General features: G+C 37.6%; 17 protein-coding genes and 1 long non-coding RNA gene across 34 annotated transcripts; 8 read left to right on the plus strand and 10 right to left on the minus strand.

The window, feature by feature from the left end:
* Nucleotides 1–5967: 5967 nt before the first annotated feature.
* Nucleotides 5968–9233, plus strand: LOC139769907 (sin3 histone deacetylase corepressor complex component SDS3). Of its 2 annotated transcripts, none has more exons than XM_071701433.1 (8): nt 5968–6425; nt 6599–6662; nt 6732–6845; nt 7263–7464; nt 7541–7721; nt 8125–8239; nt 8326–8410; nt 8470–9233. In XM_071701433.1, the coding sequence occupies exons 1-8, from the start codon at nt 6299–6301 to the stop codon at nt 8563–8565; spliced, it is 984 nt and encodes a 327-aa protein (XP_071557534.1). In that variant the 5' UTR covers nt 5968–6298; the 3' UTR covers nt 8566–9233. The 2 variants fall into 2 exon arrangements, with proteins under 2 accessions (XP_071557534.1, XP_071557533.1); XM_071701432.1 differs by having other exon boundaries at nt 5976–6425; nt 8122–8239.
* LOC139769909 (E3 ubiquitin-protein ligase MARCHF3) lies at nt 8597–9575 on the minus strand. The gene is made up of 2 exons (XM_071701437.1): nt 9334–9575; nt 8597–9100 (listed from the first exon to the last, which is right to left on the minus strand). Exons 1-2 carry the CDS (start codon nt 9553–9555, stop codon nt 8597–8599), a joined length of 726 nt encoding a protein of 241 aa, XP_071557538.1. The 5' UTR covers nt 9556–9575.
* A 107-nt stretch (nt 9576–9682) lies between these two features.
* Nucleotides 9683–11487, minus strand: LOC139769908 (uncharacterized). Of its 3 annotated transcripts, none has more exons than XM_071701434.1 (6): nt 11352–11487; nt 10812–10971; nt 10557–10738; nt 10244–10370; nt 9989–10161; nt 9683–9896 (listed from the first exon to the last, which is right to left on the minus strand). In XM_071701434.1, the coding sequence occupies exons 2-6, from the start codon at nt 10956–10958 to the stop codon at nt 9812–9814; spliced, it is 714 nt and encodes a 237-aa protein (XP_071557535.1). In that variant the 5' UTR covers nt 10959–10971; nt 11352–11487; the 3' UTR covers nt 9683–9811. The 3 variants fall into 3 exon arrangements, with proteins under 3 accessions (XP_071557535.1, XP_071557537.1, XP_071557536.1); XM_071701436.1 differs by having other exon boundaries at nt 9683–9912; XM_071701435.1 differs by having other exon boundaries at nt 11217–11442.
* A 1017-nt stretch (nt 11488–12504) lies between these two features.
* LOC139769906 (popeye domain-containing protein 3) lies at nt 12505–15538 on the plus strand. 2 transcript variants are annotated; one of them, XM_071701429.1, is made up of 7 exons: nt 12505–12692; nt 12962–13096; nt 13283–13464; nt 13547–13786; nt 13851–14003; nt 14304–14457; nt 14616–15538. In XM_071701429.1, exons 1-7 carry the CDS (start codon nt 12638–12640, stop codon nt 14789–14791), a joined length of 1095 nt encoding a protein of 364 aa, XP_071557530.1. In that variant the 5' UTR covers nt 12505–12637; the 3' UTR covers nt 14792–15538. The 2 variants fall into 2 exon arrangements, with proteins under 2 accessions (XP_071557530.1, XP_071557532.1); XM_071701431.1 differs by having other exon boundaries at nt 14304–14385.
* A 211-nt stretch (nt 15539–15749) lies between these two features.
* Nucleotides 15750–30509, plus strand: LOC139769910 (popeye domain-containing protein 1-like). 2 transcript variants are annotated; one of them, XM_071701438.1, is made up of 7 exons: nt 15750–16707; nt 18079–18411; nt 25033–25380; nt 25618–26015; nt 26351–26772; nt 27094–27359; nt 28342–30509. In XM_071701438.1, exons 3-7 carry the CDS (start codon nt 25045–25047, stop codon nt 28363–28365), a joined length of 1446 nt encoding a protein of 481 aa, XP_071557539.1. In that variant the 5' UTR covers nt 15750–16707; nt 18079–18411; nt 25033–25044; the 3' UTR covers nt 28366–30509. The 2 variants fall into 2 exon arrangements, with proteins under 2 accessions (XP_071557539.1, XP_071557541.1); XM_071701440.1 differs by lacking the exon at nt 15750–16707 and having other exon boundaries at nt 17716–18411.
* Nucleotides 30510–30923: 414 nt separating this feature from the next.
* On the minus strand, nt 30924–32982 carry LOC139769912 (uncharacterized). The gene is made up of 3 exons (XM_071701442.1): nt 31581–32982; nt 31280–31491; nt 30924–31135 (listed from the first exon to the last, which is right to left on the minus strand). The coding sequence occupies exons 1-3, from the start codon at nt 31584–31586 to the stop codon at nt 30952–30954; spliced, it is 402 nt and encodes a 133-aa protein (XP_071557543.1). The 5' UTR covers nt 31587–32982; the 3' UTR covers nt 30924–30951.
* An 87-nt stretch (nt 32983–33069) lies between these two features.
* On the minus strand, nt 33070–36927 carry LOC139769911 (uncharacterized). Its single transcript, XM_071701441.1, has 4 exons — nt 36791–36927; nt 35900–36078; nt 35339–35618; nt 33070–34582 (listed from the first exon to the last, which is right to left on the minus strand). The coding sequence occupies exons 2-4, from the start codon at nt 36067–36069 to the stop codon at nt 34337–34339; spliced, it is 696 nt and encodes a 231-aa protein (XP_071557542.1). The 5' UTR covers nt 36070–36078; nt 36791–36927; the 3' UTR covers nt 33070–34336.
* A 15011-nt stretch (nt 36928–51938) lies between these two features.
* On the minus strand, nt 51939–97348 carry Vg (transcription factor vestigial). Of its 6 annotated transcripts, none has more exons than XM_071701444.1 (6): nt 96432–97342; nt 95073–95995; nt 66193–66640; nt 62153–62276; nt 60735–60965; nt 51939–52943 (listed from the first exon to the last, which is right to left on the minus strand). In XM_071701444.1, exons 2-6 carry the CDS (start codon nt 95271–95273, stop codon nt 52808–52810), a joined length of 1140 nt encoding a protein of 379 aa, XP_071557545.1. In that variant the 5' UTR covers nt 95274–95995; nt 96432–97342; the 3' UTR covers nt 51939–52807. The 6 variants fall into 6 exon arrangements, with proteins under 6 accessions (XP_071557545.1, XP_071557546.1, XP_071557549.1 ...); XM_071701445.1 differs by having other exon boundaries at nt 66193–66348; nt 66430–66640; nt 95073–97334; XM_071701448.1 differs by having other exon boundaries at nt 60739–60965; nt 66193–66348; nt 66430–66640; nt 95073–97329.
* Nucleotides 97349–98220: 872 nt separating this feature from the next.
* LOC139769919 (uncharacterized) lies at nt 98221–100248 on the minus strand. Its single transcript, XM_071701456.1, has 2 exons — nt 99626–100248; nt 98221–99326 (listed from the first exon to the last, which is right to left on the minus strand). Exons 1-2 carry the CDS (start codon nt 99722–99724, stop codon nt 98721–98723), a joined length of 705 nt encoding a protein of 234 aa, XP_071557557.1. The 5' UTR covers nt 99725–100248; the 3' UTR covers nt 98221–98720.
* Nucleotides 100249–101036: 788 nt separating this feature from the next.
* On the plus strand, nt 101037–103492 carry LOC139769916 (uncharacterized). The gene is made up of 2 exons (XM_071701449.1): nt 101037–101205; nt 101738–103492. The coding sequence occupies exons 1-2, from the start codon at nt 101092–101094 to the stop codon at nt 103361–103363; spliced, it is 1740 nt and encodes a 579-aa protein (XP_071557550.1). The 5' UTR covers nt 101037–101091; the 3' UTR covers nt 103364–103492.
* A 1728-nt stretch (nt 103493–105220) lies between these two features.
* Barc (RRM1_TatSF1_like and RRM2_TatSF1_like domain-containing protein barc) lies at nt 105221–129101 on the minus strand. 4 transcript variants are annotated; one of them, XM_071701450.1, is made up of 6 exons: nt 128921–129101; nt 127877–128631; nt 109688–109854; nt 107766–107952; nt 106041–106177; nt 105221–105625 (listed from the first exon to the last, which is right to left on the minus strand). In XM_071701450.1, exons 2-6 carry the CDS (start codon nt 128591–128593, stop codon nt 105487–105489), a joined length of 1347 nt encoding a protein of 448 aa, XP_071557551.1. In that variant the 5' UTR covers nt 128594–128631; nt 128921–129101; the 3' UTR covers nt 105221–105486. The 4 variants fall into 4 exon arrangements, with proteins under 4 accessions (XP_071557551.1, XP_071557555.1, XP_071557552.1 ...); XM_071701454.1 differs by having other exon boundaries at nt 128917–129101; XM_071701451.1 differs by lacking the exon at nt 128921–129101 and adding an exon at nt 128767–128902.
* On the plus strand, nt 114125–115657 carry LOC139769915 (uncharacterized). The gene is made up of 2 exons (XR_011717645.1): nt 114125–114662; nt 114792–115657. It is a non-coding gene; the product is annotated as an uncharacterized lncRNA (long non-coding RNA).
* On the plus strand, nt 119659–127776 carry LOC139769918 (uncharacterized). The gene is made up of 5 exons (XM_071701455.1): nt 119659–120014; nt 125433–125705; nt 125783–126016; nt 126113–126317; nt 126456–127776. Exons 1-5 carry the CDS (start codon nt 119978–119980, stop codon nt 126682–126684), a joined length of 978 nt encoding a protein of 325 aa, XP_071557556.1. The 5' UTR covers nt 119659–119977; the 3' UTR covers nt 126685–127776.
* Nucleotides 129102–129878: 777 nt separating the features above from the next.
* On the plus strand, nt 129879–139023 carry LOC139769920 (X-linked retinitis pigmentosa GTPase regulator-like). Its single transcript, XM_071701457.1, is given in 13 exon segments — nt 129879–130162; nt 130165–130197; nt 133055–133180; nt 134417–134509; nt 135109–135171; nt 135810–136133; nt 136490–136642; nt 136826–136990; nt 137073–137194; nt 137284–137367; nt 137479–138283; nt 138387–138475; nt 138578–139023. Coding segments are annotated over 13 exon segments (2133 nt in total). The 5' UTR covers nt 129879–130110; the 3' UTR covers nt 138602–139023.
* Dsb (debris buster) lies at nt 138511–175540 on the minus strand. Its single transcript, XM_071701458.1, has 10 exons — nt 174599–175540; nt 164032–164945; nt 144727–144818; nt 143117–143277; nt 142716–142854; nt 142408–142611; nt 142124–142268; nt 141767–142024; nt 141566–141684; nt 138511–141374 (listed from the first exon to the last, which is right to left on the minus strand). The coding sequence occupies exons 2-10, from the start codon at nt 164213–164215 to the stop codon at nt 140940–140942; spliced, it is 1737 nt and encodes a 578-aa protein (XP_071557559.1). The 5' UTR covers nt 164216–164945; nt 174599–175540; the 3' UTR covers nt 138511–140939.
* Nucleotides 175541–187910: 12370 nt separating this feature from the next.
* On the plus strand, nt 187911–194289 carry Eloa (elongin A). 2 transcript variants are annotated; one of them, XM_071701460.1, is made up of 9 exons: nt 187911–188224; nt 188819–189574; nt 189653–189971; nt 191167–191348; nt 191427–191596; nt 191690–191781; nt 191859–192058; nt 192179–192461; nt 192551–194289. In XM_071701460.1, exons 1-9 carry the CDS (start codon nt 188156–188158, stop codon nt 192628–192630), a joined length of 2151 nt encoding a protein of 716 aa, XP_071557561.1. In that variant the 5' UTR covers nt 187911–188155; the 3' UTR covers nt 192631–194289. The 2 variants fall into 2 exon arrangements, with proteins under 2 accessions (XP_071557561.1, XP_071557560.1); XM_071701459.1 differs by having other exon boundaries at nt 187912–188224; nt 188819–189971.
* A 1017-nt stretch (nt 194290–195306) lies between these two features.
* Nucleotides 195307–201308, minus strand: LOC139769925 (transmembrane protein 19). The gene is made up of 6 exons (XM_071701465.1): nt 200795–201308; nt 197334–197444; nt 196762–197049; nt 196566–196670; nt 196198–196413; nt 195307–196065 (listed from the first exon to the last, which is right to left on the minus strand). Exons 1-6 carry the CDS (start codon nt 200952–200954, stop codon nt 195911–195913), a joined length of 1035 nt encoding a protein of 344 aa, XP_071557566.1. The 5' UTR covers nt 200955–201308; the 3' UTR covers nt 195307–195910.
* A 574-nt stretch (nt 201309–201882) lies between these two features.
* Spoon (A-kinase anchor protein spoonbill) lies at nt 201883–211791 on the minus strand. Of its 3 annotated transcripts, none has more exons than XM_071701461.1 (6): nt 211584–211791; nt 205323–206114; nt 204644–205159; nt 204351–204566; nt 204109–204242; nt 201883–204030 (listed from the first exon to the last, which is right to left on the minus strand). In XM_071701461.1, exons 2-6 carry the CDS (start codon nt 206068–206070, stop codon nt 203932–203934), a joined length of 1713 nt encoding a protein of 570 aa, XP_071557562.1. In that variant the 5' UTR covers nt 206071–206114; nt 211584–211791; the 3' UTR covers nt 201883–203931. The 3 variants fall into 3 exon arrangements, with proteins under 3 accessions (XP_071557562.1, XP_071557564.1, XP_071557563.1); XM_071701463.1 differs by lacking the exon at nt 211584–211791 and adding an exon at nt 211363–211568; XM_071701462.1 differs by lacking the exon at nt 211584–211791 and adding an exon at nt 207389–209991.
* Between the last annotated feature and the right edge of the window lie 1996 nt (nt 211792–213787).

The raw sequence follows: 213787 nt of genomic DNA on the forward strand, positions 1-213787 counted from the left end.
TTTGGAGTTATATAAAAGATTCATACATTACCGATGATAGAACAGTGACTGAATAAGTTTGGATAAGTGAAGATATTTATTTATTTATTTATCTTTAATGCAGCAAAAACGACCACACAGAAAAAAGGAATATTCTTGATTGGAAAATACCTGTAGTTTTTTTCAACTTAAAAATCTTGAAATGAGATTCTATTGCGTTAAGCGAGGAAAACTTGCTTAAATAAAGTGATTTTCTATATTTCAAGCAAGAAAAAAAGTTAATATAAAAGTAAAATAATAACATAATTAAGGACTTATTGCCAATTTCTTTTATGTTCTTATTAAAATAAAAGGTTGAAATTCTTATAAGAAGATTATAGATAGCTGCGTATATACGAAACAATGAGTAGTTATAATTTGAATATATAAGTTTTGATTTAATACTCCTTTTTTTTGTGCAGTAATTACAAAATTTTCCAATTATTACCTCCGGGCCCTTGGGGCTTCACGAAAGTTAGTCAGAAGAATTTACCCAGATTCGATAGTCCGTAATAATGAAATCATTGAAATATTCCCTGCAGTTTCTCCGCCGTCACCCAATGCTTCCCTGACTTCTTCCACTTCGTTCACTTTCTCGCAGTATTCACCTGCTGGCAAGAACGCGTTAATTAAGCGGACATTAATCAGAGTAGCGCTTTGTAGGGTCTATAGTTAATATTAAATTCTATCAGATATGACTTTGTAACGTACTACAGAGTGCATTAGCTATCAGAAAAAAATTTTGTAGCAATAATTCCATTTTAAAGCACCGTGATCGAATTGACGTTCTTTCTTTTTCTTGCTAATAAATCTGCAAGATAAGAGCACAAAATACGAAGCAATCGGTTCGTTTATGGAAAATTTTGTAAGCAAAACGAATATTTGGGGAACAAGCAACAGAGAATGTTTTATAATTTTTAAGTATTTTGGCGGCGGCGGTTCAACGTTTTTTATGCTATGCGCGATCACCGCGTTGCGAGAACAATCGCGAAGAAATTTAAAAATAAAACGATACAATTTAACGTAAATATTCTGTAAAATAGAGGTTATAAGGAATAAAAAAAAGCACACGTACAAATAAATTTGAAACATTTACGACAAATTACGTGAACGAGCGAATTACGTGTCTGCCCTTTAACGAAAAACGGAATTGTATTCGTAAACGCACATTTGGAGCTTGTTAATTCGCACTCCCGACGTTCATACGCATTTTGGAGCAAGCTCTCGCTCCCTCGTCGCGATCGTTTGCGATCGCGACAAGCAAAGTGAGAACGCCAAACGCGCGATCATTCTCTTTAATTACCTACTCAATAGATTATTCATTCCCATGCTTAATGAGAGGTTCGAGCTATTCACCGAAGCGTCTTTCCACACGATTCACTCATTCGAAGTAGAAATCGAAACGGAGGCAAGAGACGCGAATTCCGAGGTTATCGTCTCGCTGCGACACGCGGGACAACGATTCTACTAAGATTCGGATGTATCGCACTTCGAATCATTTATTTCTCATGCACAATTCACTCACCGATCACGGCACATTGCAAGAGACCCGTCAAATCACAGCCGAGAGGGGCGGGAGGGTGATACGTACCGGCGTCCACCGGCGTCCAGCACGGCATTCGGCATTCGGCGTCATCTCGGACTCTCGGTCATCCCACTCGCTGCAGTCGACACGAGAAGAAACAGAATAATTCGGCGTACATTCAGCTTGCAACACATACACACTCTGTAACCGGAGGATTTCTTTTCGTTCACGAGAATCACGAGAAAGAAATTACTTACACGAGCGACAACGTCTCGCCGCGATTCATACCGACGTTCAACGAGTAACGTATTACTTGCGCGCGCGGCGCCGGGTGCGACGGCCTCGCGAGTCGAGCCGGGAGCGCCCGAATCCGGCCGAATCACGTTCGGCCGTTCTCGCCGCCGGCCGCCGGCGCGGCACGCGGCACGCAGCACGCAGCACGCAGCACTCGGCAGTCGCGATGCCGCGACTTTTGAGTGAATCCGTCGATTTCGGAATTCGGAGCAGCGTACGTTCAAAGTCGGCGCGCGGACGATTGTTTCTATCGGCGAGACGGCCTTGCTACTTGTTTTCGTCGACGCTCGGAGTACCGTTACCTGCGGTTGATGTTACTCAATCATTCTCCCGATGAATTTCGGACAGGTGTGAAGTAGTGTTTGTGCTCCGTGCCGTGGGTGCTGTTATTCGAAACGCGCGCTCGTTCGTGCGATTGGCATTCCTGCTCCTCGTTTCGCGGGGATAATCGACGACGCGCTCAATAATTTGCATCAAGTGTATCGAGTGTCGTGAATGAATGTGTCGCGCTCGCTCGAGGCGGAGACGTCGAGGCGAAGGTACGGCAGTTGTGAGTGATTTGCAGTTTCGTGATATTTGCGGGCGATAGTTCCCGCGATCGTTCGTCTCGCCCCGCCATATGTCTGGATTATCGAATGTGGCATTTATTTACGCAGCATATCTCGTGTCGTGCTTTGAACGCGCTGTGCCGGAATTGTCGCGCGATTTATCTCCGTTTCTTTTCGAAGAGCGGAAAGAGGGCCGAGTGACAACGTGACATCGTATCGTGATTCAAGTAAGTGAAGCAAGTATGATTCAAGTAATAGCACGCTGTTATACAACGCTCGTTCGTTTTAATATTTCTTATTTTCGTATATTTCGTGCCGCGTAAGTTATAACGGCCCACAGTCGAGCGACTCCTCGTTGTGCAAAGTATTAAATAGTACAGTTTTACATTCGCGAGATTTACGTGCTCGATACCGTACTGTGCGTGCGATATTTAATTTTAATTGTGGTTTGTTTAATCGACTGCGTGTCTTTACTAACCGTCCACTTGATTCGCGTAGTATCGCGTCATCGAGTTGTCGATGAACGCGGAACGAATCCAAGCAATCGGCGTCGCGACTCTTTCGTACGAAAAATCTATCAATCTATGTTAGAAAATCGATAACTTGATTTTATATTATACCAGCTTTTATATTGCACAGTAAAGTACTTCCTTCCCATGGGTACGACCTTGGCGAGGTGGGAAGGCCCAGTACCCAGTACGAGGATTTTACCCAAGCAAAAACTCTTGTTCTGCTTGGATAAAAATCCAAAGACGGGGAAGCTAACGTACCCTCGTCCGCCGATTTCATCGAATCAACGAACCGCAGCCGGTTCGTCGCGTTTGCTTCGGGAGTGCCGTTCAAATAATCGGACTAAAGGACTTTTTTAAACGGGAGTGCCGTACAGTATCGCGCGAGAAAGACGTTTACTGAAATTAGTCCGCGCGCGATTGTAGTTTATTATCCGCGAGTGTTTCTCGCGAGTGTCCTGTGCGGCGAGAGGAGGAGACCAGCTGACGTCCTGAGAGGAGGAAAAGGTCTGGGAGAGACATCGGGCCCCGGCGGACCAACCTTGAGGTGAATATCATCTGCATAATAATTCTTTTCCATTTATTTAGATTGCTTTATTTCAATAAGTTAAAAATAATTAGAAAGAAAGAAATTATCTAAAATTTTACTCTTATAAAGATCTTTTTCGATAAATAGATAGTTGTATTGCTAAATATTTTATTGAAAGACGAATTAGAGGCGCGTAAGAATTAACTTTTGAAATGTTGAGCATTTTGAGCGCTTTTTTAATTTGAATCTCTGTTTGTATGTTACAGTATCACCGCAGCTACGTGACTGAATAACTCCGCCCGTTGCGCATCGGATTGGTGAATCAGAATTTTTTTTATTGAGGTAACAAATCTACGATTAGTCAACTATAGAGCCATTGTATCTTGGAACATGTCGAATTACGACAATAAATTATACTCGTAGATTTGTTGCCTTAAAATGGATGGGCTAAAACTGGTTACGGAAAATATTTAATCTTGGTGTCACTTGTTTATTGATTTATTGTGCAATTGTGCTTGAGGAAATACTCGCACACTTTGCACGCACGGAGCTCGCGAAAAGCTCATTATCGTTCATCGAACTATGTTGACGATCTGCCGCGTTCTGTATAAATAACTTTTGAATAAAATTTTTAAGTACATAAGAAATTAAATTTTCCAAATTTTGTTACATAGATCAATTCTACTTAGATTAATAAATATTTTAGAAATACAAGAGAAACAAAAAGTAAGATAATACTCTGACAATTAAAGTAATAATTTTTGAAATATATAACTTTCATTTAAATTTCTTTAAAGAATTATTTTTGTAATATTATTTTTCTTGAACAAAAAGAAACAAAAGAGATAGAAATAAGTAAGATATTGTGTTAGATGTAAAAAAATATATTTTGTAGATAGGGACAAATTATGAGGATGTGTTTTATTTATACCCTTTATTTGTTCCTTTCCATATGTTCAGCCAAGATTAAATATTATATAAATCGATGCAAAGAAGCAATGTATAGATATATTTAAAATTTTAGTATGCATAAAGACAAGCGTGTAGTATGCATAAATACATATGAATAAAAAAGATAAGGATTATTTTGGTCTTATTATGCAATTTATTTTATAGAAAACGTGATATAATTGTTATTTATTACTAAAATTCATTCTAACCAAGCATCGATTTAACCTTAATTTTTTGTAGCCTATCCATCTAATTTTGATTGAAAAATTGACTTTATGATAGGTAAAGTCAAGTAATATGACGTGAGATTATAAATATTCTGTCGAAAAACGCTGAAAAATTTTAAATTATTTTAAAATTGATTGTATAGTACAATTATTCAATTTTGCAGTAATTTATATAACTATATTATATCAAAAATAATTTTGGTAGAAAGTATGATACGTAAAGATTTGCGTACCTATATTATTTGATTATAGCAATGCGGTTATTGATTATTATAAAATATCCAATTATAATATTAATATATATCGCGTGGAAAGTTTCTTTTTTTCGGATCTCACGTCATTAATTTTGTATATCTTACTTGATACACTTTCAAGATGCGTACTGCATGAACGCATCTTTGTATTTTCACGGTCGGTTTTAACATCGAGAAATTTTCCATTATTTTTTAATTTTGTCAACATTATAAATTATAATTTTTCACGGAATATAATTGAGATATTTATATAACGCAATATTCATATAACGCAAAGTAAATTTTTTTTCTGTACTTGATTACAATTCCAAATTAAAAGAACGGGTCACAAAGAAACGGACAATCAATATTCTCAAGTAAATAACGGAATTAATAATAGAAATATTTTTGATCAAACTTGTGCAGTCAATTTTTATGAATCAATATTTTTTTGTAAATTAACTTCTCGTGCATTTTTTGATACAATCGATGCTCGTTAAATGTAATTCGAATCGAACGGCGATTATTTGTCGGCGATGATAATGATCCGATAATGGAAGAAATTTTTCTCCTTCCATTGTGATCGTCGAAATACGACCAGATTATACGTATATATAGCCATCGACAAAGGTAGGTCCGATCTGGCCCGAAGAAAGAAGATTTGATACGATAAAGGTAAGTGGTCAATATTGACCACAATGGTGGAGTAAGGTAATATATAAGATGGTTTATTATATCTGTTTATTTGTCCAAAATATAGGGCTATTTTTCTATATTTTCTCGCATGTGCGAGATTGGAAAGACCCCAATTAAATCTCAATCTCGACTGTTTCTATCGGATAAACTTTTATGGTTAAAACCTAAGATAAGAGCTAATATTTGATTTATAACTAAGAAAATGCGGAGTACAAAATGCATTTAATTGCAATAGCATTCGGTACAAGCAAGACGGCCTTAAAAATATTGCTTATACCTTTTCCTTGATACTATAGTATTAAGAAAAAGGTATAAGCAAGTAACAGATTACCGTTAAATAAAATAAAATTGTGCATTATTGGTTGAAATCAATTAATAACTAACTAACTACTTAATAACTAACTAATTAATAACTAACTACTCTGTGGTATGTCAAAGAAAATATTTGATAACTTGATTTGAAATTTTGATAACGCATTTTGGTGGTAATTAACGCGCGGCGGCCATTTTGATCGAGCCTGACCGAAGAGGTTGGTGTTCGCGATAGTCGCAGAGGTCGCAGAGTCGCAGAGCATCGCAGAGTGACGTAAAAAAAAGGAACTAACCTAACCAATCTAACCTAACCCGCAGCGTTTGTTGTGTGTCGCGAGCGTACAAGGCACCTAACCCCTCTTCATCCGAGGAGGAACTGAAAACCCCCCCCCCCCTTGTGTGTCGCGATTCGCGATCAGAAGTGTTGCGTCTTGCATCGCGTAGATATGAGTGACGATGTCGTATCAAGACTCACCGTTTTCTACAATGTACGATCGTCAGGACGATTATGACCTCGACGAAGATAATGAGGAGTACCTGGAGGAGGACAGGGATGCCGAGGAGCAAGATGAAAGCGATGAAGGTTATAATGAAAAGAAATTATATGCGTTTGCACGAGAAGTATTTTTCCCGCATGGTTTTGTGCTCGTAATTTTTAAGTTATAACTTCCCCGTAATATATTAAGTAATATATAATTTAAGTAACGCATCGAGAAGTATTTGTAAAAGTTAACGAACTCAACGGAAACTTTTTAGATACTGAGGAGGCGAGCGAAACCGACATGGGAAAATCCGAAGAATATACAGAAATCAAAGAACAGTAAGCCTACAAAGTTACATATACATGATTTTACCACTAGAAATTAAATTTCAATGTTTAATCTTTCAGGATGTACCAGGATAAATTAGCCAGTTTGAAAAAGCAGCTGCAGCAGTTGAAGGAGGGCACGCATCCTGAATACAATCGTAAGCTAAAACGATTGGAAGCACAATATAAAGAACGGTAATTGCTCCCTTATTATTGATATTGGTCTAGTTTACACCGTGTGTTTAGGCCGCGACCTATACCTTATATTCAACCCAAACACGATAGGTCGCGACGATGTAAACAGTTATGACCTCGCTTCGGTCAGGTTTCTGTTTCGCGTGCCCTGACCTAAATTAGGCCACATGACGTAACGAGTGTAAACGTAGGTGACCTAAAGATCGCCTAAAGTGCAGAGAGTGTACCAATAGATACCAATAGATAATTTTTACCTATATTCGACCCAAATGTATCATAGGTCTACATGGTGTAAACATTTTATTTAGAAGCCTATTTTAGGTCAGGGCATAGGTCAGGTCGCGATCAGGTCGCACGGTGTAAACTAGGCCATAATTTGCATAGAATTCATACTAATTGAGATTTTATCTTTATCAGACTAAGACTGAATATAATTTATCGAGATTACCTGACGGAATGGGTAGAGCGCGATTACATATTGGAGAAGAAAGCAGCAGTGAAAGAGTTTGAAGAGAAAAAGATCGATCTTAAGGAAAATCTACTTACTGATATGGAGGAAAAGCGAAAAATGATCGAATCAGACCGTCACACGATGGAACTTACTGGTGATTCCATGGAGGTATTTGGATTTATCTTTTTTGCTTTAAGTGATACCATGTATATCTCTTATTAACATTATTCTATCTTTTAATTAGGTGAAGCCAGTAATGACGAGAAAATTACGCAGACGTCCCAACGACCCAGTACCTGAAAAAGTAGAAAAAAGGCGAAAACCGCCTCCCGCACAACTGAATTACGTATTGGATGAGAAAGACATTGAACTTGATTTAAAAGCGATCAATCGCGCAAAAGCGCCAACCACCATTCGCAAGCCAGGTGCACATTACTTGGTATCCTAAAATTCAAAATACAAAATACTAGCAGAATATTGGAAAAATATGTAGTGAAAGTCTATGAGTGCGTTCCGTTTCATTTATCCTTGTTCACCAAATGTTGAACAAGGATAAGTAAGTGATGCATTATGCGCATCATGTGTGAAACGGAACGCACTCTATGACTCTTTGTTCCTTGTGCAAGAATTCACAGAATTTCGAGCTAGCCAATTTCAATTATAACTTTCAATATTTAGTTTTTTTCAGAGCTACAGTATTTTGATTCTCGAATTTTGTGACACCTTGTACATAGACGCAAAAGCGCGAACGTATAATCAATGTAAAGATTAAGAATAAGAAATAAATTTTTTAATTAATGCATAACCGTAACGCTGTATTTACAGTAGTTTTACCACATTACAACGCGGTAAATATTCCATCTCAACATATATCACAGCCGCCTGAGACTCCATTGGTGGAAACTCGGATAGAGGACGGGAAATTATTATATGAGCGAAGATGGTACCTTCGATTTATTTCTACTATTTATATTTAAAACTTGATTCCTCTTAAATATAAAGGGATCCTTTGGTAAAATTTCATTAAAGGTTCCATCGTGGTCAACCTGTCTATGTCGAAGGCAAGGATCTTAATAGGTTCGCAGCGAACATTTCTGCAATCGGCACCGAAGCGGTAAGTATTCGAAGCATTTAAATAAATCGCGCATCTTCGCAAGGTACATATTTTTTCAGATCTGGGTGAAGAAAGTATCGGACAGCAGCAAAGTACGCATTTACATATCGCAGCTGAGTCGTGGAAAGATCTCCATCAAACGACGGGCCTCCTAATCAACTTCTCTATTATCTTTGGCATCTATTGTCAGACTTGTGGCACATCACATCTGTCGTTTCTAATTAAAGCGATATTTTCCGGCATTAAGTCGACGATTTTTACGCTACTGGTTTTCTGCCACCAGTAAAACCATGCTTTTTGGTGATATTGTAGCACCATGTAGATCCAAACGAAGAAAGACAGGATTAGTAGCGCCATCATTGACAGTAGGGAATAGGTGGTCCATCGCGCGGGTGGAAAATTGTCATAATTTTTCATAGCATAAAAATCGGCAGCCACTACACAGATATAGGAACACGCAATGGTCACTGGGGTGACTATAAGACATCTGAGTAGATCGGCCTTCACATTGCGGACATATATCTGATGCTCGTTCTGATTCAGGCACAACCAAATTACGACAGACCAAAAAACCTTGTAACGAGGCGTTCGTTCCATCCGGAACACGTGACCGCACAATTCACAATTATTCCTATTGCTTTCTTCTAACCATCGCTCCAAACATTTCAGATGAATCGCGCCCATCGTTCCCTAATCCAAATTATCATTATTGTAATTATATGATTATTGAAACGCTCTTCAAATATATGTGATCGAAAAAATGAAGTCACTTCATAAATTGGAATATTCATTAAAGATGAAACAATAAAAGCAATATAAAGAACTGTGTGAATGTTCAATGTTCTGCATCTTTAAAAATTTTTAATTCTTGGTTCTCCAATTTATTACGTAATTGAATTTTTATTTACACTGTTCTCTCGAACCTTGCACTTGCATGGGTATATAATAGGTAGTTCTTGATTAGGGTCGTAACAAATACGACAGTTTATGTCCACCGAATCGGATGATAATTCGTTCCTTTTTTCTAACGCAACATCGAACTCCGATTGGTTTATGTGTAACGATGGCTTCTGTTCTAGTTCTATTTCTATTTTTGAAATTATGTTATCTAAAATGTCGGCTACTGAATTACTTTTCTCAATCATCACGAGAATGAAATTTCTGCAAATATTTTTATAAACAAATGACTGTGTGAAACATGAGACAGATGATGTATCATAATTCACAGATGTAGTTGGAAAAGGGGATTAAAGTTAGGAGCATCTTTTAATATTGTGTGTATAAAAATTTGTATTATATTATACTGGATACAGTTGAGTTAGTCGCGTGAAATAATCTTAAAGAACCATGTAACTATATGTGCACTTTATAATTAATGAGTAAACTATAAACGAATGTTTGTCACTCCGCCATCATGTCCACACTGAGGCAATCTTCACCCATATTACTGGGCGACGTCTCAAGTTCTCCAATTTCGTTCGACTCACTAAAAAAATTTATTACTTTAATAATTTCACTTTTATTAGAAATCCAAAAAGAGGTAAATAATATTTATCAGCAACAAAGAGAAAAACTTACCTGTCCAAGGAAGGATCATTACTAAACATTTCTGTTGGAACTGTCGGTGGTGCTTTCTCTGGCACAAGTTCCAGATATGTCTGACGAGATTCCAAGTGTCTTTCTACCTCTTCAGGTGTCATGTGTCCATCAGACATCAAGGATATTGGAACCATATTATTCGAGGATTGTACCTGTAGTAAAAAAATCAATTACAATAGTCTCATAATAAAAATTGACTTTTAAACATATTACATGAAATTTAAATGCACTTACTACAGGTATGTTGTTCGTTTTAGCAACTTTTGGTGTACTCCTTTTCTTCTTGCTAGTGCTGAGTGGTTTTGTGACCATTGACGAATGATGAGAAGTGTGATTGTTGATATTCATCTCAACTTTCTTCCTGAAAGTTACATATATTGATGTAATAAGGAATTCATAAGAATTGTATTTTATGGGTAATGCTTTTTATATTATATTGCATATTATTACAATGCATAGTCATAGATAAACTATTTGAACAATTTCTCATTGGTTTAAAACAAAGTTTCCTTTATTTCATAATCAGATCATTATATAATTTCCTTACCTCTTGGAATTGTCGAGACGAACAATTTCCTCATCTGATGATTCGGTTTCATCGCTTTCGCTGAATGACGCATCTACTTTTTCATACTGCAGCAGGCGATCTAATAGGAAACTCTTGTCCCTGTTCACCTTGAGCAGTTTTCTTTGTGTGGAACGCAAAGCTTCCTGGAAACATTCATTCTCCTGCAACATAATTTCGTCATGAAATAAATAATGTGGAAAAGTGTTTTAGGATATCGAAATATTCCTTGCATACATAAATCAAAAATTTCAGCTTCCTTTTGAGGTTACGATACTGGTCCTTATAGTTAGGCACTTCTTCCTCGGGACTCTCCTCATCGTCTTCTTCTTCTGCATCTGCATTGTTGTTGGCAATGGATCTGCAATACCATCCTTCCAACATTGATCATCTGCAGCTGCAAGAAAAATGTCATTTTCAGTTGTCAGCCCTCGTGGAAAATTTTCTTTGACCAGAGCTTCCTTATTACACTCAACATCACAATATACAAAAGTTACATATAATGAATTATTAATAAATTTGAACGGGAAAGAAATTTATCCAGACAAAAAAAAATTTCTTCTCGTCAAAAACAAGTAAATGAATAGACAATCAATACAAAATTAGGATGTAAGGGCGACAAAGAGTCCTTCAGACACGCACTTTGGTTTCGTTCCGGGAGGTTAAGTCGCGCAAGAAACACGTTAACTTATGCCTCAGCCGTTTAATTGTGCGAGGAAACGGATGTCAGGCTGCAATAAGCTGTGATATTTACGGCCAATTTTCTTTTGCACTCACTTGAAACCCCAGAACGATTTGTCGCACGTCGCAAGCGCTCGCGGCGGCCGATTATTGCGAAGATAAATAAGCTGTTTATGACTGGCTTCCATTCTGAACTCTTTATCGATTCCGCAGTAACTTCAGCGCCTTGCCGGTCGAACGGAAGCGCGCGTCGAAACATATCAGTACTGCAAACATCAAGAAACGAAGCGTTGTTCCGTGATGAAATATCCCTAATCATTTGAAAAATATTTTGTGATAGCGGGAACTATAAAATATCATTTTTTAAATAAAAGAATTAATATTTTCTCATTATCAATACTTTAATGACCAACGATGTCACATTGGTGTCACTTGTGTGCCGACCGTTAACGATCGCTGATGCAACACATATCTATTATTTATATCAGAGATATTCATATCAGATATAAACAGGGAAAAATCCGTTATATTTTTTAAATTCTTTGATTATTATAAAATAAACAAATAATTTGAGGCTTTCCACTACTTTAAAACAACACGAATTGGTAAAAATATCTGAAACAGACAGACATATGAAAGGCGAAGGTGTCGAATTTGCCATGTAAATGAAATAAGAAAGGACATATTTTATAAATTGTAATTGTGTAAAATCTTTTTATATCAGAGGGAGTGTTTTGTGTGTGCAAACTACCACTTGAAAAAAAATTATTAAATCTGTACATTTAAATGTTATAATAAGTTTAAATATATGTATATGTATAATCAAATTCTATTCCTAAAAATATGTATATGTAAATTTGAATTTAAATATGTGTTAAGTGAACAAAATAAAAAAGTTTCTTCTCTGTTTATATATAATATATCTATTTTTTTGGTTGGTTGAACTTCCTACTATAAATTTCTTCAATAAAACCAAAATATTAAAAATAATCAAAATGGAAAAGAATTCAAAAGAAGTTTTACAATAAAGTTTTAGAATAATCCCTTTTTAATCTTCTTTAATTTTTTCTGTGTATCACAAAAATATATTTTTCCTTTTATTATAATAATTCATTCCTCCTGTATATATTATATACAATTTTTCTTTATCGCGAATCGGTATTGCAAAATTACCCATTTAATCCCTTCGGACCGACGGGAAACAATATCGACCCTGTGAGACCAGCACATGCGCCCTAAGGGAGATCTTTCAGTATCCGCATGTGCGAGGGGTGAAAACACATCGAACTCTTGTCCGAGAAATATCACTGAACATGAACAGTCGATTCTCGTATCCGTAATAGTGTATTTTAACACGTAACAGCGTAATTTCTTTGAGAAAAATGAGTCCTGGATTGGGTCACGATCCTTTGCTGTCGTACAACAACACTAATATCGGTAAGTTCCGGAGAAAAAAGAATTTTTGCGTTTTAGACCGGGATTTAATTCTGTCGTATTGATAAAAAAAATTCTTATTTATTAAAAACATGCGGAATAAGCAGTTTTTCAATTTTTTCGTAAATATGTAAAGTCGTGATAATTAGGGGCTGCCCATCGTATGAATGAAAAGACGTTGCACGCGGCAGTAATATTGCCACTTTTATGTGAATAGAGAGTTAATGAAAAGCAATAAATCAATCCATTGATTCTTCTTTCTCCTTTTCAAGGAAACATCGCACTCTGCTTGTGGCAACAGCCTCAGCATATTTTATTCCAGTTGGCGAATTTTTGCTTCGCACTGTCGTACTCGGCACCGTCATCGAAAAAGGGCATTTTGTTCATGCATTCAGTGCTAATTATAGGTAAGTAATTAGACGATTGTCCACATCATGAAAGCGATGAAAGCAACACACAGTGGTCTAAAAGATATGTCGTTAATTTTTATACGGAATTAACTTTATAAGAAATCTTATGAAAAACTGATATAATTTTATTTCTCTTAACTTGCAATTATAAAATTTTTTCTTGACCCCACTATCTATTTTTAGGTTTTATGTTGCTATCAGGATGGGCTTGGCACGTGATCTGCGCACCAGATATCTTCTCCTGGAACTTCAGTTTCTTATTGCTCAATATCGGTCAATTAGTGTACATCGTTTATCAAATGAGACCCATCAGATTCGATCCCGAATTGGAAGAAGTTTATCACACGCTTTTTTATCCCTTCAAAGTGAGTTTCTCTCAAGAAAGAAATTTTTTTGCGAAGCATTTTATGATCAATCCTTTTTTTTTAACTTCTTTAACTCGCGTAGGTCTCACGGATACAATTCAAGCGATTGGTATCCCCAGAATTTGCGACGATAATGTCTCTTCATGCTGGCGAGGCGTACGCGATGCAAAATCTAACGAGAACAGATAGATTAGGTTTGCTGCTCTCTGGGAAAGTCAACGTCATAAACGAAATTAAGTTTCTGCATCCGGTACTGCCCTGTGAGTTTCTGGATTCACCAGAATTCGAAAGTTCTCGATCTTCCGCCGATGATAAATTTAAGGTACGACTTTGATTAATCTTCTATTCCAATTATTGTAAATTCTACGTCAAATTGAATATCTCAGGTATCCATCATAGCGGCGAGTTCCTGCAGGTATTTGTATTGGCAGCGGTCAGCCTTGGAATATCTGCTTGTAAAGGAAACTTATCTTGCAACCGTCTTAACTACGCTGGTGGCAAGAGATATCGCAACGAAGCTATACGCGATGAATAGCAAGGTACTCTTTTAAAAGAATTATACAAAAATTACTTTTATTTTAAAATTGGATTAATGAATTTTATCTTAAAACTATCTCTCGCTTTTCCTCTCTCTTTCTTTTATCGCAAAAATTTTGTTTTTTTTTATATAAGTACGTTTTTTTTAAATTGTTACATTAAACATCATTTTAATATGTACATCGTTTTAATAATTTTAATATGTAATAACATTTAAAACAAGTTATATTTCCTTTAATATAAAGTTCCTTTTCTATAATTGTATTATCTTCGACGATGTTTTCATCTTATCGAAATTTTAGATGGTTACGGATAAAGGATCACACTTGGACATTCGTCTTCCTAGTATCAGCGCCGGTTTAGGGATCAGCACTGGTTTGGGGGGTGAGTATAGAAGTCTTCGAGCTAGACAGTCGCTGACCCGCAGGACAGAAATCAAACCAACGTCTAACAACGGTACTTACTAACTTAAAACCAAATTAAGTTAATCAAAAAATTACTTTTAATGCACTCGGAGGAAATTTTGAAAATGAAGAAATTATTTTCCTACTCCGCGTTGTCTTGATTTATATCAATATTAAACGATTGTCTCATTGAATGATCGTTGATTTTAGTTAGCGGCGCGAGACCCAAGGAACGCGCGGTGAACAACTTGACGAAGAAGGGTGCGCCGAGCATGGAGCCCCTTCCGGAACTGCCGTCCTGCGACGATCTAGCCTCCAGCGGCGTGGAGAGCTGGCTGGACTCCTCCAGCAAGTATCACAGCTGCGAGATCGTTGACGAGGAATAGCATTACGCCAACTACTCGAATTACGAGAACGTGATGGACGACGCCGACGACGTCGATCCTAACCACGATATACAGGCCTTTGACTATAAAAACGCGGAGTGTTGGCCGTCGTACGATGACTTGCAATAAAAGAAGAACGCACATATACCTTTACTTCCGTTTAATGCATTTATACTTCTGGATTTTAATTTGCCAGAATGAAGTTATGTAACGATTTTTAGTGTTAAATTATTACGTAATCAGCCATCCCTTGAATTTCGCTACGGAATAATTAAAACTCAAAGGATTACATTTCTATATACTGATCGCAATATTGTATACATACTCTGTAGGTTTGTTGCCTGGCAACGAAATTCGCAACGAAGGTACCTTACAAAAAATAGTTATATAAATGTAAATTTAATACTATGTACATATGTGTAAATATCAAATTTAACGACGCTCTTAAACATTGTAAAGATTCTAGTTCGCAAAAAAAAAAACAGTGCTTACGAAAGTATTCTAAATAATTTTCGAAAAAAAAAAACAAACGTAAAATAAATCCAATATTTATAAGTAAATACATATAATGCGCCTATAATGTTTTTGTAAATATCGAAGTTGACGAGCATAGCAAAAAAAAATCTAGAATTTCTTACCAAAAAATTTTTTACTAAAGATGTGAGACAAATACTTACATATTTAACCAAACTTTAAAAAACTTATTTATAACGAAATAAATAAGAATATACGTTATTAAAAATAGAATGCTTTGTTAATTTATTCGTTATATTGATTTTATTTTACACTTTTATCCTATATAAACTCCTAAATGTCTTTAATAAATTTTTCTAAAAGTGTTTTGAGAAGAAAAAATAATCAAACTTGAGATTTTTTAATTAAATGTTATATACTTCAAGATTATTATATGCTTGTATTTTGATTTTTTTAATTATAACGTTAAACATCAATTATTAAATTTACTAAAAGAAATTTTTTTTCTTTTCCTGAATTTCATTCTTTTGTGAATATATTTACTGAAAAAGATTTCGAGAGTACGGAAGAAATCACGTTCAAAAGAATGAAGAATAAGGAGTAAGGGGACAAAAAGAAAGAAAGAGAGAGAGAGAGAGAGAAAGAGAGAGAGAAGCACCTCGGTTGATAGAAGAGGAAGACCACTCGAAGGACCCTCGAATGAGACTTATAGCAGGTGCTTCGGCCTCGAAAAGGGGGTTAGCGAGCGGTGGTGCCACCTACGCGGAGGGCGTGGTGCTAGCTCCAAGGGTGGTTTAGTGTCGCGAGAGCCCCCAGAGGCGCGTCATCGTGTGGAGTGTGCAACCCCCGGAGTGCGTGCAGTTTCGCGCCCTCAGGTCGCGGGTCGGGGCGGCTAAGAGCGAGAGGGACGCGCGCTCGAGCGCGATCGAGCGAGGGGGTTGAAGGTGGACAGGTGGGCAGATGAAGAGGGGAGGGAGGTGGAGGAAAAGAGGTGAGAAAAGCTCCGAAGGGTGACCAACGAAAGAGCAAGGCTGGCTGGCCCGTGCTCCGAGTGCGTGCACACCATCGGCGAGAAAAGACTCCGCGCGCGGAGATGAGCGTACAAGTGGCTGTCGTTCTTTGTACTGCGTCCTCCCGCCGCGCCGATGAGGCCGCGTTTCGCTAAGAGGATACCGTGGGAAGAGCAGGAGAACATCATCGCCACCGCCACCGCTACCGCCACCGCCACCGCCACCGCCACCGCCACCGCCACCGCCGTCGTCACCGTCACCGTCGACAGGACGAAGGACACGCTGTCACCGAGGACCGCTCTCCCTCGCTTCTGGCGGCAGTGACCATGACGTCCAGCTTGCCGTGTAAACAGTGCTCCAGTGAAGAATACGACCTGTTTCCCAGGCTGGTGATGCTGCCGTATCCCTGCTGACAAGCGAACGGAACATCCGGTACGTTAAGAACAGGGGATGCTGGAAAGAGAGAAAGAAAGGGGGGGGGGGAGAGAAAGACGCTGTCGCGCGTTTTCGAGGAGGCTTTCAGTGAAGCTACCAGAGGAGAGAGAATGATGCTCTCGCTGCTGGACCGTAGGGTGTATTGCTGTGTAATATCGCGTGGGAAATTCACGGAGTCGCAAATAAGAAAGAGAGCTAATGAGCATGATATATAATTGTTATTGATTAGTAGCGTGATGAAAACATGCATCTTGGACGCGTAGTTGTTGTTCTCGCAAGAGACTGTAGCGATATCGTGTTCACTCGTCCAGATTGCTTCAAGCTCGATGTAGCAACAAAAATCGAAAAGCTTAAAAAAAATTTATACAGAGAGAAAGAAAGAGAGAGAATGGGAGAAAGAGAGATAATTAAAACGTAATCGCTATTGATCAAATCAAAAGTGATGCACTCGAGATATTGGCTACTGAATATCATGTCAGAATACATCTTTTTTTGTTTAATAATTCTAGCAGGCAAGTTTATAGAGATTAATTTTGGTAGTTCTGCAACCGATGCAAGAACACCTGACATTACTTGCGGGGCTTACGAGATACCGAAAGGGATAATCTGTATTTAAGGACTTTCGCGTGGACTGCAAAGAGATAATGGTCGTTTGAGTTGGTGCCACATTGTGTGTTAGTCAGCAGAATATAATTGGGTTACGAATAAAAGTTGGCGAGCTATCATTGTTCATGACGGATGAGAGTTCGTGCTTCATAATCCTGCGTAACAAAATGATATGACGCTTCTTTCATCCTCTCGAAGAATATATATTTGAAACTATTTTAAATTAATAGAAAGCTTAATTGTCGCAAACTTAATCCAAAAATTAATTAATTAATTAACAAATCTTTTTCTTTTTTAATTCCTTAATTGTATTTAATATGTAACAGAAATTTTAATCCTCTTAAAAATTTTGGTTTAAATTAATCGAAATATAAAACTCTAATATTTTAAACGATTCAGATATTCAAAATTTAAAATTTAAATTACCATAATTAAAGAACAGATTTCTGACTATCTCTCTCCCCGTTTCTCGCTTTTGTTCTTTTTAATCTGTAATGTCTTTTCTAAGAAATTTAAAAATTGATTTAAGAAAACCAATTTATTTATGTTTGTCAACTAAATTCTAATTAAAATAAGTAGGAAAGAGAGTAACTGGCACTTTATAATCGCTTCGCGCGGTTCAATCATCAAAACTTAAACAAACTTAAATTGCGTGAACTCATTTGCAGTATCAAGATACAAGATTGTGAGGCTCGTTTAGCTCTTAAATAGTTAAAGGAAAAGTTAGGTTATCGCTGATTTGTAAATCGTGTAATGTTTCAGGCGTCAACGACTGTGCGGCGAAGAAACTAGAAACGTTTCGTTAAAACAAATCACGGGTGACTCGCGATAATTATTGTGACTTTATACTTGTGGTGACTTACGTGATCGATCTACGTGATTCTTGTCTTGCGTAGCAAGCTTGCTTTAAAAAAAAAAAATAATAATAATCGGTCGCGATGGTGTCGCGCGGAATGATCGTCGTTCGCGTCGCGGATTCCGACGAGGACAAAGAGAGCTCAGCGCCTTCATGTTCGCTGCTGTCGTCGCATACTCACAGCAGACTGAGGTGTATCATCTTGCACTCCAAAAGACATATCGCTTATCCACCATAAGGTAAGGATTTAGAAGATATTAATACCGTAAATTAAAATACAGCATATTAATAATTGAGTTGTTTCTATAAAAATTACGAAGTTACGCGATAGGCTTAGAACATTTTATATAAGCTGGAAATAACGAAAAGAATGTGCCATTTTGCAAGAGGGAAAGGTCGCGTTACAGGGAATTAAATACTCTTTTTAACCATTAAGATCTCTATCTTATGTTATAATCTCTCTAATCGGTCGCGTTCGCGCTGTCTCGACTCAAAAGAAATTAATTGTGACATGCGATACTAGAGCATTTACCTGTTGCTTTACGTTCGTGCAAAACAGACGAGACTTGCAAATAACCAGCCGCTATTCGTAAGAATTCTGCGTGTAGGAGCGAAATGGAGCTTTGCAGATGTTCGAAACTTGAAACGAATGACTTTAATAAAAAGGAATGCTTTTAAATCACTGAAAGCTTCACATTGTGAAAATAGCAAATATACATATTATAATTTTATTTATAGTAACATAAACATATATATATAAAATTAAGGAGCTAATTAAATAAACTAAATAATTGTATTTATAATTTAATTTATTCCGCGCAATCAGAAAGGAAATGTTTATTATGCTATTTATATGGGGGTGCATTAATATATTCTGAATAATTTAACATTTCGCGGTGAAACTACCTACTGTGTAAATGTGTACAAACGCTTCTCAATCTCGCAATATGACGCAGCGTTCGTATGTTGATTCATGCAGCTGCACAATAAGTTGCCTGTCAATATTTTCCATCTGGGACAAAAAAAGGACGCTTATGAATTGAATTTTATATTCGAATATTGCATTTTGACAAAACGTCGCAGACTTCGCAGTCGATTTGCCGACACGTGCGTCGTAGTGTATAGCGGCCTTTAAGAAACAGAATTGCCCGTAGCAGACCGCGTGGTTCCTCCTGTCGCTGTCGATAGGGTCGATAGCCCTCTCCTCTCGTACGGCGCTCGCGCCAACCCCACGCGCCACATTGTAGACAGCTGCTGGCTGTTTACTGGGAGAGTAAACGCTACCCCATCGAAGCGTTTTCTATACCGTAACCTTCGGCCTCCGCACTTCGGAGAATTAACACTCACCTTCTTTTTTATTTATGCGACATTTAAAATTGCCTCGATATTATACATTTTCTCTCGCAAGTTTCGTTATATATTTTGTTTTAGAATAGATGTTCGTATTTCTTTCTCTTGGATTTAGGGTAAGATCGCCACTCTATATGATAAGCAGCCTCGCGATCCGCACGACCGAATTTTACACTCGACTGACTGCGGCGATTGAGTTATACTACTTGTCTGAGTTAGTGAGCCCTTCGCTACTGGCTTAAGTAGTAATGGTCTTAGATTAGTGGAACGCGCGATTTTCTCGACGTCGAGTGACGATATTGCAGAGTCAACTTGCGTGTTAACTAACGTTAGCTAATTTGACGCAACACGATCGTACGAATACGAGAACGGCACTCGTCATTTTATACTAGAGAAAAGAAAGGTATAGTTAAAAATTAATAGTGACGCGAGGTCGATAAAGGGACAATGCGCTCCCACACACGATTGTGACTTATGAAATAATCGCGCACGAGCTCCGGACAGAGGTCGAGAAGTCGCGTAAAACTATTTACATGCTCATGTCCGCTCACGATAAGCTTAACGGGGCAACAAGTGTTCCCGGCGTAAATCCAAGCGCAAGTCCAACATGCTCCAGCAAGAACCTTGACTCCACAAATGACATTTTTACAAAAATTGAGATTTATTTATATTGACGGGTATTACTATATATCTCTTATGTAAATCATTTTTCTTTATTGTTAAGTCAAAAGTATAGATAAATTCAATTCACAATTAATTATAAATGTCCAGTCAACTTTATTGAAATAATAATTGGGTAACAATTTATTTTTTAGTTTCTATTCTGCTTTTTTTATTTTAATTAAGAGATTGAAATAGTTTTGGAAAAATTTTAATTAGTGACTGTAGTTTTATATTAATCTTGGTCAACATAATATAGTCAGACTTTTTAAAATTTACAATCTGTTTATCTGTTTATCTGTTTATCTGCTAAACGGTTTTTTACGAACTTATAAATGATATTGGATGCGCCGTCAAATCTAGAGATTCACAGATAAAGGAAATACAGTACGATAACAAGTGTACAATGCCGAAAATTCACGGGAAGTTTCAATGATCCTCGAAAAAGGCGAGTCATTTCTATGGAGAGCAAAGAGGAAATAAGGTGGGTAATCTCATCGACATAAATTGGATTGACCGATCAAGCGCCGCACTGTCGGAGCTGTTTCTGTCTCCTGCGGCTGGTCGGCCACCGTTTCGGTGAGAATTGAGCTGGGATCGAAGGGCGAAGGGTTGGCTCCAAACCCTCCGTCGGCTTTAATCTAATTCAAAAGCTGCCCCGACAAACCGCCGCTGTCCATCGTAAAACGAATCGGGAATGACAGAATGTGTCCGCTCGGCGATTCCAGGTCGATTCCAGAATGGTTACGTGACGTCGGAATGGTTACGTGACACTGTTGAATTTTAGTCATCCTCCTCATCTGCATTTTTATACATAGCCGACTTCGCAACGCTTTTGAATTTTTATCAGATAATAGGATAAGCGGATGACGGAATTACCTCTCATTGGGATTTTCTTTCATGATATACGGAGAGATATATTCCATTTACGTCTGCATTATGCGTAATTTAAATATTCATGATTAAACTTCCTCCAATTAAACTTTATTACTTTTCTATAAATATCCTGAAACTAATAGAACTGACGTTTTCCAAGCCGACATCTTCGAGGTCGGAACAAAGTGGCAAACGGAAGTAAAATCGCAAGGAAGCGATTGTCGTCACGCGAGCCATATCTTGCCCGTCGACAAGATTATTTTCATATTTTCAGGAGACCCAATTTACATACGGACTCACGGTACGAGCAATGAAAGAGAGCATATTGGTTTTCTCGTTTTTTTCCCCCGATATGTTATCGACGTTAATTTGTTGGCTTGAATTGAAGGAAGCTAATTAACCTGATTTGAATAAAAAACCGATCGAGAAAAAGATATAGCAGATAACGTTCAAATAATATTTAATTCAACGTCGCACACACGTAACGTATTATTGGAAATGAATCCTGAATACCAAATCCTGAAATATCATTATTCTGCCAGTTAGCTGTTAATAATTTGTTAGCTTTGAAGTTGATTTCTCTTTTAAACAAAGTTGTTGATTTATTTTATTAAATTTGAAGTGAAAATTTAATACCGAGTTATTCAAATGTAATATACGATTATTTAAAGCAATCGAAATAAACATCCGCAACATACTGTATTTATATTATTAAATATTTTTATTAGTTTTAACTTTGCTGTGCTCATCATTGATTATATGCAAGATTCTTTTCCTAAAAAATTTTTCTGCGAATTCGATCCATGACTTCAAAATTGGACTTTGCACGGATAAAAATTCGACGCGTCGTAAATGCAAGCTGTACACGTTGCAAGGAGGCTTTAGAAGATTTACCTCACGTAAATCACCACACCCTGTTATGATGTCACATGATTTACCCTGACCCAGCCGAGCCCATGCAGAACTCGCGAATAAGTCTTCTGGGGCGATAGTGAGCACAGCCAGTCACGAAAGCTCCGCTTTCGTGCTTAATTACCATACGAGCTAAGTCGATACAGAGGCACGATGACCTTGAAACTTTTCGGCCGTTTGTAAGAGGTATCTTCGATATATTTGCTCGTTTCATGCGGATTACCGCTGTAACGTCACTAAATAGATTAATCGGTTAACGAGCAAGAATACATCAACGTAAACAAGGTAACATCGGAATACAGTAAAGAAATTTCAAAATCCTTCGAAAAATAGAGATAAATTAAAAAATTCTATTCAATTTTTCAAACTCAATTATCGTTTTGGAAATGTTTTAGAAGCGCTTTGTGTTATACTTTCTGTCCTCCTTTTTATCCAATTCACGAATATCCGAAATAAGTAGCCTAAAATAAATATATTTGCGCTCTTACATACAATTATAATTACAGTATTGAAATTCTAAAAGGGAAAGGATTTTACGGCTATTATAGAATGTCCCACAAAATGTCTGGAGAATGTATTAAGATAATACGAATACTCCCACAGGGCATAACAAGAGAGCTGATGAAATCTACAGTTAAAATCTCGCTCGCAAAGCCGATTATCTAGTTACTTCGCGTTTCCTTTCGCGAGGGACGGCTCACGTCACAGCGAGATTAAGCGAAAGAATATCAAGATAAAATCAAACTTGTATTGTGGCGCGGCCTAAGCCGCAAATTAGGATTTGCATAAAGGCACGAGCTGCCCTTGCAGCAGGCAGACGTTAACTCTTCAGAGATCGCACGGAACGTGAAATCAAGTTAATACGTTCAGGAAATCTCTCAGGCAAAACTAGACCATATCAAAGATGAATCAAGCGTAAACAATGTCCGGTTTTGATGCTCTTAATATAATTAGCTTTCTCTCTCCACAATTCACGGAGTGATACGACCTGTATAACCATTGTTTTAAATATAAATTCTATATCGACTGTTTTATTTGGGGAATCTCGGTCGTTGGTTTGTAACACTTCTGTATAAAAATAATGAGAGCGGTATAGCTCACAAAGAGTGAGATTGTACGAATGAAACTCGGAGTTTAAAAATGTTACTTATATTTCCAATGAAACTCACGAGTTTAAAAATGTTACTTATATATTTCCAAGTCATATTCGATATTGCGAAGAATAGACCGAACCTAGTTATCGTTGGAATATTTAATAAAATTTAGTGGCCTCTTTCGAATATAGATTTTAGGTATACACGTATCGTCCTTTCGCAGAGCCAAATGCAAAAGTATTAAATTTTTATATCTGACGTAGAAGAAGGATATAATCAGAAAACTCTGGCAATAATTAGTGTCATGAATATACGCGCTCCCTTGATCCTAAATTCCAGTTTACATCCATTGTACGATAGTCGAATCAGGCCGGAAAGAGTGCTCCAACGAATTTCCGGGTAGGCTGACGTAGTTCCGTTAGATGGAAGCGTGACACTAGCTCACCCCGGACGGAAATATCGAAAATCGAATGATGATATTGAATCATTCCGAGAACGGATCCACACGATTACTGGCGCGTGCTGTGTTAAATGGCATTTTCTGGCCGTTTCTGGCTGGTTGCGCAGCTCGTATCGACAGTATGCTTCGTAATATAAGATAATCGAAATTCTTTTCCAAGTGATTTTCTTTTCTTTATTGGTTCTTATAAGATTGCGCGAGCCAGTGACTTTCATATTGAATCGTAATTGATTCTGAACTAACAATTGAACTAATATAAACAGCATACTTTCCCTTGTAAAAGAAAAATATGCAAAATTATTTTACGCGATTTAAAGCAGATGCTTATCGTGACATAGATGAATATCGGTATTTTCGTATCGTTAAATATCAAATTTCTAATTCTGAATAAGAATCGCATGCATTCATTCTATTCAATGTAAAAAAAACCTATTAGAATGCAAATCGCTAGCTTTAGCTTATGTTAGTAAGAAATCACAGTGGAATCGTTGGATCGAAGTAAGAAGCAAGAAAATGGGTTTTATATGACGTTACATGAATTTCATATGAAACCTGATATGTTCCTTAAGGATATAAATTACACAGATGTATCTTCGGAGACAGTCTAGAAAAGCCAAGAGGTACGTGCCAAAAGGTTTTGTTCGGTTATGCGGTCTGCAGGACGCCTCTGCAATTTCGAGGGCATTCTCGTACAGCACAGCTTGAAAGCAGATAAAATCGACTCTCCTGATGGCGATGACGTGGCCGATCCTTAACTGCATGCTATTTCGAGATTTTCGCCGTTTCGGCTAGAAAATATCCCCCGCGAAGTCTTTGGGTCGGCGCGGCGGCGCGGCGCGAAACGAAACGCTAAAGTCACGCAGGCCCTCGCGCGGCGCGACCTCGAAGATAATAAACCTCAGATATTGCATCCCGAATCACGAAGAGTCAAATCGATATTCCACGTTAATCGCCCAGTCGCTTTTAGCTTCTGTTGTAAATCTGACAGGCAAGTGCTTAACTATAATTTAGATAAATTAAGGGCAGGAATATATGCAACGTCCCCGATGTGGAAGGTCGGTTCTAGCGTGTTGAATACGCTGGTGAATATCGAAAAACTGTTCGTAGAAAGGGAATTTTTACGGCTTAAAATGTGGCACCTCAATTAGCTGCTAAAGTCCAATCTCCAGCAAATGGAGATTTTAAACACTTTGCCTTTGCAGAATCGGCAGAAATTAATTTCACGCTTTCTATGGCATTAAATATTTAATCTGCGAAATCTATATAGTGATTGGCTTTCTTATATTTTTGAATCGCACTTTCTAGTTTATTTCGTAATATTGGTTTAAGGATGTCTTATAAGGAAAATATTATTTATTTATGAGTATACTATAGCATTACTATAAAAGCATTTTGAGAAATACATAATTTAAAGAGTATGTGTCTAATACAGTGGCAAATGTAATTCTTATGAATTTTTTAAAGATATTTAGACTGATATTTAGAAGGGAGCAACGTTCGGCTTGCAGGGGTCAAAGGTGATGGCACGTGTCACGCGCCCTCGACAAAAAATGGCGAACACGACTGATTCACCCGCGACGGCCGGCGGCAGCCTCCTTTCGTCCTCGACGACGACGCCGTTTCCCACCTCGTCGACATCGACGGCGAGTTACTCGAACGAGAGCTACACCTTTAATTATAGCGGTCTGCCGAATCTCGGCGGCTACTCGCTGGACGATTTCAACTACACGGAACTGTGGTTGGACGTCTGGAACGGCACTGAGGTCAGCAACGTCACCGAGAGACTGAACGCGACGGTGTTGCCACCGGGTGGCTATTGCGATGAATGGGAGGCTGCTCAGCACAAGCTCTTCCAGGTGAAGATACGCTTTGAAGACGTTAGAATTTCTTAAAGTTTATGCGATCTTTTCTTCGCGTCGTAATATGAGTAATAATCAATGCCTTCAATATATTTCTTCCTCAAAAATCTCTCGAAAGTTTTACTTATATTTGAATATATTTATATTTGAAGTTTTGGGCTCAAAGAGAAAATGCTTTTTAATAATTTGAATTTTTTTAGATTATAAATTTATTACTGATCATATTGATTTCAGGCAGCAAATTTATTTTTTGCGGCTGCGTTTCTGGTGCCGCGCTCGTTCAAGGCTTCCATCCTGGCTCTTCGCACGTTTCTCACGGCGGGTTTCATGCTGGCGGCTCTCTGGGCCGGGATCACCATATGCGCTCTGGACGCCATGTTATGGTGCTTGGCCCTCGGTCTGTTAAACGGCATTCACTCGTTGATACTCGCCTGTCGATTTCTGCCCCCGGCTCTCAACCCCGAGCTAGCCGAACTCTATTTGAAGCTCTTCAAGCCCTACAAGGTCAGCAAGAAGCATTTCCAAGAGCTGGCGAAGGAGGCGAGGATACTCAAGTTGGATTCCGATCAGACGTACGCGACGGAAGGGGTCACGCCGGCGGATAGGAAGCTGTCTGTTCTTTTGCGTGGGAAGTGGGTAGTCCTTCTTTTTAATTAAAGGTTATTAAGGTTAATTATCGGAAGCGTTATCTTCTTGTGAAAGAAGACTGATCCTAGTTGAAATTAAAGGCTAATTGAAACTGAATTAATACAGACGCCTTTTTTATCCTATCTCTGCGACTTTCATGGATTCGACATTAATATCGAAAAATATAATTAAAAATTATTTTCATATTCTTCGCTCTCAATCTCTTTTCATATATTGCAGTAATTCATTATCGGAGAGAGGAGATTTTATTAATTTTCCTTTGTCAGACATAGGGGATGTTGCGTGCAGCTTTGATGTTGAGTTCTTCCCTCGATTCCAGATTAAGGGTAACTTGTGACGGGACACACTTGCACTACATCAGAGCCTACCAATTCGTCGATTCGCTCGAATGGGAGGCCACGCATGAACACGATGCCGACGTCTTCCAGGTGACGATACGAGCCGAGGAGCCCAGTACGTATATCTGTTGGACGAGAATGAAGTTACTCAGGGTGCTTCGGCACAGGCCGCTGCTCAAGGTCGTTCTCTACACCCTCATCGGTAAGGACATTACGTCCAAGTTGTACGCCCTTAACGAGCACGTCGCTGGTGTCGTGACCGCCAGTGAGAACGCCACATCGAATCCTTACAGGGGGATCGCGAGAAGCGTTAGCGTCGACGCCGTTAATACGGAAACTGCTGGAAGGATTCGATCGACAACGTGGAAGGCGCATAAGCAATACAGCAATTCGCGTAGTGACAGTAAGTGTCGCAGCCTTTTCCATTTTTTCCTTGATAAATCAAATGGTTTCTTTATTTTACATAGTCTTTATATTATCCTGGACCTTTGGATCTTGATAATTAATATCTTACATCGCAAAGATGCAAAGAACGTTTGCCGTAACATTTCACTTTGTACGGTTTAATTCGTCGCCTTCGCCAAGACCTTCAATAATTCGGTTTACGCAATCGGGGGGGGGGGGGGGGGGAGAGTCACACGAGCGACATTCGAGTTGGGCATTAAAAAGGCTACCCTTTAAAGGCTAACCGTGCCAAGGTAATTGGGATTTTATCTGTCCACAGAGAATTCCCCGGCCCGGCATTCGCACCAGTACTGGACGCCGGTAGTGGCGAACCACTTCCCGCCGACCTCGCCGTTCATTCAAAGCCAAAACCTCGGCTACTCGTTACTGCCGCAGGGTGTCCAGTTTTCGCCGCCTCCGCGAGCACCCGTGCCGACTCATCCTCCCGTGGTGCGACAACGAAGCGGGGGTGCTGGCGGCGATTACACCCTGCTACCTCAAACACCGAAGCTCGAGAGGAAACGATCGAAAAAAGGAACTCGAGAAGTGGGTTGATTTCATTCATTGACTTCGTTATGTTGACTTCATTACAGAGATACGATAGAGGATATCGAGTGCCAGCCCGTGGCGCAGGAAAAGCAGCGGCTATTTTTAGATCAAATAAAGCAAAGGCACACGCGAATTCTAAAAGCTAACAAAAAAGCGTGTAGCGATATTTCTTTTCTCTTATTTCTTCTGAAGACTCCATCGAACGCAATTTTGTTTACGTTCCCTAAATTTAATATCAAATGAATTATGGTAAATTAAAATAAAATTTCCACGTACAATTTTCTTATTTAAATACTTTACTATGTTACGTACGCAGTGACCTATCATGTTACTCGGGAAGGAGCGTATTCCTTATCGTCATCATTAACGCTTCCTCTCTCCGAACAATCAAACTGTACTACAACTGTACTACACTTGTGTTACTATAAGCAAGTTGAAGTTCTTCTGATTGTCGGACGAAGTACATTCGACAATCTATACAGATACAAGATACAAGATATTTGCAGATTCTCCCTCAGCAAACGTGCTTAAATTGTCTAGTACACTTTAATACATCATACAGAGAAACGTAATTACAGTTTCTAACAGTAGCGCTGTAATTACGTTATCTTGTGTGTTTAACTATAGACATTCCTCTACATTTACGGTTACCGAGGCTTTCGCCGATCTAGAGATAGCAGGCCGTGATCCACTTGAGTAACTTTAACAGCTTGATAAACGGATGTCTAGCACACCCGCACGTGTACCAAGATACGGCTTAATATTGCTTAATGATAAAATAACATACTTTCTGATATTCTTAAATAAAAATTTCTGTCTTCGCGTTTGTGTGTGTGACTTGCTGATCTGTCAACGTGATACTACCTCTGTCATCATTTCGGAAAAAATTCCACCTACCAATCGGATCCTTCCTTAAATCGATTTTTTTAATCTCTTATTAATTCTAACTTTATCACAAATTATAAAATAAATGTTTCAGGTGACCTTCGAGACACCGGTATGACGCTCGCCCGACGGGGAAGGGCCTGCCAGCGTGCCTCTACTTTCACTGTCGCCGCAACGCTCCGCCTAGCCCCGTCGTGGTCTCGTTGTCATCCTGCGGCACGCCGCAAAACTCACCCTTTGAACTTCCGGTCGGCGCGATACCGATGAATGGCCTACTTCCTCGGCGGGAAGAGAGAACGCCACGGTGCATGTGGTATCGCACGGATTACGCTTCGGTATGAGAAATCTTAGTACCGCGGAATCGCAAGGGCGCGGATGGACGAAGTCGCTGGGCGCAGTTTTGACGTGACCGATTGATTTTCGTATCCTGCAAGTGCCACGCTTTAGACACGCACGCACGTGTGAAATCGAAACCGCGATGGCGGCCGTAAAAGAAAAAAAAATTTATATATATTCCGATGTCCTTCGACCGCATTTGGGGCATCCGTCAGAGTTTCGAGGTGGACCGAAATTCGACCGAGTGCTGGAGAGGGACGTGAATCGTTCACGAGTTGACATGAGAAGTAAGAATAAGCGATGAAGGAGAGAGAGAGAGAAGTCGTAAACGAAAGATTAAATATAGATATATTGTATTAATGAGCATCGCCTCTGTGTACACTTTTACATCGACTGTGATTACAACGGATATAATTATTAAGTCTTTCAGAGAAACGCTGATTATATACACATACAGAAAAACACGTGCGTAAATAGCTGCCGCGGTAATCACCCACGCATATCTCGCGTTTGCGCGAGTTAGAGTGTCCTTCGCGCATAACGATTTTCGGTTTCGATATCTTTTGCATTTCAAAAATTCCTAATTCTACAGATTTTCCTGCTGCGCTCTTATCTGCAATTCGGAGCAACTGCCTTTTTATTCGTTTATACGCAAATATTGATGTCGCAAAATCGCTTAACCTATGGATCGTTACGCAATTGCATAAAAAATAACATTTAGAAAATATAAAAATAACATTTAATTACTACTATGTATCATTAGTGAAGGACATCCGAACAGCGTAAACAGATCGGGATCGTTGTATAAAATTAGTGCATGAAATGCGCATTCATGATAAATGTGATATGTCGAAAAAACACGCAGCAATTTTTATCTAACACCGGCGTACGAAAAATTGCATTTGCACATTTCTTAATCAAATGTAAAATGCGTTAAATAAATAAACAGAAAAAAATTAAAAGTGAAATGAAAAGCAAGCCGAATGACTCGGGTGTAATAAAACAAATAAGTGCTTTGTTAAAAAAAGAAAGCCTGCAATAAAGTGCTTCGATAAACGTAGTTGATGGCGAGATACAAATTATAAAAAGCAAAGTTTAATTATTCGCGCAGATTAAACGGAAAAAAGCTAATTATGTGTCGTGTGACACGTAGAAGAAAAAAAAACATGTGTGTTTGTATGTTTCTATGTTTATATAATCACCGCGTGTGAGAGTGAAGCCGTAGAAGATCAATAAAGACGCACAAACGATTAAACAAAAAAAAAACGTGAAAGGGATAAAATAAATTAAAACGGCTGTGTAGAGTCGAGTGTAAATGTTAAACACAAAAGTGGCTGTAGAGTATTGTAATGTTGCGAGGGATTGTATGAAGTTCTAAGAGGCGCACGTCGGAAAAGATCGTCGTTGCTTAAAATTATTTTCGTCGAATCAAACGCGAGACTGTTTATTAGACTGATATTCTATCGTTACGTAGTTGCTTTTCGTAAAAACTGCTTTTATTGTATATATAGAAGATATAGAAACTTTTATATATTTGTAGCAATCAAAATTTGAAAAAGACTGAGTTGCTGCTATAATTTGGTTAGCTTTGAACCAAATATTTGCAGTAATGTTTAAATTTGATTAATAGATTTGTTAAATTGCTTTTAGAGAACTAATTTAAATTTCAAAAATTCTCGTTTGCTAGACTGATCTATTTTCCGACGTAGACAGGAGCCTAAAGTACGAAAGAATCCGTTTGAGTGATCTTTGTCGACGTCGTGTCAAGGGAATAAATGAAATTGCAAAAAGATGGACTGCAGCAGCGACACATCAACATCACGACGACATTGTATGTTATTATTATTTACGATTACAATATGTTCGTTGACTATTACGTTAGAAATAAAAACTACATTAAAAAACGTGTAGTGTAATTAAGCACAAGGCCAAATCTAACTATCCTGCTTCTAATCTCTTTTTAATTTTCTTCACTACTGTTGCCATTATTACAAAATAACAAGATAATTTCAGAATTCATATAATCACAAAAATTAACGTCTTATTAGGTATAAAAAAATCATCAAAATATGAAACAGATAATATTTCTCAATGAATATAACATAATTTTCAAAATATTTCCAACATAGTTTATATTTATATTGACGTATATTTATAAATTAACACAGTCTTAAACGCAAAAGATTAACATACTTATATAAAATATGTCGAACATAACAAACAAATATAAAACATAAATATCGAAACTGAAACTCAATTTCACGAATTCTTCATATCGTTAAAGTTCTAGGATTTATTAACTATCAAATTATTATATATCTTACAATGCAAAAATCGACAAATGGTCGTTGACTTTTATTTGAATATCTTAGTTATTCAGCTGGTATACTTTCAATTCATCGGCGTCGTCAATATAATCATCTATAACATGCTCTTGCTGATAGGAACGATCATATTCCTTTTTTTCGTTATTATGTGGAAGCTGTATGACTATTATGTAAGGTTTATCGTGGTCAGACGTATCCACCGAATCCTCATGACGCGATGCATATCTGCGTGTATAAATGAATAAAATATGTATATATATTAAATATGTATACGAACAACGTAGTATAAAGAATTGAAATGGAACAACGAAAAAACAAATTTTCAAGATATTTAACAAACATAAAATTTTTCACGAATTCGAGATTTACCTGTGGTAGTCTGGTTCTGGTTCGTAACGATGATGTTTTTGCGATGGCATTCTCTTGGAATGATAATGATGTTTTCGGTGTTTTGGAAGAGGATGCCATCGTAGCCGTCGCCATGGATGGGCATTGTAATGTCCATACGACTTAATTTTGTAGGTTTCATTAAATTCCACTAAATCCAGCATTAAGCCAACAAGCACAATAATCATAGGTAACTAAAAATTATCAACCCATCACGATTAAATTAACATCAATTTTTATAATGGAAAATGTTTATTCTTTTAGTATTAATTAATTAACTCACTTGCATTTTTCTATATCGTAGAATATATATATTTTTAAATTACTATAACTATATTTCCAATGCATCCAATTTACTTTAATTAAATTACTGATTAGATACATATGTAGTTAGAACAGCATTTTCTAGATGCACTTTTCTCATTTTAATGGTTATATTTTTTCCATATACTAGTCAGAAAATATTTATCAATTATCACTATTTGTTAATTTATCACTTTATCTAAAATAATTACTTGCGGACTAGCTTTTACTTCAATCATCTCAATAACTTTGCAATCAACAATTCCGTACCACACATTTAAAAAGTATAAAATTGTTAGATATATTAAGATTCTTTGATTCTAGATTGTCATATCACTCTAAAGCAGGACTTATTATATCGCTAATTGTAAGTTTTCTGTTAAAGATAAGTGCTCGCGTAGCCGGAGATGAAACCTTCATGGACCGAACTGAAACTATAAACTTGAAGTCTTCGAGCAGGAAACTTTCTTTTATAATCTTCCCTTCTCTTGAGCCATCTAAAGCAACATGTGTATAATGGCTCATAAACGTCATCGCAACGGTACGACTGAAATTATTACAATTTGTTCTTCAATAAAGCGAAGTTTCTCTAAGGTAAATATACATTCAAAATGGGCTTATTAATTTCATAAGTAAACAGACAAACGAAATAAGAAATTATTTGACAAAAAGATTGTATACATCTAACAGCACAATAGAAAGATTGATGATATTGTCTATACGCAATAATTCAAGAAATAAATTATTGTATTCAAGTAAAGAATATCACATGCAAATTTTACGTGATTCACGTTGAGCAAAATAGATACTTTCTCTGTGACCTAAATTTGTGAAATATTAACGTATTTCTTATAGCCTTTGTAGACACGCACGTCCACCAAATAATCGAATTGTACAAGAATACTAGATAACACTAGTTTTTTTTCGAAAATAATTGCAATGCGATATTCTGGATATATGCTAAAGTTGATATACAACAAAAAATTATCTTTATAAAAAGATTTCGAAAATTTGTTCTCTTATCAATATAAATTAATGTTAAAATTATAATTATGTTAAAATTATATGATTTATTTATATAGATGTTGATTTTATTAAAATAAACACGGCATTGAATCTTAAAATAGTGACTGCGTAGAAGAGATGTATGTGCTAAAAAATTGCTATAGATAGCTGATGAGCCGTAGATCCAGTGAAAAGTGAGCGGAGGCGTACATAAAGGTACTTTCGAGATACTTTCAACAAGGAACGCGTAGTAATGCGTGCGTGCGCGCGTTTACTTTCTTTAGGCTGCTCATTGCTTTGAATGATGTTGCCGTTATGTTGTCTATTTCATCAATCTAGTCATAGTCGAGATCCTACTCGAGAGCTCTTAATAACTTTCGCTTTCTAATTGTTGTAGAAGGAGACGCTTCGATCGTCATACATATATAATTATTTTGACGTAAATTAAAAAAGACATTTTAATATATTTTCTAGATTTTTATTCAATCCCTGAAAGATTTCGGGACGTAACTATAACATTACGAAATGCATTGTTACAATTACATTTATAATTGTATTAACACAAGTTCGCGCGCGCGGACAGTAGAAGTACAACGAATACACTTTATTGCGTACGATTGTTTTCCACTATTTTACACTGAATAATAATTACGGTTGCCATTACAGCTTATAATAAATTATAACAAGATTGACTATTGAAGTAACAGTTATCCATAATTAATCAATTAAATGAAGTACATCATTTTAAGAAGACATATGTTTTTCGTATAAAAAGCGCATTGTGTATAAACGTATAAATAAGTGTACAATAGAGTAAGTTAAAGCTAGCAATGCCTTTTCAGTACACGTAGTTTATCTTCTATTGTATATTTTCCCTATAACTTCACGATTAGGTATAGAGTACCTTGCTCTTCGAAGAATATATGAACATTAATTATTAAACATGTATTCGCATACATGTACTTTAATCTTTTTAGCACTTATGGTAGTGTAAATGTTACTGTATTTCAAAATTCCCAGCTTAAATAATCAAAAAAGATTTTTTAAAAGTGTAAAAATGCATAAAAAGTCATTCACACAGTAATTTCAGTAATTGTATTGTATATAGTAAATATAAATTACCGGTTTGTAAAGTTTTACAAATTAGAAGCTTAAGAGAAACAATTAAAAAATGCGATATATAAAAATAAAAAAAAATATGACAATAATAGGAAGATCTCAGGAATGAGAAACGATTAGAAAAGATGACTTATAATTTTAATCTATTTGTAGTCATCTAATGACACAATCGCTACGATGATTAGCAGTCGATCACTACCAATAATACTACCGTACGTTTCATTTTATGACAGCACTTGAATACTTTCTATAAGCGATAACTGCATCGTCACGTTGTATACGCCGATCGAACCTTTTAGAAAACTAAATTAGATCGATCTATAAACAATTACGCGGTAACTAAAAAAATCTAGCGTTATCACATGCACATTGTCTATTCGTCGTGTCTACTTCTAGAAAGTATCTTGGTTATAATAAAATACCTCAGTACCTTTCTTCATTATAGTCCAAGCTAATTTATCAGTTGGACACTATAAATTAACTAAATCATAACTGGATTATGTCCTATATCCAAGCTGATTGAACAGTGGGTTAGACAGTGTTCCGATCTAGCGAATTATACAGTACGTGTTTCTAATATCGCGCTAGGATTAATTGCACCATGATTGTACACTACACGTTTGTCTCTTGGGGCTCGGTGCAGTCAGTGGGCTTGATCTCCAGCCACCAGTCGTTGGGATAATGATATTTCTGTAATTCTATGCCTTCTCGTGGCACCGGCATCAGTCGGCCGCCGAATTGTTTCGCCGGCAGGGGAGGTATCACTAATTGTGGCGGAAAGCACTGTAGACTCGGCGAGAATTCGCAATCCGGAGGCAGGACCCTTCTGGTCCAGCCGACCCTCCTCACCATCTGCGTCTGCAAGTGTCAACACGATTGAACCTTTCCGAGGTCTTAATCGACATCTCTACGTTTCTTTCTTACTTTTCGAACTATCTTTAAAGCTTTCCGTCTCAAACTAGAAATTTTTAGAGACGATATGACTCTCAGCGAGATCAGACACGTACGCTTTATAAATCCAAGTAATCTAAAATGAACTTTGTACGTGACGTATGTACAATTAATGGCTTTCCCGACAAATCCGGCAATTCAGATCGTAATGCATACAAATGAGGGGGCAATAAAACGTTCGCATCGCCGGTTTATAGACAAACCGGCGCTGCCAAAGGAGTCGTTTCCGCTTGTCCTACATACGGGATGCGCTGTAAAGCGCATAGAAACATTCGTACATTCGAGTTTCCTTCAATGTTCCATAAAAGGCAACGGAACACAAAGCGTCGAATTTGCATTAGCGTGCTAGATACATAAAACGCAACCTTACTGAATACAGATATTTCTCTTGACGTAAAAGCAAGGAAGAGTTTATAACTGGTAATTACAGTATAGGGACAATAAAACTGACATAAATGCGAAGCGTTTAAAGCAAATATTGGCAAAACAAGTAGTGTCTCTCCGATTTTACGTTTTACATGAGAATTCTTTAAGAATTCTTATGTAAGCATTCTTCAAGAATTGTCATTTATTTCAACTTAGCACACGCAATTTAAAAACTCTCGTTAATATAAATTTTAAAATACACAAAATACACAAAATTTTTTTTGCGAAACTTCTTACCACTGCGTCTTCCTCGAAAACGACCACCTCCACCTTGGGTGCGTCCTCGCCGACCTCGTGCTCCTGTATCCTGTAAATCCCCGCCGCGTGAAGGTAGGTTGCACTCAAACCGACTTCCCGGAAGGTTTTCGTGATTAAGACATCGTCGCGGAGCGTGTCGACCAAACATAGCTCCACTTTACGAGCCCACGGAAGTGCACGGCCTATTCGAACTTGACCCCAAAGGCCGCCCAGGCAGAGAAAATGAACGATGCCCAATTTAGTAAGGACCAAGTGAGCCCTGGTGAAATTATGGGAATTATGTATACATATATATCTTGACAGTAAATATTTCAATTTTACATTAATAATTATGCTTTACGCATTAAAAATTGAAAAAGAGATACCTTCTAACGTAAATTTAACTTAAAACTAATTGAGAGAGCTACTTTTTATTAATTATGTGTATTCCTCTGACTTAAGGGCTCATCATTGAGAGGTAGAATATGAACTGTTGGACATATCTAATATCTTTTGAATTTAATTTTTCTCAGATTTTATTTCAGTATCACGAATACTGACCTGTAAGCGAGATCGTGTAATTTCTCGGTAAATTCTTCAGGCACGCTACACGGCTGCTGTGGAATCTCTTGCCGACTGAGGCTATACCAGAACAGTACGACCATCAGGAAGAATGCCGCCAGAGCTCGCATAGGAGTGATGCGAAAGCGTCTCCGTGAGCAGAAATTCATGCTGATATCCTGGAAATCAGGGAATGGTTTGATCAAAAACCTTACTATAGACGTCATACGGTTCAATCTTTATATAACTATTGTGTATTCCTTCGTTTCAAACTTCGAGATATTTTATTTATCGAAGAAAACAACAAGAAACTTTCAACCATTAATTCTTTTAGATAGAGACCTGCGAGCCTTTAAAATCTACTCCCTTTTCCCTTCATTCTAAAAACCTTCTTTAAATCTTTGAGTTTCTAAAAGAGATCATTGTGTTCCAACTTCTCTTATTTATACATTTTTAAATCCTTGCTTAAAATATAATATTTTAAAATTAATCAATATTTATTACTTTTATTTATTCGATTTTTAATTTTTTTTCGATCGTTTAGAATTTTCAGGCTGTTTCAAAAGCTTTCAGATATTTGACCGTTTAAATCCTCCAGTTTCGTTTTAATGTGTTTTATTCTGAAATTTTTGCATAATAATAAAGTCCATTAAAAATAGAGTTCACATACAATTCACCGTTTAACTACAGTTATTTAAATATCCATCAATCAATTTCTCTGCCGTATTCAATGTGAATTCTAAAGAAATTCTCAGGAAAAAAAAACTCACGTCCCCTGAGGAGCATGCATGACATTAACAACACTCGTCTCTCGGACGACACTCGTCTCATGTAACCCTGAACACAATAAGGAACGAACTGTAAAAACCAAGGACACTTGGAGATACGTACTCGCGATGTACGACGTAGTCATGACCCACGTGTGATCAGACTTTCTTGAATTTTTCCTTTGCTTTTTTCTCACCCCCCGCGACGAAAACCACTTTCTCATAAAGACTTCGGCACTCAACCCTTGACGCGTTTGACGTGGCAACGTTGCATAATATTGATTTTTCTGCTCTACCGACAGTTTCCTCAGGGATGGCCTTGTTAAAATATTAAATATAAGATCAGAAGTATTATTAAGAAATAGGTTATTTTATTAATTAATAAAACATTTTATTTCTATAACTGTGTAAAATCTATTTTTAATTTATATATTTTTAATCCTTAAGATTGAAAAGCAACTATTTATAAGGATCGGGCAGTATTGATTTTTTGCAATCTTATCAATAGTTTCCTCAAGAACGTTTTTTTCAAGATAAGATTACTGATGATTCCGTAGACTTGCAAATGACGAAGAATAGAAAAATTGTAGTTTTATTTGACATCTATTATAAGTTTGTATAACTGATAAAAATTGATTATTAATTTTAGACAAGAAAAATTTAATATTTGTTGGTATTTCAAAAAATATACAATTTAATAATATTATTTACAGATCTCTATTTTATTGACAGATTTCTCATAGATGATGATAATCGCTCATAATCTCTATTTTATTAAAATCTTTATTTTTTATAATTTAATAGATATTAATTTTTTATTATAATAAAAAACTTATAAGAATTCACTATTTCTACATGAAAGAGAATAAATCATTTTACCTTGTGGTGTAATTCTGTCATATCGATTTGTGGTAAGTAATTCTAATTCTATAGATGTAATCGATTGTCAGTAGTAATCGAATTTTTAGATACTGGAAGAGAATTTAAAAAAATAGAGAAACTTTTCTAAAAGAATATATTTAATGCAAAAATAAAATTAAAAATGGCACATACTTTTTTTATGTATTTTTAAATATTTCATTTGATTATAAATTGTGATAATGACAATCTTCTTGACTTTATTACATAAATTCTCTTTTGTTCGAAAAGTGCTACATCTATTAATAAATTTAATTATGCGATAAAGTCATCATTGGTACTTTTGTATTTAAAAAAATTTTCGAATCTTTAATTTTTAATTTTTTTATTAATCTTTTGATCAATCTTTTGATTAAAAGTAAACGATATTACTCATATCAATTTCACAATAAAGTTTCTCTCATTAAAATAAAGATAAAAAACTACTAACAAATAAATATAAATAAAATAAATAAATGTGATAAATGAACAAACAACAATACTAAACTGACAAAATAATTACAAGCAGCATGAGTATCAATCTATTATCAACACTACGAGAAATTTTACAAAAGTTCCGCTACTTCCTCATTTGTTGTGTATTCTGTTAATTTTTAATTAAACTTCTGCATACAATTTTTATTAAATTTTGCAATATCGTCGTTTCTCTTTGTAATAATATTATAAAGAAAAATTCTTACAAAGGATAGAATTACGTGAACTTAAACAGATCTTAAGTTATTTCTTCCGACAAGCTAATTCATAATTAACAATATTATCGTAATAACGGGAAAGATTATCCTGGAGTATGAGAAGTATCCTGCTTGAGCTCAATTCGGGGCCAAGAGGGCCGCGTAGATTATGAAAAAGGGCGGGAGACAAACGAGCGACGGAAGCGAGACGTGAAATTAACGAGCAAAAATAAACGTTTTCCTCGATAATCTCGGTCGCTCGCAGAATTCTCGGCCGTCGTATACGCGCTTCTCCGTTTCTCGCTCTATTTACTTTTTCTCAGAGCTGAATGAGTTATCGCGTTGGAACCCCCTCGGGTTATCCTAATGAGCAGAAACGCCAATAAGCCAGTGCCGTCTCGGCGGGGATGGTGTGTTCTTACGTCTTATTTTTAAACGGGGTGCCTGTTGACGAATTTGCGGACGCGCCGTCCGTCCGCGCCGTAAATGAAACATCGGGAATACCTTCGTCAGCCCTTCTAAGGATGTTTAAATATAATAGAGTGTCGACATTCTTATTTGCTCGATGTCCAACAAATAGATGCTTTCTTTAAGGATATCAGTAATTGTTGGAACGGGTTTTGACAATGACGCAATATATAATATAGATAAAACGATTGCTATCTCATTTAGAAGATAAAATCTATTACAGAAAATTATATAAAAGAATAAAAAAGATGCAGACATTCTCAAGGTATGTCCTAATTTTGTGTGCTATAGTGAGAAATGTGTTTTATTTAAAAGTAAGAAGTTTAGAAAAATGTAATCGTGATTTAACATATATACTTATGATACCATATTATGATGCTTCATATTTACGGAATTCTTTAATTTGTAGATAAATCTTTTTGAATATTTGAGAATATTATCGCGATATCGCGAGTAATCGCGTCGAGGCGGGCATTAATCTCTCGCCAGCGCGGGGTCGGCAGGTCGCGAGCCCTCTCCGGAATAAAGGAGCTCGGGCGAGGCACCAGAAAGAGAGAAGGAAGACGAGGACGATGAAGAAGAGGAGGACGCAGCAAGAAAAATTGCGCTCGATGTCGTGGAAACGGGCGAAGCCGTAAAACAAACGGTCGGACGTCGCGCCTCTTTCTCCGCGTCTAATTCTGTCTTGTCGCCCCTTCGCCGGTCCTTCGCCCGTTGTATTTTCGTAGCGCGTGTCACCTAAGTGCCTTATCTACGCGCTCTTCGGACGTTGGATCCTCGAGCCACGTGCTTCGCACCTGAACTTTCATATTTATTTGCCGTTCTTAACATATGTTCCAAGACAATCTAAGATAATAAGAAAGGCTTTTTCGGACATTGGATCCTGAGGCCTGTTCTCGAGCCACGTGCTTCGCACCTGATCTTTCATATTTATTTGCCGTTCTAATGGGACATGTGTTCCAAGATAATAATAAATAATCTTTATATTAGATATAAAGATAATCTTTAAACTAATCAGAAATTTATTGAATTAAAAATTTTTAAGTATAAAGTAAAATTAGATAAAAATGATAGCTTACGACTTATGTAATTAACATTTTTCTCGGTTAGACACATATCTACGACGCAATGTATTTAATTCAATAAAATTTAATGGCAACGTTTATTTAATGGAATCCTTATTATGCAAATTTTTTTATTTACTACTTACTTAGAAGTGTTTTCTTCATATTAATCCTAATCATCGATCATTTCGTGTATTGACAAGAACCTGATCTGATGAGAAGATAACACAGTTCATCTATTTCGGATTTCCAATTACTGCAGAGTACCGTACATTACAAAGAATTTTATATTTCTTATATTTTAAATATCGTGAATTATAGACATCCTAGATCCATGGATCTGAAATGACTTTTGATCGTGCTCGGAGCCGAAAAGTCGACGCGATGATCCCAGCATTCCACGAGGCTCACTCGCTATCGCGAAAACACCGTCCGCCTTTGAGGCCCTTCTCGCCGACGATCGCCATTGAGGGTTTTTACCCTCGTGGAATCCACCAAATGCTTTTACGTACGCGCTGGTCACATTGAAATGCAACTCGCGTTCTTCGATCTGGTCCATCAGAGCCCTTCGTCTCCTATCCTTCCTCCCCGCCTCCTCATCGGTAGATTGCTCTTCGATAAACCACTAATCTGCTCTCGATCGTTCTTCATCTCCACCTTTTCTAGTTGCGATTAATCTTTGCTGATTTTTCTCGTTTTGTTGACGAACGTAAGCGGAAACGTTTACCGCGTATACCAACATGATAATAATAATCATTCCATGTTGAAATCGGAAGAGAAACGGGCGGTACTACTAAATGAAGAATATCAAAATGAAGAATTAGAATAAGATCACAGAATCTACGAATCTAAACAATGTTGGCCTCAGAGTATTTAGATTCCTCTCGAGTTAGAATTCAATATAATAATATGGATTTGTGAATTAAATGATACGCAGGGAATACGTGGACATAAAAATATTCAGTCGTATCTACGTTAGCATGAACGGTCGGAAACAGTGTTGTGAAAATATCGCGCGTGTTCCTCGGGCGGGAGGAGAGGAGGAGCGATAACGACCGACAGCGTGAGCCACGCCGGAGCCACTGCGTTGACAACGTAAAGGCGAACCATGTGGTCAATGCGCGTTAAACGTCTGCCGCGTAAACGTTTAACGTTCCGCCGGAATATATGGACATTCCGCGGTTATTTCGAATACGTTCCGCCGGCCGTTTTTACGTCGGCGTAAATCACGCCCGCGTTCGACTTCGCGCGCTCTCGCAAGCGCGCGAGTCGCGCCGCGCGAACGCTCTTTCTCTTCTCTTGGGATCGATCTTGGGCTACAGTCCCAAGAATATCTTAGAATAACCAGTCACTTTTGGTTATTTCACTATTAGAAAAAAGTTAGCTAACCGATAGCTACGACAATTTAAAGACTCTTAATATTGTTCTCTATTAACGGAAAAATGGATTAGCTACTATAGCAAATCTAGTCGTAAAATAATGGATAACTAACATTTCTTGCAACGAGAGCTATAACTTAGCAATAGTCTTATAATTGCAAAAATCTTTTGCAATTATTACTAAGGCTGGTATTCATATAGTCGGTTCTTATATTTAAGACCGTCTTAAATACAATCTTAAGATGTCATGAACCAATCACAGAGCCGTATTAGCATCTTAAGACATTACTTAAGTCGGTCTTGAAATAAGAACCGACTATACCGGCCTAAGTAGCAAAACGTTCAGAAAAACTTTAACAAAAGATTTTGCTATTATTGCAAAATTATAGCTCTCACTGCAAAAAATGTTAGTTATCGATATCTTACGAGATTTACTATAGTAGCTAATCCTTTTTTTCCTCGTGTTTTAATTGAAATAAATTTTTAAAAATTATTGGATCAGAAATCTTAATAGATGCTTAAAAAATAGATGGTCTTATAGTATTGTTCTTTATTTTAATTAAAATAAATTTTCACAAGGTATTGAATCAGAAATCTTAATAGATGTCGGAATAAATTTACTTTCGTGGGTATTTAATTTAAATTTGACGATTATACGCGAAGATACGTACACGGTATTATATTACAACCTCGAATACCGAAGATAGAAGCCTCGACGCTTTTTGCGCGACGAGTAGAGCTAAATGGCGTAGAGCTAAAAAGTTAATTTATGCATTCTGCGACGTGTCGCAGAAGGAAACAGACTGTCCACGTGTCATTCGTCGCGTGGAAACCACTGGAAACGATATTTAGTCGACTTCTTCGACGTCCGGTGATCACCTGCTCGATCGGAGCAGGGCGTCGCATGTTTGGTGACTGCAGAACTGGAACTGTCAGCAAGTGTAAGTCGACCCGAAACGACGAGTGACGGTAATCTATGCGTAAGAATGGCCACGTCGGCGTCGTCACGAGACACCTGCGACCATTCAGCTTGCGACGAGTACAAAGTGAACATTCAAGAAACTGATTATGCACACGTACACCATCGTATACATATACCTGGTTGCAATCGCATTTTTTTATTTTTTTTACATATCGAACTTGTATCAGCAGTACTAATCATTTCAATATTTGTCTTTCGTGAGCAATCAAACACGAAAATCGTTTACATTATGCCGTTGCATAAAATGATAAGTAGAGATAAAAGTAGAAAATGATTTTTCTTTATCTTATATGTATTTTAGTAGCTGTTACACATCATTTATTTAGTACAAAGGAAACTCCTCTGTTCTTGGAAGTAAACATTAAAACTTGATACCAAATTAACGAAATATCTAGTTTATCCAGAAAACATTCAGAAAGCTGTTAATTATTTTGTAGGATAAAGATTCTTCTATTGGCTCTCTTATGATAAATAATCCAAAATGTTTAAAAGAAAAGAAACACATCTCCAGAGATATTCACCTGAAGATTCATCTCATTACTGTGAGGGAAAGGGAAGGAGAGGTGCGGGGAGAGGTGCGGGACGGAAACGTCTCTCGGAAGGGGATGAAAATTTTTATTTGGCGTTTACGAGCCGATTCAGAGCTGCGGGAAGGACCCTGCCCCAAGGAAGGACGCTTTAATATCCGCTTATGACGGCTATGTTTCACAGTCTGAGACACCCACTCGGCCCCATTCCGCCCCATCAACCCCCATAGTGCGTTTAATTTACGTGTTTTCGCGAGTTATTCGCCCTCCCATCCCTACGCGGCCCTCGTCGAAGAGGGTCGGTCGCCATGACGACGCCGGGCGTCCCGGCGCCCAATCGTAGGGCGCCTACACCGCGTCGACGTCGGCCCTACAAGGACGAGAAGGACGATAATAATTGATGGGGAAGGAAGGGTGCCCCCGGGTGCGCGGGGGGTGGCCGGCGGTTTCGAGGGATGTAGCGGGGATTAAATCGACAATCGAAAAGCGCCGTGCTTCACCCGTCGCCGCCGCCGCCGTCGCCGCCGTCGCCTCTCGGAAGTTCATTGCGGGATAAAAATAAGAGGAAGGATTCGCGCGCGGGTGTACCCTCGTTTTCGGTAATACGAGGTTGCGAACTCGGGCACGCAAGAATGCAAACGCGTGAGAAGGTCGAAACATTCAAATAATCCAAGATGCAAAAATTTAGAAATTTTAGTTTAAGAATCCGCAATTTTAAAAAGAAGTATAAGAATTTAAAGATTGGTGTCTTAAAAAATTTAGAAGTATGAAAATTCAGAAATTTTGAAACACGTATACAAGCACGCGATGCTTCTCTCCAGTAGTTCTAGATTTAAAATGTTTATGCATCTACATGGGATTCTTCAATCTTTTATCTTCAACGAGCCGTTGCCGGCGTCGATTTTCGAGTATGCGGATCTAAGAGTCCACGGGAAGTCCGAGGATTCACGGCCGTCAGAATTCAGCTCGGAAAGAGACTCGCGGCTCGTGCTGTGCCCCCGCTATGCGACGCTCAAATTCCGGTGACTTGTGGTGTCACTCGTTGAATTCCGCCGAGCCTAACGACGATTTCCTGGCCGCCGTGCCGGGGACGAAGAGTATTTCAGATACGTACGTATGTACCGGGCATACGTATCAACACAACCGCCTCCTGGATCATCGTGCGGTTCGACATTCGCGAGAGATGAACGTTCGAACGAGGTTCGTCTTCTCCGCCTCGCTTCTTGGTGGTTAATCCCGTAAGGTTCGCCTCGCATAACAGGCATGGCTCCGTTCATGTTTCAGTTTACGGTCACCACGAAGTAATCCGTCTTACAATAGCAATAGCACCAGAAACGAAGAAAGATATAAGATTTATGGATTTTTTTCAGCAACTCTCTGATACAATTCACTGACGTTGATGCATCACCGATTAACGCGGAGTAAAAAGATGTAATTAATCGCGATCCGTCGTGCAGCGTGAAGATGTAAACGCGACCATGTATTGAGATCGTGGTCCAGCACGGAGACAGCACGGTACAAGCGAAGATTTTATCTCGGGCAGCTGATCACGACGCCGAGGAAAGAGGCCTCCGAGGCCCTCCCCTCTCTTCTCCTTTTTTCTCTCTCTCCGAATTCTCGAGGTGCTACCGTGGATTTGCATAAGATCAGTTACCGATTAAGGCCGATAGGATCGCCGTTGACTTCGGCTCGAATCGGGATCGCTGGCTTCCTGGATTTCTTTTTTTCTCAATCACTTAACTTGCGAAAAAGTATGCTGCGAATTCGCCGATAGTTTTCAAAGTTCTTGTTTTTCTTCTTAATTTGTCCGTCGCTCGGTATTCTATTAGCCTCGTAAAAATTCGTTAAACTTTATAATAGAGAGGAGAAAGTACGTAAGAAAGTACGTAAACTTCGTGGATTACTTATCGCAATTAAATTAGAGGAAAGATGGGCGTGAATTTCATTGATTGTTGATCGCAACTGCGAGTTTGTTTGCACAGTTGTTATCGTCGGTATAAATACATCGAAATCCGCAGTAGCATCAGTGTAAGATTGTTAATCGTGGACTATAAGGCTATTTGAGAGAAAATCGCAGTGATCATGTTGATTGTAAATGGTCATCATTACCCTGAATAACTATAGTGTCCGTTTATTGTGCGTCTAACAATTTTCGGAAGAGAAAAAATTTTGTGTGCAAGTTATAAAGAAAATGTTTTCAAATCATAAAGAACATAAAGTCTTAAAATCCAAAAATTCTAAAATTCAGAGAAATTAATTTAGATGATTTAAGGTAGACGTAACCATAAAGATTAAGAAATCTGATATTATCTAATAAAAAGTTTCGGGATTTGTAAATTCTGGATCTTGAAATATAAAATATTTAAACATTTTAATGTATTGCATATTAAACATAGTAGAATAATAATTTAAAAGATTTGTTTTTCTGTTAATGTTACAGAAATCTTGGTTTCTTGTGATAATTATTGCTGCCATGCTACTAGTGGCACGAGCCAGATGGTCTCATGGAAATCAAATTAAGATTGAAACACAAGGAAGCCACGAATGGAATCCCATCAAAGTTTAATTAAATGTTTATCTGCTTTTGTTACCTCAATAATGCTGCAAGAAAACAAAGTTACGAAATAGAAAAAATATCCAAGTGATTTACAAAATGTATATAATATTTTCGAAACAAATACAATTTTAAACACAAGTATCACATAATTATGTTGTAAAGTGAACATTATATTTTATTTTAGATGTTTCCGTGCAATTTATTTTTATATTAAGTTACATAAATATTTGTATCAATGTGTATTATAAATATTCCTAGTACGCTTTCGAAAAGTATCTTCTCAAACTTGAGTCGATATTGGTAATTTAACATTTTTTAAACTTTTGCACTTACGTGGTTGGTTATCGGCTATCAAAGGGCGCAAATCAACGTCAACGCGAACTTGTCCAGTACGCTGAAATTTCGCAAAGGGACGAACATACGGCGATCGTGACATTGTATGCATATTAGACAGCTGGACAATGTACTGAAACTTGTATCCAAATGATTTATACAAACTTCCGATGCATTTGTTAGACGAATTCCTCGCTTGTCGACTTCCCCAGTATAATAATAAATACGATATACATATATTAGATTATGTTTACACATTTCTTCTTGCATATCTCTGTTTTGTTCTGTTCTAATATGTTTGAAAAAAAAAGGACACAAATATTTATTTAAAAAAAACAATGATAATAAAAGTTTCTAATAAACTACCACATTATCATATAAATATATAAAACAAATATATTTATATCTTGATTAGTTTGTAGATTTACGTGTATCATACTTACATTTGTACGTAAATCCTTTTCGCACGGCTGCAAGAGTGCATAGCGCGAATGAAGTCTCTCGAAGGATCCGGAAGTTGCTCAAAGGCCGCCGACGACGACCTCGAGCTACCGGTTTCTCGTGAGATCCCAAAATAAGGTGCAGGAAGGATAGGGAAGAGGGAGAAAGGGCGAGTAGGCGAACGGAACCAGTGAAATGCGTGAAAGGAAGGAGAAAGAGAGAGAAAGAGAGAGAGAGAGAGAGAGAGAGAGAGAGAGAGAGAGAGAGAGAGAGAGAGAGAGAGAGAGAGAGAGAGAGAGAGAGAGAGAGAGAGAGAGAGAGAAGAAAAAAAATCGATGATATCGATGAGAAGGAGGACGCCTTGTAGTCGCGCATTCGGGACATCGTACGTCAGAGGGGCCCCGAGTCCGTGGGAACACGAGATGCCTATGTGCCCGACGACGGGGCCCTACCCGGAGCCCCCTCTGGGCCCGTGCTGCAGGTAGATAACGAGGAGCTGCCTAGACGAGTCGCGCGGGCAACGAAAAGAACACGGAGTTACGGAGGGAGACAAAACGAACGTACGAGAGCGCACACACGGAGACGTGTGAGGAAAGAGAGGGCAGGAAGGGTGGAAGAGAGGGAGCACATATCGAGCCTTCTCTGAGGTGACACCGCCGAAAAATGCCCGTCGGCATTCCTAGAGATTTTTTCGGGGCTTTGTCGAGCGCGCGACTGTACGACGTCGCTTCATCGATCGGATCGAGGATTTGATCTCGGATCATAACTCAATACAGAATGTATCTCGAACTCATAGAGCATATTTGACCTGGGAGCCACTTTTTGCCGTTATAGGAATTTATATAGAAATATAATTATTAATTTTATATCGAACATTATAGGCTCAATAATGCAGTTGATTTCGCGTGATTTTTCGCGAAACAACGTGCACCTGCTTTCTCGCGGGAGCGTTTTAATGAACGACGAACCCCAACGTGATACGCTGAATGTGCCAAATGAGACGTGACTGGAAAACGAGTAGGGATCTTGGTGCTTGCCCGTAGTAGGACTCTTAAATGAAACCCACGTGCACCCTGACGATGCACCCGCGTAACTATTGTTATGCCAATGCGCTTTGGACAATACGCGAGAAAATAAATCACGTTGCTCTCTCTCTCAAAATTCTTTTTTTAGATTAATAAAACCACTCGATGACATTTATCCTCGAACGATTTTTCATTCTCACTTCTGTGATAATACAGAATTGATGCATGAATAAATTCATTCGCTTCGGAAATTAGATATCACTGTAAAATGTAGAATTTAATTTAATTAATATTGGATTAAATGTAATGTGAAATTAAATAAATGTAAGATTATCTAGAGCTGAAATTAGAATTTGACACTTACAAAGAATAAAGATGCAAAAGAATGGAACTTATAATCAAATTTTTGACGAATTAAATTAAGATACTATAATCCTAAAAATTTAAACATAAGAAAAACACTATGAAATCTACTACTTTTGTTTAGTGAATTAAGACAAGCGACTTTTTCTCGTATCTGTCATCAGAACGATGGAAAGTGAAATTGAAGAAACTACGCTGTGCGAATCTCGTTGATGTTGGATTCGTCCGGCGCTCACCTCGTTGCGTTTTTCCTCTGCATAAATGATGAGCCCGAGTATTTTAATGAAGACATTCCGCAGCTGCTTGCCGGCTCCTTGGCGCACGACGACGAGATGAGAAAGAGGAAGGACAGCCTCCTTGACTTAGATTTTATTCCTCATCGCTTCAATGTCGTATCTCAATGACGCAGTGAACAATAGGATTATGAGAGCCGTTTTCACGAACTGTCGATTAAGTTCGATGTTTTCATAACTAGAAAAAAAGAAATAAACTATTGTTAAAATTTAATAATATCGACAAAGTCATAAAATAAATTAAAAGTAAATCTCTTTTGACGACTATATATAAATCCTCTTATTAAATGAAATGATTGCAGATTTTATTAATAGAAAATATATTCTTTTTATTTATATGTCTAATTTATTAATTGGCTCATAATCTGGATATTTATATTTCGAGATATATATACTTTCGCGTAAAATCCGTTGAAAGATAACTCTATCGGTTTGGTGTGTAACAAGCTTAATGGTACACCAGTGGTTTCCGGACTTCCGTCTTTGGAAAAGATGTCCCGCCGATCGTAGTTGACCGGTTCCATTCCTGCGAAGGCCCGAGGATCGCGACGCCGTGGAATGCTCGAATCATGCTCCCTAATTCCCCGATGATCCAGGCCGACTACACGAAGATCTAGCGCGATCGTCTCCGATCTATCCTGAAGGGGTCTCCCGCGGGGCAGGTAGCCTCTTGTGCGAGAGGGAGAGGAGGAGAAGCGGAGAGACTTCTGTCAGCGTGACCACGATTATATCTATGCGTTTATCTGCGCCTATGTCAGCCACGAGAGATAGCCGAATGTGTCTGTTCTATGTACGAGAGAACATACGGCTCGTTTATGTAATAGGGGATTCCTACCGTGGACACAGCGCGTTGGCGGTAGGAGGACGAGAGGGGACAGCTAAGGACGAGGAAAGATCCTACCTTCCTTGATTTTCCTGATCATAAATCTACCTCGTGGGAGAAGACACTGATATCACGTGGGGTCCAGAGTGAAGACGAAGGTATATTGCGGCCGATGGTAATTTTGGGTAAATCAGGAATTTCAATAAATCGAAAAGAGAAGCTTCCGATACTTTTATTTCTTCATTTTCGTCCTGGTTTCGTCGTCACGTGTGAATACTTATTTACATTCGATACACGTATATACCTAGCCAGAAACATTCATTAGAAAGATTCAAATAATGTGCAACGAGCTATTAAAAGAAAGGAAATGAATTATAAGACAAAACTAGTTTAATAATTAATTAAATATATAGAATTAAAAATATTTTAATTCCATTTACCCTCAAGATTTACGATTTATGCAGCTGCAAGTCCGAAAATTTAGATATTGACGTGTCAAGATTGACAAATGGTCGAGAGATTCAAAAAGTAAAATTAATATTCATATTCACGGTCGGGCCATTTATTGCGCTGGTGCAATATCAACTCGACCCTCCCCCCATATCATCCCAGTAGGTTACAAAAGGGGAGCTCGTGTATCCGGTATTTAATTACCGCGAACTGAAGGGTGATCCGCGCAAGTGTTTCATTATTTATTGCGCAAATATCTAGTGCTTTCAATATTTCCATCACACAAAAATGCAATGTAAATTATTTCTACGCTATAGTGTTCTCTTTCAAATGTAGATTCTTCAACAAATATATACATACATATATATACAGTACAGTCAAACGTTTACAAGTAAAGAAACTAATGGAGAAAGTCACTATATTTTACCTTTCCCGTTTCAATATTCTGATTTCTAACGCTAATTGCGCTAATAAATTTGCAAATGCGATTTCATCGCGGGTATAATAGGAACAGTGAATAAACTATCGACCAAACAAAAGCCAGTTCGGTAATTACAACAGCATAATATATTCTAGAGAGTGGCAATAAATTTCGCTCCTCTCTCCTTCTCTTTCTCTATCTTTCTTCAGTCTTCTCTCCACATACACGGTGTTTCTATATTATCGTCTATTTATACTAAACTTTTGAAAGAATATGGCATCGGTGCTCGTTCATATTATCAAATTTTGTGTCGTAAACAATTTATATATGCAATTTAATCTTTGTAATCAATTTTTGTTCAATTTTTGCTAACAGAAAATTAATTTTTATTTGGTAAAGTGAATGTTCACCCTTTATGTTAGTTTTCTTCTTATCTGAGAATCGAGAATCTAGGCCCTCGATTGCCATACGAGGATTTATTTTATTATATACTAGATTTACTGGCGGCTTCCGTTTATTGAAATCGGAACCCGATCGAAGATTACGAGGCAACAACGGGGTAACCTTTCGTCGTCATTACCGAGGCACTTAATTACCGCTCATAAAGCTCGACAAGACCGACACGTTACAAAGGATACTTCTTCGACTGGCGCAAAGTTATCTCGCGCGCGATAGCCTCGACGAAACTTAAATGTATTCCGAAAATCACGTTTCGGTATTTAAACGCCACATAAATCCTGCACATGAGAAGATAATGGAACTATTATTAATCACAGTGAATTAAATTTTTTCTTAAATAGTATATAGATTTTTATCAATTTTTATTAATTATGAATTTATTTTCACCGATGTAATGGATTAAATGAGAATTAAAAGTATAATATTGTTATCAACAGAAAATTAAATTATTTTGTACAAAGTTGATTTTGTACCTTTTCTAGAACATAGGTAAAGATTATCTTACTTTTATTCAAATAGACTTTTGTTGTAATAAACTTTAATTTTAATGTTATTCCACCGTTATTATAAGAAATGGAATTATTTCGACTGATATCTGAAAAAGATAACGAAAATCAGGAAGCTCGGCATTTCGCTCTTCACGTGGGACTCACGTGGTGGCTTCCTGCCGATAGTTTTTCCGCGTCTAGCTGAGGCATATGCACGATTGCGTAAGAAAACACGGGGATCATACGAAACGGTAGAAGAAACGGAACAGACTGATTTATGTATGCTGCCGGGGCGATGTCCCGGCCAAAGTCGACGATGTTAAATTGCCGGATAAAACGCGATCCCTTACAGAATATTTATAACGCATTAGTTAACATCACTCTGCCATATATGCCAACAAAAAATCTCGAGTTATCGTCTATAAAATATTATCAACTGTATTCGATGTTTAATACATCGCATAAAAGTTGTGAGATTCTGGATTATTAATTTATTGCTTTTCTTAGAATATAGTCTTACTTCCAGTGTAGATAGAGAGAGAGAAAAAAATCGAATTTTTCGTCTTAAAAGCTGAATCATTCCTCATATTTTTTTAAGTTGAAAGAAAAAGGATTGACATATTTTTTGGAAACGTTACGGTTGACTGGCTCTTTGTAGCAAAATTTGACGCTTGGCTTGACGCAATCTCATATTGCTAAGTCAAGTTATGCGTGATAAAAAGTCGCGGGAGTAATAATAACTTACTAAACGCCATTTATCTTGGAGCAAGCGCGGCGGACTACGGACAACATATGCTTTACACATGATAACGCGCGCGTCGATCATCTGCACGTTTCCTCCTCCGGCCGAAGTGACGAAGTTAATTGCTCGTTTTCTCATCTCGTTAGCGTTACTTCCGCCTGCGTCAGGAAAACAAATGCGCAAGCCCCACGTGTTACGAGCTTAAATTAATGCCCTCGAGTTATTACGCTACATGCAGAACATCAAGTTTTCTTGTACAACTTTTTGGCAGACAAAGTGTCTCTTTGCATTTTCTCTGTTAATCAAAGATGTAACTTCTTCATAGGTGGTACAATGTAGGTAATAAAAAATGACAATATAGATCTAGTGCCAAAATTTTGGCAGTATGTTTCATGTTATAACTTACAATACTTCGCTTACCTTCATTTTTTCAAAAGGAGAGATGGAAACTTGTGGTTAGACAGAAAGTAGATTAAACTTCCTGTTCTTATTACGTGCTTGATTAGTTTCCCGTCTGAAGCACACCACTAAATTTAACAGTGTGCAATTAACCCGTGTAACGAACCGCAGAAATATAAAATACTATTTTCTAAAAATTGCTTTTAGGAACTGATAGGTCCAAACTAATAAACATTATAAAGATAAAGTTAATAAAAAAACAAAATTATAGATTTAAAAATATACATATATTGTCAATTAAAATAAATTATTGACCAGAAAAATGACAAATATCTCGCTTCCGTATTTACGAAAATCAAGAAAATAAAAAACAAAAAATCTGAAAATTGTGAAAAATTCAAAACACTGGAACGTTGATTTCAATCGAAGAAAAAATAATATTGACGGTAAATAGAAAAAGCAAATGATGTGATATGCGAATTATTTATTTAACAATTAGACAGGCGATAACATGAGATGGATACGATGTGCTTAATGTAGGTAATACGACGGTGATTATACCGGACAGTTACTAAACGATGGAGTAGCGGGTGGAAAAGATTTGAGAGATGAAGAGGTAAGATGTGCGAGAGGTGCAGCCAGGGGTGCAAAGAATAATAGAGTTGACTCGTCGGATAATAACTATTTTAATTCGCTAACTCGGGGGAGATTTTAGAATATTTGCGGCGCCTATTGTTTATGATACATTAATAATAATAATATATTTATATATATGGCAAGATCATTGGTCAATAAATACTTCACTTAAGTCGGCAGCTAAATTTGTCAAATAATTATTTCCTAGTTCTAATCAGCGATCTCGACATTAAAAAATTAAAAAAAATCTCGCTCTTTAAATTTAAAATTGCTTCTAGTAAATTTTCGAATGTGCATGGATCGTTATTATTTAACCATTGCATTTTTAATAAAATATCAAATTTACGGACTCAATATTTTAGAAAAGAAAATCAAAGATACATATTAATTATTTGGGAAATTTAGATGCCTTGACGGTTTAAACCGTACTACGTTATTGTACCAGCTGAAGACGATTCTCGGTCGTATTCTTACGGCCAATCTCTCTCCACGACGCCAGACACTGCAGTCACTATAAAGGTAATAGTGCGCGCAAGTATTCGTCTAATACTATCTGTTTTATGCTAATAGTAGATCCTTAAAAGATGTAGGTAACACTATGTACATGACAACGACGAACGTCTCAGTCGTCATTTTCGCTTAACAAAGTCCTCGTTCCCGCTACATTCGCGCCTCTACGATCCATATCGTTAGATCGCATTATTAAATTTTCTTATTGATCGAAACACAGTCCTTCAGTCGTCTTCTGAATTTAAGGAAATCGCATGCCTCCTGCCGATCAACGCTCGATCCTAGAACCAATAGAGGTCCTTGGAATCCTGAACTTGAGACTCGAGTCCTGTAACAGGCAAGAGAGAGATATTGTTTAATATACGATTCAATAAATCTAACAATATATTTAATTTTTTTATACATATAATTTGAAATGTAAATTCTGTTATATATACATTCTGTTATATAAAGACTTTATTATTTTTAATTCTACATTTCTTAGATTTTAAAGCAGCTGGTTTCGTAGTTGCCTGAAAGCAATGTTACCAAGTAAAACATCAATCTTATAGAAAGGCTTCTGGCACTACAGTGAGAGATCCTTAAACGTTATACAAGCGATCAGCTGTTTCAAACTGCTTTCCGATCTGAAAGACGTTTCTTGTCGTTGCTCGAAATTATTTATCGGTAAGGAGAGACAACGTTATGACGGATGCGAGGGTGCAGAACTGGTGATGGCACCCGCTGAGCAACACGGGCAAACCGACGGACAGACGGACGAGTGGACAGATGGGGGTCTGATGTCACGACGCCGGCCAGTTAAGATCTCATGTCCCTTGTGGTCGAATTTATCTCTTATCTCGATATACACCGAAGAATGAATCGACAGATCATCGTCGCCGATATAGCATTCTTAAGTGATTTAGGGAGGCGCGAGGTTGCTGTATAATCATCGAATAATAATTTTAGCAATTTAGTACAAATGTTATTTCGTATATATATGATACTCCGTGTAAAATACTATTCATCAAAAGCGATATCTTCGCTTAAAATTGAACACAGACTCTCGTGTATTGTAATTTGATAATTATTTCGGCAGATTAAATAAAAGAGAGCGAATAATAAAAATGTTGTCGTTGAAACGCGTGATTGAATTAAACCATTACAACGATCAAAGGGTACCTAAAGCTATATAGATATATCTCTTTTCAATTTCTTCTTTAATATTTCTTGATCCGATCAAGCGAGCCGCGCGTTCGATTATCGTGCAACAGATCGACGTTTCGACATCGTGAATTGCCAGCACGTGATACGGGAGATTGAGTTTGTATCCATCGATACGCACGTGTCGGCACGTGGACGTATCTACCTGCTTCAAAGTCAGCAACGTGCGACCCATGATACATCGCCATATTGGCGCACGAGTGCACGCACATACGTACGCGCGGGGTGCGAACACAAAGAGCTCGGTCGTGTGAGTGGAACGTCGGCGTCGCATGGAACGCAAAGTATTATTTGATCGAGAGAGTCACTGAGCCAGAAAATGATCAAGGAAGGGATCGGCGGGTAGAAAGGAAAACAGTCTTGGAAAATTATCGCGATGGATTGACTATTACGAAGAAATGATGAATTACTTGAAGTGGAATCTTCTCCTGTACGAGTTTGTATGTACCAATCTATTGTTAGAAATATTTATTTAAATTATTTAGACATTGTTGGAAGTTATTATAAATTAACTATTTGATTAATGTACTCGTGGCGAAGATGTCCATTTTTAATTCAATGTATAACGAATGTTATATCTAGGAAGAATGTGATGACTAAAACGGTATTGGAAATACGTAATGTTATCAGCATAAAACATAGTGAAGTAAACTTGTCTGTTTATTTGAAATAAAACCAAGGACTATTCTATATACAATTATTATATTCTAATTTAGCTACTGAAAAGAATGTAGTCAAGAATAAGAATATAATCATATGAATTAAAAACGCAGCTAACTTTATCTAAAAACATATGAAAGGCGAAAATATAGAAATTATGTGCTTTTTCCGTTTAAAATACTGATTATCGTGGCCTTGACTCCATTAATTTATTTAGAATGTTATTTTGCGCGATTGAAATTTTAGTAAGCGTCGAACGTAGCGAAGAAATTCTTTGGCAATTTCCGACAGAACGTTTCGTTTCCTTGGAGTTTGTACGCCTCACTTCTTTGTCGGTAGGACTAAAGGGAATTCCTTCGTGCGGGATCTCGCAGTGCTCTTTGATATCGCGATATTGAATGTTGGAACATTCATAACAGGTGCGTCCGTCCGTAACTTCGTATTCGCTGATCTGTGTGCGCCTGAGGTTTCAAACGGAAACATCTTGTTCTGCATTTCTTAAGAATACGATAAACGCGGCACGCGACTCCTTCACGAAATGCTTGTCTTTGTACCGAAATCTATACAAAAGTCGATTGAGCTAAATAGTATAAATTAACGTATTATTTTAGCATTTATTGTCTTATCGCGATTTTCAAATATATATAATTTACGTAAAGATTATTATTATGATTTATTAGTAAATATTGTTATGTATTAGTAAATTACATATATTTACTGGTAAATAAATAATAATAATAATTTATTAGTAAATCATTATTAATAAAATAATTTAATAGACCCAAGAATAATTATGTTAGTATCATGATATTGTGAATCAAATTTCTCTCTCAAAATTACAGTTCTCACAATTATTTTACTGATAATAGAAACTTATTGAGAAACGCGATAATCCAGCGTGGTCATCATGATAATCCTTGTGACGTCGTTAATCCTTCACATAGAAATCCTAAACAGAACCGCCGGCGTATAATATCTTCGTGGGAGGACATCCTAATTTCAATACATCCTGCGACACCACGAATGCCGAGTAATGCGCCATAAGTGTCACCGGCTGGGACGATTTATGCGAGTCGTGTACACATGCGTTTTCGCCGTACATGCGAAACCGATATAGTCCAGGATGCCAGGAAAATGGCGAGGCAAAGGGCGGTGTTTGGTGAATGGTGTGTCGAATAACCCGAACAATATTGCCCGATGTTTGCCATATTATCACGGAGTCACCCTCGTGTTTGCGGCAAGACGCGGCACAAGGGATGTGGCACGCGTGTCTAATTCCCAGGGTAAAATTTTAACGACCGAATATGTCCGAAATATTAATTTGAGTCATTAAATATAATTATTATCGAATCTCTGTCTCTTTCTTTTTTATCTCTCATGAAATATGTATAGCATCGTTTTTAAAATTTGATAATTAATATTCTTACACGTATGTCTATTCACGTGATAATATAATAATCTCTTTTGACTTTGTCAGAATAAGATGTATGAAAGTTTTATCGAGCTAAAGATCAGATCTTTTGTTTTTACTATACAAGCGTCTATAGACTTCTATTCTCATCTAGGGAGGGAGGAGGCAGTGTGCAATATTGCGCCCGACACACGTCGGTGATCCTGGAGATTTGGGAAGTTTAATTTGTAATTAATAGTCGCTCATCGGTGCATACGAGTTCGAGAGGGGCGCCAGTCGACCAGGCTTACAACGAGTTCAAGTATATTGGATTCCAGACGGCGAGGGGTCTGACCCTTCCCTCCATTGATAAGGGTCATCACAATGCTCGTCCCTTGCGCGCATCCCTCGCCGATGAAGGGATAGCAAGGGTCGAATCCTCACTTTTTGCAGAGCGAGGGTGTTCGATTTAATTTAATCTCGATGCCCTTGTTTCTGAACGCCGAGCGCGTTTTTCAAGCGGTCACAGGCGGAAAGGTGATCGTCTTCGTTTTACATTCGGTGCAAGTCGAGAGACGCAAGAAGATCAAAGAACAAGAAGAGCGCGATCGAGAAAACGATAATGCAGGATACCTATAGACTTGACGATTTATAAAGCATAAGAATTTTACATTTTTTTTATCTCAAAGCGCGAAATTTTAACATCTATTGCACGTATAAAATAATAGCTTCAATAATATCTAGAAATCGGTCGCTTATATCTTCAATATCTCTTCATACATTCTTCATATAAAAATATACAAAAAATATATATAATAAAAATATAATAAAAAAATATATAATTCAAGAATATCGAGAATTTCAAGATTTTGAACCGGAAGATTAAAAAAAATAATAAAGAACGACTAAAAGGACGAAGAGGACACAATGAATCTCGCGTGTTCGCCAATGCGGCGACCTGTCTGGTTCGCTTCGTTCGTAGAGAAGCAAGCAGAGTTCGAGAGATCGATATAACCAGCAACCGCTCGACCACTCCCTCCGTTCGCAAGCTGACCAATCGAGGATGACTGGCCATCCCCGGCTGGCCCGAGTCTCTCTTTCCCTTCTTCTCGTGCAACGGTGAATTACGTGACGTCATTGTACGACGCCATTTTCGAGGCGCGTGCCAGAAAGCGTACGGGAGTACCGATGGATTACGCCGCGCTAGAATGTTTTATGAAGAATGTCCTAGCTCCGAAAAGAAATTTATATATACATATATGTACATAAATATAATCCTTTTATCCTAAGTTGGATTTTAAAAGTTTCCTGGATTTTAAATTAAATATATTTGGATTTCCTAGTGAGATCCTAGATTTCTTAATCTTCCCTTCTAAGTCCCTTAAATCTTACGATAATTGGTGTTTATTTATTTTAAATCCTATGTCAAATTTTTTTTAGATAGATACGCGATAATCCGAATTATACATAGTCTCTGGTTTTGATAAATCCATGATATTGTATTTTTTGAACTTGCGTACCTTAGAATCTGGTATCTTAGTTGCTAAATGGTTTAAACCATAGCATCTTTAGATCCTGCCTCGGGTTCGCTGCATTCCGAACACAGTTCATTTATCAGAAGGGTAAGAACGTTGAGCTTGTTTATCTAAAACCAGACCACAGATTAAAATCGTATGCGTGTCTGTACCGCGAATAAATAATTCATCACTTTATCGCATGTTCTGAAGCTAATCAGTATCAACGCATGTTCAACACTTCTTATCCGAGGGACGATTAATCTTTAGAGAAATTGAGCTAATTTATTTAAAATAAACCTCTAAAGATCTCAGGTTGCGCATGTAGGAGAATAAATAATTGTCCACGACATAATTTGCCGATTTATTTTCTGAAAGTAATTTAATGTTTTCCTAAAAGTCTCATAGTTAGCTTAATACGTTATTATTTCATACCTCAAGTGTGTTCTAAACTCTATAAATGCAATGTTTAGATCTTTTCCTTAGATTTTCTAGTATATTTTCCTTCAATTTTATTTAGAATCAATGCAATAGACAATATTTATTATAATCAATTATCCGTAACGATGGATATATTAAGTGATTATGAATAAAGTTGAGAAAATTAACAATGAAGTTTGAATCGGTTTAACTTTTTGTCTTTCTCTAGTTCTAAGAATTCGAAAAGGATAAGAAGTAAATTAAATCGAGATTAAAGTTAATCTGCATTGATAGAAATGGACATCCAACGATCCAAGTATAGTTCGTTTCACGATATCGACAACGTCGAGCCGTTCTCTAATGATGAAGCTAACGTGATAGCTTCCCACGGGAAACGGCATGGCGGCAAGCCGCAAAATAAAGGCGGGACGATGCACGTGTGCGAAGACATCGCCATGTTAAGACGCGGACGCGTCATCCGGTAATTGCGATTTATTTCTCTTAATCACTGCGTAAACGGCAGCCAATTTATGCGGTTCGAGTTAATTTCGCGCAATTATATAATTACCGAGCGCGGCGGCCATCGCGCAGGCAGCGAACCTAATCGGTTTGCCGAGACGAGCGCCGTAATGGCGGCACTTAAATTTAAAGATACCTCGAAGACTCTGCGCACACCAATTCACCCCTGCTGGGAACAAACCGACGCTCATTTCACCCTCTATTACTCTTTCGCGAGTCCCTTGATCAGAACACGAGTTCCTGTTAAGTTCTTAATATTTTGTGTGTTTGCTTCAGCAAATTAATAATAATAATTACAGTTCACCCTTTTCAAAATAAAATTTTATATTTTATATGAATCTTATATATTCATAAATTAATTCTAAAAAACTGAAGTTGGAATTTAACTTGTAAATATCAATACGTGAATAATGACAGAGAGAGAACTTGGCAAAAAAAATGTTATTCTCTTGATTTGCAAAGTACAAGTTACTGTTCCTGCTCTAAATTTCTTTTTGACTCTTACGTATGTAACAGAACGTTAGATTCATGGTGCTTATTTTTATCTCAGAGGTTCCGCTGTTCGAATGAAAGGGAACTGTAAGAGGGATGGTAGAGGGTTGGGATTCATTTTGCGGCACGATGCTTGGTCTCGGCGTGTAGCAAAGTGAGGGTACAAAATCGATACTAGACCTCCTCTCCCTTCTTGGGATGGATGTCACTGTTTCCGTGGCTTGGCAGCCATGTCTTTCGTCTGAGGGAAACGGAATTCAGGCAGCCTAGGATCTTAGCAGCCGTGGATGGCTGCTTAGATAGGATTCGGACGATCTAAGAATTTGTGCGCGAAAGTGCATAGTTAGCGTGCACTTTCGGATTTCATTATAAGTTCGAGGAATGTAAAATTGGATCAAGAAGTTGGGAAGTTTAAAATTCGATTTAACCGTGAAATGCGAAAACTGTAGAATGTAAAATCAATGGAGCAGCGAGCAGAAGGTGTATTTATATAGAGGCGATATATGTTCTAATTGGAAGCACGAAGCCGAAGAGAGTGGAGGTAGAAACGAAGTTGTAAAAATAAAAAATAACGAGAATTCCAACACGTCGTTCGCCGAATAGCGTATCTCAGAAAATTCCGAAGACCATATGCGAAATTGTGCGACTGCATGAAAGTGAGGGGAAGGCGTGTAAGCTGCATCAGGGTGCAGACAGATGGGAGTGGTCTCTGTAATCACGATAGGCGTGGTTTTTCACGGCTTACTGCAGCTGCATCACATGGGGTGCACAACTGTGCGCAGTCGGATTCTGTCACTTTTCCCGGGAAATAAATTATTCGATTCAATTCGACAAAAATAAGAAATCAGAACAAATACTTGCCTCCCCCTTTTTAGATATGTAGACAATAAAATATAAACGTTTGAATAACTACATCACATATATAATTATTATTCAATTATATTTAATGCATTTTAAATAAATCACCTAATTTTTAATTATTGTAATTTAAATTTATTTTCAAATTATCTGTGCTGCAGTATCATCAATCCATTTTCAGAGAAGGTTGATAAGTAAATTATCTTAATACTGTATTAAATCTGTATTCTGCACGCGGAGGACAAATTGTTCAGCGACTTTTCCTCGCAAACAAAATAAAAAAGCTAGATCGGAGATGGACAGAAATACCATTTTTCTATACCGCATAATTTAACGCTATTTTTCTGCCTCGCATAATTCACCGGCAGAATAGCGGCGCGTTTAAGGAATACGAGGACACGAGCGACGAGATCCTGGCGGCGGCAAGAGCGAGATATGTTTTGCGGATTCGTCCGCGGCTTTTTGTCCTGCGGACGATTTTGGTGGGTGAACGCCGAGCCGAAGGAGGACGCCGTATGGATCGCGGCTCCCATTAAGCCCTTATTAATTGCGAGCATCTGAGGGACCGACCGATCTTTCTTGCGCTACCTGCGCGCCATTCCGCTGGCCGAGCGAAGCTCCATCCTGTTGTCGCTCGACACAGTCAGGACACGGCAGGATCTTTTGATACACCGTCGATATGCCGACGATTCGTATACGCGAGTATATCAGATGGAGCAATGGGGACCGCGCGGCGGCGTGATAAATCAGGAACAAATATCAGGAATCCGAGAATAAGTGCTTAATTCAGAAGTCTTTCTCTTAAATAATTTTATTAAAAATCCGAAGGTTTCTTATTCTCATGAAATTAAAAGAAAATGCGATAATCTCGCGATAATCGGCTTCGCCAACGACGAACACGACCGCTATTTATTTAAACGGACAATTTCTTCTCTGGGCGAATCTCGCAGAAGTGAATATCGCGAATATCTCGGATGTTCTACGCGCGTTCTCTTCGAACGGAGAGTTTATCCGCGATGTCCATTCGCCGTTGGTGAAACCAAACATGGAAAAGTCTACTTACTTACCGGAGAGGGGTGCGTAGTGGCCGTGAGGATAGGGCGGCGCCGAGGAAGCGTCAACGAGGGATTGCGACGGCGTCGCCGACGTCCACTCCTTGTAGGTCGCCGCGGCGTGCGCGTGATGCGCCGCGTGGTGAGACGTGTGGTGGCCGAGGCCGCGTGCACCACCCAGCAGAAGGCCACTATAACTCGCCGCCGCTGCCATATTGTGGTGGTGGTACTCGTGCACGGCCCTGGAAAAAGAAAAAGGGCACGGGAAAATTTACGACGTGAGAATTGTGAAGGAAATGGATATACATATACACGGAGTGAATAAAAAAACCTGGCCACAAAATGCAGTATAATTTTCGGAGCACATAAGATTAACTGACTGACACGTAACTTTTTGACATACAGAAAGATACACGGAGCTGCATTGCGCCAAATCAACAAATAAAAATAGCACCACGGTTCTTAGCGTGTCAACATAATCGCCTTGAGTGTGTCGTGATCGATGAGATATAAAATAATACGTGCCATCAGTACCTGATGCCAATTTGAAAGGGGCAAAGTAAAAGGAGAAACCAAAGAGAGAAACGGAATAGGGGTAGCGAGCGGGTGGTTTTAAAAGCGAAAACAAAGAGAAAAGGAACATGTGAAAAATATTGAAAACCGTCGGGAGCAGGTAACGCCGAGATCTTTAGCACTGATTCGGTCACTCCTATAAATTACAAGTCTGTCACCGCTGCCGTAGAAAAAGAATGGAAGGTATCGGCGATACTTCTTCTTTTTCTCTCTCCGTTTTAATTTTCCTTCTTTCACTCCGTTCCCATATGTAGCATTTAACTCTTTTGTTTTTTTTTTCCACATCTGTCGCTCCAAAATCTTAGCAAAAAAATCTGTTCATCCGATACATCGAATTTCATTCATATGGTGGCCATACCGTCACAGTGATGACAATCAACATTATAACGCGTTAAGATTGTAGGACAGGAATACAAATCAACGTGCAGTTATGAGAAAGAAAGAAAAAAGAAATAATGAAAGTTATCGAATAGTTAATTCAACATGACTAAAGATCGTGTTTAGAAAATTCTCGTCTCACTAATTAACGAGCTATGTAGCATTTAATGGCGCGCTCACGGGAAAAATTCCCAGCATGTGGCCCCGGTTTTACGTCTCTACGGTGTGATGAGATGCTGTGGAGTTACACGCAATTACTCGATGCGCGCGATCAAGAATCAATGGGACGTGGACACGGCGCCGATATTCCGTCGCGCAACATTGTAAAGAATGTCTATTAAGGCACGGGGGGGGGGGGAAGGAAGCTATGCCATTTATGTAAAACGGAGAAAAGATAGATAGATAGAGAGATAGAGAGATATATAGAGAAAGAGAGAGAGAAAAATAGAAAACGACAACAGCGATCGGTAGCACTGACCTGTGATGGTACTGCGGGTAATGCGGATGCCACGGATCCGTCGGGTACTCGTAGACATCACTGGGATGCTGACTATTCCAAAAGGAAGGGGGAAAGTTCCTCATGGACATAGGGGAGATATTTTCTGCAATAAAAAAGAAAACAGTTTTACAGCGGCGGCGCTTTTAATGGCTCGCGCGAGAAAACGTGCATTTATAAATTCTCAGAGAAAAACGAGAGAAAGAGAGAGTGAAAAGTCGCGTTTTAATTTTCCGATGAGATTCTTATCTTGACTGTAGAAAATATCGGAAAGCGATCGAAAGGTTCCTACCGGTTGTTTATGTAACCCTTTCCGAGCGCCCGTACGTCTCGGCGCCTCTCCGTCGGAATCTGATCGTAGAACATTTTATTCTTTGCTGCTAAATATCGCGCCATTCTTATTTCTCCCGTTTAGAAGCGTGAGTCGTACGTTGTTGAAAAAGAAAAAGAAAAACGATTTTCAGGGCAGGCAGCGCCATAAATACTGGTACCAAGCCGATGATCCCTAAGTGATGAATACCACCGATAACTCGTTGTTTCTTTCTCCGCGGGGGGAAGATGTTCTCTCCCCCGGAAAACGAGTTCCAAGCGGTCGCGCTTCCACCAGAAACCACTCCTAACTAGAGGGAATAAATAACGCCGCTGGCCGGCTAAATCATCGTAGTTTGTAACGGCGGAGTAAATTAGCAGCCGGTATGCCTCTCCTAGCAGATAATCGAAGCGACTTAGCCGGAGATGAAATCGTGCGCGCGCGCGGGGAGGGAATTAGAGGGCATAAATCGTGGACCGGCGCGGTCGACCTCGCGCGTTGGTCCACAACCTTCGGGTGCGCGTTCCGATTGGCCGGAGGACGGATTAAAAAAAAAGAAGGAAAAAGAAAAGAAGAGAGGAATCCAACGTGAGAGAGGACCGCGAGAGGATTGCGGGAGGATACACGACAAGCTTCTGGCTTCGGAGTGGCCGCTTGTAAAACAACCGAGCGGTACCCTTCTGCCTTCCGCCGATTTGATCCCGTGGGAGTCTGCCTGCCGGTTTAGCGAAGCCCTTCGAAATCCGTGGGAACGACACCGAATATATTTTAATAAAGCTTCGTCAAAAGGAATCCAAATTATTATTGTCACATTTACGTTAATTAATCGCGTAAAGTGATGGTAATATGGAATTAATAATATGTCACGTAATATATCGTATATAATAATTATAATGGTAAAAATAGTATCGTAATAATATAATTTATAGGTTTTATAGTATATAATAGAGCGATATATTATATTATTAACTTAATGTGCAATATAAAAATTTATATGTTATTTATCGTTAAATCACCGTTAGGAGAAAGCCGCTAATCGTATATATTCGTGGAATAATTTTTCATTAAAGAAATTCTCCGACCCGATGTCGCGATACCTTGCATTTTTATGGGTTACGCTTGCCATATAGACAAACAGACGAACGGACATCTTTTATTATATAGATTTTGACACGAGGACGACGTTTTACGATGACGGTAGCCTAACCGGTAAATCGACGTCGAAATACCGGGTCTTACATAAACGGGCGAGTCATAACGCGTGGAGTTACGACCCTCGATAGTGTGGTAATAACACCGCGCAATTAATTAATCGCGCGAGTCCGAAGTATCTACAAATGAGCTATAAATTGAATTGATTCCTGCCTGTCGGTCGATGAATTTCCATTAAGTATGTACAAATAGCGGCAATCAGGACTGTATCTCGATCAACAGGTATACCTTTTCTCCTTAATAATACGATATTCGTTAGGATCAAATATGAAAATTGGACGAAAAATGTCATGCTATCAAAAATTCTACCAAGCTTCTCTCAGAATTAATAAAAAAAATTCATTAGAACTTTGAGAAAAATTTTTTAGTTGGAATCACAGAAATGCATCAACAAAATTAAATATAGAATCTTTAAAAATTACTCGTTATCAGTTTAACATACACAAAATGTTACATATATGCATTTTTGAAAAGTATAAAGAGCTAATTGAAAAGTATTGTATTGTCATGTATTGTCAGTACAAGCATGATCCTTTAATCCTCGAGATAGACAAGGATACGGCTGAGGACTTCGTGGGACCGTTCGCGGCCCCTCTCTCCTTTCCCGTCTAGTATCTGCCTCGGTCTCGGTTCGCCGACTGTCCTTTATTTATTAACGCAATTAAAGAAACAGAGTGTCGACCGTCTGCAGCCGGCTTTATTCTTTGCCGATGCCGCGACCGAGGAGAGAAAGGGTATCTATGTGGAGGAGAACGGGGGGAGAGAGGAACGAGTAGAAAGGGTTGTCGAAGCCTGGTTCGCCAATAAGTACCCGCGTGTTCCTCAGAACTTCAGAAAACGCCGACATTTTAATCGACGACTTGCGAATCTCGATACCGCTTTCGCAATCGCGTCCACCCTTCGTCCTTAAATAGCAAAATGGACAGCGAAATATTTTCAAGATAATAGGACATATAATTGAGATAGTATTAGTTTCTTATTATCAATCTGTTAACTATAATCTAACAATTAATTACACTATTTAATAAAATTTAATTTCTTTCTATAAAAATAATACATTTATAATTAAAAATTATTTTGAACCAAATAAGATGTTTCTTATGCATTTTTGAGTGCTGGAAACGATGTCGCGAGCCAAATTTCACCAGCATGTCAAGTTTCCGAGATAATTGAAGTTTAATGCGTTAAAAATGGTTTTTTCACAATATAAAATTTTTTTTCTAAGAAAAGTTAAGATATTCTTAAAATGATTAGAAGTCATGCATTTTCTTATTTTCTTATCTTATTTTCTAACCATATTACATTTGTATATATCGAATTTATTTAATTACAAGATAAGTATAGTTAGGTATGTAAGTATACTTCTTTCATTTTGCACACAATTCCAAAAATAACACTATCTTTCTACGCAACAAAACAATTTCTGTTTGCTTCAAACCGGAACCCGGCGTATTTTTCCACGCCAATTACTCGAATTCCTTTTTAATTCTGAAAGGAACCCTTTTCTCTTTCTACCCTCTCCTTCTCCATTGAGCCATCCCTTTCTCCTCTTTCCCTCTTTGTTTTCGCAGCGTGCGCGTTTAGGCTCAAAGTCGTTCGGTCCTTGTACGTACGTTACCCGGCATTCCGCGGCTAAAACTGTCTCCCGCGATGTCGCCTCTCCACTCCTCGCCCTCCTTTCCCTCACAATGTCTTTCCTCAGCGCTCCTCCACCATCCCTCTTTTCCCGGAGCAGCGAAGCTCTTAATTTACCATTCGTACGAGCACGGTCGCGGGAAGTTAGCGCGCAAGCAGAAGGGGGAGGGAACGACGAGAGTGAGGAAAGAGGGCGGGAGGGAAGGTGGTGAGGCGTAACAATTAGGTCGTGTTGTCTTGAATTCTAAGCAGGCTACTGAACTGATCCTCGGCGTACCGTAGCCGGGATAAATGCGGCCTTAAACGACACCGATATAGACGAGCTTGCCGATCGCTTGCCAAACCCGCTCGCGTGCTGACAATCTTCCCTCCTATCCCTTCGTCCCTGCGGCTCTTCTCTCTTTGCGGCCGGGACGCGTTCCCTCTGCTCTTTTCTCCCCACTGGCCCTGCCCTGCCCTGCCCTGCCCGCGTTTTAAGTTGGCGCGAGTGCACGAGCGAGCTACAATTGTCACGAGGCTTGTTAGCCTTGTCGCCGCCTAATGGCGTACTTTATTACCCGCCTCGGAAACGTTTCGACGTCGAAACCTTTCGACTTCATTGAGATCGGAAAGAGGGTGGACTCCAAAATTCGAGCACCACGATCGATACGATGAATAAAATAAATTTCAATCCATTTGGAGTTCACAAGATTACCATATTCATAATTTTTGAAACAATTACATGTACTTTTTAAATTAATTGTTTTTTTTCCTAAATATATATATGTATAGAGAGAGAAAGAGAGAGAGAGAGAGAGAGAGAGAGAGAGAGAGAGAGAGAGAGAGAGAGAGAGAGAGAGAGAGAATTTTATTTATCAAGTCTTACCCTTTAACTTGTCGTGTGCGAGGGCCCTTTGAAAGTGTTCCTCCACTTCCGACGCCGCGTCGCCTCGATAATGCGTGAACACGACGCAATTCGCGTTAACGTACTGCGCTCTGCTCTCACCGTCGTCGGAGTCCTCGGTGGTGCCGGCACCCACGCCTGCGAGCCGGTGTATTAATACGCAGGTGTTCACGTGGCGAGACACACGTTGCTGCAAACCGAGACAATTAATCATCTCACCGTCTGTCGATCTGTCGTCGTCCAACGTTCGCGAGGGTTGCGAGGTGGTGGTTGCGAGGGGTGGTCGCGGTTGCGGCGTTGGCCTTGGGGACGCAGGACTCGGCGCGGACCCTACGGAACCCGCGCTGCTCGGCTGACCTTGAGGGACGCTTCCGCCGGCGCCGCAAAGCTCGATACCGGCTGCTTCCAGGGATCTTTGGTGAACATTCAGCTGCAATGGGAAGCAATTAGTCTCGCATGCGAGATCGTCGATTCTGAGAATCTTAACTTTGTACAGAATCTTACTTCGAAAGTCGTGATCTATGATTTTTATGAGTCTAAGAAAATTTCCTGATTATACATACACATGCGAAAATTATTATACATCTAATAAAGATTTTGCTGACTTTAGGCGACGTGATTTAACAAATTACTTTAACTATTTTTATTTTAAAAAACAAGAAAACTTCAGATCGCGATGACTTTTAGTTATGACATTTTTAAATTTCTACAAGTTTACTTTTTAAATTTCAATCTTCTTATGGAGATTGATTGTTATAAAATTATATCTCTATATTTTTATAATCTTGAGTTTACACTATAAAATATAGCGACAGCTGTCTCTTTGAATGCAGCAGTGAAATGCAGCGGTTAAATAAAAGTGACAGGTTAAGGTGGATGAACCAGTGGACGAATCCTCTGCGAGAGATTTTTCATTAGAAAGAATCATAATTGCTTCTATGCGAACGTCACACGCGATCGCGCTGTTTATCGGTTAACAAGTTAACGATGCCGGTTAACCGGTTATTCGCTTAGCACTTGGTCAATCGTAAATAATTACCAGTTAACTGGTTTAATTGGTCGGTTGATATACAGTTTGCATGGAGCATGACAAATTAACCATACAAACGATAATTAAAAAGCAAAAACGGAGAAAAGCGTTATATAGTAAAATAGAAAATCCTCACAAATTCTGAATCTTAAATTCCAAGAAATTAAATACTGCAGTAGAATAATCTTTTTTAATCATTTCAAACGCTTCTTTAATTTTAACTTTCGATTTCTCTTATAAACGCTTTTGGGATTTTGAATGTTTATGCCTACGAAAATATCGATCAAATTCCAACAAGTAGTTATACGATAAGTATTTTGCATAGTAACGTACAATCGCTGTTCTAGATTTTCGTCGTACCTATATCGATTTCTCGATCATCTTCTATTCTTTGGCCCGTCAGCATCCAATTGTCGTCGATCGACGAAATTCTCGAGCGGCAAATCGCGCGAGCCAAGGAGCGTGGCCGACGATCGCATTGCTCGCATGGCGCAGTGATCGTGTTGATGGGAGGACAAGAGAAATACGAGCGCGTAAATACCGGCGCGTTTTAACGGCGATAGCCGGGATTTTCCGCGTGACATCAGGGCCATGCGTTTTCTCGCGCGCTATAAAGAGAATGTCGACGACGGGAACGGTGGCGAACGGCCCATTGATTTCCACGTTGTCCGCGCGCCAGAATTCGACACCGTGGTGGCCCATTAATTCAACCCTTTCGGTCGTCACGCGCTCTTCCGCAACGAACATCATCCGTGATATAGTTATTAGATAATGGCGTATAAAAATTGTCCGATTTTTCAGACAACTTTCCTTAGCAAAAATTTTATGAGAATTTTAATTGTAAAGATATTTATAATATTTATATACTATTGGAAGAGCGAATTAAGTTCAAATGGTTAAATAGATCATCGAAACCTTGTCTATTACTTATAATTATTTAATCATTGGATAACTAAATAAAAATAAATTTATATAATTGTTTCGAGTTACCCAAACAGTGATTTTATATTAAAATACGTTTCCTAGTTAGTTCCTCGATTCTGCGGGAGCAAAAATGCGTGTCGATGTCCAACAAATCACTGCGAATCGTGCTTCTCCTGCCTACCGGTCGGTGGAGAACGACCGAACGACGAGCCGAGCGTTTCGTTCGCTACCCCGCCTAACCAATTACGTGCATGCATCAGCGGTGCACGGAAATAAGCTGACGGTGATGTATGCGCCGGTCGGCGGAAGGGTGCGCGGGTACGAGAGCGGCGGAGACGATGAAGAGGAGAAAAAAGACGAACGACTACGCCCGCGAGAGAGATGCTATCGTTATCTACGCCAATAAACTCGGGCCCCCGGCCCCGGCCGTTTCATGGTGAAATGCAGTACATCACCGCCATGATGCACAAAGTGATGACGAGCGATGACCCGGGGGTAGGCGTCCGCGTCGTCGAATGAAGGTATATCCGCTTGTCATCGTGGCCTTTGCGACTGCTGATTGGTAGGCGGTTCGCGATGAAAGCTAGAGGAGAGCTTTAAGCTCTCGGCGCAACACATCTACATACACAACCGTCTTGTAGCGATTTGCTTTGCGCGATTACGTCAGAAGTACCAGCTTGAGAACTATGCGCTTGTGTAATTATTAAAATAGCACACGCAAATAGCATCGCTCCGTTTGGATTGACAATGTGGATCGACTAAAAATATATTAATTGAGATCTACCAATTAATGTAAATCCAGAATCAATTCCTAGGGTCAGTTTCTATTTTTTTCATATTTAGAACTTCGCTTGGTTTTAGAGAATATGGGAGGAAAAAGCAGACAAAAAAGTTGCCAAAAGAATATAAGGATATCAACGAGAAGAATACGTAGAAAAATCGGCGGATTATTATCTCGTGATAAATTTATCTCGGAGTCTCTCTAACAACTTTTTATTTAACGTCGATGCCCGTTCGATTGCGCCGCGCGAAATTCGCCGCTCGCGAGGTCGAGAGCGCGTAGGAGATTAAATCAAGGAGCAGCGGGTCTTCCATAGATTACCACGGTGGAACATCCAGCGCCGGTTGGCCGCACGACAATGTGGTAATTAATTGAAGCAAGACCGTCCCCGACAGCCTCTCTTCCTCTTTTGCTTTTTCTCTCCTCGCTCTCTAGCCAAGAGAGCTGCTCCGCGGCCTTTCAAAGCATTCCAAAGCGCGAGTCCGCCCGTTCCTCTCCACGGCCACCGCTCGCTGCTTCTTCTTCTTCTTGCCCCCCTCTCGCCCGTCCACCCTCCCCAACCGTCCGTCTCGCCCTTCCTGCCGGTGTCGAGTCATTTCACGAAAGACCCGAGGCCGCATCTTTATTTCTTTCCCTTTTGTCTTATAGATCTCTACAAGGACTACGATATATCGTATGGATCCTAGCTACCACAGATCGTAACTTCTGAGATCCTAGGCTTATTAGTTTCGAGAGTCTCTATATTTGAGGTTCGTTGAACTGAGTTTCGTAATGCGGTAGTAAGAGAGAGTCCCTAAGCTTATTAAGTAAAGAATATTAATTAATAATTGTACTAAAATATGACACATGACAGTTTCTTCCCTCGGAAATCCATCAGATTAAAAGAAAGAAGAAAAGAAGAAGACAATATGAAAGTGTCCCAATTTAAATGAAGGAAGACTTTTTGTGTCTTGCTATAATTTTTAGTTTTATAGAATCCTAAATTCTAACAGTTCTTTAAACCGTTCTTTCTCGAGATTCTTCCAAATTTGATTCCTTTGTATTTTAATTCTCTTAATTATCGGTTTGATAGTTTCTAAGCTTGACAGGCGTTTGATTCCCACGGAATCTCTTCGCGTTCAGTTCTTAAGCCCGACGTCACATTGGCGCAAGCTGACACTATTTATCGCCTCGTGTACGAACAGCCAGCAGCACGCCGAAGCCGGTAACGAGCGGGGTAATCTTTTAGTCAAACCTGGACCGCGCGTACGCGTTTGCATTTATATCGCGAGCCGGCGATATTATTCACGGTGTATCTTCGCGCGTTTACGGCGGAGCGCATTAAACGGATACCGACGCGCGATTCCTCCTTGCGGCGGAATACCCTTATCAGCGGGTGGTGCACCGTTTACTCATTTGTGGACGTCTGGTAGCACTTAGCTGTTATTATGAAGCAGAGTCCAGCGGGAGATAAAGCGGGTAGTACACGCTAAAGCAGACGATTAGTTGAAATTGCGAGGCAGGAATAGCGTACTGACGAACGAGGAAAGGAAGGGAAGAAGAAGAAGAAGAAAGGAAGATTCCCCCGTGGGATCTGGGAAATCAAAACCAAAGATATTGGAAATCTGAAACGACTGGCGTTCAATGAACATGACTTTAATTGTAAGTCGCCCAGCATCCAAGAAGCGTTCAAGAAACCTAAAGTATAAAAAATGTAAAAGTCGAAAAATATAAAAAGGTCGTAAAAAGATTTTTAATATCCGAAGAAATTTATACATCGTGTGCAGAATATGCTGTACATCCAAGATAGTTAACAAGTAGAATCACGAAGGAAAAATTGCTGGTAACGATAACGTAATAAACTTCTTCTCGTTACTTTCGCACAGCATATCAATGCGTCTGTAGGATCCACCGCGGTGACGATCGATCAAATCAGGAATCTCAGGCATCTAGCGACATGGCGTTTATCGCGAGATGCATTTGCAACCGTGGAGACACGGAGGACACCTCGGTGACGCCGAAAAGAAGGTCGCCCAAAGTATCGCAGCGCGAAGGCGTTACACGCGTTTCTGCGTTATCTCCGTGAATGATCGGCCGGCATTTTTCGCATTCGCGTAAAGTGCTAATTGAGACGAGCGATGGCTGAACCTCGAAGGGGTTCCCCTCCCCCTCTCCCCGGTTGACGCGTGTGCATCTTCACCGACGCAACATTAGCTGATAATGACTGTCCGTGAGAGTCGGTATAAATTGTTCAATTAATTAGTACGAGGCGTAAGTATGATTGAAATGAAGCGTTAGGCCCCGCTTGGAATCCGGCTCTATTTATCGGCTTTACGATTATGCCATCGAGTGAAATTCACATAGTGGGGCTTATTCGGGGGGTGTCGGAATTCCCGTACGAATATTTTTCACGTGAATCCGAGACTCTGTCTCTTATCACAATGTTTTCTGCGATTCGATATAAGCTCTTTCCCATCAAATATACAGTTTAATTAGAATGGATAGTTAACATTTAAAAAATTAAAAAGACAAATGAAATCTATAGAATCTGAGATAAGTATTTAATCGCTAGAGAAACGAGATTTCTTGCTAAAAACTCAAATTTTAATTAAATCTCTTAAAAAATGTTTTTTTTAAAAGAGATTTAACGGAAATTGCACAGTAGGATCGACATATAGTGATGTCTGGCACGATCTCATTGTAATTTGTCGGCAAGATCGCGGCGTCGTCCACCTGGAAAGATCGCTAATGAACTAAGCTTAAAAGCGAAGGCAGCCCGTTCGCTCGGCGGCGTGGCTTATCGATAGACGCGATCCCCGCAGTCGGACTCCTCTCATCGTCGCGAAGATAGGAGAATCGCGTCGATGAATGGCCGTGTCTGGCAAACAAATTGCAAGATACGCCACGGCCGCATGGCAGCTTGTTACCGGCTCCCTACTCCGCACCCCTCATCTCGTTTCTCATCCCCTTTCGCCTGGAATAATCTCTTTCAAACCTTTTGGATACCCTTTTTTCCGATCAATCGACAATATAAAATATAAGAAATTAAAATTCTAAATCGCCTATGTATATATGAAAGAATAGAAATCTAAAAATTCAAAAGAATTTAACAATATAAAAGAATTAAAATGTAACATCGTAGAGATCATAGTAAACATTGAAAAAATTCAATACGAAGATTTAAGATCTTAGAAATGGACATTCGATTTTTGGCTCCGAGTTCGCAAACAATTTAGAGAGACGCTGGGTGGTTTTAGCGAAACGACGCTGAAGAGTACAGCAAGAGTTTCGCAGCAACAGCGGGTCGCAGCTGGACGTAAATATCGCGTTTTTATTGGACAACGTGCTCGACCGCGAACTTTCAATAAGCTGGCGAGGTACATAATAATAAGCTGGTAATGGTCCTGTTCGGCGAGAGTATAACCCAAGGACGCTGCGGTAGGTAGCCGTCGTTACTGAACACCGTATCGGATCAGGTCTGATAAGAGAGCGCTAAAAGCGCCTCGCGTTGCCGCCGCATCTCGGAGCCTTCTCACCGTTTCTGGTATCTTCTTTTTTCTTACCGGAGGTCGACCTTCGACTCGGTGTTACTCACGTTTTTATCTATCCCGGAATCACGACGCAGCAGCTGAGAGCAGTTCTTAAACGAGAGCTTTTAAGCGAGGTCGTACGAAACGGAAACAAATCCATTAATCTTCATTGTCCTAAAAAGTTTAGATAACGCTTAACTTCAATTCAATTACAACGAAGGATAATAAATCTTGACTCAACATGTGCTACGAAAGATGAGCGCGACGCGACTTCCTTCTCGCATTGTTCGACAAATGTGTATTTTTTAATTTAATCGACAATAGCTTTGACCACTGCGTTTTCGGAAGAGATGCAAGTAATTTTCGCTCAGACGCGTGGCCACGGTGTGGCAAGATTCTGAAAAAATTACGCCGAGGAATTACGACTATCCGCGGATAATAAACTTGCGGGATACTAAGATGTAACCGTTCAGATTTCACGAATAATTCTCGTCGATCGTGTCGGCACTCGCGTTTTTCTGATTCATTATAGCGGCGAGCGAGCCGGCGGCACCGGAGATCGAGGAACGCGATCCACGGCTGCGCGGCTCGATTAATATTGAACGCTCGACGGCGACGACGACGGCGCGAGGCTACTACCAATCGACCGATCCTAACTTTTCTCGCATAACTCGGAAACTTCTTCACTGCATGCTGCGGATCAATCATTTTTTTCCGTGCATCCCATTGCCCCCGATGCAAAGATATTGGGAACGCTCGCTCGACTCCGTCTTGATATATCGAGGTCTCTTATTGCCGCGAAATGTAGAGAATTCTCTAATAGCTAACTATACGTGTCTTTACAAATCTCGTCATTGTCGGAGCAGCGTTTTTCTCAAAGAGAAACATTTCAGAAGAATCTAATATAGCATGTACACATTGAAATCTCTAGGAAACTTTGATCATATATTTTTTCATTGTAATTCTACTTTCAACGATTTCTTTCAATGATTCTACTTTACCTGATATCGAAGGTAAACTATGGTTACCAAGAGTACCAGGACAAAGTTTATCATTAGTACTTTTAGATGTCCATGTCTCAATGCGGAATGCGTGTCGCTGAAAGCGGGCGCGTGCGCGCGGAATAGCGGACACGGGGCGTAGAAATGCGCGTGTCGCAAAGAATGGCGATCCTAGACTAAAAACAGAACAGCGCCAAGGAATGTAACGCATTGCGGCACACCTTGCCGCCGGCAGCTGACGGCGAAGTGCCCCGGCACGGCTCGCACGGCGATGGACTTACGACTCGATCGTCATGTGACGCGCGCGTGAGATATGGCAAAGTCGCGCCGATAATTGTCGCATATCCCGACAATTCCGACGACTACCTTGTCGGCCGTTGTAACGTGTTACTTTCCACAAAATTCCTCAAAGCGGACTTGCAGCGACGAGTTGAAGCGTTGAAGGATTCAAGTCATTAGATTCATTACTTAAGTTCGATCGACTAACTTCGTAGACTGTCATGTTTATTTCCATGTTAAATTTGCAAAGTATATTGAAACAATGCGTTTTTGCTTAACTATAATTAATTTTATTCTTGTTAGATCCTGTCCTTAAATAAATATTTAACAATTTTGTTAATTTTACGCACATACGTGTAATTTACCTACTAAAGTTTACCGTTACGTTCTGCACATAGTAGGTACGCCAATGTGTGACAATGTAAAGGCAACTAGAGAGCTTGAGAAACCTGCGCCAAGTAATGGCGTCCAGTTGCCAATCATAAATAACAGCAGGTCGCGTGGCTTCCGCGATTCTACGAAGCGTCGCCGCCGATTTCGCTGCATAAAGGCGTGCGAGGAGCGGTGATTAATTTTCGCGGACACAAATCACGCTCACCAAGATCACGCACACACCGATCAGTCGAACGATCGATCGACTGATTACTGGTGAGGCAGAACGAAGGTAGCCGGCCATTGGTGCCGACAACCCGAAGCTGATGTTTGCGCAAATGTTAAGTGACGTATTTTATATTTTTAACTTTTAGTTTAATTTGTTATCGTTACGTTTTAATACTCAAAATGTTTAACAAAATTATTATTGCAGTAGAAATTATATTTTGAGCTTTAATAATAAGTTATAAAAAATTATTTATATAATTGTTACATACAAATGAAATATTATTATTATATATTTTCTATATTTATTTGGCTTATAATTTTATTAAAGAAATAAATCGTTTATTGCTAAATGTGCTGATATTAAATATCCATATAGATGTTACAAACTGTGTCCATTTCGACGTCAAAAATTTTATCTAAAAAATTCCGTTATTCATCTCGCAAAAATTTTTATTCGTCGACGCCTATGCTTCAGAAGGGAAAGAAAAAAGGCAAAAGGCGTCTCAATGGCGACACGAGCCCGCTCCGTGGAAACTGGCTCTCGAGGAAAACCTCATTCAATTCAATTCTAATGCCGCTGCCACCGCGACAGAGCCGAGCACTCGATCTCGAGATCGCGGTCGGGAAGCTATTGCCCGGCATTTACGACCGTTCCGAATGATGAGAGTATTCTCACTACATGAAGATTGACGACGAATTGTGACTTTCCCAAAGAAATTAGATTCTAAGAAGCCGGGAAACGTTTATAGGTAAAAAATCTGTCAAAGAATCTTGAATTTTGGAAGAAATAATTCTCGGAGAAATAGCTTCCAATAAAACATTTATGAAGTTTGATGCATCATTCCGGATAGCTCTCATCAAATTTGTCATTTTCAAAGTGAACCCCATCGAGTGTGTTCGTGTTGGCGGCGCGTCTCTCATGTCGCTTCTATTGAAATTAACGTACATTCATTACACCCACCGCGCCGCCGGCCAACAACATTGAGGCTCGTCGACGTATTAGCGGATTTTGCGGAATGCTTATGATTTTACGAGCCTCTTTAATATGCGTTTAGCTTCCGCCGGTAGCTCGGGCTCGCGATGTGCCTCCGGCTCCTTCTCTCTCATCTCGACTATCTTCACCGACCGCTGCCGCCTCCTCGGCATGCCTACGTACGACATTTTCTGCTTAACCTTTGAACTCTCGCGGCCGTCTCGAGCCCGAAGCGGCAAGTGCATTCCAGCCAGAAGCGGCGATGGTTGAAAAATTCGATCCACGGGCCCGGAAACATCTATATCGATCCGGGACGGAAAAGAGCGACGCAATCGTAGCAGCAGCCATTGGAGGCGTAGATGCGAAAAGAGATATTAGAGAAGAATATATCTGAGATTGATTTTTGAAATTTTTAGATTCGTAAATTCTCGTCTTAGATTATTAAAATTATATCAAACACATGCGAGTTTTTAATTTTTTAAATATATTCATAATCTGATTCGTTTCTCTGAAATGACTTGTTTTCTTAAAATTCAAAGTATAGATAGTGTTTAAAGCTGAAAGCACATTAATTTCTCGTTTATAGTAATATGTAGGCGATCATGGTCCACCAAAAGGAATTGTAGACGAAATGCCGAGACTTTTCGCGGATCATTTTTCACTCTCATAATCGCTCGTCTCATCTCGGCACTCGTGACATTGCACTAGCTGACAGTGACGAATCGACAGTCCTCGAGTCAATCCTTGAGTCATCGGGCAGTGCCAGTGTCTCTCTGTCCGGCGCGTCTCGTGACTAATGAAAATGTCCTGCCGGATCGGAAATGAAATAAGAGAACCATTCGCGAATTATCTTTCGCGCGATTGCACATCGATTAACGATTAGCGATGCATTCAGATAAATTTACTGGATAACAACCGGTTTACCAAATTAAAAAAAAATAAAATTGAATATAATGAATATTATGCTCGATTTTTAAACAGAAGAAATTCTTTCTTATAACGATAAGAGCATTTACTTAATTATAACAATAAAATAACAAACTTTTCTAATATCTAAAATTCTATTATCTAAAATTATTTTAAATATTGCATTTTACAAAGAAAAAGTCAGTATTCGAAAATAATGTTAAAATAAAGCATATTAATGCTTATATCTTTAAATTGTCTCTCAGAAGATTAAACTTTCGTCATTTTTTGGATAAACAAACAATTGCGGAAACTATTGTTTCAAGTCAAAAGAAATGGACATTTCCGAGTATGCTTTAGTTCGACAAGCGCATCCCACATTGTTACCAGAGAGATTTATGTTCCGTGCACAAATGATTCCGTCAAAAACGCGTGTAGACGTCCGGCGGCATCGCGGCGCGGCCGCCATGCTTCTTGAAGCGCGCAGACGCGACGCGGTAATTGCGAGGCATAATTGCACGGCCCCCTTTGTTTCTTCAATTGCTCGTCTAGACTGACGGTCGGCGTGTGTGGGTGAAGAGAACAAAATGTCTCGACGGGAAGAGAAAAAAAAACGTGATATACGGCCGGTAGAAATTTATGATAGAGGCATTTTTTAATAAAATTAATTCTTTCTCTCTTTCCTTTTTCAACTGAACGATATTATTTTAAATTAGAAAATTGCCGGGAATGTGTGTGTGTGTGTGTGTGTGTGTGTGTGTTATCTATAATTTATCTATACGAAAAGTTTATGAATTTCAAACCCGTTCTCTTAATCTCATTCGAATACCGCAGTTTAGCAACTTCACATTGTTATCGATTATCCATTTTGAAACATTAATAAGGGACTGTTTGAAATATCAGAGAGTAATTTCAATCGGCATTCAACGGTGTTCATTTTTATCCGGCGCGAGCGTACAATTTGCTGGAAACAATTTATTAAACCGATAGCTATCCGCCATTCGTTAATAACTTTTCAGCTTTCCGTGAAGCCCCAGCTCTTCTTGGATTCTTGGAATCCTAGCTCTTTAGAACCTTAGATCCACGACTTGTTGAGTCCTTGAATTCTCTCGGATCATCGTATCCTAACGTGCGCAGTAACTCAATGAGTTAATTTCCGATCAATTAACAGTGAATTCTGTGTTTGCGCAGGTACTTAGGTAAGAATTTCAATTAGTAGACGAGGGAAGCGGAAAGGAAGAGGCGGGAGGGCACGATCGAAGACTAAGACAATTAACGGAGAGTTCGCCGAACAGGGTCGCGCTTCCGGGTTTTAACGAATCAACTACGGATTAATCGGGCTCGCGATTTTCTTTGCACGTGCGGTTTCTTTCTTTCGATCCGGGAGCGTCACACGAGCTCGCTCGCATTAACGATAATTGAACCATCGCTGGCCTCTTTAATTGCATTCGTTACGAGATATGTCGAGGTACTTTCATACAGTGCGAGAGATATGCACTTTTCGTCTTTTTGTATCCGCTCGATTTTTTATCCACGGACATAAATATTTCCTAAAATTGATAAAAATTCTCTTTTCTCATTTCTTGCTGCTTTAATTATCATGCATTAGAGTGAAAGCTAAGATTATAAAAATTAACATATTTTTAAATACGAATAATTTTGATTTATCCGTTTATTTTCTTGCATTAGCGAGATGACTAGAATTAACAGAGTCTGCAGCAGTGTATTTTCTTATACGCTTCTCGCCGAACAGTAAGCCACTTCTACGCGCGGCAAGGGTAAAGAAGACGCGGAGGAAAGGGTGCTTTGTGGTAAGTTTTTCGGCTCTACGGCGAAAATGGGGAAATTGGCTGGTTGATGAAGCGCGAGCGGAGGAAAGTTTATGAGAACCCGGCAAGAAGAGAACGGGTGGCTAATTTTTAAACAAAGCCTAATTTCCGTAACTTCATAGCATAGTCTCGCGGTGGTTATTACTTGCCGGGATAATAAATGATTATTACGCCGTCGGGGGAGGAAAGGGCAAGATGGGGGGGCCGTGGGGGATTTCTACGAAGGTGGGTGAATCGCTTTGATGTTTTCTCGCTCGAGTGGAAGCAAGCCAAGCGACAAACTCTTCGATATTCGGACGATGAAGAGCACTTTCCCCCATCCCGGGGAAAGTCGAGAGACGAGAGACCGCGGCGAGAGAATGGTTGTTGGAGTCCATCCCCATCCACCCTTTAACAGTTGGTTATCCCTTCCGTAATTTCTTCGCGGTGGAACTTTCGTAATACGCACCGGCATGGCACATCGCCGCTCGTCGTATATACACTCTCTCGCTGTTTTTATAATACCTACCGTTCTCCCGCTTACGGGATTTCGTTCCCAAAATACACGGATCCCTGCGTATCCCGGTCTTTCTCTTTTTCTCGCCCTCCTCCGCGCCGACAGGTCGTCAATGAAATAACTGCGAGCGGTGCCGCGAGACACGCGAAATTGATGAAAGTATGCGCGCCGCGCGCATTCCGCTCGCGTTTGCCGTAGAGCGGAGCGGAGCGGACTACGCGCGCGAGCGCCTACGACGACGACGACGATCCTCCTGTTCTCTTTCTATCTCTTCCTCTGTTCTTTATTAATGAGGGAACATTCCCGGCGAGATTCGCGTCCGGACGGCGCGGGTTCGCGCGCGAACGAATAAGACGCGAGGAATCTCGCGCGCGGAAATCAACACGCTCGCGCCGAATGAATGAAAAACAGATGCGCGCGAGAACTCAAAATCCGTCCCTCGTCCTTTGATCCTGAACGGGGAGGGAGAGGGCAGGGGGCGAGACCGGCAGTAGGTCCCCCCCGGCGCATTTTAATGTCGACGGCTTTCGGATACATCTAATTACGAAGCGCGTCGCGGTTTCGCGAGCTATTCGCGTCAGCCAGAATCTGCATCGATCACGTCCGGCAAGCCGCTAATAAAGCCGAATGCCGGCCAAGTATTTTGTCAAGAGCTTGACATGCACGTCGCGCGCATCCGTGTTAATTCACACTCTCATTGCATAAAGACTTTCGAATCAAATCCTCTGATTTTAACCGCGTTGGCACGCGAATCTCTTCTCGATCAAGAATATTCCAAGAATCAAGAAACAAGAGCACTCCCAGATTAATTCAATTAAAGAACATCGGGATTTTAGATAAGTTAGAGTCTACATAATTTATATATTTATTTAAAATTTCGCATTCTAAAAACCCCAAGCGAAAGTCGATGCCATTCGCTTCTCTCACTTAACTTCAGAAGTAAAGGGTCAAAGTTTCACGGCAAGAGACTCGACACTTCATCTTCCCGAAAGACAAACTGGAAGGTGGAAAGCGAGGACGTTGAAGAGCTACAGAGGGAAAGAGAGAAAGAGAGAGCAAGCGCAGTTTGGGCCTTCGAGCCCTGCTGCGCGAAGATGTAGGGATAAGGGGATATAAATGGGTCCTGGTCGCGGTCTGAGGGCAAATATAGACCGGCGTATAGGACATCGGGAAAGGATTCCCGACGGGCCGAACGGGACCGAATAGCACCGGTATGGAAATGCGATCGGCCTTTAAACGTCGAACCGCGCACAGCTATGTTAATTCCCGCGCGTGTTAGCCGAGGTGTAACTTCTGTTTATCTTCGTATCGGCCCCCAGCCAGATTTAACGAATACGAACGGACCACCTGCGAGACACGAGAAAGCCAACAGCACCATTCCCGCTAAAATCGCGTAATTCTCCGTTCATCTATAGTTCGACCACGCGTTTTATTTGAGGAAGAATTAGGAAATCTTTTAATGGCCCGCAAAGAAGACAGAAAATGATCCGTTAAAACAAAGATAAATAGATTTCAATAGATATCAATAGATTGACACTTAATTAGTTCTCTAATGAAAAAAAAGATTTTAAAATCGACTTCCGCAAGGAAATGTAAAATAAACGATAGAAATTCAAATATTTATTAATTGTTTTCTTAGATCTCCTTACTTTTGTTCGACATACCAAAATTATATCTAAAATATTTAATAAAATTTTATTGTGTCTCAAACATGTAAGTGTATATGTATCTGTGACATATGAAAAATGCGAGTTTATTTGATTCTTCGCACACGTGCTCATTCATGCTGCGTGCGTGGCAAATCTCGCCTACCGATCTGATTCGATGTGATGGATACACTTCGCTTCGCGTGTGCAATGGAAAGGCGAGTGATGGCTACGAGCGTCAGCTAAGAACGGAAAACGAATACACGACTATCCTCTTTTTTCTCGCGCGCGCCTCCCCGGTACATGGCCCGGATGAAGTATAACTTACGGCAAAACGAGCGGGCTCTTCTTGTAAAGCAGATACAGCTAAGAGCCGACATTAATGATCCCATTTGTATGCCGCGTGGCGAGTACTTTGCGATAATACGAGGTCGCCGAAACGCGTGAGATCTCGCAGAGTCGAAATTTCGCGTGGAGCTTCTTGTAATTAACCAATGTAATTATTTATGCGTTGTCATTCAAAGCGAGACCGTCTTGTCTTTATCACTTAATTTCACTATCTCAAGTTTTGAGGATTCGCGTCTGACAACGTAAGTTTCACGAGCGTGGATTTCGAGGAGTATGGGACCCCTAATGGAGTCAAGAACACAAAAATGGAATTTTTGAAGGCGAGAATCTGAAAGATTCAATCGGAAGTAAAAAGAATCCCGGTACTTGAAATGCTGATAATCTAAAGAATCCAGCCTCTAAAGAATTCATATATTTCGCGGAGGCTTATATCTTTTGCGGAAGTATTGGCAAATTGCAAAGTTTCCCGTAAGACTTAATATTATAAAACGGCATTCCTCCGCATAAAATAGTCAAAAGTGATGTATGTTACAATGTACGTCGAGCCCGTAACGGATTTATTAAGAGAACGTAAAAAATGAAAATGCCTCGTGGAGTAGGCAGCTGCTGCGACTATTTGAAAGGAATTTCGAGATTAGAGGAGATGCCGTCGTGGCCGATGAATCATTCCGGGCACGCGATTTCTGGCATTCAAAGGAGGCGTTAAGTGATTAAACGACCAGTTGTCATCGGTGACATTAACATATTACGTGCACCGTAGCTAGAGTTAATGTCTTGTATCCATCCAAACCGCTTGCGCGTCGCGCGGAAAAAAATTATATATGACAGAGGCGACGGTTCTTCAAGAAAGCGTTGAAATGACCGTCAGTGAAGAGAAAAGGAGGTCTTGGCGTGATAAAAAGCGTTGTTGAACCAGTAGACATGTTTAGGCGACTGGATACGTCTGGATAAATAACTTTCTAGCTAAATGAGAAGTACTTGACGCAATTGTTATACGGTAAATTGTTACAAAATTCTGACGACAAACAAGAATGTACAAGAAAACGTTCTTTTTTTTCATACAGAAAAAGTCAACAAGAACTATATGCAGCATATAAATGTAAAAAATTTTTTAAATATCAAAAAGACGTGATCTAAATTCACGAATATACATATGGTCGAGAAAGAAAAGTTTCAAATTAATACACAGTATGTTGGGATCAAGAGAGAGAGAGAGAGAGAGTAAGTTTGTAACAAGGTTCGGACTTAATTTGATGAGAAGCACGGTATGTGTAGCGTAAAGTGAGTTAATATAGAGGTTCTCCTTCTATGAGGTGCGAACGCTTCTCTAGTTTCTCAAGATAACACAGACGCCGCGATGCGTGCAATTAAGGGCATATGCGAGAGGATCTTGGGAACTTGTGATCACAGGACGCGCCTCACAAAGCTATCTACTGAAAGCTCGCTCAAACTCATAGATACATTAAGAAAATTTTAGGTGAGAAAAAATTCAGAGACTCTATTGAGAATCTAATGAGAAATTGCTATGAGAAATTGCTCATAGTGCTGCTGCGATATAAATTTTTTGTAATACGGTGAATGTCTCTGCTGTACAAATGCCATTAAGAGGAAATGTTTGAAGCAATATTTTATGAAAAAAATTTCAAGTTGAAACAAATAATGTCTTGTCAAATTCAGAATTAAAAAGTGTATTACGAATGAAGCATACTTGAGTAAATTCATAAAATTAAGTTAATTTATTGGACACATAAAATTAAGTTAATTTATTGGACACTTGGAACATTGCATTTATAGAAGAGATATCAAAATTAATTATTACATACTCGAGATAAAAATATCGAGATCTGTGCGTGGTCAAAGCCAAATAATGAATGAGCGATGGAGAAATACTGGCGACATCAAATGCAAACACATTGCGTAACGCAAAATAGAAATTCGGTAAGATAATTATGATAATCGTAGTAACTCTTGAATTTTATATTTGACGAGATAGCAGTGATAGCACTCTGATTGCTTGATGTCCCGAGAGTCATTAACAGATGAACAAACACGCGAAAAGAGTCATCGGTTTCGCTTTCCATTTGATGATAGAATTAAATCAACCCATATTTTTACAATTGTCAAATTAAGACAATGCAAGTAAAACAAAATCACAATTTCTTTGCAAGAAATAATAAATGACAAAAAAGTTTTAAGTCCTTTGAACCACGGCTAAAAAGATTGTTTCGATAAGCCTGTTTGCATATTAACTCGGATGCCACTGTTAAAAAAATTATTTTTATCGATAAATATTTATAAATATAATAAAATTGTTTCTAATTACGACATCCAAAAACGAAAACCTGAAGATACGGTTATAACTATTAATCACAAATTCGTACAATCTTTAGTTGAATATTCAGCGTAAGTTTTGCCTCATCGATCTTATCCATTTATGAGTATAAAGGAAACGAGGTGACAGCCCATCTCCCAAAAGTGATTTATGTCGACATGACTACTTACCGGCTAACTTATGGTGTTTACCGATTCAATTAGGGAATACAACCGGCGGCCCCGTAAAACGAGATACATTTGCTTCAGCATTAATTTACGGAAACGGCCCGCTGTCATAACAAAACTATAATAGACCTTCGGTCGGGTGGCACGCCGCCAGGTTTTAGTGGCCGTATAAAATGCGCCGGAATGTTTACCCACCACATTGTCCTCGACCACATCGTAAATTAAATTCTCGAATCATTTTAATCGTAATCTCGCGTGTCTTTATCGCGTATCGCGAAAGGTTGCATACGAAATCATCCCTTCTCGAAGTAAGTACATATTATTATGCGCAACTTGTAAATGCCCGATAATCATATCGATAAAATTATTATGTAACATGTCGTAATAACATCTGCATGCTGTCTTAATAAAACGGCGTCAAGTATTCCTGAATATTGATAAGCCTAGTAGTTTTAATGTGAAAATTAACATAATTATTTCAACGATGTTCCGTATAATATCGCACTCAATCTATCATCACGACTACAGGTGCTCCATTGTTCCCTGCAAACTTCGTAGCTCTCATTTGTAGCTTGAAACAAAATGTTGTTTGTTAGCTTAAGCTGACAGAGCTTTAGAGAACGTCGCGAAAAACGAACTAAATGTCGGCAAGCACGCGGCGTTTTTGTAGCTAAGACAATGTCTGGGTATTCTTCCTTCAGACGACGAGACCGAGACGTCGAACAACGCGTCGCCTCTATATTTACATGCCCCAAAGTCAGTGGCCCGCTCAAGTGATTCATCACGGAAACAGATGCTGAGAGAGATCCTAGATTCCAATGTTAAATTTTTTGATCGATCCTGGCTCGCGTGAGCTCGAAGGAAACTAAGTTTTCTGAATCTTCCCTGAATCTCTCTTGCATCCTAAGCTTTTAAGGTGATATAGAATCAAATTTTAACTTGCTTGCATGTACCCTTTCATTAGATTATAAATGCTTTGCTAGTCTGGGAAATTTCTTCAACTGAAATGATCGATAGTTCTCACTACACGATGAGGACGAAAAGTAAGCGGCAATCAGGCAAAAATATTTTTGCTGGGCTAAACGTTCATCGGATGAAAAGTCTGTGGCACACACGAGGACAGCAGCTGGTCGACGATGCGACAAATCATACCCTATTGGACAGCCTGCATGTCGACGTCCCGCGCAAAACCAAGCGAGCACGTGCAAGCCGAACTCTGCAATGTGACCGGTGATGAATCCCTAAACACACTCTCTCTCTTTCTTTCTTTCTCGCAAATCCTTTGAACGAATCGCCCGTAAATTTATGAGGCGCCGTTCTAATCTTACGCTCATCTACTTAAACAGCCGGAATATCTCGGTATTACACATCGTCGAAAATTCTCTAAACATACAAAAAGCATATATGGAGTATTCCGCACTCTACTTGGAAATTGTACAATGACAAAATTCGGCGAATTTGAAGACCGTTTAAATTAACAAATACTTGTCGAGCAGCTAAAATCGCGAGCCTCTCGTGAATAAACGGACACCGCATTTCGATCGGTGAATTCGAATCCTGCGCAAAGAATGAAGGGCGATTAATTAGAAATTGTTCGGTATCAGATATCTAAACGAGTGATCGAGTTGCCGACGAGCGACACAATCGTCGGTATCTCTTTGATATATCAGCTGGTTCCGACCGGACCAGTTCTGCTTGCCGTCCAGTCCAAATAATATCTGACCCAACGCGTGTCACATGGCAGCCAGCAGTCGGGAAGAACCGGCAAAATGCCTGTCGATGCACTGGACGATCGAGGAACCAGTTCGATCATTCTTTTTTACCGTTTCGCATATATAAGATATTTTGACGAAGAATTAGAATCTTATTGTCATTATTCTTATTAAAGATACATGGCCAAAATATTTAAGAATGCAAAACTTTGTAATAAAAGTTACGGCTTTAAGAAATATAAATCTACAAAACGAGTTATTCAGTGTTTCCATTCAGATTTTCAACTTAAACCTTGAGTGGTCGTGTTGTTAAATGGAACGTTAGCGCGATCGTATGGATGACATCTGTCACCCATTTTTAAAGACAAATTAAAATATAAAGACATATGTTGTGAGTATATATTTAAAATTAACATTAAGATAAATTAAAAAATTGCAGATTTGTGCACGTGGATGACTAACATCATCCGCGCGACTATTCTTGGGTTAACAAAAATCAGTTCCAAGCTCTTGAAAAGAGAACCCTTCTACAGATTCTCACCTTTCCCAGGGGACGCGCGGTATATTAGTTTCCCAAATGCGGCAAGTTAATACAATCACATTAGCATCCTGTTAAATGAAATTGCCCACCTAGAAAGAGAAGAGGAGAAGTGCCGTGAAACAGAGTTTGCGTCGGCGAGCGAAAATAGACAACTCGCCGACACAGGCAGGCGGCATCGAGAGAAGTAAAAGGGAGAAATCCTCGAGAGGAGCGAGAGAGTTCCGCGGGGTTAAACAGCTGGTATTTCAGTAATGGAGCCTTATCGCCAGCTACTGCAGAAGTCCGAGTTCTCGTACGCCGACGACGGCGACAAAGTCGGCGGCTCGGATATTCGAAGTCCGGCCTCCTGGGAGTCAAGTCGAGTCGAGTCGAGTCGAGTCGATGGCGTTTATTAATTCGCCACTTACCGCGCATACCCGCGGCTCGTTTCTTCCGATAGAGATGAGGAATTGGTCGCGTTTATTCCCTTAACTTACGGTCGTGCTAATCACCGACTGGGAGAGTCAACAAAACCGCCGATATCGGAAATATACGTCCCGGCCATACCGTCGCAACGCGATTAACTGGGGACCCGACATGCCGCTAACAACAATAATAACGATTTGAATTTTTATGCGTCATGTTTTATCTCTCGATCGCCGTCGGATGCGCTTTTAATGTTCGACTACTACTCGCGAGTCCTAAAGAAACGATAACATTTTTATACGATTGTGTTTTTTGCAGCGTAATAAATCGTATTTTCCATGATTTCTGCTCCTAATAGATACTATTGCATAGTCGCAAAGGTGATAGATCTCAGATCTCACGCGGGTCCTTAGATCTTCAGAGCTAACAGGCACCCAGACGATGATGTCATCGTTTCATCCCAAACACGCGGGATGAAATCAAGAATCGCGCTTTAAGTTATAACAACGTACTCAGAGAGATACCCAGCGTCTGGATTCCACACTTCTGGCTTGCCTGGCAGTTAATCTCGCGGCGATGCGTGTTTCGGCGGGATTACCGGGCGGTCGCTTGTCGTAATTGCGTTTAAATATACTCGAGGGGTAGTCGCGAAAGTCGCGCGCGCGCGCGCGCGAGGTAGAGTTCGCGGGTACGAGGACATGCGGAGGTGCAGCGGCGTGATTTGTGGCTTCGGCTTCGTAACAAATAGACGCGCGGGCATTTTCTCGGACACCGGGTGCGCAAAGTGAACAAAGACAAATGGCCACGCCGCGCGACGCACGTGACTAACGACGAGCGGGCTGATAGCTGACGCGGGATTTTTTTCTGCAAAAGATTCGATCGCCACCGATCCTTCACCCTGATGAACTGATATCTCGCGGGATAAGGGTTTTAAGTTCTTCGCCGTTTCGCAAATACGACTAGGTCGAACGAGCAGAATTCGGTCGCGATTCCAGGATCGCAATTTGAAAAGTCGAGACACGATGTGATCTTTCCGTTCCTCGGTATTTATTTATTCTTCATTTTTTCCCCTTCGAGGCATCTAGAGATTCTAGAATCCAAGGATGCGAACAGCCGTGGAATCGAGGTTACGAGGATACGATACGAGATCGGCAAGATCGGAAGATTTCCAGGGTCTCTGAATGTTTTTTTTTTTGCTGTCGCAACCAGCGGCCGCGAGTTCGTCCATGGACGAATGTCCATCTGTCCGCGCGCGATCTGCAATTCAATGCAACCGCCTCGAGCAGAAACGCATCCGCGCTTTCTGACGAGGAAGGCACCACTCCGACGGCACAAAAGAAACGGCTGCCGCTTCCACGCGCGACACTTCCTTCTGCCTGCTCGTCTCTTCCGCCTCCCTGTTCGCTCTTAAATATTATTCCCATTCGCTAACGAGAAGTAGAAGTTTTAATTGATAACTTTAGCTATCCTCAGACAAAAAAAATCTTACATCCACTAATCGCTAATATCGCTACGATAGATTGCACTATTAATGCCTATTATTGCATTCTATGTTTTTATAACGATAAAAAAAAAATTTTTTATGTTGGATACAAGTGTTGCGTGAACACAAAATTCTATGATACGATTTAAGAATCATTCTGTCCGAATATGTTACATATCAGAGTGAGGAATGTCTGTATCCCAGGAAACAGACAGTATTCGCGAGCGGTTACGACAGAATCATCACCATTCCGGGTCTTTGGGCAGTCGTTTCAGGCCTTATACCAGGAGCGACCAATCGCTTTTTGCCCGATGATTGTCCACCGGCGTGTTGTCTTTACCTGGCACTCGTGGCACCCGATTCCCGATACCCGGGACGCCGTTTTATCTCAGCCACGCGGTCGCCGATCTCCGCTCTGCCGCTGCCGCGCTGCCGCTGCCGGGTCACGTATTAATTTTTTCGTTTAAACCGGTAAGGCGAGTTCACCTCGATTTCGCGACGATTCGGTGAAAGTTTTGCGCGTCCCTTTTTAGCAGTGGCTGTGCCACTGCGACACTGACCACCGTCGCCGCGAAGGATAATGTTCTACATCGTAAAACTATAGTAATTCATTCAACACTTTCGCGCACATTCAACTACAGATATATCGCGCAGTTTATTCGGCGAAAATAGATACTAGGCGGAAAATAATATCTTTACAAAATTAAAAATTATTTTTTCTTCATACACAAGGGAATTAAAGATCGCCAGTAATTGATAAACTTGAAAGCTTGTTATCTCTGATAGATAAAAATATTTCTTCTTATGCATCCACTATGTTTCGTCCGTTAAGGACCTATACGAGAAACTCGTTTATTCCTGCGACATCAATAAGAAAGGGAATTCGCAGGAAAGCGAAATCCTCTGGAAATAGATAAGCGATAAAATAATATTTATTACGTAACGTGTGCGCACACGGGGTCAGACTCGTTCGCCGCGAGACTGGCAGAAACACCATTTTCCCGTTTAAGTGGTGATAAAAAAGTCAGCGACTCGGACTTCCAGATCCTGAATTTATCGAGACCTCGCAACACCCCTACTTACGGCTCTCTTTCTATCCGTACCGCACCGTTTGATCCTACCGCGGTCGAGGATGCCGTTGCTGTACCGGTCTGAAGTATCATCGTCGTCATGGCGAACGTCTCTCGATATTACCGTCGTGCGTCTTTTATTTCTAATTTTTCTTTCCTTTTACCTTTCATACATTGGCGTGCCACGAAGGAAAAGCCCGTGCACGGACTACCGTTCTACCAACTTGAGCTATACCAAGATTCATTTAAAGAAGAGTGCGTATAAAGAACGTATAGATATATCGAAATGTCCATCGTCGCCACAGATTATTAGTCGTTTAATAAACTTAGGATCTGTATACCTTAGAATATACCCAAGATGGACATAAGATTTCTGGAATTAAAGATATCTAAAGTCACAGATGTTGAAGCGCATCACATACTCTTATAATTCAAACAGTCCAAAACGTGATTAACATAAAATCGAAGTCATCGATCAAACGAAACATCACGCGTTTCACATTCAGAATCCTAAATATACAAGATGCAGAAGAACTTTGAAATCTAAAGACCAATGATGGCATTGATTTTTGTGACTGATGCAGTGAGAAGAATCGCGAGGATAGAGAGGAGGCAGGAGGTAAGGTTTCATCGACGATGTCGATGCTCCCTGCTCGGCCGAGCACGACGGAGACGGCGATCGTAGCTCATATAGCCGGTGCAGTAACAGCTCCTCTTCGACTTCGACAGGGTCAGCCAAGCCGGCCGGCCGGCCTGGCTGGCCTGGCTGGCTTTTACGACGCGCGCTTCCATCGACACGCGGATTGATCGTAATTAATTCGTTTTTCCTTCTCCAACCACGCTGCAAGCACCGTGCACCGTAGCGTAGATATCGAAACGCCGCGTCGGCACTCGGCACCGGGTACTCGCGTGACCGCGCCGGCGAATGTCGGAAGCGATTCATACGAGGAGAACGAGGCGGCAGGGGGAGAAACTCCCTACGGTCGGCCGCGTCGGAAAAATGTTGTTCATCGCATGGTCAAGGGGTTAAGTAAAGACGTAAGGTCTTGCGTGCCTCTCTGGGAACTCCCGATATACCGTGAGCCACGCGGGGAGCGTTTAAATGTACCGCTCGCCTCGCTTCTTCTTTCTTTTACGGGCCGCGCGATCGTTCCACGCCGCTTTATGAGCGAATTTTCTGCGTGGTTCGCACAGTGGCGTAGAGCCCCAAATCTCGGGATCCAGGAAATACTTGTGAAGGGAACCAATGGTAAGAATAGTAGGGATGGCGATCAAAATTTGAATTAGTTTTCCTCGGAATAACAGGACTAACTCGGAATAAAAGGGCTAAAAATACATGGGAAGAAGACATGAGGAATATTAACGGGCTATTATAAAATTGTAATATTATAAAATTGTCTATGTTACATCAATATAACATAGGCTTGCAATAATATGTACATTGTCCTAGACCTATCCAATATCTCGAGATCTCAATGCAATTCGATTTTTACATTCATCAATAATTCGATATACATCCTACAAAATCGGTTTATAAAAAATATAAATTCCTACCGGAATCTTCGAGCAATGCTAATGCATCAAATTGTATAATCACTCTACCACTTTCTTTCCTCATTAATACGCGCGATCTTTATTCATGGCTGATTTGAAATACACGATTGTAAATCCACTTCTTCGATTCATTACGATTTCATGGAATTTCATGGAGCCAACACCGGCTTCCCGTTTCGCGATCAACAGGTCGAGTTCCACTCGGCTGCCGGGCTTGTTGTTCCGCGATTTTAGAAATCGACGTCGCATTCTCGCAGCGATTTTCCGTGACAGGTTGTATAAGCGTTTGCGACAGTGATCTCATAGGTGGAATGCAAAGACGGCGGGCGAAAGGTCTCGCGCGCTTAAGAGCGCAGGGGGATGGCGCTGGCCGAGAAACTAGTCCCCGGTGGAAATTTATTCCGGCGAAGCGAGAACAACAAATTACCGGCCGGTAGTAGTCGATCTCTCCTAATACGATGCGACGGGAATTCCAGAGCTTGAAACGCGGCACGGTATCAACATTACGGAAGATTGACGACATACTGACAGTCCGCTGGAAAGTAGATCGATTGTTCCGATGGTGACCTCGCAATTAATTGATTTATGGAAGAAGAAGCGTCAAGTGAATCACATCAGCCGGAATGTAACGCATAAAAATGTGACATTTAGCCTGAGACGATTTTAAGAAAAATCCTAGAGAGACTCGAAATGTCGAGATTGCTGAGGTATAAAGACTAAGCGTTCGATCCGCGTATACGATTGGTGAAATTGATCTTATTTAATTATACAGTACCTACTATACTTCTAATCGCTTTTATCGCTTATTCTAATCGTTTCTTCACACAAATGAAAAATGAGTAAAAATAGATGCTTCTTATTATTGTTACAATATTTCCTCTCTTGAATTTGATTCAGTACAATGAGTACTGAAAATTGATGAACGCACTAATTGCAGATCGCAAAGTAGTTGTGTCCTTCGTTCGTTAATCGCGAGGAGAGGCACAGTGCCAGTGCGGAGAAGAACACGCAAGAAAAGAAGGGGGGAGAGAGAGGGAGGAAAGAGAAATATAATAAAAGAAGTCATGGCAGGAGCCTGCTTTAGCCAGGACAGATCCCGCCGGGACGATAACACGAGGACACATCGCCACCTCGGCGCGACGATCGTAAAACTTGGTCAGGTAAAGGTGCGGTCCGTTTGAGACCTGCTGCTAGGAGGACGGACAGGAGCTGGTTATAGGCTAGGTATTATAGTCCTGGACTGCTGTCGGTCTATCTCGCGAGGGATGCGCGTCCCGTACGCGTATCCTTCGGGGTGGTCCTGGCGACGACATCGGTTCATTAATCGGCCAAGATACCCGAGAAAAATGCGCTTTTACGACTACTCTCCCTTCCTCACTCTATCTCGCCTCGCTCTCCCTTTCTCTCTCGCCTTCTCTCTCTCTCTCTCTCTCTCTCGATCGCTGCCGGCTACGGGGTCTCTCTGCCAGTTTCGTGAGGGAGGCGCCCGGATGGGCTTATTAACGTTGCCGAGGAAGTCTCGAGAAAGGGAACTGGGTAATTATACGTAGGATTCGATTAACGCGACACTTCACAACGTTGTTTCGGGGTTTCGCTCCGGCCGACGGCCGGAAGTCTACGAATGCGACAACGAATTACACGAGTTCGAGGTACTGTGTATCTAAATGCCCTAGATTCTAGACGCTTTGAATTCTAATCGCTCGTAATCTATGCCTTGAATTCTGGATAGCTTGAATCCTCGTCTCCTTGGGGCCCCGAGTTCCTCGGATACCAAATTCCTCCGACTCTGAAGCCTTCGAGACTAGATCTTTGAATCCGAAATTTTTTATATTGCGAATTTTGCAAAATAGCGCCGATGAGGATGTTAACTAAGAGCTTTTAAATAAACGTGCTATGCTGCGTTGGATTATCGCATTTGTTAGCCCTATTTTCGTTAATCGACTCCGATCGAGTGCAAATTGCGTGACATAACTTGTAGCGATGGTGCAAGACTGCGCGTACGACGGTATAGTCACCGCATATGTGCGTACGCTGCGCGCAGAAGAAACATCGGTCGGGTAACGAGAGTGCTAATGAAGGATAGCCAAGTTCTTACGAGCCTCTCTTGAGACCAGCACCTGTCCCTCCCTTGGCACACGTGTTTTTCCGATGAATCGTACGCGCTCCAGTCCCTGGACTTCTTTCTGTCGCCTAATTTTTTACAAACCTCATATTATACGAAATGACATCAGTCGACATCAATCAGCGGATTCCATAGTTATTTCTAATAAGAGATTTTGTTTTATTTCAGAGAATAAAACTGTCTGCCAAAAAAAAAAGAGACCAAGTACTTACTAATCAGCGAACCTTTTTCACTCTCGATTAACGATAAATCTAAAGCTACTACTATCACGTTATTTAAGTCCCGGAAATTTTTCTCAGTCCGGCTTTTAATGCCTGCGGTTCGAAAGGAATCGTGCAGTTTTTGCGATGCCTCGTGTATCATTCTTCGCGAGCGGGGTCCATGCCACGAGACGCTCGTTCTCTTACTCGGCCAGGCGAGCGGGAACGATAAAGCACGGCGGTTTCGGAGCGTCTCGTGAGAAAACGACGCGCATTTTTAACGCGCGTCACGTCGGTACGCGCTTTCGTACGCGCGTGCACGCGCACGCATATACACGCGCGCGGGACGCTGCGGCCGACACACTGCGAAAAACACTAGCGCGGCTATTAATTCAGAGACCAGGGGACAGAGAGCGGAGGCCGGCAAAGGAACAAAATGAGCAAGGCTCCTCCCGGTTCCTCGGGGCCCTAAATAAAAGGAAGGAGAGAGAGATTTAAATAAAAGTAAATTCATGTTGCCGCGGTCGCGTGAACTACCCGGGCTCCGAGGATATGAGCCAGGGAATCCGCGGGATCCTTTCGCTTCCCTCGGGGGAACCCCCTCGCGGGAGAACCTGTCCGGCTGTCGGGATCGGCTTTCCTTCCTTTGCTCCTCTTTGCTCGTATCGCGCGCGCGCGCGCTTAACGCTTTTGCCGGATGTTATCTCGCGATCGCTACCACGGAGAACGGAAGAGAAAGACAAAAGAAAAGAGAACGTTGGAACGTTCACATTTCTACAATGTCTCCGGAAGATTGATAGATAAATGGACCAACGATACTTTACAACTATACGTCTTACAGAAAGAGAGAGAGAGAGAGGATTTGTTTAATCGCATAAATAATTCTTGTTAATTAAAAATTAACTTTTAAATAACCGGTTGAAATATATGTGCGTTTATATGAATATATAGCTAGAATGCCAGAATTAAGAAAACTTTTAATTAAAGGACGTTTAAACTTGTAATATCCAAAAATTGCATCAATTTAAAATTATTTCTGAATAGAATTTATTCTTACACTTATTCCGTGATACACAAAAATTTTCGACTTTGCAAGATCCTGGGAAACTTTTACTTTCTAGAAGACATTTCTTTCTTTTCTTTCCTCTTCTCGTATTCCAGTCGATAAATTTTAGTGGCCCTCATTTGCATATTGAGATTAAACGAGATACCAGAATGTAACTACCCAATTTATATATTATTCTTAAATTTACTTTTCGATCATATTTTTTTAAATAATCAGTGTATAAATGACACAATGAAGTTGTAAAAATTTTGAATATTTAATCGCGATAGTTCTAAATCTTCAAACCTCTCTTTCCTTTTCTACCCTTTTAACCCTTTTAACCTTTATGATTCTAGTTTCACGAATCGCAATAATTTACCTGTAAAATGAATTTTCCCAAAAATGTATTCTTCTTATTCTTTAACAATACTTGAAAAATATATTGGCTCTCGGATAATATTTCAAAGATATTACCGTTTCAGAATTCTCTCACAGTATTCTCGTTCTCAGAACGTCTTCGTTTTCCGAGAATGTGCTCTCAAGAATATTCTCGGTGCGCGCACCACTAGTTACAAGCGGTTTAATATTACCTAGGCGAGGTTGGTGCTGGAAAAAAGGAACATTACTTTCCCACCGGCCCGGGAAAGATAGCAAAACGGCGCTCGACACCCCACGGTGCACGGATGGGTGCTCGCCGAGGGCAGGAGCACGCCTGACCTCCCAGCAGACAAATTAAAATGATGCACAGACGATTCCACGCGTTACTCGCGAAAACTTCTTCCTTCTTGCTCGTCTCGAAACTATTTCAGGATACGCGAGGCTGAGCGAAATATTGTTTCGTCGGCGGTGTTTTTCGAGTTCTAGGAAAGGCTACTAGGCGACATCCGTGAAGGACCGACAAATCGAGAATCGAGTGATTCGAAGGGACTACTTGTTATTCGACAACTCGGAGGATTCGCTATACGAAGATCCGAGAATCTAGAGTCGGCAAGCTTAAACACGAAGCAAACTCAAGGACTAAGGGAGCAGAGATCCAAAAATTCAATCTAACCATCTAAATAAAAAAAATTATTTAGTAAAGTTTAAACGTTTATATAAACTAAATGTAAAATACCAAGTTGAAATAATGTTTATCTTTTTTCATAATGTGTTTAACTTGCTCCAAAGTTCGATTATTGTAGTGTTCCTTTGATAGTAAAAGCTAAATAAATATATTTTGCTCAATAAAGTCATCTTCTTGACTTAATTTATATGGCAGTAAAGAGTAGGTATTCATTCGCAGTAAAAGCGAAGAGAGTCGATGTAAAATACAGGCAAAACTTGTTATAAATAGCTACGTTTTTTTTTTTTTACCAAACGTGCTTAACTTAATGACAGTGGGTCTGTTTTTAATTGCTTCGGACGACTTAAGTACCGGGGACAGGCGGCCTGAGAATGGGGTTATAAAAATGTGTGAATGGACCACCTTCGAAATGTTGAATGTCGTAACGCATTTTATTAGCATTTTCGCACAATCTGTTACTTTATCTATTATAACGACAGATTCTATATCGCAGCATAGGTCAATTAATTAATCAGCGAGTGTAGCCGAATATAATCAACTCGTTTTACTTATTTACCTTTTGATGTATTCAAGCACTCAATTTTACCATTTTAAGAGATTATATATATATATTGTATGTATATTACTGTTATATTATAAACTGACTGTGAATTAATTTTATAAATTTTCATATCACTTATGATTATTATTCTTACTCTTATATTGCTATTCATTAGAGATTTTATTGTTCATTAAAGATATCTGTCGAGTTTAAATTTACTATCTTGCAATCCTAAAAATCAACAGAGTTTCCGATAACAGGATTAACTCCCATCATCTCAAGATCAAAAAAGAAGCTCGACTTACCCTGTCATACTGATGCGTCGCCGTCGCCGCCGGGAAGGGTTGAAACGGCGCCGGTCTGGCTGGGCTGTGGTGGGCCGCGTGCGGATTAGCGTGGGGGTGGTTGTGCGGGGCCGCATGGGGGTGGCTCGGATGCGGCGGCGGTGGCCGATGGGTCTGGTAGATGTAAGGATAATATTGATACATCACATCGGAGCAGCTCATCACCCCGCCCGGGCCCGGCACCCCAGAGCTGGCCTGCAGACTTGCGTACCCGAACGTCGCACCACCCTTTCGAACCACACCACTCCTGAACTCGTCCTCCAACTCCGCCGTTGGCTCACGCCGCGGTCGGATCAAACGTCCGAGATCATCCAAGGTCACTAAAGTTAGATCATCACTAAGGATAACGGCTCATGCTGCAGCATACAGCGATAGCGAGATAATTCAATGTATTATTGCCGAACAGCTTTCTTCGGATACCTTTACTCTAGCGTTTCTTCAATAGCTTATAATACGATCTCAATTCAAATATTCTAAATCACTCAGATATATTAGATTAACGATGTTTATAAAAAAATTGGATAGTTTGTATTATTGGCACCAACAGTCTTGTACTCTTTTAATTTTTACGTCGCTTGCAATCGTTCAAGATTCAGGATTCATCAAATAATACAGTATTAACCCACAAAGATGACGATGTACGTCTCGATATTTATCATCATTTATGATTTCTCATTCATCCAAGTGCAGTTTATATTATATAAATATATTATCATTTAAAAAATGATTAATCTTTCAGTATTATACAATCGCAAATGCTTTTGCGAAGGAAATAAAAGAGATAATTACGACAGATAAGATATTCGCCAGTCAATTACAATAAGATATTCTTGTCACTTAAGATCCCTCGTTCATCCAAGTGCAGTTTACATTGCCTAAATATACTGTCATTAAAAAATGTTTAATCTTTCAGTGTTTAGATACTCTCGTTTAGATACAATAATGATCATTTTTACTAAAATGCAGCGAAATATATCATAGTAAGCAATAAACAGTTTAGCAAAGAATGAATAGTTTTATATGTTCTTTCACGGAAACCACTAAATCACAGCGAATCACGAAACTACGTTGATAATTCTTCGAGATAGCTGAGACAATGGAAAAGACTGTACAAATCGATCGTTCTTCTTTTTTCCTCGATTAGCGCGTCGATTGAAGGCAAAAAGATTCGGATAGTTATCGTCAGCTAGATTTGTCAAATTGTCGAACATATCTCCGATTCAAGATTCCACGAAAAATGGACAAGACACATAAAGGTATCTAATAGCAATCCTTTTGTGTGTGACACTTCCTCTTCTTTATTTCTATATATTATCTTACTTTCCAAGATAGTCTTCTTCAATCTTTCTCCCAATAATTAATCTTCGTAACATTTTCTTTTTTCCCAAAACTTTTCTCTCCGATATCTTCCTTCTAAAAACTTTCTAATTTGGATCAATTGTCACTGATTTCAATATTATGTCGACCACTTGCTATGACGCGCACAATTTGACTCCATCACTCAGTTTAACAAATTCCAATTGTTCACAATTTACAGTTGTGCTCACAACTTACGTATGAAGCTTACCGTCTCGATAAAACTGTTTAATTTCTCTCCTTTATTAACACTTCATTGACATTTCACTTAACTAGTAACTACTGTCACCGTTCTCGTCACTTCATCTCATGTGTCAGACGCAAGATCAACTGAGGTTCAAAGTGACACGCGCTACTTGTGTTACAATATGTTTCATCCGAATTATACTATTTTTTTTTCTCTAAAAATTAGGTCTATTCTCGATGATGTCCTCTTCAATGGTAAAATCACGATTGTCCAATCGCGACACGTTCAGATTCAACGCAAACGACAGGCGATCCTCTTGAAGAACGAGAGAATGACCGGTTGGCGAACGAGGAGCGAGCCTTCACCCTCGCAACGTGAGCGGAGCGTGTCGCCGATAGTGGTGTGTCTCTCATGGGTGAACACAGACTGAAACCCCCCGTACGCGACACCGTGTGTCACCCTCTCTCCATAGAACCTCTCGCTGTCTTTTTCTAGAGCCGTCCCCGTCGCCGTCGTTTTCGAGCGCGGAACGGCTGACGCCGGTATTCTCTTTCCCCTTTACCATCACCCCAACACGTTGAGACCGCGACGGTAGGATCCGCCTCCTGGCAGTGCCAACATCGGCCAATCGCCGTGCCCGATTGTCAGGGCCAATCGCACTTGGCCTGCCACTACCACGAGCTCTCCCCGTATTGATCCCACAATGAACCCGACTGCAGCTGTGGTATTAAGAAGTTCGTACTCGGGTTAAACCACCCCCGCCTAAACCTCCTCCGCTCCCTGCCCTCCCCCCCTTCCTCGCTCCGGCTTCTTCGTGGTCTTCATCCTCCGCTACGGCCTTCCTTCTATCCCGGGCAACCATCCCCCGCAGCGCGCATAATGAGTCTTAATTAACAGTTTCGCGGTGTTTTGGGAAGCTTAATTTGCCGCGGTGAAAAGGGAAGAGAGAGAGAGAGAGAGAGAGAGAGAGAGAGAGAGAGAGAGAAGAAAAGAAAGAGAAGAAAGAGGGAGAAGAAGATGGCGTCTTCAAGACAGAATTCTTACGAAAATGTTACTGTCGTAGAAATTGCATCTTTACGCAGCACCGACCGCTCGACTTCAGTCTGATCTTACATTATGTTTGGCACAATTTTCAAGGCGAATAAAATTTTAAACTTTATAGGATAATTGAGGAAAAAGAGAGACATATTCCATTAATTTTTAATGCTAAAAAAATTAATCCAAGAACGGTCATTTTTACACCCCAGTGTCGAAAAAATAAAGCTTACGTAACAGTAATTTTAATATATGTTTCTTTCGTTTTTTAAATATTTTTTTGGTTTTTCTTTACTTTTTTCAGAAAATATTGAGTAAATCTATATACATACTGTTCTAAAATACTAATAAATTATAGAACAATGAAAAGTATGCAATATGTAATTAATAACAATGATTTTTAATTGGTGTAAAAAACGCCAGATGACCGTTCCCGAGTTAAAAGTAATGCTAAAAAAGATTGAAGACAGAGTATGGTCGTCGCACAAAAATAATACGTAAAATCGTTTCGAAAATGCACATAACAGGATGCTGGGTTTCGAATATTGTTTATTACTCATTATCATTATTTAATGATTATACATACACTTGCTAAAACAAATACTGTAATTAAAGATATTAAAAGTATATACATTCTACTTATTCAGTCGCTTTGATCACATTTGCAATTCTATTACGTAAATATATGTTTACATTCATATGTAATATTTATTTACATATAAATATATGTTTACATTCATATGTAAATATTTCCCAGAAAATGCTATTACTCCACCTCCTCCCTCCCACACACACACATTGCACATATGTACTTATTCACACATACCTCGCTCGCTGTCGCGATCTCGGAAGCGACGTTTTCGGTTGAAGCCGACAGTTTTCGTGTAGCTATTATATGAAATAAAGCTCAGAAAATTAACTCAGTATCGCGGTCTACGTCACCTTAATTATTTCTTCCGATCTCGATAATTCCGACCATAATTCACCCGATAATTCACCAGTGACCAAATCGGTTTACCGCGTATTAACAACTATTCGTTAAACAGTTTCTTTTTCGCAAGTTTTTCCAGTCTTGTATAATTTTTTTTGTTTACAAGTTTTTTAGCTTTTTTTGAGAGCCACGACCTCTTTTCTCGCCTAACAGCCAAGGGGTTAATTTGATCGGCTTCCCGCCTGAAACGGATGCCAGCGGTCGCGCCTACCGCGGGCTCGATTCCACGACCGTTTGCACGTCGCTGAAGATCCGCGAAATCAGTGAAGAAACTATTTCCCCTTTGTGTTTCAGCATCAAAACGGAGGCGCGGCTCCACGTGTCCGCCCGCTTCCCTTCTCCAGCTATATCTGCCGCCGGTTCCGAAGTTCCGGGGGAAACTACGGTACGTGCCCGGCTGGAAAGTGTAGGAGCTGAAGTAATCGTTCTCGTCTATCAGGTGCAAATTGTTCGATAGGGCATTAGGTTGCGATTGAGGCCCGGGAATCACCTTGTCATCCTCACCGAGATCGACGATGGGATCGTTGTCGAAAAGAACAAGTCGAAGATTTTCGTTGTCGTCGAAGGACAATTGCGGAGTATTCTTTAAGTTTGCAACGATCGAGCCCTGAGGATCGGCCTCGCGACGAAACCGATACGGTGTCGTCTAAATAATATTTATAATAAAATGTTTATAAAAATATAATTATAAAACTATATTTATATAAAACTAAATGTGTGTTCCTATAGTGCTTCTAAACTTGTCATAAAATATTTTTAAATATGTCAAACAATTATCTTTCTATAAATTTTGAACAATGACAAAATTTATATAGAACGCATGTAAATTAGGAAGAATATATAACTAAATATTGTTAAATGCACATAATACAATCAATTAGCAAGAAATTACAATCGAGAAAAGGACGGAGAGAAAATTATTAATTAAATTATGAAAATATTTACGAATATTTTGGTATTGATGGGCCAGTATTGTCCTCTTTTTCTGGCGGTTGTGTACGCAACGACGCAAGATAAGACCAAAACGAGAGCGAGTAGATTCATCTTGACTATCAATTGAAGAAGGAAGAGAAGAGATTACAAGCGAGAGCAACATAAGTCGCTCCCACTAAGCGCAGATGTGACTGTGTCGAAAGGAGGCTGAGCGCTTAAATAAGGCTTCATATCTTTAAATCTACGTCACTGCCGCGGGATCTCCGTCTCTTTATTTTTACAATTTTTACCTCGCAGAAGCAACAACTGCTGCATTCAATGCCTTCGCGAGACAAAATGAGGGATTCCCGGTTCCCGGTAGTCGTGATGCTTTTATGACCTCTGCGCTTCGATTATCGCTATATTAACTTTTCTCATCGTTATCTCACTTACGATAATATGCGTACATAAGCGTGTATTTACATGGTTTTGCATTTATGATATTATTTGCCTTGTATATCGAACTTTTCCAGGTATTTGAAAGCATGTATGCAATTTACATTTTTGTATCAAAAGTGATCCAAGACATAAAATGTGGAAAATAACTCTTGCTTTTAGATTTTAGCATTTTAGGGCAAGCGAATTCCTATTTCGGAACAGCACCTATTTCGGAACACTTTAATTTTTCTCACGTTAGCCGTCACGTAATGTCAAATTTTGATGTTGGTGACAAAGACAATGCTCTTTGTCACCAACATCCAAATTTGACATTACGTGACGGCTAATGTGAGAAAAATTAAAGTGTTCCGAAATAGGTGCTGTTCCCTATTCTAAAGATTTTGATAGTAATGTTATAAAGAGTATAACTCAGTGAAAGTATAAACATCTTATCAAATAAAAAATGGAATAGATCGATATTTTAAAAATATTTTTCAGGACATAAGTGCGAAAGCATATAAATACATTTTGCTCATCTTAATAAATATGATATATTTTCAGTAATAATAATTTATCTAAATTATCTAAATCTGTTACTACCGTTATATTCATTATCTAAATAAAAAAATTAATTAAATAATTTGTATGACTACACGTTGCATTTAATCTGCTCGTATATGGTCGAAATAAATTAAACAAAAAGATCATTAGTCATATCATTAGAAACGCAAGTGCGATTTAGGTATGTATGACCACTGCAGTTCAAAACATTAAGGAAAATACGTCTAGATAGCGAAAGGCGTTATTTACTGCGCGAGGGTTCCCCGGAGCGAGAGAATGTCGCGTGAGCTCAACTCACAGGCGCGCTCACTAAATTTGCTACTGGGTATTACCCAGAACGATAAGTGATGCAACGGGACTATTGAGGAAAAATTGAGTACATCCCCGGGATTCTGAAATTCGTATATAAGCAACCGATGCAAGGCGAACAGGCATCAGAAGTTGTTTCACGCTTCAAGCGAAAACATTTCTTTACTTTCACAAAGGAATAGTTAGTCATCATGAAGCTGCTAGTTTTTGTGTTGGCCTTGTCGTGCGCTGTCCTCTACACGAGCGCTAGCTTGTCAAAGGAAACATTGCCGCTGCGATCAACCGATCCAGTTCTTCCATCACATGTAAGTAGTTGTTATTATTTAAATAAGTAATTTACTATTCAAGTAAACCGAAAATAAGTTTACTTTAAACACGAGTTGATAGTTAAAGAAATTATATTTTCTTAATTTATATTGAGCTACTTAAATATTTGAAGACAACATCATATTCAAAATAAGTTTTAAATAACTATATATGAATAAATAGTCTTCTTCTAAGCATTAAATATTGGCTCGCCTGGCACTTAGCGTGACAAATTGATGATACGTGACTATGCATTCATTATAGCATGTTGCACCGTAATTACTTTACATTTCGCGTGACTCACAAAGACACTTGTCGCACTTGTTGGAAATTGTCATTAAATCGGAATTTCTTGCTTTGAAAAGTATCTTTGTGAGACACTCTTGAATAATTTTCGTCACCTGTATATACTTCTGTATAACTTATCCAGATAAATAAATCGGACTTTATTGTATATGCACACACATATACACACATACTTATACGTACAAAAGAATTATATTTTCAAGAATATTGATTTTTTTCTTCTAGGAACTTTATCGTCGCCAAGCGAACTTCCAGCTTCAGGAGCCAAAAAGAGGTTCGATAACGTTTCAAGGGACGCAGCCTCTAAGTGGTCCGCAGCGTCAACCAACTTGGGATCTCAACGCCAATGCCAATGTCTTTAACAACGGCCGCACAACTGCGGACGTTTATGGAGGACTAGGTAAAGTACCTGGACAACGAGTGCAGCCGCACTTCGGCATCCAGGCTGAGAGAAACTTTGGCAAAAACGGTTTCATCAGAGGTCAGACCGAATTTCAACAAGGCCCGCGAGGTCGACTCTCTCCTTCAGTTGGCGTAACTGGTGGCTTCCGATTCAGAAGAGAGGCCGAACCTCAAGGAACTTCTCTAAGCTTCCATGGAACGCAACCTCTGAGCGGTCCGCAGCGTCAACCTACCTGGGATCTCAACGCTAATCGTAACATCTTGAATAATGGCCACTCAACCGCGGACGTCTACGGGGGATTGGGTAAAGTACCTGGACAACGAGTGCAACCGCACGTCGGCATTCAGGCCGAGAGAAACTTTGGCAACGGTTTCGTCAGAGGTCATGGTCAACTTCAGCCGGGTCGAGGAGGCCACGGTGTTTCTCCTTCGATTGGTATTAATGGTGGCTTCCGATTCAGGAGAGAGGCCGAACCTCAAGGAACTTCTCTAAGCTTCCAGGGAACGCAACCTCTGAGCGGTCCGCAGCGTCAACCTACCTGGGATCTCAACGCTAATCGTAACATCTTGAATAATGGCCACTCAACCGCGGACGTCTACGGGGGATTGGGTAAAGTACCTGGACAACGAGTGCAACCGCACGTCGGCATTCAGGCCGAGAGAAACTTTGGCAACGGTTTCGTCAGAGGTCATGGTCAACTTCAGCCGGGTCGAGGAGGCCACGGTGTTTCTCCTTCGATTGGTATTAATGGTGGCTTCCGATTCAGGAGAGAGGCCGAACCTCAAGGAACTTCTCTAAGCTTCCAGGGAACGCAACCTCTGAGCGGTCCAATGCGTCAGCCCAGCTGGGATCTCAACGTTAATCGTAACATCTTAGATAACGGCCGTACAAGCGCCGGTGTTTACGGAGGATTAAATAAAGTTCCTGGACAACGAGTGCAGCCGCACTTCGGCATCCAGGCTGAGAGAAACTTCAACAACGGTTTCATCAGGGGTCATACTCAATTTCAACCAGGCCCGCGAGGTAGACTTTCTCCCTCAGTCGGTGTAACTGGTGGCTTTCGATTCAGAAGAGAGGCCGAACCTCAAGGAACTTCACTAAGCTTCCAGGGAACGCAACCTCTGAGCGGTCCAATGCGTCAACCTACCTGGGATCTCAACGCTAATCGTAACATCTTGAATAATGGCCACTCAACCGCGGACGTCTACGGGGGATTGGGTAAAGTACCTGGACAACGAGTGCAACCGCACGTCGGTTTCCAGGCTGAGAGGAACTTTGGCAACGGTTTCATCAGAGGTCATGGTCAGCTTCAGCCGGGTCGAGGAGGCCACGGTGTCTCCCCTTCGATTGGTATCAATGGTGGTTTTCGATTCAGGAGAGATACCGAAGATGTTGATGAAGTAGAGCCCGAAGATGCTGATGAAGTAGAGCCCACCGAAGAATATTAAAAAAATTTCAGGCTATCACTTAAATGGCCTGATATTTTATAGGAAATTTATAAAAAAACTGCCGTTTAAGTTAATTTTCTTTAAACTGTAAAGTTTTATATACTATATACTACTTATTTATATACTACATATGTATTATTCTGTATATTATTTTGAGATTATTATTTTTTGAGGCTATTTTATGAAATATATATATAGTTATTTGATGTCAGTTATTTTAAAATAAATAAATAAATAAATGAAATTTTATCAGAATGTTTTTCTACATTTATATATTTATTATGCACGCCTTTCGAAAATGTCAAAAGTAATTTCTTATTTGAAAAATAAGCAAGATCTAATTCCACGGAATAAATTTTGGTCATCTTTTTTAAATTCTGATATTTCTCTTAATTCATACTATTTGCAAAGTAAATTAGTAATTATCGCGGTCGAAGGGTAGCACCCGGCAAACACTTGACCGTGTCAAATCGCGTCCAATGTCACCAAACGATATCGAATTTCGCGTGTTAGCAGGTCCGAACGACGGGTCAAAATCCAATAAGTCTCGACAAGCGTGACAAGAGCGTCGGGTTTTTTTGCAAGGGGGTCTCAAAACATGACGATTAAACATTTTCGCCTGAGCACCAGGAACGTGCAGTCATTCTGCACGTGGCCACTGCAACAATAGATAGATACGGGGGAAAGCGGACGAGGTGCACCCCCTGCTATCTAATAGCTGGGCATTAAATTTGTCAGTGATATTGCCGGAGGGAGTCGCTCTTGCCCTTGCCCTTTCCGGATCATGAATGGAGCGGGACAACTGAAATATGCCGCCGCTCGTGCTTTCATCCCCTCGTGATATCGCGAGGGGTACGGCTCGAATAAATGCCGCAAACAATAGGAAGCGAGATGTAAAGACACTGCGCGAATAAACCCCCGCGCTTCGAGATGCTGTACTTTTTCACCACGTGCGCGTCGGCCGAAAAATTGATTATCTAACTACTTTACGACGATAGAAAAACGATTATAGAAAAATATAAGGATTTTCTGGAGAAAGAAAAGCATATAAGAATTTAGAAATGTGGAGAGAACTTTGATTATCACATTTGAAAAATAAACATCTGAGAATTTCTAAAATCTAAATATTAAAGAATATTAAAATATAAAGATGACAAACTACAAGGAAGTCTTTTCTTGCAAAATTTGTTTCAGAACAATTTTGTAGTATCCTGTAAGGAATCTTCGAAGAAAAACTTGCAAGTTTTAAATCTCAACAGAAAACAACGAAGAAGAGCGATCATTAACTTAAGTCGACCCAGTTCAAAGTATTCCCGGTAAGTAGCGTTTATATTGTGGATCAGGCGATTACTTCGACGAGAGATACGTCCAGGCGAATCGCCGAAGAAAAAACGCCGCGGTCCAGGGATGCTGCGAACCACGTTTTTTGATAGATGGACAGCGACGGTCTCTCGCCGGTGGAGTCCCACGAAAGAGGATTGCCAGGAACGTCGAAATAGCAAATTAGGAAATTCCAAGAGAATCCATTTCTCTTTCTCTTTCTCGTTCCCACGGTTACATTCTTCTTACTCTTACCTTTCCTTCATCATGATTTTTCCAAGACCGAATATTAAGAGATAATAAATAATAAACGCTATATTGAGTTCTTAGCACTATCATAATTTAAATTTAATTTTAATAAGTTCCTAAAACATTTTTAAATTATTTTTAACACATTATTTCCTTTTTGTCACGCATACTTAATCTCGTATATAATTGTCTTTGTTATACCGGTTCAGGTTTAAAGATTGATAAGGCAATAAATATAGATCGATGTGGCGATGATATCAGAGAGTGGCTGGAATGAGAGAAAACAAGTCGGAGAGACAGCTTTATTGTTGCAACAACTAACAATATATCACTAGTACAACAGTAGCGCTGATTCAACCATGAAAATTGCGAGCCACTTATAATCTCAACCACGGTGTGACAGGATCGATTAATCATCCAGGTTCTCATTAAAACGTCCAAAAGAAAAGGTTCGAACATAACATTCAAATGCAATATGACGGTGAGGGAGAAATGAAGAAAATAGAATCTTCACAAAATATAATTACAATTCTATCGATCGTAAGATCGCATTCTCATTGCGATGCTTTTTGTTCCTTGTTGCTGCTCTCCGTCTCTTGCTTCTTCTTCTTTTCTTTCTCCTCGTCCTCCTGGTCCAAGAATTTATCCCATTTTTGTATTCGCGCTTCGATCTCCGCGTCAGTCTCTGTAATTCTGAAGGGCACATTTCAATATATTAACAGCTGCTCTTTCACTTTAAATAATGTGAATCAATTATACATTAACCGCAAGTAATATCTGCAATTATAGTGTAATATTTATTGTTAATTGAATAAGTGCAGATTTTACCAGCAACGAATAAATAGTTGAAATACCACAAGAGACACTCAATTTCGTTTTAACGGTGAATAAAACAAGAACAGATACCAAGCAAAATATTTTTTGAGAATATCAATATATTATAGCATCGATAAGTTATATTTTTTAATAACAAGTGTTTTATATACGACATAGGTATATAAGGTGATAAAAACGTTCGGGTTCCTGATTCCGGATGCCTGCATCAGCAACTACCGGTAGTATTGGCCCTGGAGCCGGTATAGTAGGGATCAGCAATGAAATAACTTACTTGTACTTGGTCTTGCCGTCCCAGATCTCCGCCGAGATCTTCCTCTGGCTGAACCAGCGGCCGTTCAGAAGCTGAACGCAAGCTTGCGCCTCTGCCGGCTCTCGGAATGTGACTTGCGCTACTCCTTCGGGATGTCTCTGAGAGGAGAAAAGAAATTCAGGATGATCCACAAAGAGTGATTTCGATTCTACTGAATCACGTTTCGACAACAAATCGTTTCAAGAATCGATATATTAACGTTGGACATAAAATAAAATATAAAAAGTAATTTAATAAAAAAATGTAATTAAAATTTATTGCTTCAATTAAAACTTACTGCTTCGATTCCGTTTTGTTGAATAATTGGTAGATTTTTATAATCCAATTAATTCGTGGATTTTCTGACTCTGTGTAAATTTCTTTCTTCTGTAACTACTCCTCACATTTAGGTGCGGTTGAATATTTCGTTTAATAAAGCAAAACTTTTACATATATAATCAAATTAATTAAGTTAATTTTTGGTATTAAGAAAATTCAATGGAATTTCGAAAAATTTTTAAACAACATCCAAGTTACGTATTTTACATTTTCCCATTTACGGAAGAACCGTAGGCATTTTAAAATTCCATAAAACTATCAGCGAACATCCTTTGAGCTACCGCTCTAACAAACCATACTTTACGACAAGCATGACAGCAAAGGGTCATGATTCACCGAAAACACATTGGCGGTAACACGTGCTCTCTCCAAGGGTAAGAAAAAATGACAACGAGATACTTATGGTAAATTAGGTGGCAGAACATGAAATTCCACGCGTGGCTTTCGGAGCCGATGTTATTTCTCGCTTGCACGCCCAAGAGGAGAAAGAGATGTAGTTGGAATGAGATTACATTAAATTTTACAGATTTTTGCTTTACAAAAATTAATCAAGAAAAATTCAGTTACGGAATACTGTAATATATTTTTATATCATATATTTATTTATTTCTATATCATATATTTCTTTGGAATAGTTTGCTCCGATTTTTCACATTTCGATAAAAACCGAATATTTTATTTAATAAAACAAAATCTAATAAGTATCAAATTAATTATTTTGTTTTTGATGTCAATAATTCCATTTTGGAAACATTTCAACGCGATATCTAAGCTTATACTCTTTTTCTCTCATCTATGCGCGGAAGAATTTTACGGGTTTAAAAATGAAAATTTTATTCTTGGAGTGATATGGAGGTAAATATTGCTAAAGAAAATATTAAGAAATTAGGATATATAGCGTGACAATAACCATAAGCGCCTAAATAAAAAGAGACATAGAAATCAGCAAAAAGAGGGGGAAACACACGTCGTTCGGATGGAATGCGCTTGACATTGAATAGTTTCACGGCTGAGGCTCAAAGACTAGGAGTGTCTTGCCTCTCGCCAATTTATGGGGGTTAGGGGCATCCCCTTTCGAAGGCGTTTCCTCACTCGCTTATTCCGTGAAATTTCAGTCACTAAAAATACGACTCTTGGAAAGGAGTCGATCGCTTTCAGTTTGAAAGAGAAACAGTGATTTCGACATAAAGATTTCAAATATGAGTCTATCTACAATTAAATTCGCAATATGTGGCTTCCCCGTTTTTAACATAAAATATCACAGTTGAGAAATATTTAATTATTATTGATAATCGCGACGTGCAAATCTAGTGGCATTAATAAAATAGCGCGTGCAAAGACATAAAGAGGAGATAAGGAAGAACTCACGTCACAGATGACAACTTTCCTGACATCGCCGCACTTCAGGCACTCGGATCGAATATCCTGCTGGTATTCCAAGAGCAGCTGGACTTCCTTGTCGAAATCCTCCGGTGAGAAAAGGTTCTTTATGATGACGACCCTTTCGCATTTCAGCGGTTCGCCCCGCATGCGCTCCGGTCGCCAGTCGAACAATCTGAAAACAAACAAGTAACAACACAGGATTGATGAGGAGATACGACAACGAGAATAGCGTTTAGATCGTAAATGCTTCCTCTGAGGATTCAAATCTGTACACATAAATTCTCAGTGATAACTATATGACTCGAACTAAACTATTAACGATTTATCTTTAACTATCGTTCTTATTGACAAAGATAGCACAGCGAACTGATAGAATTCTACATCTCCCGATTCTTCGCGCGATATCATGTCCGCACGCTGCTATCGTTACTGGTAATGACGTTTCTCAAAGATTAAAGATGCCGACAAACGTCGCTGATACAGCACAAATTGGTACCGAGTCGCATGATCGAGAACAACTCGTCAAAGCTGTGAGAGAACAGTCGCAATGATCGATAGATCGTGGCTCACGATTCTCCTTCTCGGAATTGCTCGGAAAAATGATGCCGATGGGGAACGTTACCACAGCAGAATCGCGACGAGTGTCGAAAGAGCGTGTTGCAAAGACTACTTCCGGCAAACGTGGGCCCGTACGTTCACCAATAACTGGTTTTCGCAAAGTTCAGGGCGTTGACCCTACGCACGCGACCTACGCCGGATAACGAGAGGATGCTGCTAACGATGGAGAGACGACAGAGATGCGTCGCGATTGAGCAATACAATGAAATATGACGACGCGAGAACGTTAAAAATCGACGGTAAAGATGAATCACACGAGAAACGACGTATAAGTACCGTCGAAAGCATTTTATTTGGAGCCCCAACCTATCATTATAACTGCTCTTAAATTTAATTACAATTGTACCGTTAAATCTGTGCAAAATCATCGTGGATGCGTTTTAGATCAAACATTTAGATCAAACAGTTTCTTCCTGGATCGTACAAGAAATGTTCGATTTCATCGATTCATATACGAAACAGTTACTACATTGAAACACGCACGGGACAAAGTCAATGTCATTTACAGCGCAATCACACGCTTCGATTAACGGGTTAAGCCGCTGCAATCTGCCTGGAAGTGCGCCGTGCCCGTATAATTTTGGGTTGGTCTGTATATGCAAGAGAGACCGGCGGACTAAATGCGGGTAATCGACGTGCACAGCTGCCTTTGCCGGAACCGCCAACGCCAAGCAGTCTGGCGGCTGGCGAACCCGGAGCCGATGGCAGTGCAATTATAAGAGCCTTTTACACACACTGCAACACGTGTTATACACGAGGCATGCATATCACGAAGAGATATACACGAAGGGTTTTTCTAAATTATACGGTATCGCGGTATAAAATCGCGCGTATACAACGCGCTTCGTGATTCGAAGGCATAGCCTCTCTTCGTGCCGTCTTAAACGAGCTTGCGCTTGCGACACGCGTGCATCGCGGCGCGTAGAAAACCTTAATAAGATGCACGCGCGTGGCGGCGGATGCACCGTGGATGAAACGTATCTTGATCCCCCGAGGATACGCCGTCTCGCATGGACGCGAGCGAAAAGAGAGATGAATGGACCGGGGAAACCGAGGAGAAACGTGATCATCTCGATTTTGCAACGCGAATCGTCGCGCGCGCGAGCTATACGGGGCGGCCCCGAGAGGAAGTGACATCACGCTTTAAAGTCAATGAGCCACGGGGGCAGGCAGATTTTCAGGAATAAATATTTGTCTCGGCACGATTATATGTATCCAAGTGCTGATCAGCATTAACCGTTTTAACGCGCGTTTGAGATGGTTTATAAGTGAAATTTGTAGAAACTCACTTTTCATGAATCTTCTTCTGTCGTTCCTTGTCCTTCTTTTTCCGCTTCGGTTTCAGCGCAGGATCATATGCGCCCTTCATTTGGAACTTCGCTCTTTGCACCGACAGTGTTTTTCCCCGGATTTGTGAGCCGTCTAAAATCTTCAGCGCCAGATCCACTGACTCAACCTAGAACAGATATCAAATAATCGATTATAAGTAGCAAGTTGGTTAAAGATCATCCGCGAATTAACGAAAAGGCAAATCTCCTGTTGTTCAGAAAATTTTTGCGCGTCTTGTACCGAAAGTAATTAACGCAGGACGTAAAAGAGGCGGCGTTAATAGGCTGCAGTTCCTAGTTATTGTGCCAAAGTAATGAAGTGCCATTGTTACCTGACAATGTGTTCGCGATAAAGTTGATGATAAGTCTATGGTAAAAAGATTCGTGATCAATTTGAATACGTTTTATTAACCGGCTACGCCCACGACACAATCGCTGTGTTCACGCCGAAATAAATCCCGACTTACATGCGAAAGGTTTGGCCGTGAATTTATGAAATGGGTGTATTCTCGATTCAGTAGCCATTTAATTAAGTCGATCAGTCCTTTTATTGCGTAACCCAATTTTCCGAACAAAACTTGCTAATTCAAATTTTCTCGATTATCGCAGGTATAATAGTTATAAGCGGAAGGATATAGTAGTTAACGTTGTTTGCTTTCTATAATAATTTAATTTAATTGTTTTAAAGGCTCTTTTAAAAACTTTCTCTTAAGCTTTATTGCGCGGGAAAGAAAAATATTTGGTGGAATTTTAGCAGCCTGTACAAAGGAGATAATAAAAACTATGACTCTCCCAAAAGATCAGAAGACCTGAGATTGAAAGAAGGCTGAAATTAAACATGAGTTCCGAACTTGAGCCGGCAATTAGGGATTATATCGTCAAAACTACGTTATATTTCTGACCATTCTTAATGGCTTCAAAGAAATCCCAAGGAGCTCTTGTATATGGACAAGCCATAAAAACCTAAATAACTTATCGTTTCGATACACACATATACGTGAACGCTATATCTATGTATATACAGACGGTCACAACTGTATTCGCAAACATTCTGGAAATTATTTTGAGCTGTTGCACCATCGTTCGCGCTCTGGGCATTAGATGTGTCAAAAAGCGTATAATATATGTATCAGAAATAGCGAAACCGTTCCAGCGGTAATGGTGTCACGCTTATTTACAAAACCCGTAAAACACGAGCGACTTAGCGCCATTTTAACCGTGACTTCATGCCATTCATAGATGGGATACTATAAATAGGACGGGAAAGTATTTGCCAACTGTCTCCCGTTCCTCGAACGAAGAAAGGAGGCACGACAAATATAAGAATACCTTTTATAGCAACGGAAATTCTCGGGGGAGAGAGACGCTGTGACGATATTCGACGAGATAAAATTCTGCCATTCTTGAATTCGGCGGTTGAATACCTCGCGACATTCTGCATAATGCAACGGCCGGTCCTTGTTTCATATGCATTTGGCGTGATAATACACGATGAAGCAAGCGTGACTAGAATGACGACTATCTAAATATGTACACGGAGCGTTGTCGCGACAACGAGTGACGTAACGATCTCCCCGAGACAAGTCTCCCTTGTAACGATGACCTAAAAAATATAGCTTCCCTACCGCGCTCGATATCTCGAGATCGAGAAACCGAGCGTAGAATATTCCGGGAAATATTCAAAGGCACTCGCAGTGATTTACCGTCGACCCACTTAAGCGAAATTCTTAGGTTCGAAATGATCCCCGCCCCTCTCCTCCGATCCTATTGTCAACCGAGCCGCTGAAAGTAGAGAATAATTTCGAGTTCGATTCGATTCGATCACTCGTCGAATTGTTACAGCACGAGAATTTGCTATTTCATAACAATACGATCTTCGTGGGGAGAGAGTTACGTATATAGAGAGAAAATCGTAATCGGCTACGAATTTCGATGCTTGTATTCATCACTCACGTAAGAGGTTCTAGACTCAAGGATATCCACACGAGAAACAAGAGTCGCGTAAACACACCTTAAGAACCTGCGGACATAAAGGGCCTCGCCGTTTCTTTCATGCATCATCCTGTAACACCCACGCGCCAGACAGCTTCAAGGCTCCACACTCTTTTTCTTTTAACACGTCTCGCTTTCGCTTAGCCCTTTAGCTGGTGGGACGCGAGCGGAAAGCGACGTGACTGTTGACGTCATCATCTCCACACAGGAGACTTGCAAAAGTGATTTCAATAGGAGATCCCCCTTTCTCAATTCCTGTGGCATGAGATCTGTCTCACGTCACGAAACCAGTATTATTTCCCGACCGCAGCCGTCCCGGCGGTTCTGACACATGGCAAAGCATTTACGTGATGTCAAGGAAGCAATTACGCGATTCGTAATAATTATTTTCCTCTGCTAAGGTAAACTTCTCGGAAACGCTTAACTTAAACAAGCATTCTGCTGAACGAGATTAAGGAGGAGAGAGCACATTGCAGTTATACATCCGTACATCGATTAGATAACGCGTGAAATGGTAATCTCCACGCACAGACGCACAGACATATAGATCATCGTTGTTCGCGCGTAAACGTCCAGCCGTGATTAAAATTCTTAGTTTTATGGGTACGATCTCTTAAAGACTGGCCTTTCCAGACCCCGTGACTCGGTCGTAGCTACCAATGGGATTCGACTTATTGTCAGGTCCCTCTCGACCACCCAGACGCAGCTCCCGGCGCGGTCATCTCGCAACACGGCCTATGTTAGATCACCGCAATTACGGTATACCCTCGCATCCAGTTCACGTTAAATTACACGCGTTCTCCTCCAGTCTCGGTGTACACGTAACACACGACGCGATACAATCGTCAGTGGCGCAGTCACGCGTCTTGGGAAAATATTCTCAGGACATCCTGCGGACAAGAGCATTCAAATTCCCTGTTGATCTTCCATTTGTTAACACATTTACAGACAGCGTACATAAATGTCGCGGTGTGATGCGCTGGTTAATGATTTTCGCGTTTCACGACTGTCCATCTACGTGCTAATTAGCTCTCGAGTTTCCCCTCGGTGTAGTCGCAGCTAACGTACTAAGAATACATAAATTAGACAATTACGTGACCGCTTGCGAATGTGCTTCCCGATAAGATAAGCTTCTCCGAATGTAAACATCGTGATGCGATCTCTTGAATGACTAATGACCGTAACTGATGTAATTGCATTGTATGTAACATATCGATTTAAAAATTCATTAAATAAATTAATGAAGGAACATCAAGCTGCATTATCGTAGTACGAGATGCTGAATGGATGCAAAACGCTACGTACGTATACAAGATAGCATCTGAAACATCCATTTATCTGCGTGTAACGTTGATTAATGACAGACGACAAGATTTCGAGGCGCCATGGATCATCATTATTGTGAGATGTCGTGTTTCTAACATGCTTCGGGATGAATACTGACGTTCCCCCTAAGCAACTATAGTTAGCCGGCGTCTATTATCATTACCGTGCTGGCGCTCGGCCAAATTTCACGCCGAGATGCATTAAATGCCGCGGCTGCAAACGCGACGTGACAATTCATTAAAACGTTCAAGAGCAGATCTAGGAAAAAAATGTTTTCTTTCCAGAAACCCCTTTTATCTAATCAACTGTATGAATAAGAAAACGATCGTCTTCGATGCTTACAGCTTAGCACCGTCGACGACACTGTTTCATAGTTCTGCATATTTCGCATTCCAATAACCGCATGTTCCATAAGTGATGAGACAGGTTGAAGTGCAAGGCTAAGGAACACACTAAAGAAGACTCGAGACTTGTACTCGAGAGAGAGAGGTTGTGGCGAGAGAAGCTAGTGACGACGGAAGATCATTTTAAATTCTGTTTTGACTATAGAGGGTAAAAATCTCCCTAATGCACACACAGCGATATCTCATTGCCTTCCTAACTCATTTTGTTATTTTTAGGCGCGAGCAGGAACGAGGGCTAAATGATAAGGCGTGCTGACGCCGCGTTGATTTAAAGACGGTACAAGTGACGAGGTGTACATTGTGCATACATTTCGCGGAACGCTGACTCAACTGAAGTATCATACGGAATTATCATCAGAATGATTGGCGCTACGCCTACGCTATTGACATTTAAGATCATGGTTGTCCCACTAATTTGCATGGCACGAAATTCCAGGGATGAGTCAGCCAATTACACTCGACGATCGCGCATGTAAGTTACATTTCATCGTGGCCAATTTACAGTTTACGGTTTAACCGAACGTGTCCTCGCGGGAGATGCGCACGCCGAATTTTTATAGCCTAATTTGCCTCGCGAAATTACGGTGCCAGTCAAGAGATCCTTAACTTAAAAAGAGTTGTAACAAGAAGTTGTTATATAAAACACTCTGTAGTTTTTTTGATGGAGAGAATATAACGTAGAAAATATATTCTAATACTGTAATTTAGAACGTCACTCAGAAATTACAAATTGCTTGTGCAATTTGACTCATGCCTGACGCAAACTTCTCAAATTAATCATCACAATTTAATAGAAAATGATACATTTATAATATACAAAAAGTAATATTACTATTTAATAAATCATTTATAGATAAAATTAGCTTTAGATCTTGCAGAAATAATAATTATTTGCGTAGAAATTACGTGTCCAAGTATACCTCCCAGTTTTGTTTCTAGTACCTAGTAGTAGGACGCTATGGGCGCTTCTGTCCGGATTTTGCTCCTTCTTACTTAAACGTGGAGGAGAAGTTGAACACGCATAAGAAGCTGAATTGGATTTACTACAAAAGTTTTAATTATTTAAAAACCGTGTTAATTAGTTATTTTATTGAATTGCAGTTTATTTCTTTTTTAAAATAGGGTATTATCAAACAATTTTTAATCATATATATTTGGAGAAATAAGTACCTTTAGTATGTAAACAAATAAGTTAACCTCAAAATATTTGACAGGTAAATTATTTTATACTTTATTTAGAATATTTTATATTTTATTTACTTTATAAGTAGTTACTTTATATTTTATTTAGAATATTTTTAAGTAAACTTGAATAAAACATATCAATATTATTTATATTTTAGTTGTTAGTAAGTAAATTTTAAAGATGACAAAGGAAAAGAAAATTTCTACCGAGGACCCTAAAATTTCAAATGACATGACTTCAAAAGCTTTAAATGATTTAGAAGGTTTATGTACTTTATTAAGTAAAGTATTTACACATAACATCAATTTTTTTATCAACTTTTTTACTTAAACAATTACTTCCTATTTAAGTTTCAGAGAACAAACAAATTTCGCCCAAACTGAAAGAGATTTTTACTGTGCCAAAAGTAAATTTCATGAAAAAGAAGAAGAAAGATTCAGAAGTTCCATCAGTCTCTGTTGTTGACGATCTTCTGGATCTTCTTCAAAAGAAAGAAAATGAAAAGAAATTGAAAGAGGAACAAATTTTGGCGAATAAGCAAGAAAGAGAGAGAAATAAAGAAGCAAAAAAAAAGAACAGGATATTAATAAAAGATTTCAAGAAAATAAAAAGAAAATAATACATCAGAGAAAAGATATTAATTTGAAAATTAAAAATTTGAGAAAACTTATTAAATCTGAAACTCAAAAAGAAAATCAAATCAAATTACAAGAAGATGTGAAAACACTGACTGTTCAACTGGAAGAAATTGAGAAATCATTAATCTGTCATGAAATGGAAGCTTTACAGTCCAAAATAAAAGTAAAACAAGAAAAATTATAATTTATTCTATAATTAAATTAAATTACATATTTTTTTATTATTATTAAAAATCTATTGCGTTAAATATTATATTTCAGTTTATGTATTTGTTTTTATGTTTAAAAATAATAATTTCAATTATTATTTTTTTTAATTTATTTAAAAATAACAAAAATGTAGCACAATAACTGAAAAAATTGAATAAATATATGTATTTTCTAATCGAAATACGATGCAAGAAGATGCAATTTAAAATCGATAAAGCGTTTTTCATTAGACACGCACAACGTTTCATTATAATTTTCTACTCTTGCTAGATAATAATATATCGCTGTATCTTGCAGCACGATATCTTGAGTGGTACCAGCCAGCACCAGCTAACTTCCCTTGAGATGCGTATTTCGGGATACATTTCACTTTGCAGATAAACGCCGCGGGAAGCTGCTGGATGTCTCTCGAATTAACTAAGAGTTATAGAATTTTGATCGACAAGTTGCGCTCGAATTAGAATAATTTGCTGTTCTAGCGGAACGCGACGCGGCGCACGAGGAGCGTAATACAGTATAATATACATATATACAATGGATATGTATTTAATTAAAAAATAGAAATCTGTCTACATCTCTTCCGTAGGTACTGAATTGACATCAATCTCGCAAAGAGTATAATTCGTATAATCTTTTAACGCAATAAAGTATACGAATTGATCCTGATCTGACCTTACAGGTTCTAGCAAGTCATTCATTTAATATCTGTTTCTTCTAACTGCTGCCTCCCGACGAGACAAGCATGCCTTCGCCATTTCATTTCATTGTTTCCAATCGAAACTATAGAAACTCCGGCGATAAAACCCTTTCCATATTAGGCGCAGCGTCTCTCTTTTCCTACGAGACGACACTACGCGTCGCGAGCGCATATACGCGCAGCACATTTTGCAAAACCGGTTTCCGGAATTCCATACGATCTAAAGTGCGCACGAGCGCGTACGGGAGCGCTCGTAAAAATCGTCGTTTTGTTTCCTGTCGTATGTGCGCCGCGGGCGAGCTCGCCCCGGCGGCACAATTAAGAACTGTTAACACTTCGGTATTTAAATGACGACAGACGTCGCGGAAATTACGGCTTTGCAAATTGCGAATTTATGCCGGTGAAATTTCCTCGCGACAAAAAAAAGAACAAACGTCTCATGAATGGATATGAGCGTCGCCGACAGCGAGACGTCTCGATCTTTCCTTTTGACGACCAAGCGATTGCGAGGATGCTGAATGAAATGTTACTTAACTCTTTCAACAACCAATAAAAACTGACTTCTTCGAATATCCCCTACGGCACATTGCATATCCCACCCTTACGGCATGCAGTTTTAATGATGTATAACGTAGCTGACCTTCCCGCTCCTTCGAAAGCGTCGATCGCTTCCTTTCGCGGTAAATGTACTACGTGAAAGAAGAACGCACCCGCTTGTGTAAATCTAGTCGGGACAGCTTCAGATCGGAGCTCCCGACGGTTCAATTACATTGGCAAATGGCAATGATTTGTTATTCGCACACGTGATTAAATTTTGGGGAGCACTGCACCAAGTTTTCTCAAATATCGTACATTTTATTTGCAATTTCATAACTTATATAATTACAATTTTATAACTTACTCCTCTGACCTTGAGAGAGAAATTTTGAAATGCTCGTAACGTACATCGGAGCACACGTGATCTTGCCGATATGGAAACTTGGTCAAGAATAGAATTACTGTTATCTTCTCATTTACGCTACTGAGATCTGTGTGTAGTATAAACATGAAATATTGCAAATAAGACCTATATAACTTGTTGAAGAACAAAGTACATTTGTCTTAAATATTTGTTTTAGATATTGATAGAAAAACTCGCTGAAAGAAGGATTAATTCGCGTAAGCTTCAGAGCGTGGAAATTAAGGAAATTTACTGATAAGATCATTTAAGTGCGAAAAAATGAGCTAACGCTTTTAAGTGCGGCTATAACTCAACATAACATTATACTGACGTAACCGTATGGCGACGGCGATTCTCAAGCCATAAACATGACCGCCGCATCTACATCTCCATAATGCCTGACGCAATATCTAGAATTACTTGAATCTGTCAATCGTACCGTTGTGATTTCAGGCACGCAGTCGTCAGCCCACCCCAAATTGCAATTCCGCGAATTGCAGCATTCCCGGTGTGCCTTTCAAAGCATCAGGAATGCGCAAATGAATCGCCGTCATAATAGTTTGAATGTAACATCGCCCCCGTCATCACCCGCGAAAACAGGATCTGCATTTACATGTGTAAAAAAGCAGAAGAAAAATCGTGCTTTGATGTCGCAAGCGTATGCGAAATATTTTTTTAATTCCAACATTGAACGCGCAGTATTTAAGTAGATTGTTTAAACGCGATTAAATATTCAATATTTAAAAGTTGGAATAGATTATTTAACGATTTCATCACCGTCATCTATTATAAGAAAGCTGTCACTATTTATAGTTACTGCGATGATATGAAAGCGTACGCAAAAATAGCTGTCTCTCGTACGAGAGAAGGAGGAACGAGTGGATTTATCTAAATTATGCAACCGCGATAGTGACTAAGGGCGTCGTATGAAGTGCATAATAGCTATCACGAATATGCCGGTCGGTGCATTTTTCAGAGATAAAATTAGAACAGGCGCGGCGTCTCTGACACACGCAACGCGATAGTAGGATTTTTAGAATGCATTTTATATTTTTCGAGCGCACCGTATTCAACATACTTCCTGCACTGCGCTAAATCTTCCCGAGCGCGATAAACCGGTAGGAATAATTAAAGCTTAAGATTCGCGAAATCTGATTCGACGGTGGCAAATTGCGCTTTTAGCCTCGCAATATCTCAGACTTATTTGCTGACATTTCCTGCTATTCCTGGCTTACTATCGTTACTACATTCTAATCAACTCCATTTGGACGTTAACTCTCCAAAAGATACTATCGGACAGATAGACGTTAATGCACCCAATTGGCAGTCTGCCATTAAACGGAAACGCTCGTCTGGTAGATATCGTCTCAATGATATTTTAGAAGTGGGTATACGCCCAATTTGAGATCGTCACGCTTTCATCCTTATTCTTACGTATATCGTTAATTAATTATAGAGTTGTATTATATGTAAGAATTTATCAATGACGGAACAATCTCGTGTTCTCTCATTACTCAATTAATTACAAGTTATGATTATTGCAAGTAACAACCTGCCATCCAAATATAATTCAATGATTAATCAATAGACAAAAGTGCCGAAAGTGTTATTGCTGAATAATTTTTCTATATAGCTTGATTAATTCTAAGTTATGAGCGTCATAAATAACAAATGACCGCTTTGGAGTGTATTACTTTATGCTTTATATTCCTTTTTGCATAACTCTGCGTTATTTAATGGAACCAGGAAAGTATAATAATAATTCGTTAGTTCCAGTTCTGTATTCACCAAATCCTCGTTGCTGATAAAATACTCTCGGCATTGAGTGGTGCTGAAACCTTCTCTGTTGCAAAGTTACTAATGCTTATATATTCTACGCTCCGTTTTACGATATTGAGCGTAGTGTGTTGAGGCACTCCAGCTTTGTTGAAGCGCAGTTTCTCAAACATTTTGCGAGTTGTCGACGCAGCTACGTTGAGTTTGTTCAACAATTCCTATATCGTTGACGCGCAATTATCGCACGCTCTACGCTTACTAAGTTCATGCATCCTTGAGTCTTAAGGCGTTTGGTAGTATTATTCAAAACGTGAACGGAAATTATATTAAATTGCGTTCGTACGCCATAGTGACAGATTCCGCTATTTCGAAATCACCTTAATCAAGGCAAACGGCAGATGTTAAAGGAATGCAAACTTAAAAGTGCTCTAATGAACATTTTTTTAATGAAACGTAAAATCTCTAACATATATGAAGTAACTATTATACATGCAAATCGCTAAATATATTTTACGAGAAACTTTTTCACGAAAAACGTCCCAGATTATGAAAATAAGCGGAATATGCGAAAGCGTAAATGCAGTTATCACCGTAACTGCGCAAAGCGTACTCGCGTTGGACGAAATCAGGGTAAGCCAGACAGATCTGTAGCTCCTTGGGATCGCGAAAAGGATCACGGTAGCGTCTGGGCGATAGGGGAGGCGCGAGAGAATTCCGCTCGTAAGCTCGGAGCGCGCGAAGGTACGCGCCGAGCGGAATGGAAGCGGCGGCTTCAGTCGGCCGCGAACCTCCGCCGAAGAACGGTCCCCCATCGTCCGGCTCGACGACAGTCTGGTTAGACCCTAACGACACGATATCTTAATTGATCTTAAAAAAAAAAAAGAGAGACGAAGGGTGTGAAATCGGACCAGCCGATTTTTTTTCTCCCGCGCGACTTCGCGGATCTGACGAAACCGGCGATTACCAATGTGTGAAATCGGAAGAGAGGCGAGGTTCAAGGAACGAGAATGAGGACGATCCTGCATGCATATTGCAAATTCTGTATCGAGCACCTCGGCGAATAAACGACGTGCGGAGTAGACATGTGGAAGTGTTGGGCCCTGTTTCTGTGCGTCGCAGGTAATTAATTTAAAGTGTGCAAAGTGGATTAAGCAGATTGCGGACGATCCCGATGAGAGGGTCGATCCGGAGTACGGGTGAGTGGGTAAACACGGAGAGATTTCAGCGCGCGATTAATCCGAAGAGATAGGTAATAAGAAAGATGGCTATACATTTTTCAGATGTGAATAATTCTAATTAAAAATTTGCGGAATAAAGTATTGTATTTAAAAAAAAATGTACACGTAGAGTATAACAATTTATAATGGATATACCCCGGCATGTTCGGAGATCAATTGTATTGAAACAACGAAATTACAGTAATAAAGGGTCATTTAAAGGGAGAGAATCAGTGCCTCCCTCCTACAATTATGATTCCCATCGTAATAACACAATTCGGGTATTATTATATAATTAACCCGTATTTAACCTTGCGGTTAATCTATCTGGTGCCCTGTGCAATTTTGCTTGTTGCCGAAATGTGGGCAATATCAATTAAACAATCATAGTACCTGAATTAATGTCTATTATAATTTTATAAAACATTTTCTGGCAAATTTGATCATTATTAGTTAATATAAATTAACAGAAAACCGAAATACTGTTTTGCAAACTGAAAAAAATATTAAATATAAATTAACATCTTGATTATGTTTAGAATAATTCACCAAGCGTAGACGTAATCGTGAACAAATATCTTTCGATGCTGAGACACTATTGAGTTGTTTGTACCTATTAGCAGTTACGCACTTTGCTAATTGGCAGCCTAATGACAGTTCCAATATAGATCGGTGGTTACGAAGATACAACGTATAATTGTTATTTGCATGAATTTGAAAATTGTGTGATAATATCGCTAATAATATGATCAATTTTCATCGTTAAACAAAAAATTCTGAATGCGGCACAGATATAAAATAAACAAAAGTAACTGCAGTCTGTTATATAGAATTAAGTCAACACACTATGTTCTTACGAAAAGATTTCCTATTCTGAGAAAAGTGCTTTGATTATTAATCCTGTTTAACCTGACGTTGTTTTATTCACATTTTTCTCGAGAAAGCTGTATTTAACTGCCGCCGTGCGCTAAAGTTCAATAAAAGCTCGAAGCGAACCTTAAAAGAAATGCGAGCTGCATACTTTATATGAGACGAATGTGAAATTTCTGCATGTAAGATTAAACGGCTTGCAGGTGAAACGTTGCGCAGACAGTTTCGGGACGCGCATATTTTACCGTGCATTTTCTGATGGAAACCGCGAATAAATTAACGATCGGAACACGTGTCCTAGTCTAACAAACATATACCTAGTTTCTGAACAGACGTAGCGATCTATTTTCGCGAGATCGAATCTAGGCAGGAACGATACCATCAAATCAGATCTGTGAGCGAGGATACAAATTTAGAAACTCAAAATTAGTCAATGATATAATTCTTATATTAAGAAATTCTATATCATTGATATATATGATTCGACGAAACTTTATTTCATACAGAAATTTATGAATTTTATTTGAATAAAAATAATTTAATTATTCAACAATTAATTACAGTCGAACGACTGCAGCCTTTACGATTTACGACGAATAAAAGTTTATATAATTCACCTGAATCGATCAACTCTCTTTGACAACGTGGTGAATAAAAATCAAAGGTTAATTGACCAATTACCGATAATACCAGTTCGTTCGCGAAAGCAGCGATAAATTCTGGAAATATGAGAAGAATGTCCACCCAAGCCACCCGAGGTTTAGCCTTGTGCCATAAACGTATGTATATGAATGAAAGCGCAAGTTGTGGGTAGACATACAGTACATACACCATAAATATAAATTTCCTGTCGCCGACTATCGATATCAGTCGATTAGATGAGCTTGAAAATATATCGGATAACTCGCGAGACCTTTCTTCGCAGGTTATAACACGATCGTGCAACGCTATCGATAATGGGTGCTGCAAACGAGAATTATCAACTTCAACTACAATTTTAACTTTAAGTAATTCTAGCTAGCTCTTGAGCGCACGTTAGATGTTTATGCGAGTTTATCGACTGTGACCCGTGATATTTGCAATTCCTAACTACGTGACAATTTATACGTTCGTACAAAATCGCTAACAAAATAGAAGTTACTTCATATATATATTTTTCGTATATTCTACATTTTCTTCTTGAATGAAAATATTAATTATTCAAGAATTTAATGTCAGTTCTAAAAAACAATTATCTATTATTGCACATTTACGCGTCCATAAATAGAAAAAATAGTATTGCGTGACTTCCTATATGGTTGAATATTTATGTATGAATAAGCTGCCGCTACTTGCACAGTATTTTCTGTTACTAACGCAACAGTTATTTCGGTATCAGACAACAGTTTGCACACCTGTGATAAGAGGACGCATATGTTATACTAAGATGTGCGAATTTGACAAGAAAAAAATGAATTATTTCCAACTGATAAATGCGATGTTTCTAAGAAAAAAAATTCCGGCCAAACAACTTTTTACAAAATTTAATTTTTAAGTACATAAAAAGCATTGAAATACAGAAAATCTAATTTTAACATTTGTACCAAATCATATTTTCTAAAAACTAGGAAATCAGGATAAACTTTCACATTAGAGATTTAAATACGGTCTCTAGGAACCTGAATTTTCCGCCGAAATGAAATATGCAACATACGCGCTGACCATCTCGTTTGTTATGTCTCGCATTTTAAAACAAGTCGTATATCGCGGCGTCCAAAGCCGGAGCAAATTTTAGCATAGTTTGCAAATTCACATGCAGTTGGACGCATAGAAAATTCAGGCAAAGGATATTTCGTGAATTTTATAACAATTTTACAACATTTTTAAGCAAGGATATTTTTATTTCTTAAAAATTTTAACTATATTTAACCACGATTGAAGCTTTCCATAGAGCTCATTCAAATCGGTACATGTGCAGCGCTATAGTTTCAGTCGGTGACTAACTAAAATCGATCATACAGTAATTATAAGAGGCGTGGAATTGTAGACAGTGCTACTGGTTTTTATTGTTCGTATAAACCAGTTCTAGTTCTAGCAGAATTCTGACGTGTGTAAATGTGCGTTTGAACGCTTCGAACAGGCTTTCAGTGCAATCGCTATGCTTTAACATGCGCTCCGGGCATTAGCTAACCGATTAACTGTTTGATACTGACCCATTTAAATCTGCGGTCTATATATCATACTTGTACATGTGTATCATAGCTTAAAATCAAGACTCTACCATCAGCAATTAAATGTCCATTTAAAAGATTACATAAGAGGAACCTAAATTTAGAATAAAATTTATTTAGAATAATTTAGCTATATTTAGAATAAAACAGCGGGTGTTATTTGCGCTTCCTACTTAACAATTTGAATGATAATCTTGTCCAAGAGAAGTATGTACATAAAATGGTAATTTAACGAAACGAAAAAAAAAAATACTGAACGCCATGCGTTCAATCTCGACTGAAAAGTACTTTTAACACGTTATTTTTCTATTTCGTAATCTCACGTATGTCTATTTCGTTTTCTTGCTCATTACGAAGATAATAAAAAGGAAAAAAAAAAGAACGGCTAAAGTTGCTTTCCAATTCATTAACCTCGCGTCATTTATTATCGAGGTCAAAACTGATACTGCGATATTAAGGCAGTTACGTTATTCCGATTTAAATAGATTTACGGAGGCCTATAATACGCTTTTTCCACTTACTTCAATTTGTTTACCTCATCGATTTACCCGCGCTACGAATTGCTGGATTGCGTGGATTGGATACGAGTTTCGATAAAAGCGCTCGGTCCTTTCATACGCGTAATTGTCGTGCGAACGAGAATGTGTTTTCCATATCGGAGCCCTGCGGGCGGAAAGGTTAAATCCCTGGTATTTATTAATAGGCATACGATACTGGTTGTGTATCATAAATGGAATTTATGGTGACATGCGCGCCACGAGGTTCATCTGCGCGACGATGACTCACGGAGATGGATCTCTGAATAATTAATTGGATATGTACGACAAATAATCATTGCTAACATATCGCTGCTGCGCTGCTTATACATATTACTTTCGTAATAGCTATATCTGCAATAAACGTTGGCACACACCCGACAAATCCTTCCGCTAGTCTTTCATAGAATCATTAAGTCGCGAATTGCATGTCTTTCTCGAAATTGTTAAACCTTCTCAGGAACATAGATTACACGAGATCCTTAAAATCTCTTGAATCGTTTGCAATTTGAGATCTTAATTAACTGGCACTTTAACTTGACATCAAATGTCGATTATAGATAACGGTGCCTATTGTATGCGCGCATCAGATATCGCGTATCGTTATCATAGAAAGCTGTTCTATTTAATACGGTCTGTTTCATTCAAAGGACCTGTCACGCCCTAAAAATTGCAATCGATCGAAACAATCGAATGTCCCGCAGGTAGATCACGGTAAGATTATAACGAACAGAAATTCGTTTTTTTTTCCCCTCATTAACGAGGCATCGATGTAACCGTGCTTCTTTCCATTGTTTCTTGTCAGATAAGCAAAGTCTACAGAATCGCGTAAACATATAACATACACCCGAGATGAATACACATGAATACAAAGATAAAAGATATGATTTATAAGTTTATCTCGGTAGATTACAGAAGTCGCATTTCGAAATGCGGGCGTGTCCTCGAAATAGAACATTTACATTTAAATGATAAACCTGAGAGCGTTGCAAATCTGTTGTCATACGAGGCGGAGGGTTAAATAATCTATTTTACGAGACAATGCTCAATAATTTATAATGCTCGATATTATATCTCGACTATGCAATGGTGGCGCCTAGTCACGCATAAACCGCAGACGGCATTACATAATGCTTAAATTCCGCTCAAGGCCACGGAACAAAAATGTATTCACTCGGAACGCGATAAATTTTCAATTATGCGCATAAATTATACAAGTAAGAGATAAAAATATGCATTTTTAAAATACCGAGGTTTATCAGAACATGAAACACACGCCAAAATAGAACTGTTGAAAGTTACTGATCTCAGAAGAGTGTAACGCACCTTTGTGAAGTCAGCATCCCATTTTTAGCATTTCTACAATATATTATAAAGTTACAAAGTTCTGACTCTCTCTTCCTCAAAGAGTTCTCGAGTATCTAGTACGTTTAAAAAAATTTTTTTTCGGCGATTATTGTAAAAATAAAAATCGTAAATATATGGTGGACGCCAACTTGACATTTTATAATACGAAAATTAGTCATAATTTTTTTCAATTAGAAATGGCATCACATTGAGTAAAAAATCTCAAAATTGTTGAGGTTTTTCTGTTCCTCTAGATTCCTAAGATATGTTTCCAAAAATCTAAAAATATGAAACTTTCACAATTTGGCGAGATATAATGAGATTATCATATCTGATTTCTTTCTTTCTTTTTTTTAGGTTTATCCTCGGCCGTTCTGAAGTCGCCGAACTCTGATATTAGTCCTTTGACTAATCAATCCATAACACTGCGACAGTATGAACCCGTGAGACGATTCGCCTGTCCCGTGGGATTCTTTCGACTGAAGCGATTTTGTTATTATCTGAGCGCCGGCACGGCACCATGGAGAGACGCGTACTTTCACTGCAAGGACAGAAATGCTACTCTGGCGATATTGGACAGAAATGGAAAGGACAAGATGCTGAGGAAGTACCTGATGGGGGATCAGTTCAGTAAGTATAGGCTATTCTCGTTTCGTCTGATTGTTATATCTCGTTCAATTTTTAACTACATCTATAAATATCGACAGCAAAACTGGGGCGGTGGATCGGCGGAATTTTCAACTGGCAACAGATGGCCTGGGAGTGGGGTGTAACAGGTGAAAAGATGGTTTTCCAGAGTTTCGGGAAAATGGAGCCCGGGAGATCTAAGAAGTACGCGTGGCATTGTATAATAATGGATCCCGCGTTGAAATATAAGTGGAGTGCAAGGAGTTGTATGGAACGGAAGCATTATATATGCGAAGTGCCCGCCGGTCGTTTAGGTGAGAAATGCATTCGCAACATTCAGCAGAAAAAGCTTTCATATACGTAACTTTTACTGATATAAATGTAACTGAATTTGTCCGCGATATTTTTAGCTAGAAGACGCAAGAAGTCGGACCCCTTCGCGCCGCAAAACCAAAGATTAAAGCCCAGAAAGAAGGGCAAGAAGTATTTAGACGAACAGAGGAAACAGGGTGAAAGGAAGAAGAATCGCGGTAATTCGAGAAGAAATTGGTTAGATCAGGGAGAGAATCAACAATGGGCCCATGGTGTCAAACTGGGATCGCGACCACCTTCTAAGTACTAATACCATCATATTAAACTAAGTTTAATATGAAATATATGTTTAAAAATTTTGAAAAAATTTTCAAGCATACAAATACCTAGCAATTAAAGTGTTCTATAATTAATAATCTTTTCAAAATAATTTTTTGACAGCGTGAAGATGATGCAGCCTAAAGAGCGCACGCGGCATCGCTCGAATAGAACCCGTGTGCAATCAGCTGCGCCAAGGGTTGCCCAAGTACTGCCCCAAGGTCGAGAATACGGCGCTTTTCTAGCCAACGGGCATCAATCCCAGAATTTAGCGGATATGAACAACGTTCTCACGCAGTTTCATAATAAAATAAACGACTTCGCGCGGGAAGAGGTTTTGTTGAAGCCGTGAAAGAAAAACTTGAATCATTATATCGATAATTAGTTATAATTGCAGCCTCGACTTATTACTGCTCTGTTATATAATATACACCAGCTAAGAGAAAAAACACCATTTAAAGGATAAACTTTTACTACAACGACACTGTTAAACTGCCAACGTTATTTTACTATAATACGTATTATTTATGACTGTTGTTGTAAAAATTAATTTTGCAAGATCGTAAAAAAGTTATTAAGACTAAAATTAATCTCAAAATAAATTCTTCAAGAGATTCATCTGTCTGCACTGGCGCTGTTAGCTATATATTTTTGGGGGAGACTTTCGAAACTAAAAAAAAACATAAATAAATAAAAAATAAAAAAATACAGTTTAAAATTTAACTTGTTAGGATTTTAAGGTTACACATGTAAGCATTAATTATTATCATATACTTGCGCATATATTGAGGGGGAACGCATCCTCCTCCCTTCCTCCCCGACTAACGGCGCCCGTGGTCTGAATATTCAAAGTTTTTGAATAGATCTATTGATGTTAATGATGAGATCTAATTAATGATCCGAATATTATAGCCACCGCATTTACTGACATCTAAATATTCTCCGTGTACTTATCTATATCGTGTAATATCATTAAGGAAAATTAATCATCTCTCTACAACTATCTTCTTCTAGTTCAATAATTATTTTGCTAAGCAATATCTTGCACGATTAATTAACTGTAACGCGTGAAGAGTTCATGTATCGATAAAAATATCTCACGTTGTTGACACTTGTCACAATTTCGCGCGGCAGATCACGATACGCGAATTAAATAAGCAATAAATTATAATCATACAATAATTAATCAAAATGTATTAGTTTATATCGCGATATTAGTTTATATCGCTAATCATATAGTGCATAGTTTTTATAAATGAATTGCAGTCAGATTGCAGTTAGTTAGTCAAAAAGCAAGACGAAACTCTTTGTGAGGTATCTTAATTTTTGTATCCATTCGTGTGTTCGTTAATTTTTCATCTCTCGCTTCGTCTGTACATATATCAACATAAGATCGATATACTCTCTGTATTTAACGATGTATAATAAAATACTGATATATCAATTTTTACAGTGCGATATCGTCGGCAATATTAAAAACAAATTGAGGATAGATTATATTATAGCAATATATATAAATTAAATTATAAGACATACATTCCTACCTTGATGTAGGTGCAGAGAGCATCCCCTTTTGGTTCACCATTGCCATCTCTGTACAGCTTGATCTTGTCCTTTCCCCTTTCGTCCCTTGCTATGAGGCCACATTTGGCGAAGAGTTGCGTGAGCTCATCTATAGCGATGTCCAAAGGTAGGCCAGATACGTAAATAGCGGTGTTGTGCGCCTCGTCAACCTCGAACCAGGTCGGCGGTTCCTGAGCTTTTCGTTTGGCCTCCATTTTCCTCTGCTCCTTGTCTTCCTTGGCTGTCTGAGAGGGCGGAGGCTCTTTCGGCTCCGGTGGTTTTGGCTGTGTTGTACTCGTATCCGTAAAACCGTAGCTCATCTGATACTTGGCCATAAAGTCCTCGTCAACTTTCGGAAACCAGGCATTCTTTTCCTTGTCCCAGAAGTATACGCTGCCATCGTTTGGATCTGTATAAGTGTGCGTGTCGTTCTCAAAGCCGAAAGTATCGGCCGCGCCAGCTTCGAGACCAGAGTCTTCCTTCTTTTCTGTCCCGTCGGAGCTATTCTTACTATCGGAGCTTTTATTGTCTTCTTTCACAATCCATTTATTATTCTCTTGGTCAAACTTATAGCTAATGTTCGTTGCCTTGTCGGTATAGATGTACGTTTCCCCGTCGAATTCATAATTCTTCGTAGGATCATCTGGTTTCCCTGATTCTTCTGCGTTTTTAGTGACTGACGGCGCGTCAGCCATCATCAATGGCTCATTAGATGATCAGCTTGCCAACGACAGACCTTGAATACAAAAAGAACAAAAACTTATTGATAATGTTACAACGGCAAGTCCAACATAAACACAAACATACAACGCAGAAAATATAAATTTAGAGGTTATACGAGTGTACGTTTTTACGAGAGAATATCTCGCACTTTTGTTCGCATTCACGTAGCTCATCAGATTTTTTTAATCATACGCTCAGCGAATCAACTACGGATTCGAAATACGGAGTAGCGTGCAGAAACTCGGAGGAATGAGGTTAGAAAGGTGACAGGAATTGATAGCGAAGAATCCTCTCGTACCTACCGATATTCCTCGCACCAAGCGAATTCCACGGCGATCGTTGCACTAATTAACGAGTGATCCGCGAGCTTACGGCAATCAACACTGACAATAATTACAATCTTATCAAGAAAATGATAGGAAACCAGCCTACGTGACCAACGCGCGATATACATCAAAGTCACCGGACTGATCGGACATCGGACGCGACTGCAGCAGGTGTCACGCGACACTAGCGCTACCTATCCGTCAGATACGGCATTAACGTGTAAAAATTTAACGAAGCTTCATGACTGCAGGTTTTTAATTGCAGTTACCTGCCTAAGATCACGCATTTGACGCATTTCAGAAATATTATTGAAATAATGTCACTAAAGTATTATCAATAAAACTCTAGAATAATCAGTCTACTTGCATCATGAGAATAATTATCAATTTTCGTACATACAATGTGTTGCTTATAAATAACATTATAGAAAATTTGTAATTATAAGCTTGCCAGGCCCATCATACTGTTAAATATTGAAAGATGAAATTTAAATCAATACCTTGAGTTAAATAACATTTTGTTATTTTCAACTACCATGTGTGTCGAAATGTACGAAACAGTATCTATGTTATTTTAACTTCATTGGTTAAATTATTGTTTCAGTTATTAACGATATTGAGGATTGAGCAGTGACGCTCGACCTAGAAGAATGGTTAAAAGTTAATTACTCAAATTGAGTATAATTTTGATACTATAAATTTAACAGTGCGCAACCTTACAATTCTGTTTAGAGATAAATCCCAGCTAGCAGAAGCTTTTAAAATACATCTGAAAAACGTTTAAAAAATTGTGTCGTCTTTTATAAATGTTTTTGTGATGTACTTAAGACTTTTTTAAGAACTTTCTGCTAGCTACGATACTTTTAGAGTATCACGTGGGAACTAATGTGACACGCTAAATCTGATAAACGCATTAATAGAGCATAACTGTATGAAATCTAGTTATATGTATCGCGCGCTGTCTTCTGACTTCTATTTTGGCGATAGTGAAGAAACGTAAGAAGAAGCGAAACTTAAAAAGACTAACCGCCGCGCCGTGGTCGAGAACGCTCCCGTTCCTCGGCTTCGAGGAAAGGCAGCGGCGCGTGTTGCCATTAGAAATTGATTTCCAGTTGCTAGGATACGTGGCCGGCTTGAAAGCGCCCACCAGCACCGGCGAGGCGAGCATGCCTGCTTACCTGGCGGTCAGTCGGCTGCAAGTTGCGCGGCGCAAGGTGCAAGCATGGGCCTGCCGGACATAGAGACCATACCCGGTAAAACGATTTAAGAGAAAAAAAAAAAAAAAGATAGCACTCACACACATGAGAAAGAGAAAGGGAAAGAGGAATTTTTTTTCCACACGCACGCACGCACGCACAAATTCGTCACGCACTTGCAAATTTTATGTCATATTCTGGATCACCGTAACGCCGGCCGCGCGGCGATCGATCCCTCGAACGACGGGCACAGAGCACCCCCGGCATTATTAAAACCCCCGCCGACGTGTGCCCCTTGTTTCGCCCCGTGCCGTGTCCGCGTGAACGGCGTGAACAAACTAAAATCGATACGTCTCGCTGCTATCGAGCGATCGCGAGTGTGTATACTTATAGTCGCGGGATTCACCGTCAGTCACTCGATGACAAATGATAATTGGGGGGGGGGTCGCGAAAATTGCAATTACGCGATTTAAGTTAAGCTAAGTTTCACGAGCACTGTATACACAGCTTGTAGAATGAAGAGACGTCTGCAATAATCGAGTTTTTCCCTTGCAAACATAGTCAACGGCACGCAATTTATTCGTCAAATAAGCTCGCAAAGCCTCTATGATTATTTAGTCGGCGCTTTAATCCCGCGCGTGGCGTTGAATGTCCTCAATAGCGGACAGTAGCTAGTCGCTTAGGAGCGTGCCGCTACCAGCACAATCCGGTCGTTAATCGGCTAATGCCACCATCGTGCTTCATGCGAGTCATACGCGTGCATTCGTACTCATGCATTAACTTACTGGCCGGCGTTATCGCGCGCTATTATTGCAAGTTCGATAAATTAGCTGGGACAAAAAACTCCCGTTCGCGAGGATGCCACTTAACTCGTCTGATAAACTCGTACGTTTTTGTAATAACGGCGCGTCTCAAGTTGCTCGTTCGATACGTGGTAAAGCGGCATGAGAATGAATTAAACATGAAGCGAGACTTGTTACTTCTACCCTAATATATCCTGCAATAATATTTCTTACAGATGTAACGCACGTTGTTATCTACAGATATTCACATTTTCTTGTAAAAAGAATAAAATTCTATCTTTTAAATTGTTTGTATTTTTGGATAGAATATAGTTTCTTAATGCACACATATGGTATTCACCGGTGCCTTCGATATGACCTAGTCTGCTTGCATTTTGAATGTTTTACATATGAATGAATTGCTATTCGCGTAGGATCGCTATCGACTACCGTAGATTATATGTATATATACATACATTGCTTTGCCGAGCAATTTGGCGGCTATTAACCGACCTGTGCATGGGTCAATAACCTAGGAAAATATGCGAACCTCTCGAGGACTATTAATCTCTCATGAAGTAGAATACGTTTGCTTTTGTCTTTCCATAATTTTATGATTCTTCTTTTACAAGTCAAAAAATTATGACATTAGTATAAATAATATAGTTTAATGTCCATTACTATCGATACAGATTAACTTCAATTTCGATTTAACTTATCTTTTATCTTTTTCTAATTTTTAGAACTAGAAAAAGATAAAATTAAACCGCGATTAAAATTAATTTATATCGATAGAAAAGGACATAGAAGATGCGAAAGAATCTAAATACGATATAAGATCAAAAAAATTACAAAATTTAAAGGTAATATTTAAAGAACTATGCAAGCTAAAATTTGAATGAGATTTGAGAATTAATAATCTGCAACGTTGAGAAAATCTGAAAGTTTTGAAGTTTAAAGCTTTAAGAGAAGATTTCTAAAGGTCTCTGAAGAAATACTTTCAAGGTAAGATTTGAGTACTATAATTGAGTATTACAACTTACAACTTCTCATTATAATTTTGCAATATATTGAAAGAGCCTTTAGCAGGATGATGAGATGGTTCGTGTTGTCCAATGAAGGACAGATGCGTAATGAATTATGCAAAAGGCCGCCGTTTGAACTTTTGATAAGCAAGACGTAAGCGTAAATCTCGAAGGATTTATCGCCGGTTTTACGTTATTGACCTTTGTAAAAAGAGACCGAAATACCCTACCGTTAATCTCGTGTTGAGACGGCATTCAGTGTCTTAACGCCTTTCCGGTCCTTTTTACTTCACGTTGGCTTTTAAACCTAATTTATGCCAAGGTTATGCAGCGATAAAACTTAACACTCAACCGTAGCTCGTTACCGTACTCAACATATTCATAACACTCCACTGACTCCACCCATTGTACGCAGAAATAGAAAAATCTATAGACGATTCCGGCAATTAGCTCTTCGAGAGACTATTTCTGTACTGTATTAATGCCGTTACCGTGAACATTAACATACATAAATAAACGTAACGATTCGACAATGTCTTTTCCTGAAAACAATGGTAAAGTGTAGATCGATTTTCTAAAGGAAACTTTAAAGATTACGTTTCCTATACATATATGTTAGCATATACTTGATGAATCTGGAAACATTAAATATACTTCTGTTCAAGTCGGAGATTAAAGATTGCTACAATGCTATAGCTTCACATGCAAATACATCAAATACAGATATACTTATAATGCATTTATAAACTTCGCGAAAGACTAATCTGCAACGATTGCAATCGAGCATGTTGCAAACGTTGCAATAAATTTTCAAAGATAATAATAATAATAATAATAATGACGATAGCGACGATAATATAATAATAATAATAAAATAGAGATGTAGCCTCAAGTACAGATTTATATTAATAATAGAGAACTTTAAGCACAAATTTTTACTCAAAACGCAGTTCTAAAAAGAAGTTCGCGTAATTATTATTTCAGAGCAAAAATTTAAGGCCAGGATCAATCAAATATCAATCCAGAAAATCACGTGTTTCAAAGATAGAAAGATCGATCCATTCTGCCTTCAATATTTAACGATGTATCGATCTTTGCACGTTGTAGAGACTGGGGCGGTGTTCACGATCGGCCGTAGCAGATTCGCGGACAACATTGCGTCGCATTTTTTTATACGCAAGGATCCGGTTGTCGTCATTGAATGTGGGGATGAGCACTCTGCCGTTGTTTGTCGTAAGTATTAAATCTGCTCCTTTACAGAGCAATTTATAATCGATCAGCCTGAAAAGTAATCAACGGTCTAATTGCAAGTTTAATTCGGTAATCAAATATAATCCAGCAGTAGGTTTAGATACCATATTGGCTCCAAATAATTCAAACTCAACTTGAAATCGATCTAACATGGATTATCGGAAAGAAATAACTCTAATAAAAAAGAGAGTGACAATACAGTTGGTTATACCTTTTATTGAATATCGTTAATCAATGCGAGGTGTAACGTTGACTGTAAACCATGTATTTATAATGAGCAATGTTGGCAGACAAAGTTAGATACTTACTAATAAACAAAGACAAAAATGCTATCTTTTTTCTTGTTTTTTTTTTCTAAATTTAGCAAAATATTATCTTGTTCTTATACTTTGCATTATACAGCCCGATTTTTATCGACAAGACGCGTTAAAAATCTCGAATTTTAATAATAACATTTTGAAATTCATGGGCTTTATAATGCAAGACCGTATGATGATTCTGCGTGATTTACAGCTTCTGTAACATGCTATGTAAAGAGTATATACAGTTCAGCTATGCTTACATAGGAATATCCACTGTCCGGTAAATCGATATTGAACACGCAGCGGTCGGCGTAGCCGACATTGTTGGTGTTATTAGCTCAACGCGTTCCGATGAAATATGTTGTATTTTTGTTTGCCTTGCATATAAAAGAAGTCTTGCTAGTAAAAATAAAAGAGAGGCTATAATTAATAGTAAGAATGACGTAATATTGTCTCATAAATTCCTTAATTATTCACTAAATAGGTTAATATTTTATTTATCTTATTTGCGATGCAAATTTTATTTTGCTCGTTTTCTTTATTGCTACCCAAGCGACAAAAAACGAATTTATGTATTTCTCGCCATTTCTCCACATAATTTCTCTGATTCTTTTTGGATCTTGAAATTTACTTGCATGAGCAATTGCAATGCTGTCCGTAATTAAAATGCTTAGTACCGTAATTAAAATTATGTAACTATATGTGTTTACTGCTCGTGGATTTATACCTCTAGGTACTTTTAGATCCTAGATTCCTCGAATACTTATGTTACGTAAATGCAATTCATCTTAATGTTAGCTTGATCTAAAGATTATCCTAATGTTAAGGGGAGAGAGATAGTCTCTGTGAGATTATAATCTGACTAAATGTATTCTTCAATTTTGCTTGAACTGCCTTGGTCTTTTTCTTATTTCAGAAACCGGCAGACTCTTTGTTTTTGGCAGTAACGATTGGGGTCAACTGGGTCTGGGTCACAAAAACCATATTAGCAAACCATCGTGTGTAAAAAGTTTGTGGCCACCTTATTGTAGCAGCAAAAATTTTAACACATTGGCTATCGCAATGTATTATTTATTCCGCGTATCAACAATATGCCAATATATCAAACAATATAGCATAGTTTTTCGTAAACTTTTATTTTTATGATCAAATATTATACTACTGGGTTATATATGATATTATACTACTACGTCTCTTACGTTGGTAAAAAAAAAAACAGGCATTCCTGATGAGCCATGTAACTGTCGAAATAACTAACAGTATTTTGCTGATGGAAAGATTATAATATAAAATAAGACGTAGTGACACGTGCCGCGCGCCAGGTGTTTACACGGCATCTTATTGCAAATAAGGTGTGACACGATAGCCAACGTGTTAAATATTAACACGTTCTACGTTCTACGTTTAAATGCTGCCATCTTTCTCTTGTTAATATATCATTAAAAATAGTTTCTATATCAATAAAAATATTGGTGTTTTTTAAAGCCACTTCGTACGTGTCGGAAATCAATTTATAATCATTTATAAATGTCGAAGTTAATTTCTTTAAAAACATCCGTTCTAACGAATTGCTACTCGTGATTTTAACGAGAGTCCAATGTGTTTTAGTTCTGAAACCGGAAAAAGTCACGCATGTGGCATGTGGGAGAGCGCACACCTTGATATGTACAGGTGAGAAACGAGTGATGCGTAGACGAATGTATATCATAATAGATATACGAAATATTTCAATCGCACTTTCTCTCGCGATAATAAACAAATCTATATCGGTTAATTTTTCTCAATACAACAGATATAAGGATTTAAATCGTGAGAAATAAAAAGTCAGTCTTCGATTAAATAATTGGCTCTCTATTTGCCAAAGCAATAGATCGTAAAAACACGATCGATGTCTGGAACACCCCTCATACGTATGTACATATAGCTGTCATTAGCAGATGCGAGGTATTAAGTGAGCATGCCGTTTCTATATGTGGCTTTGCGTGTCACGAACTTCGGCGAATATTTGCCGAGTCATTCAACCTCAAACTTGTTCTCGTTTGAAGGGATCAACTGGATAAGCACTCTCTTAAATGGCACGCCACTTCGCTAGCTTTCTAAGTAGGAATTCGAAATGTTAATTTATCAATCGATTAAAGTTGCTTCAGGCAAATAGCGAACATATTCCTACAGCTAATTTTATCAGTCTATCTTAATTAACTCTTTGTGAACGAAGGCTATAGATTATTTCTCACGGTTCGCTGCAAAATGTACAAACGGCTTTTTAGTTAATAAACAAATTAAACAGTTGTATCGAAATGGTTTTTTAGGAGCTCAGAAAATTTTCGCGTGCGGCAGCAATCAAGAAGGTCAACTGGGTCGGGAAAATTCCGCGATAGGTGACAGCTCCAGTTCTCCAATCTTGGTCTACGATTGTGGTCTCGCTGGGCCCCGGATCGTCCAACTTGCAGCGGGATCGCATCATTCGATGGTTCTGACGAGCGACGGAGGAGTTGTCGCCTGGGGAAGCAATCTGGAGGGACAGTTAGGATTGCCAGGGATTTCAGGTTTGGTTAACAAGCCTACGAAGGTCCCCATTCCCGAACCGGTGAAGGAAATCAGCGCGGGATATTATCATTCAGTTTTCTTGACTGGTAATGCGATGCTCGATGACAATACTTATTTCTGATATAACAGATTATATAATAGTTTGAAGTATATATGTAATACACACACAAATGAACAGAAACATATTTATATTTTTTTTCTACGTAATATCTTTTTTCATACTCGCTTAGAAGAAAAAAGATAAAATAATTATAAGATGTTGAGCCGGGAAAAATAAAATAGAGTTCCAAGAATCCGTCCAGGTATTCTGAGACGTCACAGCACACTTTCCACAAGATAAAATCGCTTCCGTTACAGCCACGCTTATAACGACTCGCACGAGCACGAGAGGTTGTAAAATACATTAGCGTGTATATAATTCGGCGACATGACTCGTTTCCAGAAAGCGGACTCATTTATGTCTGCGGCGAGTCGGAAAGCGGTAAACTCGGAATCAACATCAACTTTTCTACGCAAGTCGCACCGAAGCAGATGCAATTACCGGCGCCGGCACTTCACGTCGCATGCGGGGGTCATCACACACTCATACTAGCAGGTTGAGATCGATAGAGTTTGAAATCGATATTACTTTGAACGCTATATGTGTGTTTGAACGGCGTGTATTTGCGGATCTCTCAGCGGCTAGAAATTTCGATTTCATATTTTAATTTTTTTTTTAATAATAACACAGCCAAGTGATTTTGCAAGATTTATAAAAATTGACTATATACATTTTTAGAAAATGGCAATATTTACTGCTCCGGCAGTAACGCCAGCGGGCAACTCGGTATGGGCACAAATGTTAACGAGATACACACGCCAAAACTTCTTTCACGCGGGACTCTTCAAGACGAGAAGATCGTCAAGATCGCTTGCGGTGAAAGTCACAGCGCTATACTTACTGGTAATTAAAATTCTGCTGCGATCATCGTGTTCTTGAAATCCTTAAACCCCTCGTCGGTAATTACATTATTTATTAATAACAGAGTCCGGCAAGCTCTTCACCTGTGGCGACGGCCGACACGGAAAGTTGGGTCTCGAAGAGAACGAAAATAACGTTCACGAAGTAACATTCGCTGCCAAATATCAGGAGCTCTTCGTTTCGGATGTAACTCTACTTATCAATTTGAATAAATATGTATGTCACACTTTTTATCGCGTTCTAATTGTTTGCTTATTTTATTTTTTAACTAATAGGTTGCTTGCGGAGGATGTCATACGATATTAATTGGTCGAAGACATGAGATAGATTATCAATCACGACGGCAATCGGACTCGATGGTAAACGCAACTTAAGTTATGCACAGATTCGCGCGTGGAAAATAAATTATTAGTCTTTTTTTTATTATTTAAATTAATGAGACATGTTTATGAGTCTCTTATCGATTTCAGGAGCAGAAAAATAGTTCTCTACCTCCTTTAAAGCTTCCTATAAACATGCAGAATGAACATCGAGTGGGCAACACGGAGAAATCGACAGATGAAAAGGATGATTCACACCATCCAGATAAAAATAGTGAAACATCTGATATTAATGATACTCAAATAAATGCTTCGAAAGATTTATCAAAAGAAAATGCAGATATTGTTAATAACGAAGAAATGTTATCTTCAGCGAATGACGAAAAAGTCGCGAATGTGTCTTCAGAAATTACTCCAGAAAGCTCGCAAGAAAAAGATCAGCTCGATGATGAAGGCCATGAGAATAAAAATATTGAAAGCAACGAAAGTAAAGATATTAGTGAAAATGATGAAAAACAAGAAAATAATAAAAATATGGAAATGGCAGCGACAGTAACGCAAGACGTAGAGGAATCATGTACAAAAACAGAAATCTCGAGAATACAGGAGGAAGAGGGACAGAAAACGACGACGAACCCTACACCACCGCCGAAACCACCGAGATTAAAATCTGGAAGTGTTGAAGATACGAGCAACGGAAAAGAATCTTCAAAGGAGAACGAAGAAGATGAAAAAGAAAAAGATGACGAAGAGATAAAGACCAGCAACGAAGAAAATTCAAGTGCAAAATCAGCTAGAAAATCGACATCAGCAATTTCGAGGAAAACCATAGAAGCTATCGAGAATTCCATAGAAAAAGTCGAAGAAGTCGAACACGCTGACGAACCGGAGAAAGCGGAAACAGACGGCATGCAGGACGATGCTGATGTAGTGCAATCTCCGCCGCCGCGAATAGGTAAAACAAACGTCTTTTTTTTTTCAAAAATTAAATAAAAATTTACTATAAAATACAATTAAATTCAGGAATAAAAATTGCGCAATCGATTATTGTTTTCTAGCTAAAATGGCAAAGCTGTTTAAAGGAAAACGGCAAGAAGTGCAGAATGGATCTAAGAATACAAGCAGCGCAGCGAATCCGAAAGCTAAGGTACAGCTGAAATAAAACATATTTTACAAAGGATATATTAAGTAATATAAATTTTTTATTTTACAATAAGATTATTATTAAATAACTTTCTTTGCTTTCCAGTCGAAAACGTGCACAATCCTGTGATCGAAGAAACTTCGAAGAGACATTACAATTTATTATATTTTTATAAAAAAAACTTACGATAGAGGTTCGTCGCTGGGACCAAAACATGATGGAACCGGAAATTTCCGATAATCTATATCAAGACGCAAACAAGTCTTTACCGACCGATGGATTTACATAGAATTAGCATAGGTCGTATAGGTATTACGTCGATTTCTTTCATTTATGTCGACGAAAAACTTGAATAAAAAAAACCGATTACATTAATAACGTTCTTGGGCAATGTAAATATATAATTCACGCATAAGAATTAATTGATTCCATTATAATGAGAAAGACGCATAAATTTACATGCTGTATAATAGCATATAAAGTAACGTAGGTAACTGCTGTACAGTGATATCTGGATAAACATATTTTATTAAAATCCAATTACAAAATTCCGTTCTGGCAATAACAAGTTTACCTTACACTGTTTTTATCTTCGGAATAGATTACAAGTACTAAAAATGTGATACGCAGTCGCATTACGTCCACGATGTATCACTCATTTGATTCGAAACATGTTTAACTTATAACGCACCGACGTCGATCAACATTAACCGCAATTATCTAAATTTGCCTTTTCAACATTCTTCTAAAGCTAGAGCTGCGCTCCTCTCCGATCGTTTAACCGAAATTAGCTTTACGCAGATACATGTAGCGCTATAAAGTTGTCGGTGCAACTGACCTTACTTCTAATCGACGTTGTTTCATCATACGTTGGCGGCGAATGGTATACTTAACATACGATTACTAATATTGCACTAGATTTTATGGCCGAGTACGAGTGAGACACGTTGAGAGGAAGCATCGTCTTACGCCGCAATCATGCCGCGATCGCTACTAGTGAAAGTTTCATCCATTCACATAATTGCCTGTTGAAGCTTCTCCCCTCGTTGCTCTCTATATTCAAGTGCATATTGCATATTATATATAAATAAGGACGGAATCACAGACACAATAACATATTTAACATGATCTTGGGATCTTTCGCGATACTGAAAATTATATCATCAGGTAATTCCTGATTATAGTGTATCCATAAGCGCCCGTCAAACCCCAAAAGTTTTGTCTTTTCTTCCATAATTAATAATGGATAATGCTACTGTATTACACTTCATTATTGCTATAAAGTATTATAATGGTTGTATGTTACTTTCACATATTGTGAAAGATCATGCATGGATACACGTACATATATATATTATATATATATATATATTATATATGTATATATTATATATATATATATATATATATATATATATTCTTTGGCGAATTTGAATTCCATTAAACAACGAAACTTTCCGCGGGTTTCAACTGAATAAATCCGTGTAAAATGAACAAGACTTTTTACATATACGAAATACAAACCAATTTCGGCTGCGCGTATTTCGTAATTGGTTAATTAGTCCATCTAAACCGTCGAAAGCGAAACTTTGGTGTACGCAGTCAAACAAAACGCGTTTTATATTTCACCATGCCATACCAATTAATGACGCCTAGCTTAAATTTTTAATGCCGATTTTTAAACAAGATAAATCAGCCATCTCATATTAGATGACAATTTTACCATATACGTACGTTATAATTCTTGTAATTTTTTAATCCCGAAATATTAAAAATTTAAATACTCGGAATGCTTAAATCCAATTTGAATTGGATATGTGATGATATGTGGCTCCGAACATTTTAAATAACTAACGCCGAAGTTTTCTGAATCTTAACTATACAGTCTAGACATACAGCACGTATAGTTTCTGCTTCTGTTTGGTGAAATTGTAAAACCGAATACATCCTAAATAAAAGGCTCGTAATCTTTCAGTAAGTTGCGTAAAGAAAAGTTGTATAAGAGTTCTTAAGATATACTTTATTAATGATTAAAGTCTTGATAAAAAGTTCTTGTATTCTTCGCGCAAGTCCTGTATATCCCGCTAAATACCTTAAATTACATATTAATTAAAATCCAAGTTAATTACATTCTAAATTACTTAGATTCTAGATGTCCCGGATTTTAAGTGCCTTGAGTCATGCGTTTTAAATCCTAAACATCTCAGATCTTAATTGCCTTAGTTCCTGAGATTCTTGAATTCTGTTTAACCCTGCAATCCTAAATTCCTTCGATAATCATCAGATTTCGATCCTCGAGAGAGCAATAAAAAAAGAAATTCGTTTTGTCCCTCCAACGAATTTTTATTAATATCGAGATTAATTTACTTCACGAGAAATCGAGACTAGGCGTCATTAATTATGCGCTCGCTCTATAAGTAGCATGAGCATTTCTAATATACTAGAATTCACGCACAAACAATGTCCATCACATCTCTATAATGTCCTGCTTCTCGTCGATATCGTTGTTGCTTAGCAAAATGTAGGAGTCCCGACTCGCCAACAGTCGATGCTGGCCATTTATCAAGAAGGACGAGCCTCTCCTGATGGTCCTCTTGCCGAGCTCGATCGCCTCGTGCGCCAGTACCGGACTATTGTACGCCTTCACGAACACCGTAATGATAATCATCAGTCCGACTAGAATCATGCCATACGTCAAGCAGGGCACAGCGATGTCGGCGAACGTGGTCGCCAGGTAAATCCACCGCCTGATGGACGGCGTGAGCTCCTCCATGCCTTCCTCGACCCACATTATCGGGAAGACTATGTCGGGAAAATTCGCGACCACCGCGATATTAGGCTGTCGTTCTACTTTCAGATTCAACTGGACGCGAACCTTCGCTTCGATCGGTACCCCTAGTTTCTATAAGGAAATAAAAAAAGGAATCATGATTATCTTAGATCTTAGGCATGGTATTTTTACTATTTATATATTCATATTTTAAATTATTAATGTCAATCTTAACAGACAACCAAATTAATTATGTTAATAAAATAATAAAGAAAGCTTGACATATCTAGGATTTGTAGGATTTTTTTCTATGCTTTACTTACTGGCTGGATTTTGAAATATGTTCTGTGCAGTTTTTCGACCGGCTTGAGTCCATCAATAGCATCTAACAATTTAGGATCCGTTTTGTAAAAATGTGGAAACGAGAGATATACTGGTGCACCTGAAATAAAAAGCATAGATGTTAATAAAATTCGAAGAATGTTCAAGAATTCTATTAATTTTGTAAAACCTGGAACACTTACTGTATTGACATGGACTAATATCCTGCAAGCCTTGCGGAGGGCAATTGGCAATGCCGTCCGAGCAGAAGCATTCATCTTCGGTAGGCGCTGTTTCGTTCGGTCGACCGAAAAGTACATCCGGCGGAGTGTACAAATCCGCTTTGATGCCCGCCTTCTCTACCGGGCCGCGATATTGTAACGGCAATGTCCTACAGAGATCCTTGTCCCAGACGTGAATGATGTCCGCACCAGTCCGGTCCCGCGGCGGAAAAAAAGATCCTGCAAAAAGAACATTCCAAATTCGACAGTTCAATTATATTTTACTGCGTAAAATTTTTTAGCACGTCATTCTGTCTTATGAAATAAAGAACGGCTTACCTTCCGAAGCCGTAATGGAATTGCACGGTGCGTTTGGCCAGTACGGCAAATGATCGAGCCCGTTCAATCGATTTATCAAACCGAACTCTTTCATATCCGTGTGTCCAGTAAATATCGTAGATATCTCGCTCAAGGTACCGTTTCTCTACAATCAGGGTTTCGGTTATAAATTGCTAGACAAGTATGTTGATTTGACGCATACCAAATATTTCACAACGACCCAATTACTTGGATAAAAAGAATATAGAAAGCAAATATGTGAATAATTATCGCGTAACACTTACTCCGAGAAAAAGGCCCATTCTGCTCATGGGCCGTCTTGTTTTGGGAAGAAATTTGTGACCAAGGCTAACTAATGGGTCGTCGTACCCGAAGACTAATTCCTGCGCAGTTACAGGAACGAAGGGTTTCATGTGCATTCCGCTCAAGAAAATCGACAATCCCATTGTGATGATACGAGGGAGACTCTTGCTTTGCGTCGAAAGTGTCTACAAAGAAAAGAAGTATTTACGTATACCTTTAAATTCTTGATAAGTGCTCTTAATTATACCGATTGATAAAAATGTGTTTTACTTCTACATTGTAAACTCACCAGCAAAGGTATATTCGGCACTATCAATTTGATATCTCCATCTAAAGACATTTCAGGCACAAAATTTAAAATTTTCTTATGCTGATAACTAACCGTTCCGTTATTATGGAACACGATGTTAACTTTTTCCATATCCTCTCTGCAAAAAGTATTCAGTTTTCTCATTGATTAGTGTTGTCTAACAAAGCTGCGCCTATAAATACACAATCCGGATTGTGCAGACAGTTTGCAGACTTACATGAGAATGTTAATGGAAGATGTTAGAAAAATTGAAAACCAAAGTGAAGTTAAAAATTAAACTGAAACTAAAGGTACGTAACCATTCAAAGAAAAAATATATTTGAATGCGATTTTTAGGACCCTTCGATTGTCTCAGCACTAAATACTGTAAATAGACTTACCGATATACGAACGGGCCAACTTCCTGGAGTTTCGGCTTCTCGTTATACTGCAGGAAACCCTCCGTGTTGGTTACGTTAAATATATAGACTTTGGTCAATCGAATTACGCCTGGCTTCTGCCAATATTGAAAGGAGAGCGAGCCGTTCCATAGTCGTAGTTGCTGGAAAAGCAGCAGGTGAATTGCCGATATTATTACCAGCATATATACACGGTTTCTCTCACATTAAAACTGCAATTTGTACACGTGCACGTTTGCGTTACCTTTAGAGTAATTTGTCGTGATATTTTTATGCAAAATAGTCGTTAGTCAACTCGAAGAGAAATGTGATCAGAGTTTTTATAATATTGAGAAAATTGGATTATTAGCGAGCAACGTTATTTCGCATCGATCATTTCGTGAAGCACCTGGTATTCTTACATGGATAAGTTTTTGTATTAATGAGAGATAGACATTTGAAATATATTGGCGATTCATATAATTTCCGGAGAAATAAAAAATAGAAGAATAAACACAAGTTTAATAAGAGCTCAACTGTTTTCTTAAGATGTGGGAAGTCACTTTCATTCTTTGTATAAATACAGATTGCTGTTTTTCTCAATCAACAAGGAAATGTACGGAAAGGGAAAGTTTAAGAACGGAAATAAATTTCCACTTATGTTGCAAAACTTGTAGCAATTAAGCAACAAAACACGGATTAATCCAATCGCTTTTCCGGAGATTGATCTAATCTCGCGGATAGTTGAAACGTTAGAACTTGTGAAATAACGTTAGAAGAAATCGCGTAGAGAGTCTGCGTATTAATTTTTGCTAATAGTTCCAACAATAAGTCGTACATTTGACTCCAATAATTCGTTAATTGTGATAATTTATAATAATACTAATGATATAATAAGTCAGTTTTAATATATTAAAAGAGAGTTATTTATCACAATCTCTGAATTAAAGTTGTGCAAATAGCACTATTCAAACAAAAATTGTAAGAATATATTTGATTCATAATTGCTGTACTGACAGTCATTTGCATATGCAGGCATAAATTATCTGCAGACGACATATATGGATGCGTAATATGGCTTTGGACAATGAAAGACATTCGCGAAGGTATTTACTGCGAATGCTAATGCACTTCGCACAAACGCATGCTGTAAAAAATATTAAGTATTCATTGCGCGAGACTTACTTTGTCTAAATATACTAGTTTTATCTTAATATAATCTCACATCATTAAATTCGAAAGTAAAAACAGAAAGCAAACTAGAATACAAAAACAGTTTTACGATCAAACACGATTAAATTAATAGATAATCGTCAGCAAAATTGCAAATTTCAAAAATTCAATATAAGTTAATTTGTATCTCTTTTATCTCTTCTCTTTCTTCTTTTCAAAGATGATAAATATATACTCGTTGCAATTTGTAAAATATCCTGACAATATAAATAAAAGATTTTATTACATGCTCATGTAATATACATGATTTTTTAAATCTTCTTAATACCGATAAATAAGTAAGTACACAGTTTTTTAAAACGTCGAGCGATGACTGTATTACATATGTATGAGCTATCGAATCATTTTACGATTGTATGTACTCAAAGTTTCAGACTTACTTTCAAGAGGAGGTAATCGACCCACGGTATGCTACTGAGCACTATACCGATCGCAAGTGCAAGAAGACCTAGGCAGATCGCTGCTATCCTGCCTGCAAAAAAAAAGTGATAGTAGCGTTAACGGTGCAGGTGTCAAAACGCACCGATGTTAAATGTACGCATATGCTCAATGCATGTTTGCGCAAACGATTTTTTTTAAATGAATGTCGACACTATAGGTACCCAGTATTTCTCATAGAACAAGCATTGACCTACATTGAAAATTAGTGCCGAGTATCAAGTATTGCCGACATTGTGTGTGAATAAAATCTATAGATATGTTCTTTTCATTGATAATTTGCTTTTCAGAGAAACTTATATGTCATTTTGAATTTCGAAGAATTATTAAAATAAGAAACGATGTGTAACTCTTATTTGGTATACTATTACTATTATAATTATTCTTTTGTGCTGTAAATAAAATCTATACATACGTTCTTTCATTGATAATGCTTTTCAGAGAAATTTATATATATTATTTTGAATTTTCGAAGAATTATTAAAATAAGAAACGACGTGTAACTCTTATTTAGTATACTATTACTTATTCTTTTGTGCTGTAAATGAAATCCATACATATGTTCTTTCATTGATAATGCTTTTCAGAGATACTTATATATATCATTTTGAATTTCGAAGAATTATTAAAATAAGAAACGATGTGTAATTCTTATTTGGTATGTTATTACTTATTCTTTTGTGCTGTAAATATGACACTTTTTCATTAACAAAAATTGCCATTCAACTATTAAAAACTTGCTTATTTGAGATGATTGTATAAGATAAACCAAAATTACTTTTTGCCAAGTTTTTAACAATCCAATTTCGTCCATATATGCATGAGGAAATTATATTAACAAAAACTAAACGAAGCACGTAGATAACATGGAGAATATATTATGAAACACGTTTCTCGTGGCAACAGTTTAAGATTAGAATCAAGAGATCTTAAGTAACATCAAGGTTTGGTTAATCTATATTATCTTTGACTACTGCATAAACATAGATTTATGTATATATAATTAGATGTCAAATATATCTATATATTAATCGGAGAGTTGATGGTATCTTTATTATAATTAGTTTTCAATTACATTTATATTGTGTTATAATTTATATTGTATTATAATGTATATATATATATAAATTCTATATATGTAAATCTATATATAAGAATGTATAATGTCCAGAGACCTTTGTTATTCTTATGCTATGACACTTCGCAGAAATTTCTATAATAATTAGATGATTATTAATGTAGTGCTTTAATGTTGACATGATATCGTGAAGTGCGTATTGTTAGTAGATGACGTCAACATTTCTTGCAACAAATTATGTCTTCTTATTAATGTATAATAAAAACCTTTATTTTGTTCTCAAGTCAGCGCGTGCAGCGTTTCGACATGTGTTTCACTTGCTACATCGATAATTAATATTATTATGAACTTTAGATTCATTATAAAAACAGACAAACAAGATGTCAAATATATTGAAACGTTAAAAGAATTGGTAATTGCTGACACGTGAAATAGCTGGATATTAAATATAAATAGGATGCGTTCCGAAACTCGACCGGACAACCTTTCTGTCGGCGAGCGTACATATAAGAACATATTAATGTGTAAAACTAGTTAATTGACATTGACCGACTTACATTTGCATATTTTATTCATTAGCAAACATACCATTAATATCGATATGATATTTTCAAATTTTCAAATTGATTCCTTTGTCGGAAATCAAATGTATTGTATCAGCTATGCGTTAACTCGAGCGGTTCATTATATAATTCTTACGAGGTTCAGCATCATTGGAAATTCTTCATTGCGTATAAATCGGTCAGCATGCTTTCACTCCCGAATTAAATGTAGGACGCTAATGATGCAATTTTGAAATTGCCATCTAAAGCATCGGACGCAACACATACTGCACATTAAAGTGCAATATCGTGGAAAATATCCTAATGTTAAACGTAAATATCATTTACGGCCGAAAAAAAATGATAGAAATACTTATACATTGTTCGGTTCTTTCCCAATCGACCGGTGCTGGTAAATAATTTTATATTACATTTCTTTCTCTTTCATTCTGTCTCTTTCCTTTTTTCTCCCTCTTTCTCTTTTTCTTTTTCTCCCTCTTGTTGCGAATGAAAATAAAAATACAAAAACAAAAAAAAAAGAATTTTAACGATCTTGCCTCTTACTCTCAATTTTGTTAATGAATACGAGCCTTCAAGAATTTTCTTGGTCAAGAAATTTGATGCCGGTGGCATTCAATGACGATCCTCAATGACCTTGAGTTACTCAATATTCGAACAGAAGACCTGTTTACACGTGTCGAAGGCGAATTATTTATCCTGAAGAATAATATTAGCGGAAACATTGTAGTAAATAGATAGGCTAAATCAAGGCCGCTTTTTAATGCTTCTTTTAATCTTCATTTAACGGTTTATTATACTTTTAAAACATTTTATGTTGTCAATCGTCCTGTTATAATGTTAAATCGTCCTTATTCCTTCTTTGAACATCAGTTTGTCTTCATCTTCAGTTAGTCGGAATCTTTTATTTGACACAAATATTTCCTTTGCTCTCACTTGCACATAGCTTTCGATCCATTTATTCATGGACGCATGTGTTATAACTCTGTTGATTCAATGCTCCCCCATCAATTTGCAAATCTATTTTTTCTTAATTTACGATCAAGTACTAAAAGTGCAATTAAATAAACAGCAACCTCTATCTCTCCATTTCCATCCCTGTTATTTCCTACAGCGGAAAACATACACTGTTCAAATACCCGTAATACCCGCATTCTCTCTTTCACGATTTTTCACCAATTAGTTCAATATGGTATTGATGAATATTGCTCGACAACGATCATAATTTCTCCACGATTACAGTTTCTACTTCGCATAGCTTTTGCAACCGTTTCTCTCTGCAAGCAATGAACGCGGAGTTACGGAGGCCCATAACTTAACACAAATTAAGATTTATTTACGCTTTTGCAACCTTTGTTAAGAAAGCAAAAGGCCCATAACGCGTAATAACAACAAATATTTAATTTACATCATACAGATAATCGTATCAAACGTGAACGTTCTTTAAATCATTAACTTTTAGCTACCTTGAAAGAATTTTGTAAAATTATACGGCTCAATTATCAATTTAACCATAGTATCGATTATAGGAGCCGATTGTACGCGCGTGTATTATTGTGAGATATCATCTTTGGATCGCGTAGTGTAAATAAATCTTAGCACGAAGGCAATGAGCACCGCGATTGGAAGGGTCAACATCGCAAACGCAACGTTTGTTCGGCAATTTATAGTTCGCATACCAAGGAGAGAGTGCAAAATAACTCGCGCTGCTCACACAAAGCTACGGTACGTGGTATTTGTTAACCATGAGTGGTATAAATTACCTCGGAATGTTACGCAACACCTGCGATCTCTCCTTTCTCAGATGCCGGCTACTGACCAGACGTGCTGGCCTGAAGTTCGATTTCTTAATCTGACCTCGAGAAGATGCGTGCTTCAAAAGCGCGCGGATTGATCTCGCTTCGATCGAAGAGATACCCACGTTTTCGATATTCTGTAAACGACCGATTCTGGTGTTCCACTTGCCAACTAATCATTCGATCATTTCAATTCTACTTATTGGCATGTTTATATAAAAATAGTTATCAAAATTATTGAGAACCAAGAAAAACTATGACATTATTAATAATATTTTTATACACAAATTCGAAGTAATTCTCTGTTTTAATAAAAAATAAACAATTTTTTCCCCGATGCTATAGAGACTAACGATTGCTTTAAAAAATCTGCTATTGCGTTGCCTGAAGTTATTTTAATTTTATTGTATACCAGTATAAAAAAATAGGTTATCAATCATCGTCTGTGATCGTGAAGCTGATGCGGACAATATTTGAATGGCTTGTTACGTGAAATTAATTTGCAGTTTCTCAAGAACCATAAAATCATACAGTGCGAACATTATACTTGACCACCTTTAATTATGATAGTACGATGAAAGCCATTGAATATCACTTATCACGCTCTAACTACCGGTAATTGTACGAGCAATGCTTAACAGCTCATTGTTTCCCTCTTTACTGAGTAAGGAGCCGTTTAGTTATACGCTTGTTACATAACTCGCGGTTAACTTACATCGTAATCCTCATGGACTCTTGGCTCTATACCGCAAGCTATTACTTTGTATGGCAGTTCCGTGCGCCGGAAATAAATATTGTTGATAAACGCGGCTTTTTACTATACGTTTTTATACGGTAAATTTTTAGAGAAATTGTGAAGAAAACTTGGGAATCTCTTAAGGATTGAGAACCTGATGATTTAAAAATCAGAAAATAAATCTGCGTAACATCTGAAGATCAGGTTTATCGAAATACGAATATCTGATAGTCTACAGAAATCTGAGGAAGTTGAGAGTCGTTCAATTTCACTTTGTTAAGCCTTTATATCTCTTTATTTTCTCGATAGAATACATCTATTTCTTCAATAATCCGAAGCACCCGGTACAGACAATAACAAAAAAATTTTTCCTCGTTGAATTTCATTCCATAGCTTTATTTTGGGAGCGATATATAATCATAAGGGTACAAAATAAACTAATATTCCGATTTGTAACAAATTCAAAAATCTTCGAGAAGTGGATACAGCTAGAATGTATCATTTGCGCGAATCATCTGTTCATCGCTGTGGTACCGACCATTCATCTCGTGGGCATAACCATCTTAATGAAAATTACATGATCGCTTCCTTCGGTACGGAAACTGAAGATAACCCGTGGTTATCTCCAGATCTCTCGAGCAATTCCCCTACATCGTGTTCTGCGAATTATCTGCCGAGATGAAGGATAAAAGCGCACGTAAGAAAAAAATGATTTGTTAAAACTCCACATCGATTAAAACTAACTTTTCAACTGTTATTTAATTGGTATCTTTTAACTATTATTTCCTATTGACCCGTTGTACATACATTCGAAAAATTCGCGTAACTTAAAGCAGTCACGTTCCCACGTGACATTTACATTTAGTTGATAGGGAAAGAACAGATATCCGAAACGCGCCTGGAAGGTACATATGGATAGCGTGTGTCTAACGATGCACCAGACATCGGTGTATTTTAATCAGCTGCAGATCGACGTCCGCGTTCTTATGCGTTACGAGCAAGCAGCCGCACGTGTTACGTCGCGGATGCGGTAACGTCGCCATCGTGATTTCGGAGCCGCAGCATCCGCGCGGTGCAGCAGCGCGTACACACATGCGTGAGTATACGTGCGTACGCACGCCGTGAAGTTTCTCTGAATGTTGCCGGCGTCCACCGTCCACCAGCCTTGCGAGTCTTCCCCTCCCTCCTCTCCCCGGTAAGAGCGCAAAAAAATTCACCTCCCGACGAAATGCAATCGCGATTTTGCAATGACTCGCGCACGAGTGCGAGCACCGTACAGATGCAGCTGCATTGCCTGCGCGAGAAACTGTCCGTCGCCGCTAGAAAGTTCGCAGTTTGCGGAAAAAGCGGATATACCGCGCCGCCCGATGCGCGAAAGCTTACTACAATGTGCGAGATATCTCTAATAAGTATCTCCTTAACCCACTGCATGTAATGATTCCACGTTGAAATTTCTATTGACTGTCCATGCGTGGCGCAAAGGTATTATGAAAATGCTCGTGCATCATTACGGATCTTATTTGAAATACTTTTTTTTTCTACATGTTACTTGAAATTTCTAATTTACAGGCAAGGATTACCGAATAAGGATTCCTTGGCGGCATACGGCAGATTGCATATACCTACTATTAGATACTATTAGAGCATAACGTGTGATTCTCGTAAACATAAAACCAGTAGCCGCGCAACGTAGCCTACATACTTATCTATCATTTATACACCATGGCCTTTCTTTAAGTAGTATTGTATATAATACAGATTCTCTCTTAAAATGGATAACGTTAATTATCGCAACAGAATTCGAATCGAATAATCGTCGCGTAAGGATTCTATAAAGAGATACTTATCTATAAAGCAATTTACATACGTTACTTTCCAATTGCGCGTTGCTAAATGCCGAGAATACCAAACTGAAACGGAACATTATGTTACATTTTGTTCAGATTTCAGTCGATAAATTGTCATCGACATTAAAATTCATTCGGCGAAATGAGATTAAATTATAGAAAGTAACTAATAAATAATAGTAATTATAGTAAGCAGCAATAATAGTTTTTCAAAACAAGACTAATAAGTTGCATAAATAAAAACGAAATTTTGCTCCGAAAATCACAATCAATGTCTCGAAAATAACACTTAATTCGTATAATTGTCTACTTGCACTTTCCTTCCTAGCAACATTCGCTTTGCTTCATTTGCTTATTAAAGTTTATTTTCATTAGATATGAAACGATACGGATTTACACGTCCAATAAGACCGCGCAAGGCTTTCCGGCATATTTTTGCGCAATCTCACTAATACCGTAATAAAAAAAAGAAATGGAGTCATTGCATGCCACATGCATTTCACATGCACACTTGACATCGAACTCTCCCCGTAATTCTTAAGTGCGCTCGGAAATAATTCCTTTTGCTTGCCTATCATGCATGACGCGATAGAATATCATATCATTCGTGTCCCAACATTTTGCGAATAAAAGAGAGAGAGTAGAATTGTAAAAACAGCACTACGAAGGATTGTTTTTCGATGCGCATTTTACGATACACATGCTATTGACGCGAATATCATATTATTCGTGCCTCAACATTTTGCGAATGAAAGAGAGAGAAAGTAGGATTGTAAAAACAGCACTACGAAGGATTGTTTTCTTCGACGCACCTTTTATGATTCACATGTTATTGATGAAGATTGGCTCCTTTTCTTCTTAGCTAATTTCTTAAAATAAAGGTATCTCTTAAAATAAATTTTTATTTGCAAGAAGAATGTTTATACTATTTTTTTTGGTATTTTTAATATACTATAAGCTACATAAAATTTTAGTGCTAATTGAGAATTAGCTGTGGACAATGTTTCATATATATATTGTGTGTGTGTATATATATATATATATATATATATATAGAGAGAGAGAGAGAGAGAGAGAGAGAGGGAGAAAAGTGCCCTATTATGAGACAGGATCCTAATATGAAATATGTTAAGCTAAAAGGCCCTATATAGGCCTTATCTGTTGATCCCACCATGAAAAAACCCCGCCATCTCATATTAGGATCCTATCTCATAATAGGGCACTTTCCTCTATACATATTTAATATTAGATTCTAATAAATATTAGAAATGTGAAAAAAGAAATATTTCACAATAATTTGACAGTACATGAAATATTTTTAATTCGTGAAAAAAAGATATATTACTGGAATATATTAATAAATAACTCCTTTATAAATAATATATTGTTTTCCCTATTCATGATTTTTTTCTAAGTCTGAACAGGTAATTTAAAATCTGTAATATGAGTCTCTTATAAATGTCTCTTGAACTATCAAACCACATACATAAGAATCTCAGCAGTCGATATGCAAAAAATCAGAAAAATGTTCGCTGTGCATTATTGTATACATCCATAGACACTTGACATATATAAATGGAAATTATGACATATATAAATGAAAGTTGCATATAAATTTATACTTCATTAATTTAATCAAGCAGTAATTGCATTTGTTTCGATCAATAAAACTCTCATAATCTATACATATTAACATGGCAGGAGTTTATCAATAGTTAATTACGGTGCTATTGAGTGGAAATATTGTTTTCGACCGAATCTTTTTTGACCGATTACAGTCTGATGACTTTGGATTCTTCGTTAGTTTATGAGTTTAGCCAGCTCAAAGAATGAATAAAAATTAATGGATGTTATTCTCAGTGTACATAAGATAGACTAAAATATGAGGATACACCCACCCAAAGATCACATAATCCGCAAATTTATGGATTCGCTGTGATTTATGGATTCATGATACCGGATACATGTTCAGCTAATTAAATGAATGCTTCGATTGTGGAAGGCGGATCCGTCTGATTTTATAATGAACACGCCACTTAGTATGATTGCGTTTGAAATGTATTAATTAATAGAGTTTGAAATGTAAATAAACTCGATTTTGTGTCCTCGTACATATATAACGTAAAAAATCTATTGATTTATTGGCAAGTAAAGAAATTTGGACAAACAGAATGGAAATTGACAATTAAATATTTATGATACAACTAGCTTGATACTCGTGCTTCGCTATGGTATGTAACTACTTTAAATAAAAAATCAAGTCGATATCTCATCGAAGATGTTGAAGAATGTTAAGTGATATTAAGGAATTCGTGAAACATATTTTACCTCTTTTCACCCCCCTTGGGGTCGAACTTCTAAAAATCCCTTCTTATCGTTAGTGAGTGCTTACGTCATGGAAGAAATATACTTTCCGAATTTCATGTTTTTAGGTTTAGGGATTTGGACTGAGCATTGATGAGTCAGTCAGTCAGTCAGTCAGGACATTTGTTTTTATACAATATAGATTTATCAATATTACATGTATAATAATACACATGATCTAAAACCAAAACGGTTTCTTCCGATCATAGATGGTGTATACCAAGATGAATTGATACGTATGATTAAAAAAATCCAGAATACAAATCATCTGACATCAAAAAATAAGATATAAATTATTCAATATTCAGAACCTTGATATGGCAATTACGCGGTGTATAAGATCATATAGGATATATCAAACATACCAACGTAGGAATGGCTACAGAAAAATAAAGCCGCAATAAAAAATAAAACAGTATATAAAAGCAGAGATATAAAAGCAATTTTTCATATTATCACGGTTTTAACTGCTTGACCTTTACGATTCTCTTTAGAAGTCAATATTTTAACCGTAAGATGACCGATTCGTCCCAATATGAAGAGAAGAAAAAAGGGAAACGGACACAAATATTTCGTTTCGCTCAATTGGGTGATAAAACAGAGTCGCGTATTCTGCGCGAAACGCAATCTCATTCGTACAACCTTTCACATTTTTCTCTAATGATACCCCAATCCGGATTATCTCGACCTTCGGCTTTGATCCCGTTCAAGAATATCACGGAATGATCGTGTGTACTTCTTTTTTTAAATCTCCCCAATCATTAGAATGGTCAATGTATCGGACATTATGCTCTTTACGACATCCGGCCCAGCTGTATCTGTTATGTGCCGACTACGGTCACGCAAGTGATATATCTAGATGCTTTTGCAAGGCCTTTTTAAGGTCCGTGTAGGGGATGCACAATTTTCAAATTTATTTCAGTGAACAAATAGATAAGACGCTTAGCAAAAAATGTATTTCGTTCTGAATTAATTTGCCCTCGGTATTGAGAAGATGGAATATATAAAATACATTTGTACATTATGACGTTTTTATTAAAATGCTTTTATGATATTCTCGTTCAGTTATTATCGACAATGATTGCCGGAAGAGAGTCCTTCCAGCGATATCATTTTCTACGTGCGTCGTTGTCTCGAGAAGACACTTAATCGTCAACAATAACAAAAGAAATAAAAAAAAAACAACTTGACAAGCATCATGAGACAGCAATCAGAGTTTTAATTACTTGATTACTTGCGTCTTATCACAAACTATCAACTTCGCTCTCTTCTCAGAAACGCTCCTGTTTTTATCCGTTGTTATTCGCCAGTGACTTTATGCTAACGAACTTTTTGCCGATATGAGGAAGCAACCGTGGCAGTAGTTCTAGGATCAAGTATGCGATTCGTGGTTTTTGTCGCGTGCAGGCCAAGGAAACTAATCCCATTTAAATTGATTTACTATAAATTATAATCGCCTTCCTCATTAACATTCGTCGCATGACGTCTCGATTCGCTGTAATCGTAGTATTACAGTCGTACATGCCTCAGGATATTTTTTCTCTTCATTCTTTTTTTTTTACAAATACTGGAATAATTAGTCAATTAATTTTAGATGCTCAGCAAGAATTACAAAGGTAAAAGTTATTCATTTCTTTAACGCTCTTGGAAATTTCATGTTTCGAATTACACACTATGTAAAAATAATTACAAGCTTGTAGTATGTGCATGTCGGCACAATATCGTGTTTATTCAATGTTTACGTAAAATGCACAAAACTTTTTTAAATTTCTCACGGAATGAGAGAAAAGAAAGGTTTATAGAATAGCAAATCCAAATAAATGAGTTTTCTTTAAAATATAACGCAAATAAAATTAGATTAAATATATAGTTATTGAAATATTATTTACTGCACACATAAAAACTTTGAGGACATATATGGAGCTCAGAAGAAATCCAACAGCGGCTTATTACGCAAGAAGTATAACTGGAACTTTTGTAAGGCAAAGTCAATAGAAGACATTTTGTGTATACACAAATTATAATTTTATTAATCTAAATAAAAAATTTTCAAAGAAATTAAATATTTGTATATTTGTTTATTCCATTTCTTTTATCTCTGCAGTAAAATATTAAAAGAATTATTTTTTGCGAATAAATATTAATATTATGTGCGTAAAGACCAGAAATTACTACCTTTTTACGTAACAATTTTTTAACTCTCTAAGGCTTTTAACTCTCTAAGATAATTAATTTCTTCTCGTAATTATATTATCATTTGTAATTACATCATTCTTTGTAATACATCATTCAAACAGCCATAGATCTTAATTTCAAGATTTTAGACTTTTAAGTTTTTTAGAGAATCTTAGACTTGACATCTCTATAAATCTCTATAGCCAGATTTAAAGGTCTTTAAATTCTGTATTGCTCAAATATGGGAATATCGATTGCGGGGATTTCCGTTACGTGCTGGCGCCGTCCTTACGATGTCACTGTTGTTAATGATTGCGCACCAAAAAAGTATGACGTAATGGCCGCTTATTTTCAGAGTAGCTCTTCCATATATTATCTCATGGTTCTGATTGCCTCACGATTACGTTGTATATAACACGTCATGAGGATGACGCGAGGACAGTCATGGTGTCGATTTGAGAAGTATGCGTTTACGTGTCGAGAGAGTGGGCCAGTATCTTACTGGTAATGGACCACGAGCAGGGTCGGTTGCATTATATTTATATCCTTGGACTTTAAACCTAATCATCAATCATTATATGTACATATTGTAGGTAATATTATTTTAGAGTGTATCTAAATTTCTCTCCAGTCTTTTATGTAATTGGTATGCCTTACATGAGTGCTCAATCATATTATTAGTATAGAATCGAGCAATTTTCTTACAACATAAAAATCAGAAAAGACGCGATTATAAGGTATGTGTTAATAATAAATATTGCATCGAGATCGTGTTTGTGCTATATTATTCTATTGTATGCAATTTCTTTTTTCTTTTTTTACACATTGACGTTCTCTTTCTTCAGTTTCCTACACATATTCCGATAATCTGATAGTCTTAACTGGTTTCTGCTGTTTCAACGAAAACAAGGTGTCACGAACAAAAAGCAAACGTGTTGGTCTACCACTCTCGGGCCCGATCAAGATTAGAATCGAACAATTTATAACCATTTTATTCCGTCTGGCGAGGAAATCACCTTTTTCGATCGGCAGGGTCTGAAGCCGGCCCTGGCCGTGGGTGAAAGTGATCTCAAAATCGTCGAAGTGACCAGAGCCGGACCAGCCCCTTCGCGTCGTGTCCGGCAATGTGTGTTCGCACCGGTTATGCCTCCATGAATAATATTTGCCCCATCGTTTTGCAATGGCCGCGTACGAGACACACGATGATACGGTGTATGTATGTACCGGGCAACTGCGGTTTTGTAACCCTGACTGCATTCCGAGGAAAGGAATTGTCTCAATCAAATTGAACGTAAAGCCACACAAATTGCAAACCTTTTCGCAATGGAAATACACACGTAACTGAAAATATACACGCGTTCCTTTTTCACCGCGTGAACGCACAATCTCGTAAATCTGCTGTTAATTCAGTAGTAGAAACCATGAAGCGGAAGATCCAAAGCTTTTAAGGTCAAAGTAATCTACAATCTAGGTGCTAAAAAGTAAACTATGAAGATGCTAAGTAAGTATGATATCCTCGTTGGCGTAATGTGTTAATCCGTTAATTTGACTGCCATATGAACTCGGCGGGATACGGGATTGTTCTGCAGAATTTTTTAATATGAAAACGGCAGCTTGTGCAATCGCACGATATTGCGCAAAACGATTGGCTCTGTTTGCAGTTTCCGGCTGGTTTCTTATAGCATGTGAGTTTCTTAATCCTAAACAACATTTTTCACAAGATATAAGTCATTCAACGTCACGGTCAACTATCACCATCCAGCGCCATAAACGCCTACTTCGTTTGCGTAAAAACCTTGCCGATCAAATCGTCCTTGCCTTGTTTGACTACAATTGACACCAATTTCTTCATGTTCGGCAAAAATTGAAATGTTATTATTTTCTGTAAATATTTGTTATTTTTAAATAATAATTGATTTAATAACATTTTAATTTGTACGTAATTTTTAATAAATATTTTATATAACTTAAGATGTCGAACTTCTTTCAAGTTGCATGATTATTCACTATTTAGCATCAACAGACGACAATGACTTGCTATCTTCTAACAAGATTGCATCGAGAGATTGTCTCGCTATGGCAATGATTCGAGAAGTTTTCGACGCACTCTTCCTTTTAGATCATTCAACCTTGAAATGAAAAACCAACGCTAAACAAACATGCATCACGGAGCTCACCTCGATCGTCGGGGTGTTGTCGTCACAACTTCGTCAAACTTCGTCAAGCAGAAGTGACGGAACTCGCCTATTTGCTCGCGCGGGAATTTCCCTCATATCGTTATGCGAAATAACAGTAAGGACGTGAGATTATTTCCTAGTCGTTCATGATAAATAGATCTTGCGAATTAGCATGAAATTGAGTACTAATAGAAAAAAAATTCCCAGTTATCTCAGATTCAATAGAGTTTGAATTATATGTTTATAATTTAATTTATTTGGCCTCGAAAGATTTGTATCTCGGTTTGTATAATCTCGCAATTAGTTATATTCTTTAAATCGTACATACGTCGATTGTTAATTTCATTTTTTTAAACATTATATTTGAAAATTAATTAATACAATCCGAGCCGAAACTCATTTGCATACAAGGTACAAGAATCGATGAGTCGGACTTGGCTTAGGACACTAGTAGACAAATGAAAAAAACCAACCGATCTTGACCGTGTGAGTAAAGGCACGTCTCTTTTTCTGCGACCTTCGATCTTTCGTCGTTGGATTCAGTCCGAGCCTTCGTGACTTTTCGAGTGAGTACAATGCCCTGATGAAATTGCCGACCTTGAGACTGCCGTATAATCAACGGAACAGAAATATCGTATTTCATATGGAAAGCCTATCAATATGAGAAAGCATAATCGTGTGAAAGGAATTAGAAAGCTGAAATGGGTTTTTTGTTCAGTAACAAAATTTTATAATTATCAGACCGCGTTTCGCTAAGGAAGAGAAGACTGTACAGGAATCTACAAAAAAATTGGCACGCATTGGAAGACATTCTCTTAATGTTTTTGGGTCAACGTTGATGCGCGCTCACTACATTAATGACAAAGCTACAAAATTAATCTAACTCTGTAGTTCTATAGCAGTGGTAGATGGCTGTGGATGTTCTGCTAAATGTAGTTGAATGACTCGGTTACCTCATTTCATAGGAAACGTCTATAGTAGTGATCGTACGATATCATCGTAGTCATACAGGAAGGAAATACTGGTAAAGCATGCTCCTTTAAGTGGTTCACTTGTAGAAAACAGTGTAGAAAGCATCCGATATCGCGATCTCAGAGACTTGCTACTCGCTTTCTTGTGTTAAATTTAAAAAAGCTTATTCAGTACAATGCAATACAGCATAATACAAAATACAATTATATTGCATGTATTAATTAAATTTGAATATCTATTTTTAAAGTTTCAACAAACAAATATTTAGAGGAACATAAATTTCAAGTATTTTCATAAAACGCAAAATAGAGAGAGAGAATATAAAATGATTGCAAAATAAATATGTTCATTTACAATTGCCTTCTGTTTCAAATCTTATAATAACGCATTTCCGACGCATAAGAAATAAACCAGTCACTATATAATTAAAAGTTTATATCCTTGATCTTATTTCTATCTGAATGGCCGTCACACAAATAATTCTATTATTAACATAGAATAGATTGTTGTTCACACATTCTGTATTATTCTCATTTTATATAATCTTACATATGCAATGGCTTAATTCGACTTGCGACCTTCTTGCTTGTACTAACTTTCGTTACGAAGATTGATGTAATTTAGCTGATGTAAGTGTGTTAATAACTTCCGCCATACGAGAAAATAGCGTGATTTTCTATAATAATAGAGCCATGACCCATCATAATCTAAGTTTGAACTTGATATTCACATCATTTTTTCACTTTCTCGTGCCAAGTATAGATATACTGGGGCATCTGAACAAATCGCTAATGCACACAAACGTTTTTCTGAAATAATCAGAAAATAATCTTAATGTTTTTTTTCTTTTTTTAAGGAATAAACTCGCCGTCGATTATTTCTTATCCACGAGGTACTATTTCATACCACGATTAATTGCTAGCGTTGAGTGACTAGTTCACCGATTTACTCGTCTAGAATTTACTTCACGAAACTTTCAATTTTCCCCCGCTCATAATGCATTTTTTTTGTAAATCAGCTTTAATGATTAAAAACAAAATATCTCGGAGATCTTGTGCGCGGAATGCTGTTTATCGTACGAAACGGCACCGGTTATTCCGACTTTCGTCGAAGCGGAAGCAGATAGAATGAATTGAACGGAATATGATGTCAAGTGCTACATATTCGTGTGACCTATAAAAAGAAATGAAGAGACGGATGACACCACGCGGTTTCTTCACGCGACGCAACGCGGGCAAGCACGCGATGCGCTAATGGGATATGCGCTGCCTTGCCTGCAATCACCAATCTGTATATCATAGCTCCATTTAATGACATGGCCCCGGCGCGCATTGCAGGACGAGAGTATTAGAAAGTTGATAGCCGCAACGGCCACGCGGATCTATGAATGTGGCATAGTAATGTCAATGCGCCCCGTTACGGTGCATGACGATAATAGATAAATGATTTGCGAAGTGCTCACGACGGTGCATTGAACGATTTATCATAGTTCTTCAATCAGAAACTTATTCACCTTTCGTCTTCGTATAGTACAGTACGCTCGAAAGGCCCGTGCAATCCCGGCACTTTACCTCGCGCGGTGTTTCGGCGATGAGTATTATATTTATGCCTCTTTGATCACACGGTGTAATGAGCAAATGGATAGCCGTACAAAGATTTCGCAGGCGATATTGCCCATTTGATCTATTAAAAAACCATTAATGGCACGCAACCGGTTATTCTTCTCTTTCTATTTCTTTTTTTACTTATTTTTTCCTCGATTAATCTAACTATCGCTTGAGCGAAATGATTGCATAATTTACAATATCCGAATAGAGACCTGGGTAGGTTAATTCAGACTGGCTTTATTCAGGTTTAGTAGATATCACGCGACCTCATTATTAACTCCGACCAAATAAGATTTTAAACGAGAATAATCTATCCTGGTGGCAGAGAAAATCGCCTATTATGAAAAAAATCAAAAGAAGATTTTGGAAATAGTAATAAATTTTGAGTTACGTAAGAGCGTGCATATCTCGTGATGCAAAGCGCGAGTGAAAATTATGCTACACATGTCCGTTCATGCTACGCACAGCGAAAATAAGACGAGCAGAAACTCGTCTCTCTTGCGGAACCTAACGGGATCGCGGAATGAAGGATGTATACCAGACACAGGATGAGAACGTTCGGAAGAGGCGTTATAAAAGGAACAGCATGGAAAGAGCATAGAATGCAATTTTCTTCCTTTCACTTCAAGATTTAAAAAAAATGTTTTGACAACTTTAAAATTATATTTATAAGGTTCAAAATACATTCAAAATAGATTCATAATATGTCCAAAGATAAGCAATTAAAATTGTACACAAAAATGTACAGAGATCTTGATTGTAAGAAAGCTTTTTCTACTTGTTAGCTTTAGAAATTTCAACGCCGGATAGAATATTGCTGGAGAGTTTAATGCTGGATGGCGCTGCGTTTTATGCTTCCTTTATTTTTCTTCCATATTTTAAATGAAATTAAAGGAGGACTTTTAGTAACAGATATTCCTGCATGTTAATGATGTAAAATGTATATGTGTGTTTTGTATATGCTATTATATATATATATATATATATATATATATATATATATATATGTAAATTATTATTATATAGTGTTATATACACTTTCTTAAGAAATTTCCTAAATTACAATATACATAGAAAATTCCGTTTCTATGGTTTCTTAAAATAACAAGTTTTTACAAAAGCATGTTAAGCTAAACTAATGGGCGACAGTAAAGCTAATCGAAGTGATGCGTATATAACTGTGCTGTGCAACCTGTCCTCTATCACTCGTTCCTCGTTCCACTGACCCACTGCACTTCGGCCTCTGTTATGTTGTACATGGTATTTAACTTAGTGCACAAGTATATACAGGATATTTCACTGCTATCAGCTTTCTTATAGAATTATTTGACGATAATGTACATTGATTTTTTTCGTAGAAGAAAGAATTAATAAGAATTTTACCTAAAATTTTATATGACAAAAGATTGTCAATATCTTGGTCATTACAACTTTCATCATCAGTTAAAGGCAATTTTTAATAGATCTTAATCGATTTGTTATTAATTATACTGTATTATTAATCTTTTGACTCACATAAATTCAGTATAGATATTACCGTTACAGAACTCATGTTTGTTAAAGGGCAAATATTAATGTTGATTTGTTGTCTTAAAATACCCGTGTACCCATTATCCAGCATCATTTTCTGGTGTTTAAAGCATTAAAATATTTAAAGTTATTTTTAAAAGTTAAAAATTTATATTTATAAGATACAAGCAGGATGTATGCGGAATAACGAACATGTATTCTGATGTCCAACGTTTAGCCGATCTAATAACGGTGTTTTATTAATTTATAATCGTGTAATTACTATACTCTTGACGAAATACTGAAATTTAATTAGCAATACTATGGACACGCCTTGACAAACTACGAAGTTAAAATTGTAAATTGCAATGATTAGAATCATGCTTCTAGGAGTTCAATCTTGCTGTTATTTGATATTATTTGCCATTAAGATTTCTGAAAAAATGTGAAAGGTATTCATTATCTAGTAATAGAGATATATCATCACTTTTCATGTTTTACGAAAGTAAAAGTAATATAGTAAAATTAAAATGTTAAATATATTCAAAGTTCCAGGAAATGTTGCCACATATATTATCTACACATCTCTTTTTATCAATCTACAAGAGGAGAAAATGTCTAATTAAATTTTTATGAAGAAAAAGTAAAAGTGAATTAAAGGATCTAAATATTTTCATTGAAATAAGCAGCAATAATTGAAAGACATTGCGTACCCTTTCAGTACTATTTTGAAATTTCCAGTGATTGCATATAGCCTACAATGTAGAGCAATCGTAAGTCAGAATAAGATCTAATATGATAAGAGATGTTTCAAACTTTCTCCGAACTTATATCAATTTTTTAGAAAATTTAAGGCGCATTTGTTAAAAATATATATATAATTTACAAAATCTTTTATATTGCGTTACTCATTTTATAATTAAAGACATGTTAACAAAGACATTCTAACAACTTTATTGAGTTGAAAGAAAAAACCTGGACTCTGAAATAAACACTCGTTATAAGATTCATCGTAAACGTTCGAACGTCAGAAACAGATTAATCAATATCTAGAATATGACGTGATAATAATAAAAAGTTTAATGAGATTACGTGCAAAAAAACGAGACACTTAATCAGACACTTTTCATTCGCGCGGCTTCACAAGGATTGAACGTGGAACATGGCAAGAGCTATCGCGACCCTAATCGCCTGCGCGCTATACAGCACGAATCACCGCGAATCTAACGATCAGCAAACTAACTCTCTCTCTCTCTGGTTTAGTTTGTCAAGATAACAAGAATATTTCGACTATGTAACGAGAATTGGCTGGTCGACCTTGTACGCAACTTTAATTATGCATGCTCTTTAAATGGTGAGAGTTGCGGTTTGATACGCGGCGACTCTCACTTTGATACCTGTTATTCGTGAACGATAATCGTTGATACAAGGTGATCGCATTGCTTTTCATCAGAAGGAAGAAAACATATTGTTTCAACACGGAAGCGCGCATTAATAAATTGACATTAAAACTTATTGTCTTTCGTGCTAAAATATTCAATATCAAAAAATTAAAAAAAAAAGAAATTATATAAATTAATGTTTTTTTTAACTTTTTAAAAATTCTATTATTCGAAAGTTTATAGTTAAATGCAATTAATATATAATTTTTATAACAATTTGTGTTCTCATTTTATATACATGTATAATATTAAAAGTAATTGAAATTTAATTTATATTCAAAATATCAGTGGACAGGAAAATAGCTGTATAATCGATTTTCAACAAAAATTTGTGAATAAATTGTCTGTTGTTATAGTAAATCAACTGTTAGCGGCATATAATTTTAATATACTTTATGAAAATGAGAAGTAACAAATGAATTTAAATAAATTCAAATATCTTCAAAGCACCCGGTATATACTTCAATGATTCTCACCGTGAAGAAACTGTTTGTCACATACCTACACCGTATTCCTCTGACGATCAACGTGACTTGCGCATTCAAGCGATACATTATTAGCAGAATACCTCATAAAGATCAATTAACGCTAAATCGACTACCTTTTCAGATAATAACTAATTAAGGAAAGTGTCGAGTGAACAATGGCAATTTACTACTCATGCTGTAATATTGTTCCGGTCTGGTTGCCAGTACGAGTCCGCAAGCATCTAATAACGTATTATCATTAGACGCGGTAGAAAATTGCAGCCAAGAATCGCGGTTTAGAACGGATTAATCGGATTACGCAAGAATAAACCTTGTCGTTGCTCAACATTTACGTTTCAAGATTAAGTTCAAATAATTAATACTTCAAATGCATTAAATGAGCATTATATAAAGATAGAAATAGAAAAGATGTAGAAATTCCCGAGCGCAATAAGGTTCCGCTTTAAATGTAAAACTTATTACAGCATTTTTTTTTAATTGAATAAAAGTTACTCACCATGCCTAAGCTTTCCCTTCCTGGAGATTAGCAGGGATAGCGGCTTCGGCACCTTTTCGGTACAAATATTGTCACTGTCGTCATCATTTCTCACACCGAAAAGGGCGTTTCTGCCGACTTTCATGTACTGCCTGCCGATCGCCTTCGGGGACCTCGTCCCGAACAGAGATGCAATGAACCTCATCTTCGTTGTACGATTTGACTTACGTTGTAAAGGAAAACAATCTCCTTTTGTTGGTCGATAAAACAATCGATTTCACTCAATTGTAACGCTAATAAGACACCAACTGATCCGAATCAATCACATTACTTTAGCCGTGAACTATACGTTTCTTATAAATAATGTTTGTCGAGCAAGTTCTTTGTTTCGATCGCACTTTTATTCGGACTGGAGTGCTCGATAGTCTTCGAACGGTCAATTACCGACGAACTGATGGACGAGACCGTCCGATCATCAGCCGAATGAAAGTGGAATAAAAGAAGATTAGATAATCCGCTAGACACTGACTAACCAACTATATGTTTTAATTGGCAACTGTAAGCACGTGTTGACCTAGAATGAGTGTTGCGTATGCGGGAGATCATCATCAGCATCGTTATCATCATCATCATCATAATCATTATCATCTACCGTCACTGCACTGGGCATTGTTCTCGCGGTGAGCGCGCATCTGCGTCATCATTATCGTCGTCGTTATCATCAGGCTACTGCCTGAACTGCCTCGTCCTCGTGTCCTCCGCCGCCGTCGCCGTCGTGTCGATAGCGGTTTCGACAGGTACCACCACACCACGTGTTCCTTACGTTCGTATTACGCACTGCACTTTCACACCTGGTCCAGGTAAGACGCACGTTCCCCCAGCTTCACTTTCACTCCTCGCAGTCCCGCCGTTGGACACTCATTCTTGGGTTTTGCCTGAAATGCAAAACGAAATCGAAATTAAGAAGGCAAAGAAAAAGGCGAAAAAGAAGACTGGTCGGACCGATCGCGAAGGAAAAGTACGACGAGGAGCAAGTCAGCGTCGCGTCTTGCAACTTTTCGATGACTCGTCGGACACGCATTACGTAAATGTGAAGTATGCATTTATGCAAAAATTATTTTCGGCGCAACGCATGTGTCAATATTATAGTTACTCGGTCAAAGCTACAGGAAAATTAATATTTTTGCTCAAGCAATATTATTATTATAACTTTTAACTATAGCCTTTTTTGCGAATAGTGACGTAAAAATCAATACTCCATATAGTTATGCGACAAGATTGGAATTATTTCTTTAAACTATGTGTAAAACCATTATTTATATATTTTAAACTTTGTCCTAAATGTTTGTTGTGTTTTATATTCTATCCAGCATACTGTTTTATATTTTATATTTATTATATTATATCTTATATTTTATGTTTTAAAAATATTATTTTTTAACATATATTTTTCGATAAATTTTATAAATTTTAATAATGTCAAAGTGCAAACTATAATTTCAAGCATTTATTACACGACAATGAGATACAATGGTGTCAATATGAAGTAAATATTCTGCAAATGAATATTAATTGACAAGAAAAAGAATTTATTCTGCTTGCGTTCTATATGTATTGCAAAAAAGTCGACCGACAATAACAAAGATTGTAGAATGAGACAAACACCGCGGAAATATATACAAATAAGTGGAATCGTACAGAAGAGAGAGGAGCAGAATGATTATTTTCATAACAGTTTGAAATGTATATTTAATGTACAGACGGCGTTATTAATGCCTTCATAACTGAAAATAGTCGCGTCCGAATCAAATAATAGGTGGACACATCGCGTCTAACTATTTGTGCATATCATTGTTGGTTCTTGAAGAAATCGTTATCTTTCGGTTTCGGGAGCAGTCAGTTTGGCAACTAAGGAGTATGCGGAAGGAAGGTTAAACTATGAAGGATCGTTCTAAGATATAAGGAGAGAAAAGAAATACAAGGACATATTAATTATTTCAATTTAAATAATTATTGTGCGATAAATCCATAAATATAATTACATATGAGAAGGCATTAATAACGCCGTCTGTACATTTGATATACAATCAATCTGAACGCAACTGTTTAACTATTCACATTTGAACTACATTAACTATCCTAAAAAATTATCCTTTCCGCTCCAAGCGGAATATTAATAATCTACATACATGACAATTCTCTGACGATATTACGATACAGTTGTAAATGTTGTACTTAGGAAATACTATATAAATTGGAAATATGAAACAATCTTACATAATTATTGTATCATAATACATCTACATTTGCCAAATCATAGTAATCTAAATTTTATTAAAGCTTTCTACAAAAGAGCTATTATTTAATTCATTTATGTAAGATCTTTAATATATTCTCTAATATATCTCTTAATATATCCTATAAGAAAAGAAATAAATAACGAATTTTTTGCGAGAGATTTAATTTTAGATAGATAGAATTTAAAATTTAATTAAAAAATTACATAAAATCTATATAATGAAATTTAACAAAAGTAGTCCTTAAATTCACCGCATAGGCTGCGTGAATATTATTGATAAATTTATTGAAACACTATATGAGACACTAGATAGAAAACGATTTATTTCTTAAAACCATAATATCGGATAGTAAACGATATACTTCAGTTTAAGATTATAATGTTTAATTATTCTGCGACACATAAATGCCACGTTACATTGAATCATATCTGCTGAAAGAGTCAATTAAGCAATTATATTGCTGATGCACGCAATTGTCGTAAATGCCATCGTTTTATTCATTATGATTGTTTTATTTAGAAAAACACATCCATAATCGACCGATTGCCGCAATCATAGTAATCAGAACAGATTAAAAGAACTACGTCAATATTGCAAAAAAATTTTTGCAATAACAAGTTAATTGTAATATTTAAATACATATTTTTGCAAATACGTAATATCTCGGGAATATCTAGAAATATGCACTATATACGTCATATAGAATAACTTCTTTTCGTTATTTTGCTCTTTAATATGTTGCATAACTTAACTTTTAACAGATTCGAGTCAATCATTAAATTATTAATCGTTCCAAGGAAATTCGTCTGATGTTTCGTCAAAACCAGATTTATTGCACGGTATCGAAAAAAATATCTTTTTGCAAATTTATGTGACCTAGGATCATTATTATGTAATTTGAATAGGTGAATCGTTAATGAGAACATAAAAAAATGTAAAATATTCCACCGCGTTCGTTCTTGTACGATTTCAGACAAACCAGCGAGAATAGATTTAAAAAAAAACGCTGGAAAGAAACGTTGAATATAAATTTATCTTTTAACAGCATATGTTGCAAATACAAAAAGTTTAAGAATTGAAGTTTTCGTAAGAATAAACGGAAACGAAAGTACATTCAGTACATTACGGTGCTCATCGATAATTTAATATCTAAAAATATTTATATTACACTTTTTAGATTTCAATATTTTATACTTTTTTATTGCTTTTCGCTTGTTTTATCATTTATATTTGCTATATTTTTTTTCAAGCAAGGAAACAAGCTAGTATAACGATTATTTTGAAAGAGAAAGCTAGAATAATATGTGGAAATCCGGCTATATCGCCTACTCATTCTTTTTTTCTCTCTATTGGGCGAAAAAAAGACAGATTATTTTTTAATTTATTTATTTTATAATTTCGATATTCTAAATAAAATTAATATTAACTTCTTTTCTATCAACTTTGCAAGTTAGAATGTCGAAAAAAAATCACAGGCGTGACCATATTATGAAATAAAGATATGTTCCTTGAGGGTATAATTAAAACGTCATTAGCTTTAAAAATCGACAACCTGATTTCGCGCACTACTTTCTCTGTACAGATTCTTAAGCTAATATTAAATTTGTTTTTTCTCAGGAAAAAAAACGAATTTAATATTTGCTTAAGAAAAATTTGATTGAATGTTCTTCCTTACTACAGGCTCCTAATTTTTAATTATATAGATTGATTTGACTACGAAAATGTAAACGTAAGACGTGAAGAAAGAATTCTCAGAGAAACAAAGGCATTCGTTTAAAACTGTCGAAACGACAGACGTATACGTAAATTCATTAGCGCATACGTCTTAAATTTCTTCGACAAGTGATTCTTACAGTAAATATGATGACGCAGGTGTAACCGTCATCGTAAATAAGAAGAACTGAAGAAGCTTCCAAGAATGGGCAGTGATTTCTCAAAATGCACCAAGACAGCAGATGTTGACATTAGCAAATATTTCTTTATTAACTTGACATTGAAATAGTTTATTTCTTTCTCGCCGTTATCTTTCACAAAATGAGCCATATGTTATAATGATGTTATCAGATGACATTTTTGATATAAAACGAGTGAACGTTACAAAGACGCCTAAATTACAACGTCGTTTGCTAAACTCGATAAATTAAGGGAGAGTTACGTTGAATTGCTTCAAGGCCTCCAAAGGTGGTTAATGGTCACGTCTGCTGTAAACGCGAATTGCGCTGGAGCGTTTCGGCGGCGGCGTTCGCATAAATCTGCCGTTTTTTCTCTCTTTCTCTTTAGGATCGTATATACGTGCGCGCACCTTACGCGCGGAAAATGATATACGCGCGAGCGCAACTTAACCGCGGGGACTTTCTGTCTCGGTGTCTGCAAGGGCGATCGAGAACGGGATTTTCGCGCCACTGTCTCTTATTGCTTAATGCGCTCTTACAAAAACCTGCGCATTATTCAGCTGCAGTCTTGCCGCTTTCGCAGTTCAGCGAAAACATTGCCAGTAATGGTCCGGTAAGTTTCGATTGTATCTATGTTGCTTTACCTCTATATTATACCGTAATTTTTATTTCTACTACAATCGGCATTGTGTCGCGAGTAAAGATGAATATGGAGAATACAGGACAATGTAACTTCCACTTGAAGAATTCGCTATTATAAATAAATACTGGACAGAAAGAGACGCGCTCCAACAATTTTACACGAATCATACAAGAAAGAGGCGGGATTCGTTCCGTTAAATTCAAACACGATGCGCTTCTTTTTTTCATTACTGCTTAACATACCGTCACGTCTGTCACGTGTAACCGACAATTGCATGGCAAAACAGCGATACTCTGCGGCGACAGGCGTTTTGCGGTTTGTAAGTAGCTGATTAAGCCTTACGTTTCCGCCTAGAACGTAATTACGTGCCGGCGTATGTGCTAGTGTTAATTGTCGATCTCGTTATCAATTGTACCTGATATTCAACATTGAACTCTACCATCGATGTGACTTTCGATCAAGGAGCAAGGAACAAGATAGTATCTCATTAAGTGTTACACAGGAGAATGTTTAGCATCTATTTCTAGAAAGTGAAACGAGCGGAATTTCTAGTGTTAGCAAAAGGTTCATTGAACGTTTGGGGAACGCCCATGGCGTGCGAACTCCCAATCTTCCGTGAGCTTTCCACCGGGTTAAGGTTCCAACCTTCGTAGATTAGATTTATCGAACGTGTAATAGCGGTATGTGAGCGGTTCGAACGGGGACGTGTTATTACGAAAGCTTCGTTTTCACGCAGATTTTTTATATGTATCGAACGTGCACTCAATATATCTGCGACTAAGCGACTATTATAATTTTCTTACTTCCGTTACACACCGCTTCTGCCACATTGATCTTTCGCAACCGGGATAAAAATTTCTTCTTCCTTTTATACCTACCGGTAGCAGTGCCGTTCTCCTTTCCCACCTTTCTTTTCCTTTCTCTTTGTCGGACTTATTTCCAATCTTTTCATTATCAGTAAATAATGGTAATGACCTCAAACACGACGACAATGATCGTTCCGACTGTGTGATAGCGAGAAGGAAGTCTGATAGCTGCCTTTCCACTCGCGAATGCAGGCAGGGATATAGAAACATGCATGACACACGCTTCCGTCTGTTATTGCGCGCGGACGTTAAAACTAGATCAAGCTTTCACGATCTCCCGGAGGCATTACCGAAAGAAGTGAAACCACCCGTGGGGTGATGCGTATAGATGCCACGATCACCGCTCTGTTACGCCAAACTTGCTCGACCGAGCATGTAACGAAACAATCGATGGCAGTCCGACATATCGTAAGACTTTCGCCAGAAGATCGAGGAAACGCAATCTGACATCCGTAAATTATTATTGTTGCTTTATAGCAAACGTCCTTGCCCGGTTTAAAACAGTTACGTAACAACGCTTGTCGTTACGCGCTGCCTTCGTATATATCTTCGACCTCTTGGCATTTCAAGAACTCTCCTTATAGTACAAAATTTCACTCTTATAATACTTTATCTTTTATAAATAGTTTTATCTATATATTTAATATTTTTCTTTGATTTATTCTCGATTTTCCAGCTTAATCCATAAATTTATGTAAAATTTATTTGCGGCATGCAGTTAACAGTCATAATTCATCTTTATCATTAATTACTTACCTCAGAAGAGCAATAGATTAATTAACGATACATCCTCGTGACATTAAATATTTTCCACACATTAATACATACGTAATTTTTTTACGAATATAATTGGACGAGACTACGCGGACTAAATTATAGCATATAGATAAGCAATTAAAATATATTTTTACATATTTTGTATCGTTTTTACACATCTTGTATCGCTCTGCGTTTTTTGTGTTCTTTTTTCATAAGAAAAAATTTCTTTTGCGTCATAAATTGCTCATTTATATATATTTATAGAAACATTAATATAAGTTTATGAATATTAATAATGCAAAGATTATGCTTCGATATCACACGGTTAGCCTGCGAGATCTTGCCCATTTTAATATCTTTACATTTTGTATCCATAAAACTATGAGATAAAATATATCAGAAAAATCTCAGTTTTATACTAGGCAGAAAATTGTAATTTAAAAAAAACTTTGCAAAGAAATTACTTTACAATAAATAAAATCAAAATGTATTGAAATTAAATTCGTGATTTTTTAATTCACGTTATCTATTGCTTCGACTTTCCAGACAATAATATAAACCTTTGTCTTTTAGTAATTTAATCGTAATTGAATTATTTCCTGATTATATATAATTAAGGTTCGATTTAATTAGATCATTATTTTATGAATAATATTACCGAGCATTTAATTGCGGTCGATAATGCCGCTTTAGAAGAACGGATAAATGTTCTTTGTCTTATCAATTATCAACGTATCAATTAGGAGCTTAATGAGGGTTACTATTCAAATTGCTATTCAGCATAATGCATAATGCCTTTTTAGAAGTTTAATAAACAAAGATTCCATAAATTGGTGTTTTTATTAAATTTTTAATGTGCTAATGTTAGTTTGAAATATAACTGTTTTAAACATACTTATTTGCTTTAGACATATATATTAATATATTTCGTCAACAACAATCTTTTTGTTGCGTATTATCCGAAATTTTTAACGAACATGTAAAAGTTCTATCAAAGCCATATCTTTTTCCAAGGCTAATAAGATTTACTTATGTCACTTACTCTTTTTGGCATATCTAAAGCTAATCACACGGTAAAAACACCAGCATGAGTATGAGTATATCTATTGACGTTACGTACTTCGTAAAGACGTCACTATACTTCGAAGAAGTTAAAAGAACATAGCGTCTCGTTTTCTCAGAAAATATATTTCTTTGTTCGTAAAAATTTTTAAAAATTAACGAAAACACTTCATGTATATTAACGTATCCATTTTACGCATCTTTTACCGCATATTCTTATTAAGGTATTGATAATCGCCCGACACGTTTTTTTAATTTACGCTGTATATTATACGCGTAATGAAAATTGGCGTAGGCGGGAATGGATTTGTTGCGAAAAATTAAGTAAAAATTACACAGTAATCCGACACATGTGCGCGTAAGCTTTGCCTCGCCGACGTTGAATTACTTTCTCGAGGTTTCTTCGAATTTCGAAATGATCCATACCGACCGTATTATCTTAAGCAATATTCTTGAAAAGAGTGACGGCCACTGAAGAGGGACTTTCCAATTCTTGTATTACGGCGTGAAAAACACCTGCGATAATTAAATGTCAGTAATCCCTGCTCGCGCCGCGTCGGCCGAAACGTCGCGTGTCGAATTGCGAATGCAGCAAGTCACTGAAACTGCAGATACCCTTTTATCGGATGCACTTTTGCTATTTTAAACGTGTTAATCAATGAATTGCTCGACTATATGATAACAATTATATCAACAAACAAGATTCGCCGCCGAATAACTTGCCGGGAGATTCACCGGATTCCTAAAGTTACGCTCGTTCGCCGCGCAGATAATGACATAGCGAAACGACACGTATGAGCAATGCGAGGTAAAGAGGAAAATAACGATTACTCGTTCCGCATTGCCGAACAGTCCGACGAAGAAGAGTACTTTAACCGTTTTCGCGTTACCGCAAAATATAGCGATATCGGATTCAACGGACTCGAATGTTTCAAAATGTCTAACAAATTCAAATTCAAAAATAATACGCGCGTCCGAATTACTCGCGCGCGATCGTGATATGAATTGGAAATACCGTGCTAGATTTAAAAAAAGTTTTCTCTGATCAGCGGAGGACGTTTAGGAATTTACAGTCAATTTTTGGTGAATATTACAGCTCTCGGAACTTTTGATACTAAATTTTCACAACTCAATCAATATACTATGTTTCTTAACATTTCTGAAGGAGAGAGACTCAACAGCAACAATACATGATAAAAATTTTATCTATACTCATAATTTTGGCAGTATCTCCTCGATAATATGTTTTCTTATGATACTTAGTATATCATTAAACTGCAAATAAGTGCAAATTCTAACAAGAAAATGAAATGAGAATATCTTTAATATATTAAGGCGCGCATGCAGGCGACAGAAATATCATTAAAAAGATAGTTTAGTGAAAAACTGTCTTGCATAAATATTTATATATCGTTAAAAGAATCATTACACAACAATTTTAATTAATAAGTGAGTGGTAAAGGTAAAAAATTCCATTCTCCACGTTAAAATATGCACCATCAATAATTCGGATGCGTAGATTAGATTGTACTTAAAAAGAAATACAATGTATTCTCGCAAAAAATCCTACATATATTCGGAATTCCTTAGTTAATATCAAGTTTTTAACTAATAAAATGTAACGACTTGCAAATTTACAAATTATATCCATGAACAAGCATAATATATTCTCTAGAAGAGCTCGATGCTGTAGGTAAGAGGTAAATCGAAAGATCGTATATTTTAGAATTTAGATTTTAGAGAAAATTCCTAAAAGGTCCATCTTCTTCTGTCTAAATGACGTGATATATATTGATGTAGATGAAACACTGATAACCCGATAACCTGAAAACTATCAATAACCTGAAAACTGTCGACGAAGTTTCTATTCTCCAAGGACTTGTTTCCGCGACGCTTCTATAAGTGGTACACGAGAAATCGGTCAGTGTCTAAGCCGCAGGAGCTGTTAACGTTAAGTAATACGCTTAATTTAAATATCATGTTAATAATTAATCTTCTTAACGGACGATAAATCATACATCGCGAGGAAGATTTCTCGATACATTATGCGTAATTGTTATGGCTAATTTGTCCGCTGCGGGCGTAAGTATGTCGAGTTATATGTATCCAGGTCACATCATTGAGATTTTATTGCGTTACATAAAATTACACATATTTTACGTATCTCCAATTATAATCCGAGGATTAGATAACCTTGTTTAAAGAAGGCAATAAATGCATAATGACTTTGTGCATATATAAAACTTCATTTTCTTATGTGTTCTTTAAATAAATTCTTTATCATCTTACTTTCTCTACAGAGAAAGAGAGAGAGAGAGATTTTACTTTCAAAACTTTTTTACAGATGCTAGATTTTTATCTTAGATTTTTTTATTGATACACGTTTCTTAATATCTATTGAATTAAATTAATTCCTCTTTAAGACTGATAAAATTTATAAATTTTATAATTTCAATAAATGCTCAAAGAAAAGCCTCATTAATTGTGAGGTTTTGTGAAATTCTCTAAAACGCAAGATACAAATCAATATAAGTTAACCGATATTGCAATATATAATTGTATATAAATGTAGATATATAATTAGTCAGATTGGCACAGACGGATAACACTCATCGGAAAGGAGATAACCCCGCGAAAGAAGATACTCTTCGCAAATAAACTCATTACGCGATAATTACTGCTTTATCGCAATCTTTAGAGTTTTTAAGATATTATTTAACAAAATTAGTTAAAAAATGAAGATTTATTAATTTCTTACTTCTATTTCTCTCTTTTATTTTTCCCGGTAATTTGAAAAAATTATTAGCAGTTTTATTTTTCAATCTTTTCAGTAGCACATCCAAAAGAGAGACATTCAACGTCGTAACATAAAAAAATCGATTTCAACTTCTCCTTTGTTGCAAATGCAATATATTAACCTTTTATTTCCTTTTGTTGCACTTATTGCCTAGGTCACTTCGATCTCGCTGTGGATTTTCCAATGCGTGCAATACGGCATTACCCGACCGTGTTCTTGGGCCACATTCTTCGTCGCTTTCAGATGACAAATTATTCATATTTACTTACATAATACCAGCCCGATCGTCGTCCTCGCTGTTTTCGTCCTCGATGTCGTCGTCGTTGTTGGATGTTCCTCGAGTGCACGCACAACCGGGTTCATTAACTGACCAGTAAAATCCTTCTTTATGTAACTCACGGGGCTCTCCGAGAAGGGGAGTGGGAAGAACGGCGAAAGAAATAGCCAGACAGATTTCTCTATCTTGCTATCAAATTTGACTTATTCGTCTTGACCTCCATGCAAAATTCCGTTATATATCCTGTCGATCTTTCCAAAAGCCTGACGTTCAACTAAGGATAACTGGAATCCGCCGAATATCGAAATCGACATAGGATTTCGTAACTGCCTCCGTCTTTCTCGACACGGCGACTTTGCCAGATCGGAGGATGTCAAAAAGTCCAAGATCGATTGATCAGAGCATTTGTCGATTTATCCGAAGGTGATCCGTAAACAGTCGAAAATTCGCGGTAATCATAATGATTCGTTAAGTTCACTTTCCGTAGACAGTCACAAGATTCGTGGCAGTTATTTTTTCTTTCTCATTGATGAAAATGAGGCGTTTCTGCGGTGGCCAGCATCGATCACAGTATAGATCGCAATAGCACTCGGCGCGCGAAGATCACTCGTTGGGTCTTCGCGAATAAATCCTGGCGGGCGGTCGCAAGTCCCCTTTTTAATTCGCTACTCGTCAATATAGACAAGAGAGAGAGAAGAAGAAGAGGAGACAGAGAAAGAATAGCGGATTATCTGACCGAGGAAGAGAATGGGGAGGATAGAGAGAGAGAGAGAGAGAGAGAGAGAGGACGAAGAAAAAGATGAGAAATAGATGAAGGAAGGAGAGGAAGAGACGAGAGATCGAGAATAAAGACAAAACCCGACGTGACGTTTGGTTGTACGCGCGCGGTCCACGATCTGTCGAATAGCGAGCGAGGAGATAGTGCGATGTAGTGCCACCGCTAGGAGAGACCACCAGGTGCCCACCGAGTGCCCATCGAGAGTCGGTGGTAGGGAAACGCGTCGGAACTCGGATAGCGAACGTGTGTGTGAATCGCCGCCGCCGGTTCCGCCGATTTCGCGAAGAAACGTCGATGCATTTAAAAAAAAACGCGTTTCGAGATTTTTTGTGCCGAGATAGCTCAAAACAATTCGTAATAACACCGTGATATTGAATTACGACAATTTTCCGCATATTGCTCCGCCTCCGATAACATTGAAGCTTAAATTCAATTTCTGAAATTATAATCAATGTAATGGTTCACTGGTTCGTGCATTAAGATTAATTTTAATTGCAAGATAATTGTCTCGTTGTGATATAAACGTGTCATTCCTATAATCATTTTCACTTGATTATATTGGCGAACAAACATGGCTGAAAGATAACATTGAAAAGTGCACATCGAAGTGCACATTTTTAAAATTATTTTTAAAATTATTCGAAGCATGGTCCACTAGTTTATACAGGTTTCTATCATTCAGGATTAATTTAAACTAGGAAATAACCGTCTTATTAATTAGGGCAATATTATTCCTATATAATCATTTTTATGAGACTAGATTGGTGAACGCTTTTTCACAAAATAATTAATTTATATGCCACTTATTATTAATGTAAAATAAAATAAAAATTGATCAACATCTTTTTTTAATTTGACATATTTTTATTTAATAAATATTTGTGTCTATAAATATTTCACGTGAAATGATTTCCGATTGCCGTGCTCAGAGCTGAGCCTACAATGCTAAGAGCGCGCCGATTTCCTCTGTACCGTGCGTGCTGCTATGCATACCCCACTGATCGCTGCTTCTCTTACCATTTCGTCTCTAGCGATAGATCCCGCGCTATTTCCTACTTACGTGAGTATCACGCTGCATGCGATACTTTCACAGCGTGAACGAATCGCAGGTATCATCTCTATTTCAACTCCTCGCCTCTTGCTGCTCCAGCCCTACACGAAATCGGTCATTAAAATCAATTCCTTGTCGCAATGTGATCGTACAGATGTGATCGTGATGCTGCAAGCGCCCGCAAGAAAAGCGGAAATAAAACACGCTTCGTATGTACCGCGAGTCTTGCGATTATAGTTTTCAAGGGGACTGAAACGACCGCCGCGTGATTCTAGGATTAAGGGCCGCCGAGTGAAAACCGCAAGAATGCAAATGAAGGCAGACAAGCTGTTCCAGAAAAAAAAAATACCCTGATGTAATCTCGTAATCTTGCATTAAACGTTACGTTAAGATATTAAAAATTATCTACGCGTCGCGCTCAATGTCAAAACGAGCTGAGAATACAAAGACAAGTATTCTGTCCGAGTTAAATGTGGAGTTGGAACGTCTGAAAGAAGTCATCCCAGGTATATACTATGAGAAAAGGTCAGAGGTGCACTTCCGCAAACACATGATGTATCGTGTTGCGCGCAACGAGAAGCGATGACGAAATAATAGTTTTGTAAAACATGTTGTTCATTTCTAGGAAATGCATACTAAGAATAAAATCTACTTTAGAGCACATGGATCGATGATAGCTTCCCGAAAGCGCTTTCGACAAGACAATTTTTATTTAAAAGAATTTTCTTGTTAATTAAAAACATCTTGAAACGATTGAAAGTATTTGAATGTTTATGTTAAACATCAACTGAATGTTTAACAAAATGTTATATAAATATATAGTTTATATATATTAGGTATTTAATAAAATAAAAGCGATTAGCAAAAAAATTCGTCATCAGCTACGATCGTTGAGGATTAAAAGCAAATTTATTAAACCATTTGCAAACGATGAGTAAATTATTTGATTATTGAGAGAGACAATACGGTCGGTCGTAACAATGAATTATGCTCTGTCATATCGCTCTAATGATAAATTAGCAATTCAAAATCTTGACGATATTATTTGAACGACTCCAAGGATCATAGCATCATTTTCCTCGACGTAGATCAACAAGAAGTTGATATCCGCTTGAAATTTAAATTATAATGACGATGACGTCGCGCATCAAATAGTTCATAAATCTATCTTACATGCGTCAAATACGAAACGCATAAAGTATTTTATTATGTACGGAGTGATCTCGCATAAACGAGATAAATTGATCTGTTTTATTGGAGAGGTCGCATATAAACGTTTTTGTTAACAATATTTTACATAAACAGATTAAAATTATTATTATGCCAATAATTTCTAAACAATTAAATCAGACTTTGTAGCGTGTAAGATTTTATTTAAAAAAGTTGTGTCTTAGATATGTTAATCAATTCTAAATTAATTAATGCATAAAACCAGTTTTTAACATTTACAATAATAAAATTAAGTCTGTTTTGATTGTAATTCCGTTGGTGTAATAAATTTCGATTAAATTGATGCTATGTACTTTCAATATTAAAAATTAGATTATATTTAAGGAAGTTGTGTACACAGAAAGAAAAGAATATTCTTGATTTGAAAATATCTTTAGTTTCAAGATATAGATTGTTTCGTATATAAGCAAGATCACTGTAATCTTATTCTAAGAATTTCAACTTTTTTATTTCAACATATTTTTCTTGGTTGAACTATATAATGAACTTTATTCAAGCAAGTTTTCTTCGTTTAACGCAATATAATCTCATTTCAAGATTTCCACGTTGAAACTAAAGATATTTTCAAATTAAGAATATTCTTTTTTCTGTGTATGCGAGTAAGAAATAGCAAATGAAAAAAATTACCTAACGCAATTACTAAAATAGTAGTAATAGTTTATACATCACTTTAATTTTTTTTTATTTACACATATCATATACAATATATGTATACATTACAATTATCTGATTTAAAAAGGAAAGCTATAAAGTAAGTTTGAAATTATTAATTCATTTATTCATTTATTTACCGCAATGTTTATTTACAATGAATTCGCATGCATGCTTTTTGTATATCATTAATTGTTAATTAGGACAGGAATAACCGTCTAGCGTATTTCCGCAAGAATTTCACTTATCCGACATTAATAAATATTAAAAAATATTAAATATTAAAATATTACAAAAAATCTACAGCTTTCTCTGATTGTGAGAAAGATATCATTAGATACTATATTAAATAAGTAAGATAATTGAAGAAAGCTAATATAACCGATTGTTGATAACGTCGCAGTAACCCGTAGAGCATAAAATTGCGATATTATCGATATCTGATTAAAGGCTAGATAAATTTTCGTGATTATCAATGGGACTCCGCAGACCCAGAAATGTAAACCCAGTAAAAAAATGTTGCTATTATCAACTATTGCTCTTGTCAATAACAATATAATTGCCTAAGGACAAAACTCTCGTCAACTTCTGAGAGAGGCCATCCCAGCCTTTTTCGTGAAACCGTCGAAAGTCGAAAGCACCTGTACACTACCGCCAGTACATCCATTTTCGAAATTGGTAGCCACGTTCATTTTCCAACACTGCCGATAAAACATCATTTTGGTGCGCGTCCGTGCTACATCTGCAAATGCATTTGCAGATGTAGCACGGACGCGCACCAAAATGATGTTTTATCGGCAGTGTCGGAAAGAGAAAAAGTGAGAGAGAGAGAGAGAGAGAGAGGGCTATTAGATATTTAACATATAAAATATAAATATATGTATAAAAAAAGTTAATATTTATCGATAAATATAAGATATATAAATATTAAACTGATCCTCAACCAATTACAATCAAGAATATTTAATTATATCTTACATGTATCGATATAAATATTAACTTATTTTATATATTTATACATATTATATGTTAAATATCTAATAGCCCTCTCTCCCTCTCTCACTTTTTCTCTTCTTTCACTTTCACACTTCCCAGACAGCACAATGTCCAAAATCGGGACATAAGACGTCTTTTAGGCCGGGTCCAGACATGTATCGTATCATGATATTTTCTTATTAAAATACGAATATGTTGGTTATAATGATAAACCAAGGCCTTGTTTTTAATCCGTATTTGTATCCCGTAATTTATATAGATTGAAAACAATGAAAACAAGGCCTTGGGTTATCATTACAACCAACATATCCGTATTTTAATAAGAAAATATCATGATACGATACGGGGATGCGATACATGTCTGGATCCGGCTTTAGACATCTTTTAGCCATCTTTTCGTAAGACATCTAAAAGATATCTAAAAGATGTCTTTTAGACGTCTTATGTCCCGCTTTTGGACATGTGTGCTGTCTGAGTTATTTCAAATAAAAGATATGTATCTCCTATCAATTTAAAAATCCGAATACGAGACAATAGGCCTTTATGGAAAATTTTGTAAGCAAAACGAATATAATATTTGAAGAACAAGCAACAGAGAATGTTTTATAATTTTTAAGTATCTTGACGACGACATAGTATGCGCGCGATCACCGCGCTACAAAAACGATCGCGAAGAAATTTTTACAAACAATACAATTTAATGTTAATTTTCTACAAAGTAAGAGATTAGGAGGAATAAAAAACCACATACAAATAAATATGAAACATTTGTAAACGTAACGAATTACGTGATCGAGCGAATTACGTGTCTGATTTTGAACGAAAAACGGAATTGTATTCGCAAACGCACATTTGAGCTCATTAATTCGTACTCTCGACGTTCTTACGCATTTTGGAGCAATTAGCTCGCTCCCTCGCTCACGATCGCGACAAGCAAAGTGAGAACGCCAAACGCGCGATCATTCTCTTTAATTACTCAATAGATTAATTCCCGTGCTTAATGAGAGGTTCGAGCTATTCACCGAAGCGTCTTTCCACGCGATTCACTCATTCGAAGTAGAAATGGAAACGGAGGCAAGAGACACGACACGAATTCCGAAGTTATCGTCTCACTGCGACACGCGGGACAACGATTCTATTAAAGATTCGGATGTATCGCGCTTCGAATCATTTATTTTTCATGCACAATTCACTCACCGATCACGCCACATTGCAGGAGACCCGTCAAATCACAGCCGAGAGCGGCGGGAGGGTGATACGTACCGGCGTCCACCGGCGTCCAGCACGGCATTCGGCGTTCATTTCGGCCATCCCACTCGTTGCAGTCGACACCAGAAGAAACAGAATAATTCGGCGTAGATCAGCTTGCAACACACACACACACACACCCGGAGGATTTTTTTTCGTTCACGAGAAAGAAATTACTTACACGAGCGACAACGTCTCGCCGCGCCGCGACTCGTACTCGTACCGACGTTCAACGAGCAACGTATTACTTGCGCGCGCGCTGCGCGGCGAGTCGAGCCGGGAGCCCCCGAATCCGGCCGAATCACGTTCGGCCGCTCTCGCCGCCGGCCGCCGGCCGCCGGCACGGCAGTCGCGGCACTCGGCAGTCGCGATGGTCGCGATGCCGCGACCGTTGAATGAATCCGCCGATTTCGGAGCAGCGTACGTTCAAAGTCGGCGCGCGGACGATTGTTTCTATCGGCGAGACGGCCTTGCTACTTGTTTTCGTCGACGCTCGGAGTACCGTTACCTGCGGTTGATGTTACTCAATCATTCTCCCGATGAATTTCGGACAGGTGTCAAGTGTTTGTGCTCCGCGCGCGTCGCCGTGCTCCATGCCGTGGGTGCTGTTATTCGAAACGCGCGCTCGTTCGTGCGATTGGCATTCCTGCTCCTCGTTTCGCGGGAATAATCGACGACGCGCTCAATAATTTGCATCAAGTGTATCGAGTTTCGTGAATGGAATGTGTCGTGCTCGCTCGAAACGGAGACGTCGAGGCGAAGGTACGACAGTTGTGAGTGATTTGCAGTTTCGTGATATTTGCGGGCGATATATAGTTCCCGCGATCGTTCGTCCCGCCTCGCCATATGTCTGGAGTCTGGACTATCGAATGTGGCATTTATTTACGCGGCATATATCTCGTGTCGTGCTTTGAACGCGCTGTGCCGGAATTGTCGCGCGATTTATCTCCGATCGATTCTTTTCGAAGAGCGGAAAGAGGGCCGAGTGACAACGTGACATCGTATCGTGATTTAAGTAAGTGATTCAAGTATAATAGCACGCTGTGATACAACGCTCGTTCGTTTTAATATTTCTTATTTTCGTATATTTCGTGCCGCGTAAGTTAACGACCCACAGTCGAGCGACTCCAGTTTTACATTCGCGAGATTTACGTGCTCGATACCGTACTGTGCGTGCGATACTTAATTTTAATTGTGGTTTAATCGACTGCGTGTCTTTACTAACCGTCCACTTGATTCGCGTAGTATCGCGTCAAGTTGTCGATATCTTATCTTCGAACATTTCGTCGTCATTAACGCAACGCAGTGATGAACGCGGAACGAATCCAAGCAATCGGCGTCGCGACTTTTTCGTACGAAAAATCTATCAATCTATGTTAGAGAAAACCGATAACTTGATTTTATATTATACCAGTTTTTATATTGCACAGTAAGGTACTTCCTTCCCATGGGTACGACCTTGGCGAGGTGGGAAGGCCCAGTACCCAGTACGAGGATTTTACCCAAGCAAAACTCTTGTTCTGCTTGGATAAAAAACCAAAGACGGGGAAGCTAACGTACCCTCGTCCGCCGATTTAATCGAATCAACGAACCGCAGCCGGTTCGTCGCGTTTGCTTCGGGAGTGCCGTACAGTATCGCGCGAGAAAGACGTTTACTGAAATTAGTCCGCGCGCGATTGTAGTTTATTATCCGCGAGTGTTTCTCGCGAGTGTCCTGTGCGGCGAGAGGAGGAAGCCAGCTGACGTCCTGAGAGGAGGAAAAGGTCTGGGAGAGACATCGGGCCCCGGCGGAGCAACCTTGAGGTGAATATCATCTGCATAATAATTCTTTTCCATTTATTTAGATTGTTTTATTTCGATAAGTTAAAAATAATTAGAAAAAAAAAGAAATTATCTAAAATTTTACTCTTATAAAGATCTTTTTCGATAAATAGATAGTTGTATTGCTAAATATTTTATTGAAAGACGAATTAGAGGCGCGTAAGAATTAACTTTTGAAATGTTGATCATTTTGAGCGCTTTTTAAATTTGAATCTCTGTTTGTATGTTACAGTATCACCGCAGCTACGTGGCCGAATAACTCCGCCCGTTGCGCATCGGATTGGTGAGTCAGAATTTTTTTTATTGAGGTAACGAATCTACGATTAGTCAAGTATAGAGCCATTTTATCTTGGAACATGTCGAATTATGACAATAAATTATACTATAAAAATATTACATCACGTAGATTTGTTGCCTTAAAATGGATGGGCTAAAACGCCTAAAACTGATTACGGAAAATATTTAATCTTGGTGTCACTTAATTGTTTATTGATTTATTGTGCAATTGTGCTTGAGGAAATACTCGCACACTTTGCACGCACGGAGTTCGCGAAAAGCTCATTATCGTTCATCGAACCATGTTGACGATCTGCCGCGTTCTGTATAAATAACTTTTGAATAAAATTTTTAAGTACATAAAAAATTAAATTTTCCAAATTTTGTTACATAGATCAATTCTACTTAGAGTAATAAATATTTTAGAAATACAAGAAAAACAAAAAGTAAGATAATACTCTGACAATTAAAGTAATAATTTTTGAAATATAAAACTTTAATTTAAATTTCTTTAAAGAATTATATTTTTGTAATATTATTTTTCTTGAACAAAAAGAAACAAAAGAGATAGAAATAAGTAAGATATTGTGTTAGATGTAAAAAAATATATTTTGTAGATAGGGACAAATTATGAATTAGTTAGGATGTGTTTTATTTATACCCTTTATTTGTTCCTTTCCATATGTTCAGCCAAGATTAAATATTATATAAATCGATACAAAGAAGCAATATATAGATATATTTAAAATTTTAGTATGCATAAAGACAAGCGTGTAGTATGCATAAATACATATGAATAAAAAAGATAAGGATTATTTTGGTCTTATTATGCAATTTATTTGATAGAAAAAACGTGATCATTGTTATTTACTACTAAAATTTATTCTAACCAAGCATCGACTTAACCCTAATTTTTTGTAGCCTATCCATCTAATTTTGATTGAAAAATTGACTTTATGATAGATGTCAAGTAATATGACGTGAGATTCTAAATATTCTGTCGAAAAACACTGAAAAATTTTGAATTATTTTAAAATTGATTGTATAGTACAATTATTCAATTTTGCAATAATGTATAACTTTATTATATCAATAATAATTTTGGTAGAAAGTGAAAAGTATAACGAGATACATTTATGTCGATACGTAAAGATTTGCGTACCTATATTATTTGATTATAGTAATGCGGTTGTTGATTATTATAAAATATCCAATTATAATATTAATATATATCGCGTGAGAAGTTTCTTTTTTTCGGATCTCACGTCATTTATTTTGTATATCTAATTACTTGATACACTTTCAATTAAGATGCGTACTGCATGAACGCATCTTCGTATTTTCGCGGTCGGTTTTAACATCGAGAAATTTTCCATTATTTTTTAATTTTGTCAACATTATAAATTATAATTTTTCGCGGAATATAATTGAGATATTTATATAACGCAATATTCATATAACGCAAAGTAAATTTTTTTTCTGTACTTGATTACAATTCCAAATTTAAAGAACAAGTCACAAAGAAACGGACAATCAATATTCTCAAGTAAATAACGGAATTAATAATAGAAATATTTTTGATCAAACTTGTGCAGTCAATTTTTATGAATTAATATTTTTTTTTTGTAAATTAACTTCTCGTGGATTTTTTGATACAATCAATGCTCGTTAAATGTAATTTGAATCGAACGTAACATTATTTGTCGACGATGATAATGATCCGATAATAGAAGGAATTTTCTCCTTCTATTGTGATCTAATCGAAATACGACCAGATTTATATATGGCCATTGACAAAGGTAGGTCCGATCTGGCCTGAAGAAAGAAGATTTGATACGATAATGGTAAGTGGTCAATATTGACCACAATGGTGGAGTAAGGTAATATATAAGATGGTTTATTATATCTGTTTATTTGTCCAAAGTAGGGCTCTTTTTTCTATATTTTCTCGCATGTGCGAGATTGGAAAAACCCCAATTAAATCTCAATCGCGCGTGTGTTAAAATCCCCAATTCCACATTTCCCAAATCTTAAGTGATCGTGTCACTTTGCGATGTCCCGTTTAGTAGGTATTCTGCTGGATTAATCAGCAAATCAGGTCCCTTATAAATCGCGGTCTTAATTAAAGATTTATAATAAATTTATATTAGATTGTAACACGGGTAGGTAGAAAAATGGATAGGTAGGACTATAGATCGGAATATGGGTAGGTAGGGATACACATACGAGTATAGGTATAGGGATTCGGGTAGGTAGGGATTCGGGCAGGCAGGAACAAGGGGATATAATTCGTTAGTTGAAAAAGATTGTAGACGAAATAATAGTAGAGGAAAGTCCCCTATTATGAGACAGGATCCTAATATGAGATATGTTAAGCTAAAAGGCTCTATATAGGCCCCATCTGTTGATCCCACCATGAAAAAACTCCGCCATCTCATATTAGGATCCTATCTCATAATAGGGGACTTTCCTCTAATAATTAACTTTAATATAATAATAATAAATATAATTTTATTTATTATTATTATATTTTTAATAACTAAAAAAGTATACATTAATAAATAATACTAATTTTTATATTGTATAATTTGTAATGTAAAAATTATATTAAATTATATTAAATAATACAAAAATAATTTTTAATATAATATAAAAATTATATCAAATAATTTTTATATTAAAAATTAATATTTTATATGAAGTACTAATTTTCATATTAAATAATACCAAGTTTTACAGACATTGTATTACATCGTATTTTATTGTAAATATTATGTATATATATTATGTTTATGTTTTTTATATAATATAATTAAATTGTATATATTGTATATATGAAAAATATGAAAATAATGTAATAATTAAAATAATTATGCAAATGTAATCGGATGCGTATAATAAAACGGACATCATGATGCATTTGATAAACATTTACTTGAAAACTTTAGTAGTTTTTGTTAAAAGATTGTTAATAAATTCAAGAGATCTTTTATTCAAAGTTTAGAAATATTAGAAATTATCATTACAATGACAAGCCATATGTTTTACATGTGAAAATTTCGTGTTTTTGTACGCATACCGAATGTTGTACATGTAATTTTACGTCAAAAACAAATATTGTATATAATTTTATTGTAGTGTATTATATATTGTCAATTTTGTAATGTAACTCTTTTATAATGTTTGTATTTATTGTAAAATAAATTGTAACAGAAATAAAATAATGATAAAAATGTAAAAAAAGAACGTATTGTAAATAAAAGAGGACCGCCGATCGGAATCGGCGGGGGCGGTGGAGGGCCTCTATAGGCTGACCTGTTTCTATCGGATAAACTTTTAGTTAAAAAGATAAGAGCTAATATTTAATTTATAACTAAGAAAATGCGAAGTACAAAATGCATTTAATTGCAATAACATTCGGTACAAGCAGGACGGCCTTTAAAAATATTACTCATACCTTTTCTTTGATACTAGTACCAGATTACCGTTAAATAAAATTAAATTGTGCATTATCAGATGAAACCGCGCAATTTGCAGATGTAGCACGGACGCGCACCAAAATGATGTTTTATCGGCAGTGTTGGAAAATGAACGTGGCTACGTAGTACCTAACAGAGAGAAAGATGAGAGTGGTCATGCCTGCGTTTTTGCTGTTACCGAATCCTGTAGGTAATGTGCACGATTTTGTGGTTCTTTTATGTGTTATGTTCATGATTTTTCGGGAAAATGTCGTGTAACCAGAGAACCACAAAATCGTGCACATTATCTACAGCATTCGGTAAGGCTGGGGCTACACTATGCGCGTTTTCGCGAATCGGATTCGCGAATCGTGCATTTGTATAACATGTGTGCTTAGCACGAATGGCATACAAATGCACGATTCGCGAATCCGATTCGCGAAAACGCGCATAGTGTAGCCCCAGCATAACAGTTAAAACGCGGGCATATTATAACCACTCTCATCCTTATTCCTTCTCTCTGGTCCCATGAAAAAGACCAGCCTCTCTTAAGGGGATGCTAAAGCCGTCTGTAATCCCGACACTTGTTTTGACCTCAACTTGCGAAAACATTCGCTTTATATAAAAATTCTACAATGTATTGTTATAAAAAGACTGTGGCATGCCCTGCGGATTACATCCAAAAATACGACACTTTAAGTGTAAGTTTGCAATAATGCTTTTTCACAGTAAATTTTTTTGTTTAGAGTCTAAACCTAATTCTGACAACGGTATCGTATTTTTGGATGTAATCCGCAGGGCATGCCACAGTCTTTTTATAACAATACATTGTAGAATTTTTATATAAAGCGAATGTTTTCGCAAGTTGAGGTTAAAACAAGTGTCGGGATTACAGACGGCTTTAGCATCCCCTTAAGCCCCTTGCACAATAGGCGATAGCGACAGCGACAAAGGTGCCGACAAAGCTACAGTTTTGTCGGCACCTTTGTCGCTGTCGCTATCGCTATCGCTATCGCCTATTGTGCAAGGGGCTTTAGGCTTCTCTCTGTTCTCGTTTAACCGAATATACTGTATCATCATTTTAAACATTTTTAAAAATATTTATTTTATCAAAAAATCTTTTATTTCCAAGTTAAATCTTTTCACATAAAAACGTATTTTTCAGAAATATTAAAATTCTAAAACCAAAAGAATTAATTTATTGTATTGAGATGTTTAATCTATTTTAAAAATTTCTTGTATAATATGCACAGTACAACATTCTTCGCTTTTATCCTTAGAAATTAAGGGCCAATCACAGAACGCATAATGATCAACCCATCTTTTTCAATTTTTTTTAGAAATAATAAAAATGTAACGGAAGATGATTGGCTACTGTTTCTTATGTCTTGTATACAAACGTCGCGGCGTCGTTAGGATTTCATGTTCAAGTGTGCACTCAGCTATAGCAAAAGCGTCTAAAAGACGTCTTAAAAACGTCTAAAAGTCGTCTAAAGGACTTCGAACGTCTTTTAGACGTCTTTACGATATCTTTTAGAAGCTTTTACTAGTTGGATAGTACAAAGCTCTTCAGTGATTGGTGTCTGGCTAAATTCATCTTCCGCTGATAGGCTATCCGGAGAAGAAGTTTCGGGATCCAAAGGATTCGCCATCTGAGCCCTGAGGAACTTTGTCCAAAAAGGGATATCGTACAACGACACGTAAATATCAGGCAGAATTTGAAGGTATGTATTTATATCCAGCTGCATAGCGTAAATATCATTTTTCTATCGATAGAGAAATGATCCAATCACGCGTACGAGGAATGCGGTGTTATGGCGTCCTTTGCATTAGATGATCGATCGATTTTTCTGTGAATAGCATTATGCAAATCCGTCTTTACGTGTGGTGTGCAGTAACCAAATCACGCGTCCGCTTAGTGTGTCTTTCGTCCTCGGAAAGTTTGTATTTGCGCTCACGTTAGTCACGTTTGCTTGTCGGGCTATTTCGCGAGCGATATTAGCAGTGAGCAGCTGGTAGTCGTCACTCGTCACTCGCAGTATGTCCATTGTCGATAAAATTTCTTACTACCAACGCAACTTAGAGAACTGCGGTGACAACGAGGATCGGGTATGTAATAACGCTAACGAGTCACTCCGAGTTCAATAATCCATGTAAATACTAATCAGCTGTACGCATAACCCTTTGTGATCGTGCATCAACTATATTATGTTAATGCTACTTTTGCAAAAGTCACTTTCTCGGTCGTATATTTTGTTGTGTCATTTTTAGAGACTTTCTGTAAACAGTATCTTTTTTTTTAACTTTTTTAACCTCTACTAATGATAATGTGACAATAGAATACAAATTAAGTAATGCAGTAACGCTACAAATAAATATCTATATGATGTATGTCTTTAGATAAATTATATCACATTCTTTTGGTGTTAAGGATAATTATAATTGCATAAATAATTGTTACAAACCCCTCTCAATTACAGAAAATACCTTCAAGTAAAGATTGTTCAAAATTCTATTATATATATGTATATATGCACAATATAAAGTGTCTTTTAATTATTTTATATCTTTGTATAATATTACTATAATTATAGACATTCTCTTAAATTTCTGTTGAAGGAAAATTAAATTCCATACTTTATTTATAATCCATATCAAAAGAACATAAATTTGTCATAATTTGGTATAATTGTGTTCCCACAGATATTACATTACATTTCAAAGCTATATAAGCTACCAGTGACAGTGCAACATCTTCAGCAGACAGGAGTAGGAAGGACTGTGAATGGCTTGAGAAAATACGACGGTACTGTGGGTGATGCAGCTAAGTCTTTGGTTTACAAGTGGAAGAATATGGTCGCAGATGATGATAAAGATGATTCCAGTGATAGAGAAGATGATGATGAAGCTTGTGTAATGGACGATCATGAAAATAATACTGATAACCAGGATTCTCCATTGTCTCCAAAACCAGAAGATATAGAAGAAAGTGATTCTTCGTCCGATCAATTGTCAGAATCAAAATATACGCATAGACATAAGGAAAACATGAGCAAACTATCTACGAAACATAGTGTAGTGCATGTGTCCACGTCTAAGTCAGAGGAAAAGCAAGAAATGCGTGAAAAAAGTAGACATTCATCCAAATATCATTCACATAGCGAAAGAAAGTCCTACGAATCAAAAAGCAGTAAAAGTAGCCTGAATAAAGAAGCTCACAGCTCGACAAAGCACAGTCATAGCAAGAGTGACAATTCGAAGAAGGCTAGTGATAAAACTACCCAGATTAATGAGGACAATAATAAGAAGAGAAAAGCGAACGACTCCAGTTCCCTAATGAAGGAAAATAACAAGAAGAGTAAGCAAACAGATAGTAAAAAAGATGATGAGAAATCTCAACTGACATCTGTTTCGGAACATAATCGTTCCCATTTGAAATCTTCTGGAATTCAGATAGAGGTGAAGATTAAAGTAGAAGATGAACATTTTTTAACAACTGATAACAAACAAGATGTTAAACAGGAGAAGTATTTGCAGGGGAAATCCAGGAGCAGTTCCAGTAAGCTTAAGTCCCAAGAATCAGGTAGTAAAGCAAAGGACAGCAGTGAAAAACAAAAGCATAAGAAAGAAGAGCATACTAGTCATAAAAAGCATGAGACGAAAAAAGATTCCAGTCATCGTTCTAGCAAGGAGACTTCCAAATCGAAAGTCAGTTCCTCTAGTAGTAAAGATTATATTAAGAACAAAGACAAGAATACGGGAAAGGAACTCAAGGAGGACAAGAGTAAACACGAGAAGAAAAAAGCGACAAAAATAAAGTTAATAAATGGTGATGAAGGAATAGATTGCAATTCTGGTGTGTTGGAGAAAATGATTTATATCATGTTACATATTCATTTAGGAAGGCCAAAAAAAGCCCATCCTAGGCTGTAGCGCCGAGGAAAGAAAGAAAGAATATATATTTATTTAAGCCCTGTTTCACAAACGTCGGTTAACTTTTAATCTTAGGTTAACTCATTCTTCGTCTCTTTCTAATGTCCATTTCTATCAACGCAGGTTAATTTTAATCTTGGTTTAACTTCCTGTCATCTTTTCCTAGTTCTAAAAGTTAGAAAAAGATAGAAAGTAAGTTAAACCGAGATTAAAGTTAATCTACATTGGTAGAAATGGGCATAAGAGGAACGTTAGAAAGTGACAAAGAGTGAGTTAACCTAAGGTTAAAAGTTAACCGACGTCTGTGAAATTCGGCCTTAATAGTTTTATTATGTAAAAAAAATTTAACTTGTGGATTTTTATCTCATCAATGATTTTAGTAGTTTACTTTACAAAAATATAATCTTCAAATACATTTAAAAAATAAATTTTCAAAACAATAATATATTAAATAAAATGAAACCATTTGAGACTTTTATTTCTCTTAGATTATTTCTTTATATTTATGTTGTTCTTTATTTATAATTACAAAATAAATTTATATATGTAAATTAAGCTATTTTTTTTAAGGACTGGATATTATAGAGAATATATCTGAAAATTAAAGATTATTAGAATGGAATCCCAGACAGCATCATGTCCAAAATCGGGATATATGACGTCTTTGAGACGTCTTAAATATATCTTTAAGACGTCTTGTGTCCCGATTTTGGACATTCATGCTGTCTGGGATAGATTTGGTCTTATGTAATATTAACCCTAATCCCTCCAACCATGCACTTTCGTGTCCCATGCGTTTCTAACGTCGTTTGTTCCGGAAAACCAACGGCCGTGGGATAATCCCCCCCACCCCTAAAAAAAAGTTGTTATAGTAGGGAACATCAGGTAGAAATTTCAGAACCCTAGCTCATTTACTCTCGAAACGGCAAACAGTCAAAATCTCGTTGATTAAATGGCGGAAAAAACGTTGGAGGGATTAGGGTTAATACTATGCTAAATATTTTGAGAAATTATAGAAAAATTAAAATTTTTAATAATTTTATTTTAAAAAATTTATTTATTTTGAAATCAAATAGATGTGAAGCACAATTGTGGCATCATATTTTCATTCTTTCTAGGTGCAAGCTTTGCAGAGGCACTTGGTATGTGCTCCATACCTAAGTCGAAAAAGCGTCAGAGTAATTCGTCCAACACACAGTCTAGTAAATCAATTATTAAAACAGAACCGATGTCACCACCCGTTAATAATAGAAAAATACCAACTGTAAAACCTGAGCCAGAATGTAGCGACAATTCAAATGTAATTTTTATATTCTATTATTTAATATCTTTAATGTCAGAAAAGACTAACTTTAACGATTAAAAACTTAATTTGCAGCCACTATCCCTTTTAGCACCAAACGTAAAATTGGAACCGTTGAATGTAGATTTAGCATCTACGTTACCTGAAATTAGTCCCAATTATAAGCCACTGCCATATATTAATCCTATGCAACGCAGAGAAGAAGTAAAGCCTGTTGATGATATCATTTATGTCAAGAATCAAAGGTAGTCATGCATTCTTTGCAATATAAATAGTGAAATATTTTTTCTTAATATTATTGTACTGTTTACGCTATGTATTATTTATTCTTGTTCCAGGACAAAAGTGTATTCTGGTAACAAGGTTGGTTACACAAGTGTGCCGACATTGTATGAAATGTGTATCAGAGTGCTGATAGAAAATATCGATGGTGAGCATTTTTCTTTATTGCAGTCAGATTACGCATTAATGTTCTAATAGTCTAACTATGAACGTTTTTATTATTAGCACTCGAGTTTACTGGCGGCGTACCATATGATATATTAAAACCGATCCTAGAACGTGCCACGCCTGATCAGTTATTTATGTTAGAGCATCACAACCCATATCTCATAGAAGACACAGATATATTATGGCAATATCATTGTAATCGAGAGTTCAGGAATAATGAGAGACAGGAAATGGAGTCATGGCGAGAGATGTACATGGTAGGTATTAACAATTATAGAGCTAAAACAGTAAAAATGTGCAAAAATGTGTTTAAAGTTTTATGTATGATAGACTTATATAACTTGCCTTATTTATATTAACATTATGACGTCACATAGCGTTGCTTGGATGAAAGAGAAGCGAAATTGAAAACACTCACCGCCAATATCAAGCAATCTATAGACAAATCCGTCCCAGTGAGATCCACTAAACTTGCTTATGTGGATAATGTAGTGAAACCACCGCGCAATGTATTGAAGAAACAGGCGAAGTATGGCACAGCAAATGCCACTCCTGCTACTGTCTCCAGCGTAAAGAAAAAGCTAGTTGGCGGTGGTACAACTAACAATGCGACGAATATTGCTGTACCACCACCGCCGATGTCCCGATTTAAAGCATCAAGTATGTATTAATTTTTATTTATTTTGATTATAATTATCATGGGAATTTGATGTGTTATATCTATTTTAACCAATGATTATTTTTATTAGCATCAAGTACCATGAAGAAGACAAAAGCACCACTTATGGCAAAGGCGTTGCAGTTAATAAAAGGTCGTTACAAACGGTAGTGGTAGTAGTAATTTCACGAATATTACAAATCATTAATCATTCAATTCCAATAAATTATACATTTGTTATCATCTCTTATACTTTCTATCTTTATCTAATTATCTGATTGCAATCTTAACACGTTCCCTGCCGAGAAGGTATGCGTCGCATGCTAAACTTTCCATTTAGGCCATTTGATATTTTTGTTACCACATGTAACATTATAAAATATTTTATAAAATCATGTATTAAATACTGTGTATAATACAGTTATCAACTTGTAGAGAACATTGTTATCTTTTTCTTATAATAATAATGAACTGTAGTCTTCGTTATAAATGTTATACGATATATTATAAATAAAACTATTAATCTCACCAATGTGCATTGGTAACTCACACGATCTAAATGGAAAGTTATTGATTGCTTTTTGATCCGGCAGGGAACGTGTTAATATGACAATGGATTTTAAGCATAATAAGGAGCATAATATTTTTACATAATATTTTTTTCTTTCAATATTCATATTCAATAGATCATAAAGCGATTTTCGTTATCTTATATTCACAGATAATTGTGATAGATAATTCACAGATAGATAACGTAAAAATAATTACATGTAATTATGCCGTTGTACAGATAAACTTTTCATTTCATTCATTCCAATTAAATGTAATAAACCATAAATAAGCCATGATAGAATTTATATATAAGAAATTTTTTCAATAGCTCAGCTATAGAAGCTGACAATAAATTTTTCCTTTTGGAGGAAAATTCTTTAATCTAGCTATAAATAAATAAAATTTTAGATCATTTCTATTTTTAGATCAAATTTGAGCTTGTATATTTTTAATTTTTAGATTTTTGAATTGTAAGAGAATTTACAGTTCCCTTCCTAATCGTGAACTGTTTTTGAAAAAGTAATTTTTTTTAATTTGCTTTAGCAATTTATTATAAATCCAATATCGATGTGAGAGACACACGATGACGTGTTTCATGTTTTAAATGTTGCTGTGATTTTTTCGATTTTATTAGGTAAATTTTTATTGCAAATATCCTGTAAGTATTACATTATGGAAAGGTATAAGTAACAGTTGGTTGATTAAATCTACACGATCTACTGTCACTTAAATCGTACAGTTGTAATATAAAAAATTCTTATTTCGCTCTGATGCTATGATATTATAAATTTAATAAAAGTACAAACGTACAGAATATCTCATTGATTTTACATGAGGTTTTATTTTTCATTAAGTACAAAATGTGTTAAAAATGATTCTCCCATAGTAATATTAATACGCGCGTATGCGCAACGTCATCTTTTTCGCAAGTTATAACATTTTTTTAATCAATATTGAAGCAAAAAATGTTTTATCTAATTCTAAGTCATTAAATATGAGATATCCTGTAGTTTTATTATGACGTATGTATATAGATTATTTTAAAGTTTGACTTATATATTTTTAACCGTGTTCCAAAATTCTGTAATATACATATCTGTACGCTCATCGCATCAAATAATATTTAATAATACTTATACGAAAGACGAAAATTCAACTCACATTTAATTGCAAATATGCGATAAGAATACATATTTAGTATAGTATTTACAGCTTTTAAAAATTGTCACGAATTGGTATATTTTATTGGAATGTAAGATTAAATGATAATTAATGAAATTACTTCTTATAATTCTTAATAATTTTTTATTTTTAATAAAATAAATTATTGAATTAAAAAAAATCGAGTTTATATATACATAGATATGTATTGCATCTTTTTTTGATAATGTAACTCATTTATTTCATTTGCTTCAATATTATGTAAACATAAAAGATGTTACAACATATTATAATAGAAAATATCGCATTTTCTTCCAAATATAACTAAATATAAAAAATATTTTAACTATTAATTTTCAAAAATATAAATAAATTAGAATATTTAACTTTAAGTTTTCTAATTTATTTAACTTTTAGGCTCATTAATTCTAGGCTCATTTTATTTCAAAATAAATTATATTAAAGCGTTAATAATTTTCTTTGTGAATGCAAACTTTTTTATTTTAGTTCAAAATTAAACTTGATTTCATTTAAAATTAAAATATGGAAGAGATTGTCCAATAAAAGTTTTTTTTTGCAATTTTGTCAAAGTTTTTAATTAAGGACGTTCTCCGGTCATTATACTAGAGAAAATCGATTTTCTTTAGATTTTCTTGAAACTGTGAATATACGTTAATTTAGGTGTGCTTTATGCGTGGTATAAATTTCAGTACCTCTTCCGGTATAAAAAATCAAGATACTGAGCCTCAAAGTTTCAACTTTTACTAATGAAAAGGTTTTCCAGGCCAAACGGTAAGAGATACGAGGTTGATCAAAAGGACCAAAGTTGCTCCTCTCGTCGAGTTCTATAAGGAAAAAATGCCAAAATTAAAAAAAATTAAATTGAAAATTTTTTTTGGTAAAAATTGAAACTTTGAGGCTCAGTATCTTGATTTTTTATACCGGAAGAGGTACTGAAATTTATACCACGCATAAAGCACACCTAAATTAACGTATATTCACAGTTTCAAGAAAATCTAAAGAAAATCGATTTTCTCTAGTATAAGGACCGGAGAACGTCCTTAAAGGAGTGCGATAATTCTATATATCTTAAAATATTGTATGTATATTCTATATTTAAAAATGCATATTACGCAAGATTATTCAAACTTTTATTAGAATAACATCAAAGTAATAAAATGCTTATATTATAAATGTAGGAAACAGCAGAAACATTAATCTAGAAACTTGCTCCAATATTTTCAATGCAAGAAATACTTTTAGCCTCAACGAGTAATAATGTGAACTGCATATAAATTATAAAAAATATGATTTTATATTTTTATACAATCCATATTTTAATTATATTAAATGATAGCGCACAGTAGTAGAATAGCATAAAGACATGTTGATAACATAATCAATATTTGTTAAACAAATAATTCTTAATTAAAAATTGAACATTATAGATAACTTGTGAAAAAGTACGTTACTAGAAATTATCAATATTTAAATTACTGCTATTTTAGAATATTTATTATATTAAAAATTGGTATGATAATTTATAATAAATTACACATACCAAAATAATTTTAAGCAAGATCCTTTGTTTGAATCCTAATGTACTATTTTTATTCCTAGGTAAATTAGCGCAGAGAAATATACAAGATGTACAATTCGATTTGTTTGAATATAGATAAGAATAATAAATGCAATATATTAGAACATTCTGTTTTTAAATAGATTTGAGAGAGACTTTTTATGGCCAGAAAATATTTGCTATTCTTGGAAGAATGAGCGTGATACCGATAGTAGAAAGAAGATTTACACTGTGATTATCTAGGATCTGTTTACCACAAATGTGTCTTACACCTTTCCCTGGCCGCTCCACTATAGTACCCTTTTCATCCACTCCTAAAAATACGCATTATTATATATAATAAGAAGATTTATCCGTTTAATTTGATGCTAAAAACCATCGAAAAACTCTTCTGGATCTAAAATGATAAAAAGAACATACGAAATCGGAAGGTACATTTGTATTACCTGAATACTGTAAAGTCGCGCCAAGAATAGAATCTAAGATGCTGCCAAAAAGACCTCCGAATGCCGCAACGACTATGATCGGCCATTGTGGTGCTGCTAACTGCAGTACGGCTGTATCAACGGTATTTAATACCACAATATAATAGGAAAGCCCAACCACTAAACCGCCAACGATAGAACATATCAGACCCATCCACGATACACCACCATTTGTTCCTTGAACAACGAAATGCAAAGAATTCATCCGTTTCATTTACTAACATCTTATTGTAAAATCAGTCAATCTTTCTGGCAATTCGCAAATCAGATATATATGGCTTGTTTTAGTGAGATAAAACAAGTTTATCCCAAAAGGCTATCATTCTTACCTCTCGGGACGCTTCTCCTCGTCGTGATGAGGAATGGGTCACCCATGCCGACCACCGTACCAATCTCAGAAGCCCACGTGTCACCATTACAACACGCAAATGCTCCTGTAAAATGCAAAATTATAAATTGTTAAAAATTTAGCTCGCAATAACATTTTAATTTTTATGAAGAAAATATTTAGATATTGATTGTTACCTATTATACCAATAGATAACCACGAGCTTCGGTATTCCTTGTCGAAATCGATTGGCCGTTCTCCGCTTCCGACATCTAATAGATATAATAAAGCTAATTGCGTAGCCATGCCAGCATTACACAGAACCTGGATCCAATTCCGTTGGCCACCCTCCTTGAAATCTGCTTCGATCTTCTTCTTTTGTACAGACCGAAATTTTGTTACCTTTGATCCAGTGACGAAGAACGCTACGAGAGCCATCAAATGAGCAAAACTCGAGAGTGTCAGGATAAACCCCATAAAGAAGCCTACAAAAAGTAATTAATTATTAATACGGCGATATTACAAGATCTTATCGGAAGTCTACAATTTCACGAAATGTAATTCGATGAGAAGAAAGATATTTTTGTTAACAAAATTTTATTTCAACTAATTATGAATGCGAGTGTGGCTTTAATTTTTTTCTGATTTAACATATATGAACACATGCACGACTAAATATTTTAATTTTGTATATCATTTAGTGTCTTAATATATATTCTATATTTTTTTATATCAATAAATTATACAAATTATATGAAGGTTTCACTACCGAGAATTCCACCGCTGATGTCTAAACTTTTCTTGCGTAAACCCCAAGTCGTAAACATAAGTGGAATTATAACTGCGGCCAGCCATCTCCATGGTGAGATCACCGAGTGCTCTAAAATGAAAATAAAATTGATTCAATATTGAGATGTTACTGTATTTTTAGATTTAATTGCAGTTACACGGAGAAAATGTAACGTGATTTCAATAAAATTATAAATTTTACAGAATAAACAAGGTTTTACATTTCACATAATAAATATTTTCGTCGATACTTTTCTTTTTGACTTTCAACGCATCAATCGTTTGAAGAAATGTAAAGTAAGTGAACGAATTATCAAAATCAATCATAGTGTAATAAAAAAGATAAATTTTCAAGCATTATTTAGTCTGCAGATTAACTTTGTGATTAGCGTGAGATCTATATTATAGATAGATCTGAGTATAACAGATAACGATTACGCAATAGCTTTTTCGTAAAAAAAGACATGTTAAGTTATTGATTGGACGACACAACAATATATAACAGCCTATTCATTTGCTTTATTTATACTCTGCTTATTAAATTTTTTTTTTTCGTTGTTGCGCATTTAACTCTTGTCTGCAATAACGCCGCAAATAGAAGATAAGTAGAAGGCTTTATAAGAAGTAACCAAAATATACGAGCGAAAATTAAAAATTTAAATCTTATTTTAATTTTAATCTGCGCGCGACAAACTAAAAAAGGAGAAACAAAGGCCGGTTGAGCAATAAATGTTATCGAGCGGTTTTAATATAGTTCGTGCGCATATTCTCTCAAAGTTTAAATCCACAAAAAATATAATATCTATGTGTCGCGTGTAACATTCTTCAACCCTCCGTCTGTATACGTTTTTTTTTGCACCGTTGGAATGTATACGTGGGTCTGTCATTTAACGCTATTCTTCCTTGCTTTAAAGTATGTAGAAAAATCTGAAAAAAATTCACAAAACATCTGTCTACATTGTAGTTGATGATTTTATAGTCAATTTGATAATCATCGTTTATTTAATATTTTTTGACAGGCTTGCAAGCGAGCTTGCAAGTTTTTTAAGGCCCTTGCACAACGCCAGGCAACAGGCAACAGGAACAGGAAGTAACCAAAAATTCGTTAATTACAACGTAAAAAAACTCGAATGCTATGATTGGTTGGCAACAGGCAATAGGCATAGAATTTTCAACGTGACAGAAACTCTGTGTCTATTGTCTGTGCCACTGTTATTCTACATTTATACATGATTTCTGATTTCTATTCTCTGTTCCTATTGCCTGTTGCCTGATGGCATTGTGCAAGGGCCTTTACAATTACGAGCAGACATCATTTTGGCTCGAACGCCGTAGATCCACGTATACAGATAGAGGGTTAAAAAGGCAAAGTTAAACTAATATTCGTATTTCAATGTTGCGTATTTTTCACGATGTCGGTTATCTCAATATGCACCGCTCATGTTTCGCAAGTCTTTCGTGTCGCGTTATCGTCACGCGAGATCGTCTGTTTTGATAGGTCAACAGGTAAAAACATCGATAACTATGCACGAGTAATTTAGAATATTTATTAGGAATAAATATTCCATGTTGATTGACTTGATGACATAAAAAAAATACACGCCATTGTATTCACTTCTGTATGCATATATTTCGTTCATCTTGCGTTTCTTATCTATAACGGCGTCCACAAGAAGACGATGTTGAAATCTTCTTTTTACAAAAACAATCAAGATGCACAAACAGGAACTGAAAATTTAAATTATTTCAATTTATGATATTTTGTAATTTACATAGTATCTATGCAAGTTAAGAAGACAAAAATCAATCAAATAGTAAATATTAATTTCAGCTAAACTGTGAAATTAATAACAGAGGAATTTGTTCAAATAATTAATAAACAAATAACAAATAATAAATTGATCAATGATAAAGAAATGATATTCACAGATGACGAATAACAATAACAATATTACTTGAAAAAACCAACAGCCTCGACGCGCGAGCATTCAGACAGGAAACACGTGACATGTGCTTCGAATGCGCTCCGATACACGTGCAGATCCACGCATTTACGATCCCGTGCGTATAAATTTTTGCGAATGATACTAAATGACAAGTCGTCGTCATCAAGCACGCTGGTCGAAAAGCTCGACTAGGATAGGAACCTTGCTTTATCCGCTTTATCGCATCAACACTTTCACCAATTCTGTCTCATGCGTATCGAAAGTTCCGTTTGTGCAAAAGAGAAAGTTTTCGCGCATATGCTGCAATTGATACATATCCCTGGTGAAATTTCTCAGAATAGCTTTACATAATCTTTTAGAATTTCTACATAAATTTTCAAACTTTTTAGAAAATTTTTCAGATTTTTTTATAGACGAATTGGAACACTTCAGAAATGTTAAGAAAGTCCACATCTTCTTTACAATTGGCAGTAAGGACTTTGATCGACCCTATTGGCTGTTATTATAATCGTCATGACAATTCGGTACCATTGATTTTGGTCCGTTTAATCGTCAAGGACGTCAAGACCACAAAAGACCATGGTCAAGACGTTTTGACCATGGATTTTGATTCTTCTGAATTGATGTAATTTTGCTTACGTAAAAGCATCCTATTTAAATAATTTAATTTATTGCGAAAACTATTACCTCAGCCAGGGTGAGGTAATATTTTTCGCAATAAATTAAATTATGTAAATAGGATGCTTACACATAAGCATCAAAATTACATAATTACATTACATCAGTTCCCAAGTAAGACATCGCAGTCAAAAATGACCTCATTTTGGCTGCGATGTGTTACTTGGGTTTAGAAGGACCAAAATCCATGGTTAAAACGTCTTGACGATTATAATAATAGCCAGTAGGGTCGATTGAAGTCTTTACTGCTAACTAGGTTAATTATTAACTGGCGAAGTAAAACGTTACTTATTCGGTTCTCTACAATTCTTTATATATATGTATTCTGAAATATTCTAAATATTCTAAGATCTTTCATTCTCTCCTCTCCTCTATGATTTCCGAGGAAAAAATTATAAAATCCTGAAGAAAAATTTAATATATATTTTTTTAATCTTCATAAATTTAAAATATGAAAAATTCTTAAAAATATGAGATGTTATGAGAATTTTTTTCCATCAGGAATTAACGCATATTGTCTCGGTTTGCGGGATTGACGTTTTGCACCTGTCATCGTATCCCTCGCGCGACATCCATGACAGTTCTTTTTTTTTTTTCTAACCTAAAAGCCGTGTTTGTCAATCATTCTCAATCGTATTAAAATACACCGCGACGATTTCGTCGCGTGTTAAAGCGGATCTAATGGAATCATTCACGCGGTGTCACGTGTCCCAATACGTATATACATATATATTTATTTATATACGCATATTCGCCGACCTAACCTTTAACCGCGATGACTCGCGAGCGCAATTAAAATCGTTCGGGTATACGAGACCTTCCGTCGAGTTGGCGGTGTCTGGCCACAGTATCGAGTAAGCCACGTTCACTATCCAGAAGAGCATCGAGATCGGGATAGCGCAGGCACTCAGGAGTACCGGCATCAGCACGCGGGAGTGCCCGGAGTGCCGGGTCTCCTTGCGACTTCCGAGGGACATCGTGTCAGCGCGTACGCGTCGCACACATTCGAACTATTCGGAGTGGACCGCGACGGGTCGGTTCAGCCACTACGAGGCCGCGTTTTCCACCGTACAGCCGAAAGCCGTCTCGAAACCCGCGATACATCAACACAATTGCACGGCGGAGGGGGGTGGGGGGGACGCGCGAGTATCTCTCCTTTACGGACGGCCGAGCGGGCCGAGCCAGCTGTTGACCCCGCGGCAGTTGCGGCACGTCTACATCGTCTCGTCTGCAACACGTGCCGCGAGACGGAACAAGATGGAGGAACGATAGCCTTTTCCGTCCGTCAAAATAAACGAGAGCCACGAGGAGCCGGAATTTCGAAAGACGCGAACAGCGCGCAATTTGCCATGCGCGGACTCCGTTCTTTTCGGCTGCGCCGCACGCCGCTTGCCGTACAATTACAATTCGGATTTCGGTCTTTCCTCTTCTTCTGTCTGACGCTTAATTGTATATCTGTTTCATTCCGAATACAAAAAGTGTGTAAACATGACACTTCTGTATGTTCAAGGATCCGTACATATAGAAATAAGTTTTTTTTACTAAACACGCATGCACATGTAAAGGAGATTATACATAGAACGCGTTATACATGTTAAATTTCTTTCGAGATTTCTGTACGTAAGCATCACTAATGTCTCTCGTTACTGGATCAAATGCATCGTGCGTTTTGGACCGGAATTTATTTAATAGTTTAGAAAAAAATTGATGATTACGTTGTATTAAATTGAAACAAATGTAGCTCTTTAAATTTCTTAATCAACAGTAACGATACACATGGATATCCAAATACAGTACCCTCGCAAATTTCTTAACGAGATCCGGAAGATTTACATATAATATCGAAAAACACCTGTTTCATAAATTAGCAATTAAAATGTGGATGAGAAAATTTTTATGCGATAATTAGGCTATTTACAAACATCTTTATTCCTGTATTACAATACAAAACAATGGCTTAAATCTTAGCACAACTTTTTGTTCTTTTTGCTGTACTGAATATGCTATATTTTACAGAAGGCGTATAAAAGATGTAAGAGGACTTGCGGTAAAAATTGATGCAAGTCTTAATAACTTCAAGGATTAAACTGATGAATATACAAAAGCTACTAAATATACTCAAAGCTACTTAATGATTAATACAATGCTAAATGAAGTGTTGTACAAAATTTGAATAGAGTCAAAGATTGCGGTCAGCTACGTATTATATACACGAAAATGAATTACGAATGATTATTACGTAACGATGTTCATTGCGCCATATTGTCGCTATATTTTCGCTTTGTTAAAAAATTATAAATTATAATAAATCGAGTTGATCGCAGCGCGCGACAAAGTTATGTACGTGAGCACTGTGAGCGATTTAATGATTGTAACCTTACTTGTATACATTTCCTAGAAAAATATTTCTATATTATGTTTAACTAACAATATTAAATATTAACATTTCATAACTGCCAAACGTTTTCAGTTGAGCGCAATTGCACGAGTTACAAATCATTTATAGACTCTTTTTTTTCTCAGTTAACTAGTTTCTACACTGCATTGAAATCTTGCATAGAAAAAGTGTTAGCATATCGCGCAAGAATCATCGATATCTAAGTAAACAATTAATCAAATATATACAGTATACATGCGTACGTCTAGATTAATCCGAAAGCTCAGTCTCCATCTTTTGAAATGGCAAAAATCTCGGAAATCATTTCAAGAAAATGATTAGCAAGCATAAAATAATTTTATGCTACGACAGTGAAGTTGTGCGGAATACAAGTTACTGAAAAATAATGTTCAAAAGACGAATCTTTAAATGAATTAGCAACCTTTAAATAATTTGAAAAGATAACGCGGGACGTTAAATGAAATGCGACATTTAACAATAACTTCTACGGTAACAAGTTTAATCTACGGTGACTTAAATTTAAACGTGAAAAGAAATTAAATTATTTCTATGAGTTCTCGAATCGTCCCCAATCAGAAATAGATATGAGTCACGTAGAAACGAATTTCCTAATTCGTCTGAGTTATTCGATACAATGTTCTAGTTTAAATGTGACACTACTTTGTAAAATGTTAAGTTATTGTTTTCTCTACTCTACGATCAATATAGCAATCTTTATAAATTTCTCTTTTTCTAAATATAAATATTCTACACAATCGGAAAACTATTTTACAATATATACAAAAGTATAATAAAGATGTAGAGGAGGATTAAACGTGGTTGCATTTTCTTTACGACAGTCTCAAGGCGCTTAGACAATGAAAGCGGTTTTCTGAATGTATTATATGAAATTATCTGAAAGACTTGTCTCGCACATTATCTGTAAGAATTCAGTTTCTCAGATAAAAGAGAGAAAATATCACGGCCGATAGAATTCGGAGAATAGTGTTGTAAAAAGTTCTTACGTTCGGACTAAATCAAATCTTTTGTACTTGTCAGAACTCGTTTGGGACAACGAGTTTTGTGCTCACAGAAGTGCGTTCTTTCTGAGCAATGTTTAAGGGAGTACTTTAAATGCTACTTAAACGCGATCAAAATATCATGTCTTCTGTACAGCTAAATATAGTCTTATTGATCATTGTTAGAATGATATATATTGCGTTATTTACTATGGGCCAATTCCTTTTAGTGACACAAGTCGACACAAACATCGTTCTATCCTTCTTGGCATTCAATGAATAACAAAGACAGAACGACACTTGTGTCGACTTGTGTCACTAAAAGGAATTGGCCCTATATCTCTATGTAAATAATCAATCATTAGGAAATATGTGTCAGAGTTTCCACAGCAATTTCAATAAAGTATTACGAAGAAGTAAAGAACGAAGTCAAAAAGCGAAATAATCAATTTTGACGCGATTAAAGGGAATTATCAATGGCGATTGCACTAAACTCTAGTCCATACTGACTAAGAATCGCGGATTATGTGTGAAAATTGTAGAGTTTCTTGACAACTCTTATGTACAGATGGATTCAAGTGTTTCTGGCTTCATCTGATCCCATGCTACTTGTTCAGCATGTCCGTTCATTACCAGTTCTTCAGTAAGGGAAATTAACTGGAAAAAAATCAATTAATTTAAATTAATTTGCGCATCTGCAAAGAGATTCTCGAAGATTGGACAATAACTACTTACCCCGTAATTTTGTATCATAAAATAAATATTTGCATAAATATTAGTTTGAATGCGACCTTCAATCTGAGCTTGAGCAGCAACTCCCTTTGAGGAACAATTTTGTACCACATTGTAAGCTTCTGTCGACCATTTACCTGCAAAGGAGTAACATCAAAGTATAATTACATATCCAAAGATAAATAATTTTGAGTAGAGATGTATAATCTGAAAGAATAGAATACATTACGTCAATATATAGTTACCGTTCTTTGGCTGAATATTTGCTAAAAAGATTTCGATGGCTTGGAAGGGTAGGCTCAAATAATTATATATCAATGGCCTACATTGCGAATTACTAAACTGCCAGTAACCACCGTGATCGAGTAATCGTACTACGCTTCTCTCTCCCGATGGATCTGGACGTTCAATGCATCCTCTAACCCATTTGTCGCTCCAATATACAGCCACGTAATTACCCTCTACAAAGTAAAAATGTATTGTATAATCCGAATATCCTGATTTCTTCTTTATTCAACGTGTTAAGATTATCACTTACTGTTCAATACATCTGGAACTGGCAGCAATTCATTGTTATACCAATACATCATGCTGTCTTCCAAATTTTGCAAAAGGAGAAATGATGGATGAGTCGGAAGCTGAACGAAGAGCCAATTTGGCTTGACAATGTGAGAGATATTAATGTCATTATTAACACCCTCAACCAGGGACAGGGGCCGTTGAATCGGGACATTATACACAACTTCTTCAATCACCTCGGCTATTGTCGCGATCTCCGCTAATGTTACTTGCGGAAACCTTTTCTCCGGAAACTTCTGCCTTACCATTTTAAGCGCGATATTAATTCCCTCAACACTGCCTCGTATCGAGCAAATCTTATGATCGCCATCGCAAGGATGATCGTTGACGTATATACCGACATTTGCCTTCGTTCGGATACTGTGTAAGAAGCTACCGTGACGGCCAATCAATCTGCCCACTAGATGTTGCGGTATAGCAAAGTCATACGTGGTTGGTGCGGTACTATCCCTCCTGCATCCGTTAATACTTCCACCTGTATGAGGAAATAAAAATTTAGAGAGTTTGTAACTCTCTAAATCTGGACGAAACAATAGTTCATTGTTTAATTGTGTTCTCTTAGAACCAATACTTTACGACTCTACTAATAAATAGATTAATGAAATACTTCATCAGCAGCACAAATTATCGATATTCACCTTTTCCGCTATCCGTGTTGCTTCCTTCGCTCTCGACTCCGTCTGTGACGCTGCCGTCCAGAACTACGGAAACCGGGCTGTGATTGGCAGAGTCTCTTTCATCGGCCTCTTGTCCCTGAGCGTTGATGTGTCCCTCGGATTGCTGCCCATCCTCCTTGTAATTATATTCGTCCGTGGCATAATTTTTCTCCGTCTCGCAACGCAGAGACTTCTCTTCCTCGCCGGCGACGTTTTGAAATATTCTCGTTACGTCATCAATGTTCTTCTTAGACTTGCAGGAATTTGCGCTTTTGGAACTTGCGCTCGTGGCGATCATTTCGAAGTAGCTCGCATTTGGATTATTGTCCAACTCTACATCTGAACTGCGTATCGTCTCGGTGTCCGGGTATCTAATCTGGCTGCTACTACAGATGGCGGATTGCGACGTTGAATTCTTATACGGAATATCCATGCTCTCGCTGACCTTCCTTGGGACGCGAGTCGGCTCTTCTTGTCGCGTGTAACAGCAGCTATCTGAGGATCCCTGGTTCGTCTCCTTCTGAACGCCGGACTCATAGAGGCTGGTGTCAACCTCCTTCTTATTTGAAATCGCCTTTTCTATGCAATTTGACTTCGCAGTCCCACCCGAGTCATTCCATTGTAGTTCACCTCTTTCTACCCGACGGCGTTTGTACCAATAGAGAGCGACGCCGACAAGAGTCACCACCGGGACTGCCCACTTGGCTAGCTGTACACGAGCCGAATTCATAGTGCGAGTCCACGGTAGCTGCCGTTACTGGAAATTCGCTGATACTGAAATCGAGGTAGACACAAAACAGCTTTAAAATCCTTATTATTTCAACGAATACTTAAGCAACTATTATTTCAAGCAGTTAGCTATTTTTAATACTTATATACGATATTCTAAACATCATACATGTATATAATACTTTTTAAAATCTTCTGTATAAAAACTAATAAAGAGATATAATTTCATGTTTAATTATCCAGATTATCCTGCTACGAACGATAAAGGAATTAAAATCTATTTTGTTTAATGTTAAGTAAACATCTGCTAATCAGCGATTAGCACGCGGAAACAGCCCATGTAAAACGAGACGGCATGCCGACGTCGAATTCCATCAACTTTCCTCCGCGTACGGCAATTAATTTCTCTATTCACACATCACATGACATGAAAATTTTAACACCAATAAAATATAAATCTTATTTTAATGAAATATTATAATTCCATTAGAATTAGAATAAAAGTTGTGAATTTAATGGAATTATAAATCTTCTATCACGTAACCGGCGAAGAATTAATCACATTAAAATAAGATTTATATAAGGTCACATAAATTCTATACAATCTTCTAATCTTTTTCTACCGTATTCTATTCTGTACGAACATCTCTGTTAAACTCTGAATCAACATATAAACGATTAGTTCTTAAGCGTCGTCTACAATGGGAGTAGTGGATTAAGATTATAAGACTTCAGAATAAGTTTTCCGGTGTAATATGGCGTAGAGTAAGGCCGTAAGCGAAATGGTTGAATCCCATTTCTTATGGTCTCAACCAACTCTCTTCAAACACTCGCAAAAACGAAGTAACACTCATGCTTAGAGAGACCTTCAGTAGGCATGATGATGTATACATTGTATACAATAAGCGCCACATCTATTAAGAAAATATTATTTGAAGTATTAAATGTCTGAATAACGTTTTTAATTTATCGATATCATACACACATTTAAAAACGATATATAAACAAAGAGTTAAATGTACTCTCGGGTTATTACATATTCGACAATAAAAAACCGATCAAATACTTCGTGATGTCAAATGTTCGATAGCGAAGTAATCACTGCAGCCTCGGATTATATCATCAAAGCAATGAAGCACAGCATTCTTATGTCATCGTTAGGATATGATCTTACAGATGTATACAAAAATATAAAGATATAAGAATTTAGAAATTCAAAGATCTGAACTGCGATATTTAAAAATCTGATATCGAAGCACACACACACACACACACACACGCCCACACATTTCAGTACTGTTTACTTTATATTAACTTACATAAACGTATGATCGACCCACGAGCAAACGTCTCCAGCTGGTCGCGATAATAACCGAGTTGCCTCTCGTATATTCGAGATATTTCGTCATAATCGCCAAGGGATATCTAGACGGTAAGACCGCGCAACGTCTTAAAGTGAGCCCGAAGCAACACACACCGAAATTAATCGGAAGATTGATTACGTGGACACATCGATGCCAGCACGGCTGGAGTCTCTACGTCCTACTACTGCTCGCGGATTTTCAACACGTGGTTCACGCCGAGGACCAGTTTGGACTGGAACTGTTCGCCGGTACGCAGGCGTGATCATGTAAGATGGCATTCACACCGCGATCAAGATCTTCCTACTTGTGTGGTATAGGGCCACACAAAAGTAATGAGCGAGTAATACTTAGAAATAATCTAAAATTTCCTTCATCTCTCGGTCAAGATAAAATAGACCCCTCTAGAGTATGAAGTCATTTTTTTGTATATGTTAGGTCTGATTTGCCGTTAATGATTTTACTGTTATCTCAACAGCGATATGCAGTTAGCGATATGATTTCTGGGTCAACAGAAACAAACGAACAAAAAATTATCAAACCGGCGCGACATGATATATTTTCATACACATGTTCAACGGAATGTGTACATGAGCACATAAGGCGTGAAAATATTTGGTCAAATTTGATCGATGTATTCTACTAATGGATGAAATTGATGAAAAAATATATCAACAAGAAAAGTCTGCAAACACAGAAACATTCTGTAGAACTGCGACTTATAATACCATCGCAATATCCGAAATAAAATGATTAAATTAAATCTGATAAGAAATTACTAATCATTTTTCTTCTTTCTTTTTGTCAAAAGTATCATATGATAATATCAATGCGTGATATAAGTTAAAAATTCATCTAAATTTCAATATAATTCGATTACAAAATATAAGCCACGATCAAATTGGCGGATAGAAGTAGGCTTTCGAGATTTGGAGCAATTTTACATAAATATGTAAACATGGATGATTTGGAAATCGAGTGAAAAATTTCTTGAGTGCTAAATAGAGAGCAAATATATTGCACAACAGTGACATGTTTGAAATGCTTGGAACTGTTTTAAATTCCAAAAAGGATTCAAGTCTTAATTATTTTTTAAAGTAAAAAATATTAACAAAGACGAAATAGCGCTGCTACAGCATATTCTAGCGCAGAAAAGAAAGACATTGTAAAAGGAAGAGAATAAAAAATAAAAGTTATACATGCGGAATCGTTCAGTATGAAGTAAATTGAGACTATTGCGTAGGAAAACTACATTACATGATCAAATAGAATAGAATATATTCTTTTCATGTATTCAGTATTTTCTTTTTAACTTTATCGCTACGAAAAGCCATAATGAGTCATCAAAAATTTTTGTTATATGCATATAAAGAGAGTAGCAATTTTGTTAGCAAAGTCATTAAAGAAACATTAAGAATATAGTTTCATTGAGCAAATATTAATAATTTTTTAGCTTACTGTTTGCACAAATGTTTCCGCTGAAAAAGAATCTTTTGTCGTGTTCGTCGATAATATATTATCATTTAAGATTTACTCATCAATTCTTTAGGCACTGATGATCTATGCAAATTTCGAATAAAAAAAATTGGGCAACATCTCAAGAGAAAAACATGCTAGCGTTATAGGTCAAAGCATACTGGTTCAACGTGCTCTCGGAATGTTGAATCTGCATCGCGCGAGACTAATGAGGTAACCGGTGCGAGTAAAGCTTAATAAAAGCATCAAGAGGAAAGGCGGAAATCGCGGTGACTTGATAAGCTAAAGCAAATCTCGTCGATTCAACCTGTAACCTTCAACATCCCATTTAGGTAAAGTTTTATTAAAGTTCTCGATGTCTTGACGAGACCGCAATCATATGATATTCATCAAAAACTAAAAAATAAAAACTAAAAAATCGTGTAATATTTTTGCACTACAATTCAAAATAAATTAGTTTTGTAAGTTTAAATAAAAGATCAACGAACAAAGTAGGTAGTCACAAAGAATTATCCGGAATCAATCTTTTCCTTTTTTTTATTTTTTGATAAGGATATAATTAGCTGTTGCATTTTCTACCTCAATTATAGTCAGTCAGTGTTCGTGGAGTAAAACTGTGCAATATATTGACTAAAGTTTTGATTTGTGTAAATGGAAGATATCAAAATGTTTACTTATATACAGTATGTCGCAGAATCGTACATGGAACGCACAGTAAAACGTAACGCGCGTAAAAAAAAAAGGCAACTTTTTTTCTCTGGCAAAATCGAGAGTCCAAACAGTTTTTAAATGACAACAACTTAAGAACTAAACGAATAAGGGTTCTAAATTATGCATGAATTAGGAACGGTGTGCGCTGGTATATACGTGTAATTTTTAATTCTCTATCCCGTGTCAATAAATTCAAAGTGAAAAGGGATGTCACAGTTTTCATGCACAAGTATATTAAATTAAACAGATTTATGTTCAAGTAGATCCCAGCATAGTTTCAATAAAAGTAATACGATGTAAACAAACATGGATTAGGTCAAAGTACACAATAGCTTATATTAGTTTCATATTAATAAAGAGACGACAAATAAAGTCTAAAATAATTTTGATAAATAAAATGTCAATTTCAATTAGTGATTATGAAATTAGAGGAAACAATCATTAAAAACAAATGTAAGAAAAATAAATAAATTTTATTCTACAGTGTAATATGCTATGGTGAATAAATTCAATAACATAAATTGAAAATTTTAAACATCATTTTTTACACAAAAATTTTATAAGTCATTAAAATAATTAAATAATTAAAATTGCATTACGCGCGTGCAATTTTAATGTTTCAAAACTCGCGCATTTAATTGATTATAACATTAAAATTATATCTGAAACAATTCGTACTGTTAAAAAAGTAGAATCTAATAACCGTGTAAGTAGGAAAATACATAGTAATGGATAATTTAAATCATAAAACGCCAGAAAATAAGATTTTAAAGAACTATTTATCTCCCACTGATTGTGAGATTATCTCCATTAACATACGTCACGAAAATGTATATGGTTAGCAATGGAAATTATGTATCCCTAAAATCATTAGGTATACACCCAATTGAACATTTACAAAAATAAAATTATAAAATAAAAAACTTTTACGAAATTAAACATATATGATACAAAAAAAAAATAAATAATATTAATTCAACAAAATAGTATTAAACTAAATTTATTAAAAAATAATAGAAATTATATTCTTTTTTCGAACGTATAAAAATTTCTTTCTTGTAATAATTTTTATTACTTTTCTATATATTTTTAATTAACTTGTTAATTAATTATAATGTTTTTGTCAACAGAATAACAATAATGAATGATATATTTAGAATCAGAAGATAATCAACAGAAAGTTCATTAAGAATTGAAATAATTTAATTAAAAATATTACAATTGCTAGCATAAATTGTATAGAAGTTTCTTTTATTAAATAAATGTAAAAAGGGATTGAATAAATCTATACGTAGAAATAAAATATTGTTACTTGCACATAGTTCAACATGTAGCCTATCTTTGTCTATAGGTATATAGAATGTCTGAATTGCCACATATTGAACGTTATCTTATCTAAATAAACAATTTTTTGTATACTTCTATCAAAATTATATATAAAATAAATGAACACATTAAGACTACACAAAATGTTTCATTAGCTATTCTACATACAAAAAGAACATGGATAAAAATTTTGGCTTTGAGACAAAATGGAATATAAAAACAAGATAATAAATATATAATAAATAGCACACACAGAACCATGTACCACACCCACAACCATAAGATACAACCAGGAAACGGTAATTCAAGAACAGACACGTGAATAGCTTCGTATTGCACGTATCGCTAGATAGAGGAGAAGAGGAAGAGGAAGAATTCGCTGGTATATACAACTAGTTACAAATAAAGTTGAAACATACGGGTATCTGTTCTCAGAATTCACGCCGCTCATCGATCCCTGTTCACTGCCGGCCGTACGGCTATACCTGCCTCCGTTGCTCGTAGCTTATTTATGCGGCCTCTCGGCCGCCCGTACCCGTACGAGCAACCGGAAGGGAGATAACGAAAGACGGGCAGCAGCCGCATAAAGGCGAGCCGTAGGGGAGGCACGCACGAGGTCCGCCGGGATTAACTTACTTACCGTTGTTATTAACGTTTCGCGAGGCTGCGACGGACTTGCGATCGATCGTGCACCTCGTTCGAAGACCCCTGAAAAGACTTTCGGCGCGCCGTACGACCAACTTGCGGCGAATTTTCTGCGAGCGCACGACGCCGCCACGTGCTAGCAGTGTTTCTCTGAGTAACGGAATACGGACATGGCGACGAGCGACGAGCGACGACTCCGCTAGTTTCGGTGGCCTCAGTGGCCTGCTGCTGGTGACTTTCCGCGCTCTCTCGCCGCGTCGCGCGCACCCTACCGGCCGCTGCCGCGAGACGCGCGCGAAAAGAGACGACCAATTGCCTGTCGTTACGCTTTATCATTTTCGAAGAGGCGAGAAGCTGATTGGCGCGGCTGTGTGGAACGCGCGTCACTTCCCTAGCGTTCACCCGCGTCCTAGGGCTGCGTTCGGAAATTCCATTCGGGTGCACACCAGCGTCGTTCTGTTCTTGTTCAATTTGTAGTAAATGACAAAGATAGAACGACGCGGTGTGCACCCGAGTAAAGTTTCCGAACGCAGCCCTATACGTGCAAACGGAATGGAAAAAAAAACCGGAAATTAATAAATGATCCAATATCCAACTGGGAAACCAGGTAAACTAGTTGATTCGAGTTAATCAACATTTAATTAGCATTAATCAACCCATCATCAACCAATTATACTACGTGAGCATTAAAAGATAGGTGAAAGATAAAACACACACATATAAATTGAAAAAATAGGTAATTAGTGGGAGCTGGGAGCTTTCCAGCAAGCGACACAAGTCCACAGAAGTCGACACAAGTGTCGTTTTGTCTTTGTTACTCATTATCAAAAAAGAAAGATAGAACGACGTTTGTGTCGACTTGCATCGCTTGCTGGAAAGCTCCCTGTATACATGATAGTAAAAAAAATTAAGCGATAAGATATTAGTTTGGGATTTTTAAACTAATAGTCACGAAATACGAAATACGCACACTACATTTCATATTCGTCCTAATGAGATTATATTAGAGATTGTCATCTGATAACTTTTCGTTAATTATATAATTTTTATCTTGTTTCAAGATACATAACCGACCCCCCTGATATACCTACTGCGAAATTGAAATCTTTCAGTTGGTAAATATGTATCACTTCGTTTCTGTATCTGACGCGAGATGGCACGCTAAGAATCTCATTTGAATTTCTACTCGAGTCCCATGTCCCATGTACGCGCGCGTGGCGTTTGTCGATTTGGTCTCGCTCGTATAGTGCGCAGATTATCAAACCTTTCGTGCTTGAATAGAAGACACAAATTAGAACAAGTAAGGAAAGAGGTATACAAGAACGATATAATCATATTGAGAAAAACAATCATCAGATTGGTATTAAAGTTTTGAAACTTAAGACCTTAAAAATTCCATTTATGCAAAGCATTTGCTCTCTCTCTCTCTCTCTCTCTCTCTCTCTCTCTCTCTCTCTCTCTCTCTCTCTCTCTCTCTCTCTCTCCTCTCTCTCTCTCTCTCTCTCTCTCTCTCTCTCTCTCTCTCTCTCTCTCTCTCTCTCTCTCTCTCTCTCTCTCTCTCTCTCCCTCTCTCTCTCTCTCTCTCCTCTCTCTCTCTCTCTCTCTCTCTCTCTCCCCCCCCCCCCCTCCCTCCCTCTCTCTCCCTCTCCCTCCCTCCCTCTCCCCCCTCCCTCCCTCTCCCTCTCTCTCCTTTCCTCTCCTCCCTCTCCCTCTCTCTCCTTCCGCTCGTCCTCTCTCTCAAATCATAATTATTTTATAAAAAATACAGAAATACCTCAGTTCAGTTAGGTATCTCAGAATATCACATGTATCCTAATTCGATAGATTTGATAAAAAGAAATGTGTGATTCGTATTATATACCTATGTATATAAAATATAATAAAGAGAACAATTATACACATTTATGATTATTATAACAATTACAGCGTATAAAAGGAACATTTTGTGCGTCCGTTTACGAAAAGGGACTGAACTTAGCTCAGATTTTACGGGCGTGATATTGGACTAGGGAAGCGGAATGCACGGAAATATCTATTGGTCTAGGACTCGAAGACCTTCGAGTGGTGCATGCGGGGTCGTTTGATCTGGATGCGGGGCGTCGGGACGCAAGGTTACAGCGGTCGTCGGGTCAGCAACACCACGGCCGTCCCTCCCGCTTTTCCCTTTCCACCCTGACCGCCATCCCTCGTCCTCCCACC

The sequence above is a fragment of the Temnothorax nylanderi genome, unplaced genomic scaffold (assembly GCF_030848795.1).
Source record: "Temnothorax nylanderi isolate EJ_2023f unplaced genomic scaffold, tnyl_v1.0 TNYL_tig0025_pilon, whole genome shotgun sequence".
Lineage (NCBI taxonomy): Eukaryota > Metazoa > Arthropoda > Insecta > Hymenoptera > Formicidae > Temnothorax > Temnothorax nylanderi.

Coding starts and splice junctions, on each gene's coding strand:
- LOC139769907 (XM_071701432.1), top strand. CDS start 6,299: ATGTCGTATCAAGACTCACCGTTTTCTACAATGTACGATCGTCAGGAC. Junction 6,846..7,262: donor GAAGCACAATATAAAGAACG/GTAATTGCTCCC, acceptor TATCTTTATCAG/ACTAAGACTGAATATAATTT. Junction 7,722..8,121: donor AACCACCATTCGCAAGCCAG/GTGCACATTACT, acceptor CTGTATTTACAG/TAGTTTTACCACATTACAAC.
- LOC139769909 (XM_071701437.1), bottom strand. CDS start 9,555: ATGATTGAGAAAAGTAATTCAGTAGCCGACATTTTAGATAACATAATT. Junction 9,101..9,333: donor TATACCCATGCAAGTGCAAG/GTTCGAGAGAAC, acceptor AATTTGGATTAG/GGAACGATGGGCGCGATTCA.
- LOC139769908 (XM_071701434.1), bottom strand. CDS start 10,958: ATGTTGGAAGGATGGTATTGCAGATCCATTGCCAACAACAATGCAGAT. Junction 10,371..10,556: donor CGTCTCGACAATTCCAAGAG/GTAAGGAAATTA, acceptor TGTAACTTTCAG/GAAGAAAGTTGAGATGAATA. Junction 10,162..10,243: donor AAACGAACAACATACCTGTA/GTAAGTGCATTT, acceptor TTTTTACTACAG/GTACAATCCTCGAATAATAT.
- LOC139769906 (XM_071701429.1), top strand. CDS start 12,638: ATGAGTCCTGGATTGGGTCACGATCCTTTGCTGTCGTACAACAACACT. Junction 12,693..12,961: donor GTACAACAACACTAATATCG/GTAAGTTCCGGA, acceptor CTCCTTTTCAAG/GAAACATCGCACTCTGCTTG. Junction 14,458..14,615: donor CAAACCAACGTCTAACAACG/GTACTTACTAAC, acceptor CGTTGATTTTAG/TTAGCGGCGCGAGACCCAAG.
- LOC139769910 (XM_071701438.1), top strand. CDS start 25,045: ATGGCACGTGTCACGCGCCCTCGACAAAAAATGGCGAACACGACTGAT. Junction 25,381..25,617: donor CTCAGCACAAGCTCTTCCAG/GTGAAGATACGC, acceptor TATTGATTTCAG/GCAGCAAATTTATTTTTTGC. Junction 27,360..28,341: donor CGAAAAAAGGAACTCGAGAA/GTGGGTTGATTT, acceptor TAAATGTTTCAG/GTGACCTTCGAGACACCGGT.
- LOC139769912 (XM_071701442.1), bottom strand. Junction 31,136..31,279: donor CCAGAACCAGACTACCACAG/GTAAATCTCGAA, acceptor TTATACACGCAG/ATATGCATCGCGTCATGAGG.
- LOC139769911 (XM_071701441.1), bottom strand. CDS start 36,069: ATGAATTTCTGCTCACGGAGACGCTTTCGCATCACTCCTATGCGAGCT. Junction 35,619..35,899: donor TTACACGATCTCGCTTACAG/GTCAGTATTCGT, acceptor TAATTTCACCAG/GGCTCACTTGGTCCTTACTA. Junction 34,583..35,338: donor TTTTCGAGGAAGACGCAGTG/GTAAGAAGTTTC, acceptor TGACACTTGCAG/ACGCAGATGGTGAGGAGGGT.
- Vg (XM_071701444.1), bottom strand. CDS start 95,273: ATGAGCTGCTCCGATGTGATGTATCAATATTATCCTTACATCTACCAG. Junction 66,641..95,072: donor CGACGCATCAGTATGACAGG/GTAAGTCGAGCT, acceptor TTCCCATTGCAG/CTGAATGTTCACCAAAGATC. Junction 60,966..62,152: donor TACCCGCAGTACCATCACAG/GTCAGTGCTACC, acceptor TTCTTTTTCCAG/GGCCGTGCACGAGTACCACC.
- LOC139769919 (XM_071701456.1), bottom strand. CDS start 99,724: ATGAATCTACTCGCTCTCGTTTTGGTCTTATCTTGCGTCGTTGCGTAC. Junction 99,327..99,625: donor CCATCAATACCAAAATATTC/GTAAATATTTTC, acceptor AATATTATTTAG/ACGACACCGTATCGGTTTCG.
- LOC139769916 (XM_071701449.1), top strand. CDS start 101,092: ATGAAGCTGCTAGTTTTTGTGTTGGCCTTGTCGTGCGCTGTCCTCTAC. Junction 101,206..101,737: donor ATCCAGTTCTTCCATCACAT/GTAAGTAGTTGT, acceptor TTTTTCTTCTAG/GAACTTTATCGTCGCCAAGC.
- LOC139769918 (XM_071701455.1), top strand. CDS start 119,978: ATGTGGAAGTGTTGGGCCCTGTTTCTGTGCGTCGCAG. Junction 126,017..126,112: donor AGTGCCCGCCGGTCGTTTAG/GTGAGAAATGCA, acceptor CGATATTTTTAG/CTAGAAGACGCAAGAAGTCG. Junction 126,318..126,455: donor GGATCGCGACCACCTTCTAA/GTACTAATACCA, acceptor ATTTTTTGACAG/CGTGAAGATGATGCAGCCTA.
- Barc (XM_071701450.1), bottom strand. CDS start 128,593: ATGATGGCTGACGCGCCGTCAGTCACTAAAAACGCAGAAGAATCAGGG. Junction 107,953..109,687: donor CAGAAGAAGATTCATGAAAA/GTGAGTTTCTAC, acceptor GTTTGTTTTCAG/ATTGTTCGACTGGCGACCGG. Junction 105,626..106,040: donor GACGGCAAGACCAAGTACAA/GTAAGTTATTTC, acceptor TGTGCCCTTCAG/AATTACAGAGACTGACGCGG.
- Dsb (XM_071701458.1), bottom strand. CDS start 164,215: ATGAGGTTCATTGCATCTCTGTTCGGGACGAGGTCCCCGAAGGCGATC. Junction 142,269..142,407: donor GAATGGGCCTTTTTCTCGGA/GTAAGTGTTACG, acceptor CCCTGATTGTAG/AGAAACGGTACCTTGAGCGA. Junction 141,375..141,565: donor CATATTTCAAAATCCAGCCA/GTAAGTAAAGCA, acceptor ATTTCCTTATAG/AAACTAGGGGTACCGATCGA.
- Eloa (XM_071701459.1), top strand. CDS start 188,156: ATGTCCATTGTCGATAAAATTTCTTACTACCAACGCAACTTAGAGAAC. Junction 188,225..188,818: donor GCGGTGACAACGAGGATCGG/GTATGTAATAAC, acceptor GTGTTCCCACAG/ATATTACATTACATTTCAAA. Junction 191,782..191,858: donor GCTGATAGAAAATATCGATG/GTGAGCATTTTT, acceptor TTTTATTATTAG/CACTCGAGTTTACTGGCGGC.
- LOC139769925 (XM_071701465.1), bottom strand. CDS start 200,954: ATGTCCCTCGGAAGTCGCAAGGAGACCCGGCACTCCGGGCACTCCCGC. Junction 197,445..200,794: donor CACCGCCAACTCGACGGAAG/GTCTCGTATACC, acceptor TTTTCATTTTAG/AGCACTCGGTGATCTCACCA. Junction 196,066..196,197: donor CGCGACTTTACAGTATTCAG/GTAATACAAATG, acceptor GCGTATTTTTAG/GAGTGGATGAAAAGGGTACT.
- Spoon (XM_071701461.1), bottom strand. CDS start 206,070: ATGAATTCGGCTCGTGTACAGCTAGCCAAGTGGGCAGTCCCGGTGGTG. Junction 204,567..204,643: donor AGTTCCAGATGTATTGAACA/GTAAGTGATAAT, acceptor TTTACTTTGTAG/AGGGTAATTACGTGGCTGTA. Junction 204,031..204,108: donor TTATGATACAAAATTACGGG/GTAAGTAGTTAT, acceptor ATTTTTTTCCAG/TTAATTTCCCTTACTGAAGA.